Below are 275218 nucleotides of genomic sequence, written 5' to 3'. Positions count from 1 at the left end.
TTGCTTTTTTTTTATTTAACTAAAGCTAGCTATATTTTTAATGAGGCCAGAACATTGTATTTTGAATGCTTCATTACGAGGCTTGAAACGTATTTCAACCCTCTCACCAAGATAAGAGCTTGTTTATACTATGAAAAGTCTTATGACACTGACAAAGAAACACTGTTATGGATAAAAACAATGGTCCTTATTTTGGATAATCCCAGATTAGTTAATTAGCTACAAGCTTCCAAGTCGAAAGTCAGTCAACAGTTGCCATTGCAAACTTGGCTCAAAAGTCACTGGACTGAACCAGTGAGACCAAAGATCCCACAGGTCAGAATAAAGGAAACAAAACAAAACCAACCAAGAACTAGCAGCATCTGTCACAGGAGTTCAAAACTGCATCAAAGCACCTGAACTACTCAGGAGACGAACAGATTCCTCGATTTCAGAGCTGCTTAAGGAACTGCCTGAATAGCTTAAACATCCTGTTGCAAAATCGATATAAACTACAAAACAGTCCATTTCCAGTGACCCAAAAGGCAAAGGCTCTGGTATTGGAGAAGGACAGATCCCTAAAGCTACACTGTGATTCATCGAGGTGTGGCAGTCAAAGCAACCCTCACTGAAAGAGCATGTGACTCATTCATTGAAGATTGATATAATTTTTAGACTTTAAGAGGCAAAGATAGCCAAACAATGGAGCAATAAATCCAACGGAACTATGTTTCTGTGGAAGGCTTCCAGATCCCCCTATGGTTTTTATTCTGACAAAACGGAAAAGTGATACAGAGATGGCAAAAGAATAGTACCCTAACAGGGGCGTGGGTCCACTGCTGGATTTCCATTGACTGCCTTTGGCAGTGCAGGACAAGAGGCAGCAGCAGTTCTGACCAGGAAGCGAGACAAGCAGCCTTGCTGTTTACCCACACCTAAGGGTTGTTCCTGTCCCTGGCTCATGACACACTTTGTTCCCTGTTGTCAGTGTCATGGGAGGTTTGAAAACATTTGCGTGGGAGGCTTTTTTGTCTTGTTACATTACTGAACTTACTGAACATAAGGGAATCATCTGATGCTTGAAACTGGTGTTTTGAAATAGACGTCCCTCTGTTCCTGACTTCATGCTGAGCTGCTCACTATTAACATTATTGATGTCCAAGGCTGCCTCTGTCTACAGCGTTGGCGCCAAATAGAAGCGGTGTTGGCACCCCTTTTTGATGAAATTTCTCTTGCTAGAATTAGAAAGACAACACTTAGTTTTTGGAACATCTGTGATACACCAACTTGAATACAAAGGCTATTTACAAGAATGCCTTCTCTCCTCCAAAACCAAATATAACCTGCATAAACCATTTAATAAAATAACACAGTTTAAACTTTGCCTCCCCCATTATCTTAAAAGATCAAAAATGGGAGACAGTACTTGACAACAGTATATTCTGAGCTTCCTGTTGATAAAATCATAAATTAGAAGGAAAATTATGAAAACAGTGCAGGTACACCAAAGATTTTGTCTGTGTCTGCATTGTCCAAATAAAAGCTAAATAAATAGAAATTCAGGAAAAATTACTCAAACATTTAATTTTTAAATGGATACTGAAACTCAAGAAAGATCATAATCTACTGAATCTGCAATCCAGAGGATCAGCTATACTAGGATCCATAGAGATGTCTTTAAGGAAACATTTGCTCTTTCTGATTAGGGTATGGGCTAGTATGTTAAAAGCAAAAGAATTCATACTGCTTTAATGCTAAGTTAAACTTGGAAAAGCTTCAAAAGAAGCAGCATTTTATTTAAAGTTTTAAAATATGTATCAAAGACTTCATAAGAAGGGTTACAAAATTTTTAAGTGGTATCACAATCGTGACAAATGACTCCTGCTCAATCACATGATTTAGAACTAGCTGAAGATTCCAAGAACATTTCACTTTCCAGCCTGTTTTTGTCCCAGTGGTGGCCTAACATCACTGGTGGTGCATCTGTGAGCAAGTTATTCACTCAAAAAACATTTTAACTTATGAGCTTACCTGAAAAATTCACTATTACAAGCTGTACAGCCTTTAAAGATTCATTCCTATTCTTGAGGTTAAAGAGTAGTGAGCATCAGAAATCCAAATACTTTCAAACTGTACCAATCACCTGAAGAATAAATTATTGCTTTTTATGAAGATTTCACTAGGACCAAAACTGACTCAACTAACAAGAAACACAAGGGCTAACGCTTAGTTCCTCTGACAAAGACAATGTAAAATAATATTTGGATCAAACATGTTTCCCACTGGGGGTCATAACCACCCGTGTTTGCAGCTTACAAAGGCATATAAGAGCACCACTTAAAAACAAAATCAGCCTTATTATCAGCTATAAATCAAGTCAGCACTGACAGAACATTTTTAATAGAGGACAGACGCAACAGTAAGATACAAGGGGGCAAATTACAAACACAAGATGAATTAGTCAAGATTTCTCCAGAACCTGAGGCTATCTGAACAGCTACAGGACTCAAAAACAATACATTAAAAACGCCCCAAATATCACATTACAACACTTTTGAACATCACAGTTCCTCTCTGAACTTCTTTTTAGGCATACTTCCTTTGTTTTATGACTCAAGGCAAATGTAAAGTTTTTGGTTGGGACAGAATGACAGAAAAAGCAAAAGCAAAAGCAAAAAAAACTCGATCAGAAAAATTCTGCAATTCAATTGTCAAATATTTTTTTGCATCCCCATCCCCAAGAACTATTACTTTAACTAACAGACCCCTGTAACGTTTAGGTTTTTTTCCTTTGAAGGAATAATTTTGTGAATGTAACAGGAACAGTCTTGTTAAACGTGTTAACTTGAGCAGAAAAGCCAGCTTCTCTGCAATACCATTTAACTTCATGTTTTAAAAATAATTAACAGATGACGATAGTTTGTTTTAATGACTGCAAAAACATAGTTTAATGATAGAAGTTAATCAATTCTAATTTTTCATATTTTTCTAAACCCATATTTAAACTACTCATCAATACTACAATTAAATAAAAAAGTTACAATCCAAACAGTAGAGAAGGACCAATTTGAATTAAACTTTTAGTTACCAACCCAGAATTCTACTACAAGTTACAAACTACAGAAACTTGTTTATTATTGCTGCATGACAAGTAGTTTCAACAGAACAGCTTTTGATTTATAAAATTGCTAACAGTTCTCTAAAGTGAGATCTACAAATTCATTCAACTTTTATCTATGCACATCCACAGTATCTCACTTATCAAGGCTGCAGTAACTATATCACGTGTATCTGCAACACAGTATCAAACAACACAGCCATGTGACCAACTAAAATCACACATTCTGGAACAAAATTGGATGTTCTAGTTTATCAGATTCAAAACAACTGGAAATATTATGAACAGTATTCTGTTTACCTTTAATGTACACACTTATCTAGACTGCAGCACCACTGACAGAGGTACAAAGTGACCTTGCAAGGCCCTCAAAATTACAGTTTGCATATTTCTTTAACTTATTTGTGACTCAAAGTCTACGAAGGCCTTACAAGACCTACACTTTAGCATTACATCTCAGCTACATTATTAAACATTGTTAAAACAAGAGCTACATATTACTGTTCTGCTTTCTATATTTCTATTTGGATTTTCTGCATAACAGCTTTATAAGGATTTGTGTACAGGATTGCACACACGTATTCAAGACAGACATATCTTGGATCCTTAAAATACTGATTTAAACTGTATTTTTTACTTAAATAGGAAACAAACTTTTATACCAGGTGAATTGAACCTACCATACTCCTTCAACACTGCAAAGCCAAACCTATGTTACTGTAAAAAACTATTTTACAAGCATACAACTTCTCACATTTTAGAACTACATTAAACAGAGAAAAACATTTCAAGAGAGCCATGTATTCTGCCAGTTTTTGCTCAGTTACTGATGGAATGCAGTTTACTCACTGACTTAGCATTAGTTATTCTGAAAAATGAATTTCAGAATACAAAGAATTACCAATATGAAAAATATGAACAGTTTTTCAGGGGTGATGAATAGGCTTCTGATACTTAAGATCAGAATTAGCAGTAAACAAAAATGTTAGTGACCTAGAGAATTCTACTTAATGCAAGAAAATAGTCCTCGATCAAACACATAAAAATACAGGGGAGAGAACTTTGGCAACTCTTCTGCCTGTCTACAGATTTTTATGCAGTGCTAGCAGGAAATGTCAGAACTAACATTTTGCCATACAAATATAATGTCAAATAGACAACAGTTGCTAGAAATACTGTAACAGCTAGCTCAGTAGAAAACAAAGGTACTATCAGGGTCTCTAAATTCTAGGGGATGGAAGCCAGAAAATTAATTTAGCTTGCTAATACCCAAATGCAGCAATCAGTGCACAAAGATGATTATTTTCCATTAGCTACTGAAAGTCCACGGGGCACAGTCCTAATCTGATGTGTTCCCTCCTAGCACATGTGTAAAGCCTTACAACTATCAATGGGAATCTGCAGAAGACCAAAGAGAATGTTATACCTTTCTCCAACCTCCAAATCCAGTGAGGGACCAGGATCTTAGTATCTGCAGTTAACTAAAGGACTTCTGCATAACAACACAGAAGTCTTCATATAATGTAGAGTTTAAGTGGCAGGAGAATAATACTGTGTAGTGTAAGAGATTAAAAAGTCATGAATGCTAGAATGGCAAGACAATGCAGTTTTGGCACTACCTGAGGAAATGATGTATTTCTTTCTCAGTGCATATCATTTGTGTATACCTGTAACAGAATTACAGAAGTCAGTTATTCTGCCTCAATTGTGCCTACGGAAGGATTCAACTACCGGAAGTTTGAAGGTTTCCGTTACTACTGATTGATCTTATGCCTTCATTCTTGGCAAGCATTTTGAAGAAAGATGAAGTATAATATCAATGGAGAACACTTGGTGTTTCAACAGTGAGCTGCTGTTGTTGGAGGAAAGCCAACATTTAGAGATTTGTCTTGGTCTCTTCCAGGTCTCTCAAATTAAACTGAAGCACTGTTAAGGCCTGGTGATACAATCCTAACCAACAGTAACTCCAGATTGATATAACAGGCCCCACAGTAGAACACTGCAGGTCTGTGCCTAACACTGAATATCCTTCCAAATGATAAGTTCATACGCAAGTACATTTTGTGAGTATCTGGACTACAGCCACAATCTGACAACATGTAAAGGACTGCACAGCATTTGTACACTGTCAAGCAATTAGTTCAAAAGACTTCCTTGTAAGCACGTGGCTTTTTTTAGTATAATACTCACTGTAAACTTCACTTCTTGGATATCTAAAGCCTTTTAAAAATAGGGAAGTCATGTTTGGTAAAGAAATTTTTAATTCCAAAAATAAGGACTTGGCACTAAATTTGCTGAATCCTGGGTCAAATGCATATTTGTTTCATGACACAAGAAATAACACTCTAAGAACACATAACCCTTTCTTTGGCACCTTCAGAAACAGCACTTCATTAAAAAAGAAAAGATATTTACTATGTAAAAATTCTTCCATGGAAATGAATTATTGTTAGGATGTGCCAAGACTTGTATAATGTATTTATATTGATGAATTTTAAAATCTAAAATCAAACAGAACTGGACAGATGTTTTTAGTGGTACAGACTGGCTCAGAAACATAAGTCTAGAGCAGTAAGTATTTCTCCCCTCAAAAAAATGGCTGAGATCTCCATGCATCCAACAAATAGTGTATCTTTTTGATACTTACTGGTAAAACAGTCCCCTACAGCTGCTATAACAGTAAGTTTTTAAAATCAGAAACTATTAAATTATACTTGTGTGGATTTTTCTACCTAGCAAAAGGTGGAAAGTCACTTGAGGGAACTTGCAACCAAGACATAGTACATGGCTCTCCTTTCACAACAATTTCAAGACATCCATAGAACAGAATCAGACTCCACCTCTTTTCTTGCACAGTATCAAAGAATGCTACTGACTGCTAGAATCATCTTTAAATATATTTACATAGTACACATGGATTATTTACCAACTATAATGCCCACTCTGAGATCCCTGAATGACTAAAAGAAAAACCCACAAAAGGAAAACCCCCAAATTACTACAGAGCTGAAAAAACTGAAAAGCTGAAGGATATTTTACATACATAAAAAAAAAAAAAAGACCTCAGTGCTACATAAGCAATAATCCATAGCTTACACTCCTACAAACTACAAAGGCTGCATTTTAACCTTTAATGAATCTGGCTTTTACAAAGCATAGAAGAAATCCTAGGGGGGTGAGAGAAACAAGGAAAAAAATAAAAAGAACTTTATCTTCCTGCAGTTGATGGGAAAGTAGTATCCCATCTGAACTTGTGATACTGCCAAGGAGTTCCTGTGTTTTGCACAAAAAGAAAAAAAAACAAAGTAGCAGGGAGAAGTCTTCAACAGTCTTGTAACGATAAGAAATCAATTCTTGCCTTTTTCTATAGCTAAAAACATACCATAAAAATCAAACGTATTGCTTACCACATGCAAGAAAAATGTCAGCCTTATACGAGGATAAGTAAATTAGTGGTCCAAATTTTATATTAAAAAAATATTATTCCCAAGCACTAAAATGATACAGAAGTGAAACATTTTATAAAAGCAGAGAATACTGATTGCAAACAAAAAAACTGGAAGTAGACAAACTCTATTGGAATTGAAACAAAATGCACATAGATTTAAATAACCAGATTTTAACACACAGCACATAAATGTTGTCAGTATGTGGGAAGATGGCTTTTACTTTGTAACTAATGGATCTTTTAAGTTTATGTAATCCAGAAATTAAATGTTAAATTTTCCCTTTAATAAAAGTATGCTGGTTTTCAATCCATGTTAGTAACCAAAGTTTATACAGTAGGCTGCGTATCGGAAATCACCATTTTGTCCTGTAACAGTATTAAGAAAGGAAATGTACAATAAAAATCATGGTTTCACATGTTTTTACCTGTCCAAACTACAAAATTTCATTTTATTTGTTTACAAAAAGGAGTGGTATTTCAACTTAGGCATTTTCAGGCCAATGTTAGAGTTAGGAAGAATATATCCTCCACTTGATAGGTATGTTAGCAAAGTAGATAGCTAAAATCTGTTTGACAGAATCTGTAGAAGGTGGTATAAAAATTTTATCTTCCATTCTGTAATCTTTTCTAGGATGAAAATGGGGACTTCATGCATATCGAGGTGTAAGACTCACAGACGAATGATGTGAAAAATTTCTTCTCACAGAACACGACCTCAATTCCTAAAGAGAGGAAAAAATGCTGTATTGTTTCCTCTATATCAAAGTGTGTCGCACTTACTACATTATTAATGTTTCAATTGAAAGTTACAGTCCATTGTAATATTACATTAGCTAGACAGACTTAGTTCAAAATAGGAAAATTAGATTTCCATTACATACATAGATGAAGTTGATAGTGACAAGAAATATCTTCTTTTATTTACAATTATGAAATCCTAGAATGAGTTCAGAATTAAATCAAGTTTTGTTCACTGACATATAGCCTTAGTAAAATATGTCAAGTTACTAAAGCAATTGTATCCTCTTTCTAACTGGACAGGGAAAATTTCTCTATAATATGCTACAGTGCAAAACAATTTAACTGATTCTAACTTTTTTTTACTTTTGCATTCTCTGTAATGTAGATTAGAACAATGCATTACTACAGGAATTTATAATGATGCTTACATTATTTTTTCAGTAGCTAAAACTCAGATTTATAAAACTTGAGCTGAGTAACATATTATAGCTGTCCTATTTGTAAACTAACAAACAGGCAATAGACTGTGACTAAGTAACTTGCCAGTGGATGCCACTAGCTGCTGCCAAAAGGATGGCAAGATCCAGAAAACAAGGCTATTGTTTTAGGTGCTAGGAAGAACAGTTTTTGGAATACTTTTACTAATCTATTTATTCTTCCTAAGATCAAATGCTCTTACACCCTCCCTTTATATCTCAGCTGCTCTGTATCCAATTTGTGGAACTCCCATCTGCTTTATTCTCTTTACCTAATCATCCGAGTCCCATCTTCCCATTCCCACTATGCCACAAGACAGACTCAAACTCACTTCGTTTTCTAACCCTGTCTACTTAGCTCAGGTCTTTTCAGCACACTAACTTTTTTTTTTTTAAAACGTAACCATCTTTTTACCCTCCCTTCTGGCTCTACCAGTTTCTAATACAACCAGCTGTAGTTCTTACATCCCTATCAGGATATCCAACACACTTTAATCTCAAGATTTGTTTCTTTCCAACATCTATTAGCTCCACATCATTTTGTGGATTGCTTTTCTAAATCTCTAGGTTCCATGGCCAGTCTTCCTGCTCACTTTAGCTTTTATTACATAAGTCTTATGGGATTTCAGTCCCAGTCTGTTTCTCTTACTCTTTTAGTCTTAACTTCTACTAGAATATGGAAGACAAACATGTTTCTCTGGTCCCAACAGAAAAGAACTATGCTCAGTTTTCACTGGCAAACTTCTAATGTTTTTAATGGTTTTGTGTGTGTGTGTTGTTTTTTTTTAAAGCCACATCAGTATTTTAACCTAGCTTCATTTTATTAAGATACTTATTTTTTTAAAGTGTAAGCAACTAAAAGCAGCACTTTTTTCACAATCAAAAGCATAGTTAAGCACCTGCCAGAATATAAGTCCATGAATACAGACCACTGTAAATCACACAGAGTAGGAGAGAAAGTTGAGCTGTCAAAGAATTAAAACAGTTTCAGAAACTAAAGTCATACATTAAAATGCTGAAAATTTCCCTCCCTCTTGAAGGAAAATAATCTAAACACACACACTTGGGAAATTGATCTAGAAAGAAAATAACGATTAATATATACCCAATTATCCTAGGAATAAATGACACGGATTATATAATTTATTTTACATAAGAGAATTTAGGAAACTTATAAGCAAGCAGGAAGCAGCTAAGTAATATTGCAGACTATGCTAAAATCTATCAGAGCATGTTTTATAATTTATCAATTTGTAAGTAGCAAGCATTGCAGTGAAACAACTGACCCCAAGTTTTCACAACAGGCAGCTGCTAGCTGGTATGTTGATGGATCTCAGCCACATAGGAAGGACTGGACAAGAAAAATCAGTACAGGTAGACAAGAGCTGCCCAAATGGCTTAATAGTGAATGCTCCATAGTGTCTGCAAGAAAGAGAACATACAGATCAGCAAAAGCAAAAGAAAAAAAAAGCACCATTAAACTGGAATAAGGACAAATTATTAGAATAGAAAAAGAGGAAATTGTAAAGAGAACATAGAAGGAAACCATTCAAGAAAAAGCATGCCCATCTGCACCTTTCCATATTAATATAAAATTAACAAATATATTTTTGCTGGAGTTAAAAAAAACTTTTTATAGGCAATAGACCTTGCTACAGCTGATGACAAGCCTCATGTTAATCATACATTATGATAACTAGAAGCTTAGATTCTTGTTTCTGAGACTACGGTAACTTTAAACAAAACACTTATTCTCTCTCAATTTCACTGCATGTATAAATGAAAAAATACTTACCTATACAGAAAATATGCTGTAAGGTTTAATTTTCTTGTTCCAGATGGAATATCATTCAACAGCACACAGTACTAGTATAAAATTACTATACTTCTCCCAAAATGATTACAAGACTTGCCCTCAAAAACCCCACAATTTATGTATGTACACATGCATATATACAAACATGTATAAAGATACGTATGTGTATTACACACACACAAAGAACAAGTTTTCGCTTATTACTCTTAACTGCAGAGAAAAATTGAGTGTTTTAAGTTCAGTTAAATTTACAGAACATTCACAACAAAGGCCAAGGTGTTAGCCTCATGCACCATTACAACCTGTACACACATGTATATATATGAACTAAATTCTGTTTTGACATAGGAAGATCCTCCTCTGCCTTTTCAATAAGAGGCAATATAATTACTGCCAATATACTGCATACTGGAAACACTCAAGCAAAGAATCTTTGACCTCTCTAAAAAGCATCTTCTTATAGTAAGTAGAAAATTCAATTTTAAAGCTATGAAAAAAGATTGTGAAGAACAAAGTAGTGACAAAAACCAAACATGGGAACAAATCTGAAAACCAGGATACATTTCTATCATGGATAGGTTCTTGTTATTAGAGTTATTGGGTTTTCAGGGGAAAAAACCCATGAAAATACATACTAACTTTGTACTCTTCTGTGCATTTCCTGAACACCTTCTGAAGAAAAGGGTAAGCTTAAAAAAAGTACTATAGTTCTGCACTCCAATTCGGTATATCACACTTTCAGGTTTGAAGAATTAGATTAAGGAAGACTGTTAGACTTTGTCAGCCAAACTAGTCTATTGTGGGGACTGCAGTGAAGAGTTTAGATAACGTAAGCCTGATATTTTTTTTTTCCCCCTGAAGCTAAGTGTCCAAGCTCAAATAAAAGAGAACACCTCCTCCCCTCTCCCGAGGACCTAAAAAGTCCCCTGTAGGAAAAGACACTCTACGATCCTGTACTGTTAATGGCGGCCAAAACATTCTGTTTGATACAGACCATGGGAATAGCAAAAACTCTGAGACCAGAACCATGTCTACCCCCTGACAGGTATACTCAGCTGGAAAACATGACTGAGAAGAATAAAAAATCCCAAAAGCATGAAACAAAACAAACCCCACCCACCCACCTCCATGTACCAGAACCTTTTACACCTTTGCTCAGTTTATGTAAACTTTAACTGCGTTGCTCAGCTCCCCAGGCCTCACAGGTCTCCCTCATACACACACAATACCCAGTAAACATTTTTACCAGGCCAGCGTCTCAGAACTCAACATAACCATCCAGCAAAACAAAAATTCAACTCCCAGGTATTTCTACCAGGTCTGAAACCAGACAACACAAATTTCAATCTATAATCCCCAAAAGAAAACACCTTCAAATAAACGCAAAGGATAATTAGCAAACACATGATCAAGGGGAAGGGATTAGTATTTTTGATTCAAACCTGATCTTAAATACCAAGCCTAAAAAATAAATCATAGTTGGAAATTGGGGAATGTTTTCTTCTAATTCTCATTTAAGGCTATTACAAATTTTGGATTAAAAGTTACATCAACAAAATGCTACTTCAGTGGTAGGCTAAAGAAAATGTCCTGATTTGAGATAAAATAGAACCAACTTTCTGTTCAGTAATTTTACTTCTTAGCTAGGCCTCTTCTAACTCTCTGAAATTAACAGTACATTGTGCAGAAAACTGTTTGCTTTTAGAGTGATAAGACTAATATTTACACTTCATGCCAAGTAACGGTATGCAGAGAGGCTCTTGCTTATACTTACTGCTATAACAACCAGGGTAAGCTAATTTCATTATTTGCCCCATTGGAGGGTCTGAAACAGAAAAGCATAGAGGGGTCACACCTGCAGGGAGGATCAGACAGGGCAGGTGACCCAAAACTGACCAACAGGGATATTCCATCCCATCTGTATCATGCTCAGTATAAAAACTGGGGGATCAAAGAGTCAGTTCTCTCCCTTCAATGGCTGACATCCTAGCAGGACCCTGTCTGTTCATTTGCCTTTGATCCCGATCCATGTGTTCCTGACACCAGAGCTAGCTAGAATCCAGTTCCCATCCATTGCCAAGTCCAGTCTAAGACTTCCCCAGTGTCTGCCAGTGACATCATCCTGGGAGCTTGATAGGGTTTTGTATATATTGTATCTATGTCATTATTTTCTTCTTATTTTATTATTAATATTTCATTAAAGTAGTTTAGTTCCTTCTAAACTTGCAAATCTCTTTCTCTCTCCTCCTTCTCTTCTGGGAGCAAGAGGTAGGGGGAGAGCATCTGTCACCATCATTGGCCAATTTGGCCTAAACCACAATAGAGAATGAAAAATAAGTTAAAGAATTGCCAAAACTGAAGCTTTCTTTGTGAACTGCTCAATGATTTACATGATTAATGAACTGAGTTCTCTTTACAAAAAGAGAACTCAGTTCATTAATCATGTAACATCCACAACAGCATGTTTAAAACGTTCACAACAGCAACGGAAACACTGGTGTAGAAATCAGCAATTTTCTTTTTCAATAAAGATTTAATCCATTTTGTTTCCTCAGCCTTGTGACTTCATTAAAATATGACTGCAGAGCATGCTCTCTTTTGAGCTCCATTTGAAAGCTCTAAGAAGCCTGCAACTGCCAAAAATATCTTTAATACTGACTGTACCCATCCTACTCAACAATTAGGCCCAACGAGTCCAGCAGAGAGCCAAAGAGGGGCTGGAGCACCTCTCCTACGAAGACGGGCTCAGAGAGTTGGGGTTGTTCAGCCTGGAGAAGAGAAGGCTCCGGAGACACCTTACAGCAGCCTTCCAGTACCTAAAGGGGACCTACAGGAGAGATGGGGAGGGACTCTTTATCAGGGAGTGTAGCGATAGGACAAGCGGTAACAGTTTTAAACTGAGAAAGGGGAGATTTAGATTAGATATCAGGAAGAAATTCTTTACTGTGAGGGTGGTGAGACACTGGAACAGGTTGCCCAGGGAAGCTGTGGATGTCCCATCCCTGGAAGTGTTCAAGGCCACGCTGGATGGAGCTTTGAGCAACCTGGTCTAGAGGGAGGTGCCCCTGCTCATGGCAAGGGGGGATGGAACTTGATCTTTAAGGTCTCTTCCAACCCGAACCATTCTATGATACTCTCACCATATGACTTACAGCTCCTAGTGTAAAACATATGTTTATTCATAACGCAGTGGAGGCAATTAGCAAGTCACCTTCAAGGTAAGGTCCTTATTTTAGGCATCTGCTCTCTCTTACATGGCCATTACTTAGTAATTTTCAAGCAGCAGATACATTTGTTGGGATATTTTAACAAGACTACAGCCAGCAGGCAGTATTTTCATGCAGCTGGGGAGCAGGTGGTAATGACACTGCCACTTGCTTAATACACAGCAGTCTGCTGTCAACATTTGCTCTTTCATCTCCGCCCCCCCCCCCCCCCCCCCCCCCCGGCCAGTCGTCGCTGAGCGCGCAGCCACAGTGACAGACGCAATACAAGCTGATCATATTCATTACACGTGGAATATACTCAAAACTTTAAGTGGGTACATGAAAAGGTAAGGTGAAACTTTAAAGGAAGAATATTTCAGAACTACTATTTGCTACTAAACAAAGTTAACTAAATAAAAATTAAGACCTGTCAAAAACTATTTAGCCTCATCTTGTAATGAGTAAGATTATCAGAATTCAGTAAGGCTTTGTAAGGGTTTAACTGTATCTGTGTATCTACTTAAGACCCGAACAAAGCAGAGTTTCAGTTTTGGTTAACAGAAGACTCCTGAGAACAATAGATAAGAATGAGCAAGAAATACAGTAAAGCAATGGACAGGACTACTGCTACCTTTTCTTTTTTCTAAATGTTTTCATACATGGTTACAAAGTGGAATATAAACTGGATATTATGATTGCTGTGTTACACCAACTCCCTTTTAAGTATTTCTTAAAAATATGAATTGCTCAGGATTAGTATTCTCAAATTCATAGTCAGCTTCTGTATTTTTTTATCCGAGTACTTGCATTTTATTCCAAGATGACACTTAATGTTACAGCCCCCTCTACTGGAAACATTTAGTAAATGTTGTTACACAATAATCTGGAGAAAAGATTCTTCTCTTAAAAGAAATAGAAAAATAAATGAAAAAATAAATATAAAAGCCTATAACATGGCTTTGATTCATTCGTATTTAGTCTGTCATTTGTAGTTGAGTAAGCATCTTTCACAGAAGATTAAGCACTGCAATATCAGGTAAAACTAATACCTTTAGTCCTTTGTTACCAGGTAAATCTAGGCTAATTCTAGTTTAGACATAATCTCATATGTTGTGCCAACAGCCTCAACTTAAGCAAAAGGACCTCAAACTGGGACCCAAAAAACCCAAACAACTTGCATCACGCAACATGGAATAATCACATTTTCAAATAGACATGCAAAATCAGAACTGCGCATAAGAACACCCACAGGTGAACAACTGGAACAGTTTTTCGTGCTCCATGTTCCAAAACCCCATCTCAGCACAACATGAGATGCTTACCTAAGGCTGCAAGTAACCAATTCAACTTCTCAAGGTCCAAAGTTTTGTAACCATAATTTCAAAGAACTGAACAAGGTTCACCTTTTTCTCTCAAAATACATTCTTCATTTGCAGTTTTCTTTGTATGTCAAGTTTTAAATTGACTAGTCATGGTTGTTTTTTTTTTTTAGTTTCCCCAAATGGTTCCAAAATAAGTAATACTCGTGTCCTCTGTAACAAAGCCTCAAGTAAGGAAAAATTTCAGTTTCTCTCCAAAGTTTCTATTTTCCTTATTTATTAATTTGTTAATAAAAGACTTTTTCATCCCTGCCCCTCTTCTCTTACTGTCCCCTTCAAGAAGGGGACAGTAACACTACAGTGCTTTAACTACCTCAGTTTAATACTCACAGGGGCAGGCATGGCTATGGCACTCTGGGTGTAAGGCTGGTGATGTGATGCTTGAACTCCATGATCAGAATACAGCTGGTATAAAAAAAATAAATACAGAAAATAAGCCGAAAAGTTTGTTCTACAATTTTATGTTTTTATAAGCCTTTCATGTGAATTTACGTTCCTTAAAATTTCAAGTTGTGGGCTGTGTTTAGATAAACAACTGTCTTTTTAAAAACCAAAATTTCAATATTTTAATTTATGCTTTCACAAATGTATTAAAAGTTTGGTAAATTTAGTTTATCTAGATCAGTGTCAAAAAGAACTTTCCTTGACAGAAGTAGCATGCTTCTCTACGACATATCCATTTCACTCAGCTCTGATTGGAACAGTGTTTAAATGATTGTGTAGTAAACTGAAATGTTAACTCCCAGAATTATCACACTTACGGGATATTTACATACAAATAATACACAGCCTTTGATTTGAATTTTACACCATCTTCTAAATTTCCACATACTGTTTCCTTTACCATCAATAAATTCTGTGATGTGAACTGAGAGCATGTTACATGCAAATATTCCGTAACTAATTTTGTGTTTTTTCTTAGTGCTCACATATTTTAAATTTCTGTGTAACTTGATATCCGAGTTATGAAATACAAAAGGTAAAAATAACACCGATACTAAGATTTAAGAGTATACAATAAATACTGAGATTTATACACTTTAAAAAAAAAAAAGAAAAACCCCACCACTAAAGTCTTGTATTATTTAAGACCTTTAGAAGGAAATTAGATTACTTAAGTGGGAAATTCTGACAAACCTAACATGTTTGATATACCAGTTTTGGAACTTCTCATGTAGCCATAAAATATTCTTCAACTTTTGTAAAAATACTGATTACTGTCCTAATTTACCATTTATTTTGGCATCCCTGATAATTAGGAATGAATTATTAAAGAGGAAAAGTACCAATTAACCATAATACATTTCTCAATTTTTATAGTTATTCTATAGCTAATTATTTAATGTCATTTTTAATACCAAATTATAAAGAAATGGCCTTATACATTAAGAATCTCTTAAGAATATTAGAAACCCTATTGATATAGAAGAAAAAAAACCACATAAACAAATTAAAAAAATTATTTAGTCATTCAACTACTCGCAATTCATTCTCATCTTCAGAACATTTAGAAACGAGCTTTTACTCACACAGAAAGATCTACTTCAGGAAACTTATGGCCTGGGTAGTCTAATCCAGCATCCTGGATTTAAGAGGAGCAGCATGGGTGTGGTGAGTAAGTACAGGGAACAGTTGACAAAGTGCTCTGAACTGCCTGTGCTTCAACTAAAAGACTATGTTGTTTAATTGCAGATAAACACTTCAATTTTAAGTAAAATTTTTATTAAAAAAAGATACCTCAGGAACTGCAGCTTCCACTAGAAGAGGAGGAGGTACACATCCACTTTCCTGGGTAATCCCTATTGGCTGATAAATTACTTCAGATGGTTGCAGATACAAGAATGAAGGTGAAGAGGGAGGAGACTGAAATAAAACACATTCTCTTCATAGATTATGATTCATGCATGATAAATACCAAAGCTTATTTTACAGTCTTCTTTGCTATGAATCAACAAAGATAAAGCTTTAAAACGAAGTGTCAAATTCATCTTTGATAAGCTAAAAAAAAAATTTAAGTGAGGGGGAAGAAGGTAGAAGAGTCAGGTAGTAGAATAAAAAAGATGGCCTTTGATCACTTTTATGTATTTTTCAGATTTACGATTTTGAGAGCACTTAGAGAAATCCTGAACTTCTATGAAATTGACACTCTTAATCACAGAAACATAATACAGTTTAATTTTCTCTTGCAAAAATGTTACCACAAGTATTTTAATTTTAAAATAAAACCCACAGTATTTCTCCAATTCAGCACCCAGATTTCAAAGCAGCAGACTGGCATCTATTAATAGAGTAGAATTGATCATAACTGGACAAGGCTGGCTGCTGCTCAAGTAATGAGGACACGTTGTAACAGTTCAAGCTTAAGGGACTTGGTCCTTCTTTTAGCTTCAAACTCTTCAAGTTCCTTGAATGGCAAGATTTCCATATTAAGCTCCTCTGCTACAGGGATCACAAAAGCAGTAAGTCTCCCCCCAAAATTACTAAGCTAACAATTGCAAGTTCTTCCTCCTATTTCAGGGGTCTGGGTCTAATTTCAACATACTTCTGCATCTACATGCCTTTGCTAGCAATACTGTGATGAAACATCACAGTCAGTATTAGTTAGTGAGCTAGTTAAAACTAATTTCTCCTATCAGGCAATATACGGCAGTTTTTACCTGCTTCTGAGAATTTACTAGATAATTCAATATAAACTTTTTACCAGACAGAGAAGGGATGGGAAGAAGCTTTCTTTATGTCAGATTTGTATTTGGTGTTTCAATAAATGCTTCTTTATGCCTTCTATTGTGGCAGAAAGTGTTGCAAATGCCTTGCTAAAATATAGCAATTAATATTTACTTCAATAGTGGTGTGAATAGTGGGAAGATTCACTGTTAGATAAGTGCACAGTACCTTTAAACTAGATGCAAACTAATGGTAAGATGCTGCAACTATGAACTATATTTACCTGTGGAAGAGACCACTGCCACTGACTTGGAAGACACTGTGTCGGTGCCTAAATTCAAACAAGAAGAGATATTACTTATGTGATTAAGAACATATGCATACACATACTAGAACTCCCAACATACTAGAATCAAAACTCTCTCAAATCTATAATAAATTCTTAATTAAGAAGTAGTATGATTTTCTTAGGACCCCAAATAATTCAGGAACATAGTTTTGTCTACTTCCACTCAACCTTTGACTTGGGCATTTCATGAGCTTCTAGGCTTCTAAAACACTGAAGCATCTAAGAAGCATGCCTAATTAGGAAAACAGAAGATGCAAAATGCAGTTAACTTTACAATACACAATAAAAACGCATACATACTGCATAACTCCAGTAGTGGGCCACCATGATGGTTAGGGGATAATTATTGCTGGCTACAGCTACCTAAGGGGGCATGGGCTATAAACCTGACTGAGCCAGATTCTCATCAGAGTTGTTCAGAGCACAACAGTTCAGACAGAGACTGAAACACTGAAAGTTTTAACTAGTTATAAGGAAAAAAAATAAATCTTTTATTACAAGATGGGACAAACATTGAAAGAGGCTGTCATTCAACATTCAACAACAGAAAGGTTGTACAATCTCCATCACTGGAGGTATTTAAAATTCAACTGGACAAGCGCCTAAGAAACCTGATCGAACAGCCCTGCTTTGAGCAGGAGTTCAGCTTAGATAAAAGTTAAGAACAGTACTAGAACAGTTGTCTAGCAACACCAAATAAAACTTTAATTATTACATTTCCATGTAGTTACATAGGCAGAATAAATTGTATTACAGGGAAAAGCAAGCCTCTGATGAAGTTAAAAGTCTGTTTTGTATTATCACTTAGAACAGCCTTTTTATTTCCTAAGACTAAACAGACCCGAGACAGTGCTGCAAATAAAAACTGCATGACTGGAAGGAATACTGATGGTCTGAAGCCCGTTTTCAAACAGATACCTGATAATGGTATGTAGGAGACTGATAAACCGGTTGAGCTACCATCATAGGTGAACTGGAAACTGAGCGCGACTTAAAAATAAAAGAGTTACAAGTTTAATGCAGCAATTTCATAAGTTGTCACTCCTATTAAGGGCAGTTTTGAAGTATTACAATGCTGAACCACCTCCCCTCCCTTTTGAAAATGGATTTAACCACGTTTTAACTTATACCCAGATTCTTCAAAACCACTGTTTCTAAGGGCCAACATTAGAGATGAAACAAAAAAGTTCGGTATATTTACATAGTTCTTGCCAGAAAGCACTAGGCCATCACTGTCTAGGCACATTGGTACATTTTTGTAAACACTTAGGGCAGTCTAAGTTGTCACTGATATATTCCTACCCTCTCCACAGCTCCAAGACAATCTTCCCTTTTCCATTCCCTTCCTTACATCAGCCCTAGCATTCATCTGATTTGGCAGTGAGCCAGTTTAAGGAGCTAAACCAGCTAAAAAAATGCTTGGTTTTTTTTTTAGGGGGCCCAGTTTATGGTCAGCGAAACACCAGCAAAATAAAGGGGTATAGAAATATATGGCCATGATTGGGAACAACACAGGACTGAGAATATCTAATTCTGATTAGTTAAAGCTAGTGTGTATACCTCCTATGTCATGAAATTCCCTCATTCCTGCAAATATTTAGGAAGGAACTGTTCCACAGCTACTTTGATTCATTCTACACTACATGAAAATGCAGAACGCAAAATGGAAAAAAGACCCCGTCTGCACTGTTTACATGCACAATACACATCAAAAAGTATTAATCTCTTTAATTTATGTTTTCTGTAACATCAAATTTTCAGTTTTTTTCTGTAACTTTTTTATATAGTTACTTTCCTAATGATGAAAATTAAAAATATGTAAATAACTGAAACCAAAAGAGGCAGCAGTATTCCTAATTGGAAAGATTGAGTGCTATTTGAAACACAGTGGATCTGAGGCAGGGCACCAGAACCAAAGTTCAGTACCAGAATACAAAAAGTATTGTTGTTTCCAAAAGATAGGATTTGGGCAAACTCTTTAGAATTATAGAGCATGAACTTCAAAAAGGCTTTCTAAAAATATGTGAACAGGTGTTTAAACTTATGCTCTAAAGTTGAGGAGGCACTATATCATGCCTCTGTTAGAAGAGCAAACATCTTGGAAGTTAAGAAAAGTGATTAAAACAGAGGTTAAAAACCGAGAAAGAGACAACTACAGTGCCAAAATAAAAAACATTAAAAATTCTATTACTGCTCTCATCTCTGTTTTGGGAAAGCTTGGTTTTATTTATTAGTAATTCTATTGAGTTCCCCCCCCAGTATGTGAAGGGATTTTCCATTCATTTATAGAGACAGTATGTGCAGCTTCTGTGAAGGCTGCTTTTACAAAAACTAGTAAGGATGCATCCTCTACATACATCCTGTGCCTTATGCAGACCCCATCAATGTTGTAATCCTTCCTTCTTGTAAAAAAACCCAAACCAACTGAGATGCCTGACAACTCCTTGCTGCACATCCCCAAAAATTCTGTCCAAGTTCCCCAAGCCTACTACAATCTATCAAATTCTCTTTCTCTTAAAACAAGCAGTATTTGTGAAAAAGAGTATGTGAATGACTATAAAATTAGACAATATCACTTTTGCTTTGTTTATCTCTTCATCAGCAGCATAATATTTTGTAGCCAAAAACACCTCACTCTTAGAGGAATAATAAATGGAGACAATCAAGGGTCATAAGCACCAACAACTCCTTAGTAAAACAAAACTTCTCCTGGGGTAGGGCCAACATTCATTCTGAACTATCCTGTCCAGCAGGTCACATCAAAGCAAAGTCCCCTGCAGAAGAACAATAAACTTAAGCACTATTTAAAAACACAAAATAAGCAGACTAATATAAGGAAGCCATTTAAACATCAAACACGAGGCACAGCCAAAAAAACTGAAAGCAGGGACTTGAAACCACTGCACTCATCCTGGTCCACAGAAAAGTGTATGTACAAAACCAAATTACTTACTGGCCATGGCTGCGCAACAGAAGTGACTTCAGACGTATGAAAATAGGCCACTCCATTGTGGTAAATATATGGATATCCACTTGAAGTTGTTAAGTACATTGTACCACCCTCTGGTATTGCAGTAGAACCTGGAATTAATATCTTAAAGTTTACTTACCAGCAATTTTTTTTTTTTTTTAGATGCGTAGGTCAGAAAAAGAAGAAGAGATCATTTCTGATCTTTAGAGAAGCAAAACACTCAAAGAAAAGAACAGAAGGCAGTGTGCTTACTGCTATCTCAACTCTCTTTTAAACACAAAATCATGAAAGTAGATGGTCACAGGATGTCTCCAGAGGCAGATGGGAAGGGTGCAGAAGATGACATGCACATAAATTACTAAACACAGGTAACTCCAGTTACCAGCGAATATATACCTATTTTATCTTTGAATATCCAAAAGGTAGCTTCACATCATAGATTTTAATTGGTAACCTCCACATACTCATATTTATCATATTGTCACTAAAAACAACAGAATAACTTCACTACAAGATGCAGCCTGGTTTCTCAACACACAAAGTCTGTCTTTCTGTGATGGCACAGTGCCTGGCAAAAAAAGTAAAAACTGATCTAGACATCAGCAGCAGGGACACTTCTCAACAACGCCGCTGCTACGGCAGAAGCTGCAAGTTAGCATGGTCTGATCCCAGAACAGAGTTCCAACTACACAGCCCTCTACTGAGTACTGACAGCAAACATTATTCAAATAAAGGGATATCTACCCCTATGCAGGGGTTGGTTGTGGGTTTGGGTTTTTTCTCCTGTTTGGTTTTCTTTGTTGTGTTTTTTTTTTTTCCTTCAAACACTGCCTTTGAGATCACCTAGGCTCTATTTCTTTCTGTCTGCATTTTGAGGGGCATGGGACAGGACTTCATGTTTCTTTAGAACTTTATGTCAAACATGAAGACAAGTTTCAGTTCCAAACAAAAAAAAAAAAAAAAAAAGACTTCTGTAAAAAAAGGAAAATTAATTCTGTAACTGAAATTGAAATCTTGGAATCACATTATGTAGTAACATAGCATGGAAAAACTCAGGAAAAACACAATATAAGGAAGACCACTGAGCAAGTTTCAGTTTTTCATCTCCCTTGCAAAGCTGAGTGCTGCAGGGAAGGCCATTTTATGGGCAGACACAACATTGAAGAGATTACTAGAATGTGAAGCAGAGGACCAAGAAGGTTCCCACAGTGATTCAAGGGCCTTTATTGATGTTAAGAGTTAACTCCTAGAAAAGTATTCCATTTCTCCTGGGCAAACACTATCCCTACACACTTAGAAGGAAGAAGGGCGTATCTATGCATGAGGGAAGAAGAGAGGGAAGTTTCCTGTCTGCAGAAAGTAGGTCTGCACCAACAATGTTAGCTTGTAGAGGGCAAATACGGAAGGAAAGTTACAAAAGTGTACAAAGTACACTTCATTCCCTGCTGCACTTAAAAAATGAAAGCATTTTATACCTCTGACATATAGCCCTTACTGAGGAATAACAAAACAGCATGCATTGCTATGCCAAACACTGACATATCCTGTCTTAAAAGGTGGCAATTAATATCCTACATTTTCATTAGTCTATTATAGAAATAAAACAGCTCCTGGCAGAAGGAGAGGGCATCTTCTCTAGAAGAAAATTTGTCTTCTGTCTCCCCCAAAAGAACATCATAACAGCATACTTGCTCAAGACACAGAAGTTAACAAAAAACTCCTCTTACTAAGTGTTCAGTCTAAGTAGTTCTTTGTCAAAGGAGGAACATGCAGCATCCGTTCCATTATCTTACAGCAAAGAACTCTTAAGAAACAAATACTGACTGCAACCATCCATTCCTTATGGTTTCTACCAAAGAAGGCAAGATACAACAGTCCTGATGGATTTTGCCAATATAAATAAATTGGCAACAACCCAACCCACCAGCACAGCCTGCTTTATCCTGTAGAATCTGTGAGGACAGTTTAAGTGTTTAGATTTGAAATTCTGCCTGGCAACCAAGAGAAATTTCCATTCAGTTTTTTCCTAGATAATCTTTTCCAAAGAAGAAAGTAAATAATAGCCTAAAAGAGATAAAAGAACCAAAGATCAATCTGTTTATTTGGACATTTCCACTGGCATGCATTTACTTCCACTGCAAACTCTTCTGAGGTCGTTGCACACACAGAGCATTAATAGAGTGCACGATCAGGCACATCTTTGCTAGGAACTTACATTTGTGGTGACACATAACAAACAAAAAAAATACATACGAGAACTCCGTATTTGTTGTTTTCTTATTGCTGGACCAATATTCAATTTCTTATCCTTATAATTAAGTTTTTTTGCCTAGAATTAAAGAAAAAAAGACATTAATTATGTGTATTTCTACACATATCTAGGCATCCAAGAAACTATAATCAGAATTAAACAGGCACTTAGTAGGTCCCTACCCTGCTTTTTATTTTCAGTGCATCTCAAAACAACCAAAAGCTATACTAATTCCTTTTCACTTTAAACTTAGACTTCACAAACAAAATCAATCATTAGTGATTTCAAGTATTACTTGCTCCTCATGGAGCCTCTTGACTAACAACTAATACCAATAATTGTCAGATTTTTTTAGTTTTACCTTCCTCATGTATTCAGTGCTTTAAGAAAAGCACATCTGTACACAGACTGACAATTTCAAGTATAAAGATTAAACTTAATTTCATGGTTTACCATTGGATGGTAATGGTACTTGATACTAGTTCACAGAAAAAAACCACCCAAACAACAGGGAAAGAAAAGTACCTCACTTAAGCTCTTGTCTGTATATTCTTCTGGTTCCACATAACCATATTTTTTGAAAACACTCTGAAAATTTCTTTGAAAGTGTCCCAGCTTTTACTTTGAATTTTAGTGGGTGAATTCTCAGCATTTTAAGAAGCCTTCTATTTGGAGAAGGCCATCTGCAAGCCTTGGATACGGTTTTCTGGGTTACCCCCCTGCCCCGATACCTCACGTATGAATACATCCTGACCAACAGATCTCTCCAATACATTCCAAACAGAAGACTGAGCACACATTGAAAAGAAACAAACCAAGCTGAAGTGCAAATATACATGTCTCAAGGGATGTTCTACAAGGAGCATCAAGACAGCAACATAGTGAAGACAGAAAGCAACAATTCCACAACACAAAATGAGCTTGATCAAGACTTCAAGAGAACCTAATTATTCCTGAGAAGAATTACATCAGCTCTGACAGTCAAACATGTCGGAGTAAGAGACAGCAGTCATCTTTCCCAACTACCCACAAAATCTTGACAGCAATGGATTTTCTAGTAAAGGAAGTGAAAGCAATAGTGAAGGGCAGAGTCTTTATAGCTCAATATATACTATAGAACACAAAGACTAAGAAAGAGTAGACTGTATGTCAAAAATCAAGAGCTCTACTATGAACTGGCAACTCCCTTCCTTAGTTCCAGAAGGCCTCAGTATAAATCTTACCTTATATCTAATCATCTTCTTAACTATGTGGACCAAACTTAAAAGATCTTCAAATCCAAGTTGGAAAACAGAAGCGAACCAGACAACCAGGACTACTTAGCTTCTAACAGGAAATGAAGTATTTAATTTAAGAGAGAATCATAATGGGGACTATCGTTTACCTCTTGTAAAATCTTCTGTGCATCTTCTTGGGTTTCAAAAGTAACAAAGCCATACCTAAATAAAAATTACACAAGCTAAGTCTCCGAAGTTCATATTTACATATATCGCACATTATTACTTCATATATAGTACAAGTAACATTGAACGGTAAACTAATGGAGGAAAAAAAAAAAATCAGTTATAGAAATCAAGACTGCAGTAACAACTGTAATTTTAATTTAACATCCTCGCTATAGTCTACTTACAAATGTATTTAAGTACATCATCATATATTACTGTTTCTATGCAGTGAATGAGTAGCCCATGTAGAAAGTTCTGCAAAATTCTGTATTGTCCTTGTTACTCAGTGTATGTCCTTAGGTCCTTCATTTCCATTAAACAAAGATTTTGATCTGAAGCTCTCGCTCGTCATGGGTCCCCAAGATGAGACACCTGGGATGTTTTGGGTTTGTGTTGGTTTTTTTGGTTGATTTTTTTTTTTAAAATAATACTATACTTCATAAGACAGCTCCTACTTACTTCAGCAACAACTGTGAATGCTCCATACTTCAACAAGCACTACGCAGTATATTGAGTTCTCAAAAAAAGCAGAAATGTAGACAGTGTTTATCTGAATTATTCTTGTCATTCTTGACATGACTAGCATTAAACAAGAGTTCTGTGGTGATCAAGAATGAATTATTCTCCTATTACATGACACAGTATGTCACTTCTACCATACCTCTTCTGTGTAGAAAGCCTGTTTGATTTGTTGCAGCAGTTAGAACTCCTCCAAAACCTCTCAATTAATTCCCAGAGAAATCTAGACCACTGAATGTGGCACTGCCTGCACAAAAGTATCTGATCTTATAATTAAAGTCTGTATCACAACATATACATACAAAAAAGTATTTCTCCTAAAATTAACTTTGAGTAACATATTTTTTTAAAAAAATCTTTTAGTAGTTTTATATGCATATTTCTTAAGTTCATTGCTCATTTCTCAGGGTCAGATTTCAGAAGACACCAAGACGACCTCTTGTCATTCGAGCCGGTAGATCAAATTTTGCAATACAATATATCATTCTTTGCAAGCGTTTCTGTGCTAATTTGAGTACAGAGCTCCAGTAAGTCTCTGACCAGCTATACTTTTAAATCTTTGAAATGGGCTTTTCCTGTATTGACTTTTCCAAACAAATTTGGACACATTTCCAAGTTCAAAGAACACAAACTATTTTCCTAGCTTGGGACCTTATCTACACAGACTTTTAATTCTATGTGATATCTAGACAATAAACTAATAGACATAATCAATCACATAAAATTCTAAATTTCTTAAATCACTTTTCAACAAGAAGCAATGAAGCCTGTGCTGGGATTTCTACTGAAATCCCAACACCATTGAAAGTAATTATTTACCAACATATTTACTGTGAGACATATGTTGCCAGTCACAACTGCCTAATAATTGGATATTCTTGAGTTATTGTATTACATGTACACACATACTGCAGGACTGATATTCTTGGAATTTAGTAAAAGGTTAAGAGCCTTAGTGACAGATCTGGGACAAGGACCAAGTCCAACATGCCATGCAGGTGTATACTCTATGCTAAGACCTGCTGCTCAGTGTGTAATTTGTTCATGTATGTTAAGTGCTGACAGCATTAAAATTATGAGATGCAGACACCACAGGCTTACTGGTCAGAAGAGAACGTCTGACCCAAGCGAATTTTACACGTACAAGTTCTCAGGCACATTCCTTTTTGCTTCAGCCCTCTTCCCACCCTTCTGTGACAGTACAGTTCCCTCCATTATTTCTTTCACCATCCTTTGGGTTCTAGCAATAGATTAAGTCTGGATAGTAAAGTTTTCTCCAGATTTGCTCTTTGGCATTTCTGTTGTTGTTGACTTCCAGTCTTGGTCCCCTTTTCTGCAATCATGATTCATTGTCAGATTTCTGCGCTACCCCTCCTCCCCCTGCCCATGTTCTTGTTCAAAAGAAACCTTAACACAAAAATCTTAAGTTATCAACATGTACTCCAGCACAGCCAGGTCTATCTCACCTCCTCCTCCCTTCTTAGGCTCCTTTCCATACTGGTTTTCAGTAATAGAAATACATGTTTAATAGCTCAGGTACCCTTTTTAGGATTATCTAAATTATTATTGTCATAAAAAAACTGAAAGGACTATTGATTTTTTTCTTAGTTGCACATAGCTTCACCTTATATTACAATAACATGACTATAGAGTTTTACAGTTATACAAATTACAATGATATTTATATGAAGATATTAAAGGGCAAGAGCAGATTTTTGCATACATGGAATAAGTGGGAATTTCAATGACAAAATTAATATTCTAAGCTATGAAAATCATAACCAAGTTTTCTATAGTCATTATATCTTCATTTCCCACAACAAGTTTATACTACTATACTAACCCTTTTGATACTCCAGCTCTGTCATTTACTATCTTCACTTCTTTCACACTGCCGTACTGGGCAAAAAACTTCCTCAGATCATTTTCATTAGTCTAGTACAGTAAATCAAGGGGGGGAAGAGAAAAGTTGGTTTGCATAGTTATTCAATGAATATTTACCACGAGACTTTTAATGGATATACTTCGGATAAAGTTTGCTACAAAGTAATTATAACCCTGGATAGGAGGAGAGAAGAATGAGCATGTATGAGCCTCACAGCAAGAGAGCAGCATCCTTGTTTAATTACTGCTTTTTCATATTCAGCAATAATGCTAGAAAGCCACTAAAATATCAAAATTCATCTTTTCGTGAATTTATGTAACAACTGTCCCTTTACAGGCAAGGTCACTGAGGCAGGTTTCCTAGGTCTGAATTTTGGTATCTGCAAATTTTGTACTAGAGTGCTGTTTACAACATGAAATATCACTGCCATGTTTTCAAACTTCAAAACAGCAGAGGGTGTAGACTTCCATAAAGGACATGCATAGGTCACATATGAAAAAATCCCCACTAAACCACTTAATGGTCAAGTCAATCTAATGTACTGCAATTCCTCTTTTTCAAGTATGTTTAATCTAAGACACTGCAAATATGTATAGGCATATCACAGGAAATCCCCATTATAAATTAAGTAGGACAAGGTCCTTTTAATGGAGAATGTTGTAAATCCACTTGGAGGAAACTGCTCCCTTCTGAGTATGCATAGAGAAAGTCAAGTTCCTAACATACAGGCACACCTAAGCTATGTGAACACTCATCTACATTCTGTGAATCAGTTTTCTTTTACAACGTAAGCATGTATCAAATATGGTGCCCTAAACACCACATTTCAAATTTTTTTCTACATGGTCCATAGTTAATATTACACCTAATGCTGGAAGAAGTATGCTTATATGCATGGATCTCTATATGATTCAAGCAATTTCTATAGTCATCTATACTTTTTGCTATTTTTAAGGACATGTATCAGAAGTACTATTTTACCTTTAAGTGAATGACTTATTGTTTTTAAAACTGTATGTATGCAATTTAGTAAATCCTCTCCTGCGCATCAAAGGCTTATTTGCCTCATCCAAGTTTGAGAAGCAAAAAGAACTTAAAGAAACAGAAACTAAATATAAACAACTTTCAGAACTGGAACGAATACGAGTAGTTCTACCCCCGAGACACGTTTTACAAAAATACGGAATTCAGCTTGCTTGCTACAACCCCTAAATCCAACAGAGAGCAATAAGGGTAGCAGACTGCTTTATCTCCCTCACTAATCCAAGTATTCAGGCATTAAAATGTTAGAAAACACTCAGTCACTCTGAAAGTGTGAGGAGTAAGAACAGACACAAGTGCACTGAACAGGCATGAAATGCTTCAATGTTTTATTAAAGCTCAGTAATCGTGTCCTCTCCCTCGAAACTACCTGCACTGGTTCTTGAGAAACTACCCACCATGGAAAGGTTAAAAAAAATTTCTGACTGGAGTCCAGAACCACCCTCTTGAATAGACGATCACGCTTTGTGCCTAAACAGAAGCATGAAAGACTGTGTACACAGAAAAACAGATTCAGCCAAACAGCTGATAGCTTATATAAAACAATTCTGCAGCCCCTGCTGAAGTGGTCTCAGATTCTTGAGTAACGAAAAGCACATACAACGTACAGAAGACTCATACTGGAGATTTTTCCTTTCCCTTAATATTTTCCCCAATGAACACCAAAATGTACCTGCTTATCTATAGGCCTTTCATGTCTAAAGTTTCCCATTTCTGGAAGACTGTTTCTTTTAAGCTCCAGATGCAGCTCAGCTGCCTCACAAAGATGAGAAAAAGAACCTATAGTTCTTTTTCAGTAGAAAGCTAGAACACACCAAGAGACAGTAGAAAGCTAGAACACACCAAGAGACAACCAAAGAGTCCTAAAGACTGATCTGTCCTGGAAGTGTCATTCAACATCTCAAGGACATGAAGCATGGCTACACAAGACTATAAACGTGGAAAGCCAGAGGTTTATCTGCAGAGCAGTGTATTAAAGGGGAGTAAGAAGGAAACACCATTCTAAGATTCACAGAGCAATTTGCAAGTATCTGGACAAAGATGGTATCTAGAAGCTTGCCAGAAACACTTTCAGGACTTGCCTTTTCCTGCTCAGGACAGGACAAAGGCACTTATCAGATTCTTAAGAAAAGCCTTCACCCATGTCAAAGATACACAGCATATACCACTCAAGAAACAGCTCTTCAGACCAGTATGAAAGTGCACCCAACTCCTCTTACAAATTGCTTCTCTGAATTTAAGAGGTCAGATGTTTCCTCTTACAAATAAGAATCACTGCTATGGCGAGAGTATGTGGCAAAATGATAAAAGAGCTTGCTGGAAAGAAGGATTTTTTTGTTGATTCAGTGTCTCACTTTTTAGCTTTTTACCACCATTCCACAGTGCCCCAGGGGGACATTTGAGGGTAAAAACCCGAAACACCCAATGCTTTTTGCCATAAGACTTCCAATAAAAAAAAAATAATCCAAGACTGACATATATATCCCAGAATTTGAACAGAAATTGAAGGCTCTACTTGATATCAAGAGTCATAAGTAAATGGAAGAGTATCCAAAATGTCTGTACATATATTTCATCTCTTGTTTTCCCTTTCCCAATAAAATCCATCTTCTTCGTGTTTATAGATACAAATACACTTAATTCCTCTGTTGTGGAAATTAAGATTCATAATATATTTTTACCTATCAGCAACTGAAGCAAAAAGTCAAGAGACTCTTCAAAATGAACACTAAATATGACAATTAATGAGAACATTGATATTCTATGCAGAAAATTTTGAAATTGCAGTGAAGAAAGAATAGAATGAGACAGGTCTCTTTACAGCTCTAGTAATTTGCTTCCTATTAATGCAAAAAGCTACTGTGCCTCTTTGCTAAAGCCCAACACATACAACATCTCTTGAATTATGAACGCCTCCATTTGAATTATCTCAGCCAAATGAGCCAGAAGATCCTGGAATTTCTTGTTTTTATTATGCAAAATAGTCTGAGTGAATTGTCATTCTTCCTCCTCTTTATCTGAGTCAGTGCTCAAAAGGTCCTCAGCCTAGGAGGATTAAGGCAGAGAAGATACTGTTGGTAGAAACAAAGAAACAGCTAAGCAGACCAACAATGTTTTGCAAAAGTCAATGACTTAATTTATTATCTAGAGTGGTAAGAAAGCAAAATGAGAGTAGCTGGAATATAGGTCTGGTGCATATCTTGCTACAAATGTTCAAAGTGATTGAATAATGTAAGAATGGTTCAATATTCACTGCTACTTGAGGTTTTTAGGGTATATGCAAAGGTACAAGCATCCTAAGAATCAAGATCAGTACCGCAAATTGCCCAGAGAAGCTTTAATATTTGTTTTAAAACAAACACTTGCTTTTAAGAAAATTACTACGGTAAGTGAGGAATACATGCACTGTAGCTCCTTCTTTGAATGAGCTGGAAGAAAAGCACTAGAGGAACTGAAGCTATTGACATTTGCTCTGTTTGCAATCTGTAACGTGTTTATGGTTTAATAAGCATTATACATAATAAAAAGCCTTATACATACTTTTCTACCATAAGCTCTGCTGACTACAAAAGCCACCTTCTTTGAAAAGAGAAAATTCTGAAGAACCAGTACATCAAAAGCTTCTAGCAGCCAGGTGTACAGAGTCAACTTTTTAGTACAGTTATGTAAATCAAGGCTTCAACTTCTATTCTCTACTGTTGATTTGAATGTTATAGTGAAGGGTACTTACCACCTAAGCAAACACACATATGATTATGTCTCACTTTTCTCCTACTGATTTTTATAAGGTTATAAATTATCATTTAGTAGTAAAATTAGGAAAAAATTACCTTAAAATCAATTCCTCCTACAAAGATGCGATTTGGAGTAACTGTTCCAAACCTTGGAGTACTGGTCAAATTATTTAATGGCACCGGTGACACAGTGTTGGGAGATGAAGATAAAGATTCTGTTTGTGTCTGATTTGTGGTCTGCTGCTTGAAAGAGAACATTTTCAGATATTTTCAATATCTTACACATTATAAGCTATTAAAGAAAAAATTCTCAACAGAAAATACAGAGTTTTTTGGGAGGCACAGCAAATGCTAAACAACTGAACATTTAACTACATAATTTTTATTCAGAATGCAACTTAAAGTATTTAAACGTAAGCTTAGTTTTAAGCAATTCAGTAACTTAGTGAATACACTATGGTCCAAAGTTTGACTTTTTTATTTCAATACCTTTCTGAGTTAGATATTTCGGGCCTAATCCCCCAATCTTAGTTTTTCTGTTTGCACAGCACCCACCCTGCTGCATGAATCCCAAGTTATGAATTTTATTTCAAAGATTAATTTATACCTATTTAAAAGTCCCTTAGTTTAAGGCTATACAGAAAGGACCTTTTCAACTCAACCTGCAATCTCACACACATCTACAGAACTAAAACTCTGCTCTCTACATCAGCTTCTGCTTGATTTTCCAAGTGCAAAGCACCCATACTTCCATCACATAAAATCAACAAGCTCATTACAACTGACAAGAACAGCACTTGAAGACTAGTCTCTTGGCCTACAAACCGAGTGTAGTGCAGTGATCCTAACAGAAATTCTCTCTGCAAAAGAAGAACCAGGTTGCTCTTGCCCCAATAAAGGAAAAGAATGCAGTATGGCAGAAACTTCATGGAAACCATTATTTAGTGAAGTCCGCCTGATGTTTTAACTTCCACCATGCTTACACCTGTGAACTGTGAAACAATACGGACTTGCATTTCATTGGAATACCCTTTTCAGAACAAACTAATACTGCCTTACATAGTCAACCCTAACTGTGAGAGGACGGCTGCAAAGCAGCCATGTAGTATTGTCAGTAACTTCACTAACAGGAATTGCAGAAGAGACTTCAAGACCATTTTTGCTGCCGTTCATCCGTGTCTGTCCCCCCTCTCCTACCTACCCCCCTAAAGTTTACTGAAACCAATCCTGGTCTATAGTGCCCTGACAGTACCTCTAAGGAAAGAGTCCAAAGTAAAAGACAAGCAGCAGCTGAAGGCTGCTGATAACAAGACTAATAGCGAGCAGACTAATGAAACCTAGAAGTAGGAATCTGGGGGGTATCAGCCTCCAACCTTTCTTTTGAGAAGACTGAGAGAAGTATATCTTCTCTTACCGTTGTGCAACCCTTAAAATTTGTAGTGAGGACTGACAAAACACATACAGGCATATTTTAAAAACAGAAAGCTACTGCATCTAGTAGAAAGTTTTTTCACTTCTTGTGGTATCCGTACCTTCTAGTATCTCCAGAACTAGAGGAGAAAATGAAGTGCTCTTGATCAGTTCTCACAGAATCCCCCTTTCATTTACACTGTTGTTTTACTTCCTGATTTTGCCTCTAACTTATTCACAGGACAGTATTTTCTTATCTCTGCCTTTAAGCATTCCTGGACAAAATCAAATCCCTTATCTTTGGGAGAAGACACAAAAAACGAAGGCTGACAATTAAAGTTCAGTGAGAAATAGAAGATCAATAATGAAGAAGAATTATGAAAAAGGTTGTCTTTTTGTTTGCCCTGCAAGCCCTTCTAGGATTATTTGATATTTCCTTAGCTACCTGAGAACTAGTCCCAGTAATTCTGAGTAATGGCTTAATGCTGTTGTTTTGGATACCTTAAAGACAATAAATCCAGCTTAGTCCACATCTTTTTAGTTTTAGGGCAGACAAAAATTTACTAAAACATACATGTTTTGGGCTGAGGAAAAACCAAAGTCTTTACCTTGGAGAAAGTATGCGTTGAGGAGAAAGTATGGGTTCCTCCTGGGAATACTATCCTAGAGTAGCAACTAACCCGAAAAAAAAACCCTAACGCTTGCAGGTCAAGAACAATGATAATCCCTACAGGCTTTAGGAGGAACGTTTTCTGCTGAGAACAACTTTTGAAGGATGACGAAACAGGTTATTTTGTTTATCTCTCACACCAAATACAATATTCAACTTGTATAATCATCTGGTGACTGTGTACAGCACTAAAATACCTGAATTTAACTATAAAGTAACAATTAACAGCTGACACCACAGCCAAAATGTATTCCTTACTTCAAAGATCTCAAATTTCATTTTCTCCACACAAGTTTTAAAAGTTTTAAGTCTTATTAAAAAAAAAAAAACACCATAACACCAAAAATGCAAATGGAGGAAATGTGGAATTAAACACATCACTCATGAATTCCCAATACAGTAAACCCCAATGAAATTCAAAACCTTAAAATCTGTATTCTGATTGTTATCACATCATTTCCTCTCTAATATCAGTGTAGCAGTAAGAAAACAGGATTTTAAAAAAGTTCTATGCGTTAACAGCATGTCACTTGCCTGTTTCTGTCTCTACAGGTTTTCAAACTCAGTTTTTATCTCCCCCCCCCCCCCCCCCAACAGTATGGATATGTATATTCATCACTACTTTTATGGGTTATTTAGTGTGTCTGACAAATGCTCTTTACCAGAATTGATAATTTTTCATCTTTACGTTGAACACATCCACGGCCAACCAAACATTACAAAGGCTTGATCAATCCCGCCTTACCCCCTAAACATCCCTCTTTTTTTACAGTCTGTGTCCTATAATGTTAGCAATTAGACACCCATCTTCCCCAGGCATCATGTACCGCTGCGGACCTGAGGCACGGGCAGCGGTTTACCCCCAAGGTGAATTCACCACAGCGCGCCGCACCACAGAGGAAATGGCGGCGCCCGCGGGGCCGGGGACAGGGCCGCAACCGCCGCCGCCAGCGAGGGGCGCGTCGGCGGAAAGGCCGCACTCCCACTTCCCTGCCCTCTCCCCGGAGCGACTCCCCGGGCGGCGGCCCCGTCGCCCCGCCGCGCTCCTCACCGCGCCGTCGGGCTCCATCTGTCCGTCGTCGTGGCCGCCGCCGCCGCCTCAGCCCCCGGCACGTTGCCGGCACGCGTCGCGCTCGGCAGAGAAGCCTGCAACGGGCGGGGGAAGACACAGCCCGGCGGCCAGCGCCGCGGGCCGGGGCGGCACTCAGCGGGGGAAGCGGGCTGGGGCAGGCGTCGGGAACAGAGGTGAGATGGCTGGGGAGGGTCAGAGCAGCCCTTCCTCGCCCCAGCGCCGGCCCCCACCCTCAAGGTAGACGCCTCCCCGCTGAGGGCGCGGCCCCACGCTCCCCGCCACCCCTCAGCCCTCCTTCACGCGGACAACCCTCTCCTCGACGCGCCGAGTCTTCGTCTCCCCTGACAGACTGCCTGCGGCAAGCGGGCGGTTGAGGTGCCTCTTCCCCCTCCCCGCCTTCCCCGGCACCTGCCGGTGCCGTCACTCACCGCCCGCTCCGCCTCAAGGCCCGGAGGGGCCGCCGGCCTCCCCGCCGCGGGAGCCGGCCCCCGCCGCTGGCCACAGGGCCGGTATGGTCTTCCGAGTCCCGGCCGCTTCCAGCCCCGGGGCGTCGTGTCACCGGCGAGCCCTCACACGGGAAATAGCAGTGGGCAGGTTGGAAAAGAAGGAGGCTGCCGGCACTACCCCCAGGAAAAGCACAACGGAGCCCTGGGGCTGAAAGGAGAAGCTCCCTCCAGGTCCGTCCCCACCACCTGAGAAGGCAGCTGGTGACCTCCTGCCGTGTTTTTATTGCCTCAACCAGGGAGTGAAACAGGGAGGAAAACAGGGTCATGCATTTCACCTGTGCTCTGGCCTCAGCCAGAGAAATACAAAAATGCCCAGTGAGACTGTTCCCCGGGTCTGACTCACCAGGCCGTACTTGATGGAGGCGAAACCATAGCTTAGGCTTTATGACTGTCAGCATGAAGAAGTGAAAGTCCTTACTTGAACTCAAAGAGACTTCCCAAGGTTCCTAAAGAGACTCTCTCTCACAAGTAGGCAGGCTGCCCTGAGAATGGTGTGGGATAACCTTAGAGATGCAATTTGGGATCCACTGGCAGAAGTGAGTAGAAAATGCTGCTCACTTTCATGACTGCTTCTCAAAATATTCCATCTATTTTTTCAGCCTTTACCGAACTGGAGGAGAAGCACCACTTGTGTCGGGTGTACTTCTGTGGTCATTTAATGAACAGCACTACAACTTGCTCCCGTTTGGCAATTTCATCCTGTTTGCGAATGCACATTGCCCTGAAAATAGCTCTGCTGCTAAACAGGTCTGGAAAAAAAGAGTGATTCAAATGTCAAGCTCATAATCAATATAGTTACAATGTACAGCCTGACAAAAATGCTTGATTTGATGATGGCAAGAGCTGGAACGCAGACAAATGTGTGCTGAGAGAACCACTCCAGTGGGAAAGCTGCTTTTCAAAGTGATCAAACATCGACAGGCTAAGTCACAGCATCTCAACCCCAAGATAAAATGTCAGGATCACTGTAGGGTCAATATATCATTGGCTACTCTCCTGTTTTACTTTTTGGGGTATTTTAGAATAAAGGAATAGTATCTTCATAATGTCTACAATTAAATATATTTTAGTTGAATTCAAATCTTTGTGTCTTGCTTAAGTTTGCTTTATGCAAATTATACCAATCCAACCTAAACCCAACAGCACTTTCCTTTTAAATTAACTCTCTGTTACTTAACTCTCGCTTAACTGTCACTTAACTCTCACTGAGTATAGGCAGGGCACAGACCTGCAGTCGTTATAGGACCCTACACTGCTCCCTACTTTTCTGGTGTTGCTTCAACATCTACCAGCTTCTGCAACATTATTGTTACCACAGGAAGCAAAAAAAAACTAAAAGAGATTTTCTAATAATTCTGTGTCTGTGATATGTAACAATATAATGCTTAACTCTTAGTAGTGACTATTTTTTAGCTGAGAAAACTGTATAAAAGCAAAGGCAATTTTAGCAGAGCTGATGAGATTTTTAGAAATAGTTATTTTGCAAGATTACAGAACTCTAATTGCATTCCTTGACTTTTAGGGATATTTATCCGACAGTAACAAAGCTTATCCTAAGAAGAGCACTACATTTTGATGATGAGAAAAGTAGAATGGGCCAAGCCTTTCATGTGCTTCATATCTTGATTTGGGGAATCTAAAGTCAGAACAGCTGAAAGAATACAGAAACATTCAGAGACATGAAAGTGTATTTTGCATAGTTTTAATTGTCATATCTTCTACATTACACCTTCTCTTCAAGTTAAAAAAACTGAATCTGGGACATTTACATTTAAAATAAGGCAGTTGTGACAAAAGTAGGACTTTTGCAAATAAACGAGAAAGATTGAGCATTTTTTTATTCTGATAATTTAAAAAGTGAAAACCTGAAAACGCAACCCATTTATAAATTTAACAGGATTACTAGCAGAGCTGCCAAAAAATGTTGCCATGCATATAGGATTTAAATATTACAACAAAGGTTGCTGGGCTGCCCCAGCACTGTGTGGCTGCTTCATTAAGGGAATAGTATCCCAGTGAGGAAGTCACTCTCAAAGGAAGTCAGGAGCGTGTCTGTTTTTCCTGACTCTGCATGTCAGCAATACACGCAGCATGAAATGATCTCTCCTACTGTTCTCTCCCACAAATTAAAAGGCAGTGCTGGACAAGGACAAGAGTCTGACTGTGCTGGTTCCTGTAGGCTCTTGCCTTTTGTCCTTTTTTATAGCAGCAGAGAAAGTCAGAGGTTAAATGAGGAATGATAAACTGAAAAAAGCGAACTAAAAGAGAAAAAAATAGAGAGAAAAAATTATTTCAGAGGAGAAAGGAGGAAAAGAATTCTCCAGGCACAAAAAGACAAGGATGATTTTATGAGTAACACAGGGCCTGGCAACAGATTGCTATTTCACTGATTGATTCCCTGACCTTGGAAAAGACATGCTACCTTTTCTGCTTCTATTACTTATCTGTAGATAATAATGCTAGCTTTCCTACCAGCATCTTAAGATCCTTTTGTGGAAATATGAGCCTTCATATATTGTTGTCAGGCAGGGAGAGCCAGACTGTACCTGATGAAAGATTACTTACTTTCTGCTCTCAATTTCATAAAAATGTCTCTTAGGATGTTACTAAAAGATTGACTTCTGTCTTTGTTGCATAGACTACAACTGTATTAAAAAAAATCTGTAGTTTATGAAGATGTACACAGTGATTTGTCTTATAAGCTTGTGAATGGATTCTCTAGACCTTGAGCTTTAACTAGAACAATTTAAAATCCAAGAGCTCTTATGTATTCAAGGGTTTTGAGGAGGCCGCCTGAGAGAGTTAACAGTGCTTAGAAGCAAATGATGGTGGTCACCTAAGGCGTGCCACCAAATAAAAAAATTATGGCCAGTGCCATGTGAAAAATGCAGAAGGAAATGACTCGTTTCTGGGAAGTTTTCCATTTATTCAAATGGGTGTGTGTATTTTTCTGGTATGACATTTCCATCTTACAGTCCCTTTTCCCGCACCGTTCCCTTTCTTGGGCTACTTGGACACATCTCCCTTGGCTTACTTGGACACATCTCCCTTCTAGATGAGCCATGACTCTTCACCCCACCCCAATTTCCACTGTTCTTTCTGCTCTTTGTCTCTCTTCCTCCTATTTGGTTTTTGGTTGCCCTAACTATACTCTTGCTTGCTTCTTCTTGTCTCTGTCATGCCCCTTTCTTCATCGTAATGGCTGCACTGGTATCCTCTACCCCTTTAGCCCCTGCAGTCATCACAGGGTGGGTACTGGGGGGCTCTGGCAGGGTACTGGGTACTTGGGTTACTAAAGGACTCTAGAGTAGTATTGGGAAGGCTCTGAAAGGTGCTGGGGGCACTGGGAGAGTATATAGGAGCTTTAAGGGGTACTGGCTTCACTGGAGAGGTACGGGGTAGCTGTTGGAACGGGTCCAGCGGAGGGCCACGAGGATGATCAGAGGGATGGAGCACCTCTCCTATGAAGACAGACTGAGAGAGCTGGGGTTGTTCAGCCTGGAGAAGAGAAGGCTCCGGGGAGACCTTATAACAGCCTATCAATACCTGAAGGGAGCCTACAGAAGAGCTGAAGAGGGACTCTTTGTCAGGAAGAGTGGTGACAGGACAAGGGGCAATGGTTTTAAATTGGAAGAGAAGAGATTTAGATTAGATATAAGGAAGAAATTCTTTACAGTGAGGGTGGTGAGGCACTGGAACAGGTTGCCCAGGGAAGTTGTGGATGCCCCATCCCTGGAAGTGTTCAAGGCCAGGCTGGATGGGGCTTTAAGCAACCTGCTCTAGTGAGAGGTGTCCCTGCCCATGGCAGGGGGGTTGGAACTAGATGATCTTTAAGGTCCTTTCCAACTCTAGCCATTCTATGATTCTATGATTCTATGATTCTATTAGGAAGACTGCAGGTACTTGGGGGCTCTGTTGGCCTCTGGAGGGTTCTGAGGGCTGGGTACTGGGGTGGGTGAGTGGGATTCCCACACACTTTCCTATGGCTCCATCAAGCTGAGCTGCTCTACCCCAATCTGAGTTCCTCATTTGTTTCCTGTTCCACATTTTCCCCACCGTCAGCAATGGATGACCCAGAAGAACAGGAGAGTTGGATGGTCAGTATACTGGACTATTCTTCCGATACTATTTTCCCAGAGTGGTAGATTTACTACATAATAAAAGCATCCTCATTCAGTCCATCCTCACAGAATACTAACATTATTATGGATTATTTCTAGCTCAAAATGTATCAGGGCAATGAGTGATTTCTTTCAAATTTGAAGACATACTTAGATTTTATAGCTTAGTTTAAAAATGCCTTATTTTTCAAAAGTAATGGTCAGTATTAGATTATTGGAATGAAGTCACTATGTAAGGCTGGCTTGTTTTCTGTCTCATTTCAGAGTTCAGAGTATATGAGCTTTATTTACAAAGGCGTTTGTGTGCGTTTTATTTTACATGTTCTCAAGGGGGAAAAACTTACTGGAAACTGCTGCATAAAAGTTCCATTGCTAGTGGAACTTGTCATAATTAAAATATGGAAGATGCTGTTAAAAGTCCCAGATCTGGGAAAGCACTTAAAAATGTAGTAGCATCTGTATTTGCACCTGAGTAAAACTGTCAACTTATCAGTTCTTTATTAAATGTCCCTAGCAAATGGAAGTATTATATTTGTTATATCCTTTCCTTATATCCTTTGTTAAATCTGATAATGTGGTTATTAATAGGAAATACTAACTAGGTCTACTCAGAAATCTGATTCCTTTATGTATTATAAAAGCATAATCCTCCAACAAAACACCATAGATACGTGTCACAGGGAAATATTAATAGATCATCAGTTAGGTGGGTGAAGAGAAAATTATCAGACTCCTCATTTATTTTACCTTAGTGTGACAGCCTTGAGTGGCTTTTCCTCTCATTTTTTCCCTACTGTGGTTCTTTTAGTCAAACAAAAATTTAATGCTTATCTTGGCTTTGATAAATTTTAGTTTTTTAACATTCTTTTGCAGTTGTCATAATATTATATTGTACATGTTTCACTGAACGTAATATAAAATTCTGCAGACAGAAATAAATTAGTAGAAAAGACTATAGGCAATTGACATGTATTATGAAACAACTGGGGAAAAAAATACTTGCAAGAAAGATAAAGTATCAGGCTTTGCTTGCTCTGGAAGTGTAAAGCTACATGGATATAAGTGCAATTTAATAACACCTATATGCTGCCATGATGTTAAAGAGGTCTTCTTAAAAGATAAAGAGGTTCTTCCTTTTGCAATTAATTTGACTGACATCAGACAAAATGGCTCTGGGTTCTAATCCCACCTTTTACAACTTGATTCTTCAAATGTCATTATATGTAGGTATAGATTCCAAAATAATAAAAAAAAAAAGAAGTAAAGAAGAATCTCACTGTAGATAGGATGTTGTTAATCTATTCCACATACTTGGGGAAATTTTTAAGAGTCATGTTGTAATTTCCTATTCTAATATTCTATTTATTCTATTCTATTCTATTTTTTCTTTATGGTGTTTTAGATCCAGTGGTTCAAAAGGCCAGGAGCTTTTCTCTCTGTTGACTTTAGTGATTTGAAGTAGAATGTCACACAAATACAGTGAAAGGGCCAAGGCATTTTATTTTTGCCCATCACAATTTTTTTTTTTTTCTTTTTTTGTGGTGTGGTAATTTACTCCTTACATGCAATTTCTTCAGATTCAGATAAAACGGCTACTTCTGTTTTAGCAGGTACCTCGTTTATGGGGGAATACTTACACATATCCCTACACACTTCTGTTGCTTTTGTTCTACTATATGCTACTCAAAACTTCTACATGTAAAAGCGAAGAAAAATTATAATATAGTGTAATTGCTACTGCTTAGAAACACTATTCTGGATAGTTGAACATAGCAGTAAAATAATTAACCTTTACTTCATTTTGTCTTGTCTTTCCTGCACTATACTATATAGAACTGTACAGAATGGAATATATGCCAACCTACCATCTACCTTTCTCCTGCAAATGAAGAACTTCTGTAGTTGCCGCCCAAACCGGCATCAATTCAGGATGGTTATGAAGATATCAAACATTTCAAGAAGTGTTGTCTTTTCCAGTGTTTTCCTTCCTCCTTTACATGAGTTAAGTACCTAATAGGAGTCAAAAGAGAACTGAAATGGGATGAATGCAGCTGAGTACAGGAAGAAAAGTTTATGCTTGGTCTCATTCTATGCATTATATTTTGATTTACTTTCCGTGTCAGTTGATTGAAATGAATCTGGAATTTAATGGTGAAAAGGAGAATTGCAACTGTAAAATACCAACTGCAGAGATGAAAGTACAAGCTACGTTGGTTGAACACACAGTGGTAAGAACTGAGTCTGCAGGAGAGGGAGAAAATTGGAAAAGCAAGTCCATGACAGGAGCAATGAAAGAAGTGCCCTCAATGGTGCCAAAACGTACCACAACCATTCTGGCAACAGTGCTGAGTAGTACTCTCAGGTCTCCTGTGCTGAGTAGTCCATGGCAGTTAATGAGCAAAAGATGGTAGCAGCAATTAGGAGGATCCAGGTAGGGGAAGGAGAGAGAAGAAGAGGCACTGAGTGCCAGAACACCTTGCTACAACTTGGAGGACAAGGAGGTGGGTGACAGTAAAATGTTGTGTCTGAAGGAAGGTGAGAAGAACTGGGATAGGGCTCAAGGTAAGGAAAGCAGTGTCATTCACAGGGATTATCCCATGCAGTGCGAGGAGCTGCAGTCCTATAGCATTTTACATGATTGCAACCTTCCCACCAAAAGATATTAAACTGCGCCAGGACCACTAACCTTAATTTGCTGTTTGCTAACTTTTGGGTGGCTCTTTGCAGTGCTAATGATCTTTTCATGTGCGCTGATCTCCATATAGAAATCAATACATTCCACCCCAAGGGCTTGGGCCTGTGTCTATATAGACAGCAGTGGCTCCAAAATAGGATGACCTAACTGAGGTCCTGATTTTACCCTTTCTCATACTTAATTGGGCTGTTTGGGCAAACAATATTGCTAAAATAAAGGATTATTCCTTGGAGCTAAGAATTGGCAGGAATCTTCCATAACTGCAGTATTCCAATTATTAAAAACACTGGATTAGCCTGAAAGTACGATGAGACAGTGAAAAGAATTCATCAGTGACTTCAGCTGGAACAAAAACATCATTAAGATAGAGGCGTATCACAAAAGTACTTCTTGCTAAGTTAGAGAAGACACAACATTTATACTACCTAGAAAATAAAATAAGATGCACAAGTATACTGAGGCTTTTTCAACGAAGTAGGAGTCAAGACAAAACAAGAATTAACAAATAAATTAGGGGGCATTGAATCAAATAGTGTAAATATTTTTTTAAATTTAAAAAAATTTAAAAATATACACATAATGTTTTAAATTAAAGATTATGACCTTTTGACTATGTTTGCTTTCTACTCGAGTTTGCTTTTTTTTCCCAGCCTAAAACTTAATAATAGTTTTTTGGCAAAATATGACTTGGGGTTGTCTTGACAAAACCTGAGTGAAGCTTAATAACAAGTACAACATTGTATAAATAAATTATATCATTAATATGCTTTTTGGTTTATATCGTATTAGTGATATAACAGCACAGACACAATAACCACTGAATCTTAAAAAAATCACTACTTTAAGAATTATCTAGCAATAAATTTTCTCATCAATAGCTTTATATGTCTCATCAATTCTAAAATGAATTATGATTTGCTATCCTTGTGAATGCATACTTAAAGAAATTACAACTTACTCTTGCCCGGTCTTGCAAATTAGATGTTCCTGATGCAGGAAAAGTGTCGGTTTTCACACTTCATCAGCCGTGGTCAGTTGGTACAGGAGCACCACTTTCAGCTCCCAGCAGAACACTTAATTTTAAGAGCTTCCCAAAATGCACTATCTATGTGGAAACTACTTGCTTATGTAAGCTGAACTCCTGCACTGCTCCAAGATGACTGTATTTTTCTGTTTTATAATACAAAATATGCCCACTAAGGAACAGTTGTGTGCCTCGAGGATGGGGTAAGTTGAGTGTACAAAAAACCACATTAAAATAGATACCGTAGGCACTTGCTGATTCATGTGTTCAGGAAAATAAAATAGATTTTTTTATCTATCATCTCGCCTTTCTTAGCTTGAGTGAATTCTTTGACTGTTCTTGAAATCTGTCCTTACCTCGGGTAATTGTAGACAACACTGCAGTGTCTTTGCACAGTGGGCTGCATCAGATCATCTTAAAACTGAATATGGTAACCTGTAAAATAGTTATCACCAAGCAATCTTGATTTGTTTTTACTTTATATGCAGGTACTTTTAGGGTAAAGCTTCCTTTTGTTAACTCTTTTTTTAAATTAGATATTGAAAAGTATCAAAACCATTTGCTCTTTTCTGTCATTGTTCATGGTTCTTCACGTTTACAAACAGAAGCAGATAGATGACAGATTCCTCAGAATCATCCAGAGTTGCGCAGTCAGAAATAAAGCACTGAAAAATAGTCAACCTTTTCTTCTCTTTTGGGGAGAAGTTTAACTAAACCCTCTCTTAGCTGTACCATACATAATTCTAAAACCTCTGCATGTTGTGGACAAAAAGAATATGCTGGAGGCTTGATGTTTATGAAACTTAAAATCTATATGTTCCCTGTAGACCCTTTTCAGTTACAGACTTCAGATGTCAAAGGTTGTAATTGAAAGTGAGAATTAAATGATTTTAAACTTTTAATCTCAGAAGATAAATGTATTTGACAACAAATATCTCTCTAATTTGGAATGTGTGAGGCATATCCTACAAAGGATAAAGTTCTTTAATATGTTATATGCATCTGTCTGTGCAACATGCTGCAAACAGTTTCTGGTAGATGCAGTAGATTCCAGCTAAGAGAGTACTTTGCTGTTCCCAAATAATTAAACTGGTGATTTAAACTTCGTATGATTTTCCAAAATGCATTAAAAATCTGCAACATATTTCTACATGAAGTAATAATTCTCTCTGGTAACATCCTGCATAGTAATTGTCTTTTTAATTGTCGTCTTAGGTCAGTCAGTGTGATGGTATGTGGATATGTAACAATAAGCTTTTATTAGTTCTTTCTTTTTTCCCCCTATTTGTTGCAACAACTTGGTATCATGTTCTCTCTCTTGTACAATGCAGGCTAGGGTTGAGTCCTCCACTCCCTTACCAGTCTTTTATCTCCAGTATTTTTTAAGATAAATGTTTATTCAATATGAATATTTTGTATCATCTTTTAGGGTTACTTATATTGTGGCTTTTCTCACTGAAAAAAAAAAAAAACCCAAACAAATAATTGTTATATATATGTATTATGACATATTTTTTACATAAAATTTAGATTGAAGCTCGTGAAAAAAAGTTCAGTGGTATTTAGATTTGTCCCTCAATTAGCATTTCTTTGTGTTGAACATGATAAATGCCTTGGTAACCTTGACAGAAGTTATGGGGTTTTGCGTGGAATTATAAATATTATATATTGTATATCTACAGAGAGAGCAATTTCACATCCCTTAAATATCAATTATGTCCTGTAGCTAGGCATTTGTTAGCAGCTAATGACTGGCTGGGGCAAGGAGGTTACCTCTTACTCTTTCCTGCTTAATCATTGATTGCCGACAGATGCCCAACACATTCATTAGGAAATTACTTTAGAAACCAGAGAGAAATTAATTTTTCCACTAAGTTTTATTGCCTTTAAAGCCAGTAGCTGTAATTTTGAATAGTCTTACATTTCCAGTGACTATCAGCTTGCCCAGCCCTACTCCTCCTATTTTTCATCCTTCTGTATCATAGAATGGTTTAGGTTTGAAGGGACCTTAAAGATCATTGAGTTCCAACCCCCCTGCCATGGGCAGGGACACCTCCCACTAGACCAGGTTGCTCAAAGCCCCATCCAGCCTGGCCTTGAACACTTCCAGGGATGGGGCATCCACAGCTTCTCTGGGCAACCTGTTCCAGTGTCTCACCGCTCTCATAGCGAAAAATTTCTTCCTGATATCCAATCTAAATCTCCCTTCTTCCAGTTTGAAGCCGTAACCCCTCGTCCTATCACCACATGCCCTTGTAAAAAGTCTCTCTCTAGCTTTCTTGTAGGCCTCCCTTTCTCACCTTTCTTGCCTACCTTCCTCTTTCCTATGCTTTCACCCTGGCTGCACTCCCCTTTACCCTGTCTTTCCCGGGGTCTCATGTCGATCATCTCATGATAACTAAACACCACCTGAAGAACCGCGAAGGCCAGCACCACCCTCGCACTAACCCTTCACGGCAGACCACGACTCTTGGCCTGGCTGCCAGGGGATAACCTTTCCGGCGTGGCTCCTCTCCTCCAACTCCGCGTCGAGGCGCTGCACCTCGGCTCCGCCCGGGTTGGGTACTTGGTGCCGGGGAGGCTGCGGGAGCCGGGCGCGGGAACCGGCCGCCGCTCCGCGCCGCCAGGGGGCGGTGTTGGCCCTGCAACGGCGGGCGCCGCGCGCCCTCGGCCCCGCGAGCCCCGGGGCTGTGAGGGGCGCGGCGGGTGCGGGACCCTGCCCCGCGCCGGCGGCCTCACGGGAGCGAGCTGAGGGGAGAAGGCAGCCGAGTGGCAGCCCCGCATGACCTGGCGTGTTTTGTGCTCATTTTCAGGCGATGGAGGGTACCAACGTGAGTCTTTCGAGAAACACACCCCCCCTCCACACCCCCCCTCACGCTTCGCAGCCGCTCCTGCGAGGGCTGGCCCGCCCTCGGCAACCAGTGCCTGAGAGCGGCGCTCCCCCTTCACGCCCCCAGCCCTGCGGCTGGCGGCGGCAGCGCTCCCTGGCTAACGGCGCGCGTCCCTGCCTCTCCCCGGCCGCGCTCCGAACGGACACCCGGGACAGCCGCCTAGAACGCTTCCTTTTCGCCCTTTCAGCTCGGAGCTGCGGTGGGTGCGACCAGGTTTTCTATCGCCCCACGGGCTCTCTCGCTCACACACAGCCCTACCTGCCCCTCGGACGCTCGCCGCCGCGCACTCGCCCAGAACGCCCATCCAGGCGTCCCGCGGACACGCCCCCTCGCCAAGCCTATTGGGCGCCGCGGCGCACCCAGCGGGCCGCCACCGCCCTGAGTGGCCCGGCGCCCCGTCCGTCAACGCCGCCTGTCAAAACACGCCCGGGCTCCTGTCACAACAGAGCGGTGCCGCGGCGGCGCTTCCTGCCTGCGCCGCCCCGCACACGGCGCTTCCCCGCGGCCGCGCCCGCCCCGTTTCCCCCCACCCTCCCCGGCACTTTGCGCCGTCCCTCCGGCACCGCGGGGGGCTGCCGAGTCCCGCGCCGGCACCCTCAGCTGCGGGGACGGGGATGGTTCCTCCGGGGAAAGTTGGCTCTGCCGCCGCCGTGCCGTGAGGGGAGCGCCGCGGGACGCTGTCCGTGTGTCCCCCCTCCTGCCCTCTCGGCGCCCCGGAGAAGTTGACACCGCTCGGCGGGGCGATGGCAGAGGCTGCCGGCAGCAGGGAGCAGCCGACGACGGGCCGTGCCCCTCACGACGCTGTTCACCGTACCGAGGAGGAGCCCGAACCGGCTTCGCTGGACGCCCCGGCGGCGGGCAGGAGGCGGGAGCGCCGCAGCGGCGTCTCGGCCGTCGGTGCCGCCGAGCGTTTCCCCGGCGGCAGCCTGGTACCGGCGGCAGCCCCCGACCCCGACGTCTGCCTGCTGGAGGCGGCCAAGGCCACCCCGCGGAGGAGCAGCATCATCAAGGTACGGGCGGGAAGTTTCCGCGGGGTCCCGCCGCCGCTGGGTTGCCCGGGCTGAAGCCTCCCTCCGGTGCTGCCGGCCCCCCGGAACCCTTCGTGGGAAGGCGCGACCCCTCACCGAGCGGCTGCGGGAGGGGATGGCCTCGGGTGTCCCGGGGGAGTGGGGTCCGGAGCTGGTCGGTGGTGGGGGGAACGGTGTCGGGGCGCCGGCCGCACTCCTGCCTGCCCCGTGAATTTCGCAGCGGGGCAGCTTCCCAAGGAGTTGAAAAGTTTTTGTGGACCAGCTCGTATCTCTTCGTGTTTAATATTTATGAGGCACCTGGAGGCAGAATAAATAGCTTCTACAGCGATGATTTTCTTTGGTCTTGAGGAACAAAATATGCAGTGTCACAAATTAACAGAAGGCGTGATTGGAGACTTACTGTAGTACAGATTGCTACGGAGCAGCACCGTGTGTTTAACACCCTTTATGTGAAATTAACAGGTCGAGTGTCGTCTTAAAAAAAATGTCTTTGTTATAATCTGGTAAGGAAAATGGCTTTATGATTGTGCCTATCTGGGTTTTTTTCCAGTTTAATTTTTTAAGACTAAACGATGTGGTTTCGAATTAAATGGTGTCTCCTTGCAAGTACGTAGGCTAAATTGCTAGTTTCTGGGGAGACGATGAATGAAGTCTCCTGGGCAAACTTAATTTAGCATATGGTCACACGTGATTCTCTTGTAGTGATTTGCACTTGGAAGGCATTAGGAGAGCAGTGGAAAAAGAGACTTCACTTCTGTAAATGTGTGAAGGCACTGGGCAGAGCTCTAGCTCAAGGCAAGAAGCAAAGAACTCATGCTTAGCTCTTATAGCTTAGTATATCCATCCAAAGGAGGAATGGATAAACAAAATACTTGCTTTTTGCATTTTAAAGCTTTAATATTCAGAGGAGACCGAGGTAGTTAAGTGCAAAAGAGCCTCGAGGACCCTTTGAAAGTTCCACCTTGAAATATTAACTCATTAAGTCCAACAAAGCATTGAAGTATGAGTTTCATCTTCTAAAGGCGTTCACTGAGTGTGATGGGAATGCTTCCAATCTGAAGTTACATAAATGCTTGCCTGAATCGGGACTAAAATTCTGTAAATGTTCTGGTATGGAAATAGTATTTTCTCCTGGGAATTGTGTAAAGGTTTCAAAAATTGAAAATACACAGGCTTGGATTTAAATTAAAGAACATATCATTGTTTTTACAGACTATACCAGTTCTGTGTGGTAGATATACTTTAATGTCACAAGTGGTAGATAAGTTTTAATGGCTGGGTAGCATTTTCACTACAGATTGATATTTAGCAATACCACTGAGGGTGATAATGATCTGTCTTTCAACTGGAGGAAATTTCTTGAGATAAACACCATCTCAGGATGTATCAGCAGAGAGATTTCTGATAGTGATAAGAAAGTATGAATGTTGTTATATAAAGAACTGTTAAAACCTCGTCTGAAACAGTGGGGAAATTCAGTGTCCTGTGCTTAGAAATGGTGCATTCAAACTGGAGCAGGTGCAAAGAAGGAGGCTGGGCTGGTAAGGTCAATGGATTGAATACTGTGTGAGGGAAAATTTGATTTCTAGGACAGCATTACCTTTAGAACAAAGGATACCTATGCAAAGATCCAGTCTGGAAACTAGAAAATTATTCCAATCACTGTAAGGGTCTGGAATAGTCTTATGATAGAAATGGAATGAAAAAATACCATAATTAATCTTAAATTTAGTTGTTAAGCTGATGAATTCAATTAGGTAACATGTTTGTGTCTGATAGTGGGTATCTGAACTTGAGAATTTGCAGGCTTTGCATCTCTAAAGCATACTGTTGGGACCCCATACAGAGCATTGCATTTATTTCCCCACAAGGTTGCCTCAATGGTGTATAAAGTGTTTTGAATCTCAGCTTTCCTTTGGCATTATACCAGTGAATGGGAAAGACTTTTAACTTGGGGTAGGAATTACATGATTTATCTGTCTGCATCTTTCAGGAATTTCTGATGTCCTAGGAAATTGTCAGGTGTTAAGTGCAAATTTTAGATGGAATTAAGATAAAAAACCCCAACTTCTTGTACCTTTTCTATTTTTTCAGGAGTTTAACATGCAGGAGTTCTGTTTAAACTTTGTACGTTTTGTGGGGGAATGAATTTTACAATGTTCTATTATATTTATTTCACTCTGAAACATCTATATGTTCATATAAATCTATAGTCAGAATAGTATTCCATCTCTTTCTTTAAGCTGATGTTACGAGCTGAAACGGGGGGTTTAAGAAAGCAAAGGAAGTTGTACAGTAAGGGAAAGCTCTTATTCTGCAGGAGTCAAACGCTCTTTCCCTGTTTTTCCATTTCTCTCCCCATTACTTGAAGGTGTACTTTAAGTATGAGTGGTCTCGCTGAATTAAGCAAAAAGTTAAAATTCTGTGGATTTAGATGATCAAAGTATTTTTTTAACAGCATTTTTTCCTAAGCTACCTTTTAGAACTCTGCAAGTTTCAAGGTTAGCATCTGAGAGCGCAATTCCAGTGGAAGCCAGACTTGCTTACATTGGACTGTTTTGGCATCCACAGTATAACTGTGAAGTATAAAGGACTGAACAGGGACTTGCTTAAAAAAACCTTTCCCGCAGCAAATTACATTTGGCATATACTGCAAGTAAAATATGAACCCTTCTAGATAATCCTCAGTGCATTCATGTGCTCTATATTTGGCTTCAGAAACAAGAGAACTCATTTATATAAAAAGAACAAAATGTAGCTGGAATATTTTTATTCCCATTTTGCTTTGCTAATGTTCACAGCTTTGTAGATTGAGGTAAATCTGAAATAGCATTAATGAGAAATAGTTGTAGCTGGTCTTGCGCTTTAGGAAATTTCCCTAATACATGTGCATTAGTTGTCAGGGTTGTTTGGGGTTTGTTTTTTTTGTTAATGCAAGGAGGAGGTAAATGGTCTTACTATCAAACTGGAGCAAGAGAGGATTTTTGCCATGAGGAGCAGATGTCAGCAGAGTGTAATGGTTGGGAGACAAAATTAGAGAAACGGCAAGAAAGCAGAGAACTTGACCCATTTTCAAAGAAGCTTAAAGAGGGACCATACATTGGCTAAATTATTTGCCAAGTGTTTCCTTTTTTTTTTTTTCCCCTGTGCATAGTCCAGGGCCAATTGTTTGCAAATAAAATGTTAATTGCAACCTCTTTCAGGACAGGAGACCGGAAGACAGTGCTCGAAGCATTCTTTCTTTAAATGTAATGCTTTGCAAGCCTTCCTGTCTGGGGTTCTAAACAGGGTTGACTGATGTTGTTTTCCTTCTGGCATGTTCCTTCTGACATTGCCATGTACAAGCATTTTCATAAACGGGTAGGAAGACTGTGTAATTTGTTACGTAATGCCTACTTTTTACTGAAATATTTCACTGGCAGTTCTTGTCAGGCTTCTCTCTCTGCTTTGTTTGCATGCAATAGAAACTTTTTGGACCATGTATTTGGGCTTTTCTGTTTCGTGGGGTTTTTTTTGGGTTTTGTTTTGTTTGTTGTTTGGTTTTATTTTTTGGTTTTTTTTTGTTTTTTTGTTTGTTTGTTTTTTCTGCCTGGATCTTTGTGTTAGGATACTGTAGCAGATAACACAGCTCTGGATTATGTTAGTAACAGCAGTCTATGCCCATAAAGTGAACTTGAAGTAGGAACTGTAGTCAGACTTTAACTTCAGTCACAGTAGAGCTATGAGACATTTCACTAAGGTTCTTCCCAAGACTATTTGGTTCTGTTTCATGCACAGATTTTTTTTTTTTTTCTTTAAAAGCTAGTTGAGTTGTCCTTGCCTGTCATATACTACTAGCCTAGGAACTGCTAGGAGATTAGGGTTTTGCAGTTGAATTCATCAATGGAAGTGTATCAAGATAGCCAGCTGTCTTGTTTCAAGAAGTTGTATTTATCGTAGTGACATTTTTCGCTTTTAAAAAAACAAAGCTACAATAAAAAAGAATGAGGCTTAGTTTCTTTCAGCTTGTGTTCTGAAGTGTGGTGACAGAATTTAAGTGTTTTAAATACATGATACATCTGTCTATGCAATATGACTTTGAGACTTTTTTTCAGAAGACAGTATCAGAACTGTAACTCTTATTTAGCTTTTTGCTGTGTAAGTCTACATTTAGATACTTGGTACTTAATAATCTAAAATATGACTACATGAGATTCATTAAAGCTGATTAATTAGTTGATAGCCCAATGGTGATTTTACCACAACCATATTCTTTGGCATATTCATAAGCACCATAGAAAAAGAGGAAAGTATTTAGGTAGAGAATACATTAAAGAATACAATGGAGCCTAAAAAGGTATAGAGAAGGGCAAGAATGACATGCCTAGCCACAGAAAGACTGACACAAAATGAGATACTCATCAGATTGGTCTGGAAAAAGGTAACTGATGAGTGACATTTTAATGTGTGTGAATTCCCAAACACTGTGGAGAGAGAAACAGGGAGCTAATACTCACTCACTTTCTTTCACAGAACATGAAGTAGGGGAAACCCAGTGATAGTTATATAGCAGCAGGTTTAAAATAAATGAAAGTATTTTCTGACACGGCATGTGATTAAATCATGCACTTAACAGCCACAGAAAGCTGTGGCAATCAGAAATGTAAATGGCTTCAAGCTGATTCAAAATGACTGGAGGAGACCTTCACAATCCACCAAAAGCATCTGGCTTAGAAAGTCCCTAAACTACAAGTGATTGAACACTGGGAAGCTACAGCAGTGGATTGATCACTTTGTATTTTCCTGCTTCTTATATGTCTCTCCCATGCTGTAGCTGGGATACCAGCTTAGATTGACCTTTAGCTAACCCAGTATCTATTTGTTAAGTTTTTCTTAAATACACTGTTAAGAGACACAGAAGACTGTTTTCCATTATTACTAGTGTAAAAATTTCTTAGAAATGAAAAGAATCTACTCAGTTATTTAGAATTTTTTTTTTTGGCAGCTCTACACAAGAGAAGCATTTTGGATATATTTGTTGGATTGCTGTGGCATGGCTGTTTGTAGTCTTTATAATATTTTCATAACACTGCACCTGTATTCAAACACTACTGTTTTTTCATAATCATCTACTTAAGACAGGTTTGAACAGAACCTGTACTGGTTGTGCACTTACTTTTGTCAAATGAATTGTATCCAGTAGTTATTATCACTGCAGATGGACAGTTTTTCTATGGAACTGTTGCATTTATCACTAAGCTACTTTCTCATGGAGGGCAACCTTCTGAAATGTTCACTTCTTCCCTGACAACAAAGCAACATTGGTAGATCCACTATAGCTGTGTCTTGGATGACAACATTGTAGTGAGAAGGATTTAGGTCCTGTGGATTTTTTTTGTGTCAAGCTATCAATAATAATAATCTGTAGCAATGCAGACCACAGTGCACTGAAGACTTAATTGTATAAAATGGGATTCAGGTGGAGGATTTAGGCATATAGGTTCTGTGAAGCTGCTTGTGCCTTTCAGGGATCGAAGTTTTGCTAGAAAAGCTTTTTACAAAGATATTTCTCTTGTGCAGGCTCAGTCACTTAACACTTGTTGCTGAGCATTTTAATATATACCTTGTGGCCAATTCAACCTTTGAATAATAGGTGAAGGTTTCTTTCCATTCAATTTCTTGGAATTTTTGGTGTTTAATTTAGACCTTGTTTCTGATGGTTGGATTTGCCACAAAATACAATAATTCCGATTTCCAGCCATCTTTGCACTCAAGTAAAAAGTTATTTAAGTTAACTTGGGCTCAAGGAGAGCTTGGGGCCTGGCTAAAAGTCTCTTAATCAATGGGAGCCCTAACACTGACTTGTGTAAACTTTAGTTAGTACTTTCAAAAAAAGCCCAAACCCCAACAACCTACATCCAGGGAAAACTGTTTCTATTAAAGTTTATAGCAAATTTGTGTGTTATGCTGACTGCTAACTCTGGAGTAGTTTCCTTGTCAATCGGTTCCATACAGTACATAATGTAACACGTGACTAGTGATCTCATTAAATGTGTCTGTAGGGATGGATAATAGCATTGTGTTTAGGGTATCTTTCCATGCAGGATCATAATAGGCAAGATTATTTGAATGTCTTCTACTGAAGTTGCCTAAAGGTGACCTTTTTCAAATTGGTGGGACAATATTCTTTCTACAGGATACCAGCGAGTCTGGTGATCTGCAAACATAATTGTGGCAGGTCTTTTCAGGAAGTAATTTTATAGGTTTTCAAGGGACAAGATAGGACCTGTTATGGTCAGGAATAAGAGATGAAGTTGGTGATACTGGTTGATTTTGTTTTTAAAGTATGTTATGTGTGCAAAGACTATTGTGCAGAAGTACATAAATAATGATTAAAAATTATGTCCTGTTGGAATAATGGCTTTGGCTGGTAGAGCAGCAGCGGATGAATGCTTTCTACTGTTTTCCAAATACGTTAAGCTGCTGTTAATAAAAGTAAGGTTTCATATCTGTGCAGAGGTGCAAATCCTGTTTCTTATGATAATATTTTATTCATTTTGTAGATGTACTGAGAGCAATTCCATCTGTAACAAAAATGTTTTATTCGAGTTAATGGTATATATTGTTTTCTGTCCTTCCCTGCAGTAGATGTGAAAACGCAGGCAGTTACTGCAGAAGCAATAATCCTCTGTGGTGAAACATTTAGCTGATCATGCTCATAAACCTAATCAGTGTATTTTTCCTTTCCAGGATGCACCTGGTAGTTGTAATTTTTGGTAATACCTTGGTGATTTTTCTAAGAAATGGGGAATGATGATTAATATAACTTTTTATTACATACGTATTCTAGCTTTTTTTTTTTTCCTCTTAGCGAGTATGACTTGGAGGTTTTGACATGCATGACAGTTTAGGAACTACTCAGACTTGATTAAAAAGTTCTGCAAAAGGCTAAATGTCTTTACCAAATGCAAGTCCTGAAGACTGATATCTTTGTATGTATTGGTGTACAAGTGTATTTACAGTCAAAGCTTTGTTCTTAAGTCTTTCTGTATCTTAAACATTTTTGGTTTTGAAGCCTACTTATGTATCCTATCTTCTGGGGCAATCTTCTTATGTCAGAAATTTGCAATTTTCGTGATTATTGAGCCCCTACCTGAAACATGTTTAAATTACTGAGGTTATTATAATGACTTCATTTAGTCTTGATTCATTGTTAACACATACCTATTAAGTTGAAAGTCTCGGACTGTTAAGACTGTGTACAGGCCCTAATTTAAATAATTAACTGGAATCAAACTGAGATAAAATATTCCTGTTCCAGAGCCACTTAAATCAACAAAATTAGTCTTGGGATTATTTTGGGTGGCGTGCGCCAGGTAATGTTATTGTGACATATCTATTTAAAGGTGCATCAAAGTTGAAATGGTAACTGACACCAAAGTATTACTGTTTTGCTACTGTACTGAGAGGATTTAAAAAAAATATTCCAGCTGTAAATGTATACTGTGAAGGTTTGATTCTCCTCCTGACTTGCATGCTCAGGGGAGTACTGACACTCACGCTACTTCTTGGATAATCTAGCAAAAACAGCTACAGAAAACATTCCTTATATTCATACTGATTATGCTCCAGAGGTTCTCCATCCTACTAGATCTCATCCCTCCTTGTTGCCCTATGTCATGCTGCTTTGGTACTACTTTGAGGGGCAAATTTGCTGCCCAGTACCTTGTTCAGGGATTCATGCAAAGTGGAAATTTAGTTTGAGTACCACAAAGTTTGTCTTGTATTGATTTACATGGGTGTAAATGACTACAGAAGCAGCAGGGTGGTGGATAATTAGGACTCCAAAATCATCATTCTTCACTGCAAGTTTGTTTTGGTAACTTCGATACAACTTCTGAATGGGCAATAAGAATCTCTGTTTGATGTCTATTCAGTATGAAGCTGGCTACTTAATTGTAGACCTTTCAAATAAGTCTAGAATCAGATAAGGTATAGTGCTCATGGATTTTTTTTATGGACCCAAAGTCTGTCAAGTTATGTTGAGCAGGTATCTTCCCAGCGTAATTTGGATCTAATGACTTGTATTATACTATGGGTAGGAATAGCATGGTTTTAGTTCATCAGAAAGTTTTGAGGGATTGCTAATCTGTTTTGATTGTAAGATACAAAAAGTATTGATCTTATTTAGTGCTTTCATATAGCTTTTTGGGAAAAAAAAAAAAGAGAAATGAGTTGGTTAAATAAAATGTGAGGTGCATTTGTGATTTGAGAGGCCTGCTGCTTATGCTAATGTGGCTATATCCACCTTGCTTTTGTGTATGCGGGTGTACCTTTCTCTGTGTTTTGTGTTGATTCGTCTCCTAGAAGGTGTATCTGCTTAAAAAATCAAACCAAACCCAACCAAAAGAACAACCAACCAGCCAGAAACTTCTGCCAGGAGTATTGATGAAAAAGACACCATGAATTTAAGAAATTCTGTAATATTGAATTATACTACAAAGTCGGTACATTTTGGGGAGTATGTGTGCTGTAGCAACTGCATGAGAATGTTAGCTACACCATGTTTGCCAGAAAAAGGTAGGAAGTAAATTCCTCAATCAGGAATTGGATGCCAGTGCTCAAGTAACTGGGAAAGCCATGGGGCTGAGCAGGGTGAGAGCATGTCTAGAAGCTCAAGTGAAATTCAGAAAATTGGATTATATGTAATCCAAATGCTGCTGGGAGGAGAGGCTGTTGTGGGGAGCAGGCAAGGCTGAAATTAAACTGGGGAGCCTGGCTGGGAGCTTGGGCAATGGAACTGGGAGTCAGCCGAGAGTGCACAAGCAGGACAGGGACAAGGCAAAGGGCAGTGACCAGGACTCAAGAGCAAGAGCTTGGAGCACAGGCACGGGGGTCCCATGTGCAGACTCAGCGCTGAGCTCCCCTGCAGGACAGAAAAATAAGTTTGTTGCCTGAGCTGAATTGCTCTGGTATAGTAGTCTCTGGGCACGTACAGAGCTAGAGGTGTGTAGGTATTTAAGGGGAGTGGCGGCTGAATGATGTAAAGTTTTGGGCTAGAGTGAGGGAGGTCTGCAAGAGGGCACAAAGCAGCTGCCAGGAGGCCAGAGGGTCTTTTCTTGCCACAAACACTTATGGCACCTCTGGTGGAGGGAACAAGAAGAGGATGAGTGAGGGCTGTCTTCGTCCTGCTCTTGCCGGCTTGCTGGTTGAATCTAATTCCCTGCAACTCCCTATTCCTGAGTGAAGCTTGCCACCCATTTTTGGGGCAACTCCAAAGCCATTTGGGCATCTCCTACTTAGCTTTCTGCACCCCATAGTGTTTAGGCAAGTTTTACCATTGTAAGTTAATATCACAGTGGTGTTTCAATTTTGTTTGTGTTGTCAGGATATTTTTTTTGAGAGAAGAGAAATGCTTGGTGGATTATGTCAGTTTTAGCCTACTGTTGCTATTTGTGTAGAGGAATAAACAGCATCATGTTTTAGTTAACATTAGATTTTGTCTTAAGACACTTGCAAAATACAATATAGGTGACTCATAAATGTAGATGAGTTCTGGGTTCTTGCATTATATTTCTTTATCAGCTGTATTTTTCTTTGGAAGAGCCATGCGATTTGATTTTCTTTGTTCTTTTAATTTAATTTTATAACAATTTTCATAAATATCTGATTAGAAGTTGCATTTTGCTCAGGTAAAGTGACTGCTGATCTCTTCAAGCCAGAGCTATCAGGAGAGAGCACTATGAATTAATTACTGCAAGATCGCTTTTTTTTTCCAAATGAGATTATGTAGCAGTTTATTAAATTAATTTAACAAATGTAATAGTTTAATAAAAGAATTATATTCCATTGGAGTATGACACACCTCCAGGCTACCTGAAATAAATACTATAATAAAAAATTCTGTGAGTACTGGCTAAAAAATAGATGTTGGAATTCATTAAACATATGAAAAAAAGACTTCCTGCAAATATTTTGTGTTCTGCGGTAGATGGAACTCAGTCCTGGAGACTGCCTGGAAGCTGTGCAGCCTTCAGTGGGAACACAGAGGTCTGCTGGGTCTGGCCTCGCTCTGCGGGTAACACCTGAGTCTTGGCGCCAGGGTAAATACAGATTTCTTCTGCGGATATATGCCTGGATGCATCCTGAAGGAAGTCCCATCTTCTAGTGTTATGTAAAATTGGTTGTACTTGTGTATAATTTGAAAATGCAAGTCATAGTATATATAGCTTGTGAATTTCTTTCTCAGAGTGTTATGATTTGCAGTGGCACTTGCTCCCTAAAGCAATGCAGATTCCGAGCATAAACATAGTTTCTACAGTCTCTGAAATCAGTGGAATTTTTCCATTGCCATCAGTGGAGGAAGAATTGGGCTGAACACAAATGCCCGATCACTAAACCCAGTTATTTTACTTTGAAATTTTCTTTTTCAAGCTCTTAAAATGTTGTTAATTTTGTTATGCTAATCCTACTTTGAGCTAGATGAAGCAAAACTGTATTGCTTTAAACCTGAACAACATTACTGCTGAAGAATGGATTTTAGGGGATAGTTTCCAGATAACAGTTGCCCTTACTAGAAACACAAAAAAGACTGAGTTGCTATTAGAGCTGAGAAAAAAAGATAGAGATGACTTAGTAAACAAATGCTCTTGCTGTCAGTTATTTGCTTGGCAGTGTTGCTGCAGGGTCTGTGTGCTGAATGCATATTAACAATTCCATTCATATTGAATACTGTTTTTTTTATGCTACATCTTTATGGGTAAGAGGGAGGCAACTTCATACATAGTGGTGAGATAGATGAGTCTAATGGACTGGAATAGTGCTTAGGAGTAATTCATTTCAAGGGACTGATCCAAGTCTCATTGGGATCAAATCAGAGCCCATTCACTGACTTCAGAACATTCTCCCGGTAGCCTTGTTTGCCAAGGAGGAGCATTCCCTGCAGGAATATCTCCTGACTTTGAAGACTTGCCTTCTTTTTTTTTTTCCTTAACCATTATATGTTACCTAAATTACGTTATATTCTTATCCTGAGCATAGATTGCATAGACCAGTCCAAGGACTGTGTTGTCTTTCTGCAGGAGGAGGAGGAGGATGGTAAATAAATTTTTTGGCTTGGGAGAGTGAAATGTGACTGTGTTAAGCAGCAGTCTTTGCCTAGGCTCAGTAGCTGGGAGGGCATGGGTGAGGGGAGCAGGTAAAGCTTAAGTGATAGGAAAAAAAGTTAATTTAATGAAATGGGGTTAATATCCTCATTTGCTTTGCTCAATGTAAAGACTGTAAGTATCTTTCACTGTAACAATGTCCCATGTGCTGTGAAATGCTGACATACAAGCACTTGTGATGAAATCTTGTGGCTGTTGGAGAGTAATTAAGAGGACTGGCCCTTTGCCTGAAGAGCTCACCTTTCTGAGGGCTAATGCCCAGACTCACATTTAGAAGTGAGCTGATGCTGGATGGATGATCCCCTTTGCCAAGAAGAGATGAGACTGAAAGAGGAACAGAGCACACGTTAAGCGAGGCAACTGCAGAGCAACACAAAGGAAGCGGAGGTGCTGTGAAGTTACACCTTGTTGGTGCCCACTTGTGGCAGTGCCTATGATGTCTGGAGAAGAGAACAATTTTGTTGCTTTTCAAAGAATTACGACTTACATTCTGTGAAGTAAAAACCCCAAAGCTTAAAAGTACACCCTGTCCTATAGCAGTACTTTGCCCTCTAAATAGGAGAGGACCGTGCGTTTTCTTAGCTTTCTTAAGAAAATTGGCATGTAGCTGGTATCTGGCTTCCACATATTCCTTCTCTGCAAGAGGGAACTGCGTATTTCCTTCAGACCAGCTTTTAACTTCTCCAAAGATACTCAGCTCTCAGCTTGAATAAACTGAGCTGTATCCTACTGCAAGTGCATTTGGCATCATTTTTAGAAATTTGAGGATTTGAAAGGAACAGTGTGGGCACAGTGTTCCATACACTGGGAGAGGAGACGAAAGATCAGCTTTCTAACGTGAAAAGGTTGCAGCATTCTCTGTCTTGTTTGAACAGTTGTGAGGCAAAAGATGTGACCCTGCTGAGATGCAGTATTTATGTGGTTTAGATGTGGTATAATCCAGAACTTTTAATTTCATTTGAAATGCCATTTGCCCTGTTTACCTATCTGTACACCTACTCAGGGATTGCAGAATGTCTCGTAACTTGTGTTGTGGCATATTGCAGCCAGGAGCACATATTGCACAGTTCTTCAAATATCATTCGAGGAAAACACTGAAGTGTTTACATGTCTGGATATCTGTATGTTCAAAAGAACATAGTTCCACTTGCTCAGTTTATTATTTTCCCATCCACATACCTATGTATGTATTGCATATATTTTGCATGCTAATAGAAATTTACAGAACACCTTAAATTGACTTTTTAGGCTACGTTTTGCGTTATTACACAATTTTAGCAGTGGGAAATGGTAATATTGTTTCCTTCAGTGAGCCCAAGAGCTAAACTTGGTAATTATTGCAAAATACAATTTTTTTTTTCTAAAGGAAAAAAGAGACTATTTTAATTCAGCGTTGCAGTGGAGGTATATGCATAAGAAAGTAAAGTATGGTTTTCACTGCCAATAACTTGCCTATATTGCAAGTAGTGTTTTTAGTTAACTCCTACTCTTTTTGCCCTACTGTAAATACTAATTACAATGGTTTATTTAAAAGGATTTTTTAAAAAGAAATTGTGTATAGGCAAGTCGCGATTTTAAACTGTCGTAGTCATCAGGAATTACCTAAAACTAAAACTGGTACTAGGTTGTCTATATAGTGATGTGCATTAGTTCTTAATTAAAATAAGATTCTGTGTGGACAAAGGCCAAGAAGGGCTCTTTTCTTGGAAGGTGGGGATGAAAAAATGTGCCAGAATGACCAGAGAATGCAAAAGAGTAAACGTCACATCCATAGGGTGATGAGTTTGGTGGAAAACTGGTGTGTATACTTTCAGCTTGAGCTGGCTGTTTCTGCAGAAAAGCTGCTCCATGTGTGTTGCTCTCTGAGGAAGAAGAGGGTTGCAGACTATTTTGTGCTGCTGTGGCAAACTGCAATACAGAGCTCCATTGTGTCAACAGAATTGCTCACACAGAGGTGTTGCAGGCCCGAGACTTTGTTTATTCTTATTTAGGCCTGTTGCATCGAAGTAGGATTTGATCCATGCTGTATTTAGATAGAAAAGACTATTCAGGAGCCTTTGGCAAAACTCTCTATATCAGAAGTGAATGTTATCTTTTTGAGTGCTGAATATTGGCAGATGTAAAAGAATGGCATCTTTCAGGACAGGACCAACAAATGCCCTCTATGGGCATTTCCACTAAGTGGGGAAAAAAAAAATACCACTTGCAGCTTGGATGGTGGAAATTGTTCTTTAATCTTCCTGACTGTGTATATAAAATGTCAACTATACTGTTGAACTAATAAAACAGTACATGAATCTGTTTGTGTTTGGGTTTTTGTGGTGGGTTTTTTTTTTTTTTTAGTGTTTGTTTTTATGCCTGTCTGTATTTTTAGTGGCTGTTCATAGTGCATTTTCTCTTCAGGAACTTTGGATGTTTCCAGTTATGGGTTGACTTCTGAATTGGTGGACAGCATTTGGGTATAACATTGCATTGCCCCTTTGAGTTTATTATGCTCCAATAAAGTAATTAATGGATTAATGCAAATATGGAGGTAAATCATATGAAAGAGAATAATATTGTTGAAGAGATGCAAGGACTCTGCATGTTTGTATAACTTGATATTGCCAGTTACTTCTCAGTTAGGGGTCTTGGCTACTCATTAATCTGTACACCAGATTTTGCTCTGTTGCAAAACTTGAAGATTTCATCCTTCTTCTGTATTTTTGGAAATACTGTGGGTTTTGTTTGTTTGGGTTTTTTTAATTGTTTTGCCACTTCATGTATGATGCATGTTTTAGTTGCTGTATAAAAGATTTTAGTATGTCAAGAAAGTATTTGGGGTACCTGCCATTCCGCTATGTTGTTTGTGGCAGTTCCACTGCAAATATAATTTTAAATCCCTTCTAGAAAAAGATGGAGAAGCTAACTTCACAAGCATTTAAGACTCCAGATGTTGGGGAGGTATTAAGCAATCTTCCGGAAGGCCCCGACATGGCTGGAGACATTACAGAGCTGTTACATGAGCTTCTAATGATGTCAGATGAGCCACTAACAACCAAAGAATGCCAAGATTTTCTCTTTCTGTGATGATTTAGCGATCAATAACAGTAAAATAATCCAGGCAATGCACCAGGGAGAATTGCTGCTCTTCTCAAGTGGTTGTTTAACTTTTAAGATAAGCTTCATGTTGTTTCCAGTGATGATAATGATTAATGCTTCCTTTGCTCTTGACTGCTCTAGGTTGTTTTTTTTTTTTCTTCGTAGAGTTTGAATACTGCATGAGAAGTTTACCACTCTCTCCCAGCAGGTCACTTCCAGCCATGCCTAGCTGCTTAATTAACTGACTTGTTATGATGATGGATTTGTATTTGGTTTTACAGATCTTTCTGAGTGCCTTCTCCCTGAGGACACCACTGTACTTCATTCTGGGAGGTGGGAAAAGCAGGAAGAAAAGTTGAACTGCCAAATAACTGCACCTAGAAGCATTCAAAGAGTTAGAGGAGAACAGCCTAGGAAATAATTCCCTTCTGCTCCCTTTAAAGGATATTGTGATTTGTGCAGCACTGTGCTCATAGGGAAAGGACTATTTGGCCAGGAGAGAAAGCAGAGCTTGTAGGGGACCTCTCCCATGTAATCCTATATAAATATTCTGCTGGAGAATATGCTGCTTGTGTTAATTACTGTAGTGTATGCCTGGAGCCAGAACCACAGGGAGATACAAGATGGTATTGCAGTATGTATTAACATAGACTACAAGGTTGTGATGGACCTACAAAATCCTTTCCTTGGACTGGGGCACAGGGAAGAAGGAAACATGTTGGGAATCCAGTTCAAAATTTTGAATAACATTTCTCCTGTAAATTTTTTTTACGTAAGCAAAGGTAATTTGTGAGTTAAAGCTTCATCCCGTGTAGCCATACTTTGTCCATTCTGTGAAACCAATGCGTGGAGGTAAAAGCTGGTAACAGAGGAGGCTGCCATCATTAAATGTGTCTGCCTGCTTAGAGGAATAGGCTAGATGTGTAGAGCAGGGGAGCACTAGAGAAAACTTACAGTGGGACTTAATGAGGCCTTGACTAAGTATTTCTAACCTTTGCCAGAGTCTGCCAGCCGTTTTCAAATAGCTGCTTTACCTCATTTTTACAGCCAAATACTTCTGCTCTTTCCCATTTTTTCAATCTTATCTTGCCACTTAAAAATAGAACACTTTATTGCAAAGCAAATGGTCATCAGTTAGTGATGAGGATCATTAATTACATTGTCAAGTTAAAAAACAGATCTGCAACCTTTTGTCCACATAGTAATGTTTTTTTGCGCTGTTATGTTGGAATTAAACCTATGCTGCTTTGAAACTATTGGGAACGTGATCGCTGTTTTTTAAATGTCTGGTCACACCACAGCAGTGTTGATCAACCTGTGAATTTTGACTCAGATATTTTTGATATTTCTTCCCTCCCCAATCCTGTAACCTTGTTACTGTCAACTCAGAATCTGCCCGTTGATCTTGATCTTTGGCCTTACCTATACTGAAGGATTCTTGGGAAATAGAAGACAAATTGACTAATGTAAAAACAGCACATAAAAGTCCAGATTAAATCCCATTTGATGACTGTAAGAAAAAAAAAATAGTGCTTTTAGTTTACTGTCATTGCAATTCCCTGCTAGTGCAGGTTCAGCTCTCAGTAACGTAACTTTTGTCTTCGTGCATTTAGCCAGCAAGTCTTATTTCTGTGCTGTCCCTGAGTAGTTCAAAGCTAAGTATTGAACCAGTTCTTTCAGTGCTTTCGGGGTTTTGCCTGAGGTCACCTTGCACCACTGTTACAATATCATGGTTTGGCAAAACTTGTGGGAGGGATTCATTGTGGTGCTAACACTGGAGTAGTAAGAGCAACAATACCGTATTTTCAACAGACTTGTTGAGTATTAGTGTGATTTTAGTTATTGATTTATTTTAAAATCATGTTTTTTAAAACTTGTGTTATATTTGGTGGAACTATGAAGCTGTGGTTACTTGTTCTGTAGTAGGCTCTACTAATGTCCCAAGACTTCAGAGTATGGAATGATAGTTTCTTTATGAAAACTAACTTTGGCTCATGTAGGAGTTACTGTAATTATTTTTTACCCCCATAGTAGTGTTTAAAGCAATATTATTTTTGCTGCCATAATATAGTGATGAGTCTTTAGTTCAAGTGTGTAACAATAATTTCAGAGATGAAAACCCCATACTTTGTCTTTTTGGGAAGGAATACAAGGTGTTGGACAAAAGATGAAATGCTTTTTGTGCATTTAACTTTAAGATTGATGGTAAGAGAAAGACAGGCAGAGACTCTCTAATTTTAACATTTACAAGGGCACCATGCAGCACATAACAGTTCAGGGTCTTTTTTTTTTATAAGCTTCTTCCCAAAAAGAAGTATGGTTGATTAAAAATAGAAGGTTGGAGAAACAAATGAGAAGGCACAGAAAAGACATGAGAGATTCTTATATTGAATGGGAAGTGTGTCTTTGTGATGAAGGAGCATCACTCTCCAGAAGGATGAGACTTTCAGACCACTGTGTTAGAACAGAAATGAAATTACTTTTTTTCTTCATCCAGCTTTGAGGATGTCAGGTTTTTCTCTCTTGTGTTTGCTAACAGTGAGGTTAAAGAGGACGCAATGTCTCCTGTGCCAGGCTGGTTGGCTGCAGCCCCAGCCTGGATAGCCAGTCTCCCTGCTGCCACGGCTGTTCAGTCTGCATGACTGAGGGCGGGGGGGAAAGCATTGCTCCCGTCAGAATAGCTTTTGCTGAAATTGATATTAACACCTTTGTCGTAAATATGACACATACTGCTTGTGTGAAAAGTTAGTTACTCTTTTAGCAACAGTTGATCTTAAATCTTACTATGTTCGTCTTGTTATCTTTCTGCAAATGATTCTTCCTTTTTGCATGTAAGGATGGAGATTATATATACATTACTCTCTCAACTAACATAAAAAGCTGAAGAGTCTTGGATGCTGATCCTAGTTAGTATTCAGTATTCACATTTTGCTGGACTGTGTTCTGAAGCTATTTAGGTTTCTTATTTTTCCAGACTGATGGAATCCCTTTAGCCCCAGAATTTTCCTTTTTCAGTGGAATAATGACACTTTCTCAGCTTCATTGTTCTCTACTGTTTTACTGAAGTCAGTTACTGGAAATATCTAACTTTTTTTTTTTTTTGGCAAGGCTGAAGCAATTTCACCTTGGGATTTGGTTGGTTCTTTTGGAATCTTTATATTCTTGCCGGGCTGGATACCTTCCCTTTGGACATCCCCTTGCCTCCTGGAGCTGCTATATACAGTGTGGCAGTGTGACAATCTAGGCAGGTCATAAATAACTCTTGACAGAGGCCTTGCTATTAACCTAATTTCTTGGCTTTTCAGGAATCCTTCATTCAGAGAACCAATCCTCTTCCTGTCCCATGGTTTTAGTTCTATTTCTCAAGTCTTAACTACTCATTTTCTTGCTTTTAAAGGAAGCTCTCCCCTTTCTTAACTTTTTTTTTTTTGAAGGATTATAATGCCAATGTAAAATCCCTTTCTCTGTGAGGAAGAAGGCTTCTGCAGATGTGCTGAAAACCACCCAAGGAAAGGATGGAACTGAGGGAAAATGACATTTTACAGACACACTCTTGATTGCCAGTTCCTGAAATTGAGACCTTCTGCTGCAGTGTAAGGAATCAGGACTGCCTGTCATTTCATTCTTTCCTGCTCTGTCCTGTAGAGTTGTATCAAAGACGAATTTGTCTTCCTACATTCCCTTTGGAATTTGCCAGCACTGTTAATACTCAATTACTTTTGGAAAGAAGCCTCCAAATTGTGTTATATTTTATAGCTCTTGTAAATGAAAATTTCTGAGTATAAAGAACAATACTAGGCCGAAAATATTTTCTGATTTAAATTATCCATACTTAAATGGATGAGGGGAAAAAATGAAAGGATACAGGTAGTAGTATGCTAATCAGTTTTATAGAAAAGAGTGGCAAGAGCTGCAGTGATTGAACAATGTAATGAGTTATTTGAATAATGTGTTTGACAAGTGATTAAAAAAACCTCAACCTGCAGTTTTTAGGAGGGGAAATAAACTTTCCTAAGGGGTTTACTTTGGATGCAAATTGAAAGGGATTTCAGAATGCTTGGCCCCAGAAGTTATTAAAAATATTGTTCCTTGGAGGCTACTGTTACCAAAAGTCAGCAAGTTATTATTCTACTTAAAATCTGTGTAGTTCTGTTTTATTTTTCAAATACATCTTGTTTTATAAGGTTATAACCATCGGAATGGAAATCTGTTGTCCATGAAATAGCTATTCCTGCTGCTTTTGCAAAATACTTTGACATGGTATTTCTATAGAAAAGGTGGATTACTTTCTCAAAACTCTTGAGACTTTCAGGGTGGTGAAAGAGACCCCCATTAGAGAGACCACCAGGAGAAATATGCTTGATTTTTGGGCAGCCATTATTCTGGATATTGCATATTATGTATTGGATATAAATTTATATATTGCCAGAATATACAGATTCTGAATTGCTAACCTGTGTTATTCTTCAGAGATTCTTTTATCTATGAGAGGATCTGGTCTACTGAAAAACCTCTTTGTGGGCTGTCATATCTAAATACGATCTCGTTGAAAAATAATTTTATTAAAAGGTGTAGTTACGAGATATATGAAAAGCACTGGGAAGACTCTGAATTAGTGTAGTCCAGGTTTCAACGGGATTTGAGTGTTGATAGCAATACCATAGCATGAACTGCTTGATGAAAGAAATAACTATAAATTGTATTCTTTCTCAGTTGTAAGTTTTCTTCAGACCCATTAATGCTGTGATCCTATGAGCCCATTGTTTTCCTGCCATGTATCAGCAAGACCCTTAATGGCAAGTTAAGCGTACATGCATCTAATTGCAGGATTGTGGTTGAACATTGCTGTGAGCCAGATTCTGCCTGGACCTCCTGGAGAGAGGATGGATTCAGTACTGTATTTTCCTTTGTCTCACCGCTTCCCACAGCAGATACGGGAGAAGTACACAGTCTGGCTACTCTGCCTGAAGCCACTGAGATGTACAAAAAGGGGAGTGAAGTGTCACACACAACATATTGCTCTTATTTTTTCTCATCTCTGGTCTGGTTTGGAGCAGAGCTTGACAGAAATGTCAACCAGGGCCTGCAGAACCAAGCACCGAAACAATTTTACCGTGACAACCTAATTTTCTATTTTCATCACCTTGCTTTGCACATTTATTTCAAGTATATATGGCCCTCAGTAGCAAGTCATCCTCTGTGCAAATGCAGTAGTCCAGCATGCAGAGATGTTTTAGCCTACATGCATTTGCAACACATGTTCTTTTTTACCACAAAACTCAAACCCCAGGTCTGGAGGTTGTAGTGTAGCATGAGTAGTAGTGAGAATTGAAAATTCTGCAATTGAGCCTGGTTTAATTTATTCCTGACGCATATTCTCTTGAGTGTATTTGAATGTAAAAGCTCTCATTTCTTTTTTTAAAAGGTGAAGAAATAGCAGCTAAAGCAACCCCCTTCCGCCTCCCAAGTCTATTCCAGTAATGGCATATACTAGTAAAAATAAAAGTAGATTTCTCAATTCCTTTTTTTTTTCTTTTGAAGAAGGAAATGGTGTAGATATAAGTGTAGAGCATATTAAAAAAGTTTTAACCACTACTTTAATTTGAGCGACAGTGCCATAGCTGTGGCACTTCTTATGAAGATTAGTTATTCATAACTGACTTCCTATTACTAATTTTTACCACCAGCACATTACTTAAGGCCAATAAATTCTCAAGTCTTATCTGCAATTTCTGTTAACAACTGATGATTTTTTTTTTTTTTTTTTTTTTTCTCCAGTGGCCATTAGAACAATTCTGGTAGTCAAGGGCACATATTTTCTGGAGGCTTTAATTTTGGGAGCTGCGTTCTCTCCTTTCTAATTACCATACTTGGATAGTGTAAGGAAAAACAATGCAAGATGCATATTGCATAAAATTCTCTAAGCAGGATTTTCTTGCCAAGGTCCAATTGCAAACACTGTGACTGTCCTTTTGAACTCACTGCAAAGCTTACAGAGAGGCGGATGCTGCAGAGTTCGTAACTTCTGGCAGAGTCCCTGTGGCTCTGCACTTGGGTGGGGAGGCTGTCTAGGAGCTGTGTGTTGGTGCTCTCCCTCCTGCGGTGGGATGGTCAGGCCTGCTGAGTGTCAGGGGATGTGGTGGGGAGTTGAGGGTATTTGAGGAGCGACTTCAGGCTCTCAGGGGTAGGGACTTGCAGTTGGAAGCAAAGAAAGATGTGGAGGCTGAGGGTGTTGCTGTGGGGGCATATGGCAAGGCATATAGGACACTCAGTTGTGTTCATTCCTCAAAGCTTTTTGTTCCATGCAATGACTTAAGTGACTTCCACCTCTAATTTTCAGAGGATGTTTATCAAAAGCGTCATTTCTTATCTTTCTCACACTAATTTATTTTGCAGTGGCTTCTAATGACCATCCCAATTGCCTTGATTTTCTTCTCACAACAGAATTGCTATGTTTGGCCTCACCACAGAGTTTATGTACTGAAGTGTCCTTTTGCTCACTGTCCCTCCAGATGCTTTGTTTTATGATAGCTATTTTTTGATGATCCAGGCCTTGTAATAGTTGAATCTGTAAATATTTTTATTCCATCTTTGTGAAGCAACATATTACTGCAGAACATTCTATGAGTGTCTTCCATTTCCAAATAAAGGAAGTTAACATGCTTTCCCCTTTTCCCTGGGAGCTGCAAAAGTTTGGATGTCAAAAGTAAAGCAGTGTTATAAACCAATGCACTGCTATCCTGACTAGCGTGACCGTTAATTTAACGGAGTGTGATGGTTTATAATGAACACCCTCACTTGGGTTAGTTTACTGGTAATTCATTTCCTGTCCAGTAGAAACCATTAGGTCAAATTAAGTTTAGATGCAGTTAATAGTTCTCTTCCACAGTTACAATTTGGATAGGATGTGTTTTGGCATATTATTTAATATTAAGACATTTAAAAAATCCAATTAGTTGAAAACACAAAGAAAACATTTTATTTCTCAGTTTGTCTTGTAGATATCAATGGAAACTGATTGCTTCCTTTTCTTTAGCTCTGTTTTTAGATGGGTTGAAGAGGCCAGCTTTTCTTGTGCTGGGTGGGACTTTCCTCTAAATACCGTCTCAGTGATTATCCCAAGGTCTAGAGAGGTCTCAAAGCTGATAGATGAATTATTTCCTATTCCTGTCTTAATTTTGTCATTTTTGTTCTGAAAGTAGGAAGTAGAGATAACTGCAGGCTTGGTTACAAATTAAATCCTTCAGGCTTTTCAAGAATGTTGTTTGTATTAAAATACTCTTATTTAGCAAAACCTTGGGGTTGAGCTGTTAATCCAAGAAAGATGTTAAAATCATTAGTTAAGCCTTATGAGAGTGCTTTAACAAAATGTTTATGTATTTTGATCAAGATGAATTAGAGATTAGGTTTAAAGGATGAGGTTTTTCTGGCATCAGTGAAGGATAACGGCTACTGTGCTGAAGCAACCTCAGGATAACTAGCTGCAGAAGAAACTGCTGGATCTTCTTATTATAATATGTGCTTCTGATTGACTTCTAGTCTCCACATCACTCTTTCAATAATAGTAATGGTAACAGTTTTAAAAATGTGTGAAACTTAGTAGTATAAGGTAGCAAAGACCTCACTGCATAGGCAGATGACTGTAGGCCCTACTGCAGTAGCAGTGTCTAGCCTTGGAAAGAAGGCAAAGCCTGGGGTATTAAATTGTGTTGCTATTATATAAGTTTCTATGAAAGTCAATTTAAAGGATAAATTGGAACTAGATAAACATTTATGGGAAGGCAACTGTTATACATAGAAGGTGATACAATTCTCCCAAATGATACTTCTCTGCTGAAAAATGTTGGTACCACATAGATCAGAATTTGTCACAGCTGTGCATCAGGGACGTGCGAAGAAGAAAACATTGTCATTGAGACACAGAGGTGTTAGTCTGTAAATACAAAAACAGCTCATAAATATTTTTATTCTACCCAAGCAGTTCATGTAATGTAAACAAAAGCTTAGCACGTTCTGCTACGGAGTGATACAATATGGACTAGAGTACTTTGAGAAATGAGAGGCTTATCTCTTGGATTATTCATTCTAATCATGGCAATGGACTTTTAAAGCACCATTTTTGTACATGTGGGTCTGATCTTTGCTCTCAGTATCAACCAGACACCCTCCCACTGAATTTGTGATGTAAATCACTACGGAAGTAGACTGACCCAGATGCTGCCTTCCTTTATCCACTGCAAAATTGTGAAGGAGACTTTGTAGACATTAATGGAGGCAGTTTTTGAAATAAGAGTAAGACAAGGCATTGAAACAGTTTGCCCACATGGACACTTAATGCCATCTTTAGATTGCTTACATCTCAACTGTCTTTGGGCAGCCTTACTGATCAATTCTAATGTTGGATTAGAAACATTTGGTAAGCCTGTGGCTCTAGTGCCATGATGGTTCATGTTAAAAGGACATTCTTTTCTGTGCCCTGGTGAACGTTTGAAAAAGAAGGTATGCCTTTGATGCAGAGTCTGCACACTCAATGTTGTTTGAATACAAGGTATTATCTTTGTGTGTTGCATCTTCCGTTAATGTGTGCAAAGATCCTATTTTAGATATGTCACCTTTGTAAACTCTTGTGTCACTTACTATTGCTAGAAGCTAGTAAAGTCAGCTCTGATGTATGCAATCAGTAACAAGCACTGTATGGATGCAGTAAAGCTGGTTTGTTGCTGACCCGTAGGAGTCTTCCCTGTGATCTAAAGCCTTTGTATATACAAACAAGCAGAAAAAGGCCCCCAGCCCCCTGGCGTGTGCAGTTCCTTCTAGAAAGGGGAAGTAACAGAGATGGGATAACTTCTGTTCTATTTGTCATAGTGGAAAGGATAACTTTATAAAACAAGTATAAACATTTATACTGTATTCCCAATATATTATTATGGTTGGCCTCAATGATCTTAAAGCTGTTTTCCAACCTGAATGATTCTGTGATTCTATTTAGACTTATCTTTGTGAAACTCATTTTCTGAGTTGACAGTTTTCTTGATTGGTCAAGAAAGTGACCGTATGTAGACAAACACATGGCGAAAATGCCATGTAAAGAATAAAAATATACATGACCATGCAACTTTATAATTTTGAACTTGCGTATATTTGGCAAGAAGTCTGTTTTTCTAGAGGTAAAAAGTACATTATATGCTCCAGTCAAAACTGATTTGATTTGAGTGAGTTAATACTCTCAGGATAAAAACCATACCACCTTGTGTGAATTCAGCTACGTATAGCACACATGCAGCAGTAAAGCTGTTCTGTATGTGTGATGACTATCTGAGATGCGCAATAAGTAAAGAAAGGGTGTGAGATTGATCTGCCTTACACAAACATGCTTTTAAAAACTATTGTATTTAGATCTAAAAACAAGTAGCTTCATTTATTTAGCCCTTTTCTGATATCAACATAAACAAGTGATTTAACAGAAAATAGAAATGTGAAATGTTTTATGATCTAAAAGTGTCTTTGACGTCACTTGGGTCAGGACTCTGCTTGGACACTGCATTGGGAGCCCACGTGTATCAGATCATCTGTTTATGATTCTTCACACATCTGAAGTCAAATGGCTCAGTATGACACTAAATGTGTGTGAAGCGTACAGACTTGATCGGCACTACTGAAATTACTGGTATTCTGGATACACAGACTGCATAATTACCTTTGGCCCAGCTTCCAAGGTGTACCTGGGTCTCTGGCTCTTCCACTGAATGAAAAGACAAGGAAAAGAGGTCCAGTGTCATTTGGGGTGGGACATCTGTAGGCGGGTGTGTTATCCTTAAACTTTTTACGAGGCTTTGCAACAGGCATGAGACACAGGAGAATTAACTTTTTCTTTACAAATAAAAATAAATTGAATGATTGCTTTATTCTTAGCTGTTTTCCTCTGAGTGTTAGTGGTATTGAGTGTGGAATAGGCTTGCTAAGGGAATTCGGGGTTATGAAAACTTACTTTGCTCTTTTTTTTAAACAAACAAACAAAAAGGTTCTTAATATGTTTCACTGCACACTCTGGAGTTTGCAGACAGCTTTTAAGCACACAACTTAGTATTGCATTTGAAAAATTCAAAGTCAGTCGTGGTAAAGGAGTGTAATTTTTATGGCTCTGTGGGCAATTTTGTGAAGAAGTGGCATAGCTTTTACGTTTTTAGCAGCAGGTTAGAAATTGAATTCAAGCAAAATCTATTTGAGGACTGGACTATTTGGCTCACCTCCATACCAATTGCTATTATGCATCTTTGTCCAGTTTTCATACAAATGGGACAAAAAGAGTGAAATACCACAAGGGGAGCGGTTTTGCAGCACATCAGAAAACAGACTACTAGGCAGATGGCGATGTCTTCACAAAGGATTTTTTTCAGTCTGAAATAATGGGGTTCATCACACTGAACACTGAGGTGTATGGCGTGTATGCTTCAGTTGATACCTAGCCTGCAACATTGCTGAGGTCACCAACTACTATATCTTGAAACTGGAACGGTAAACCTCCATAGCAGATGCACTGCTGATAAGGATGTTGCAAATACTTAGAGAAAATAATTTTCATCAACATTAGTGATTAAAGTATAGTAGTAGGGTAATTCTTGACTAGAGTTTAACAGCAGCTGCTGGCAAACAGGATTTTTAGATTTCTCTCCATTTGTGGGATTTGTAAAAATAAACTGGTTTGTATGCAAGACTCCTAGTTCAATAGAAAACTTTCTATAGTGCTAGGAGGGAAGACTTGCTAGAAACTGCCAGTAGCTCTCAGGAGAGTTCGAGGTTTTATGTATGCTGCAAAGCTAAGAAGGGATGCCCATAAAACTCTTAATTATGGAACACCCAGTTAATCCTAATAGTTCTGTTCCTCAGGCTGTGTTCCAGCCTTATCAATGCAGAAGCAACTCATCCAAGTCTCTTGATGGGCAGGAAGGAGAACACGCTGTGTTGTACCCCAGCGAGAAAAATGGTGGCTTTACTTTGTCTTACCCTCCAGCTCAGTCTCTAATGCACCAAAAGAGAAAAGTCTGTAGACCTGAAGACTGCTCAAAATGAGCAAAGTCTGAATTTGAGAAAAATCTCATGCTTTGCTCATGCAGCTTCTGCATCAACCCCCCCCCCCCCCCTTCTCTTTTTGAGGAACTTTCCAGCTCAGGAGGTGGGACTGCAGCTCTCCTAATGCAGGGTGGTGTTATGTGTGCACAGTTTCTGTCATAGTACATACCTGATCTGGAATAAGACCTTAAGGAGTGACTATAGTATCGATAATAAGTAATAATTCCAGGTTTTGCCTGCCTGCTCCATGCACGCTTTTAAATAATTTGCTTCTGCAGCAGTATTTGGATGGGCACAAAGACAGACTATATATTTTTAACAGAATAAATACAAGGAGTTTAACAGGTTTTGCAATTGTAACAGCTTTAAGTCTGCAATGCATTATTTAATATTTATTTCCTGTTTTTATCACCTTTCCAGAGCAAAGTGACAGTTAAAATTAGAGCTGACACAGTAAATCCTGCTCTATGACAAGCTTGCAAAATTCCACTCTCCCACTCAGCTAAAGCGAGTAATGGGTTTTGATGGGTATGTAATATATCATTAGAGTTTTTTTTTTTTCCCCCTTTACTATCACTTTAGGGGTGTGTTCTGAGCTTGGATCAGTAAGTTTTCCTACCTTTCACTAGATGATACTTTACCGTTAGTTACAATTCTTACTTATGAGAACCTGCTTTTTTAGGGCATTAATTACAGGAGTCATGGCCCCTTTGTTTAGTGTTCTTAATTTCCTATTGGAAAGGCTTTATTTCCCTTCTCTGCTTTTAGAGATGCATTTTGCTAGCACGGACATAGCAATCACTTCAAAGTCACAGCTTCTGAGGGTGCTTTGCTCCCCCTCCGGGTCAGTCAGTACGGGTGGTGCATAGCCATGGACTATCTGCTCAGCACTTCATCCTGAAGTATTAGCAATAGTATCTTTTTTTTACTGTTAGACAAAAGGAAAAGATCAGTGACTGCCACGCCAGCCTGAATGTCTTGAAGCTTTGGTTGAAGAAAATGCCTAAAGTACTGGGTTTTTACAGAGGTGCTACTGCAGTGAGTGCGCATCTATTCCTGTAGGCAGACACTTGTGGTCTGCAGCTGTAGGACCAGATTGCAGCAGGCACCCTTGCCTGCAGACGGGACTGATGGCAGTGCTGTCTGGCCTTGTGGGAAATATGCTGAGGTAGGCACAATGTGTGCAGGGGCATTGTTTGGCAAAGTCTCCTGCTGTGTTTTTTTACTGGGTACAGTCTGCCATGTTCTGCCCTCCTCTTTGCTTTTCTTCTGCTCACCTTGAGTGCAGACGCTTTCCCACACTTGACCTCTTTTTCTTTGATTTAACTAATTGCTGGCTACATTGGGAATATACATCAATGGGGCTGGTGAGATCCTGCCATGGCAGGGGACAGAGAGAGCTTTTGCAGATAACAAGGGTGGTGGAATGTGGTTATTCCAACATTACATAACACTGGATTTCAATGAGGAGCCAGACAGATATTATTATAATAGAGGCTACAACCATGATTGGTTGGTTAGCCCACAGAAACCACTTTGATAACACTGTCAGCAGTCTGCTGCTGTTGCTGGATGAAAGCTTGGTGCAGACTACGTAGTGAAGGAAAAAAGGTAGGGGATTGCTGCTCGTTTGTCATTACATCCATCCATCCAGAATAACTTTACCATTTTATTTCAGATCTGGAGGCAAATGTAACTGCAACAGATTTCATACAAGCGCCCTTGCTGTCATTAGGGTTTTGTGCAATATTTCCTTTTACATGTGTATGTGCAGACTGTTTTGTTGAACAGCATGTCAAGAGTTTTGGAATCAAAATTTATAGTACAAATTAAATACATTTTGGGAAGCTGACACTTGAAATGGAAATAGTGGAGGAAAATGAACATATTGAACCACCCACTTATTGCTTACTCATTCTGTTTCTTGACACACTCAGCTTCTGCTGGGTTTGCTATAGCACAAAGATTAGGAGAGCTGATTCCTTACTCTCTTGTCCCTTGCATTGCTGCTCATGCTGGGTGAGAATATTGTTTCATGTTGATGATCTTGGAATACAGGAGGGAAGGGCAGGAAGGACTCTGCATTTTCTGGTTATGGGTAGGTATCAGCTGTGTAACATGAATAACTAGGGACTTCTTTAGCTCTTGGCTATATACGTAATAATTTTTTTTTTTTTTCAATAGAAACAGATTCCAGAAAAAAAGACAAATGCTCCAGGACCTAATTCTTAAAAGTTTTCTACAAGTGCTTGCTCCCCTCCCCCCTGCCCCAACTTCTATAGGAAAAGACAACTTTCAAGAACAGCAGCATGTACTTTTCACATGTAAACTGCAAGTTGAGGCGAGCTTAACTGATACATTGACTCCCCATCTAATAGTATGTTACACACAAAAAGCGCTTTCAAATGCGCTTTGGGTAAAGTTGCAAAGTCAGGCACTTGAAGTGTAGGTCCTTGTGTGCAATTATGTCTTTTAAATATTCTCCTGACCTCTCTTCAAATGTTGGCAAAGCAACTTTTTTTTTTTTTCCTAGCTTTGCTCTTGGAACTGCTGAATTACTTTGATGCTTCTATTTTTTTTTTTTTCTTCTTTAAAGGCAGGCACCTGATATGGAAAATTTCAGCTCAAAGAGTTGAAAGCTGGCAAGTGTATAAGCAACTGAAAAAAGGCAAGCTCCTGCTAATGAATAAAACTAGCAATAGATGGTTTCATCATCTTGGCCTTCAACGTGCATGACTCCTGAACATACAGTTCAAAGAGAGCTAAAAACATTTCCTCAACACTCTATATTTAGTCAGCATTTACCTAACAGCAGTCTAATCTGCTGAAAAAATCTTGATGACAGTCTCAAGAAAGTCTGCATCCGTTTGTTTTCTCTTTCAGTTTGCTCACAGCCTGTGTAGGTCAGGCTGATACCCTTGGATTCTCACTTCCATGAGTAGTGTATTTGCATTAACATTATAAAGCTTTTGCATGATGAAAAGAATACGAAATAAAAAGCATCTAAACCCAACTGCAAAAAGCTCCTCCATCGTCTCAGCATTAGGAGAGTATTTGTGGCTCCATTCGATCCTATTGTCTCTGAAAAATTCTGTTTTCTGCTGAAGTTTTAGGGGTGAGCAGGGTAGTAAGTTTGCTCACATGCACGCATGACTTTGCTATTTGAGCCCTATTCTAGGGGCAGCAAACTGGAGAAAACTTCTCAGTGTGAAAAATGCAAAGAAAACATGCAGATGAGCTTGTAAAATCATCTTGGCCTTCCAGGCCTTTTCTGGGAACCATGGCTCTGTCACCAACAAGCTTTGGTTTACTCGGTCAAACAAATGTAGCCCTCAAAGGCAGCATCACCGAGATAGGCTAGGTGGCTTTGGTGGCAGTGTGTTGAGAATCAGGATGATACATAGGCACAGCTCAGTTCTTTGCTCAAAATGGAGAATGTCAGCCTGTAAATGGAGCGGTCTTCCCTGTAAGGATAGAGCTGTTTTTTTTTTTTTTCAATGGTTTTGGAGAAAAAGTAAGACTTTTGTGCAGGACCTCATCACTACCCACTCAGCATACCCAATGATATTTTCACAAGCATATATTATTTAGGTGAAACAGAGGTAAAGTTCTTGCAGAATACTCAGAATCTATAGCAAAGATAACTTACACGGAGACAATACATCTTCTTAGCACTAACACCTCTTTACAAATTTAAGCAATTGGATTAAAAAATAAGGGAGAAAGCATTCACTTCTTCGCCTTCTCAAAGCCCTAACAGTTCAGTTAAAAAAAAAAACAAAACCAAACCCACAACTGGTCAATATTTCCTCACATAGATAAATGTTGTGCTTAGTTTGTTGCACTTTCAGGAAACGATTAAGATCTTCCTCTTGGTGCATCTGTCTTAGCTCTGAGCAACAGCGAGCGTGCTCTTGAATCGAGCTCCCAGATCGTTCTCTGTTACTGAGCCCTGGGTCTTGCTGCAGAGGGGTTTAGGGGAGCACAGCTGGGCTTTGGGGAGGGCAGTGAAGTGCAAGGATGCTCTGCTGCTCCCTATTGAGTGTCCAGCCTGAGGCCAGGTTAGAGCTAGTCCCTGCAAAGCCCCTGATGTGTGTATGTAGGGGCTGAGGCCTGGACACCAACTGTTTTGCTCTGCAAACCTATTCCAGCTGGGCTGTGCTGCTTTGCTGATGTACAGCCAGCTTGTGTTTGCCTGTCAAAAGGGTTTTAAAGGTTGGGCTAAGAGAGACTAAGTAGTAGTGCATAGTATAATACGTAAAGCAAAACCTTCAAATTATGTTTGTGGTAGCGTTTTCATCTTGTGTGCGTAATTATTTGCAAGAAGCTATTTTTATTTTTCAGCATAGATACTTTGTAATAATCACTGGTATTTTAAAAAATTAAATTGCACTTTTCAGTAGTAATAAAAATCTGAGGTAATTTTGCTAGAGTGCTGCTGAACAGCTCATTTTTCAAGCTTAGTAATTTGAGCATAATGTAGCTATTTCTTCTTCAATTATGTAGAAGTTTTATTAAGAAGCCTGAGCTATGCAAAGTTCTGTTATAAAATGGTGTTTATTAATAGATTTGCTTGCTCTCTTTGGCTTAATGCTACTAATTAGGCTGTTACTAGGCTGCTAACGTAGAAGACAAAACTATCCTGGAATGAGGTATTGCTTGAGGAGATCTTGGACAAGCCATGCATACGAAGTTGAGGGTACCTTGGGGGCTTCACTACTTTGCAGGATATGGCTGTTGTGCAGCAGTGTCTTGAAAAGAAGCAACACCAGCAAAGCCAAAATACTAAGAGCTTTATTCCATTCAGTAGGAAAGGATAATCAGGTGTTGAAACTTCCTGGTTTGGGACTTACTCCCAGGGTCCTGGGCAGTCACCAAAGCCTGAATTTGAGCAATTGGGTGAGCTTAGTTTGGCTATGAGCACCTAAACATCAAAGTGTAATCTTGTTTACTGTCCTCACTGCACTGCCCGCCTAAAAGAGCCTTGAAGACAGAAAGAGTAGTAGGGTATCACAGTGTTGCCTTGCCTGGATATGTCCCTTCTCCCCTGGTCTTTTCTTTCCTCATAAGAGGAGAGGGGGGGAAATAATTCTATGTGTCTCCTTTTTTTTTTTTTCCTGCTTGGTTTTTTTTTTTTTTTTCTTTAAAACTTAGTTGTACTCCCTCCTCCATCCCCTCCATGTCTTCAGACTGTTTCTTGGGTAGTGATTTGATAACTGATGAGGAAATTAATGTGGTGGCTACAATAGTCTATTTTGTGATGTATAAGGGATGAATTTTCAAAGCTAGGGAAGTGTCGACTCCTGCATGTACCTTAAGTCCATCTGCCAAAGGAGGAGAAAAGAGGTCGATGGAGAAGTGAGCAAAACTATCCCAAAAATCTAAATTAAGATAACTTGATTTTCTTGTGTGTAAGTGGGGAGGTGGCGAACTGCTTTGGTGCAGGTATCAGATGGTCTATTACATACTTTTATTTTTTCTGCAATGCTTCACAGTCACAGTAGAATTTAAATAAAAACTTGTTATAGTGGGTTAAGTACTAACATGGCATAAAGCCTTTTTTTGGGTATCATTCATTCTGCTGAGTTACTTGTATTGTACACAAGGGTAAGAAAGCTATTTATTTAGTCAAGTCCTTTCTGAGTGTCCTTGATGGGGGGGGGGGGGAGGGAAAGCCTCTGAGAGATATATTTACTTTTATTATTCTTGGCCTGTCTTACTACTTTCTTACCCTTTACAAGTGCTAGGATAGAAGCAAATTGATATATAGCAATGAATTGTAAGGGGTTTCTTTCCTCATAGTAGGCAAAAAAAAAAAAAAAAAAAAGAGGTAAAACATCTAAGTTATTCTCTCTAATTTTTGTGGGATTTCTTGCAATCACTTTATCTCATTTGAAAATATTTTTTCAGCCTGCAAGCTGTGTGAAAAATCCATATACAGCTATGGAAATCAATTAATGCTTCTCAGGGGAGTTGTTCTGGCTATGAACAAACTGTTGTCAAACATAGAATGTAAACAAACTGAAAATTTAAGATTTCCACCTGCCTAATCGTTCTTTGATGGTAATATTGGAAGAAAACCTGTGATAATAGCAATGAGAGCTTTCCCGAAAGAGGCAGGAGTTTAAAGCTGATGTAGCATTCTCCCCTACCAGTGCTGCACTAGCATCCTGTCTCTTATTTTCTTACTCTTCCAGCCTCTACCTTGGATATTATAAGGTAGGTAGGATGCAGCCATGGGGTGGGAGAATTTACTCGGGAAGTAGGGCTGCTTTCCCCTGTGAACAGCGGAGTTCAACTCTTCCTATCTGACTTACCATTTGCTTTCTCCTAAGAAGACTGTCCCTGTGTCTCCATAAGGATTTGGCTGTGGTTAGTAGGCTGGGTGTAGACCAGGGGTCTAAAATGTTATGTAGTCAGACTTCAGAGAATACTTTTTTTCTCTTGGTATTTTCCGTTTCCAGGTGGAAAGAGACCCTTCATCCTGCTGAAGCGAGGGAGGGATCTTTGCTCCATCCTCACAACAACGCGGAGTTGTGGACGGGCTACCAGAGCTCTATGCCAATGTGTTCCTCTGCCAGGTGCCAGCCCTGCCAGCTTTCTGGACCTGGTGAGAGCCTCCTGGCAGAGCAGCACACTCTATGCTATGGTTTGATTTTTGGATTCTTCTCAGCTCCAGAGGCTGAAGTATTAATACTTTGTTTGTTTGCAGCCTGGCAGAGGGAGTGTGTATATTAAAGTGTGGTGGCTTAGGACTGGCTCCAAACTGGAGTTCAGTAACTGTCCTTAATGTGTTTTTGTGGCTCTGTTCAGGATATCTGAGGTAAGACCATGGTTAAACCCAGTCAAAGATCCATAAAAAGCATTTCCAGCTTTGTTTGTTAAATCATTACAGTTCCCTTTTGGTTCTAGTTTTTCTTTCCTCCTTGAGGGCAGCAAATATAGCAAAGGTGGCTGACGAACAGTCCTTCCCTGAGACTGCTGTCATCTTCCTTGGGTCATTTGGCAGCAAAGATGCATTAACCAAATGGTTGATATTTGTGGAAGTACCTTGGAGCCACCAGGGCTTGGGAAGCTAGGCAGTTGTGAGATTCCAGCTCTTTCTGTGCTCCTGCCTACCGGACTGCATACCCCAGGCCCTGTAATTGACCCCAGCACAAAGATTAACTTAGAATGGAAATTTTGTATCTGGGCTGATGGCAAAAGCAGCACAGCTTTGGGACAGCTTTTGGGTGTGCAGAAGTACTGCCGAATGAAGATCCACAGCATGATACTGATGTGCCCACTATGCAGACCTGTATGGTCATAGTCAAGTAATTTACTGAAAATACCTCTTAAACAAAATCTTGACATAAAAATCTCTTCTAAAGAGGAAGCATCTGCATCTGTTACAGATATTTTCCTAAGGAACAAAGTAATCACTGTATACCTTATCAAGGGCTGTTTCTTTCTTCAATTTAACTTGAACTGTGAAGGATAAAGAAAGCTTTTCGCTTGGTTTTTTTTTTTATTATTTATTTTTTTCCCTTTTTTTCATCTTCGGTAAAGGAAAATAGGGTTTGTAAACATTTTTTTTTTTTTTTTTTTTTTTCCCATTAAAAGCTATGGATAAGAAAGGAATGTCACCTCTGCACTCCTTGTGACTTCACCCCCATACATACAAAGGACAATACTGAAACCTGTGTTGCTCTATAAATTACTGTGGAAGCAGTCAACAGGAACTGACCTGGATCCTTCTTGGTGGTGAGGGAGATGAATGGGAAACTGAGAATCCTTTTGTGGTTGCTTTGTTTGCTTCTCAAAGTTGAGGGACTGTTTGAATACTGCATGCTTCCTAATGACTTCTGCTCCCTGCTTCCCCACCTTCCCCCCTGGATTTAAAATATTTAACTTGCCGAAAGACTTTGGACTTTGGTTTAAAATCCTCTAAGTGGGAAAGCATTGACTGTTGGCGAGTTCAAGTGTAAAATTGGTTGTAAGTACTTGTGGGGGAACAGTGCAATGGAGCTGAACAGTACACTGAAAATGAGAGTACTCTAAATCAAAACACATTTGTTATTTGATCTTCACTGCTGGTTTCTAAGAGCACAGCTAGTAAATACTGGTTCCAAAGTCCATTTAAGTCAATCAGAAGAATCTTATTGTAATTAATTTGGGCTGGATTTTGAATGAATTCCTTCTGTCAAGGTATTTTACCTTAAATTTCTATTATAAGGTGTGGATCACTTTTCCTTGGATGTTTCATGAACATGACTGTATAGTGGATTTATAAGACCTGAGGCAAATCAGACTCAGATACATATCTTAACCACTAATTAATATAAACTATGGGAATCTATAATTAAGTAATTTTGATTCTCAGGAAAGAACAGGTAAACATGGATTCTTTTCTTTGCATTTACACATATTTAAAATAATTTTCTTTGAAGCTTTTAAAAAGAGGAATTAAAAGCAATGTTTTGGGAAAGCTAAAAGTAAAGTTAATATTGCTGCTTAGGACTTGCTTTTGCCTGGTGAGGATTACCAGATGCTCAGATTAATTTCATTTATTGCCTAAGCTTTGTCTGACCCCTCTTTAGAGGTGAGGGTTAATCCACTGAAAAAATTACTCTGTTCTGTATTGTATGCCATTACATCTTGCAGAACGGGTTTGGCTTGTTGATTATATTCCATCATTCCTGTTACACTAATTATAGGAAAGCAGTATTTGAGGTATGTAGTGGAGCTGTCTGGTGCTATGCCCCAACATCATACCATACGGTATCGAGGTATTTTTTTATTTACCTAGAGCTGTGCTTGGGAGCGCTGTCTTGCTGTGCTGGAAGCTTGTGCCAGAACTGTTTTGCATCTTTCTTTACAGCTCTTCACACAGTGCATGCTCTCTGGCTCTTCTCACTCCATTATGAGTTGGAAGAACGTGCTGGATATTTCTACCCTTACTGTTTCCGTTTAATTTCTGTCTGCTTCGTGACAGCCAGGAAAGAAATGCTGCTGCTTCATCTGCCTTATGAGCAGGTCCACTCCTTGGCCTGGCTGGGGGGATGCTGTGCTGGGCAGGGTGCTCCAGGGCTGGCCCGCGGCTGTGGAGCAAGAATGATCATCATTCCTGTTTGCTCAGCGAGGCACTTTTTGCCATGTATGGGGTTTTTTTTCTTTAAAACTCTCCTAAAGAATTGAGGATTGATATATATTTCTTTATCTCCCATAAACATACAGCTTTCCCTACATTAAAGGAACATCAGTGGGGTGATGAAGTCAGCTCTCAGAAGGGAGAAAATGGCAGATTTAAGATTGCCCAGGTAGTCATACTATGGTTTACCATATGTGTACATTTTAATACTCTCCTTTATGGTCACATTGGCCACATACAATGTTTTCTCTGAGACTCCTATTTATCCAGCACACAGGAAGGCCTCTTTACCTAATGATCAGCTCTACAGTATTTTGTTTTTGTCATTCTTGTGTGCGTACCCCAGGCTACATTTACTACATGCTGTTGAAGTGATGCTTTCAGGATAGGATTATTAACTAACTCATGAGCTTTCCTTTGGTTCTCATTAGTATAATAGCTTAGCGTTGCTTAGGCAGTAATTACTTTGCCTTTCTCACCTGCAAACTGAGGGCATATCTTTAATTTTATAGACGGAGTAACTGTGACATAGAGAAAAAGGTGTTACCTGGAATGCCTGATTTAAAAGGCTTCTACTTTGAAAAGCTCTTAGTATTACATATATGAAGTAATGGATTAAAGAAAGGGTCATCACATTTTTCTGACACATGAAGCTGAGGACGAAGGGCTGGGTTTTTTTCCCCCTCTAATGTCATTACTGTAAATTGTAGATCTGTCTGATTTGACTTTCAGAAAGACAACATTTGGTTTAAACAAGGTCACATAGTGGAGAGTGTTAAGGAACCTTAAAAGTAGTCAGTCCCATTAATATTTAGGTCTTTGTTTTATCAGGAAGATGTTTGCTCTTTCTCTGCTGTTTGCGTCCACTCTGAACTAGTGATGTTCTGCACGCTCACTTATAGGTGTGGAGGGAGATGGCTGCTGCCCCCTCCATACTAACTCAGGCCAGAATTACAATCCTTGCAGCAATGAAGTCTAAGAGGTAGCATCAGGATGCTTCCCATGTTTCCCTCCTCTGAACATCATTTGATGGAGCTCCTGGGGCTTTTTGGATGCATGGCACCAAGGAAGGCTGGCTAGTCCATGGTGTGGAGTGGGTACCAAGGGCACCTCTCTGGCAGCCTGGGAATCCCAGAGTGTGACATAGGATGGCAGCCTGGCCTAGTGTTCCTCTGAACCGCACTGGGGAAGAAATGGTATTACCATCTTGTTCCGTGGTCATACTAACTTTTCAGTTCAGTCAACCAACCTCAGCATTTTTGCATTGTTTTCCTGGGACCAAAAGTAAAATGGTAATAATTACATTTGACTGTGGGTTTTTTCCTTACAAAGTGTTTTTTTTTTTTTTTTTTTAAGGGTGGGGGGTAGAGTGTCTCAGTCCAACCTTGTGACTGACAGTGCGACCATGGATGTTTGGATATGGATATAAAGCAGTTAAATGGGGACCAGTTAGATTTACAGTTGCTTTAATTTTTCTTTTTGCAGCTAGAAGAATGTTAAGGGCTTTAGTGTAAGGAAAGCCATGGCCGGAGTGATCTAGCTCACCTGGTTATGAACACTTTCTGACTACAATATAATACCCATCCAATGCAGAAACATAAATCATAGTTCTCCTCAGTGAACCGTGTTGTGAAGGCCAGTGGATATGGTATTACTGTATTAGCATGTGTCCTTGTGAGTAAATTGAGATGTGCATTGCAGTGAGAGAATGATTTTTGTATGCATTAATAGATTAATCTTTCATGTATATTGGGCAGGTAAGGAAGGCTGTTTGCAAGGCAAAACAAATTAAGCATATGTGTTTTGTTTCATCAATTTCTTTGCTCATATCCTTGATTTGTAGCCTGTCAAGATTTCACAGCACCTGTACCTATGCAACTGCGTGTTGGCTGTGTACTTAGCATTTGTTTATTTGGTGCCAGTTTTTGTAACTCACTGACATTTGTTCTTTCTATTCCTTTTCAAGCAATGAATACAGAAAAAGAAACAAATTGAAAAGAACACAAATGTCAAGAAAAAGTACAAATTCAAAGAAAAGAGAATCTAAAGTAAAAATGTCCATCTGAGATAAAGCGATGGGAAAGGAAGTGGTGTTTTTTCACCGCACTATATCTGCTGTGGTCCATCCACTGTTTGAGAAGAAATAGATTAAACCAAGTGCGAACTCAATATATTTTGGTTCGTTGTCACTGGCAAGGCTGGACCAGACGGACATGTGAAGTAGTATCTTGTTCTGGACTCCAAAGCTGTTTTGCTATGGATCCTGGAATAAAAAAGCAACGCTGTATGGGTTATGGTAGAGATGCATTTCCTGGTGGAGAGATCCAGCTCCTGGAGCACCTGAGAGGGGTGTGTTTCTGTGGTGGTCAGTTTTGTCTGGGACAACAGCACAGGAAGTGTGTACAATGGCAAGCACTGCTGCTGGTGGGAACTGGCTTTGCCTTTCTGGGAATTGGGTAAACTTCTAGAGAGTATCATCTAAAATTGGAATATGGGTCTTCTGTTGGGAACATTTAAAATCTTTTTTGTCCCCAAATAATTTAAGCAGTCCTTCAGGAGATGAATTAAAATAGTGTTTCTGATAGGTTAAAGAGTTAATTAAACACTGTATTTATTAGGTATCCTTTTAACACCATGAATTTAGATTTGCTGTTCCGTTATTCTGCCCCTTCCTGCATCGGTACCTCTGTGACAGCTTTGAGTAGATGATACTGCAGTTGATGTATAGAGGAAAACTGTTACTGGGATGCAGTCACGAGCTATTTCACATGGCAGAAAGTGAGAAAGACATCAATTGCCTATTCAGACAGATTTCCAAGTCAGCAAAACACAGTATTTGCTGCAATCTTTAACACAAAAAATTATTTCTGAAGTGCTGTGCTGTGAGATGGAGAGATATCGATGTGTTAAATTATGACTTTGTCTTTTATTTCCACTAAGCATTTTGTGTTTTTTAAGTGGTGTTTCTATTCAGTGTTGCAGAAGCCATGCTGACCTTGACAAGGAAATCCAAGGAAAGAAAAACAAATGCATGAATGTAAAACGTAGGTTCCCTGACCTGGCAGGTGTATTGAATAACAGAAACCAGGGATTTTAAGAGATCATGAATGAGTCAACTGTGCAGTGCTAGTGTGGCTTAAAAGAAGGAAAATTTTGTTCTGAGTATTAGTAGGAGTTGTGTACATAAGATTCTGGTGTAGCTCTGTGTGCAGTATTGATGAAAACCCCACTAGAGACCCATATTCAAATTTTGTGCTGCACATTTTAAGAAAAAGCAGATTGATTGAAAGTGGTTGAAAAAGAGGTTCTTGAGAGGACTGGAAGACTTAATTGTGAAAAAAATGGGGAAATCACTGAGTTCGAGTTGACTCTGTCCAAAGTCTGTTTGCTTTTGGCATGTAGTGACCTGGGAGCTGGAGGGCTGCTGCTGTGTTGCCAAGGGTTGCATTTCCCTGGCTTTTCTAAGGATGCTCGTGGGAGGTCGAACCACTTTGTCTGAGGAGCTGTCTGAGAGGGTGAGGCACTCCTCTGCCTTTACACTTGGGAGACCTCTCACTGAATCACTGAATTTTTAAAGTACTGAACCTTTGGTAGGAGTATTGCTTCTGAAGTCACAGGCACCTTGCTGTGAGGCATTTGGGAGGCCCAGTTTGGTGCCTTTCTTCAAGGTGCTGCTCACTGTTGCTCACTGCACGATGTATCTCCTCATAGGCAGGATTAAAATTCTTCACTGAGTCTAGTCACTCATTTGCATGAATACGTCTCCTCTTGGTGATCACAAAAGACACATAAATTGCAAATATAAGTACCAAAATGAAAGAACATACTAACACGCTCCTGCAGGCACTGATCTTAGCAGTAATTTACAACTGTTTTTTCTTAAGTTCCCAGTCCACCTGCCTGATCTTCAGGGTTACAGTTCCCTTATGGCCCCAGTTCAAGAAAGCAGTTAAATATTGGCCCTAAGGATATTGTTATTCAAGGCAAGCCTTTTAATATTTTCCTAGTGTTAAACACCATGAGAACGAGACTTAATCCCCTGTTTGAACTTTAGCGTGTCCTTTTCTATTGTGAATATGGATGCTTTTTAAATTGAAGCATGATTGGGTAACTGTGGGGGGAAAAAATACTTCTGTAGACCTCATCTGATATTTTGTTGCATAAAGAGGAAAAACTAATCTTTAACAAGAAGGCTGTTTTTCCCATTTCCCAACTTTACCTTTTTATTTCTTATGATGTTGTTGGTAATAGTACCCAGAAATCTTTGCAGCACACATGGAGGTTACAATGCTAAAACAAAACACAGATTTAAAAGACTGGTGGTGCTTAGGGACATGGTTTAGTGGTGGTTTTGGCAGTGTTAGGTTGATGGCTGAACTTGATGATCTTAAAGGTCCCTTCCAACCCAGATGATTCTATGAGTGTGCTTTGTCCTTCTCCTGAGAAATCCCTTCTGAAATGCCACAGCGTGGGAATGGGAGGTGGGCAGCAGGGCTGGCTGGCTTGGGCGCACAAGGGAGCCTGGCGGCAGGAGCTGCTGCCCCATGCTGCCCATGGACCCCAGCCAGTCCTCGCTCCCCCCGCCAAGCTCCCCAGGGCTGCCATCCCTTTGGGGGGGCACTGCCGTAGGCAAAGATGACCACAGCTCCCACTTTGTTTACATCCCTTCTGCCCTATTAGTATTCAAGTCACTAGCTGTTCTGACTGGTTTTCTGATGTAAATAGCAGCCCTCTGTGAATTAAGTGAAGACCCTTGGTTTCCATTGCATCTTAAACTAGATATTTTTTTTTTATGTTCTCTATTGATAAATGGGAAGGATATTGTTCTGTTGTACCAACTGGCTCCCAAATAACTGTGTGTTAATTAGGTGGGTTAACAGTTAGTCCTTTTGCAAATGCCCTGTGGTCCTTCTAGCTGTTATGTTTGGATGGGTTTTTTTTATTTAAAAAAGATAGAAGTATTAGCTGTATTTTTTCTCTTCTAAAGTTACTGTTTGTGCAGTAGAGCTGCAGACTGTTCTGTTCAGATTTTTTTTCTGGTAAGAAATAACATACCTTGAAGTTTCTTAATGTGTTGTGCATCCAATCAAGTGACCCAAAAGCATGTAGCTACACCATTTGTTACCATTCATTGCTGTTAGGGTTTGAAGGTGTTGCATAGAGGTAAGCAACTGCTGTGCAGTTGCTTATATACAGATATATAATGTATATATCTGGCTGGAATGATTTTGCTGCCTTGTTTTTGCACTGCTTCCCTTTTATTTTAGACTCAAATACCCAAATAATAAAAGATACACACTGTGGTGTATGTAGTTCCTGAGACTCCTGTGCCCTGTGTCGTATTTCCAGTGTGGGAGAGCGATGAGGGTAGACAGTGTGCTTTGCTCTGCTGCTGTCACCCACCTGGGCATGCTGTGTGGGCAGAAGGAACCTGTCCTTGCAAATTCTAAGCACCCTTATATTTCATTTTTATTTCTGATTGGTTTTATTTCTCAGAAGAAAGGGCAAGAAAAAGAAAGAAGTGAGAGGGTGTTGGAAAAGCAAGGGAATGGGGGCAAACTGACGAAGTGTTTGTTTCATTAAGGTACTGCGAAGCCCCATGGAGTGGCACAGGCAGCTTTTGGTGAGGGTGGGGAGTTCAGCATCTTAGTGTAGATGTCCTGTCATCTGAAACAAGGAGATGCTCAGCTGTGTGCTGAAAGGGGAAAACTGCTTGTGATACAGAGTCAGTGTGATAGAGGAATTTTGGAGAGAGATCTCAGTACTAAGGTAAAAAGGCAAATATCGTGGAAAATAGCTGCTGCTGTCCAAACTGAAGAAGAGACTCTAGCCAGGAAGGGGCATGCAGAAAAGTACGTGGCAAGAAGGATAGCCTGGAGAAATGGGACTAACATGGGAGACAGAGCTACAGGGGTGAAGACTTGGAGATTTGATATGTAGGGGGATAAGGAAGGCACTAGAAAATTAATAACTTAAATTTACCAATTCACAGTATTTTTTCCTCATGTCCCTTTTTAGTTCTACAAGTCTTACAAAATGGAAATCCAGAGGCAAATTAACTTGTGATTAAGAACAGGAATGAACTCATGCCACGATCTCTAAACAATTTTCTTTTCAGGGGGAAAAATGCAAGATGTATTTGGTTTGTAATCATCAAAGAAGACAGTTGTCAGTGAAGACCTTGATAATGCTCTCACTAGCATAATAGGGAAACTATGTATTCATCATCCAGGGAATCCATGCCTGGAGTCTATGAAAAATGAAGCTTTTGCTCACTGAAGAGACTACTAAGTCTGTGACAAACTGGCAATTAATGTCATTAATGATTAATGTTTGATTGTGTCAGAAGCTGTATTTAATGATTAATAGCAACATCAATGTATATTTATAAAGGACTTTAATGGCTGTAGAGCAATTTACTGGCTGAGGAGAAAATTCGTTGCTTCCTGTTAAACACCAAGTTAATGCTGCTAGAGACAGAGATGTATTTGTAAGTTGGCAGCACTGTTTACTTGTAAAACCAACATAACTTTGAGAAATTGCCATAAACACGGTTCAAAAAATTAAAGCCAGATAAAAAGAGCTGAAGGAGAACCTGAAAATTTTGTATTGTCTCTCTCAATATCTGTAAGTGAACTTAGTTTTTTATTAATGTTTTTCTCATTCTTATCATGGCTCAATTAAAATGAGCATTAAAAAGTTCAGTGAGAGGGAAAACTGTTTTTAAGTCAAACACTCCCAAGTGTTTTGCTGATCTGTAGTAAAGGAAGACAAAACACTCTGAGCTGTGCTTTCTCGGCCCATGCAGTTGCATCTTCGTTTCTTTCATGTAACTTAAACTGTAGATTTACTACTCCTAGGTTCTTTATTTTATCCACATAAAGATTATTAATGTAAAGATTATTCTTTGATTGTGCAACACAAAATGAATGAGATCATACATGTTTTGAGCTGATTTTTCAAAGCTGTCATTTCAATAAGCAAAATTGGATTGCTGTCCAAGGGACTCTGAGTTTTGTTTAATAGAAAATACCTAAGAAGCACAACTCTATTCCAGAGAAGGAGGTGCCACGGTGAAGACAACATTGTGTTTGCATGCTTGTTTAGCTTTTCAATACACATTCTTATATGAGACAAAAGTAGGGACCCCAGACACATCTGCCTGGTTTAGCCTGGAAGGACAGGGTTTATATTACAGGCACTCTGAAAACTAGACAGGCAGATCATGTTTTTGTTATTTAGGCTTAACAGTTTAAGCAAGATTTAACAATCTCTAAGACTTGAGTGTTATGGTGGGTTTGAGACTGAGTAGGAGGCTGCTGTAGGTACAGAGACTGCCCTTGGTTGTAATTCTTCTTCTGAGCTTTGTAAGGCAGCCAGGCTGTTCTTCTCTGCATCATTTCCCCTCGTTGGAAGCTGGATGTTGCATTGTAGCAGTGCCAGTGGAAGGGAGAGTTGACTTCTTTTTCTTTAAATTTCTCAGATGTTGTCTTTGCATCTGGCATATTTCTTCAGGAACTGCTTCCCAGGGAAGGCATTTAAGCTTAGCATGTGCTAGCGCATGGGAAGCACAACACATAGGCTCTATCTTGGGCTCTTCCAATAAGTTCAGGTGACCTTGGGTAAGTTGCTTAGTATCTTTATGCTTTTATTTCCTCTCCCACTGTTTGGCTTTGTTGTTTAGTTGGGATGGTATCTTTTACTGAGCACAACGGAAACCTTATCTTAGATTGGTCATCAAAGTATTATCTTAATGCAAATGAAAAAGAGGATTTTTTTTTTTCTTTTTACTCTTCTACAGAACATTGACCATAAAATGTGCTGGCATTCTCTTGTTTTTCTTGTTACTTTTTTAGCTATTAGTCGTCCTCTTGTTAGGCTTTTCTCTTTACTATGGATCAGAAAGCATCTACTTTGAGCAAATGCCTCATGCTTCCAGTTGTTGATCAAGCTGGGGAGACAGGGGAAGAAAAAAGAAAAGTTTGGGCTAGTCTGATTGATGTTCAAAGATGTCTTCTTACTGAAATGAAGGGAAACAGAATTTTTCATTTTGGGTCAAATGCAGTGATTCTGATGTGTCAAAATAGTTTGTTCTGATGTATCTGGAGCTGATTGTGTTGATATTTGCAAAAATTTTTTGGTTTCCATTTCCAAGGGAAAGTGAAGCTCTCAAAAGAGGGCCAGGAGCTATGTTCCCCTTTGCACAAGGGCTGACTTAGCTTGAACTGAGGGCACTGCACAGGGTTTCCATTCCTGTTAGAGCGGCTGTGAAGCCAGCTCCCAGCGCTCAAACAACACATCACTGAACAGCCAGTATCCTTTATGTGGTTCAGAGCAGGAACTTAAATTGGGATCTCCAAGATTTCTCATGTGGAGGACACATCAGTGTGAGCAGGACAACATGGGTCCTCTGGGGCCAGGGAGGGACAGGGCTGTTGGATAAAAGGGCACAGCAGTTTGCAAATCTAGTGTTAATTTGGGGGTGGGCAGGTGTTTATTACAAAAGCTTGAAAATTTAATGTTGTGGAAATGTCAGTATAATTAATTCTGGAACTGCTGGAATAAACTGTTCAGAGATTTTTTTTTTTTTTGGTAATGTTTTGCTGAACCTGAACCAAGTAAGCCCAACAGTTTGAAAATACTTTTTCTTTTGTTGCAGCTGAAGTATTTAGCAACATTCACCTGTATATACCTGTTGTTTTGGTTACCCTGAAGTACCAGTCCTGACAAAATGAATTGTCTAAAACAGAAGCTGAAAAATATTAAGTCTGGTTCTCATCTCACAGACAAATGCCAAGTGTCTTTTCTACCAGCTATACATTTTATAAATTAATTCAGTAGTTAATGATTTAAAAATAAGACTGTCTGTTAGTATAAAGATTTATGATAATATAAAAAAACCCTTTTTATCTCCATTGCATTTCTTTGATTGCAGTACACACAGCACAGTGGTCATTGAACACTAACAGTCGTGAACTAATTATCATTCACAAAGTAGCTGAGACTGAAGAGTTAGAAATATGGAGTGGGGGTGACATTTATAGTGTTGGCTGTGAAATACTGATGGAAATCCATTTCTTTTATAAATATTAATTTGACATTGGCTTAGCATTTAATAAGTGGAATTGCTCAAGGTGATAAAGATGCTTTATTACATCTAGACAGCCTTAGGAAATATTTCTGTGCCATTTAAAAAGTGTGAAAAAGATATGAAAAGGTTTTAAGTTATGAAAAGTAAAAGAGGGTTGAATGTGAAGTTAATTGGGCTTTAGAGTATATAAAGTTAGGGACAAAATCTTCTCTACATTTATATAAATGGAATTAAAGCCCATTCTGAATGAAAAAGGAAGGCAACTTGGTTTCTTCCTAAGCTTGTCAAATGTCTTTAAACGCATCATTGCTCTTGAGTTTGAAAATGCCAATGTGCAAAGTACAGGCTTTGTTTTACTGTAGCACACACAAAAATGTCTTAACTGAGAGACCAAAATGACCCAGAGATGACCTTTTGATTCCTTGACTGCTTTAAAGGCAAGTTATTTTCTAGCCTGTTGCTTTTGGACTATGTTGGATGCTGCAATACTCAGTCAAAACTGTTGGTTATTTGTGTTGCTGTTAGCACTTCTCATTATAAGGTAGGCTACATAGAATGTGATACTATTTTGTTGTATGTATAAATCAGATGGTTGCTACCACTAATGGGCTGCTGAAAGAGGACCTAAGAGTATTTAAGAAATGTTAAGCTGAGTTACTTGAGTGCCTTTAATCATTCTTGTGTGCAAAATAATCCCAGTACGAGTTGTGCAAGCATAAATTTTGTAGGCTATAAAAACAATAAATACTATTATTCTGCCCTTAACGTTCTTTCATGTTCTTACCGTATTTTCAATACCCATAGCATTCCAGAAATGTTGATCTTTGTAAGCTCCAGGGAGATAGTTTGAAGTAATGCCTTCCCCATTTTAGAAGAAGTAGACATTTTGACTACCATTTTGTCCTACCTGATGGGTCCCTTGTTCTGTGCAGCAAAACAAAGTAGTTTCAATGTGAGCTTCCCTTGGTGGCTTATCTGCGTGTGTGGCTTCCCATCCTGTTCCAGCAGAATCAGAGGTGCCATTTCAGAGGTTTTGTTTGCACTGTTGGGAAGTACAAGCCTGGTCTGAGGTGAAATCTTGGTCTGCACTTCCAGTCTCTCTGTAAAGGTTAAAGATGTCACCTCATCTTTGTTTCCTGTTAAGTGGACCTACAGGTTTCCTGAAAAAGGAATATTTGCAGAGAAGAGGAATGCTTCCAGAATTGTTCTTCATTCTTTGTTTCCTTTTGTTCCTTTTTCTTGCCACATTATTTTATGGTATTCTCCAGGTCATAGGTTTGTTGTCATAGTGATGACACTAATCTTTGTGAAATAGTAAAATGATTTAATTTTTTGACAGCAGGAAGAGAAAGTAGATCAAGTTGTTGATATGCAATATCATAGGCATTCTTGGCAGGAAACTTGTACAGATGAGAGGTCTGCTAACAAAAACCAGACTTTTATCTTCATGGGGAGATTTTAATCAAGTTTTAGATTAATAAAGGTTAACTGTTTAAAGCTGTTGTTTACTTGCCTATTCTAAAGCCATGCCTCCTTTTTAAAGGCACACAGTACTATTTTTCTTTTAAAAAAAACCCAATCAAACAAAAAAAACCCCCAAAAATTGGAAGATAAAAAAAAAATATGTTCCTGCAGTGTTCCTTAGTAACTATTTTGGTATGACATTTTAATTATAGCCCAAAGGCCTCAACAGCATTTTAAACCCAGTACCTATACACAGTAGAGAACTGTCTTTACTCTCAAGAGCTTGCAGAGACAGACAAAGCAGGTGTTTGAAATGAGCATGAGGATCAGGGTCACTTCAGCTGAACCTGGACACTCAAAGCTGCCGGTACTGGCTTGTATTGTCACTTCCCACTGGTGCAAGATGCAGTTGGTCCTGTTGTTATAGATACAGTGGTTTAAACTTGTTTTCATATGAGTAATCTGTTCACTGTACAAGGCAGGCAAAGCTGGCTCAACCAGGAGATAAGTTTGTCTGAAAATTCATGGCTTTCTTGTTGTGCTTTAGTTGTATAGATTCCCCCCCCCCCCCCCCCCCCCCCCGGACTTTAACCTCTGGTTCAGTTTCTTCTTGCTGGGCTCATACTTCAGGTCAAAGACATTTAAGAAGAGATTTTATTGAAAGTCCCCACTTTAGCTCAATCTTGTGAGAATGCACAAGAGAGGTAACAGCTGCAGATCACTCCATGAGAAAGATTCTTCCAGCTATCCTAGGACACTTCTAGTACAGTGGGAATGCCTGGAGGAGTGTTCTACAAAGAAAGTCCTTTTTAGCTTGTGAATTTATAACCCCTTTTTACTTCTGACATATAACAGCTGGAAAAAGTTGGTTTTCTGTAAAATCTTGGGGGAGGTTCCTCTAAAAAGGTGAGAAATGTGATGATATAAACCTCACTGTGAAATTGCAATTAAAGGTAAACCATTTATACCACCATTGAAGGCAGCTACTAAATTAGGCCTGAACACTCTCCTTACTTGGTTTACCTTGAAATAAAACTAAAGTGACTCATCTCCACAAACGTCACCTTGCAGGAAAACATACCTATCAGTGAAGAGCAGTGGTTGGTTCCTCTTCCACCACACAGCCCAGGGTGCGCTGTACTCCAGCACCCAGGTCATTGCAGCGACTTCTCCCTGAAAGCATTTAACCAGTGAGTCCCAGTTGCTGTGTTGCCCCTCTCCCCCCAAGGATAGTGTTTATTGTTACTAATGTGGGAGAAGGGATTAGATGATAGATTTCATTTTTAAATGAAGTCTAATAATACCTTATTATTTTTTTTTCCACTTAGGAGAGGAAAAGAAGTTTTAGAATTATCTGAGTTGTATTTTCAGAAAAAAATGAGCACATCACATGTTCCTCTCAGCTATGAAACATAGTTGGCTGGTACCCTGTGCTTATCGTGGCTGTTAGTGCTAATGATCTCTGAGAACACTGAAGAGCAGTAGTTACTGCAGGATCAGAAGTCGCAGCAATGCATAGTTTGGTCCTTGACTGATTGTTATAACAAGCATCTTTGTAGGAATATGAGCAGGATATACTCCACAATGCTTGTTTGTTGTCTTTCTTTATCACATGCTTTGAATGCTGAACTTAATAAATTTTTGGACAGCATATTGTTGTGGGGTTTTTTTTTTGGTTTTACTTCCAGTTCTACAGTCACTGAAATCAGGATTCAGATATATTTCAATTTAGCTATTTAGATAACTTATTTCCTCTCAGAACATCATCGTAGCATGAAAATGAAAGTAGAAACTACTTAGAGGTAAATGTGGATAAACTGTAGCACTGTTTGATCATATGCTTTTGAAAATGTAAGAATTGTCAACTATTCCTTCTTTTCATAACATTACTATTCAGATGTTAATGTGCTACCATGAATTTGAAAGTGAGAGAAAATATTCGTATCCTTCTCAGATTTTCTGAAAGTGCTAAATGGAACTGATAGTTTCCTTTTGTTTTGATGGATCATGGACAGGAGGTGGCAACAGGTGAGTAATTCCTTGTTTTGACAAGATTTAAAAATAACCACAACTACTGCTTCTTCTGGTTTAAATACACTGTTAAATGACGTTTATATGTATTGTCCTTTTCATGATCTACTTAAGATACGCATGACTGAATTACTTACAAGAGGAAAACCCTAGGGACAATGTGACTCAGAAGTGGGCCTTTTATCTCTAGGTTGAAAGTTCAAATTCAACCCAATTTGGAAGGCTGTTTTAGCATATGGTAAACTGGATAGTTAATGCTGTCCTGCAGCTAAAGCTTAGACTTCCAGCAGGGTTCCCAGGCATCCAAGAGAGAGTTGAGGATGGCTGGGGCGCTGAACACTTTGCTGCGTCTTTTACTTGGAGTATATTGCCTTGGAAATGAGACTCGGGCAGTATTTTGAACAATTCCCACTGCTGTAGCAGTGTGTCTTGATTATCAGTCCAGTCAGATCTCAGCAGCTGGAGAAGGGAAAGAGAGGCTCCAAGTGTCATCGCATTCATCCAATCCTTGTTTTGACAGAATAGCAAAATGCTATTTTATCTATAACTGAAGGTGGGGTTTGCCTTCCCAGTTGTACTGCTCTACTTTCCAACCTGCAGGTATAATTTTAAGTTTTAAAAGTACTTCTCAAGTGCAGTCTGAATACGAAACCTCCTTTTAAGGGCCTCCCTCTTCAGGTAAATTGGCAGAATACTGTGTCCTTGCACGATGCTTTTAGGTTTTTTCCCATATAAGGCTTTTGTGTGTGTGTGTGTGTTAGTCACACTTATACTCTTTTTTTTGGCCAGTTTTATATAATTTTTTGTTGAGGCATGGAGTATATTGAGAGGTGTCAAAGTGACTGTTTAGTATTAATCGTCTGGTTAATAATTAAAATAACAGGGAGAGACAGTTGAAATAAACACTTATTTTTCTTCCAATTATGACTAGATAAAACTTTCAGCAGTATCAAGCAGTAGACAAGACTACGCATTCAGACCTTAACCACTCATCAAGAAAAGGCCTTGTTGTTACTCAGACTGATTTGCCAACTGCTAGATTTTAATCTCTAGGTGTTCATGTAAGAGAGCCATAAAAAAATTCGCAATACACTTGTAATTCCAGAGTTAGGTCTCTTTTTCCCTTTTTGTTGCACATTAGCTCCTTGAAAATAAAAGCTAATTTTGCTGCAGTGCTAGTCCAGTAATATCTTGTGCCACTTCACTATCAGTTTGAAATGTAGTAATGGATTAATTAAATTCTTTGGATTTTATAGTAAATAAAATGCATATTGGTTTCCATTCATGAATGCTTTATGAATGTGACGCTATGTGTGTTAATGGGTTCACACCACTGTATATCTTGTTAAAATCAGGTATGCTAGGATTTTCTATGTTAAGACAACTACCTTAAAATTAAGACCCTCAAAAAATCAATTATTTCATTAAAAAAAAAAAGGCAAATGCATTATAATTGCATTTAAATTGAACTTAATGTGAAGTGCCAGATTATGATAGAAGGTGATTTCTTCATTCTTCTTGTTCTGCTTTTATAGAAAGTAGGCAAGAAAGTGTGCTAAAACATTCACTCAGCATTTAAACAAAACCCAACCAAACACCCCCCACACTGTCCAAACGAGCGAAAAACCCCAAACCTTTTCAAGACTGTCTGGAGACAACTGCTGTTTGTGGGTGGGGGCCAGAGAAGAGGGAAGCAGTTGGTAGCACATCTAGAATGACCCCTATCTTGAACATGGAATGAAAATGTTAGTCTTGACATCTTGTGCATATTCAAAATAAGATTAGTGGAAAAAAAGAAGTGACTTGAGCCATGCATGCAGTTTGTAGGCTTGTCTAATATAAAATTGCATGTACTTGTTAAAATAACTGAGAACCAAGAAGGAAGAGATTTACACAGATCAAAAGGCCTGCTAAGTAGAAAAGCTCTGTGGCTTTCCTTATTGTAGAGCTGAAAATGGTACTGTTGAGATAAAAGTTTACCTACTGCTGATTTTGCCATGGAAAGTTTATTGACTTTTCCCAGACATCAAATACGTGTTCACTTGTTTTTTAATTTATTGCCACGCTGATGAGCTGAAGGGGCCGCTATCTTTCAGTGCAGAGCCCACTCAAGCTGTGCGAGTGCCCAGCAGTGCTGGGCTCAGTCAGCAGCCTCACCCAGTCTGAGTCGAAGCCTGATTATTCAAAAGACAGCAATGGGCCTGGGCTGCCGCAATGTATGGACTGCTCCAGGAAGGGCAGTTGGCTCTGGGAGAGGGCTCAGGTTGTCAGTGAAACTCCAGACTCAAAGGGGTTGGCATTTGTCCTTGTCACGTGTAAGAACTTTGAGAGCAAGCTTGGGATGGCAGATTTGGTGAGCTGCAAGCATATTCTAGAGAAAACCAAGGCATTGCATTGGCCTTGGCGGAGGTTTGAGCACTGACGCTAGAAGAAAACTCTGCTATGGAGAAAGAAAACTTTTCGAAGATCAGTAAACCCTTGGATGCTTTTGCTGTTTAAATATTTTTGTGGTTCTCAGTACCAGTAGACAAGTAATACTTTTGTTTTGTTTAGGAAGATAACTCATCAGCACCCCTTAGATAAGTCTATCTTTGCAAAAAATCATATTAGGAAGGTATTGTTTCTAAGAATTCCTTTACCCATTTGAAAGGAAGTAAGTGGGAGACCAAGGCAGTCAAGCCTACTTTGCAGGATGAGAGCCATTTTTTTGGTGCTACAGCTGTCTGGTCCCATGAGCTACCTGTTTTGGTGAAGGTACATGCCATACTGAAACTGTTCCAGTGCATTGAAACTAGTATAAACCATGTCTAGAAGAAGGCTTTAGAGCAGAAATGTTGCAAGTAATCCTACTGCTGCACTTTATCTGCAAATTTGTCTTGTGTGGGACTGGCCCTGCTGGTTCTGGGAGAAGATAAAACTGAGAAATTTCTCAGAAACGTGTGTGCTCACTTGTGTATACAGAGACCTGCATCAAATGGTTTTTCCATGTTTGGTGATGGAGTTTCTGCCAGACCATTTGGCATACATTTAATCGGGGATTAGAAGAGAAAGGAAGTGTCCTTGAAAAAACTTAAGCAGTTAGAAACACTTTGAAGTTACATTGCTGTTGCTTTCTTCTTTGATCTCCAGATGTACCAGTCATTTTTATTCCCATGCATGCAATTATTAATTGCTTTTATATTTAATGTTTTAAGGGGGAACACTATTTTACTTTTAATCAGCAATAAAAGTGCTGTGATCCCATTGGTTCACTCTAGAGCAATAGAACTTATCAGGTAATAAGATAATGAATGAGCTTTAGGTTTTTCCTAGAGAATTGTGGCCCTGTAGCTGTCACTTGTAACACTGAATCCTCAGCTTACATCCTGTTCCTTCTCCAAGGTTTTAACCTTAAGATTGTACGTTACAGTACCTCAGTGTAAAATACTACAGTTTGTATTTATTTTGTCTATGGCAGGGACTTTCCCACAGTTAGAGAGGAGAGCTATGGAAATATCCAGATTCCCCACATATGGTTAAAAAGAAGGGGGTGGGAGAAGTTGTTATTCATGCACGCTGTTACGGTGATTTGGTTCTTGGATCCACCATAAGCCACGCTTGCAGCATAATTCTTAAATATTTGCAATGTAAAATGATTTACACAAACAGTTTAGCAGAAAGATACAATTTTATAAACGGTTCTAGCAAACAGACCACCAAAGTGAAATCTAATTATTGTTTCAATCTGAACACTAAGTGTGTTCTGTAGAAATCAGCCTATCTCAGAGAAGGAAATGGAGCTGCCATCCAACCTGGTAAAATTCTCAAGAGGCTAATTTTTTGTGAGACTCCCCCGCTGTCACCCAGACTGCTGACTCTAAGAAATACTGACAGATGCAAATACACAGTGCCCTTCATGCTACTTGGGACTGGCTATGGACTTGGGCAAATATTGCTGTAGGGATTACATTTAGGTTACACTTTCAAATTTACCAGTTTGAGGGCTACAACATCTTTTTTGTACCTAAAAAGGGAGATTTTTTTTTTTTTTTTAAATCATCACATCACTTTATGAGCTGTGCTTGAATTTGGTCCTCCTACTCTCAATTTATAGTTCTTTGATGTGATTTCTCTCCTATTTGGAATAAAATTGAAATGGTCTAAGAATATTTTCTGTAAAATATTTCGTACAAGCAATGCAGTTGACTTTGTATGTGGTGTTTAAAAGCCAGTAAATAGTACTGGCTTTTCTTTGCCACAGCAGAATGCAGCAGTCGAGGCTGTTTGCCCTGAATTATAACACAGACTGCGGGACTTGATAAGAAAGCACTGTGTGGGAGCAAGATAAAATTACATCCTTGGGATTATACTAAAAATACATTTGTGAAAACAGTGTTTTCATGGCACGGTTTGATTTAACCTGTCCTTGAAGACATCACACCTCTTTTTGCCTGGTACTGTTTTATCTTGCTTCACAGATGGCACATGGGGAAAATAAAGCACAGTAATAACGGTCAGTGTTCGGTGTATCAGAAGCTTTGCAAGCAGTAGTTGCACGCTGGGTTTATAACCTCAGGCACCGCATGATTTTTATACTTATCCCTGCTTGTCAGACCAGGGTTCCCACTGGGTATAAGGGCTTGTTTGGGCTTCTTTCTTAGGAGCAATAGAGGAAATGATGTCTGTGTTTCGGAGAACCTTGCTGGAACATTGCCTCTATACCTGTATTCTAGAAATCACAGTTGGCTCAAAGTTAAGATAATGTTATGAAAACAAATAGGCACAGGAGCACTCCAAAATAAACATAGCTTTTGTTTTCAATTAAAAAAAAAAAAAGTTAATTAGAATATTTGCTGCTTGGAGCTTGATGTATTAAAATCAGTATGAAGTAAGAAAATTTGACTCCTTTTTGTCATAAATCAAGGTGCAAAGATTGTTTGTTCTCTGGTAATAGCCATTATGCTTGGGCTGTGGAGTCCTATGTATCTTAAATCTCTCCCAGGATCTTGGGGTGTGTGTGAATTTGCCTACAAACGTTGAACCTTAACCTGTTATCCATCTAGTCTGGGAGAGGGAGGAGAAATCTACATGTCTCACTCTGGCTTTACATCTTTGGAACATCTTGTATATCCAGATTACATTGTTTTTTTTGGTTAGAAATGAATCATCTCATTTTTTTTAAAAAAGCGCGTGCCCCAATTCAGCTCAGTGCCTGGAACTGAATTACTCTTAGTATAGAGAAGAATTCAGTCCCCTAAATGTGGTTTGTTGTTGCAGTCAGAATCTGAAAGCAGGAAAAAAGCACCAAAAGTTTGTGTTTCCAAGTGTGTTCTGGAGTGAGTTTGTGATGAAGAAGATGCTGCTTCTGGCTGTGCTGTCGTTGGATCTTTGTCTCTTCCGAGTTTCATGTAACCGATGCCACGAGCTGAAGAATTAGAGACACTTAATGTTTTACTGCAAAACTCTCTTTTCTTAGGATAAAATTGGGTAGATAGCATTCTGTGATGCTGCACAGACTTCAGATGGTCACGTCATGTCAGACCTTGTGCATTTTAACTAGTAACACTGAACACATCACAACCTGTGCTTGGATTATGTGATCTTCTAAATGTTCAGAGCTAATGAAAGTATTTTATGGACAGCAAAACTATCTTAGGATAATTAAAAAAATTATACTTGATCTGTGACATGAAATAGGTGTTAATATTAAACCACATCTTGTACGTGGACATTTGTAATATAAATGGACCCAGGGTCTAACAAGCGCTCAGAGGAGGTGTTGTATGGTAGTTGTGATAGTGACCAGCCAGTTTGACTTTTAAGAAATACTGCTGATGGTAAGACAGATTGACAAGGAGTCCTGTGTATACATCATGCTTCTGTAGGGCTTCTGAGTCACCCCACCCACCCTGTGCATGATAAAGACTAGGTCTGGCACTAAATGAGCATATAGTCTGAGTATCTCTCAATCTGTAGAAGGGAACAAAGGTCTGATCTGCATTCAAGGAAGGCTTCCCATGGCTTCATCTGGCTTTAGCTCAAAGCAATGAGGTCAGAGGGAGACACAACTGTGCTGATAAGAAAGTAAGATTTGGTGGTACATCTCTTTTCCAGTTTGATTTTTGAGTTATTCCCTGTCCAAATTCATCCTCCTCCTATCTCTGCCAGTAACTATGAAACAGAGTTGGTCTTCAATGAAATGAAAATTAAAGATTAGAGAGATTAGTAGGCAACAATTATCCAAAGCCTTTCCATGAGAGCCATAATAAAATTGAAAATGTCTTTTATGTAATGTTCTGCATCCACTGAAGTTATTCCTTTAAATAAGAAAATAGTATATTACTGTCAGCATTTGTTGTGCATGGTGAGATGCTGTGAATTTGGAGGAGTTCAAATGGGTTGTCTGTGATGAGGAGCTCCCAGGGCTATATAACTCATGAGCACTACATAGAATAGGTTTCTAAATGTCGTCCCAGAGAGAGTGGAGTACATATTAATTAGGTGGAGATGGAAGCAGACCTTTCAAACTTCTCTTTTTATCACTGAGCTATGTTATTTTATTTTCCCCTAAACAATGGTTGTCTTGCCTGCTGTGGCAAGAAGGGCTAGAGCAGAGGCTGGTGGAAAGAAGGAGCAAATGGCCTGAAGCTGCTCAGGTGAATGAGTGCTTGTTGGGCCTGACTGTTTAAAAACGTTGTAAGCGTATTTCAGTAAAGAAACAATCAAAGCAGCATCCATTTAGGATAAGCTATTTAAGAAGTGGGTCTTTCTGGCTTCACCGTCTCCAGAGTAGCCTGGGCTGCGAGTTGTGATGGCAGTAGCCCTGTGGGACGAAGGGGGCTGAAGGGTTGGCAGCGGGCAGAGCTGAGCAGGGCAGGGAGTTGGAGAGAAAGTGGCAGGTCAGGAGCTACCTCCAGCTTTCCCAGAAGGACAGAACAAATTTGGGGTGAAGGGTGGACCACCTTCTTGTTGCTGCCTCCTCCTCCCTGCTTTTTCTCTTTGCTGCTCTAGGTGAACGAGTAACTCTTTGCTTAGACTGAAGACCAGATTCCAGCCAGGGTGGCATGTGGACCACAGACACCTGGTCCACGGACTACTTCTAAAGGATTTGTGAAGTGTCAAGTGAGTTCCCTAGTCAGACTTAAATATGCTTCAGAGCATTTCACACTGCCACTAGAAAATATATAGGAGTCTAGAAGTTGAAAAAAGTTTGAAAACTGTTATTTATATAAAGCTGTTCTGTGTGGTGCTTTTCTATTGGCATCCAGAAAGTTCCCTTTTCTGCTTGAGAGACATGCCTGTGGGAGAGGAGTGCATATGCCATTTCTACTTGCTCCCCGCTACTTACTTGTCTGAACAAATCTGTTCCTCTTGCTGAGGGGCTGAGTGGGACACGTGCCAAGATGCAATCAGATTTCGCTTCACTGGAATAAAAGATCACTCTGACTCAGCATTTTTGTTTCTAATGTTGTGCTTGCTTTCTCCCCCCACTCATACCACCCCCAGGCATCAGGTTTACGCTCTGAGCAATGTGATAGCTCGTATTTAGACTTAATTTCTGTGCTCCTTAATTAAGCATTTAAGGTGTTTTTGAACACCTATGTCAAACATTAAATTTTTCCACGGGCTAAGAATGACTGGATTGTGGATGTGGTTGTCGCTGCTAGCACTGCCTTTGCTTCCCTGCAGAATGTGTCAGGTCATTCAAATGCTACAGTAAATGTCAAAAAGAAGCCTGAACTTTAATTCCTGTTAGATTTCCCCTCCCACATTCCATACCTTTTGAGATTCCAGTTTTGCTAGAAGTCATAATTATTTAGAAACTATCTTTACTCACACCAGGTAGCAGCAGGTGAGGTCAGAATGAGGCTGCGGTCAGAACTCTGCCCTGATTCTCCCGAGCCAGATCCTGCTGCTCACGTTGGAGGTAGCTCCTGGCTCCTCATACTGGCAGGTGGAAATCACCTAGGACCTCTTAGGTGTGCAGTGTTTCTGAGAAACAGCTTGTTTGTCTGGGATCCTACCTTAAGTTTTTGAAATATCCTTTCATCACCCTAAATAATCTTACCCAATCCCAGGGTGAAGTTGAATTTCCCTCAGAACCTTCTCTGCGCTGTGACAAGCAAAACCAGGAGTTTTGTCTTTTGTGTGTTGTTGGTTTGGTTGTGGTTTTTTTTTTTTTTTTGCAGGTTTTTGTTTTGTTTTTGTTTGGTTGGGGTTTGTTTTTTGGTTTTGGGGGTGGAGTCTTTTCAGAGAAGGATCAAAGTTAATTTAAATGGTTAGTTTATAGTACAGCTTGCAGCTTTTACTTTCCACTTATTTGTCTTTCTTCCTCATCCTCTTGCCAGTTTGGTTGTCTGATTTTGCAGTTTCAAAGTAAAGTAAACTAGAATGATCCCATTCAATGTTTACTTGGTTATAACAACAGTTCATCTTTCATTCTCAAATCCCCATTGTACCATAATATGCAACAGAGTGTCTGCAGAAGAATTAATCATGACAAAAAGAAGACAAAACCAAAAGCCCTGGAGTACACAATAAGCTTAATCAAACCATGGTGTGGTTTCTCTTTGCTGATTTTTTTTTTTTCTAGGTTTATTTCCTCATTGCTTTTGTCCTTATGACTCGACAGAAGATGCTACGATGGGAAGGATCCAGTTGTGACAGGTCTATTTAATAGCCTCCTCTGAGTTGTTGCCAAGGAAGTTGTAAATAGAGTGTGGCCAGCACTTGTGGTATACTTTATGCAAATTCAGTACCAACCATTTCTTTGTTAGCATAATAGCCCTTGGTTTTCAGAGGTCTGCCTCCTTTCCTGGTGTTGCTGATTGCATTACCCAGGCTATATTAAAACCCTTTTTTGTTCAGAAATATCTTGAGGGTTTAAAATATTCCTGTATTGTAATTCTACTATACATCTTCATTATAATGCGTCTCTGACACAAGTTTGTCTAGATTTGTCTATGAAAGCAATCAAAACCTCACATTTCTTCTTAAGACCTGTTGTAGTCTAGTTTAAACACAGTATGTAATAATTTGCCATTTCACTGAATTAGATGCAATCATGTAGGTGAAGCTGTTTCTCTTGTGTGTATTTTCCACAGCCCTCTGGATTTTTTTTCTTAGAAAATCTGCCTCATTGTTCATTTGCAATTGCAAATAGCTCCACTGCAATAGCACCCAGAGGTGCTTTAATATTACCAATAGAAAGAACTTATTAAAAGATGACCATAAATCAGTAGGTCTCCAGAGTAGTTTTAGTGGTTTGGTTGTATTCCAGCTGAAATTAAAATCACAGTATTGCCATTAAGTTTATTAAGAAAGTATGTGGAGATGAGAAGAAAAAAAATGAATACATAAAATGTAGCCAAGAGATGAGAAATTGCTATTATTAAAACATAAATGCTTTGCTTCTTACATTGGTAAGTAATTATTCCCAAAAAAAGAAGTGCCAGAGGCTTCCACTAATGCACGAGGGACTTCCCTAACATTGATTTTTACAAGAAGATACTCAGCTACTGCAGTAAGGAGTGACTGTAGAAAAGAGGAGAAAAATGGTAATGCAGGTTGTATTGTGTGACACATGGATTGTAAGCATTTATGGATATAATGTAAGAGACATGGCTGCTGACAGCACTCTGCTTCAACCAAAGTCTCAGGTGCATGTGCTGCTGGGCTAGCCCGGATGAATCAATTTCCTTATGAAACTATTACCATTTTGAGGTGGAGATCCTCAGCTGCTTGGTTCACTGGAGTTGTAATTATTTAGAGCACGCAAGAGTCTGGTTGGGATTTCTTTCCATGTTAAAAGAAGTGAGTAATAGTGATGGTGGCAGACACAAGATAATGTTCAGCAGCAGGTGCTGAACACAGGCCGTGGAGATCTCCGAGTCCTTTAAAGGGAGCAGATCTGGGCGCTTTCCTTGAAGGTCTAAGCAAAGACAGCTGTGTGCTGAGCAGCATGGAAACTCAGGCATCATATTCCCCCTGGTGCTCCCTTGTGCTGGCAGAGCTACTCAGAGTGATGGGTGCTGCTGATGTGGGCTGAGATTCACAACAGCGGTAAATGAGGAAGTCTGGAAAAGCACAGCAAAATGACTGTGGGGGATGTAATGTTTTCTGGGTAATGGTGTTATGAAGAATTCATCTGCTTGCACTTGGGCAGAGCTCACTTTAGTAATGCAAGTGCTTCATGGCGAGGGCAAGGAAATCCAAATTTTTTGAATACTACTGTCCTTTGTGTTAGATCATTGAGGAGGTGTTATTGCTGTACAGGACTTCTGGAAAAGTCACTCAGTCTGGAGTGGAGGTGACCTGCCGGTGGGGACAGCAAGAGAAATGTTTGAAGTCCAGCATGATTGCCAGCCTCCACATGTGATGCTTAATCTTTGTTGGAAGGAAATTAAGACATCTGGAGTGGGAGGAAGCTGTTGTATACCTTCTCCAGGTCCTCAGTCTGGCTGAGATTTCCTACAAAGTCTCAAGCAAGCATGGAGACCTATCTTCCAGGCTGGTGCATCAGAAATGAGATGGCTTGCAGACTACAGTACACTGAGAGGAATTACAAATGCGTTTAAAGATGGAGAAAATATCAAAATATGGCAGCATGAAACATGAGGAACATGAATGAATAAGAAACAGTGAAATTCAGCCTATGTAAGCAAGTGTACTGAATAGAAGTAAACCAAAGCAGGCTTTTAACTGGGGCAAGACACTTGGCAAGCAATAATGGCAAAGGAGACTAAGGTGAAAGTTAAATGAGAATCTGCCTGTAGGTTATAGATCTGCTTTGTAAAGCTGTGGTGCCTGGATTTAAAATGCTGTTTTATTTTTGTGCTTTTTCAGTGTCAGAATGACATAGACTAACTGGAAGGAGTTTAGATAAGAGAGCAATAAATAATTAAAACGCTGGAGGGGAGTCTGAAGGAAGAAGCAAGTACAGATTAAGTCTGGCAAGTGTAGACTATGGAAAGCTATAAATCTACACCCCTTTGAGAGTACTAGCAAGGAAGGGAGTACAGCATTGCTGTTGGGTATGCGTAAGCAGATTCTTCTGGCTGTTGGGTACGATGAAGCTCTTTAGGCTCGGGTCTGCAGCGGTCTGCAGGGCTCTGCCTAAACAGGTCAGACTGCAGGAGCAGGGCCTCTGTGAAGCAAGAGCATGGACAATCATAAAGGCTAAGAAAATGCAAAGCTCAGGGGATACCAGCTGCTGGAGAGTGAAATGAGAGTAATTCCACTGTTTAAAAGTGGTTTAGCTTAGAATTAGGCTAAAGGAAGCATGATAAAATACCAAATATTGAGAAGAATCATGTGGAGCGGATGGGGATTTAAAAAAAAAAAAAAAGAAAAAGTCGAAACTGGGAAATGCAGCAGATGGACTTTAGCCTCTCTTTTCACTCTTCTGCATGGAGACATTTGCAGATATGACCCGTGGTCCTATAGGAAACATTACTTAGTGGTGTTTCTGGTTTTGGGGTGGTTTTTTGTTTGGCTTTTTTGGTTTCTTTTGGTTTTGGTTTTTTACAAGCTGGAAAATGGACAGAGCTAGATTGAATGTACCAAGCTGCAATTTCACAACTGAAATGAACTGTGCTCCCACAGATTGAATAGGCTTTTCCTTAGGAAAGTAATTAAAGAAAGCAGCCTTGATAAAATAGCACAGTGATTTAAATCTGCTTTTTAAAACTATTACATTGCAGTAAATCTTGATTGAAATTAGCCATGTAAGTAATCTTGATGTTAAAACTTTCTGCTATGGAGACTGCAAGTCTTGAGGTGGTCCAAGATGTTTTCTCTATTTTACGTAAAATTTGCCACTAGTAAGGTTTTAATTGTTTCCTGACAAAACAAAGAAAGAAAAAATCCAACTCCAGAGCAAACAAACTTTTCTGCCAGCTCAAAAAAAGCGTGTTGGCTGCACTGACGCCTTTCTAGGGTAGAGCCAAGGGATCCCTGTGCTCTGCCTGGGGAATCCCACAGGGTTCTGCCTGTGCCCACCCAGCCAGCAGACAGTGGTCTCCAGAGACTGCCTGTGGATGCCTGCCTTTCATCGAGCTAGGACAGCCACATCATACCTCCTTCCTGCAAGGCACGGGGCTGGCATAGTCCATAACATTGTACCCACATTGCAAAGGCACCCACAGCTTCAGAAGGAGAAAGAGGACGCAAGATCTCCTCCATGATCATCAGATGACCTGTGGTGTTTTGTTGTATGCACGGTTGATACCACCCTGATTTTACTCACTATCTGACTGTAAAGAGAAATAAAACCAGTGCACTAATCTTTAGTCTGGTAATACCGTGCCTTGAGGGCTTGAGTAATGCTGCCTCACCTGTAGACTCCTGCGATCCCTGCTCTGCTCCCCAGAAGGATGTGCGAACCTCAGAAAACTTGCCTCTTGCCTGCAGTTTAGGTTAAGACAATGAGCTGCTTTAGTGATTGAAAAACATATTTTAGGACAGCTGCAGTCCTAAGCTGGAGCTGAGCGGGTGAAAGCAGGGCTTGAAGTGTGTTTTCCTACCAAAGGCACTGACCTTGGGCTGAGCAACCATACAAGGTAAGATTGCCACAGCCCCTGCATTGTATGTAGAATTAAAATTAAGATTTAATACTGTATATTTACCAATTCAACTAAAAGTAATGCAATCCACCACTACCTGGCCTTCCCTGGGTACTTCATTGGATGGGTGGAAGAAGGAGCAGAATTTCTGACTTCAATCGATCATCTGTCCCTTTGCTGAGGCTGTGAAAGAGATGCTGGTTATTCCAGTCTTGTGGGAATCAGACCTATACAAACTGAAGTAGTATGTCCTAGGGTAACAGCATTGTCAGGATTAATCGGAACAGTGTGAATGGGATCTTTAAAACACCCACCCTCCTGGAAAGGTTTCCAGTGAATGTCATGACCTGAAATGCCTCCTCTTCAGATAATAAAAATGGGCTGCCCTGAGAATGCTGTATTGTTTAAAATGCCATCATCCACTCGGAACAGTTGTGTGTGTTGAGCATCTGGAGGGTGGTTGGTGGGAAACCACCTCTAGGTAACTCATGGATGTCTTTTATGTCTGTGATGAGTACAGTGAGTGACAGGTTAAGAATGAGGTGAAGGGCACCTTAAGGACATTGGGACACAGCTGCTGTAAATCTCAAGCACCTCAACATATTTGTGGAAAGACAAGCAAAATCTTAAGAACATGGTATTTACTGCCACCACCTAGTGACTCACAAGAAAGCCAGCACTTCTGGGTTAGGTTGGATTGGGTTCTCATGGGTTATAAACCAACACAGCTCTTGGCTGTAACACAACATGCAGATCCAGTAGTCCCCAAAATTCACTAGAGTATTACTTGTCCTTTATGCATAGAGGAGAACTTAGTTGGCCTTTTCTGAAAGCTCTGACCTCCAGAGCTAACACTTCTTCAGTTTGCTTATTTTGAAATAACAGTTGCAGTAATGATTATGTACATAGAGATTCAGCAACCAGGAGCCTGCAGAACTGTGTATTGTTTATGCTGATAAATGATGCATCATTAATGGCTTGGTTAAAAGAGTTTGTTGCTAGTTACTATTGTTTTGGGTTGGGATTTTTACCCTCCACATTTCTTTCTAAGAGAAGTAGCACATGCATGCTGTACAGGAGGTACTCCTGCTGTTTTTTTTCATGCATTTTCTTCACATTCCTCAAAAATGGAGCAGTTACATGACCTCAGGATGTTGTTTCACCCTGAAAGATTCTGCCGAGACTTCCAAATGTGTGTTGCTATTTGGCAAGCTCTAACTTGTTTAGTGGGTGTAAAAAGTTCAAACTGATGAAACTGCCGAGAATAAACTCAAGATCTTGAACATTTTTGTTTACTATAACTTTCCATGTTAGGATCAGCTTTGTTCAATTTGGTTTCCTGCATATTGCCAAGGAGAAATCTAGGGATTGTATGAAATGTGTATTTGGAGGGTGCGTGTTACAGAAAGGGTAGGTATTTATAACAGATGTGTGTATTTCAGGGCATAAAAAGATTAGTGTGCTTTTCATTTAAATATTTTCTTCAGTGGGAGCAACATAGCAAAGGAGGATAATGTTGGCATGGACCAGAAGTGAACAGGATTGTATCACATCGAAATTACACCAAATCTGGATTGGCTGCCTAAACAAATATTTGCAATGAAAAAAAATCTGTGCTGTTGGAATAGACTTGTATTCAGGCCTTCTTTTTTTTTTTTTTTTTTGATTTGCAAGGTGATTGAGGGGAAGGAGGAAGAAATGGTTTATGTACTCTATTTTACAGTCACTTTTACTGTTATTGGACAGTACAGGAAAAAAACTTCAATGCAAAAGCTTAGGAATTTTGCCCAAAGCAAGTCCCACAGAAAACATTCCATCTGCGTAGAGACACAGACATAGATACTCATACCTTGATCCAATAAACTAAGCATGTGCACAGTTTAAAAACAGTTGTGGAGCGTTTTAAAATTATGTGTATGCTGAAGGAATCTGCTGGACTGGAGATTTCTGCAAATATGGAGTATTGAAGGAGGCCACATGAAGTGCAGCCCAGCCACTGCTCTGCATTTGTACAGGGGAATCACAATCAAAATCCTTTCATATGAGGGTACAGATCCCCCAAAAGTCTGAAGAAAAGTCTCTCTAGTAAGAACAAGTTTGCCATGGTATTTGCAGGATCCAAGTACATTGCATACTGTCAAGGCTGTTCACTGTGGCTAAGTGCTCTGGAGCTGTTGGAGGCAGCCAGAACAACTCCAAGGTTTGCTCAAGGATTAGCCCTTCCCATCCTTCAGCTAAAGCTGTTAGCATTAAAAATCACAGCAAAATCTCTTGCTTGCAGTGCCATGTTGGAAAGGATAATTTATTAGCACTTATTATTCTTTAATAAAGGGAATTTGTTAGTTCACATTTTGAATTTGAATAATTCAAATGATGCTTGTTGCTGAGATGTTTCTTATGATGTAAGTTTGTTTTAATTAGTGGTATCAAGTCAGAGCTCAGTGGCCTGAAGGCAGGAGCACTTACCTCATTTATTTGTTGTTTTGAAAATGTCAAGCAGAAATCATGGCTGTTTAACTTCATGAGTGATGCTTTTTCTTCCTTCTTGAAGCAATACCACTATATCACCATTATCATTACCACTGAAGAGACTTTAAAAAGATCCAGGTGACTGAAATTTATGTCTCTGGGGTGGTTTACATAGATGTTTTTCTTTTGTTGAGCCTTGAGAAAGGCCATGCAGGAGGTAGTAAAGCTGTTTTCCAAGTATTAGAGCTTAGAATGTGGTCAGATACCTCTTTCCACAAGATGGCTATGAAATATAAAATTATTGTTTCAAAAGGAAATGTGAGTGACTTCAGTCACATAAAGGATTAGTACTAAATAAATAGTACTAATAATAGTACTCTTGGCTGAAAACTGCACAGGAGTTTTTACTCCCTCAGCTAACTATAAATCAGCAAACAAAGGTCCCTTTTCGTCCAAAGCTATGAGCACCTCTTACTTTGTTAATGCTATTGTTAAAACTGAATCCTCTGTCTTGGAGAAATCTCAGCTTTGTAGCAAGAGGCTTAATAATTTTTCTGGTCTGACTTCCAACTCCAAGCTAGCCAGGGCATGGCTACTGCACAGTGATGGAGCAGACACTTCGAAGTGGAAAAAGGTGCAGCTGAATCCACGTGAGAGCTGTGGTTTTGTTGCTGAAGCTGTGCAGGAGCTGACATGGCTGTTTGGCCTCTGGGTGCTACCTGCTCACTTAGGCCAAGAAAATGCAGCTGAAGCAAAGCTGGCAGAGGGTCCAAATTGCTTTCAGCCTAGAAGGTGATATGTTAGCCAGTTTTTCACCCCCAAAATAAGCATGAAAGAGAGTAATGTTTGGCAATTACACAATTTTTTCCTAACTGCATAGGTTTGAGAAAACATTTGACAGTTTCTGTAGTAATTTGCTCTGGCATATTTTAAAGTGTTAGGGTATGCCAATAAAAAAAAAATAATTAACAACACTGAGGCTTTAAATCAGGTTGCAACTTCCACATTTAAATAAGTCACTCAAATCTGTGTTTACTTTAATATAAACACTGGTGTCAAAAAAAAAAAAAGGCTCCTTTCACCCTTCCTATTTAATACTGCTCTTGACTCTATTGTAGAAAATCCTAGACAGACACAGCACATATGTCACATAACTTAAAAATGGTGCTAGAAGATTTCTGTTTTGCTGATGGCACAATCCTCTTATCTGGCAGCTCAACCAGTGTGAAAACAAAATGCGCACTACCCACAAAATAGTGGGAATGGGGAAGAGCAACAACTCTTACAGGTTAAAAAAGCATGAGATACGACATGTTTCTGTCTTCTTGCAGCATCGTGATTCTGTAAGCTAAACATTGTGTCTTCCCCATCATGTTTGATATCTTTTGATAGGCGTTTCTTCCATGAACTTGTCTGATCACTTTTGAACCCTTTTACGTTTAGGGATCTAAAGCACGCAGGCAGCATGACTGAAAAGCAATGACAAAGAGGAGCTGACTCTCATGCTTTCCAAGTGACTTGTGAACAACAGGAGGTAGGCATAAGAAATAATGCCACTGACTGGCAACAATCAATCTGTGGTGCTGTTTTAATTCTAGGATATGAATGAGCGAAAAATGGAAGCCTACCAAAAGGAAGGAGGTAATGCTTAGATCCATCAGAGATGAGACCTCAAAATACAGGGGAATAGGTGAATTGGCTTATGTTTTTCCTTTGGAAAGGTTGCTTGGGCAAAAGGTGGAATGTTACCTTTAATAATAGCCCTTCACATTTCTAAGGGTATGTCTGCTCTTCAAAATAGAGGGTACTGGATGAGATTTTAGGAAAATTACTTTCTTTTTCTACCCCCCTCCTCCCCCCAACAAGGCAGCCTAGCAGAGGTGGGGTATAGTAGGTACAAAAAGGTTTCTGCTAGAAAGTGATGGTGCTTATTTTTAGCTTTTTTGAACTTCTTTTAGAAGATGCAAGTTGTAAATTTGGTTTTCAGAAAGTTAGAGAATATTTAAAACCATTGTATACTGAATTAATTTCATGCTGAAGCGCAGAGGTACTGTGATGCTGCCTGTAGTGCAAACAGCTCATTCAATTTAAGAAGCTTTAGGTATGTTTACAACTGTCTTGTTCGTAGGATTTTCCCCCGTAAACTCCCAGCTGTGCAGACCTTATTATTGAAAAGTCTTTTCTGCACGTTTTCAGATAATTTTAAACAGCTAAGCAACTATGTCCAAGCACTTCTGTTTGTGGAAGTTTATACAAGCAAAGTTCTTGCTGTTACCGCATGGTGAATCCTGTACAGGGCTTAAATTGCAAATGGCTTCAAGTCTTCCTGTGGTCACTGTCCCTGCAGCCCCCAGCGTTGCTTTGCAGTGACTGCAGAGGAGTTCCAGAGTGTTGAGTGGAGGCGTCTCCTCCTTGCTGTGCCAAGTCTGAGATGTACACATGTGCTGAAAACCCAAGCGCGCTGCTAGTCTGGCCAAGAGATCAAGCCCAGATCTCCCACTGGCTGGGCTGGCTGCCTTCCCTGGATTTGGTAAGGCTAGTAAGCCTTCCTCTCTCTAATGCTCCATTCATTTCAGTGGGCTCTCTGGGGGATGAGGAGTAAAAAGAACAATTAGACTTCATTAATGACTAAGAGACCTGCTGTCAGTGCTATTGCTTGCTGGATTAAAAAGCAAATTAATAAATACAATAGCAAGGCTGATGTGATCACCAAATGTATTCTACCCAGTTTATTTGACAAATACAGTTTGAAGTGTTTGTCTAGTTATTCTTCCTAAGCAGTTATTTATGCCATACTGTATAGTGCCAAAATAAAGGCAAGCTCACTCTTTGTTTCTCTGCTTTGTTGAAGCTACCAGACTGTGAGAGCTTATCAAAGCTGCGGGTGAAAAGAAGTGTTTGCTGGCTCTATTTAGATGAATCCTAAAACAGAAAGCCCTGAAGAACAAGGTCTCTGAGAAGTATTTTGGTGTCTTCTCCTTCCACTCTTTCTGCCTTACCCCATATCATCCCCTTGCTCCCATTTCTGACAGTTGTCCCCTCTTCCTGCAAGGAGAGGGCTCTGCTAGCATCCCAGCTGGCTGTGGCCATTCTGGGAGTCCCATCACAGAGACCTGGATACCACAATAACCACCTCAAAGTGGTAGCATGACTTTAGCACTGTACCATGTGGGCTATCTGGCTTAAGTTTCTCATAGTTTGGGTATCCCCTGTAGACTTTGTGAGTGCCTCTGAACTAGCAAAGCATAGGTTAATGCAGTTAATAGGTTAATCACTAAAATTCTTCTTGTCGGCACAAATTCATGGCTCTTGCTGAGGTTCTCCAAGCAAGTAAAAGTACTTAGCTATTCCTGCTCAGGAGCCTGCTTTGCTCTCCTTTGAGCATTTATTATATCAAACACCGGGAAAAGATGCCTACGTGAATAGTGGTTTTCTGAACAGTGTTTGAATTTAAGTGCTCTGAAAGCAAAATGATAAAGTTTGAAGAAAAAAATCCAACTCAGCATATGTGTGCAGAATGCATTGCTATAGTAGATTTGGCAGTGACTTGTATGGTACAATAGACACTGTAAGCATAGACTATTCATCCAGTGCTGTTCTGGATTTAAAAAGAAAAAAAGAAAAGGAAAAAAGAGAAAAGAATGCTGTTGTAGTGCCATAAATAACTTCTACATCTTTTCTTGGCTTTTCATACGGTTTGCTTTTTAAATTTTTTTTTTTTATTCAGATTGACAGTATTTAAAGGTGCATTTGAAGCTGAGCCAAACTATTTATGGTTTTGTTACTTTCTGATTTGTGGTCTTTGTAGATACTTGTTGATTTCTTCTCTGTGCTCCCAGTAATTTTGATTTATGCATAAAACTGCAATTAAATAATTATGCTAGTGTTCGCAGAGCTTGGCTTAGAGGAAAAGTACAAATATTAGCTGAATTTTATTTTTAAAGGCTTTCAGGATCATTTCTTCAAGTCTAACGTGTTAAAAATGGAATGTATCCATTGAAAAAAGAACAATAGTTTCTTCTAGCTACAAAAACAACGCATTGATTTTGGTTGCCTTGCCTTTACCCTACAAATTTTACTTGTGGACTGCCTGAATGATTACTTATCCACTTGATGTATGATATTTCATTTTGGTGACATTGTTTTAAAATGTGATTTCTTGTTTATGGCATATTTCATACTGACAGTAGTTTACAGAGACATCTGTAGATATTTGTCAGAAAAATATTGACATGTATAGGTGAAGTAGCTTCTGTCGGCATTCTTTGCTCCACTGAGTATTATGCATTGTTCTGTTTCTAATTGCTCCTTGCTTATAAAATTGCATATGCTGCTGTATCAGAAAGCGTGATGCATTTCTGGGGTCTGTCGGTTTGTGGTTGTTCCCTGACAATAGGATTTTTCCTCTTCATCTTTTTGCCACATTCTGGCAGGCTGTGTTGAAAAGGCTGAACTGGGGGTGAGAGGTTCTCCCCCGCTCACATGTCCCTTTCTTTTTTCCTTGCCTCCTGTGAAGATTACCCTACCCCCTCTGGTGCGCTAAAAGCTAATGACAAGCCCTGATGCTGACAGAAGCAACATGATCCCCAGACTGCAATGCCAGCTGCTTTGGAGTTGGGAAAAGATCCAAATGCTCAGAGCAGCCTGTTTTGCAATAACAGCAGTAGTATCAGATTGTTTCGGGGTCTGTATGCAGTGGAGGCTCTACTCTTACTGATTCCATCTTAGATCTCTAGAGATGAGAGGACTAACATGTCACTTCTCATTATCTCTCTTGCTTGTCAGCAGTTGCTTGAATGTGGCAGGTGGTCGTAAGATAACTGGACATGGATAAAATTAAGTTTTCCACATTTCAGTTTATAATTTGGAGTACCCAGAACTGCAGGTTGCTTATTCAAAATGCAGCCTTCTGCAGAGTCAGACTGGCTCTCCAATTCTTCCCAGATATGCATGGCGCTGGCATCCGGAGGCATGAAAGAGCATCCAAAGCAGGAGGACATCAGGCTGACATGCTGTGCTCATATGTCACAGACAACTGTGGTGAGGGGTTAGTAAGTTAATGGAAAGCTCCCCAAGAATCAGCTGAGAATGAAGGGACTGTGTTCATTGAGATTGCTTGCATGATCTGAAATTTTCGCATGGTGGTTTCACATTTTCACAGGTTGAACTCCTAGATTGTCTAGTACCTATCATAGGCTAACAGGCAAGTGACCCTCTTAGTTGAGGATCAGCGAAAGGAAGGTTACACACAACCATCTTCCACTATCACTGCTTATTTGTAGAAATTGGTTTGATTTTCACATTGTATATATTGACTGGCTAGTTACCATTTGGCTGTGCAGTTCAATCTATATCATGCTACTGTTATTATAAAATACTATTTTTGTGACTTTCTTTAAAATGTTTTACAGTTGCAGACATTGTTCTGTTTTTCAGAGAGGGGAAGTTGAGCAGAATGAAGGTAACTGACTTTTTTGAGGCCATACTGAAAGTGGAGGCAGAGTTAAGTTTCCTCACAAGCTGCAGTTCAGTGTACTGGCTGTTTTGGCTACATGACTTCTGAGAAAGGAGACTTGCCAAGATGATAGAGGTGGTCTGGGAAATTAGAACTGCAAACGTCAAGATTAAAACGGTTTGCCACTTTTCCCCAGCCGCTAAAGAGAGGACCCCACCTGGCATACAGTGTGGTGGAAGATGGGGAGAAGGAGACCCCCTCCTCAAGAAACAGCTCTCTCTTCCTGTCAGTAAAATTTCCATGCTAGTTTTTGTTTTCTCTGGAAAATTTTGGCTTTCAAGGATCCACTGGGTGACTTAAGACAAGAATCATAGAATGGTTTGGGTTGGAAGGGAGTTAAACATCGTTGAGTTCCTACTCCCTGCCATGGGCAGGGACACCTAACACTAGACCAGGTTGCTCAAAGCCCCATCCAGCCTGGCCTTGAATGCTTCCAGGGATGGGGCATCCACAACTTCCCTGGGCAACCTGTTCCAGTGTCTCACCGCCCTCACAGTAAAGAATTTCTTCCTAATATCTAATCTAAATCTCCCCTCTTTCAGTTTAAAACCATTTCCCCTCATCCTTTCGCTACGCTCCCTGATAAAGAGTCCCGCCCCAGCTCTCCTGTAGGCACCCCCTTTAGGTACTGGAAGGCTGCTATATGGTCTCCCCAGACCCTCCTCTTCTTCCAGCCGAACAATCCCAACTCTCTCAGCCTGTCTTCATAGGAGAGGTGCTTCAGCCCTCTGATCGTCTTCGTGGCCCTCATCTGGACCTGTTCAACAGGTGCATGTCCTTCCTGTGCTGAGACCTCCAGAGCTGGATGCAGTGCTCCAGGTGGGGTCTCACCAGAGTGGAGTAGAGGGTCAGAATCACCACCTTCGACCTGCTGGCCACGCTTCTATTGATGCAGCCCAGGATGCGGTTGGCCTTCTGAACTGCCAGCACACGTTGCCGGCTCATGTTGAGCTTCTCATTCACCAAGATCTCCAAGTCCTTCTCCTCAGGGCTGCTCTCAATCCATTCTCTGCCCAGCCTGTATTTGTGCCTGGGATTGCGGTGACACAGGTGCAGGACCTTATACTTGGCCTGGTTGAACTTCATGAGGTTTGCACGGGCCCACCTCTCAAGCCTGTCCAGGGCCCTCTGGATGGCATTGCTTCCCTCCAGCGTGTTGACTGCACCACAGAGCTTGATGTCATTGGCAAACTTGCTGAGGGTGTACTCTATCCCACTGTCCATGTCTCCAACAAAAATGTTAAACAGCACTGGACCCAGTATTGACACCTGAGGAGTGCCACTCATCACTGGTTTCCACTTGGACATTGAGCCATTAACCACAACCCTTTGAGTGTGGCCATCTAGCTAGTTCCTTATCCACTGAGTGGTCCATCTTTCAAATCCATGTATCTCCCATTTAGAGACCAGGATGTCATGTGAGACAATATCAAATGCTTTGCATAAGCCTAGAGCACGCTTTGCATAAGATCACGATGTGTGTCCTCTGAGAAAGACTACCTGTATTAAGGAATCTGGAAGATTTAATTAGGTCTTTATTTCTGGAATAAAAAACACTTGGTGGGGTTGTCAGGGTGGCAAGTTGATGACAAATTATGCTTTGTTACCTTGTAGTGATTCATGTCATGCCTATCATGTCATATTGCAATAGTGAAGAGCGCAGAGAGGCATGCTGTATGTCACTGACTTGCCTTGTGTGCTGAACTGGATGTGAGTTCATCTTTGGTAGTCCAAAAGGTTCTCTAAAAATGGGTCCAAAATGTTTCAATTTTTGCGGGGGCGTAGTGGTGGGGAGCAGCTCTGTATGTGTTTGATAACTGTGATATGATGTCATGGCTCATTGGTGAAAACCAGAGGCAACAGGTATACAAATGGGGGTTTCTGAATTCCAAGTGGCTGGGATTTTGGGGTTTGTGTGCCCATGAAACTGTCACCTCCTTTGACTTCCATATTTTTCCAAGAGATGACATCATTTTATAATGCATCTTACTGCCAAGTGAAACAGTTGAGACTAATGAAATGATTGCATAATGCCCCTGAAAACGTGCTGCAAATACTCGGAAGACATGCCAAAAAAATGAGCAGTCCATTGTGACTAACTCTTGGAACAAGAGCATTCGTTACTTAAAACAAAAAGAAAAAAGAAAACAACACCAAAACAAAAAAAACCAAGGGCATAGAACTTTCTCTTGACTTATAAAAACATAAACACAAAAGAAGATAGAATCTAAACATCTGACAGATTAAGGGGGCTTTTGATAGCTCTAAAACTCAAGCAGCCTGCAGGATTATAGACTAATTGGAAAAGTGTTTGTAGCTCAGTCGAGAAGAGTATATACAAGATTAGGTTTAAATCTATTATTTCTTAAAAACAAACATGACTGCCATGGGATTGGTTTTGAGGTGGAGAAGTGATTGTATCTCCCCATCTTCAACCAGCTCAACTGCAAACGCCACATTTAACTTGTTCAAGAGCTTCTGTTTCCTACCAGAACCTGGGTGCTTCTATGAAGATTAATTTAGAACATATGTCAGCTTGTATTTGGAAGAGCCGTGGCACTGAGTGCTTCTGGAGCAAGACAGAAGGGCAGAACCCGTAAGCAAACAATCGCTGAAGTGCGTTTTGCTGTGCCACCTTGCAGTGCTGTGTGTTTCGGCTTGTTTTGTGAACAGACAAACATTGCCTCAGGCTTGTATTTGTCAAAGTGGGTTGTATCCTCTAGCAGAGCTGTGGGAAAGTTTAAAGGAGTTCACAAAGTGTTTAAATGGATCAGGAAAGAGCAGATTGTTGTTAATTGGCTTCATCCACTCATCCGTCTGGTAGGAGCTGGGGAATAGCTGCACTTGCAGCTCATGGTTGCAGGTGGTTTCTGGTTCCCTGCTCCGGAGGAACTGAGCTGCTGCCGGCTCTTCTGAGCCAAGGAAAAGGAAAAAGATGTTGCACAGGGCAAGGAGTGGCCCAGGGGCAGAAGAGTGGGGAAGAAGTCAAGTTTGCAAGACAAATGGAAAAAACCCACTGACTTAGGCTATTTTGTATGTGGACGTTGCATGTGGCTGCACGTTTATTTGGAGCGGTGTTTGATGTTGGTACAGGCATTTAGAACGACCATTGGATTCAAAGATTTTGGAGGGGGCCTTGCCTCAATAGTTGCATTTATCCTTCTGGGCAAAGGCATATGTGCTTGGTTTGGTTCCTTCCTTTTAAAAGCTGTTCTTAGTCCCTATCAGTAAGCTTGCCTGACAAGATAAACAGATAGTAGGTGGAATGAATTTATGGGTGGTTTACGGAGCAACTGAAGAGAATAACTAGTCATAAGATGATTAGTAATTATACTGGCTTTGCTGAAATAATTCCTTTCCAAGTCACTGCTATCAGCAGGCATAAATTGTTAGATTGAATCTTATGATTCAGATAAACATGGATTAGAAGAAGTTAATATTCTAGGGAAAAGATGGAACAACTGTATTAATATGGAAATCACAACATTTCATGTGATCCACTTCACTGTACAGTGTAAGCCAGCAAATGTAGTTTTCATACGTTTTTAGAGGAAAATGACTGTAACAGATGCTGTGAGTTAACTCTGAGAAAGCTATGTGATCAATAGAGCTATGCAAGAGGATTGAGATGCTTAGGATGTGTGATTCTTTTCAAGTGACAACACATTTCTTCATCCTGTTTTGGTGTGATTGATCCAATGCAATACACACTAGCCAATAAATATATAGCACGGCTAATGTGGGAATTTTAGCTGGAGTGAAGCTACATAGCTCCATTAGTTTTTACTGGGGCTATGCCAACTTTCTGCACTCAAGTATTTGGCCAATAATCTTCTCAGAAAGAGAAGATGACTATCTTGTGAAGAAAATACATATTCTGTACTATTTTTTTTCCTTGAAAGGTGCTGCAAAATAACCATGGAAAATAATCCAGCTATTTGTTGAAATATTCCAGCTAGTAGTTTGAAAAACTGTTTTGTTTGAAATTACATTATCGTTTACTTAAACTGATAAATGAGTCTTGACAAGAGGAGACATTCAGGGCTGAGCTCAGACACATGCAAATAGTTCTTGTTTTCAGCAGAGCCACAACCGGCAAGGAAAGAACTGAATGGTGCGCCCTGTGGTTAACACAAACCATTACTGGTATTGAACAGTCTTTTATGACCCTGTTAATCAGGAAAAATAAAAACATGGCATAGGTACCATACTGACTTGACACTCAGAATGAGACGCACCTAATTAGTACTAAAGTTGTGTGAGTATTTTGTGACATTACTCCTGGAATTTTCATTTGCAGTGTTTGTAATTTCTCTATTAGCTTAGTGTACTTTTTGTTTTAAGAGCACTTTTAACTCTCTAAGCAAGGTCACTTTTCCTTTAAATATGTGAACAATAGCACTCATTGTCATCAGAAGGATTTATGTGCACAGTGAGAACAGACTTTGTAGGGTGTAAAAGTTTACATTTTAGAGTCTTTCCCACACACACAAAGTAAGGTTTAACCAGCTTAAAATAATTTAATAAATCCCTAGTGCAGTGGAAAGTAGTAAAAGTTATCACTGTCTCCAATTGTAGTTACACCGTGAACTTATCTCGGAGAAAAACTCTAGGAAAAACACTGTCTGTACCAGAAAATCCCCTTTTGCCGACAGCATATGAGCCAGTTCTTAAACAACGTGTACTATTTGGGAAGAAGGCTCTGGGCCATTTCACCAGCGACTCTATGTGAATTTGGCCTACCTACTGAAAAATACCTACAAAAATTGTTATCTCCCAGTGGTGCCCTGCCCAGGACAGGGATGCGGTGGGAGAAGCAGGGCTGGGGGTCGTGGCAGGGGTATCCCCCATCCTGCACCCTGCAGGGAGCCGGGGGAGTGCAGGCACCTTTTATGTGCTCCCCTTTCTTCTGCTGGACTGGGGCTGAAGGGCAGTCCTGAAAGCAGGGCATGGCCTGGCAATGGCTTAGCAGAATTCACTCAAACAAGCTAGAGGTAACCTGTATTTCCACATTTCTTCACACAGACCAAGGGGCAGTTTTGTCTCTTAAATGCAGGAGTTTTGAAGCAGCTGTTAACACGCCCTGGAATGATCTATAACCCAATAATATTAACAGGCTGGAGAACCCCTCCTTTCAAAAACATGGAAAAAAATTTGCCTTATGCAGCCACCTCTCAGAAATGAGTGTTAAACCACACTTACTATACAGAGCCAGATGAGAATTCAGTGAAAAGAATAGGTGCTCAGAAAGGAGGATCTCAGGGGGTAAAAAATAAAATCAACAGGCCTCAGAGTCATTAAATATGTATAGCTCTGTAGCAGTGAGGCAGTTTCTTGGCTCAGAGCTGGGAGTGGAAGTCTGGAGAAGATCAAGGAGCAATAAACAGCATCAGTTTATAAAGGACAAATTCTGCCAGGCAGATTTGATCAAAACTTTAGATCAAATTACACAAGTAGGCGATGAAGTGCTTGCTCTATCTAGGAAAGGATGAAACGGCATTGTAATGAAGGGATAGTCTTGCAGAAGCTTCTTGCTGTAGCCTTTGGGTTGGTTTGTGTGTGGGTATATATGACCCTGAGCTATGGGATGAACGGGGTTTAGGGGAAGGAGTGGAGAAGAGCAATATGCAGGACTTGGAGGAGTATACAGGGATCAGGTTTTGTATAAGGGCTCAGCTGAGGAAAATAAAAGGTGATTCTTTACTGAGGCTATCAGACATGTAGACTTGGGATCCTCCTTCCCAGACTGACTACCTGTGTTGCATGCAAAGTCCTGACCTGGAGTAAAGATGATTTCATAAAATGCCATGTGCTGCTTAACACTTTTACTCTATGAAGGCAGAGGTGAGCTGCAGAGGTGGTTAAACTCAGCAGTGGAATTAATTTGCTCACTCTGCTTGGCAAATCAGAGAAATAATGTAAATGGGAGAAAGTTTCTAGAGACCTTAAAAACACACTCGAGAAATGAAATGAGATTCAAAGTGGAAAAATACAAGCTGGCACATTTTGAGGGGAAATAATTCAAAACACAGATATTCCATGAAAGAAGACCCTTGGAAAGCAGCAGCGCTGGACGGACCTGGAGTTGATCATTGGAGAGGGATCAATAAGAGTTTGGTGTGCAACAGGAAAGACAAGCCAGCGTCTCTGTCAGATTGCCTTCAGGACTCTGGATGACCCTACTATAAGGCAGATACTTTCCCCAAGATTAGCAAGGAGGTGTAATTTTAAAATAAGGATTTTACACATTTCAAAATACTTTTGAGTGGGCTGTTGGTAGAAAAATTTCTACTGGCTCTGTTAAAAACACTTTTTAAAATAAAAAGTTGCTTGTTTTTTTTTAGTGTCAGCTTCTAGGTTGTAGAATCAGAACATCAGGAATAGAAGAGTCAGCTTTTGCCCTAAAACTAGGCTAATTGAGGCAACTGAAAATACAGAGGTCTAAGGCAACTCTTTGGTACTGTGCTTGGTGCCTGCCAATCAAATCTTACCATGCTTAATTAATTGGTATGTCTGAGGAACTTTGTGGGTAAGGTCTTTAAAGTTCCAGTAACAATCCAGTTGCAAACTAAGTAAAGAACACTTTCTAAATTTTTATTTTTATAAAAGATCTTATTTCTTTTGGAAAAATGTCTGGTCTACAGTGTGTGACTGAGGAAAGGGCCTCAGCTAAGTTAAGTATAGCAAAAAAAAAAAGCAAATGGTAGTATTTTTGCATCCAAATTGCATGCTATGTGTGTGTGAAACATGTATGTTAGTGTGAAACAGGCATTAAAATAAAAGCATGAAGTAGTTAAAAACATCCGAAGCTTCTGCCTGAAAGACTTTTGTAATTTTAGAGCTGTAGCACTTCTAATTAGCAGACTTGTCCTTCACAGAGAATATATCCAAGGGGCATGGCTGGAATCCAGCTGTAATTGCGAATGTTTCTTATATTCAGCAATCACAACTGTTGCCAATGGGAAGCAGAGAATGCACTCACTGTTCAGGGAAGGATTATTTTCATGACCCAGCCCTCTAATGAACAGTCACTATATAAGTAATTTTACTACGCGGTATTAAGCAAACCATGCACATGCATTTCCAAGGATCTTAACAGCAGGAGGCAGGCGTAGTGCTGACCTTCTCCTAGCTTCTCTGTGCAGAAAACAGTGCTCTGCCTCAGTGGTCCTCCAGATTCTAGTTAAGATTATGAAGCAGGTCATGTCATCATAGAGCAGCAAATATCTGTACTTCATTCATAATTTTGATTGTGTTTGGGGGCATTCCTAGTGTAGTTGATTTCCTTCTCAACGTGCTGGTGTGATTGTTTCAAGTTTGAAGTTGGTGGTGATGAGGGCTTCTGTTAGCAGCCCAAAGTCAAATATTTGCACCAGTAGCTGCCTGCTGTTCTTTCTGCTGGTAGGTATCTGCACTCCCCGCCCCCCCGTTGCTTTCTCACAGGAAAGAATCTGTCTCCTGCCCATGATCTGCTTCTGAAAATGAAGTGGTTCTGCCCAAGGAGGATAATGTCTCTGCATTTTTTCAGATTGTCACTTAGAACAGTTTCATCATGTTCCGACAGTTTTTATGAGTGTGCATGCAGTTTGAGAGCATTTTTAGAGGAACGTTGTGCAAACCTTAAAGTCAAGATATAAAACATCTTCAAGCTAGATTTTTAGACATGGCAATAAACAAAAGTCCTTTTCCTTTTTATTGCGGGGTAAACGTGACTTGAGTAGACAGGATAGGAAAGTCTGTTATCAGTATGACCAGTCATGTAAGTTGAAGTAACCAAACTGACAGCTCTGCAATACAGCAGAATGGAGGTTGCTGTGTTCTGAGGGAGGCGTTTCAACTGCTTTTACTTTGTACTTGTTGCTGAGTTGAAGGAAGTTGCCTTAAACTATTGATGAAGCATAGTTTTGCCAGCCAATGTGCTGATGCTGGAAATAGGTTGCAACTTTATTTGTGGTAGTGAAGTTGTGGACACATATAACTGTTTGTGGAACTGGGCCATAACCACAGTGCAGGTACTGCTGCAATGTGTTTGCTAACTATCTCAAACTGTATTGTAGAAAGGGGTTTGTGAAAATCACGATACGGGGCATCCAGAGCTCTCCTTTGGCATTTGTGCATTTGGCACGTGCGGGTGTTGTAGCCACACTTCTGTTGTTAGAGCCCTGCAGCTCCTTCTGATTTATACCCGCAGAGTTTAGATCTCTGGTGTCTGCCTGGATGGTAAAAGGGCTTTGCCTTGGTACAGTCAGTGGACCCTAGTGCTACTAGATTTATGTGATTAGAAGAAGGGGGTAAAGGCAAAACATTGCAGATTGGTACTCGTGGTCAAGCTTAGATCTGCAAGGCTCTTGAACAAAGAAGCTAATGATGATGGACTTGGTAAGTACTACATGGAAAATGTTAAGAGGGAGATTGACAATTCCATAAGCATGGGAGTAATCCTTACCCAAGGTAACTGAATTACTCAAATTAAAATCCTGCTAAGGCAAGTCCTGTAGGAGCATCTCAAAATATGGAGGAAATACCTCATATTCAGGTTTATACTTCTAATAAACTAAAAGAGAACATCCCATAGTTCTCTCTTATCCTAAAACCTCAGTCTATGTTTTCCTACTAGCATGTATTACAAGTGATTGGGTTTTGAGGCAAATATTTTACATCTGTCTTCTAGGGCTGATGGTCTAAATGACGTGAAATGGAAAAAGAATAATTCCATCTATTGACTCTGTGCAGCATTTTATCAGACTCATTGGAACTGAATTCACCATCTGTGCCTTTTTGTCAGGGTCAGTAATAGCTTTTCCTAAGCATTTATTTGCTAGAGGGCTGTTTTCCCTGCAAGGTAAGTAACCTTAATACATGTGCCAATCTGCATTTTGAACAAAATTATGGGATAGTCACGACATTTTTTAAAAGGCAGGTTTAATTTTTTTTCTAGTACTGTCTTTGCAAAGAAGCTAAAAACCTCATTTTTTGAATGAGTGGCTCTGACCATCTTTTCTTTGCTTCTGTTCTATCTGAGAGAGATTATTCCCTTGTGCATTGTGAGGCTTTCTTAAATAGACTATGGTGAAGCCAGTAAACCAGAAATGTCACTTAAGAGTTATATTACGGGCTAGAGACACCTCTAATTGGAGCACCATATCCCATGTTTACATCAGAAATAGAATACAGCTCCGTTGTGGTGTACTAGAAAAGATAACTTCAGATTGTGTTGTGCATGAATTGAATTTATCCCTGCTTGAATTTTGCAGTCTTAAAAAGGCAGCAGTTGCTTTTGGTCCCTACCAAAATATCTCCCTCTGGCTAAGCAGTGGGGATTAGCATTTAGCCCTGGATGTACGTATAGATGTTGCACTTTCTCCTTCACTGCCTCATTTTAAAATTCTTCTTACTTTAATCTCTTTGATGTACTTCTCCTCTCCTCCTTTTCCCAATTTTGGGACAGTTCTGGATCTCCTTGAGAAGCAGGTGCTTCTGATGAACTTCAGGAAAAATAATCTCTGCGGTCATGTTCTTCCTCAGCTCCAGCCAGATCTGGCTGCTGCTTTTGCTCATTAGAGCGAGGATGCAAACAGCAGCAGATGCCTGTTGGTGGTAATTAGATAAAAGAAATGAGTACTGTGAATGCTGCAGTGAGAGGGGAGGTGCTTCCCAGACAGGTTGGAGAGGGATCATTCCAATTTTGAAGGGCTGTTATTACTTTCCATAGCCCTGCTTTTCTGACTGTTTTGCTAGTTAAGCAAATGCACCTCCTATACTCTCTCCTAGTTTCTTTCTGTCTCTTTTTGACTTTTACATGTCCCTCATTCTCCTTTCTTTCTATTTTCATTCCACATGGCTCTATTAGGTGTTAGTTGGTTATTGTTAATGTGCACCCCTGTAGGGATACTTGGAAACACCGATGTCTTCTGGCTTTCATTTCCCAGAGTGTGGCCTCAGCTGCTAGGGGATACAGAGGAGTAAGTGACCTTTAATGCATCTTGGGCTGCGATAAGCTGTGTTTCAGGGTGGTTCAGCTGCAAGCTCGTGGGCTGGCCCTGGCTTTTGAGACAGGTTGTCTTTTCCTGTGACCGGAGGAGGTGGGAGATTGCTGTACAGAGCAGAATGGGACAGAGGGACAAGGAGGAAAAGCTGTTGGTTAAAAAGCAGCAAAGGATGAGCAGCCTTACACTAGTTGTTGTGCTGGGCTCAGAGAGGGCAGCGGGCCTGGATATCTCCTCTTAACATCCTCAGCTGTAGAAAAGTTGTCCTTGGAACAGTGAAGAGGCTGAGGACAAGCGAGCCTGGGAAGGGGAAAGATGTGGTGACATCTTGCTTTTTAGGCCAGTGTTTTGACTGACGTGGTAGCCTGAAAATAGGCAGAGGTAGTTATAAACGGCAGGAAGACTGTTACAGCAGGGCTGCAGGAAAGGGATGCCATGAGCACTGGGGAGCCTCAAAAGCATCCTCTTGTGCTTTATCCAAATTGACACCTAACCTGTTGGCAGGTTTCAACCATACTGTATTCCTGTCTCAGGATGAGATGTGAATAGGATGCTTTTGGATGCCTTTTAAGATGCCATCCTTTAATGTGTTTAAGATGCCTTTTTTTTTTTTTTTTAACAACAAGCTACAAGGTAGTGCTCCGTTGTGTATAACACTCACAATTCTTTGAAAACTGTGAATACGGTGCAAACTCCTTTTATGTTTAGCAGGAGTGTGCTAAGTTCACTCCAGCCAGCTGGCTTTGTGTTTTGCTATTACTTTGTGAGGTTCTTAGTTGTCAAGTGGACTTTATCAGCAGCTATGTGTGATTGCAGTGTTTCATTCCAGGTGTGGCAAGCTCTCCTAATAAGCATTTTTGCGTGGTGTTCAATCTAGGCTTTTCCTCTTGTGCTCTTGCTGTACGGGTTGGAAACTCCTCATCTACATGACCAGTTTCGTATTCCAGTTTGCCTGTTACAAACTGCCTGGCTGCTCTGGTGGAGCACTCCCCTTGCGTCTGTGCTGGTACCCAGGACCGTGCCCAGCCAACACAGCTCACCTCAGACCTTTTCAGTATAGACCAGGAGCCGGTGTGTCCCGTGCTGGCAAGTGTGGCTTAGTTGAGGGTATGCGCAGCGCTTCAGAGAAGAGCATGGGAGCTCTGGGCACTGAGAGGGTATTTCAGCCTCAGTTTTAATGGCTGCCTTGCTCAGAAGGCTTTGGTGGTAAGCGGAAATCAACTGTACCATAGAGTAGCTAGAAGGAAATATAGATACTTATTTATGAAGTTTAAAGGGGACAACACTTTTACAAAGGCAGGGATAAATTAAAAAGTTGGCACAACAATCCTGTTGTCTACCTTTCTGTCTATTTAGGTTAGCTCCACAGGTTCCTCTCTCCTCGCAGCATGTTCAGGACTTCCTGATGGAGGCTTTTATGTTCTTTATTTTCATCCAGGTATTGTGCTTGGAGAAGATGATCTGGGGGGTCTTTGCTCCTTTCTAGGCTTCCAACCCAGCTGTGGGTGGGTTTTTTTTTTCATATGCAAAACCTTCCCTCGGGAATTTCTTAATCCTTACTTTGATTGGGAAGATATTTTGGTGTCCCTCACAGTAGATAATTGACTGTCCTTTTTTGCTTTGGGATATTGTGAAGTCCCTTGGACATGTCTGGATGAGATATGAAACTTCCCAGACAGTTAAATTGAGTCTGTTCGGGGTTTAGCCAAGCAGAAGGGCCCTTCTTAGCAAGTGAAGCAGAATGACAATAACTCTTTCTTTCCAGGCTATATGGTGACCAACTCTGAGAGTAGATCATTTTTGCATTATGGATCCTGTGGCCCCTATAAACACTTAACTTGCTAGTGACATTTTAGGCAGTTATGTAACTGGGCTGAACGTGGGCAGCTTGCTTTGGGCTCTTATTTGAGGAAAAAAAAGTACAAATCAGTATGTTGTGAGCCACAGCTCTCAGAAGATCAGTTACATCTTTCAAGGAGACTTAATTTAGAAATTTGATCCGTCTGATGTATCTGATGTAAAGTTCAGTAAATAAAGATGCTAAGTAGGATAGCATATCATTTTACAGTGATGGTGATAAAATGGTCCAGTGAATTCTTTCTGCATTTCTAATGCCATACTTCATTTGCAGTACCCTGCCCTCACGTTTTTTTATTACTTTTCACAATAAGCCATGAAGTGCCAGTTATCACAGAGGAGTTGGAGTTGGCTTAGGGGAATGTTTTAATGCATCTGTGGCCGTATCCTTGACTGTCTCTCCTGATGCTGTAATGTGAAAGCAGATGACAGTTGCAGATAAAACATATGACATAGCTTATGATTCATGTGGGAATGGAACAGGAACCTCTGAGAAATATACTCTCTCTTCAGAGAGAAACATCAACATGTACAGTTGAGTATGTCACTTAATGAGCTTCCTAAGTCTGCAGGTCAGACCTGACATTAGCCAAAGCGACTTGGAATAATTTTGGTCAGATGGCTTAAAAGGTCATACGTAAATTGAGTTTTGTGGTTGGAGATGACTTTCTAATGGATTACAAGCTTTATCATTAAAGCATCGGGTGCAATCAGTTTATACTTACAAGGGTCTCTAACTAAGACTGATTAGGTGAAATTAAAAAAAGCAGAAAGCCAGGTTGAATTTCTCTTAGGGTTCACAGGGCTTAATTTCTTCTTAGATACTGAGACCCCTTCAGTTTGGGGATTATCTCCCAAGCAAAATAATCACATTCCATCTAGGGGCCTCCGAAACTAAACTGGATAAAGTACTGGAAAAAAACCTGTCAAGAGCAATTCAGCACTAATAGTAAAAGGGACTGAATAACCTCAGACTGTTTGAAAAGGCCATGTTTACCATGTCAGCAGACAGCAGCACTGCAAAGTCTAGCATATCATAATTATTTTGCTGCTAGTGTACAAAAATACTGCAGTGCCTCAGATATCTCCTGATAAAAGCTGATATGGCTGTGCTATATTTCTGTCCCTTGAACCTTGTATTAATGTAGCGGGAGACCATTTTCACCCTGTATTTTTACCTTCCATCTACCTCAGGACTGAGATATTATAGACAGTTGTACAGCTGACAAGGACCTGGGGGCTTGTTTTCATTGATCAGAAAGCAGGACTTTCTTTTTCATGTTTGAAACCCATTTTAATCAGGATATGCATGAACCTCTTTCTTCTCGCCACTTACAGAATTAAGGGAAAAGAAGCTTTCAGACACGTGAACGCAGTATTAGTGTAGGAAAGGATGTGGAAAAAAAATTCTATGGAAGGGCTGCAGAACCTGGTTAATGGTCATAAACGTGTTATATGCATGTTAATCCCACAGGTGCTGCTGGCTGGTTAGCTGCTCATGTCCTTGGAACTGGGTGTTTGTGGAGGGAGTGACTGTGGTGGATTTGCAGGCAGTTGCTTTATGAAAGCTCATTCATGGGAATGTGGCTGCTCTTGAGGATCCAGTTGATGTGTTCTCACAGACTAAGGAATGAATGTAGCCCCTACTTAAGTGGAGAACTGCGTGCTTGAAAAGTCAAACCTGAGTCTGGTTCCCTTTGAAGCTGTTTCAAATTCATATTTTCAGATTCTAGGGTTGACAGTCTTTGTTCTGTAACCATATTTGAGCCTTTAGGTCCTCTTGGGTTGGCAGACTATATAAAAGCACAGATGTTCGCTCAGTGTTTATTCTGCAATTGCTGAAATAATTGCACAATCTATGTATTTCATGTATTTATTCAAATATGACATTTTTATTTACTATTTACTGTTCTTGCAGCATTTAGATTTGAATTAAAATTTCTTCATAATTGGTTTGCCTTACTAGGTAATGATGAAGTGTGGGAATAGCTATATTTCAATCTAGAGAATATTTGAGTAATCTTGTTTTAAAAGTAAACAATTTCTTGTCTCTCACTTTTTGGAACAAAAGAGCTAATTCATGTTCATTTGAAAGTGATTTTCATTTGTTACGGTAGGACATGCTGAGTAGTGTGTGACAGTATGACTCAAGTTTTTATAAATTATGTCCATATGGTTGGCTTGTTTTGAGAAGCAGTTTGAAAAATAGTATGGACCAAAGCTTAAGTCTCTACTGCTCCTTTTTCCTTCTTACTATATAGAGGAGAGGGCTTGTTTTTAGAATCCATTAAATTAATTGTTATTTAGAATCAAAAGTGCAAAGGGTTGCATGTTGTTTATACATTGTAATTTTTTTGTTGTTTATTTCTTGTGAGTGGTACTGAGAAGTGTGAACCACCCATTGAAAGCAGGCGGTTTCTGTAGAGGCTGATCATGGCCGGTGAGCCTGCATTAAGAAACCCATTCAACTTTAGAGAATAATTATAGGGTACCCAGTAAATGTTCCAGTCTTCCCACGTGGAGTACTCGTAGGTCTGGCTGGTGGATATTTACTGGAAGAGTTTGGGATAGTAAATGAGAAGATTAATTAGGCAGAAGATACAATGAAACTGTAAGAAAATTATGATGAAAAAAGCAAACAAATCTTTCTAATAAACTTTTCAAACTCAATAGACATCTGGTTTTGACTCAAAAAACCACTGTCATCATAAAACTGAGAAGTTGCAAAGCTGCCTGGGGCACAGGGTGGGGAAGATGGCTGGCAGTCTTTGGGTCAACATCTTTAGAAGAAAAATAACTTCTTGCCTCAGTAGGTGTTCTTGGGAGAAGGTTCCCATCTGTGACAAAATCTGGGGAATGTTTTATATTTTGGTGTCGTCGTCCACCTCCCAAGTTTATTTAAAAGAGATGAAAATTTGAACACACTATTTTCAGGAGCCCAAGAACCAGGCTGTTCAGTGTTTGGTCATCAAGGTCTGAAAAACTTTACCTGTGAAAATCTGAGTGATTCTGACAAACAAGCGTTCAGCAAAAATGTTTCATTTTCAGGTTCTTTGAAATTAGCTACTCAGTAGTGGATGTGTCGTAGATATAGTACATTTCCAGCCATACGTAGGCATGAGCATGGAATAGCGTGTATGAACCTGAGGAGTGCTGTAACTGCCAGAGAGAGTTGCTGGGAGAGGATCCTTCAGTGGCAGCTGTAAGCAGCAGGCTTTGAAGAAATGCTGTCAGCCTCCTGGGCCTGGGGAGTGCCAGCCCTGCCTTCCCAGGGCAGGGAGAAGGTCTGGACCCGTGGCATGCTGGTACATAGAGTAAGGGTCTTAACAAACCTAACTACTTTGTGCTTTACTTTAGGGATGAAATGTGGAGCTGCCTAGTGTGTTTCTGTTGCACTGGCATATAACCCTGAAAAGCAGGTTTTAAAATTTATTTTCAGTTTTCTTTTAAAAAATTTAGTAGAGTGCAGCAGATAAACAGAAGAATACAGATATGCAGAAAGAATACAGTGGCACCAGAGCTTCTGATAGGCAAATATGTTTGCCACTCTGACCTTCATTTACAGGATTCATTTATCACATTAGTGGGAGGGCTGGATTCAGGTCACCTTCTGGGATCCTTCAGACATTCATGTTACTGTAGGTAGTGCAAGCCATATCAAATGATTCTAGATTACAGGTCCCATAATAATTGCTCATAATCTGCATATGGTGTGAAACTCAAGATGCCTTTCTGAGCTGACAAGCAGTGGAGGAGAAAACAAATCACAGTAGGAAACAAAGGTTGAAGAGAGTCAGCAAGCACAGCCTGCAGATCTGTGCAGGTTACTCCTCTGTTGGTTCACATGTCAATTTGACCTGTTTTCAGGCTGGATCACAGCAGATCATGTGGAGAATCTGTGGCTATTTTTCAGCTGTGGTGCTGCCCATCTCCTACTGTGGAACAAAGAGACAACACAGAAATTAGCAGTGATCTTATAATGATGAAACAGATGATCTTATAGTGATGAAAGATTGACAAACAGACTTTCCGTCACCTTATGTCCCCTGTCTCACATGTTCCAGCTTTTCCATCCATTACCTTGTATTAATAGGGCAAGATCCAGGGTCTGTTAGGCTGGGCTGTGGGGAAAGGAAATCTGTATTTATTATGACCCAAACAGCTGAAATAGGCCAGTAAGATAGAGGCTAACTCCAATAAAACCTGCAACTTAATAAGATGACAGCAGGGGAAAAAAATTCCACTTTAATTACAAACTAAAGAAACATCCTTATTCCTGGTTTTTGAATAATGTAAAACAATTTCCAAATTTTCTGTGGCTTTAAATACTGAAATGAAGATCTATTTGGTGGAAGCTTTCACAAATGTGGCACAATGTGGAAACTCGAATATTTTATGCTTATAATAAGATTGGTTCATTTTATATGGAAAAAATATTCACTGCTTCGTCAGTGACAATTTATATTCCTGCAAGACTGCTGTCTGGATGAAGAGTCACAGTTTTGCTTGCAAGTAGAAGTGGGGGCTTAAACTGCTGGGCCATCTTCTTCGTATTACCCTTATGTTTCTTTTTAATACCCCATGTAGTGATTTAGATACAATGTAGATCTAACAAGCACTTCACTAAGAATTTGGAGTCTAATCCATTAAGAGTTTCGTATAAGGCTTCCACTATATTTATGGTATTTTCTGCATGTAACAAGCAGAGGGGAACAAGCAAGTACTGATCTGGTCTTTTGGCTGTTCAGTTGTATCCCCTCCCTGCGATGAGACATTTTATCTCTGGGGAACACTTTTGTAAGTCAAGGCTGGAGGCATTGGGGTAAATGGGTCTTGTTCTTCCTCCGTCTCATATCTCCCTGGAAAACAGACAGGGCTTGGGAGTTTGTGCTCCTTGTATGCCTCTTCCTCTCCTGTGGCTGGACTGAGGAGCTGAAGGTAGAGGTTACTGGAGGGCTGGCTAACTTTATGATAAGGGTGATGGATAGATTAATGCCAATTTTAATCCTTGAAAGGAGGGGTGTGCGTCTCTGAGCAAGTTGTCATTGTGCTAGTTTGAGGTAGTGCAACCAGGCTGTTTCCTGTAGTGCATTTTGCTAAGATTTTAAAGGATGTTATTTTCCTTCTAAGACAAATTTATCCAGAAAAACTTATTTGAAGAAGAGGGACCCAAACTGCCTTTGCAGAAATGACTCGCTAACCATTTGAAAGCCTAATGCTCTGTGCTGTCTCTTGACAACTGGATTTAGTATTAACAGAGAGAGAAAAGATGGTCTCTAATTTACTGCATTTTCAGCTGAGACTGAGGAGTAATGTGGAGCTGATTTACAGTGGTGAGTTGTGCTGAGAAATCTTGTGCTCTGTGAAAGACAACCCTCTGTGTGCAGGGAAGTCGCTGTGTGACTAGTGCTCCTTTGAGGGAGCAGCTGTAAATGGGGATGGCTTGCTGGGCTTATCCCTACTGTGATGCAGTCCTTGAGACAATTTATAAAAATATATGAAAAATGAACGGTTGTGTCAAATGAAACTGGGAGGCGGGGGGAGGTGGGAGTAAATGGCTAATTAAAATGATAGTTTTTAAAAGCTGGTTTCAGGGAAAACAAACACCCTTAAACTGGACTAAACATTGTTTCAGTAAAAAATTGTATTATAGTGGGGAAAAAATATAAATTGAACATTTGTAGATGTCCAGTTGAGCTTCCTTAATTACTAATTCTCTAAGATTGGTGGGCCTACTAGGAAAACTTCTTGAACGTGCTGGCTTTTGGGTAGGTTGGATATGGACCTTTTGGAGTGAGCCCAGAAGAGGGCCACGAAGATGATCAGAGGGCTGGAGCACCTCTCCTATGAAGACAGGCTGAGAGAGTTGGGGGTGTTCAGCCTGGAGAAGGCTCTGGGGAGACCTTATAGTGGCCTTCCAGTACCTAAAGGGGGCCTACAGGAAAGATGGGGAGGGACTCTTTATGAGGGAGTGTAGTGATAGGATGATGGGTGATGGTTTTAAACTGAAAGAGGGGAGATTTAGATAAGACATCAGTAGGAAATTCTTTACTGTGAGGGTGGTGAGACACTGGAACAGGTTGCCCAGGGAAGTTGTGGATGCCCCATCCCTGGAAGTGTTCAAAGCCAGGCTGGATGGGGCTTTGAGCATCTGGTCTAGTGTTAGGTGTCCCTGCCCAGAGCAGGGGGGTTGGAACACGATGGTCTGTAAGGTCCCTTCCAACTCTAACCTTCTATGATTCTTTGATCTTTCAAATAAGAGAAATGGGAAGATAGAAGAAAGAGTAAGAAATTAGTGGTGCAAATATATTAACCAGTCTCAGTACAGATGGCATGAAAGGTATCATTAAACTGACTCTGGTGAGTATAACCCTACTGTTTAAGGCTTTGATTAGTCCCAGTGCATCTTTCAAAATCTGGCAGTCTTACGAGCACTGAGGCTGGGTTCTTCTTTAGTTTATGGTGTTTACGAGCAGGTATTGCTGCCGTTGGGTACACAAAGACTGTTGGGATACCTGCTGTCACTGCAGGACCTGGCTGTTGTTCAACAAGGCTCTCAGTGTATGGCTAAATTTCAGATGGCAAAACTGCCGTTTGGAAAAGGGATTTTTTTTTTTTTTTTTTTTTTTTTGCGCCTGTTTTAAGGTGAGCAGCAAGTGCTCAGGTTTTGCTATTAAGACCATGAAACAAAAATAAGGGGCTTAAGAACAGACTCTTCTCTTTCCCTGATAATACAGTTATAAGCAGGAAAAACAAAGATGAGACTGGTTCAGAGAATTTACTGACTTCTGTCCTTATAAACATGCAAGGCCATGGTGTAACCTCTCTATACAAGGTAATGGTCGAAACATCTGTTAGTATGGTTAAGAGTTGAATGTGATGGTATGATTGTGTGCTGGAAGTTTCCATCAGGATGTGGATAAAGGCAAACCTTCCTTGAAATAACTGTTACTTCAATTCAAAAGTGTTGTCTGCTGAAGATGCTACCACCAGCAAAATGCTCTTCTCTCAAAGAACTGTTTTCCTTTAATGTTAGAGCATCTCCTTTCTGTTGTGGGTTTGCTTTTTTTTTTTTTCTTTCTCTAGCTGTACAGTGGGTTGCACAGATGGCCTAGCATAAGGCAGAAGGAAAATAAGGATGATGCTTTCTGGTGGATTTATTTGTATACAAGTCCCAATGGACCTAAGTATTAAATAGCTTCAATTTTTTTAAGTAGTCATGAGTATACAGAAGACTGGGCACACGTCACTAAAGCCGGATTATTTTTTTTTTTTTAGTAGATAAAGTGGATTTTAGTCTTAAAGTGGATTTTTAGTAGAAGCCTGTAAATGACTGAACTTAAGTTTCTGAAAAGTGTAACATATTGGGGGAGAAAAGGAAATGTTGGTTGAGTAAGGAATAATATTTAAAAACAAGTCTTGAAGCTGCTGTTGAGCCTAGCACATACAAATTGCCTTGACCTATTACTTTTTGCAGAAGTGTTTGAACAGATGATATGGAGTACTATTGGCTATAAAACCTGCCTCTCTGTCTTGTGATCAAGTGATGAAAGTCGATGTACCAGAACCCTGGTGGTTCTCCAGTAATCCTCCATTATAAGCTTTGACTGTCTGCTAAATGTCAGGAGGAATGGACTGGTCAGAAAGAGGTTAAAGAGCTCACCTCACATTAACATAGGTTATTACTGTTTGACTTTTCACTTCTTTTTTGTTTCCATTGGTGTCGACTGCTCAGCTATTGCAGGCAGCGAAGGAGGTATCTTCCTCTCCAGTTGCTTGCAGCTCCATTTAAAATGCAATGACTGTATGCTTTCTAATGCAAAAATATCTTGGCTGAAAACTTAGCTGAAAGTGGTATGTTTGCATGCAAAATACTGGAGATGGGCTCTGAACCTTTAAATAGAAAGGGCTAGTCAATATTTTTGGCATTCTTAAGGTCAATGAATTACCTCTGTCAGTGAGTGACAGTGGTTGAGACGCTGTGGAGTTGCAGCTATAGGGAGGAACGGCATGTGTTAGGAAAGCGTGGCTTCCTTGGGGTTGCAGTTTGGACATTTTAACTTCCTCCTTCAGCTACTGGAGGGGAGGGATGAAATGACCTGTCTTTTCCTTGTTCTTACTCATCGACCTTGGAGACTCCATCCATAGTCATTTATTGTGTACTTGGGTTATTTCTAGCTCGTACAGTTACGTAAATGCTTGTGCTGGAAGAGTGCCAGGGGGTGGGAATATGTTGCTAGAAGGCTGGCGGCAAAGCAGAGGTCCTCTCCTTCTCCCCCTCCTGACAGCAGTGCCAGCTTCACTGGGAGTTGGTTTAGAGTCCTAGAATTTGGGAAAAGGTGCTGCTCTTCCTGCTCTTCCTACTTTTTCTTTTGCAATGTTTCCTGTGTCTGTGCTCACCTACCACCCAGTGTTCTCGCAAGCCATGGGTTGAAGTTGATGTTGATTTTTTTTTTTTTTTTATTTTTTTTTTTTTTTTTTTATTTCTGTGTGTCTTGTCTGCCCCCAGTGTTGCTGGATCCCGCTGCATCTGAATTGTAGACATTCCAATTTCACTCTATTGACAAGGTGACTGGAAGTACCAGAGATACCAGCAGCCTCTGAAAGAATCCCAGCATTCATTAAAATTTAGAACTTGCCTGCCTTTTACCCACCAAGATTATTAACTCATGTTTTGTAGAGATTCTGCAAAAATAAACAAAAAAATGTGGGCTTGCTAAAAGAAGCTAAAAGGCATATGTAACGGAGAAAGTGGGGGTTTTTTGTATACTTAAGGAATGCTTCTGTTCAAGGGCAGCTTTTGTGAACACGTCCTTTCTTTGTAGTTCACTTTGTGTATTTTTCAGTGTGAGATATATTTACAGTTTAATCACCAACTGATGCTTGACAGTAAAAGTTACTGTAACTGAAATTACCTATCAGTAACTTAAAGAAGACATTGCAGACTTTTCTTTCTGGGCACCTTTGTGAACTGAAGCATGAAAGCATAATCTAGTGGTGTCTAAATATAGAACATAATTTCTTTAGAACTGCAGATATTGATATCCTCTAGAGACATGTTTGGTTATTGTCAAGTTGTTCTATGTGTGTATGAGCATGTAGGCAACTATAGCGTCTACAGTATTCTCTCATATTCTTCTAGTTGAAGACAGAGGTATACACAGGGGAAACTGAAGAAATGGTACAGAGATTTTGGTCTTCTGGTTGCAGAAAAGCAGTCTGGTTTGGGACAGGGAGAATGATAAAACTTCGTGAAAAATCAACAGAGTAGGTAGTGTAGTATGCTAGGTGTGGGAAGTTAATTGCATTGAACACAGAAAGGGAAGTTTTAAATGCCTGGTGACTCCCAGGCAGAATGGAATTGGTCCCACAGGTTTGCAAGTGGATCAACATCTTTGGGTATTGAGTCAAATGACCTGCAGGCCATTAAGGAGGAAAAACAGTTGTAAAGGATGTGCTAGTCTATACGTACAAATATATGCAAGAAAGTGCATTCTATTCAAGCTTTAATTTTAAGAGATACCAATAAAAATGAATTATACATGGAAATATTTCTATTCCTAACTAAACCTTCTTTATATTTTGTGTATATCTCCACGAGTGCACCTTGCATACTGATAAGTGTGATTTGTTTGCATGTACATCTTATGCTGTTCAAAATCACAGCAACATAGGATTAAAAAAACCCAAACACCTGAAGATGTGATTTCCTACATAAATAGTCCTTTTGTCCCAGTAAGTACTTTTTTCCAGTTTAAAGGGGTTGTTTGTTTTAATAGAGCATCTCGATTCAGAATGATCGTTTTGCACCACTGAGGTGTAAGTATGCTGAAACCTTGGCTAGTAATTAGCTTTTCTTATTAACAGATAGGAAACTTGCCTGGGGACCTGAGATATTAAATCGACATAATTGCCTTGTGATATGGAGATGGATATTTGTTTTTCCACATGCTTACCTTTCATGTTGTTGAAAATACATTATTGATCCATTTCCAAAGACAGAACAGTAGAAAGAGCAAAGAAATCGGACATTATGGGGCTCTACAACCAGATAATAAAAGGCTCAGGTCAAAGAGTTTGAACTCTAAATACTGTTAATTTTCATTGAGTGACTACCAGGGTCATGACGTGGAATGGCGGCAGGGAAAGAGGAAGAAAGAATAAGATATAATGTAGAGGTGCAGGGATGTATGTTTGTATTTGGTGTAAGCAGTTGAAGTGAACAGGGCTATAAAGCTACAGTATATGTGGCCATTGTGTTTTACTGAGAGATGCCAAGCAGAGCTCCAGTGCAGAAGACTGTGAAATGATTAAAATTCTCACATGGTGGTTAATACGCTTATCATCAATATCCTTATTTGAGCTTCATGACTGTTAATCACAGGAGGCTGCATCGTGATTAAGCCCATTGCATTGGTTGTGAATAGCTCTCCTGCTTGAGTGGGAGGAGACAAAAAGACATAAAGGGATAACTGGCTGGAAAACATAGCTGGCAGAGGGCTGAGATGACAATTGAAGAGTCAAACTCTCGGTTAATCTAAGCAGGCACAGAATTAGATTGTAGTCCTGAAAAAAGTCAAGTAGATTCTTAGCATGGCTGAGTGCCAGGCTGTTTCTTCTCTCCTTGCTTCAAAAACCATGGTGAAGTTGGAAACATGAGTGAAATGTTAAGACCTGTGAATAAAATCTCATTCCGCCAGCCCCTATATAGCTGGTATTTCCCATCTGGAATCAGAATGAATGGGTGAATGGTTATTAATATGTAATGAGATCTTATGGAAACAATGGCATTGCACGCAAAGGAAAACAGGGATTTAGAGAAAGGAGTCATTCATGCGAAAGTTAGGCTTGCCATGCTGGCACGTTGGTGATAATAGGGCAGGCATGGTCCTGAAGGCTTCTGCCAGTGTTTTAAAAGATGGAAGTAGCAGGATGCTTAGACTATGAAAGCAGGTGCCCTCCTGACATTATGCTGTATCAATTCTCTTGTTCCACTTCCCTGCCTTTTACCATGTTTTCTCATTCCACTGTAAACTGCGGGGGGCAGGGGTCATGTCTTTTATTTGTCTGTAAAGTGCTGCTGCTTGTGAGGATTTTATTTCGTTGATTGCTGGAGGAATAAGATCATTAATAACAGGGCCCTGCATGCAAAATTCTTTAAGTCTCAGCAAAGATGAATTTTTCCTGATCTGTGTGGGAGCGTGTAACCCCTGGATTTCTAAAAACCAAATGCTAAAGAAAGGGTGAGTCTGTAGTCAGACGAAGCCTTGTGCTGCTGACCATCCAGTGTCTCGGCTGGATGGGTGTTGAGTCTGACCTTGTGCTCTGTCGCATCGTCAGAGCAACGCCATTAGAGCTCATGTCCCTCCTGGGTCCAGGGAAATGCTGGAAAACCTCCTCCCTCTATGGAACATCACTCTTTCAGTGATGATACTCTATGTTGTACTATACTATTTATTGAACAGCTCCATAATGTTGGCTTGATCACCAAGGAATTTAGAGGCTGGTCATTTCTGGTGGAGCTCACCCTCACTGTAGTAACATGTACCCATGTACCTTGCGCTCTAGTGTACAAATAACAATACATTGTAGCTTTGCTTGTTGGAAGATGGAGGATGATTATTCTTTTTAATACAGTTTAACACATTTTTTCCAAGCTTTTATCACCTAGGGACTGTACTGTGATGGAACCTCAACCTGCTGTGCCCAGTCTTAAAATAATACTGTTAAGCATCCATCAAAACAATAAATCAAACAAGAAAATTTAAAATGTATATCATTTAAGAACAAATAGTAGGCTATCAGTGCAGGTATTTCCAGGTCAGTATTTACACATAGCAGCAAAAAATGTATCTGAGAACTCTGGGTTTTCAAGTCAGGGTGACAATAGGAAATGCAGCAGCTGTAGGAGAGAGGCCATGACGAGACATGAAGTTCTGTTCTGGGCCTGCCCTTACTGTTGGTTTTGAGACGTCCAAAGATGGTGTTTTGTCACAACTGAAATGTTTGAGGCCCCCTGACCACCACCGGTGGAGGCATTCATAATGAGTCACAAAGGCGAATTAAATTGTTAGATGTTAAGCTTGGGGTATAAAAGGCATAGGCTTACTTCCTAGTTTGCAAGTCTCGCTCAGATGATTTTGCCATACAAGCTTTTCTGGTGCTGTTTCATCAGCAGCATTGCACAGCATCTGGGCTATTTGCAGATTGTGTTAAATTTGTTTCCCAAACACCTTTTGCTGATCCATTGTGGACACAAATAGCCAACCAAAAAATACCTAGGCTAATATGTTAATGGTACTCTTAATTGCCTCTTGCAATATATTGCTGCATTACTTGTGTGATATCTTTATTTCTTCCAGCACATTTTTAGGTGTCCACCGCATTCCCCATCTGCAAGGTGACATTTCCCTTGCACATCTGAACCATATGTGTGTGAGAGAGGGCACTGGAGGCTGAGGTATGAGATGCAGGTAGACAGGAGCTCTAAATCCATGCCCAAATAGAAATGGCAGAAAACAGGTACATGTGCTCATTAATAAATAAATAAATAAAAATTCTTTTGATACAGCTCTCAGATTTCGGCTGCCCTGCCCTCTGTCCCTCGATGTGTTACCTTTCAAGTTTGCGTTAGCTTCCAAGGTCATTTCTACTTCTAAGATCAAAAGACTTTTCACAGTTGCACAGGTGAAGCTATGGTGGATTTCAGGTATTTCAGAAAAGCTTTATGGAAAGGGATTTCAAGAGCTGGATCTGAAATAACACTGAACACAACAGATATGAAGGTGGTAGGCTGGCTCTTCGATGTGTTAATGTGTGTGTCTCGCACCCAAACAAGCAAGTGAAACAGATTCAAGAATTAAAATGCACAATGTATACTCAGAAGCAGAGGAAATACAGATGCATAACTGTGTTATGAGGACTGCTTCTTGTAAACGGTGTGGCATGAGGGCAAAGATGCTAATTAGGCATGCAAATTGAATTTCCAAGGATTTCAGAGCAGGGAAAATATCTGAAAGCAAGACTTGATTTTCTAGAGGATAGCATGAATGACTTGCCTTTATTAGTCATCAGGATGCCTCTAGGAATTTAGATTTAGTAGACTTCAGACCTTCTGAGGATCATGAGGGGATGTGACAGGGAGAAAGTGACAGGCTCTCAGGCCTTACTGAAAATGCAGATATGTCCTACACACTCAGAGTTGAAAAAAAAAATGAAAAAAAAAACTTGTTTAATTTTTTTTTTAATGAAACATTTACGGCTTAGTTGGTGATTGACACTCTTCTAGTGCTCTCACCCTGATCAGTGCTTTGCCAGACTGTTAAAGGATCTTTGCTCAGCTGAGAGCTACTTGCATGAAGCTGTAATTGTGGGTTCTAACTAGAGGCAGGGATGCTGACACACCTTACCTGCGGTTTAAAGAAATTGCAGTATTTATAACTTTCTGAAGGTTGGTGGCAAGTAGGAGAGTCTCAGCTACAGTGATCTGTCACTGTCGTTACCTTCCCATTCATACACAGCTGTGAGAGAGGGCTATTAATCATCCTGCCTAAGGCCCGGGAGCATGTGGAAATGCATGGAGAATTACCATAGCTTCTAAACAGTCAACACGGCAGGCTCTGACAGTTGCTCCCTGCTTTAGGTCTGAAGTAATGACAAATTCATCAAAGTCACTGTGTTTTCTTTTTCTGCACCTCTTTTTCCTTCTAGGCTGGTGTCAGAGCTGCCACCTTTTCTCCCCTTGAGAAGACAAGCAGTTTCTTGCTGAATTCCCTCCAGGAGCACTTAGTGTGGCACAAGAGCTGCTTTTGGCAGGAGGGACTACGGGGTATTTAGGTTTTCTGTAGGCATGGGCATGAAGACAGTGACAGTGAGAAAAGGGTGAGGAAAGATCAGAGGACCCTTTCTTCCTATTATCTTTAAGGAACCACTGGAGTGGGATGAGAGCTGGTGTTGGGGGTGAATGTGCCAGATTATTTTCAAGGTAGCTGCTGCTGATCTGAGTAACCTTAAGGCCGGAGTGAGGGTTTGGTAAGGTTAAGTTTTGAAAACACAAGAGGGAGACTTTGTGTTTCTTGCTAAGTCTTCTGTGGTCCTCAGCTTCAGGATATGGGTTGAATTGGGAAGAAGAGTTGTGTTAAACTTTGTTAGTGAAGTCAGTTATTTGGGCTGATAATGCCAAACATTGGCATTATTGTTACTGTTAGGGCTTGTTAAAAGAGGATGAGCAATTGTAAAAGTAACAAGTCCCAGAGCTGTGGTGTAGGCTGGATTTGGCATGTTTGAATAAGCTTTTTCTCATTTTTTTGCAGGTAATAATTATTTGATTGTGTTTAACGTTAGGAATCTTTCTGCACAATTTGGGTGAGAGAATTGTTTTGTCTCTGTCCAAGTCTTACATTGTATGTTAGGGTGGGTGAGGAGATGGCTGGCAGCCATGAATGTCACATTTCTACACGAATGGCATTTAGTTTTTTGTTCCAGACAAAATTCAGAGTTGTGGTTGAGAAGATAAGGGCTTGTGGGGTATAAAAGGGGTAAGCAGCTCAATATAATTTTGAATCCTGCACAGATCACATCTGTAATGTGAATGCTGGTGACATCAAACACAAATGCCTTATGTATCATTTTGCAAAGGTATTGGTAATTTAGGTTAGGAGCAGGATTCACATTCAAGTAAGAGAAAAGGTGTGATAAAAGAAGCGAGGTGAAGTTTGTTGACTGCCTCCCTCTTCTCCTCCCCGACTAGGGTAGGGAGAAGAGGGAGAAAAAGGAAAATAAACCTTGTGGGTTGAGATAAAGACAGTTTAATAGGTAAAGCAGAAGCTGTGTGCACAAGCAAAGCAAAACAAGGAATTCATTCACCACTTCACATCAGCAGGCAGGTGTTCAGCCACCTCCAGGAAAGCAGGGCTCCATCACACATAATGGTTACTTGGGAAGATGGAATACCGTAACTCCGAACATCCTCCCCTTCCTTTTTCTTTCCCCAGCTTTATATGCTGAGCATATAAAGCCTATATGGTCATACATCATATGGTATGGAATATCCCTTTGGTCAGTTGGGGTCAGCTGTCCTGGCTGTATCTCCTCCCTACTTCTTGTGCACCCCCAGCCTACTCGCTGGTGGGGCAGTATGAGGAGCAGAAGAGGCCCTGATGCTGTGTAAGCACTGCTCAGTTATAACTAAAATGTCCCTGCATTATCAACACTGTATTCAGCACAAATCCAAAACACAGCCCCATTCTAGCTACTATGAAGAAGATTAACTCTACCCCAGCCAAAACAGGCACGGAGAAACACTTTTGTTGTCAAAGGCATGTAGATTATGATTAATTTTGTTGCAGGTTTTGTTTTGCCTATTTAACAGAAAGGCAACCGATTCCATAATGAAGTCTGAATTTTCAAAACATACCAACTGCATAGTGTTCATTCCACATTATGAACAGGATTTCACCGATCTTGGAAGAATTGGAAAGATATAAACTACTATGAAACAGTAGAAACTGTTTTATAAAATTAAGCTTTAGAAACTCTAGATTAAAGGTCCCAGGAATACGAGGAATTAATATTAAACTTTAGCATATTTGTGTTTCTGTCTTATCTGAATTGTTGTTCATATGGCTTGATATCCATGAAGCTGTATACTTCATATAAACTTTTGCTGTAAATTACATTTTTATAAACCATTTTCATTCCTGGCAACCAAGGGTACATCAGAAGCTTTCTCATAAAAACAAATTTATTACTTATCATACTGCTGTATTGGTTTAAAGAGATTAAAAAGTGAGTACATGACTTGTTTAACAATTTAATTGAGTATAATAGGAAACCTGGTGCTTTCTAGTTCCCTGCCTCATTGCTGCTTGCTCTTGTGTTTTACAGGCTTTTTAGTTATTATTGTAAAGATCAAATCATACTTACTGTTTCAACAGTATCCATTAATTTTTCTTTTATATAAGCTTAAACAAATCTTGGAGCCTTAATGAATGTGTTGAAGTGAAAGACTGTGGACTGCTTTTAGGCCAGTACTGAAAGTATTACTCATCCTGTTTTTTTCAATATAGTGGAGTTTTGGAGCATTATTGCACAATTATTTGTGCTCTGTTTATGTAGTTATGATATTTGTGTATGTGTGGTGTGTTATTTCCAGCAGGTAGTATATGACCAATGTCTACTTTGAAGGCCCTGTCTTTCTTTAATATCCTTCTTGTGTTGAAGGGTTTCAGAAGAGGAAAAAGCAGACTTTCGCCTATGCTTTTATGTCATTCAGAAAGCTTCCTTCAGTGCCAACTAGTCTCCTTTTCCAGTTTTTCTGAAAAAATCATGTTCATTTGCTACTAATGAATTAGCCTTAAAGTACTAGAAACATGTAAAGTTTTGGAAAGCATTTCAAAAATTCCTTACCAACCTGATGAGCTGGGAGCTCCAGTCTTCTTCCCCCATTTGGGGGAAATCTCTGCTCCGGTATTAAACTCGGCTGCAATACCCATGCTTGCTCAGGGTGCTCAGTGAGCTGCTCCTAAACCCCACAGATAATGAGAAACTGTATTTGAGCTCAGCCATAGTGAAACCTGCCCATGCACATGTCTATGCATTCTCATGTCGGTTTTTTGCAGGGAGGGACAACATATATCTCACCTTGAAATTGCTAGAATTACAGTTTTCTTTCTCTCACATAATGTAACTTTGTAAGATTCAAGACATTAATTTGCTTTATAATGTAAATATGTAAAGACTTTTCAGCATTCTTGCCTTACAGTGTGATATACAGCACAGAAAAAGAAGGCCTTTGTCTCTGTAGAGCCCCTGGGCCTTTTTTTTTTTTTTTTTTTTTTTTTTTTTTAATACCATAACAACATCTATGGGCTGAATCTGAACACTGCTAAGGATGATGAAAAGAGTTTTTGCTCTGGCTCTGAGTCATGCCTTTTGGCACCTTTGTTGTTAAGGGATATGCAAGTGCTGGCTGAAAACACAGAAAAATCATCATTACTTATAATCTTCACAAAATGTGTGAAGCCTTAGATTTTCTGGTTGATTCCAGCTGCAGAGTTGAAAGTTCATGTGTTCGTGCAGAGAGCACATGTAGTGCTGAAGGTGTATGTTCAGGTGTATGGGTGCTTTTATATATTCAGGTTGGACTGCACAGCAACAGCAGAGGAGGGAAGGTGGGTGTGTAGGTGTGTTAGTACAGCAAATTGGATCATGACTGCAGAGAGGTAAGTTGGATTATTTTGCATCTTCCATTGAAGAAGCAATTGAATTTATTTTCTTGAATGCAAATCTTCTTTCATTATACTTTTAGTCGACATGTCTCAATTTTTGTCTTATGGTAGATGAAGGTACCCAAAGAGTGTCTGCTCTGGTGAGAGGCAGGGCAGAAAAACTTTCTAATAGGACGCTGGATTTTACCATCTGTGCTGGGCAGAGTGAGTTCTGGCAGAACACTTCACAGTCCTGCCACCTGCTGAAGCACTGATGAAAAATGAACACCTGCTGCTCGTTCAGCAGCTCTTGCAGGTTAGTGTGAGATAATGGGAGAAAGTTAGTTACGGCTAGGTGCTTTCTTAAAGAGGTTTCAGTTTTCTCTGGTGGATGGTGTTAGTTATCCATCTCTGTGCATTCAGTACCCAGGGCTTCTGCAACACCTTCTGCAAAGCCTACCTGTTAATTCCAGAGAAGCACTAACTGATTTTTGCTCATCGTTAGTCTCCAAAAGAGCAATTGGCAGACAGGGCTTTTGAAAAGGAAGCTTTGGAAGATCCTTTTGTTCTATAAAGTGTGCAGTAGCATTTTTTCTCCTATGAAACCAGTGTAGGATTTTGGGATCGTGTTGAAACGCAATGTGGTGTAAGTTGATGTTTCTTTCCATGCAGTAGCTCTCTATTGGAATTCTCCTCTGCAGAGTGGTTTAAATGTTATGTTTGTGAGTTTGTCTTGTAAAGCTGGTAGAGTATGATATATTTCTGGAGAGGTTCTGCTCTCCTACTGCATGTGCGTATTTTGGTTTTGTTTTTAATGAGAGCTGTGGGTTTTGAAATTTATGGTGCAAGAGTAATTTCTGCTTAACAGCGGTAAGGCAGGTTATTGGCATATCTGACTGTCACATCTAGCTGCTTAAAAGACAAGCATGTTGGAGGCCATAGAAAGAGTTGCATCCATTTAAAAATGGGAATGGCTATAAAATGCCAGAGGTATCAGAATGACTTATGTCATGCTCAGCTTGGAAAGGTCTTTGTTGTAATAATTAAAGTTTCCATCCTTCTGTACAAATGATGAGTTCGAGCTGGTGTAGAAGATCTGACTTTAATTGTCTGTTTGAATTTGACAACCAGCAGTGATTAATATTTTCCTAATAAATTTAGCAAAATGTGAGCAAGTAAGCCATTTGCAGGACTGAAGTTCCCTTACAGCGTTGCAAATACGAGGCTGCAATTGCTTTGTAAAATTTCTTCAGCTGGTGTCAGTACTGATGGCAATGCTTATTGTAGGTGTCCCTGAATTATGTTTTACCTAAACTATGGTCTGTTTTTAAACTAAATCAAAAGATGGCCTAAATGAGGAAAGCAGCTGTGTGTGCGACTACACATTGGGAAGGGGCCTGAGCAATTTGGGAAGTGAAAAGACTCGAGTTCTGGACTCTGCTTTGTTGCAGGCAAGTCACATAATTTCACTGGTACTTCCTAGCTTATAAAAGACAAAATGAAGTAGAGGAGATAACCAATATTTCACTGACTACCCAGCTATAAGAATGTTTATTGGGTGAGTATGTGTGAAGTCACTGAGATGGAAACCGTACGGAAGTGATTGTGTTATTAAGGTTGTTATTATTAATAACTGTTGACTAGAACTGCCCTTTTTGATGATCTATTCCTTTATCTGAAGAGAAGGTTTTTACTGGGAAGAGTGAAGAGAACCTGAATTTATACCCACAGAAGCATAATACTAGCTACTTTAAAGAAATATTGCCAAATTCTGGGTAGGAAGCACTGCCTGTATACACAGCCTGTTTGGAGAACGTAAGGGCATTAAATGCTGTAATTAATCCAGAGATAATTTTGTAGATCTAACATTCAGCTTCTACAGAGCATCTATTATGGCTAGAATTAATAGGGGGAGGGGAAGTCTTGCTGTGTCTGAATTATTATGGAAATTAGCCAAGGGGAGGAGTAGTGCTGGACCTGTGGTGCTCACTCAGGCAAAGATTCTTCCCAAAACAGGATGAAATGATGATCCCATCGGAGTCAATGGCAGATTTCCCACTGACGTTGGAAGAGGCAAGATTTCACCCTGCAGCTGTTGGAGAAGTACTTGAAAATTTCTATAGGGAAATGTAGGAAGGGAGAAAAGGAGGAGCAGTGCTTGTACATAGGAAGTTGTACTGCATGGAAAATAGTAATACCTACCTTTTCTCTGTGTAGAAACTCATATATTACCAATAGATGTAACTGTAAAGGAGGGTTTTTTTCCTTGCTGTTTTTTTTTTTTTCCTATGCTGCAGGACCTACCTTTTGCCAGATAGTGCGAGTGACTCTATGCTTGGCATGATTATGCTTCTTCAGCTCTGGGGTGACCTCATGCAGACACGTCAAAACAAGAAACAGGTTTTCAATCCCTTCCAGTTTGCAGAGCTGTAAGAGCTCTCCAGCAAGAGAGGAAGGTGTGGATAGTGATGGTGAGCTTCCTGTGGCAGGTTTTCTTTTCTTAGTAACTTCTTGCAGACTCACAAGAAGTAGTCCATGAGGTCTGTGGAGCGTGCATGGAAAGGGACGTGCTACTCCCCCACGTGACAAGCGTGCTCCTGAAATGAATTGTCAGACACGTGTGGCTCAAAGCCTACAAACAAAGCTAAATAAAGGAGGGGCAAATTATGTTAGCTTTGCCCCTTTTGAGACAGAATTATAAATTCTGTGCAACTCCTAAATTTGGGGTTTCCTTCATTTGCACAAGCAGGAAACTGTTTAAATAATCCCTTAAGCTGGACATGTATGTTACTCAGTGTATATGTGATTTATCAGTGTTAGCATGCCATCACGTAAGTGAAGTGTAAAAAAATGATCTTTATGCTACTCTGAATGTTTGCAATTTGAACATGAAAACATTATTGTGAAAGATGAGTTACGTAGCCTGACTATAAAAGAGGAAATAGGCTGGTGACAAAGTTATGTTCATAATGCACGAACATACTAAGCAGTAGCCTATATTCCTAGTCTGCTTTTTATTTAAAAGCAACAACTAATACAAAAACCCTAGAGAAATTTACATTTTAAATGACTACTGTTTGCTATGGGGGGCAGGATTTAATTTTCGTTTTTAAGTGGCAGTTTTTATTTGTCAGCGTCAGTGCCTGGTAGAAGATAACTAGGCTGAGATTTTGATTGCGGATGCTGTTGTAGAAGTATTGGTGGTAGCCCCATGCCTTGCACATTGCTATGTGAACATTTTCTGCTAGGAAAAGCAGGAGTAATGCAAATGTAGCTCAGGTGGATTAGGGGAATCAGAGGAACTTATTCAAGGACCCTTGGTGTCTCATGCTTCAATGTGTTCTGAACACAGGGTCAGCTGCCATCCACAGGCTCTGTAATAGAGAACTGCATGCTGAGTAGTTTCCAAATAGTTTCCTTGGCCAGCTTACCTTATCATGGCCTTAAATTTATCCTGTTATAATTGTTAGATCTGTTTTATCCAGTAGAAATTCCAAAGGAAAACTATGAACTACAGTTGTTCCATCCCACAAACACCTGTTGTGAAGCCTGAGATGATGGATTTGGTTGAGTTTTCTTTATGCTTGCTGGGCCAAATCTTCAGCTGTTGTTTACATTTCAAAGAAGGTTGGCTAAAACCAGAACCTTTCCTTGTATATGGGTGCCGCTAGCTTTAATTCACTCCAAATGTGCTTTAATATACTTCAGTGTTCGTTGGAATTAATTGCAGCACATATATTACCTTGCAAGAGCTATTATAAGGCTACTGCATTGTGCAGGCCAACAGGCTAGATAGCTTTCCAGCACTCTCACTTTTCCTTTGGTTTAGTTATTTCAAGTGCAGCTCCTCTCTGGAAACCATCTCCATAGAAATGACATGGTAGCATACCAGGGCTGTGTCCTCACTGCCAGCTGGATTCAAATACACTGTACCAACAGGTCACCTGCAACCTCTGCAGAAGTCTAAGTCAGACCAGCTTCTTCTTCTTGTTTTCAGCTGACTTGGCCATTTTCAAGAGTAACAGATTGGGCTGGCTCTTGCTGACCTGTGTCCTTAGTACGGCAAGGAGGCAGAGGTTGGCTCTGGTGAGCAGTTGCCTGTGTTCCAGCTGGCCTTGTTGGCCATGGACGAGGTACTCCGAGGGGTGGCACTCGGCTTGGGCTGCCAGGGCCAAAGCAGGCAGGAGCAGCCACGGAGCCAGTCTCATGGAGAAAGCCAAAACGTGCATTACATTCTTCTTGCTATATTCAGCATAATTTTTTGCATTTGGCTTGCTTTCTTTGCTGTAAGTCATTGTTTATATGAATGGTTTCCTTCTGTCACGTGGAGGGGTAAAAATGCTTGAAGACCTACGTGAGTATCCTTTCAGCAATAGCACCCTGTATTGCTGTGTCCCCTTTTAGGACTGGCAACAGAGGGAGTTAATTTACAGGACATAACTGGCACCTTGCACTGTTAGCTTCTTTGGCGTGTGTCCCATAACTGACAGGAGGTGGGGAAACATCAGGGGCTGGATAAGTCCTATATTTCCTTACCTTCTACATAGCACAAACTGTATATTTTAGCTGTTTACCTGTAGAGATAAAGTTACCACTTGTGTGGACCTCTGTAGGTGATCAGGCAGCTTGTCTGTATGGCTGGGACAACAGAGGCCAATGGATTGCATTAAAAAGGATGGCGGAGTGAAAACAGACACATATTGCTAGGGGCTAAGGTCTGGTTTTCTTTGCTGAAAGGAAGGGGCAGTTTTTTGTGTTTTGTGACACTAGGTTATTACTTGGAGTTGTGTTCCTAATTCTTATTCTCACTTGCCCCGTAGAGTTTGGCAATGACCACATGCATTTCTTTGTAGTGAGATCTCACCTAGAAGTTGACAAAGACCCAGGTCAGTGCCTTTTTCCATAGGTCTCTTGTCACCCCAGCAGTGTCATGCACATCATGTGGCTCCTGGTAAAGCTGACAAAACTCCTGGGGATTTTCAGGGGAATATGATTAGACCCAGATGATTGAAGTCCTTGTTCAAGACTCATATAGCAGAACTCCATGTATCTGGACCATGTATTGGCCTCTCGGTATCTTTTTTTTTTTTTTTTTTTTTAAATCCAGCAAAAAATCCCAGTGAACTAAGGTGAATGGGAATTAATGGGTGGTGCAGAAGGAGACTGGGGCATCACCCTGAGAAGGTGATAGGGAGGGAGGTGGTCAGCTCCACAGGGTCAGGCTGCAGCAGGGCTGTGAGGAGAACCCACTGCTTGTGTCAGTAGGAGTTTCTATTTTAAATCTAGTGGGAAGGGTTTCACTTATGGGAATTAAATACTAAAAACTGCTTTAAAAACTTCCAGTATTTGATGGAGAGTGTTGCTCTTTCAGCCATTGAGTACAGTGTTGTAGAGCTCTGCTGGCTGGTTTAGATTTTCTTTAAACTTTTTTTAAAAGGGGTATTTTGCACTGTTAAATTCTGCAGAACTTTTCTGTTGTGGGAGGAGTGCAGATTTTTGTACAGTCTTCATTAAAAGGAAGTGTGTTAGTTCTTGACTTGGAACTGGTCTTGCATTTCCATAGAAATAAAAGGATCCGAATAGCATGCAATTGCAATTAAAAGCCATGGAAAGACAAATTCAAGCAACTTATTTTCCTGAACATATTTGGAAAACAGAAAGAAGGGATCTGTGAATTTTTAAATTTGAAGCAATATAAAAAGGACCTTGAACTTTCAATCAAACAAGCATGTAATTAAATTTCTCCCAGCTCCATAATTTTCTATTGTACCCTTGTTACCTTTTTTTGTCATATCTATTTGCATCTTCACAAATCCAAAACATCTTAATTTGAATAAAACAAAAGCCTATTCATGCTTGTACTATTCATGTGGTTTAATTGGTTTACAAAATACAAATGTTCTTTGAAAGAAACTGATTTGATTTCAGGAGGCTGGTAGCTGTCCGTCATATGTGGTCCTTCTGCTTACAAAAGACGAAGGAGCAGAACTAGACATAAATGGGCTTGCTTCAGTTTGCTTTGTGTCTGCTCCTGTTTTAGCTGAGCTCTTGCTGTTGCTCAGTGAATACAGTAGGAAAATATTCTTAGGGTTGTAGCTAATTGCACAAATGAAAATAATTTTCCATGTGTTAATTTTAAATGGAGAATTGAAAATCCCTTTGAGATGCTCCACTTTCCTGTTCTAGGTAATATGAGCATGATCTTAAAGACTGCAAAATATGTTATGCTCTTGGAACAGCTGGATGGACTGTAATACAGTGATAGAGGTAATAGTGATGTATACCAATGTCAGTCAGGGTTAGAATGAGGTTCCATATTATTTTGATATTGTATATCATATGTAAAAGAGAGTGAGTACCTGGGAAAAGGTAGTATGTTCTTGCATTCCAAATTAATTACATCTAATTGAATTTGAGTTGAAATACAAGTAAGAATTAGTTGAAGTTCATTTCTGGTATTTCATATGGAATAATCTGCTAAGTAATGATTTGTTAACGTAGACCAAGATTTTTTCACCTCACGGGTCTCAATAAAGACCAGGTGGAGCAGGTGACACAGGCGAGCGTTGAGCAGGCACCTCTGTTGTGATCGGGGAGGTACTGCAGTGTTTGAGCACACAGATAAGATCTGTGCTGGGTGACCACTGGAGCAGCAAAGTCTTTGCAGGTTTAAGCTTCAGGTCAATAGGACTAATGGAAGCTGAGTTTGAAAATAACTCCTTGTCTAGGTGTGGGTTTCTGTTTTGGAAAAATCACAGTCTTTCAGTGCATCTGAATATCATCACAGTAGACAACCTCAATGATCCTACTGCAGATGTGTTCCTGATGGAGGGGAACTCTTACCCCTCAGAATACACAGAACACACTTCTTGGCAAGCCCCAGGGTGTCCTTGCCATGTGGCCCTGCGAGCAGGGGCTGAGCCTCTGCATGGGTCCAAGCATTGTGTCTAGACACCTGGCCTCCTCTGGAGGCTTGGAAAATACTCCCCTCGCTGCATCTATCCTTGTTATCTGGCACAGATTTCTGCAATACCTTTTCTGCAGGTGTGGGAGGAACAACCCTCAGTGTCTTTCCATAACAGCTCTTCCTCAGCCAGATGAGGAAAAGGTTCTTTCTCCCATTCTCTGTTCCCAGCTGAGCAGTCACTTCTTGGGGTACTTTGGAAAAGGAGGAAAGGAATTCAGCCCTGCATGCTTTTCCATTGAGGGAGGGACCTTGATGGAAATATTGCTATTATACAGTAGTAGCTGTATAATAGCAATAGGTCAGTACAGCACAGGCTGAACGCCTGTGTGCAAGATGTCTGGTACTATATGAACACAAAACAGAGTTAATGTAGAAAAATATCAGTCAACTCATTAAACTGATCCAGGGATTTGACTGAAGAATTATATATTCTTCTGTGGGAAGAACAGCATTTTATGGTATGGCTAGTTACTAGTCTATTTAAATTTGTTACATGTTCTCCAATGCAACTGTGCAGGGACTGTTGGCTGAATAATATCCATGTTGTCTTTGGGGTGCATCTGAGAGCATGGGAATATATGCAGAGTATTTCAGGGAGGCCGCCTGCCACTGAGGCATCTTTAGTGATGTCAGCTCTTCATCTATGTGCCTTCATGAGACTATACCCAACATTTACAGGCTAAACTCAGAAAGGGAAACATGGGGAGCTGTCAGTCAAGTCTCTCCAGCTGTCAGTATAGTTTATGTTTAAGCACAGACTGAAGGGCACAAGAAGGGGCATTACTGGCAAAATAAATCAAATCATGGTTGGCAACAGGTTACAAATGCTGGAGAGAACTGAGAATGGATGGGCAATGGAATTACAAAGCAGAGAGAAGCCTCTGAAGGATACAGAGATCATAAAAATGGAAAATACTGGTTATTGGCAGCAATAATCTGAACTCATTCTGTGTTACCTCAATGGGGAAGTACTTAGATGTCAAAAGAAAGTTTTATGCACAGCCTAATGTGGTGGTAATTGGGGGAAAAAAAGAAAAATACATATTTGCACTCAGTTGTTGCTCTGTATCTCCATGAGTTCTGAGGCTACTTTAAAGAAAATACTACCTCTACTGAACTGCAGATTAATTAGTCAAGCTAATGAATAATTCAAGTCTTGAATTTACCGAAAACATCCCTTATCAGTTTATATACTTTACTAATAGGAAAAGAGAAGACTAGCTTTTTGTTGCAATTTGAAGATTTTTCAAAGCAAAAGCCTCAGTTTATGCTTTGCTAAGATGAACTAAATCAGGAATTCGTGGTAATGGGTTTAGCAACCTGCTGAATAGGCACCCATTTACCATCTAGTGCTTTTGTTGTACAGGAGATTCATTAGCAGAACCTCATTGAAGGTGTTTATCTCCCTTGATTTTCACAGAAGAAAAAAGATGTAACAAGGATTATTTTTCACTTTTGTTTTTATTTACTGTGTAAAGTGGCTTACTTCACCTTTTCTCTTTTTATACAAAGCAGAAATCAGCCTGGAATGCTTGATCAGTATAGATTATAGAAGTATTTTACAATGATGGAAGTAGAATTCCTTACTTGATATTTACTGCTGCTAGGAAGAGCTGATTGCATCTGGTCGTCTGCATGGGTGTAATAAATACTGTGTATGTCTATGGGAGAACTGGAAGGAAGCAGGTCTGTACCCAACTCAGCAATGCAAGGGCTGCTCTGCATTATGCAGCTGCTGTCAGCTGCTGATAATCTCTGAGCACCTTTGTGTCTGTTTTCCTTTTACACGCTGCTAACTCACAAGACAGTGAGTCAGGGGGTGAGTGCTTTCAAGGGTGAGTCAGCCTGTCCATCCACCCCTGAGGGCTGACCTTCGGACATGTCCCTCTCCTTGACACCAGTGCCCTTCCTTAGGTGGTGAAGAAAGGGCTCTTAGCAGGGTCGTTTTCTCGTGGTTGTGAGTGAAGCTGCTGTGCCTTCTGGGGAGAAAAAGAATGGGCCAGCTAGGTGGAAAAAAAGATCAGCTTTGGCTCAAATACTGTGACTGCTGAAGAGGAGCCAATACCATGTCTAGGACTTTGTTGAGCGGTGGAGGCTTTGATGACCTGAACCTCTGGTACTTTGGGTAAAAATTACCTTCTGAGAGAGGTAATGAGTGTAGTTGGTTTTTCATGCAATCAAATAAGTCTCTCCCTGAACCACTTCTGTGCCATCTCTTTTGCCGAATGAGGAATTTCAGAGCCCACTGTGCGGCTGGAGCCAACTGATATACAAGTTGGTCCTGCAAAGGACAGGGATGGCTGACACTGGTGGCATGGCATAGGTTTTAAGTATTGATCTGGAAGGGTAAATATTGCTTCTGAAAAGTTGGTAACCAGCCTGGGTCCATTGGTAACTTGGTGAGCGCTGCTTTTTGAGGTGGGGAGGAGGGACTTTGGTGGTTGGAGTGGGCTGGTGAAAAGCTATGTCTTTCTGCCACTTCTCTGAATGTGGCATGTACGGAGTAGTGCTCTGCAGAGCGGAGAGGACTAGGCTTTGCACATCTGAATTTGATTTGACCACTGCTAATGAAAAATGTTTAATAATGCTGTCGCTGCTTAGTCTTTTGTAAGATCATTCAGAGCCAGCTTTCAGACATTTTTTAAAAGCCTTTTTCTGGTGCAGGCAGATTTGCAGGGCCATAAGACATTCTTGTTCCCTAAAGGTTTTCCGCCACCTGCTTAAGTATAGTCCTCTGATGTTATACAGTTGCTATGGAAATAAATGACATCACAGTCTGGGGAAGGTGGCTTCATATGAGAAATCGATAAACTAGAGCAAATGAATTGTCAGACGGCTATGCTTCCTCCCTGTCTTACTAACATGGAAAAAAGGTGGTGGATAGCTGATGAGAAAGTGATAAATAATTTTTGAATATTTTTTTGAGAGGAAATATGTGTTTTCTAAGCCAAATGTCTGTCAATTCTTCTAGACTTTAGAAGAGCTATCAATAATCCCCTTAAAGATGTACAGCGGATTCACATCAGGGAGTTGGTAATTTCCCACTAGTTGCATCATATCTTGTGTTCTAGTTATTTCCATTTCATTTTCTGTTTTTGGTACCAGTTGGACAGTAGAATACCTTAAAAGGAGCTGGCAGAGATGTAGTCAAGTCACTCTGCGAGATAATTGGGACTCCCGCAAATACACTATTGCCTTCCTTTCTTAGCCTGCCTCCTGTTCCCTTCCTCGTTATCCTCCCCTCATTAGGGGCCTCCATGGCTGTCTCTGCCATCAGGCCGCAAGCAGCGTGGGCAGGGCATGCACAGAGGCCATCCACAGAAAGCCAGGTGCCACCGCTTCCCCCCCCGCCTTATTCAAGGAATTCAGTACAGCCCCTGCTGAGCCTGGGCTGCGGGAGGTGTGTGACACTTGGCAGCCCTGCTAGAGCCCAACTCAGTTATTGTGGTATCACATCACATCACATAAGGTATCTCTTCCTAAGAACGAAAGGACCTTTCCTGTGCCTGGGGTAAGTATGGGTGGAATGCTGGAAACGTGTGAGAGCGGGTAAAATCTGTGCTGCGGTGTCATCCAGGTAGTGTCAGTGCAATAGTCCTCAGGAAAAGCACAACGGTATGAAGGTTGGAAGGTAAAGCATGTATCTTAAATAGCTGTTTCTGACGCACTTCATAAATTAAGGACAGTAAATTGCAAGTGCTTTAACTACCAGAAAAAAGCCTCTGGAGTAAATGTTAAATTCTGTATTTAAATAAAACTCAGAACTGTTCAAAAGCCTAGGTGAATTAAAATCTGTTTTGTGTCATGTGTATGAAAACAGCTATTATAATCAGAAGTAAAGCAACTAATCTTTTGTAGATGATAAAATTTTTTGTTGTAACAGCATTGATCCTTACTAGCCAACATGTGGTGGACAGTCTTAAAAGGATTAGCAGCAAATTCACTCCTTCACAGGAAGGTTGAGCAGGGAGACCGTGCTGCTTAGTGCTGTCACTTTCCGAGGAATTAGCCAGCTCTTGTTGTGACTGGAGCGCATTTGAATCCTTGGAAAATTTCTGAATCAGCCACGCAAGGACAGTGCTTTAAGAGGTGGAGTTTATGCATCTTGTGTGTACCCATCTGTGCAGCAATGGGCTCTTTTCCAGTATTTTGCTTAAACAAAAAAGCAGACCTAGACTAAAATATACATGGAGAGGGAGTCCAGCTCCGACAAGGTGTGGCATTACAGCTGGGTTGTAGATGTAGGACTGCTGTGGTTTACGGTTGAATGAAGGAGTTCAGCCCTGCCTACTGTGTGGTTAATCTCTTTGTAAACATTAGTTTTATCACTTACCAGTTGTACAAGTGCAAAGGAAGCAGTAAGAATATTATCCAGGTGTGTCCATTGTGGCAATGTCAGCTGGCAGTAGAAAGGAGATGTTGCGTATATGTAGTTTTGTACTAAAACATTTGAAAAACTGCCAGGTGTGAGACACAATGGCATGAGCGTTTGGTGTAAAACCTGGGTTTTGTAACACCCTTTAAGAGACTGCAGATTTGCCAGCTGGTGTGACTGAGCTCACCTTCCAGTTTCCCTTTTGCGGTAACTTCCCCCTCCATGTCCCAGCACAGCACAACGATGACTGCTGTTCACCAGCCCCAAACTGTGACTGGGAACCCCACGCAAGAGGGTTGAGTTTGTAGCATTCTCCTATTTTAAGCTTTGGGAAGAAAAACAATATTGGGAGAAGTTTGTCTATGCAAAACAGGCACTGAAATGTGATAGAAACATTTTGGTAAGAGAAAGGTCTTAATGCTTTCTGCTGTTCTCTCCTGACTCTTTAGAGTTGCATACAATAGCAGGAACTTGTTTGCTGTAGTGTCTTTCTGTTTAAACTACTAGTACTTTAAAATTTCAGTGTGTGAGATCACCAAAGCATCGAGAGCAGCCTGCAGGGAGATGGCACGTAGTTATTGGCAGAGGTCAAGTCCTGTCTGCTTCGCACAAATAGTTCAATTGAAGTCAATAAAACTATTTGTGTGACCAAGGCAGGCAAGATGTGGCTCACTTGGGAGATAGCTTTTAATAGCAGATGTTCACTTAAGAAGTAATGATCCTGTTGTCTACAAATGTCCTTAGTAATAAAAAAGAAGAGAACAGAAACAGAGGAGAGGTCTTGAGGAGCAGAATAGCTCCCAAAGTGTATGTTTTTCATGAAATATCAATTATTTATGAGGTTTTTTTCTGTAGCATCCAGCTAGTCCAGATGAGGAGCACTAATGCAAATATGATTAGTGAGTTCGGAGAAACTGCCTAAATAAATCAAATGGGCAGAGTTTTGCTTATTAACAGACTGTTTTCCAGCTTTTCTTTAGCACGTCAGCAAGTTTGAGTGTGCTCCTCCAAGTGAGAGGAAGGAAATTAATACATAAGGATGGAAAATGAGAAGTATCAGAAGGCACAGATTTAGCTAATGATAGGTGTAGGTGCAGGCTGCTTGCTATCTTGGAAATGACAGATACAAATATCCCTAAGTTTGTAGGCAAATGAGCAAAGATTTAGAAAGTTTGTGCTGCAACTCTTCAAATTTAATTGTATACCCTTTACTGCTTTGGAGTGTGGAAGAAAGACTGAAAGTTTTCTGGAACAAGAAAGGAGCCTTGTTGCTGACATAATGCAAAAGATGGGTCTGTAATAGGATACATTATTTACTATATTTATTCTCGCGTCTCTGTAAAACTAACAGAAAGGCGTCTGTCGCCTCTTCTAGCTGCCTTTTAAATTTTTGTTAGACCACAAATGACCATTAAAGGCATCAGGCAACAACATCTGTGAGCATATATAGCAGTAGCTAGTGCAACTGTACGCAGGGGAGGAGGCACAATCAACTCAACATAGTTGAGCAGGCAGCTCCCACTTAACTGGGCAAGGTCCCCTGTCCCCTGGGGGAGATCAGTCCCCCCCATGCTGGGTCAGCTCTGCTTGGTGGTACCCCAGCCAAGCACCTGGCAAGCCGGCACAAATAGACCTGGCAAAGGTGCAGCGATTACAGTGATCGCAGTGAAGTGGCTTAATGTCCTTTATCGAGTTACCTGTTAAAGCATGCGAATTCCTCTGTAGAAACATGTGTGTACACACAATCTTAGAGATTAAAGCTATCTTGTGCAGGGAAGAGCTTTCTGATGTGACGGTAAGAGGAAACCATGTTAATTAAATGTCACATTTTGGCAAAATTTGGTGCCAGGTCATTGAGTTAAAATACTGGTGCTGTGTAAAACAGAAAACATGAGTCTCACAATTATTTCTAGAAACTTCTTTATAATTTGTTTATATTCTGGTAGTTTCTGGAAGCCCCAGTCAGGATGCAAACTGCATTATGCTAAGTATGTTTATGAAGTGCTTCAAAGCAGTCCCTGATTTAGGGACCATTGGGTTAATCTCGCTTCCATATCCATATGTGAGAAGCCACAATTGCCTGTTCATATATGCACAGGACTATATATATACTCACAGATTTATGTGCCTACATAAGAAGATAATGTGCCAGTACACAAGTAGCTGTATCTTTGAGGTAGTATTTATAAAAATTATATATTGAAACTATTTTGTCTGCTGTATATTTAAGTAAGCACAAGATGGAGATGGGGATTTGTTATAGGTTACTCTATCTCAGGAGAGAACAGGCTAAATGGCACTTACCAGAGAGCTAATTAATGTGTGAGGGGAGATGCTTGGTATAATTATAAACAATGCTACAGAAGCAGCAGAGATGCTCAGGGGTTGTTTCTCTCAGGCACCGGAGCTGAAGGGCAGAATGGCTCCCTTTGTGCGGTGGGGTATGTGGAAAGGGAAGGTGGTCCTGCATGGCAGCAGAGGTGGCGAGACAGCGTCTCCTCGGGTGTTCTGAAATCCTCCAGTGCTGAGAAGTAACTCCCAGGAGAGCTCAGGAAGCTGGCTGCAGTGCTCTCTGAAACAATGATGTTGATTTTAACAAATCTTGGGAAACTGAGGGAATTCCAAAGGCCTGTGGGACTCAGGCCCTTCTGGTGTTTAAAAAGCCCAAATACATAACCCTAACTCGTAGGTCAGGTTGATTTGATGCTGTCTACAGGCTGATGGGACAGTTTGTTTGGGACTCTGTATTAATTTAATACTCCAAAGTATTAAAGACTAAAAATATAATTCCTACTTAGTATGGTTTAACCACTGGTAGATTTTTCAACTTGTTTTTTGTTTTGATGGGGTTATATGCTTTCATTATAAAAACCCCAGTGATTATATAATATGCTTGGATTTCTCTAAATCATTTGAACTAGTAATATGTGTCTTTTTGATTAAAAGCAAAATCCAGAAAACTCATGTTATATTGAATTAACCTTCTAAGTGGATTTAAAGCCTGAGATTTTTTTTGTTAATATGTACATATGAACAACAAGACCCATTCCTGTCTTCCCATACCTATTGGTAGTGCAGGGTTTCGTTGGTAGAGTTTGCATAAGGAAGTGCAAGCAATGAGGATGTCAGCTTACAGAACAATGTAAATCACTTTTGTTTTCATTCAGCCAAAAGTAAGGTAATATAATAAGGAACTAAGAGCCCCATTTACATAAATAAGGTAAGACATTCTTTAATTGTTATACATTAATATTCACCAGGGAGGTTTTAGGTCTAGCTTGAGCTATTATAAAAAAAAATCTGCTCCAACCAATCCAGCAAGTGAAGCCAGAAGTGCAAACCGAAATGCAGGGAGAGAGGTGCTGCAGTAGAAAAGGAATCACATCTGTACCATATGGAAATGCAATAGTATAGAGAACTGTGCAAGTCAATCCTAATGTGCAAGAGGTTCAATTTTACTCCCTCCTCAGAGCAGCAACTGAATTGCAAAGACCACAGCAGCGCAGGCAGCATGGTCTTGCAGCGTGCAGAAGCTAATGGTTGCCAGTAGTGGTTGACGAGGTTGAAGATTGCTTCACCTCCCCACCATGGCCCCAAAGGTGTGTGTTTTCTGAATAGAATAGCTGTGAGGGAGTGCAAAATACATTGTTCTTTAGCTCAATAGACTCAGCTTTCATGAAGAGAGACCCTAATTCTAGGAGGTGAGCATTTAGATCATTAAAGGAAGAAAGCAGAAAGTGTGACACCAGAGAAACTTGGTATGACGGTTCTCATTTTAATCCCGGCTCTCTTTTCTGGCTGTATACTTTATTAGAGAGGAATATTTTCTCCCCTGTTGCGTAGCTGTATTAGTTTTTCAACAAAAGCACAAGGGGCCCAACAACGCACAGATAAAATCATACTGAGCTGTGCTTCCTGGAATGTGGCACATCAAACAGGGCTTTGTTGGGTGGTTGAAGAGCCCATTTCGTTCGGATGCTATTTTGACAGAACACATTGTTTTCAAAGACCCTGGGAATTATGCCCATAAAATGCATTCAGCGGTTACATTTACGAGGCTCAATTCAGCACTGGTACGGGTGTTGTCTGGGGACCTTTAAAGGCCAGACATGAAAGCAGCGCCGTAATCCTCACGTTGAATCCCATCTGTTACACCAGGGTGTCTATCTCGGCGCAGCATGTCCACTGCTGTGCAAGGAGGGCTGGGGGTGGTCAGGGGTCCAAGAAGCCCCCTTTGCTTCATGGTGCTGGAGGGAGGGAGCTTGTGCTCTGTTTGCTGGATTGACTGGGGGCTTAGGGGTGGTGGGCCGTGCTGGACAGCCATCCAGAAGAGAGGCTGCATGATGGTGAAGGGTAGAGGCTGTGTCCCCCTGAACAGGGCAGGCTGATGTGCAAGGCACTAGCTAAGGTTTCAGGCCCCTATTTTGGCTGGTGCTGCAGGCACGGTGCCCAGGATCTGTGGCTAAAGACAGCAGGTCTTTCCAAATGCCACCAGGCTGGCAGGGCTCAGCACCACAGCCTCCAGGGTTTCTGTTGAGCGGATGGTGGTAGACCTGACCAGCAGGGCCAGCTCCTGGGCAGGAGAGAGAAAGACAGAGATCAGTCTTACATGTGATTCAGAGTAGGGTCTCCCTTCAAGGTTGGTATTTTCCATAGAAATCTGCTCTGTTGTCCTCATTGCCTTCTTCCCTAGGCTGTGGTGGGGTGTGGTTGAGGATACCAATTTAATATTTCTATATAAGACTTTACAACAATATTTAGAATTATCTAAGCCATGTATAGTTGTACAGCATGACATAAATATCGTATAGTGTTACACGTGTCTTTGTAACACTACAGGTCCTTCCTCCTCCTGCACTTCACCTGCCTCTGCTGAAATGAGGGCCCCAGCTCAGAGTGCTATGCAGAATTTCTTTTACTTAATACTAATTCCTAAAAAATGGCAATAACAATGTCTGACAGCTTTAGGAAGGGACTGCCATATAATCTGCTGATAAATATTGGCGATGGGTTTTGTGAGTATTAATAAATAGGAATATAAGTTACATATGGGTGAACAATTTCTGAAACTCCTGAAGAAGTTCTGTTGCTTTTGTGAGCTGAAGTGTCCACTGGTACTCCTTCATGGACTTCAGAGATGTTGCTGACTCTTACATACAAGTTTGCACCATCAGTAATTATATACACTTTAGCACACACTAAATTGCCAAAGAGGAGCTTTCACCTGGGTCGGTTTCCTGATTTCCTGTGTCGCTCTAGGATTGTGCTGCTGACACGAGAGAGTGTGGCAATGTTTGCTTTGGGGCTAGGGAGACGTGAGCATGAGAATGCCCTGTGCGGGAGGAGTTTGGGCTTGCATCCAGTTTAAGCCACCCATGGAATTGTACCCTCTGCCTCTACGGTGTGACGACTACTGTAGGGCACCACCAGCTGTTCAGAGCTTGGGGAGAAGAAAGCCTTTCTCTTCTTCCCTCCAATGTTGCAGAGCCTCTGAAGTCTAGGGAAGATCTGAACTAAAGAGCATCGCAGGCCTCTGAAATTAATTGTCACTCTCCTGGGTTAGGAGTGAACCAGAAAACTGGCACTATGTGCTGATGGATTTCTTACAAGATTATGACTTTGTGAGTCTGGTTACACCAGATGAAGATGTACAAACCCTTGCTGTATTGAATTTGCTATATTGCAGCTGTCGGTTGTTGCATATGCATATGATTATTTTCTTTTTAATTTTGATATTTTTTGACTAGCAACACTATCCAAAAAAAAAAAAAAAAAAAAGAAAAAGTTAGCTAGAATGGAGCTACACTTTCAAAGAAAAAAAAAAAAAAGTTGTCTGGTTCCTGGCATACCTTTCTTGTACCTGAACTGATACAAGCTACACTACTTGTTTGCAGCTGTACACTGTATCTCCAGCCAGCACTGCTTTAATGGAGCCCCTACCCAGAGGTATTTCCCTAGTGTACACAAAATAGAGGTTTTCCTTATCTCTGTTTGTGCAGTCTGCCCACCAGATTTGACTAAAATTTGTGTCTTCCCTGCTTACATCTTTACATTTACATTTCCTTTTCTTCCTGGAAAAGCTTTTTTTTTTTTTTTTTGTAGGCAGGTGATGTAGTATAAAATCTCAGGGTTTCCAATCTATACAGCCAATTCCCTTAGCAGTGGTGAGAATTACAGCTTTCGTTCTTGGCAGGATGAGTCATCTTTGGGCTCATACCTGGAGATGCTGTGTGTCAGGGTATAGTTTTCTTAACAGGTGTATGCCATGAAAGGCAGCAGCCTGGAGACTGATTGTCCTCTTACCAACAGTGAGGATTTAGTATCTGTGCTGCAGCAAAAGAAGGATGAGAGCACTCTGGAGCACAAGGTAGGCTTGTTGTATGGTACAGCAAGCCAGATTCTGTGCTCAGAAACATGCAGTTGAGAAGGAAACGAGTTGGTCGGGATTTGAAGATGAGCACTGGATACACGTGGTGTTTGGCATAGTGCACCCTGTGCTCTCCAGTGTGACCCGCAGTTCTGGCTGGCTGTTTTGAGACATAGCAGGAAGGGATCTGCTGGAGAGAGGGTGAGTGGTACTTCGTGAAAATCGGGCCCCTCCAGGGTGTGGCAGAGAAGGTATCTTAAAATAAAAAGCCCAAACTTGTCCATCACTTTTGAAGTTAAGGAACTTAATTATTATATTAATTAGGCCCCACTTCTTAAAATGTGTAAGCATGTGCATAAATACATTGTTATGAGAAGCCTTAAAGCTAAAACTAGGCACGATGTTTTGTAGTGCTAATTGGTGAATGGTAGCATGGAAGGTCTGTGTCTTGTCACCAGGGCACATCTTAATTCCGGTTTTACAGTACAGTCTCCTTCCTTTTCTGCTGCTTGCCTTACTTTCTTCAGATGGTGGGGGAAAAATACTTCCTTCTCCCATCTGATGCTGTACTCTGACGGATTTGAGATAAAGCTCAAGGAATGCATCCTTTGGGCATGAATTAGGTCTTGGAGCTGCCTGGAGCTTGCAGAGTAGCTTGGAGGTGCTGAGCACTGTTACAGCACTTGGCCTGTTGTGATGTGAACGTGGGCAGAAATACTGAAGTTCTTCTAACTGGTTTCCCATGGCACTGCTGTTAGCACCACCACACTAAGTGACCTCTCTTACACATAAAAGCTGTAAAACAACCAGCTCCAAAATACCTTGAAACTTTGTGGTCTCTTCATTACCGGTGGCCCAACACAGTGCTCCTGTTATCTGTCTGTTTGTTTTAAGCTGGGAAGTAAAAGGCCATATAATAAGAATAGAATAGAATAAAATCTTTTAAACTATAGCAAGTAGGTATTAGGGAAAATAAATGATGAAGTCTGTAGAATCCTGAGTGAAAACAGTGTAAGAGTATGTTTACCACTGAAGCTGTACTGGGCCAAACAGATTAAAAGTCGGGTTAATAACTTTCTGGAGGACCTTACTTGCAGAATTCTTGCTTGTCCAGGGTTTTTGTTTTACTGCCCGACTCGGATTTAGTGTTGCTTCACTTCAAGTGTGCAATTTTAGATCTTCTCAGCTGTTTGTTATGTCCTTTTGACTAATAGAAACAAAAATAATCATCTGTATCTATTTTAGCAATGCTTTCTCTATCTTAGCTAATGAGATTGCCAGGTAGATAGTTCTTTATTTAGTTAGTAGTGTTCACATACCACAGATTTGGGCTGGATACTCGAGAAGATAATGTGAGGAAAGGGAAAAAACCAATGTACTGAAAGATAGATTAAACAGTTCAGCATATTTTGCAACACATGCATAAAATCATCTGGAAAAATGTTGGCACTGCACAGTAAAGCATCCTATGGAAAAGGAGGGCCTGTGTAACTAGAATTCACCACCTCTGCAGTTACACATTGTGGTATCTTATGTCACTTATAACATAATTACCCTTTTTTCAGCAGGAATCTTACTTTTTCCTACCTTATAGTTTTATATTGATTCCTGTTGCTTTAATTCTTTACTGTCTGCTGTGGTGCTAATGATGTACAAGCAGTAATCTGATGACTTTGGATAAACAAATTCATTTCTCTCTGGCTGAGTTGATTTATCTATAAGAGAAGTTAATCATATTTCTCCGTGATGTCATGTAGTTTACTTGAAAGAGCTCTCTTAGAGGGATCGCCATGAGCTTACTGTCACTTGTGAATGGAATATGGACATCTGGAGCAGCATGAGACACCAACCTGTGCACAAAACCTCCCAGGTTTGTTGCGGGAAAGTGAGAGGTGGACTACGGTCTGATTTACTTTGCTGTAGGAACTTAAATTGCATAAAGAGATGGTGATGCCTTGTGCCTTCATACAAGTACTCTTAATCTTAAAAGTTTGACTCTATTAGCATAGGGATGCCAGGAGAAAACAAAGTTATTTTTAAAGCTTCCTTTCATTCAGAAACTATTTTTGAAATGCTAATGTTGGTATATTTACCTTGTGCTGCTGTATCATAAGCAATATTTGCAAATGTTTAAATGCTATCCTATTTTGACACTTGGCAACTTCAGCTCAGATTGTGCTGACATGTTTTTACAGCTTGTTACTACATGCATTGAAGCTCCAGCCTGGATAAATACTTAGTGTTGAGAATGCATGCTATATGAAGTGTATCTTTAGAGCCCAATAGAATGGTTCAATTGTCACAGATGAAAGATGCCCGAGGTCTGCAGTTGGAATTTTAGCAGAGGACCATTGGACTGTGCCCCTGTGGTGTTTGTTCTGACAGCAATTAAAAGGCCTTATGTTGAATTTTAGCCTGGAAGGAGACTTAGAAAGACATAGTCATTATTTTAAGAGGTTTTTGTACTTTGCTGATTCTGGACTGAGTACAGAAACTGCTCTGAACTAGAACAACCTAAGTCCCTGTGGAATTATTTGCAGTGGGCTGTTCTGCCGGGGTGGTGAATTCTGCACCAGGGGGTGAGAAGAAGTCCTCAAGAGGGAAGTTTGTTGCCTGTTTAAGTGTCTTAATTAGAGAATCTCCAATCTCCAGCTTTGGAGTCCTCAGCACAAGAAGGACATGGACCTGTTGGAGCAGGTCCAGAGGAGGGCCGCAAAGATGATCAGAGGGCTGGAGCACCTTTCCTATGAGGACAGGCTGAGAGAGTTGAGGTTGTTCAGCCTGGAGAAGAGAAGGCTCCAGGGAGACCTCATAGTGGCCTCCCAGTATCTGAAGGGGGCAAGTATCTACAAGAAAGCTGGAGAGGGACTCTTTACAAGGGCACGTAGTGATAGGACAGGGGGTAATAGCTTCAAACTGGAAGAAGGTAGGGTTAGATTAGATATCAGGAAGAAATTTTTCATTATGAGGGTGGTGAGACACTGGAACAGGTTGCCCAGGGAAGTTGTGGATGCCTCATCCCTGGAAGTGTTCAAGGCCAGACTGGATGGGGTTTTGAGCAACCTGGCCTGCAACCTGGTTCCAAGCCCCCTGCAGATATCTTTAAGGTCTCTTCCAACCTAAACCATTCTATGATTCTATGAATCTTTCCCCAGCAAAAGCAGGAAGTTTTCAGTCTATATGGACCTGAGCAGATTTGCTCACCCTTCTCTCTGGAAGATAGAGGCTATTTCTGGGAAAGCATTAACTTTTAGGAGAGCAAGCAGCCTACTGAATAGCGAGATGCTGAGTGCACAAGTACTTACTCAGTTAGGGCTTAAATAGCCCTGATTTGGAAACCAAGGTACATTGACTCTTACTTACAGTTTCTGTAGTCTGCTGATTTTGAATTTTGACAATTGAGGCTTCCATTTGAATGGCAAGAAAACTGTGAGAGCTTTCAATGTCCTGTTAGCCTCTGAGCACTGGCACAGAAATACGTCTGTTCTTTTGAACTGCCCCATACTATGTCTCTGGTAATTTTTATGACATTACTACCAGCATTTAAGCCTTTCTCACCAGGAAAATGTACAAACAGGTGTGTCATAAGGCACTTCATGTTCTACCAGCTCTCTACCAAGGACCTGAAGTTCTGGGAAGAGGATAAGCAGAAGTGTAGCTAAAAATGATGATAATTTGATGATAATAGTAAGTCAATCTCTAGCTCAATTACATTTTGCAGATCAGAGTTACCCTAAGGAAGAACCTGGCCTAATCTATCTAATATCAACAGGAAGCTTTTCCTGTCAGGGACCATTTTTGCCATGTGTGTCTGTCATGAATGGTGCAGTGCAGGCACTTTCAGTGAACAGAGATATATCTGGGCTCAGGTTTCACCTTTACCTGGCAACTCAGATATCTACCATCTTTGGCTATTGTTTGGCTCTGCCACTTAATTCAATAACAGTAATACAGAAAAATTTGTGTGTGGGGCATGGCTGTGGCATGGTGATGGGGAACACAAGTGGCTTTTGAAGAACCATCTCTACATGGCTCAGCTGATAAAGAAGTGCTGCAGTTAAAGGGGGTTTTATTGCATAAACCAGTTGCGTTGTCTTCATACCCTTTAAGGAGCAGCTGCTGAATGCATCCTGTATCTGCCTCAGGAATCTGGGCTGTGATGGGTCTTTCCAGCTCCCCTTTCACTGTGGTGGCAGATTAAATTAAATGTTTTCCTGTGCAGTGCTTTTGCACATAAGTAATTGCTGAGCATTTTGTGGACATGAAAAAGCCGAGCACGTGAGGGGAATGGGCCAAACATTCACGAGCTGAGGTTGACAAATTCAGGAGACTTTGTATGTTAAGCTGCAGTCACTTCTGTGGAAACCTGGGAGAGCCAGGCTGTGTAACTGTGGGCCAATGGATGTGGGAAAGGCAGAGGAGTATCGAGTTGGGTGGATAGATGAACAAAGGCAATTAAGTGCTTGCTGGTAAGTATTTCCTAATGTTTGTAAGATCTAAGGAAAAGGGTGGTACAAAAGATGTGATGAGGAGGCAAGGGAAAATATGAAAACCTCTTAAGCCCTTGTTAAGATGATAGGGCTCTGTGGAAAACCAAAGGTTTCTTATCTTCTTACCTAGTTAAAATATGTAATTGCTCAAAATTCACAGCGCCACTGGAAGGTGAGTCATAAGATAATTGCAGTTGATCCACAGGATAGCTAACATTTTAATATAAGCAAAGGATCCTGCCATCCTTTAAAAATACTGCTTTCCAATACACTGAAATGTACAACTTGTATGGTCTGGCTGACTTCCCAGCTGTAAGAAGGAATACATACTTCTTGTATAAGCACATGAGAACCGTTGAAAAGCAGTGGTCCTTTGGCATTGCATGTCCCCAGGTGGGTTCCCTGCTGTGAATGGAGACTGGGCTGTTCTCCCAAGGAGCAAGAGGCAGGGAGCAGCCAAAAAATGGAGCAAAAATTTCTCTCGTGTCTGCTTGTTCTGAAAAGCTTTGCCCCTCTGCATGCTAAAATAAAAATAGCTCCCTCTTCTACTGAGCACAGTAGCCTGCTGCAGATAAAAAGTGCCAGTGCCCGAGTTATTGTGAGTGGTCATTTGGTAGGCTGGAAGAAAAATTAAAAATGTTCTTAATGTACATAATGTAAATATGGAGGAACATTTGTGGATGATCAGGAGAGTGCAGGACTGTTAGGGATGACAGTTTGAAATATGTGGCTTTGTATGGGGGGTTTACTGAGGTTCTGGAGCCAAGCTCTGCTTATAATAAACTGCAAAGTGAAAAGCTCAAGAAAGGATGAATGTGAAGCATTTAGCATCAGGATGCTTTGTCAGTGATTAATGGAACTTGGCTACTTTTGCTGCTTGGCAGTTTTACCTCTGCGCAGTGCCTGTTACTCTGTGGACCATCTATAATTTCACTGTCTGTAGCCATTTGGGCCCCCAGCACAAACCAGGACAGAACAAACAATTCTGGTGTCCAGCTGATCAGTGAACATTTTAATCAAGTACACATTCACCGTGACAAAGAAGCAGACATTTTCACGTTTTTTTATGACTTAAGCATATTTTTGGAGGTACATCATCTTTTTGGACTGTTATTAATCACTGTCATTATCTTGGATGAAATGAGTTTTGGAGTTCAACTTCATCCACCTGAAGGACACCATTTATTTCTTGTTATCCTGAACCTTCCTCCATTTTTAGCCTGGTGTCAGTCCTGGTGTAAATGAGGAGAACTGCAATGGCTTCATTCAAGTTGGGTGAACATCCAGGGAAGTGTTTTGAAGAAGCCTGCAGCGGGACACGTGAGCCACTGGGGTGCTTGTCCTATCTGTGGCTGGGCAGGATGCACCTGGGTGCAGGCAGAAATTGCCAAGAAAACTTGTGAGAGCCTGAAAGCTTGGCTGGGCTGTCAGGAGGGTGCAGGCTCACCGTGCCCTTGCTTCTGTAAAGGGAGGAGTGGTGCTGGTTATGAAGGCTTGGGATGGAGTAGCAGGGAGACTGCCAGGAGCAGCCATCAGCAAGAGCTGTGGTGACGTCATCTGCCAGACATTTATTTTCCTGGAGAACAGGGATTCCCCAGTAATGATGACAGGGTGATCCCACGCTTCCAGATCTCCACCCAGTCACAGGGGCTTTCCTGAGTTTCACTGTTCTCATTTAGACTTTGTCAGTCATGACTGTTAAGTACAGATGAAGCCTGGTTTTGCCATCATTTCTTGACAAACTTTTCCAGGACATAAAAGAATTGCTCTTTTCTTGGGATTTCGGGCCTTGGTTACTAGAAGCAGTGGCAGAACGTGAAGGACCAGTTGGATTTTTGCACTCCTGCCTCAAACAAAAGCAGCATTTTTGCAGGCGTGCATCTGCGGAAACAGCTGTATTTGTGCGAGGAGAGAACATATTTCCCTCTTGCCTGCTCCCCCCAGCAAAGGTTTTTGCAGCTTTGCCAGCCTTTTGCGGAAGAGGAGAGGCAGCCGCTGGCAGGCTGCCAGCCGGGCTCCCCATGCCGCCTCTGGAGGTTGCGGGGATGCTCCAGCCACCCCAGGGGAGCAGGAGGGCGGCTGGCAACCAAATCAGTCACTGCTGGTTGTTCCTGGTATGTGTTGGAGTAAGTCCCTCTGCAAGTTTGGGGCTGCATGGTTTCTGTAGCTTTCAAAACATTGCTGTTCCTTCAGACCACAGAAAATGCACATAGCGAGGAAAACCAGAAGAGAAAAAATAATTAGCATCCTGCCTTGCAGGATGGTTCATCAGTCATGCTTGTGTTAAAAGAGCACCTGGAACTGGAGATGACAGGCACCCACATCTGCCAACACACCTCACCCACAGCTGGGAGACCAAGAGGATCAGTGTTGCATCGTCCTTGCCATACACCAGAATTTTGTCAGCATGCTGGAGGTGGACAGCTGGTGTCTTGGGCGTTGCAGTCCTTTAGGGGAAGTCTGTGTCTTTCACACTCACCCTGTGTCTGTCTTATTTGCCTGGGAGCTACATTTTGCATTCTCCTTATTCGACATGTATAATGACAGGGTTTAAACAGCATATCAGATAATTAGCTCTGAACGCATAATTTAACTCCACTGCTATGAGTATGGGAAAGTGCCTTGCCCTTGCTTAATTTAATAGGTGAAAAGCAATGTATTAAACTCATCATGGTGAACTAAATGTCTTTGTCTTATTTCAGGTTCATACGAATGTTCCTCAAAGCTTGCTCTGCTGTCACCTGCCAGTTTGTACCATACTGGTCATAATAGATTTTGCTATAAAAGTTCCTGTACAAAAGGAATAGAAGATCAAAGTCCTGGTTAGGGCTTGGTGGTTCCAGTTACTGCCTGTATTGGTCTGAATAGCAGTAATGGCAACAGATCATATCAGCATGCATAAATTACAAAGAACTATCATGCAACATTGAATGGTTTGTCTAAGAGTGGGTGCTGGAATAGTGGCAAGTGTATGCGGTGTGTCTGTGCCTGGGGCACTGGTGTGGTGGAGCCCAAATGTGAAGCTACAGGGTCTACTGAAATACTGAGGAGCAGCTTGGTGATAATTTCCTCCCATTGCCCCAGTGACTGAATAGTTTCCTGTAGCATCGTTTGTTTTGGGATGAAACTGTTCCTGTTTGTGAGGTGGTGAGAAAATGCTCCTGTGTTTTGTTTCTAATCTGATTAAAAACATGGGGGAGAGGCTATTCTCTTCCGGTTTTGGCAGTTCCAGAAATAACCGTGGCTGAAATCTGCATGACTTTCATGTTGCCTCTTTGAGGTTTCATTGGCTCACACCGTCGAGAGCAATAAAAATGGTGCCAGGGTGTCAGCCTAACTGAATATGAGTAGCTGTGCTTTCCAGCCATGGCGGCACACGTCTCCTTTCTGAAGAGACACGCAGCTATTATACAATGTAGTGCTTCATTCGTGTGTTTTCAGTCCAGGTTGCTTTATTTTGCTCCTAAAGCTCTGGACAAAATAGGTCCTCTTGACTGGTCTACCAGCTTAGAGGCAATGGAGTTTAATTTGCTTCCATTTGAGTCAAAAGCTGTCCTGACCTCAATGAGAAGAGGATCCTGTTCTGTACAGCTTTGCACTTCAGTGCAAACGTTTAGGCTCTTGCAGACCGTACAAATCCTATCAGTTTTCTTTGTGAATGAACAACATGCTGGCTCTTTGATTCAGGGCCAGAGTAGCTGAAATAGCATTTATTGTATTTACAAATGAGCTCTGCTGCCTTCATCAGCAATAAGAAGTTATCATTTACTGCTCTAGGCAGCAATTTTCTCATTAGGTGTTTTAATGAAGACAGAAAGGTTTAAATTTATTCTTATTTCCAGCATTCTTGTGGTAAACACAGCTCCTAGATATACATGAACCATGGCTTCTAGAGCAGGTTTTGGATGTAGGCTGCATTAATGAGTGTAGGAATTACAATACCAGACTCATCAGTTGAACTAAAATACGATGTAGACCAAATGGAAAAGGTCTTTATTTCTAAGCTCCTTTAAAAAAAAAAAAAAAAAAAAAAGTTATGTAGCTAAGAGATGTAGTGGGGGGTTGTGGTTAACAGAGTAATTATAGTATCGGAACAGACTTTTGGCTGCTGCTCTGCTGCCATGCTGAAAAAACACTGTTGCTCCACTGTGCCTGTGGGAGAGATCTTTTCAGGATGTGCTTTGGGTCATAAGGAAGACCTCCTCCTACTGTTATTTTCACAAATTAAGATCCTTTCCATATTAAGTTGAATTTAATGAAGGTTTTCCTTGTATCCCATCTTTCTTTTTAAAAAAAATCTCCCTTCCTTTCCATATTCAGTCTTTCCCTATCTCCCATATAGGAGTTGGAAACAAAGGAGAAATTTTTGTGGGGCAGAGTAATGGAAATCCCATAAATTTTGAGATTTTCTGAGGAATAAATTGCTGTCTTCCAACCCCCTGGTGTTTTCCATGCCTCTGAGGCAGAGGGAGGTGTCAGGCTTCCCCTGGTGACAGCCCCAGAAGGAGCTACGGAAGGAACCTCCACAGTGTTGTTCCTTCACCTGTGGTTTATTTTTCTGTAACAGAGAGATTCTTGTGTATTTTAACCCAATTACTGGTTGGTTGTCCTTTCCCCTCCCTCGCTCTCCTTTCACTGCAGCCCTTCAGTAGCTAGCTTTGTCCTCTAGCATCGTTGTGATTCTCCTTCCACTCGTCCAGTTCTCCTTCTCTCACTGCTGCTCCTTTGTCCCTTGCCGCCTTCCTCCCACCACTCCAGGACCTGGGTGCTGCTGTGGCGGGTGTGGGGAGGGTAGAGGTATCGGTTCAGATACCTAACGGTGCTTATGTGCTGTAGCAGGGAATGGGATTTCATGACCCAAGGTAACCCATTGAGGCCCTCTGTTCTTAACTTCCCCCAAAGCGTGGGGAGAAATGCTCAAGAAAGTGCCCTGAAGATTAATTTCTTAGACCCGTATCTGTTAATCTATTTTTTCAGAAAAAACTATGCTACATTGTGTTGACCGGAAAGTAACTCTGTGATGTTTTGTACAGGTTAGTCCTAGTACAGCCTCCACTTGTAGTCTGATGTTCCAGTACTGTTGTCTGTGCTACACCATGCGATAGGACTAGTGATGTTTAATAATTTTTATTCTCTCAACTGAAATGCATGTGCTCTTTCTTAATCTTTGTTTAAATACCTCAATGCCTAATGCAACTCACTCTTAATCAGCCAGCTTCCTTCCGTTGAGTTAATCCAACTCAAATGCTTTTGAACACTGCAATTTCACTTAATTTCTGCTGGAGATGAACAGATTGCCCTTATTGCTTGCCAGCTGGGTAAACTGAAAAGATAGATCACATTGACTCTCTGCACTCCACTGGGAGCTTCCCTTGCCTTTTGGTACAGCATCAAACTTGTCCTGTTTGTGAAAGTACGTGCAAGTTCATTCTGTCCTACCTCTGCAATACCTCTTCTGCTCACCTACCTCCTCTATGCTGCAGTCTCTGCAGTGTTGTCACCCACTGGAGCAAGAGCCATCCCTGTGCCTCTTCTGCCAGCAGGAAGGGGATTTCTGTATCATAGAGAATTTGATTGAAAATTGTGTTGTCAATGCCGCAGTGCTTAACCATAATGTGGCAAATTTGCTGCTGCACCAGGAACAGCAGGGAGAGTGGAGGGGTGCAGTCTCCCACTCTTTACATTCCTCTGGGTGATGCCTGCCTGGCCACATGGGCTGTGAGCAGCCTTTGTCCTTGTGTGCTTTTCACTGCTGAGCCTGAGGTCAGCAGCAGTTTGGCCAAAATGAGGTTTGAAACTTGATTGCTGAGCCAGTGCATTTCCTCTGCCTGGGCAAGGCTTGCTTTTAGTGCAGAGCCACCGATGTCAGGGCATCGCAGGTTGATTGGGAAAGAGATTTGGTCCTTTCTGTGTTTAGTGTCTTTGATTTTTTTGTGTGTATCAGATGAGAATTAAGGTTGGGGACAGTGAAGGGAGGTGGAACAGTGAAGGGAGGTGGATCAGCAAAGAGGAGAATGGTGACTTTATTGCCATTTTACACCTTTCTTTTTCTGCATTCAGGATGGTGGAGGGAAGGGGAGGTTGCATGGCTTTTATTCTGCTGAAGAGTAATAGGAAACATTGCAGGTGATGGCTGCTAAATGCAGAGGTTACACCTCTGCGATAACCTTGGTACTTTCATAGTGCTAAGCATTTTTCTGTAGCAATTTCAATGTACAGTGTGTACAGAATTAGTAATGTATATTAATTTCATGTTGGTTTTAACAAAATACATTTTAAAAGGTCTGCTGCTGTCCTTTTGAAACATCAAATATAGCACCATAAGAAAGTGTGGCCGTTCCTTCCATTGTCACTTGCTCAAGGAGGCTAGGGGATCATTTAATTAGGATTGCTCAGGTGCCTGATGGTGTAATGAGCCTTCAAGGGTAATACTGTCATTATTTATTATCCATTTTTGTGGTCTTTTTAGTGGGGGGAGTCGATTGTCAGTGAACAGGAGCCTCATTATGCCCCTGGTAATAAAGATTCAGTGATACTTAATAAGTGAAAACAGAGGGTTTTAGAAGAGATGCAGATAATGAGATTTCACCTTTACAAGAGACCGCATCAGAAATACAGTTAGTGGCACCACTGCTGCCTCACAGGCCCCGTTGCAGAGATACCTCTTGGAGTCCTGAATCTTCTACTGGTTTTAGAGCTGCACCTCAGTACTAATGGAAATTTCTGCCATAATAAGGCACGTGATTTGTTAGTTGTCTTTAAGCACTTTAGGACTAATCTTAGCTTTTTGTCACCCTTTCTGCACTTGCTGTGGTTGCAGAGGGTGGTGAATGAGAGCACCCTTGGCTGGAGCAGAACTGAGTTCTATGGATTCAGGTAACTGCTATGTTTCCAGCTTATTTGCCTTGTTGACATAGTAAAAAAGTCTTTTTTCTTTGGGCCAGAGAAATGATTGGGTACCTGTCAACTGCAGAATTGCTTACTAGTAGCTATTTAATGGCACGTTTTTGTTTACCAAGTGATGCTATAGAGTGCATCGCTATAAAAAGCGAACACATTTTAAATCATTCCTCTTTGTTGACACAGGCTTTTGTTTTCTTCCAGCAGCAGCCTGAGCAGAGGCTGGATGCTTGGCCTCAGCGGCTGGTTAGGACTGCAAATTTCAATTATCTTCGTGCCACTTGAGTAAGAACTGGCTTTGCAGGTTGCTGTTGGGAGACTGACACCCAAAGAAGCCTCCTTAACATGAGCAGACAAGGTGCTATATTGGTTAGTAGGCAGATGCATGGCTTTAATGGGTTATTAAAAGTGGTTTAAAAGGCTTCCACTGGGGGAGGGAGAGGGGAAACATGACAGTAATATCCTGAGGGTGGAGAAGCTGTTAAGGCATGATACCTTTCTGGTGGTGTGCAGAAAGGAAAGGATATCGTCAAGATTAGCCCCCCTTTTTTTGCCTTATGGAGCACTCCTTTAACCAAAGGTATTTAAACTCCTACAGATAAAGCCTCTGTGAAACCCTAATAGGTGAGGGCTTGTGTGGGTAGCTGTGTGGAGGAATAGAGATTTTTTTATCTGGTGAGCTTAAACCATGCAATAAGCTGGGAGAAAAGTGAATATGGAGCAGATGTATTAGCCTGGTGTGTCCCCATGCACCGAAGCGTCTGTGGCCGGGTTTATTTCAGGGGGTCTTGCTGCTGCTGGCTGTGAATACAAAGTACAGTAGCCATTCATTTTCAGAAGATTTCTAGGTTAAGTTCAATTTTCAGGGTCCCTTGTACACTTAACTTATCTGAACTAGGGTGTTTCTTGGCTGTTCTCAAAGGTTTGGTTCAGGTGTTTTTCTAGAGCCTCAAAACGCTTTAAAGTCTCTCTAGATTTTTGCCCTATCTATGCTCTACTTTCAACCTGAGAGAGGGAAAACAGTTTTCATGGTTTCTGCTATGCAGCAATCAGTTTTTGTATCAGAGAGGCTTGGGGGTTGCTGTGCTGTGAGGTATGACTCCCAGTATTTCAAAATGATGACAGGGAAAATTTAGGAATGCTGAAAGAAGCAAAGAAATATTGGCAGTCTCTTTCCTCCGGCAAAAGTTAGAAATCAGTCCGCTGGCATTTCAGAAATGTCAGCTTCATGTTACAACTAGAATGCTTTTTTTTTTTCTCTTTTGCATATGTTGAAAAAGCAGATCCTTAACCTAAAATGAAATTTGGAAGAAGTTCTTCACTCAAGCATCAATCACCACGCTACCTCAGTTAAGGCTTATAAATTAGAAGAAATGTTTTATGCCAGAGTGTAATAATTTCATGCTCCTGGACAGATTGGCCATGGGGTGGACAAACTTTGAATTGTTCTGTAGTCTTAGGTATGTGAACAGAGTCTGAAATCAGATCTAATCCTAGTTGAAACAGTTTTTTAAAACAAATTCTGAAGTGTTGTGCAACTTCAGTAAACCACTTAAAAAGAGATTTTAGAACATGAAAATGTGAAAATTTGGCTCTGTGAATAAGTGAACTGATTTCTTAGGCTCTGAGTTTTTGCAGGTCCAGCTGTAGACTCTGGTTTTAATATGGACATATAACATGGGCTAAGATGCATGGCTTTGGCTTTCCAAATGTGAAAATGTCTTTTTCCACATTTGTGTAAAAACAAACCAAACCAAACCTCGACTAATACTAATTTTTGTGTGGTTTTTTGTTCTCTTCAAAGCTGCAATATTCTATGTAATGAACTACCCAGTTTACCTACATTTAAGTTCTCCGGAAACAGAGTTAGGCAAGTATTTGTGGTCGACACTGTAATGTTCCTTGTTAACTCAAACATGGGATTTGTTCCTATTTCTAAATGGATGAGGTCAAGAGATTAATTTCCTGTCAGAAGGTCACATGAATGAGCATGGGAGAACAGGCTTTTTCTAGTCTTCCTTCTTTCCTGTGTGTGGGTTAATCTGTCTTAGAAAAAGCCTAATAACAGACCATTTTCCTCCTTATTTGCTCAAGATACAAGTTGCAGCTGTCCAGGAGATCCCATCCATCCCAGTCCTGGTGGGGAGCCTGGTGCTGCTGGCAGTGTATCTGAGAGCCTGGCTGGCCGGGTACTGGTGACCCTGAAGACACCAGTTACACATGCTGAGAGCTGCACTCATCTTGTGTTTATTCTGTGCACTGCCCCATCTGCATTTGCCTGTGTCTAAGCCCTCTGTGGTGTCTGATGCTTACGACCATTTGCCTGTCTTTTGTAGCAAACACTTGGCTCATTTTACATAAACTATTCGTATGCATCCGCTAACCTCCCAGAAAGTTCCTACAGATCCAAACTAGAAAAAAAAGACCATGCAAAATGAGCGACATTTAGCTAATCAACACCTCCGTGCAAGATTTTACACCAAGCACATTTCCCTGAAAATAATCTATTTGCAAGCAATGAAATTCTTGGAAAGCAATACTAATGATATACTAACCAGGGGAAGCTCTGTGTGTGCATGTGCTTTGGGAATGTGAGAACAGTCTTTCTAAATCTTCCTTTCCTTGAAAATTGAAAACATTTTGATGCCTCACAACTTTTGCTCGAGCAGAATTTAAGTAGGTGAATGTGTCTCAGAGTCAGCAGTGATGAGAAGGAATGAAAGAGCAAGAGAGATGAATCTGTGAAGTGCAGTTCTGAGCAAGTGGTGACACAAGGAATGGATGCCAACCCTTAGCATAGAGAAAAAGCTTTTCTCTCTCCCTTCTACAGACACATCCTGGAGGGCATTTGCAGTGAACAAGAGGAACCTGCAGCATTAATAGCACACAGGGAGACTGGTCAGGCACAGAGAAAACACTAGGTTGTTGTTGTTTTTTTCTGTGAAAATAATAACAGGGGGAGAATGTGCCAAAGGAGAAGGGAGGGAAAAGCCCAAACTACACTTAACTGAAGAGTTTCCAGAAAAAAATAATAAATTACTTTCCAAATTCTGTAGTTTTGGGTTCAATAATTCTCTTGACTTTGAGAAGGAAGCTAGTGGAGCAAGTTCATTTTAATCACTGAACATCTGGAAAATGATCCTATGAATAGATAGCTTAAGAGACATCTTGCATTGTCTGTCTTGGAACTGGCAAGAATGAGGTAAAAGAATTTTAAAAGCTTACACTACTTGGAAGGAGAAAGCCCTGAATCATTTGGTATCTTTGCTGTCCACCATATGGGTGTGGAGTAGCAGGGCACGAACACGGTAGAAGATTCAGACATCAGAGTGACCTTTACCTTCATCCTGCCATGGCAGCATCATGAGAGAAAAGGGAGCAGCAGCCATCTGCCTGGGTGGAAGCCTCCGAGGCCAGGATGCCACGCTTCCCAGGTGAGAGGGTGGGAGAAGGGGCTTCCTTCCAGGCAGCTGGAGGAGCAATGTGAGTGAGCTGAGCTCTGGAGGGAAGTGCAGTTTCTTCTCTTTCTGGCTCCAAAGATGGTTTCTTTGATATGAGGGTTGAAGATATACATAGGAGAGGAGAATGTGATCCTAAGCAGAAATCCCTCGCATCTTTATTTTCCGTGAGATATTGAGTAAAGGTCAGAGGTTCTGGGAAGAAATGTCCAGTGTTCTGACCAGTGACTGAAATACAATTTATTTGTGGGCTTTTGTTTCATTTCCTGTTTTTGAGATTACTAAGGGATTTGCAGTTAGGGGATGCATATTCCAGCTCACTTCGTGACTTTAGACCCTTGGTGCTGGAGGTAGGCTCTGTTTACAGAACTGCAGTTGGCCTTTTTCGAATAAACTAAAAGCACTGTATTTTTGGCTTGCAGAGTTCAGGATGACCCATCTATAACACGCAGTCACTCAAGCAGCCTAACAATCAGAGTAATAGCTGTAGGTTTACAGCTTGCAGTAGACATGTTCTTTTGAGATGGGTTTTTGAGGGAAGTTGGACCTATAGAACCTGCCATTGCAAAAAAGAAAAAAAAAAAAAAAAAAAAGGCAAACCAAAAAACCCCAGCAAACCATTACTTGTAAAGTTTATGCCTCAAACTGGAATGCCCCAATGTTGAAGTGGTTAGGGGCAGATGTCAGTTTTGTGTCTTCCTGTTAGCACTTGTGCAAGTGGCCAGGACCTACAGCTCTCAGCCGTGTGATGGGACCACTTCTCACAAAGCTGTAGTGGTCCCTTCCAAGGAAGGGTGGTTGGTTGGAGGCAGTCAGCCTGCTCCCTGGTCCCTTTGCCAAATGAGGAACTAGAGTAAGGTCCATGACAAACCCTTGGTGGTGCTGGCTCTGCCTTGAGTACTAAAACCTGTGTTTATAGAATGTGGCAACTGCATCTCAGCGGTGTTTGCAGATGTGCCCTGTGAGTCCTTAAGGTGCCTGCTGTGGTTTGAGCTAAAGGGACCACAAATGGAGAGGGAGATGTGTCCCAGAGCATCTGTGTGAAAGAAGCAGTTTACAGCTGTGCTAACCAAAGTTGACCCTTTGTCAGGGTGTGGAACAGCCCATGGGAAGCTGTAGGGTAACCGGTGGGGTATGGTGGCTCATGCCCACCAGCGAGGGCTGCACCGGCTGTAGGAGAAATGTGCTGGGCAGTGCTCCTGCCATGAGCCCCGGTTCACAGAGTTACCCTCAGGCCTCCCTTTCCTCAGCCCCAGGTGGAGCTTGAGGGTAGCAGGCTCTCCTTTGGTCTTGGCTCCTTGGTTTTCCTCCTTTTTCAGTGAAACCCTTCTAATGAAATTTGTCAGTGAAGTCCTCCTACTTTGTAGCTTTTTTGAACAGCCTATGTCAGAAAGTAGTTTGTGGTAAAGAAAACTTACTGTTTTGCTTGATGACATGTTCCTGGGGCTCCTGTTCCCTCCATGCTGGTCAGAGGGGCAAAAACTGGCTGATTTGGAGAACATTCAGAGAGTGAACTTTAGGTTTCTGTAACAGGTAGGAATTATCTCTTTAGCAGATTATCAAGAAATGAATGTGTACTTCATGGTGATATCGATTGAGTGCCAATTCCCTAAAATAGATTTGTACAAAGTTGTAGAAATATTAGTAAGTCACCTGGCAGGAATTACTTGTTTGAAGAATATGAATGGTGAATTTTATTTTGCTAGAAGCAAAGCAAATAATTCTGCTGAATTTTGACTGTCATGGGCTTTCTGAGCCTGCTGCTGCCCTCACATCTTGGGAGTTTTTTTTAGCAAACCTCCTGAGAGTTAGGTGTGAGAATTGTAATTTTCCCCAAACCTTGAAATAAAGGACTTGAAGAAATTTTTTTAACTAGCTTTTTTTCCACTGAAAAGTATTTTTGTTGTATGCTGGTCTGTTGAAATCAGCATAACTATGAAGATTTGCACCAGCTTAGAGAGAGAGCATTTTCTCAACACATTCAATGTCAAATTCTGAAAATTATATGTACTTTTTTAATGGAAAGAAACCTTTCATTTCAAGGCATATGCAAAGAGTTTGTGTAGACACTTAAGTAATATAAAGTCACCTCAATTCCTTTCCCAGTGACATTTTACTTAACAACTTTCCACATTTTAGAGAAAAATGATGTGTTGCCTGCAGATGAACAATCTGTTTCCACTCCCATTAAATTCTATGTGGAGGTGTGAATATATATAATTAGAGACTTGGGGACAGGCTGTGAAACAGAAAATGAGAGAGGAAGACTTCTCCATTTCTGAAACTATCTCAGTGTCATCCACTAATTAAAGCGACCTTCTTGTACACGGAATGTTTTGCAGCTGTGGGAGCAGCGCAGCAGCTCCAGATGAGCATGGGGCAGAGACAGTTTAGGGGAAAGTCTCTGCTTTTGGCTCTCACAGGAATGGAGTGCTGAAAGATACGTGATTCAAGAGTTGCTATGGCTGGTTTCAGTGAGCCTGTAGTAAGTATAGGAAATGTATTAATAACACTACAGCTCTTCCCAGAACGTACAGCTGAAGGTGAAGTGCATGGCAGAAGGTTAGGGTAAATCAGCCCATTGTTACTGTGTGGTGAGGCCAAATCTGTTGTGTCACACCTGTGCAGTTCAACAGGAGTTACTTGTCATAAAAGTATGTTTGTCGGCAAACTATGTAGATCTTAATTTCAAACCAGCAGCAATATGCCTAACAGACTAAATAAAACATGAATGGCCACTTGACAGCTGAGAAAGTCTCCTCTGTTGTGTTTTTATTTGTTCACATAGGCTCCTGCTGTGAACTGATGCTTTCTGTTATGCATGATCTTGAAATAAATTTTAATAATCTGACCTCAGGGCTCAGATGTTGTACTTAACTGTCATGTGGTAGGAGCCTGAATCAGATTGAGAGATGAAAGTTTCTCTACAGGGAACAAAGTTCAGAATTACAATCTGTAAAGAACTTAGAGTAAATGCAAAACCAGGTGTAAATATGTTGAGGCACCGCACAGGGGTATAGTAAGCAGCAGTCACAATAGAGATGCGGTAGATAGGAGAATGTAGATTCTTTATCTTGTTGTTCTCTTGAGACTCTTAGTGCAGTAACACAAGCCTCAGACTGTGCTGAAGGGAGTAGGGTTTCTTGGGACTATACAGCAAATATTTTCCATGCATTAGAGGTATTAACCTATCAGTTATTCAGCTTGGAAAAACAAACTGAATGTTTTAGAAGAGAATCCTGTAATGCTATTTTTCATGATTACAGTGCATTTCGCTACAAATGTCCACTAACACCCACAAAATCTTGATTCATTAAGTAGTTGGTTAACTGGGGTGTTGGTGTTTCTGTTCTGCTGTAATTAGTTACCTAGTATGAAGCGCAACACAGGTGTTAGGCACATGGATGTGAGAGTAGGTGTGTATATTCCTTTGCAGACCTCCAGCTTTTAAAAATGTTTGTGCAGATCCATACCTGAGGCTCGGTCAGTGGATTCTCTTTTCCAGGTGGCCAAGTGCTTTTTGTTGATGTACACTTTTTTTTTTTATGTAGGCTGTAGTTGTAGGTGCTCCATCCCTGGAAGTGTTCAAGGCCAGCCTGGATGGGGCTTTGAGCAATCTGGTCTAGAGGGAGGTGTCCCTGCCCATGGCAGGGGGGTTGGAGCTAGATGATCTCTAAGGTCCCTTCCAACCCAAGCCATTCTATGATTTCACTTGGGTGGCGCCCTGCAAATTTTAGAGAAAAGCATAGCCAATATGGACTGCACATGCCATCAGTAATTGCACTGCTGATATACAGTGTTGCACTATTGTTTCTTTTTTTCTCTTTTATTAGCCCTTCTGATGGAGAGGTTTAAGGGATATTGAGCCTTGGGGAGCTAGCTTTGCCCTTCTTGGAGAAGATGGAAATGCTGACATGATAAATGACCATCCCCAGATACTGGGTGGGTCATGGCTGCCCTTGGAGGAAAGCAGATTATCTTGGCAGAATCTCCATCTGTTCTTACATCTCAGCTGCATCTTCTGGCTTCCTTGTTGCATTATTGACAAAGTTTAACAAGGCACGTGGCTAATGCTTGTCTTATGCTGCCTTGTCAGTCAAAGCCATGTTTGCAAGGAGCAGGGAAAATCTCCCGGTCTGATGGACCCCCCCAGTAGGTCTGCATGGACTCTCTAAAAGCTTTACTAAATTACAACTGAATGCTTTCAAAATTATTTTTATAATCACTCATTTACATTTGTGTTGCAGCACACTCACCCCATAGGAATGGTCCAGTGCCGGGAGGACGAGCGTGGAGGAGGGTCACAGGGCCTCCCTGACTGTTCCCTTCTCTGTTCTGGCTGTGGCTTTCCCATGCCTCCCATCTGGGCACCCTATGCCTTCTGATCAGGACCAATTTACAGCCTCCTCCACTGAGTGGAGGAAGGCAGAAGTTAATCTGGAGGGGAAATCGTACTGCCTGAGTGGGCAAATAGAAGGTAACTGTCTCATTGACTGTGTTGCTTTAATCTCTTTTTATGAGCTACCTGGGGTGCAGAGCTCTTTATCTGACCCACCATCAGAGCTGGCAGGGGGCCCAGCAGGATCTCTGCTAGCTTGAGCTAAAGGAGGTACTGGCTTTTGCCAGCTGCCTTCCCCTTGGCAAATCTCCCCGTGAGCAGAACCAAGAGCAGGGTGTCTTGGTGCGTGCAGCTGGATGCAGCCCCTGGGAAGCCTGGCAGCAGCTGTTACCTGAGTGGTGCACAGCGGCGGGGCCAGGCTCCTGCTTCTCCTTCTGGTCTTTGAAGGCTCTGTGCTTGCCAGAGCAGATGGGTGGGAGCGATGCCCACACTTCCCGAAGGTGCGATCCTGCAGGCCCTTTGGCAGGCCAAGCGTTGCCTTCCCCTTGCCGCACCCTGGTGAAACGGCTTGATGTGTGTGGTGTGTTTAATCCCATAGGTAAGGAAATGGTATGTCCTTGTCTACCTTTCACATCCCTTGCTCCTCCTGCAATTGCTCCCTCAAACTGCAGCCCCTGGGCTGGGCCTTGCCGTGGGGCTGGCAGGGATGTTCCTGCTGCAGCATGACCAGCTCACGAGGTCCTTCCCTTCCTTAGCCTCACTGGACTGACAGGCTTCCTGCTCCTTCCCTTGTCTCTTCAAGGCATGGGAAGAGGCTTGGATGTCCTTTCTTAAAATATTCACCTTGTCGTCCTTGACTATAACCCTTGATTGAAAGTGTGTGCCTAAGCTGTGCCACTTGACCTCCACATGTTGGTGGGTGAAGACCTTCTGTCCGCCCGAGAGACTGACTGTGGGCACACTTGGCTTGCTGAAGAGACTGAGTTTTAGTCTATAATGTAATGGGTGCATGAAAAGCTTGAAATGATGTAATGGAAAATCAATTACAGGTTAATGATCATAGCCAAATTCGTGGTTTAAACCCTTATTTTTTGTATTTTGCAAATGAATACAAAAATTTGCATGCAGCAATCAGTCTAAAAGGAGATCTTGAACAATCTAGTGCAAATGTTAAATTTAGGGTGAACAGTGTGCAGGGAGGCTGCTGCGAATGGTCACGTTAAACACACTGCTCCTCAGATGCGCTGCCTGATGTGAGAGGGTCTTGGCTGCACAGCCCCTGGCCAGCCGCAGCCGTGGGTGAGGAAGGCCACCTCGCTCCCACAGCGCAGAGAGCTGAGAAGGTTCATGGGAAAACTGAGGACATGGACCCTTTATGAAGTCCTGGTGGGTTTGTTACTCTTGAAACCTTGAGCCTTTTGTTTAGAGTACATCAGTGGGAAGCTTAAAGGCACTTGAAATGGCTTCCCACCCGCTTTCCATTTTTGTTGCTGGTGAGAATTACAGATGAATGGAGCCTGATAACATTAGTTGATTTAATGCACATCTTGAGGCCATTTTGCAATTAAATATACTTTCATTTTTCACAAACTCTTTTCCAGTTCAATTTAAAAATGACTCCTAACTATCATGGGAAATGTCCTAAACCCTCCAGCCCATTCAACAAACAGTGCATGTAGATCATATCAATGGACAAGAAAACCATGGCTATTATTAGGCTTTATCTCAAACTGTACAATTTACTGTTACTGCCCTGAGTAATTTGTATTTATTTTTAACATGGTATTTATTTTTATTTATTATTAACACAGTTATTCTGTGTTAATAGCGTAACTGATGGGCCAACATATATTTTGAGTGCCATTAAAAATTTCCTTCTGAGTAAGATCCCTGCCCAGATGGGAATAATGCAAGCAATATTAACAGTCAACCAACTGTTGCCTCTCTTTATTCATATGGTAACTACCCAGTGCTGTCCAAGTCCCTGTTGTGACATCTGGACGCTGCCTTCACATAACAATTTACTAACCACTAATTACAGCAGTAAGTGTCAAAAAAGAAAGTTTTAAGCATTAAAAAAATAACGTTTTAAGCATACTATGTTGGTATTTTTAAGAGTAACTTGCTGGTTTTGCTTCCTACTACTCCTGTGGTTGCATATTAGCTAACTTGCATCCCAGTGAGTTCTGCCAAAGGTTGTTTATTTCTCCCATGCTGATGTCTTGTTATGCTGTGGTTAATGTTATGTTTCTCAGGACAGGACTATAAATTCATTTTCAATTGGACAGCTCAAGGAAACAAAAACCTCACGTGTACATAGTGGTCCAAGAATGGATGAAGGTTTGGGTTTGAACACCAACCATTATTTGTTTGTGGTTTTGTTTTTAATTTAATAAACCCAAAACAGAACATGATTGAGCCTTATGCTTCTCCCAGGGAGCCACGTTTCAGCACAGGTGAGTTACTTGGGGCACTGGAGGTTCATGACTTGAGTATGCAAAATCTCTCATAATTAGCCCTACAATCTGCAGGCTGCCACTGGGGAGAGCTGGCCATGTGCAGCTGGGAAGGATGCAGGCTTGCAAGTCAGCAGCACGTTTTGTCATATCAAACATTTGCCAGTGGATCCTCATGACAGTGTGCTGAGTTGTGCGCTCTCACAAGGGACCTCTGTAATTTTGTCAACTTTTGCACCAAGAGACTGGCTGGCAGGTTAGCACGCAGCGGCCATAGCTCACCCTGGGCTGGAATGTGGAGTATGCAATTTCTGTCGTGTTTCCCCTCCCTTTTCTGCATAGAGCAATGAATTTGCACATTGAAATCAAGGAAGGTTTAGCAGTTAACCTTTGTTACTGTCAATTTTTGTAGGAGCCAAGGGCTTAATAAAACCAGAATACTCCCTCCCCATAGGTCACCCCCCTAAAACTCCTGGAGAGCTCAGTAAAGTAAAGATGGGATTTGGCTGTGACTATTCCACATCAGCTTTGACTTTTACAATACAAAGAGGATCTTCATGTGCTGGGACAGCTGATTTGGAAATTGTTTTTGGTAGGTGGGTTTTACTTACTGCCATATGTAAACAACCAAGCTGATGTGTATCATGAAAGTGGCAGAGGCGTTCTGCAGCTGCCTGTGCAAGCTCAGGTCTAGCGCAGACCTTTCCGGTGACGGTATCTTTATTGTCATCACACCATTTACCATGTGAGCACTCGCTGCTGTTAAAAGTGCCTGTGAGACAGCAGCAGTCCAGCTGTGAAGCCCGAAGGGATAACAGATCGGTCATGGTTTCTAGCAGCGACAGCTACAACTGTGTTATGTTAACGGTGGTTCACCCAAGCCTGTACCTGCAGACCTGGAGTCAATCTTCCTGTGGAAGTTGAATGGCACAAGTCTGGGCTGCCATGTCTCTCTCTTCCATCTTTCTTCTTAATATTTTTAGAGAGAAGAAGGACTTGCTGGAAACATCTTCCCCACAAAGAGGACTTGTGAGAAACAGTATGTGCTTTCAAATAAGGCATAAAATATACTCACTGATCAATTTTCTGTCCTCATTAAGTCTCTCAGAGGTGAGTTCAAGGGAAAAAATAAAGGCAGGAAGAGCTTGAAAATGAAGTCTCTTTATTTACACTGAAAGAAAAAGAAAGGTAACTCAAGAATACTGAAAAAGGCTGAAATTCACTGGCTTGAGAGGTGGAGGACAGACTAAATTGTCATAATGTTGTGCAGATGCGCTACCACATGCATTATTTTCACTTTACCATCAGATATTTAATGTATGCAGGTAGCCAGTGTTCTCTGTTTGTTCTGAATCTTTCATATGTGTAATGCAGTATAAGATGTAGTTCCCACTTGTTACAGCAGAACAGAGATTGATAGAGCAAAAAAACCACCCCTCAGTGTTTGCATACCCTAAAAATTTAATGACAGATACAGACTAATAAAGGAAAGCTTATTCCTGTAGTAAAGGGAAGAAAAATCAACCAAACTCATACCTTGAATCCGGAATTACAGTTTAAGAAAAAAACCCCCAAGAATAACAATCCACAAGTAATTAGTTGTCTGGATTTTTAGGCCAAATTCAGATAAAATGTGCGAAGTGAATCATTCTGTCTTGTTCCTGGATACACGAAGGAGATTATTTCTGTATTGTGTTCCTGGAAATTATAGGGGTGCACAGAAGAGCACCCTTCTAGCGTGCAGGAAGGTATATGTAACCACCAAGCTCCTGGCTTCTCATGTGTCCAAGAGTTTAAGCTGAAGCTCTGAAACTCTGTTTTTCAGCATTACAGACTACTCTGATATGGGGGCCCAGGGTGTTGCGTGAGTTTTGGATCTAGAAGGGAGATTAAGCTACATTGCTCCCTGTTTGAGGTGAGGCTGATTTTTTGGGTTTGAGCTCTGTTATGGTGAGGCAGACAGAAATAGGGTTAATGCACAGGCATATATTGTCAGCATGTGTTTCCCCTTTACCTGACAGATGAAGCTATGCCGGTGAAGTTTAATGAACAGATGAATGAATCATGCATTATCTTGTGATGTAGTCCTTGTGAGAAAGAGAAGTACATAAATCTACAAACTGCATAAAAGAGGAAGGTGGGGGAAAGCACTTGGGTAATTCTACTGCTTTTCTACAATGATGCACTATTTGCTATTTTATTCTTCCATAGTAATATTAAATTTAAAGATACAACCTTTGTTAAAACAATTCTTCTTACACCAGCAGTTTCTTATGTTTCCTAGTTTTTCAGAAAACGTATAAGATAATGATAATTGCTGAGTTTAGGGTATAATAGTTTACTTTTTCCCAGTTTATTGTCTGTATTTTGACAGACATAGCATACTTTCATTTCACTCTTCCTTCTTGCTTAGGATTTTCAAAGAGGAAGAGGAGAAGGCTAAACATGGGTGAGGAAAAAAGAAAACGGGATAAAACATTCTTTATAATGTTTGCTGTTGGGGGACGATAAAACAAAGAATCAGTATAAAACGCCCCTATTAGATATGCACTATTGCATTGAGCGATTTAGTTGTAGTTGATTGTTTCCACCAGGAGGTACCTTCAGCATGGAGAGACCTCTTGGGTTTTACAGGTGGCCACCATGTGCCAGTCCTCAGGGTCTGGGAAGCAGGATGCAAGGAGCTTGCTCTTCTTCCCACCCGGTCGGCTGAGTGTATGCAGACATTTGGAGACAGGTTTAGGTTGCGTGTCTCCCTGAGATTGTCTCAATCGTGTTAGGGATGAGAACAATCCTTGGTCACCTCCAGGACCCAAGAGAACATTTAAGATGATGCACAGTCATCCTTGCTCTTTACCAAGTTCAAGTCTCCCTAATCTTGACAATGGCACCTCAAAATGCAGGTTACAGTTTAGGCCCAGTCAGTGGTTGATCTTTTTCCTTTGTCAGTCAACGTCAGGGAGTTAAGGGGCAATCGGATCAATCCTTAGACTCTATGTGCAATAGAAATTCTAATTTTCCCTTGTCTTCCTCCTCTCAGTAGGCCTGTGGAGGGGGATTGGTGTCTATATCAGGGAGGAGTGGGACTTTTCGTGAGAGAAGAGTGGTGGTGTTCCCCCATGACAGTGGGAAAGTGAAGCCACCATATAACTAGCCCCTGCTGCATGTTCTTTGTTTGGAGTTAGCAGTTTGGTCTGTTGCGGTGCTTGCATGCAATTTATACATTGGACGGTGCACACCAGAAGCCATTTGCATTGATAGGACAATTACAGATTGAACACGTTAAATTCTCCATGCGCTTCATTGTGAATATGCGCAGAATAACACTTGTTTTATACAGGCTGCTTTTTGATTACAGTAAGTGTCTCAATGTTTGTTGGAGCTCAAGACCTCAATCATTTTAAATAGTGGTTAAAATCACAGATAGCTGAAGCAATTTAACATGTGGGTTGTGATTTGGCACTCTGTGGTCTTTGTCTCCTCGCCCAGTTTTACCCATTTCAGTGAGGCCAATAAAGGGCTGGTGTCGTGCGCTGTGCGTTCTTTGTCTCGGCCCTGAAGATGCTGACTTCCTCCCTTCTATTTCAGGAGGTCATTAGTGTTGATGAGATTAGAGGTTTATATCTTTAGGTCCAAGTCATTATTCCTAATTTAATCAATGCATTTGAAAATGTTTCCTCTAATAAAATTGTAATGACTTTATGTGATTTGTCATGCTTATCAAAAACATGGTTTTAACATTTTCATATTTAGAAGCACTGAGCTTCTGGAGAGGAGTACACATTAGTACATCATTGCTGGGCCAATTTCCTGCCTCTCTGTCTCTCTCTCTTCAGTAAATCAGAGTAACCTAGTCAGTGTAATCACAGTGATGTACAGCCAGTGTGGCACTGGAGTCAGGCCTTCGCAAAGAGCTTAGAATCCTGGGAGAGGTCCCTTGCGTGAGCAGGATTGCTTCTCTGCCACCACTTTCATCATTCAGTGGTGTGCTTTGCCTCCATATGAAATAGACTATTAGCAGGCTTATGATAAAGGAGAAAATAACCATCTATAATGTAGAGGTTTGACTGGAGAAATGGCTTTTATGTTGCAAGGGGAGTGAGATAAATAGCACCCCACAGTGGGAACTGAATTACTAAGGCGAGGCGAGAGCGGCACTCTTACAGCAGAGCTGGATGTTTGTTCACAGGCTTTTGAATAAAATTAATCAAAGTGCTTGGTTTTCAGGAATGTTCCTGGAATATGTTTAGGACTACTATTTAATTCAAATTACCCCCGTTTTTAAACAGTCTGCTGTATGCATTTGGGTTCAGGCAGGTGAGGAAGGAGTAGGAGACATGAACTTACTACATGCCTGGTGCATTAGCCCCCTGTTTGAACCCACAGCCGCTGCTGTTTCATGTGTTGCTCCCCCAGCTCAGCTGCTGCGGGGGGAGGCAGGGGTGGAAAGCACGTGAGTGATTTTGATCTTACAGTGACTAACTGATGCAAGGAGGGAGAATTTGACTGTGTCTGTGGTCAGATGAGGGGTCTATAGGAGGGCTGACATTTTTATCAGCTCTCAGGGGCCTTGGTTAGTGCCCCAAAAGCAGGGCAGAGGAGATGCAGGGGTGGCTGCAACCATAATGGGGGGGCCAGTGCTGGGCAGTCTCTCTGCAGTGCCTGCAGAGGGGTGCCAGCTCACTGGGATTCCCTGCACGGACTTTGGGGTGTTGATGTTCCTCGCTGCTCCCAGATAGGAAGAGCCTACCTGTATGGTAATGCTTGGGATATAAATGACGGAATCCCCCTGCCCTCTGCCTCTAACCTTGCACCACTTTCTCCTCCTCAGGCAACAGTCCAAAAGCAGCACGTGGGTGAAAACACCAAGAGGGGTTTTTGTCTTCGTTATAGTAGCGTGAAAGCAGAAGCTCGGTGGCTGGTGATACGGCAGCGTAACTGGCAAATCGCAGTAGGCAGATGGCAGGTCTCACACTAAAAGAGAGGATGTGTAAACGACCAAAGATAGGTTTTAACAGTCTTTTTCAAAGCCAGGAGTTTGTCACTGTATGAGCTTTCAGTCTAAACATCCCTGTGAAATTTCAAGCCTAAAGTCTACTAGTGGTTTATTAAATAGTTTTGGCAACTGAAAGGGATGCTGTGAATCACTGTGTGCATGCCTGAGTGCGGGGTGTCTTGGATGTCTCAGGCATTTGCCATTCAGTGCAGGCCAGCCAGGCTGTGCCCGCTGCCTCTGCGCTGGGTAACGCCCCCCCCCTCCAGCTGGCCAACACTTTGCACTGGGTCTGCAAAGGATGAGCTGTAGGAGAACCAACCCTTGGAAGCAGTCGTGCACAAAATGCTTAGGTTTGTTGGTAGGCTAGGGCAGAATCATCGCTGGTGAAGCAGTGGCATGTTGGGTGTCATTGTGCTGCCCGGCTGCCCTTGGCAGGTCTCTGCCTCAGGTACCTCTGCTGCCACCAGAGGGGTTGGTTCAGTTTAGCCTTTGGTCTCAAGGACGAGAACGGCTGATCGCCTTCTGCATCCCCTGTCCTTGCCATGCATGGCTACGTGGTGCATACCGCAGCACACTGGCTGGAGAGGTTAGCGGGGACGTGCCTGTTCTCTGCAGACAGCTGAAAAGATCAGGCTGGCTTTTCTTCCATTCTGACCCTATTTTTTTTTTTTCTTTTTTTCTGACTGATCTGTTTTAACAGTAAGACTCAGTTAAGGAGAAGAGTATTTTCTGTACAGCGCAAATTGCTATGTGCAAATATGCAATGTAATTCACCTCTGTGGAACTGCCATATCCTGTACGAACAGCAGTGCTAGAGCTGCCTACTAGTAATATCCATTTTCTTTTTTCAGCCTTTTTAATGCTGCAGAGAAATAATTTTCTGTTCCCAGCACCTGACAGGTACAGTGATGTTAGATACCTCAGGAATGAGGAAAGGGTGATAAATGCAGTCACTGAGAACATGGAAACAAATTAGGCTCAAACCATTAGCAGCTTGAGCAGCAGATCCTCATCAAATCAGTAACAACCCAAAACTGTTTCTAGTCATTAAACTACTCTCCTTTTATTGACGTCAAAAGTGCACCTCTAGGTAACATTTGTTGAGAAGTAAATGTGCTCCCTGGAGAATGGAGGTTTCCTTTTTCAGGTGCTCTTTTAATGAGGAGAGAAAGTCGAACTGAGGTGTCAAAAGCTTTTCAGTTTATCCACTTCTGCAGTGAGCCATCCATGCCTGAGATCCACTTCCACACGGGCCCCTGTTTATGACTTTTCTCTTGTGTTTATCATTTCTTCACCCACCTTGTGCATCAGTATTCCTTGTCCTTTTTTTTTTTTCTTTGACTTGCTCTCTATGACTCATGCCTTATTTTTTGTTTATGTTCCCACTCTGCTTAAGGGCTCCCTATTCACTGTAAGAGTACATTACAATATGCAACACTTTATTGTCTCTCTTATTTAATTTGTAGCCAGAAAATGAAGTTAAATCATGTAATGGGCTTTATTTGTGAGATCAGAGAAGGTGTTTCCGCAAATGGCCAGCAGCATCAGTGCGGCCTGGTTGTGTATGATGATGGGCCCAGCCAAACCATGCATGAACTTAGAAATTTGGGTTGAAGCTGATGGCTAGTTTAAGGCAGACGAACAAAGTTTATAACTCTGACTCTTTTGAACCAAACAGAAGAACCTCTGGAAACATCAGAAACAGCAGCTTTGGAGAAAAACTGCAGGTCTGATTTCCAGATCCAGTGATCCTGGATGTAGATCTACATCCTTGGATGTAGACTGAACAGTCTGTTGATTAAAATAGTCGTGAGTTTGATGGTAGTAGGAGGGCCAAAAGGGACCTTGGGGAACGCCCGTTGGAAGCTGTTGGTAAGTGAGTGCTGGTGTGTCAGACCACGCCGGCTTGTTTGAAGCAATTAGCAGTCGGAAGAAGTGGAGTTAGCCTTCATTAGAGCAGCAGCTCTGGAAAATGGGTGTTATACTCCATGGCTCTTCCTTATCGCTTCTCCTAGGGAAACTCACTGCTGAATGTTTTTTGAGAGGTGGAAGGTAGTGTTTAGCTATTGCATTTAAGTCCCACCCAAATGCGGGACTGCAGTGCCTTGGCTGGGGGGAAGCTGAGGTAGATGAACGGGCACCTGTGCGTGATGTACCACTGGTGGAGTTCAAGGCTCCAGTTTTGCTAAGAGGCCATCTTTTGTCTGATGAATGAAAAAGCTGTTTGGAGTTTCCCGAGTCATGCATCAGGCACACACTGTACTAGTATATTGCATTTAGGAGCTATTTGCTTTTACATTCCCCTGCTATTTGAATAATATAGTTTAGCTAGGTAGTCCCTGACACTGCAAGCACATAACTGGCAGCAAGAGGTGTATTTAGAAAGAAAATACAACCCTGGGACTTAACTCAGTGGTGCTCGGTCCCTGATGCTGGCTGAGCAGAGTGTCCCTTGAAACTCTTGCTCTTGGGTATTTCCTCTTTTTTTTTGTTTACGTTAGGGAGAAGATAAATCTGTTCAGCAGCATCTGTGCATCACCACTGACATTTTAATTTTCAGTTAAAAGATTTTAATTAAAATTTTGTATCATTTGGTGTGAAAAATGAGAGTGAATTGAAATTATACATGCAGACTGAACTAATGTCAATTTATGTATCGGTTTCAAGAACAGCTCTGTTTGATTAATCCAAGCACTGGCAATGTAGGCTGGAAGGGGCTCTGGTTACTTCTTTTGTATAATTCTGCCATTATTCTACCAAGGTAATTATAAGGAATTATAAGCAATTTTGTGCTGGTTTACCCAGTTTCTCTCTGTGCAGTTCTTCCTCTCTTGTTCTGCCTCTCTTCTGGATGTTGCGTGATCATCCTGGCAAGACATGGTTGCCCTCCAGGCTTCAAAGAGATATTTGTGTGGGAGAAACTGCTCTTGAAATGGCTCAGAATGTACCAAGTTTTTTAATTTTACAGGTTGCACTTGGAAAAGGAGGTGGTGAAATCCCCTCACGGCTCGGTCTCAGGTGTGTGTCGGTGCATGTGGTGTGCTCACACAGCTGCACGCCTGTCCTCGTGCCTGTGTGCTCATAGCCACACATCCTGTCTCAAGCCACAGGACTTAGCGCAACTTTATTCTCAATTCCCTGTGTTATTTGCAAAGGGAGTATAAACGTGTCCAGGATGTGTATTTAAAATACGTTTATCTGCCAAACATTGTCTGTATCTCTGCACAGGCTTAAATAGGAAAACAAGAGAAAAGATTTTCCAGGCCTTTTAGTCCCATTCTTCCCTGTACTATAGACACCTGCATCTTGTAGACTAAGAGACATTTTCTGTCTCTGAAAATTCTGGTTGAACTGCGGGCAGCATATAATTTTCTGAGTGAGGCTGTGCATATGGACTGCTTGTGAACCTGCTTTTGTGTTGGACCAGCTCTGCACAAAACTCTGAAATAAACAATTTTCATGTCATTACTGTTGAAGCATATAAAAAGGAAGTGGCAGAGGTAGTGGGGCATGTCTTTGTATCTCTTCTGGTTTTGCATGAACAAGAACACTCAGATAAAAAAAATAAAAAAAACAATTACACTGAAACATTTAAGTGCAAAACCCAACATTTGGCATTACTCAGTGGAATCATTTTTACATCTTGCTTAATTATTGTGGACCTTATGCTCAAAGAATATGATTTAGGTTAAGAGGTTTCAAGTCCATTTCTCCTATCTGCCCTCAGACCATGTTTATGGTCAGAACTGAAAAGGATTATCTTCAGATATGTAGCCTATTTTTCTGAAGATATCTCAAGCAGTCTAGTTGAAAAAGTTGTTGCTTCAGTGTAGATATATAAGTACCTCTATCTCTATATACAGTGATTTGTGACATCTGTACTTGAGCTTTTCAGAAATGGGATGAAAGGAAAACCTGCTTCGTACCGTGTCTTGTATGTCCTCCTACTTGGATTTTAGAATTCGATTTCAAGCCCTGTGTTTTCAGGCAGCAGAGAAAGACAGAACTCCCCAAGTTTACCATTAAGATATCCAGAATGAGAGTGCCACCAAAAGTACGCTATAAACCCTGGGAGGTAACAGTCCAGCTCAGTTAATACTCAAAAAATGTCCTACCTTTCAGTTCTTCAAAGGCTTAGTTACTTTCCTTCTTCCACTTCTGCTAGCCTTGTTGACCCTGAATTGAAAGGTTGTATTTAGACCCCTTCCAAGTTTATCTTTTGTAATTTAATATTTTGGCTAATTTCTGGATGGTGTGGTTTTTTTAGTGTCATACACTTTCCTAATTATAGAATCACAGAATGGCTTGGGTTGGAATGGACCTTAAAGATCATTGAGTTCCAAGCCCCCTGCCATGGGCAGGGACACCTCCCACTAGACCAGGTTGCTCAAAGCCCCATCCAGCCTGGCCTTGAACACCTCCAGGGAAGAGGCATCCACAACTTCTCTGGGCAACCTGTTCCAGTGTCTCACTGCCCCCCTAGTGAAAAATTTCTTCCTAATATCTAATCTAAATCTCCCCTCTTTCAGTTTAATACCATTTCCCCTTGTCCTATCGCTACACTCCCTGATAAAGAGTGTAGGCACCCTTCAGGTGCTGGAAGGCTGCTATAAGGTCTTTCTGAAGCCTTCTCTTCCCCAGGTTGAACAACCCTGACTGTTGTATGTGTTTATTCTGGGGCATGTTGTTATTCATAGGAAAAAAGTATGTTTTCAGTCAAGGTTTAGGAAGGAATCGATGACTGAGGTTGGGTTGTGCCAGCCTTTTAACAGAGGAACACCACAACCAAAATCTCTCCATGGTGGTGCACAGCACTTGCCAAAGGACCACACTGCACTTGGAGCACTTAGACCAGTGTTTGCATTTTCAGATACTGGCAAATTGTTGCACGATGAAGCATTTGTTTTTCATGAGGAAAATAATGCCATTTCAATTTGTTGACCTGTAACAGTGTGCTTTGATTAATAGAGAACAGTCAGCAATTACAGAGTATCTGACATGCCTCGATTTACCTAATAGCTGAAGAACTCATTGACAGATAATTTAATTTGCTTTGCAAAATGAGTTAGAAATGTATTATTTTCCAAAGCACATAGTTAAAAAAATGTTTGCCACTTTACTGCATACAAAGAGTTGATTATTTTTCTTCTCTCAGTTAATAATGAAAACATTGTCTGGAAAAAAACCCACTTTAATCCATTTTGTTCATGTATAGGCAGAAAGAGAAAAATATTTTCCATAAGCTTCAGTATCGATTCGAAATTGGAAAACAGCAGAGACAAAACCCAGTGAAATTAATGAGTTTACTGGCTATGGTAGTTCTAATAGATTTTATTTTTTTCTAATCTGCCTGTAAATTGTTTGATTCTGCTACAGTGTTTCGTACTGTTCTCCTGACTCCAAATACACCTTAAAATAACGTAGCCAGAAAATATGGTATAATTAAGAATGGGATTTCCAGGAACCTCATACATTGCTCCTGTGGGCTAGATTCTGCTTTCATTACATCCAGGTAAATAAAGAAAAATTGCTTTGTGTGAACTAAGAGAATTTAATCTGATTCAGGTTAATAATAGCATTAGGACATTCATATTTTTCTGCTGCTCCCCTTACTGAAGCATGTGCATACCATTCAGTATGTACAAAGACATTGTCCAGGCTGTTTTCTGTGTTTCTAGAGTTTTGCTTTAAGAAGCGTGATGATAGAGCTAGAAACTGCATTGACAAACGATGTATGCCGTATGCAATAAGTAGAGCTGTTGTGCAATTACATAAGGTAGTCCAGATGACAAAAACACTATGTTCTGCGTCTGAGAGAGGAGACTTAATTAAGACAGACAAATCCTCCTGGGTACAACAAAGCAGTTCTCTGGATTATACAGCCCTGATTATACAGTAGTTCTTTTAAATGCATTACCAAAGTCTTCATTATTATAATTAAACAGATATAAAATATGTCTGCCCTTCATTGCATAAAGCTTTGCGTTAGAGTTAAGACTAGAAATTTCATTAAGAGCTTTGAAATTGAAAACTGACAGGCAGAGCAAATGGATTCTATAATTTTAAGAAAACTATATAATTTTTTAATTATTGTCCTTTTTAGTCTTTCATTAAAAGACAGACACATTAAAAAAAATAGCAAAATGGCACATTTACAACAAAATTATTTTCCTGCGGCCATCAGCTAGAAAAAAAAATACAGTGTCATCTGTAAAAATGGAGCTGAAAAGATGCCTTCTCTTGAGTATGCTGGATTTGGAGCCGTCCAGCCTGAGAATGTGTGTCCTCTCCTCCCCGGGGTGTGGGGTGCTTGCTGCTGCCAGGGCACATCCTTGCCTGCCTTTGGTCGCCTTTTCCAAAGAGTTAGCAAGCCCTGCAGCTAAATGAAGGTGTATTCTTGTACCCTTTAGGTACCTTGGAGCAACCTGTTGGGGGAGTGTTTGTTGCTCATATGCCCATCTACAGGAACTGATGAAAAAGAACAGGAAAGAAGAAAAGAGGGAGCTAATGCTTTTAGAACAAGAAAACAGCTTTTCCATATACATTTTTTTTCACCATATCTGCTTATGTAAAAACTGCACCGACAAACTCAGGACCTGTGTTTCCCTGGTGGGAGAGATTAGCTATAAAAGTCTTGAAAAGCCAGAGCACTGATGTCTAAAATGGACTTGAGGAGATGTTGGATGAACAAATGCACAGGCACACCTCTTTTATGCTGAATAGGATATTAACAAAGGAACAGTGTGACCACGGGAACTAAATGTGTGTGTAAGTGTTCGTAAGATTAAAGCTTAAAATGAGCAACTGATAAATTGCACAGTTGTTGCAAATCATAATCTATTTTAAATGGCCCATTGAAGGGACTTTGAGTTCTGAGCTGATTTTTGTTCATGGAAAAGTGGTTCCTAGTGGTTAGCAGCAATTTCCTGTGAATACCTTTCCTTCAGGTTTTTTATGCTTCTTGTAAATAGCTTCCATCTTTGTTGTGACTCTGTAGTAATGTAGAAAGTGCCATGTTTGCTTGGCAGGCATGGCTTTTGCTTAATTCTTTGCAGCATAATTATAAGTCGTATATTTTGTCCCGGCTTTAGAGCCATAGCTCACTTATGCCACACTCCTGCTATCATTTGTGCACGCTTGCAAAATGAAACAGTGCCAGTGTTTAACAGATGTCTGTTAGGTCCTTCTCGAATGGCTTTTGAGAGCGTGCCTGTTGGTGTTAATGGCAACTGTGCAAGAGGATTAAGGGAAGCTTGTGGTTCAGCAATGGGGCCTGTGACTTTCCATCCTCAAGAAGGCAGATACAAAACTTGGACCTCCCAAAATAAAAATCCTGCCCAAACTGCTGGCCCTGCTGCTAAATGCCCCCTTTCCTGCCATGTGTATCCTGTGGCTGTCCCTGGGCTGCTGTGGTGCACACCATGGCTGGAGATGTGTGTGCCATGCAGCTGTGAGGGGGGTCCGTGTGAATTGGTGTTGTTTGTCCTCAGTGTGGCCAAAGTGTAGTGGTGACAGCACCCACTCAGAGAAGGTGAGCCTCGGCAATGGGGGCTGTGACAAGGAGGGGCTCGGTGCCCCCATGTCCCCAGGGGAGCACGGTGGCTGCTGCAGTGAGGACCCATCCTTATGCTGTATGTGCAACAGTGCCTATTTGACACTTCCAAACAAGTGGCATGGCATCAACAGGAGGGAATTAGAGAGCTATCCTTACAGACTATGTCAAAGATTGTCAATCAGGCCTTGCTTTCAGGGACTTATGTGCTCTTGGTCAGAAATAAACCCAACTCCGCTGCAGCCTGGGTGCCAGCCATGGAGTCCTTGCAAGAAAAGTTTTGCTGTCACTTCAGTCTTTAGACAGGGGATGACCCTTTGCTCATCTTTGAAAGAAATATTTAGGCATCAGATGTGTAGGAAGTTAGGTTCTGATTCTGAGTAGAATACTTGTCCTTGTATCCATAGCAATAGAGCAAACACCCTAAGAAAGGTTGGGATTTAATTCATATCCTGGCATTTCTCTTCAGATATGTTAAGAAGCTCCTGCCCAGCACCCTTGCTTTTATGATTTCCCCTCTAATGCACCTGGCTCCCCCCAGGCACTGCAGGGAGGGATCAGCCATCTGGTGCAGATGTGGGTCCTTCCAGCAGCTGGAGAGATGCTGCAGTGCTCAGGGATTACCTTCATGTGCCTCGCCACAACAGGTGATCTCCTGTGTAATAAAACCTCCTGTTTAATACAATAACATCTGCAATATTGAGCAGTAGTGCAGTTGTTCTATGATCATGCTGTTTGGCTGAAAGCCTTGAAGAGTTTATACATGAAACCAGAAACAACGAACTGGTGCTCAGCTGGTAGTTCAGGACGGAGCGGGATGGTGGTGCATCCCTCGCAGGGCATCGTGGCACAATGCAGGATGGAGACCTTGCCAGACTGTCTTGTCTCTGAAGGTACTGAGATTTGTGCTTCAGAAACATTCTTGAGTCTTAATCGTGATTCCTAATCCAGAGCAGACAGTGTTTGCTAAGGGATCTTCCCGGGGTCGTGAGCAGAACTAGAAGCCAGGGGGATTCCCGCTTTTGTGGTAGCAGACCCAATGTTCTTTTCTTGCTCAACATTTTCTAAACGTTGCAAGTGTATAAAACTATTGGAGATTTCAGGTGTTATTTTCTTCTCATAAAGAACTAAGTTATGTTGCAGTTACAGTATAATTGTACTGCAGTTAGATTATTTTTTTTTTTTTTAAATACCCTTACTGCCACTAATTCATAATGTTTAAATATTAGCTGGATGGAAGCAATTACGACAGGTTGGTGATATACTTAAACAGTAAAAATATATGTGCTGTGTGAGACCCAAGGGACAATAATATTCAGGCATGCAGTTAATTTACTTGTGAGAGAAAAGAGTTATAATTATTTAGCAAAATCTATGGCCAGAATAAAATTACATTGCAGTTGCAGTCCTGTATTCATTAAAAATAAAAAAAAAAAGACTGATTTTTCTCCTCCTAAGGCTTGAGCTCCTGGAAGCAGGTAAGTTTTGCCCTTGAAAGTGGATAGTTTTGAAGAAATGTGATAAAAATTGTAACACATCACCACAGCAAATCAGTTATGCTTTAAATAAATTGAATGTTTACGATAATGGGGTTTGCTGTGAAGGCTTATCAAAGCACTTGTAACCTGCATCATTTACTCCTGATTTTGATGAGTAATGCAAACATTCAGTGTCTGCATTGGTAGAAATTTGGAATACGCCTACTTATTGGATTCCCATAATACGATTTAATGAGGCTACCACAGCTGTCTCTTGAATACTTAGTTCCTTTGTATTATTGGGGAAATCTGTGTTTTGCTTTTAAGGGAGATGTTTAATTTGTTATGCTGTCACTAAGTAAACCATCAAAATCATTGCTTCGCTTGTATGTCGGTTTAGCCCTGTCAAGTCCTCTATCAGTGTAGTGGCATGTTTTCACAGTCTGCTTTTATATCAGCAGGTGTAATTTATACCTACAATGTAGCTTTTCAGCCTAAGGATGTTGCAGGTGAATATATCGTATGCACTGCGCACATAGTTGCAAAGCTAAAAAACTGCAGATGGGAGTAAAATACTTGAGGAATTTTTGCATTTGTGTATATGTACACCTTAATACCCATATGTATGCTTTGTAGAGGAGCAATCAGAAATTTTTCCCTAGACCTGCTTTTGTGATGAAGCTTGTTGACAAGGGATAGTAAAGCACAAATGGGACAACTCAAGTCCGTGGGTGTCCCACGTGTGCGGGGAGGTGGACTGCACACCTACCCATGCTGGGAAAGCTGGGGAGCGCTGGGGCTGCCGCAGGGATCTGTCCTACGGGTTCCTGCGGAGGTGGTGCCTGTACCCTTGTGGAGAGCCTGCACACCAGCTGTACAAACACCTACACCTCAAGGACGTGTTTCTAAATTAATAAACAATGTCCTCGGAGGAGCTAATGCATTTGTCGGGTATGCGGAAAGTTGTTTTTCACTCTCACAGAAAGGTGGGGCCTTTAGACGGCACACTGGAGGCAAAATTTCATCCCTAAATGCATTATAGACAAGCTAAAATAAGGATACTAGCTTGCCCACATAGTTCATATTTGGCTTAATGCATTCTATCTCTACCTATTTAATAATTCAATTATGAACAACAATCAGAATTAAAAAAAAATATTACCATTAAAACACTTTGATTACTCTATTCTATTGATTTTTTGAAACTTCATTGCTAAATTTAAGGGTTGGGGTTGATCTGAACCAGCATAAATGTGATTATGAAGAAATAATTTAAGTTGATTAAAAGGGGCTTAAAATAATGTGATTAGACTATGGAGATTTGGGTGGCTTATTGGATTACACATTTTATTCCTGGAGGATTGTTGTAAGATTCAGAATGAAATTAAATTGGTCATCCTATTTTGGGCTCCCAGTGCCTCATAATCTCCAGTGCCATGATACCAGGCAGCATAGTCACGTTCGACAGTTTTCTTGGAAAAATATGGGATTGAATTTTTGAGCTAATACCTAGATAACCAGTCCAGAAGATACTACTGAAATCTGGTCTGCTCTCCATTATATAGGAGTTAAATGAAATCACGTTTGATATCATGTGGCATCCTTTTGGAAGGAGTCTAGTGCTAATAAATGCCTTTTTAGCGATGGGGACTCTCCTGCTATCCTTGGGAGTTGTGACCTCCATCAGCTATCCTCACTGTGGGTTTTGGGGTGGTTTTTTTCTTGTGTTTTGGTTTTGTGGGCTTTTTAAAGTCTTAATTTTCCTTTGAACATGTCAACTTTAGGTATTGAAAGGATGTATCCCATGACAGTACTGATCTTTATGTAATCATCTATAATCTGTGACAATGTCAGTCTACATCTTGAGTTTCTACAGGGTCAATAAAGAAACTTAATTTGAAGGACTTCTAAGAATACATTGACTGACTATTTAATTAAACTCCTGAGTTGGGACCACTACATTCGGAATAAAAGTGCTCAGATGTGCCTTTATTTTAGGGCATAAGAAGCATCCTTTAAAGCTATTCCATATATTAATTTGGGCTTCTGCAATTACTTGTTACCAGGCAAATATCTGTATTGAACTAAAACAATCTGGAATCTCTTACTCCAATGGGTTTTCCAAAATCTTCCTGATTCTTGTGGCTTTTCTGAATTCTCTTCTGTTTTCCAGGTAATTTCTAAATGGAGAATATCGCATGGACAAGTACAAAGCTATTAGAACTTCTCTATCCCTAACAGATATTATTTTTATACAACTAAGTATACCATTCCAATCATTTTGTTACATTCTGTGCTGATTGTCTGTGATGATGAAGTTGAGGGATTTTTTTCTGAAATCATTGTTTCCTGGATCTCAGTCCTGTAAGGTCTGCCCCTTGTGTTTCTAGATTTATGACCTCACATTTCGGTCCTTATTTTATGCATTGCTTGTCAAGCAGTCTTTTGACTTTTGATCACTAAGCCATATTCTTTGCTATTCATAGCTGTTCAAACCTTGGCTTTGTATCATCTCCAGACTCCATGTATATTGATTTTGTGCTTTCTTCCAGGTCACTCTAAAAATGCTTAATAACATTGGTCTAAGAACGGGTCCCTGCAGGATCCTATTTGAAGCATATCTACATGATGAGTGTTTCACATTTACTGTTGCATCTGAGACACATCATTTATCTCATGTTTGATCCATTTAGTGTCTTCTGAGTTTATTTTTATTGCTATATCTTCTTAATCAAAATGTCATTCAGTACCAAGTCAAACGCATTGCAGAAACCATAATATATTACAGAGTCTATTACAGTGACTTTATTATGTGTATCAGCCAAACTTTTAATCTCGTAAAAGAGATACCAGATTAGTCTGACAAGCGCTGTTTTCTATAATGTTGGAAACAGTTAATGCTAATCATCTTTTTATTTTTTCTTAATCAAATCTTTTTTCAGCTCTTCCATTACTTTGACAATGAAAAATATCCACTCACAGATACACTGCAAATCCAACATTCAGAGGTGTAATGAAAGGGAGTACCAGTGAGGCAAGTTCTTCCTTAGCTAGGTCTTTTTAAACTCATTTGGGTTTTCCTCCAGAGTTACTACAGGAATTCTCTTACTGTCATTTAGTGAATAAATGTTCCTTTGTACTATTAACAATACTAGCGTTCCTGCTCAGGGATAGACTGCTGGTTGGATTCAGCCTCTTCCTAATATTTTCAAATGAACTGTCTGGATCTTCCCTGCTATAATTGCCACCTGCCACCAAACCCTTCTCCTGCTTCTATCAGCTCCTCTGGTTGCTGCTTCCTCCTTTGTCTGTTTTCTTCCTTTGCTAATACTTTATAACCCACACCAATAACTTTGCTTATTTTCAGTTTGTAATGTATTGCTTCCTTGTAGCTCTTTTTCTTCCCTGTTTAAGAGACATTTTTAACCAGTATAACCTTCTTTCTGGCTTGTCTGGCTTAGGTATTGTTTTCCATTGATTAATTTAAGAAAGTTTAGATTATTTACTTACAGGTCATTCTCTTCTGTCAGGTTTTAAGGAGGACTTCTCACAGATGCAATGGAGGTCTCTTTAAAATAAAATAAAGAAATCTTTCAAGTTCGGCTAGGTCAGAATCTTGCAATTCCCTCTCAGTGGAAGTCCTTAATTTTACTTTTTTGGTGGGTTTTTTTTTTGGTGGTTTTTTTTTTCCCCCTTTGAACAAGAGGTGGTCTTGCTGTGGTTTAATGTCCATGTCTGAATAACTAATTGCTTCAAAATACTTAAAGCGTATGTTGTTTTGAAAAGACGCAGAGATAAACAAAATCATTGCAAGTAAAAGCCTGCGGGAAGGTGTGTGCATAGTGTGTTGTGTTCACATCTGGATTTTTGCATTGTGGGATGTAGTGCATGATGCTGTTCTCCCAGGCCACATGGAAATAAAAAGCCCGTTTTCTCTACTTTCAAAGGCTTCAAGCCCTGCAGGTTTTTTCTGGTTTGACTGCTTGCACTCTGAGTCCTGTGGATCACTGGCTTTACTGCCAGTTTATTCTGCCTGTGTCTCTAACCAGGGGCTCCTGGGAGCGCAGCCTGTGCAATCACAATGGGAGTTGGGCACTCGGAGAAAGGTGGCTCCGGCAGCATGCACAGCAAGCTGTGGCTTCCTTGCTAGCGGGACCATGGGTGAGGACCCTGAAGCTGGGTCAGGTATCTCTGTGTAAGCGCACAGGTGTAGGTGTGGTTGCACCCACCCCTGTTGTAATATACGGAGCAGCTTCTAAATCTTGTTTCAAGTATGGACAGTGGGAAGTTACTCCGGTCTCTGTGTTTTGGAAGGACATTGTGGCAGTGTCCTCTGCTCTTGCTGCGGAGCTGTCATATCTCTGACTAGCAAAAGAGATGAACATTAACAGTGTGCTGAGATGCGCAGATACCGCAGAGCTCATTTTCCTGTTCCCCGGGGCCATGGCAGCCCTTATGTCAGGGTAATGTTGTAACTCTCAGTGAGCCTGCACAGTGTTTGCTTGCAATATTTTAGAGTCCTCAGAGTCATGGTGGCCAGAGCTGTTGGGAAGATGCTGAAATGCTGGATCTTTGGTGCTTCCCCGCTCTTGATCTTGGATCTTCTTCAGTGTTTCTGCTGCAAGTTCAGGCTGGTTACATGCCCTGTACATTTGCAATGCCTTGGCTCCATGGCTGCATAAAGAGTGGATGTGTATTTTTTAAATGTGAGGGCTGTGTATTTCAAAATACAGTGTTTATTATGCCTGCAGAAAGAATAACTCAGGTTACATGGGCGCACTAATGAATGGGATTCATGATCCTTGCAGTGCAGCCCCACGAATCTGTCACCAAAATAAATCTTGCTAAACTTCAGGGAATGTCCCCACACTCAGTTTTACAAATACACCTCAGAGCAGGGCTCCCTCTACGGTGGGCCTTTTTAAATGACACGGCCTCGGCAGTGGCCAGCAGCGTGGCTTCCCACCTGTCCCTTCCGTGAGGTATCTGGCCATTTTCTTCAGGTGCAGCTCTTTCTACTGTGATCCAGGTTTTTGTCAGTACAAGGCCCCATCACTGCAGTCACCTCTGTAAACCTGAAATCAATCCGGAAGTTTTAAGTAGGTATAAATGGGGGAAGCTTGTGTTGCCTGAACTCCACTGGTTACTCTCGGTGGTGGCTTGTCTCCAGATTAGATTTAAGGCATGGAGAAACTCTCTTTTGCTGCCTAGTAGAGTGGTGATCAACTCAAATACTCAAAACAGGTACTTAAAAAGGATCCCTGGTTCGGTTACTCATCTCTCTTCCCTGGTCAGAGACCGCACTGATCTATTGGACTCTAGTACAGACTGCTCGGTATGGCTTTACTTATCAGCACGTGGGGGCTGACAGGAGCCGTGGTCTCTTTGCATGGAGGGAGGAGCTCTGGAAGGCAGGCCTGTGATTGCTATAGGGTTAGCTGTTTTAAGTAGACACCCTTTTTAGTTTTTGCCTCGGATGCATTCAAAGGAGAATCTGTAAAAGAATGAGGGTTTGTATGATGGAGGTCTCCTGGGAACGCTGCAGCTGACATCTCATTTTCCCAGGGCTTGCTGCTACTGCTTCTGCTTGAAGACAAAAGCTGTCCTTCTGTCTTTCTCAGGTTTATATTCCCTTTGAGCATGGGGATAAATTCAATCCATGTCCAAGGTGCCCTTGGAGACTCGTAAGTATTACAGCCCGTGAGCAACCCAAGTACTTGGAAATAAGGGAGCGGCTGGGAGTGGCAGTGTTTGGAGACATTGTGTTCAGTGGGTTGTGTCAGCCCCTTCCAAACTAAAAGCCTCCTCCCAGCTGAAGTACATCTGGCACTTGGGGTGTCGTAAGTGAAGGTTTTGTTGCATAGGGAGAATGAAGAGGATCCATGGAAAATCTTTTTCATCAGATGGGATCTTCCACAGGGTTATACAGAGGCATCGTGTGTATGTATTGAAGTGTCATACAGGAATTTATTTCTTAGTGTAGATTGTTGCTTAATACATAAAAGGATAGGTACTTGCACCTTAAGGGATGTCCTTGTGGAAACCAGTTGGATGATGACGTGTAAAGAAAAAACTTCAGGAGCAATTATGGCAGAAGGAGTGGTGAAGTGGTAGTCTCATTACAGGCGTTGAATGGTTGTTCATATTCTTGTGCTCTTGGAAGCTTCTTGACTTTGGCTTCATGGCCCTAATTATAAAACCAAGTTGAAGTAGTAACTTCAATGTCGTACCATGCCAGAAAATAAACCCTTCTTGCATTGTGTGGATTTAATTTCCAAAAATTGTTTCCAGATGCAGTCTTTATGTGGTGCTGCTCTTTTCTTTTGCTCTCATTTGTCATTTAAATAGCAAAGGTAAATTTTCTTCAAGGTAAAATTGAATAAATTTGGCAATGCTAGTGTTATAAAAAAGAAAAGAAGATAAAAAAGCAAACACACAACAAAGCATTCCTTGAACAGCAAATAATTTTTGTTCAGACGTTTTTCTCAAAGATCTCCTCCAGACGTTCTTCTCTATCTGTCTCTCTAGCCTACAGTCCAGTATTTGAAAGTGATTTTTAGTAATGGAGAGAAAGAGGAAAGCAGACAAGCCATTATAATCTTGCCTCCTGTTGAACTTCTCCAGTGAGGACTACTCGGCATCCAAGAATAGTTAAGCTATTGTCTTCTCTCTGTTTTCCTGCCCTCAGGGTGCCCATTTCGCAGGGTGATATTTCCTCCCCTTTTGATGAGAAGCTCCTTGTAAAGTCATTTTTATATGTCTTGGTGACAGTCCTCTATCCGTACCCAATGTCTCAGTAATCCTGGGGAGTTCAGAAAAGCCCACTGTAAATGCTGATATTGCTGTTCCCTGTGACACTTTTCTTTCCCCTGCACCTGAGATCCCTTAGTCATTGTTTTCTCATGAAGGACGATTGTGCTTAGGTTTCTGCTTGGAGCATAAGCTCAAGTTAAACTGCTAGTTAGTGATAACTAGCTGGATTTTCGGACATGCTGGCGTGACTATTTTGGTACTTGGAAAATTGTTGTACACTGTGTTCTGAAGCTATTTCTCATGTATCTGTCCATGTTGTATTTTTGGTCTGCCTTACATTTTCTGTTTATTCCATTACGTGTGTATCTCAGCCTTTAGGAGTACACGTGTTAAACTTTGGATCTAGTCTTTACTCCACATGTGCTCAAATCCCTGAATTATCAGGAATTTTGCCTTGAAGAGGCTACCGAGGTTGATCCCGCAGCATTAACATCTGCTGTCGCAGTCTGTTGAGCTGTGCAGTTAGCCTAAGTGCGACTGGCAGCTGCCTGCGCCAGTGGTGAGGTTGTTTGGTTGTTCAGCCCCTGTCCAAAGGTGCTTTGCCCCATGAGTTGTCAGCATGGATGAATTTTGAGTAGGTAACCCTATCGTTGTTGTCCTGTGAGTTGCCACAGTGGATATCTGATACTTAAACACTACAGGCCTTGCCAAGAAAGATTGGAGGGTGTTCAGCTCATTAATTGGTTGTGGTAGTAGGGGCTGTGAGGAGAACCGATAAAATCTGCAAAATGGGCAATCCCGGGATGCTCTCTGAGGATGGCCAGAACATGACTGAGATCCATAGAAGAAATCTTTATGTCCCAGTGATGAATACCAGTTTCCAATGATCATTGCTACCTGTAGTAATCATGTGCTGGTACTGTGGGTTCAAGCTTTGAGTAGCATCTCTGATCAGATGGACCAAGCCTCACACTTGCATGAGATCTGGTTGCAGCCCTGGCCTCAACATTGTCTTTCTGTGTTCTCTTGGATAGTTTATATAAACCTTCCCTTCTCTGACTTCACTATAGAAAAATTACACCATCATTTGTCAATCCACTACATGGTGCTTTGAGTGCCACTAGTGACTCACTGACTTCTTTCTTTAATGTTTAAAGGTACATTTTCCCACCACAAGTACTGTAAAGCTTTAAGATTTTGGGGGACTGGGATTCTGTCTGTGCATAACTGAAATATCTAGAAGCATCCCAAAAAATCTCACGCTGTAGAGCTAATTAGTTTCTCCTGGAAAAAATAATCAGTTAATCAGTTGGCCAATTAAGTGGAGCATGTGGAGTTTCCAAAGTAGATAGCTTTTAGGATGCACCGTTTATCACAGTCTGTTTGTGAGGACAGACTAAGCTGTCTGTTATTGATTTCTAACTGTTAACTTTGTGGGAAATACAGAATAAAGCTTCTCTTTCAGCAACGGTGATACTCACTGGTGAAAACGTGAATTGGGTTTTGGGGAAATGGCTCTTAACCACACTTAACAAGTTTAGCTCTCAGCATCGTTACTGAATTTCACATCCTTTCACAGAAGCCCTGCAGCGCTTTATGGGCTATTGTTGTCTTCCTTTAAGTGATGCTTTTTGCCCTTATCCTCCTTAGCAGAACGCTGGAATTCTGGAAGGGCCTTTAGTGGCCCTTCAGGTAACTTAATTTCAGACAAATAATAATTCATGACTTTGACTTCTGTGTGCACATTTGCTATACAGCTCTTATTACTGCCCTGTTTCTTAACTTCAGCTCAAAGATTTATGTCCTATAGTTTTGACAAAGGGGGTGAGATGAGGTAGAGAGCATGTTTATTCATATTTCTTTAATCCCACATATTTATTTCTGTTAGCTCTTTGATTTAAACAGCAGAAGATTGAGTGGTCAAAGGTCAGGCTGAATGGGGTGGAGTTTTCCCACAACTGCTGATGGCTTACTGATCCCACTGTTTACATATCCAGTCCCTCTGACGAGGACGATGTGTTCAACAGGAGAGCTTCTACTATTTCGGGAGTGTGCTTAGACTGAAGCTCTGAATTCCTCCTTCAGAAACCTTTAGAAAATAGTTGTTTGCAATGTTAGGATGCAGTGAAGCCAGCACTCGGAGATGTCTCGTTGTTAATTGATCTCAGAGCAGCTGTGTGTACGCTGAAAGCTAAGCACATGTTGAAGTGGTCTTGTGGTTAAGGTCTTGAGGCATTTTTGCATAATGGACATTATGCAGGGTCAGGAGCAGGAGATGGAGTCGGCCAGTTAGGTCACCTTATAGGGGGTGTCCAAAGCACTGAAGGAACCCACAGTTGGAGTCACTTTGAAAGAATTGTCTTGCCTTGGAAAGCACAAGTTTTCCCATATAAATAGGGATTTACTTTTTCTATGAGTACATTGCATGCAAACTGGTTGTGTTTGTTTCCAGTAACAGTGTTTTGTATAGAGCTAGGTTATCTCTGGTAGAGAATGTCTTAGAGTGGAAAAATCTACAAGTTAGTTGCTTGTTTTCACACTGATGTAGATTTCTTTTCTTGGCAAACGTCATGCTTTCCTTCTTTTGTTGCCACAATAAACTCAGTGTCATCAGTACACATGACTGAGGATAAATGGCAGTCCTAGGCCAGTTACTGTGTGGTAAGATCAATTTTGATGGACTTAGCATCTTGGACAAAGATAGACTTTTCACCTCCAAGATTCAGGGGTACAACTCACTGTTCTTTGGTTAATGAAGTGGAAAAAGTGCTTGTGTGGGTGAGTACTGTAGAATGTTTTTTTGATAATTTGCAGTATGAATGTTTTTGGCAGGTAGCGCAAGGGAGCAGGCTTGCTATGTATGTGCCTAAGATGTCGGCAGCTTGTAGTTTGCCAGGTGGCTGTACTTGTTCCTGTTTGTAGTCTCCAGTGAAAAGTAACACGGAGCAGGAATTTAGCCACTGGAGGCACTGCAACACAGAACTGTTCTTAGCTGGATGTCTTGTTTTAGAGGAGCAATGTGTCGAAATTGTATTATTGTAGACACTTAAAGACAGACAATAGCTAAACTAAAATTAGGAACCTAAGTCTGAGCTCAGTTGTACTAAGCTGAGCACAAGATCAGTGGGGGGGCCAAGTGTATTCAAATCATCTTTTCCAGACTCTGATGTGAGTGGAGCCCAGTGGAGGGAGGACACTTCTTGAAGAAAACACCTCTGCTCCCCAGAGTGATCCCTTGAACCTGGAGGTGTGTGGCCTGGCCAAACCATGGTGTCGGGATCTGGATATACTTGTTCAAGCAGTGTGAATGTGGCAGACAAAGGCGAGTGCTTGGCTTGTCAGGCTGAGAAGACAGCATGCTAGTTTACGGAAACACATTTTAAGTTTTTGAAGCACTAGAATAAATAACTTCTTGATAATTATGAATGAAAACTGTCTCATTAAATCTACATTAGCAGCTCTTGTTTTCAAAGACTGATTATGTTCCTGTTCTGTAGGGACCAAGAGGGGAATAGCTGACGCAGTAATAAGCTCAGTTAGCAATTGTAGTTTTGCAGGGCTTGTGTGTATCATAGAATCATAGAATGGTTAGAGTTGGAAGGGACCTTAAAGATCATCTAGTTCCAACCCACCTGCCATGGGCAGGGACATCTCCACTAGAGCAGGTTGTTCAAAGCCCCATCCAGCCTGGCCTTAAACACTTCCAGGGATGGGGCATCCACAGCTTCCCTGGGCAACCTGTTCCAGTGTCTCAGCACCCTCACAGTAAAGAATTTCTTCCTAATATCTAATCTAAATCTCCCCTCTTCCAATTTAAAACAATTACCCCTTGTCCTGTCACTACATCTCCTGACAAAGAGTCCCTCTCCGGCTCTCCTGTAGGCTCCCTTCAGATATTGGAAGGCTGCTATGAGGTCTCCCCGGAGCCTTCTCTTCTCCAGGCTGAACAACCCCAGCTCTCTCAGCCTATCTTCATAGGGGAGGTGCTCCATCCCTCTGATCATCTTCGTGGCTGTCCGGTGGACCCATTCCAACAGGTCCATGTCCTTCCTGTGTTGAGGACTCCAAAGCTGGACACAGCATTCCAGGTGGGGTCTCACGAGCACAGAGTGGAGGGGTAGAATCACCTCCCGCGACCTGCTGGCCACACTTCTCTTGATGCAGCCCAGGATGCGGTTGGCTTTCTGGGCTGCCAGTGCACGTTGCTGGCTCATGTTGAGCTTCTCATCCATGAGCACTCCCAAGTCCTTCTCGTCAGGGCTGCTCTCTAGCCATTCTCTGCCCAACCTGTATTTGTGCCTGGGATTGCTACATCCCAGGTGCAGGACTCTGCACTTGGCCTGGTTGAACTTCATGCGATTTGCGTGGGCCCACCTCTCAAGCCTGTCCAGGTCCCTCTGGATGGCATCCCTTCCCTCCAGTGTGTCGACCATGCCACCGAGCTTGGTGTCATCGGCAAACTTGCTGAGGGTGCACTCTATCCCACTGTCCATGTCTCCGACAAAGATGCTGAACAGCACTGGTCCCAGTACTGACCCCTGAGGAACACCACTCGTCACTGGCCACCAATTGGACATTGAACCATTGACCACAACCCTTTGAGTGTGGCCATTCAGAGTGCCATTCATTATGCAGTGGACTGGGGAGATTGTTAGTACCAGTTAAAATAATCCTATCAATGCTAATAATACTCAAATCTTGTTAATTTTAGGCAATTAGTCCATGGATTAGACTTGAATTTGATTCAGTTGATTAGAAGATGTGGGGAAGTCCTACCCAGAGATGAAGGACTGCTGTTGTACACTTCTGATGTTCCTTACATACCACCAAGTACAAAACTGGAAGTATCCATCAAAAATAAAATCAGGGAAAGAGGACACAGAGAATAATCTAATTTCCTCCAAATCTCTGAGAGACTAAGACTGAATGTTAAAAGGCAGCCCTTGTTGATTTTCCACAAGGCCAATTAGGTTTTTTTTCCACCTTAATACCCAAAAATAGCTGATTATTTCCGTGGCTTATTTTCATCAAAAAGCACAGGTATTTTGGAACTAAAAATAAATAGTGCAATGGTTTCTGGTTTTCTGCAGAAAAAATACAGTTACATAACAATTCCCACCTCTCTAGCAAAGACAGAATGGCAGACCTCTAGCTAAATCAGTTATGCTGCTCTGATGAGTTTTCCAGGTCTGGCCCTGAGGAAACAATTCCTTCATCAAGGAATGAATCACTGCAGATTCAAAGGCCATTAATACATCTTCCTATATAGAATCATAGAATTGTCTAGGTTGGAAGGGACCTTTAAGATCATCTAGTCCAACCGTCAACTTAACTCTGATAAAAAAACAAAACAAAACCCATCAGTAAACCATGTCACTAAGCACTATGTCCACCTGTCTTGAATACAGGGGATGGTGCCCTTCAGGGATGGTGCCTCAACCACTTCCTTGGGCAGCCCATTCCAATGCTTAATAACCCTTTCAGTGTAGAAAATATTTCCTGATATCCAGTCTGAATGTCCCCTGGCGCAATTTGAGGCCATTTCCTCTTGTCCTATCACCTGTGACTTGGGAGAAGAGACCAACCCCCGCCTCTCTACAACTTCCTTTCAGGTAGTTGTAGAGAGTGATAAGGTTTCCCCTCAGCCTCCTTTTCTCTAGGCTGAATAACCCCAGCTCCCTCAGCCTTTCCTCATAAGACTTATTCTCCTGACCCTTCACCAGCTTCGCTGCCCTTCTCTGGACCTGCTCCAGCACCTCAATGTCTTTTTTGTGGTAAGTGACCCAAAACTGGACACTGTACTCGACGTGGGGCCTCACCTCAAGTGCCGAGTACAGGGGGACAATCACCACACTGTTCCTGATACAGGCCAGGATGCTGTTGGCCTTCTTGGCCACCTGGGCACACTGCTGGTTCATATTCAGCCAACAGTCGACCAACACCCCCAGGTCCTTTTCTGCCAGGCAACTCTCCAGCCACTCTGCCCCAAGCCTGTAGTGCTGCATGGGGTTGTTGTGACCCAAGTGCAGGACCTGGCATTTGGCCTTGTTGAACCTCGTACCATGGGCCTCGGTCCGTCCATCCAGCCTGTCCAGATCCCTCTGCAACGCCTTTCTACCCTCAAGCAGATCAACACTCCCACCTAACTTGGTGTTGTCTGCAAACTTAGTGAGGGGTGCATTCGATCCCCTTGTCCAGATCATTGATAAAGAATATGAGATAAATGATGTGAGAAAAATAATCTTAATTAATCATCAATTTTAGATCTAAATATTGCTCCTGTAAACCTAAAGAAATAAGAAGGGAAAGGCTCTTCTAGAACCTATGGGGTAATCAGCCACATTCATTTGTATTCATTATCTTGAGTTCTATTACTTGAAGATTTTCATGGCCGAAGCTGTGTATTAAAATGCAGTATGTTAATGCAGGAACAGAATATTTTAGCAGAAAACTGTAATTAAAAAAGTAGCTGACCCAAGGCACTCGCTTCATTGACTTTCTTTCTGCTTTTTAAGACCAATTCTCATAATAAGTACTACAATATATGGCTAGAGTAATTCTTCTTGTCAGTAGAAGTCACTGTATCAGTTTAATGAGAAATCATTAGCATAAGAAGTTTAGAGATTTTGATTTTGTTCACAGCAGATCCAGTGATCAGCATTTAAATCCAGTTTTCGGGGGGCTGGGGTTTTGGAAATATTTTGGATGTTACTGAACGAAGTATGTGAATGACAATAGCAATTTTGTAGAAACTTTTATGCTGACTAATTTGCTGAAAGTATCTATACAAACATGCAAACAATGCATGGAGGTGTTCTTACAGGCACCAAGACTGATGCTCTGTGGCTGGGAGAGCAACATGGGGTCCTGCTTGGGTGTGGGTAGTGCGAAGCAGCAGCAGGACAGTGATGGGTGAATGGAGGGCACTGCTAGAGCAGGGGTTGCATTTAGGATTTGAAGGGGGGAGTATGACTTGACTTGAGGGAGGGTGAATGATACAGCAGATAAATGGGATCTGCTGGGAACCAGCTCCTGGGGTAGGGGAGGGTAGTCCAGGCTGGAAAGGGTTTGGGAGTCAAGGTTTTTGGTGTCTCAAAGCACATCCCCTGGGGCTGTTGGGAAGCTTGTCTCTGGTGCACCTCTCACGGCTGTGCCTGAGATGCTATACCCAGCAGCATCATTTCCTCACCTTGGGACTCCTCTTCTACTCGAAATCCAGGCAGCAAAACTCCCTTCAACAGCAGAAGGCAGAGAACTGGGAAAGTATTGCTGGTGGCTAGGGAAATAGGAGGGAAAGCAAATTTAACAAGTGTTTCACTATTAATTACAGCCTTGAATGATGTTTTACAAATATTTTTGGTAGCTGTTGGATAGTTTATATACTAATGGAGTAGATGGAAATCATGTAGAGAAAAAAAGAATGATTTGCAATTTATAATTACTGTGAAATGTTTTGAATTGATAATATGTGGGAAAAGATTTAAATTTAGTTGCTGCACTGAAATTATGGAAAGCTTTGCAGGCAGCTGGGTTTACATTCAGCAACAAGTAGGTCGTTGATACTGAAAAGACAGTCACACGTGTCTGGCTAAGTATTTTCTCAAGAGGAGGTAGAAAATATACCCCAAAGAAAAAGGCTTTGGGTTTCTTGCCTGGCTGCCCATTTTCCCACAATATTTTATGCTCCTTGTACACAGAAATGACCAGAATAGCTACTTTTCAAAGCAAAGGGGGAGACAAGAGAGTGTGAGGTTAAGGCTGAGCAGAGGGCTACATGGTTCTCTCATGAGAGCAGCCATGAGACCTACGTGGTTGTGCATGCAGCATAAGCTTCTCAGCCTAGTGAGAACGTCCTTTGGCAAAGGACACTAAAAGATAGAAATAAGAGAGCCCAGACTCTCCTGGGTGTGTTATCTCAGGGGTCTGACTCATGACTGTTGCTTGGTTTTGTTTTAGTTTTGCTTGAGGTGTCCAAGGTTGCAGAAACGAGACAGAATAGAGGCAGGACATTCATCTGCCGTCACGTGTGCCCCACAGGCATGCTGACCAATCCCAGGCTCTCCTCCCACCACTGCTTTGGAGACTTCTTCCCCTTCTCCTCCCACATAGGCTGAGACTCTTTTTTTGCCTTTTTATCCCAAAATTCCTCCTTTATTCAGGATATCTCTTAAATCCTGGTGAGATCCATCCCACTTCTGGTTATACAGAACTTAACCAGGTGCTGGAGCTTCCTATGAAACCCCTCTTTCCATATATATCTGTTTTGAATATGTATATGACACAACCAGATACTACCTCCTTATAACTGTTGCAAGTTGCTAAGACCTGGAAGGCGGTTTAGTAGCTGCAAATGTCACTCATGAAAACTTGATGTATCTAATGCTGCAATCAATCAAGTCGCTGTATGGCTCAGTATATTTTATAGCTCAGTAGGGAACTGAATTGTGGGAAGGGATAATATGTTGTGTTTTGAGGTTCAGAAGAACATGAATTGCGTTTACATAAACATATCTTCTCTATTATTTATGTACTTGTGGAATAGCCAAAGAAAACGTACTCATTCTTTCTTTTTTTTTTTTTTTTTTTTTTTAAATGTAATTATTCCACAGGATCCTTCAAACCAAAAATGTGGAAGAAAGAAAACAGTGTCCTTCAGCAGCATGCCATCAGAGAAGAAAATAAGCAGCGCCAGTGACTGTATCAGCTTTATGCAGGCTGGGTGTGAATTGAAGAAAGTTCGTCCAAATTCCCGGATTTATAACCGGTTTTTTACTCTGGATTCTGACCTGCAGGCTCTTCGTTGGGAGCCTTCCAAAAAGGACCTTGAGAAAGCCAAGCTTGATATTTCTGCTATAAAAGAAATTAGACTAGGGAAGAACACAGAAACGTTCAGGAATAATGGACTTGCAGACCAGATTTCTGAGGACTGTGCACTGTCGGTAATTCATGGTGAGAACTATGAGTCCCTTGACTTGGTTGCCAATTCAGCTGATGTGGCCAATATTTGGGTATCAGGATTAAGATACTTGGTTTCTCGTAGCAAACAACCCCTGGATTTGATGGAAAGCAGCCATAATACCCCACGGTTTGCCTGGCTAAAAACTGTCTTCGAAGCAGCAGATGTTGATGGTAATGGCATAATGTTAGAAGATACCTCTGTGGAGCTAATCAAGAAACTAAACCCCACCTTAAAGGAATCAAAGATTAGATTAAAATTTAAAGAAATTCAGAAGAGCAAAGAGAAACTGACAACACGAGTAACAAAAGAGGAATTTTGTGAAGCATTCAGTGAACTTTGCACAAGACCCGAAGTTTATTTCTTGCTTGTGCAGATATCTAAAAACAAAGAGTATCTAGATGCCAATGACCTCATGCTGTTTTTAGAGGCCGAGCAAGGAGTGACCCACATAACAGAAGAAATGTGTCTAGATATTATACGCAGGTATGAGCTTTCTCAAGAGGGGAGGTTGAAAGGTTTTCTTGCAATTGATGGATTTACTCAATACTTGTTGTCCCCAGAATGTGATATTTTTGACCCGGAGCACAAAAAAATTGTCCAAGACATGACACAGCCTTTGTCACATTACTACATCAACGCATCCCACAACACATATCTAATAGAAGACCAGCTCAGAGGACCAGCTGATATCAATGGTTATGTCAGAGCTTTAAAAATGAGTTGTCGGAGTATTGAACTAGACGTCTGTGATGGCCCAGATAATGAACCCATTATTTGTAACCGTAACAACATGACATCGCCACTTGCCTTTCGAAATGTTATTGAGGTAATAAACAAATTGGCCTTCTTTGCTTCAGAATACCCCCTTATTCTCTGCTTGGGGAACCACTGCTCGGTACAACAGCAGAAGGTAGTGGTACAACACATGAAAAGGATCTTTGGAAACAAGCTCTACACTGAGGCACCTTTATCCTCAGAAGTCTACCTCCCATCACCTGAGAAACTGAAAATGAAGATCATTGTGAAGGGAAAGAAGCTGCCCTGCGACCAGGATATATTAGAAGGAGAAGTCACAGATGAAGACGAAGAGGCTGAAATATCACGGAGACTGTCAGAGGACTTCTCAAGGGAACCGAAGCTGATCTGGCTCTGCAGGGAATTGTCTGACTTGGTGTCCCTATGCAAATCTGTCCAATACAAAGACTTTGAGACATCCATGAAAGCTCAAAATTATTGGGAAATGTGCTCCTTCAGTGAGGCAGAAGCCAGTCGGATTGCAAATGAATACCCTGAAGATTTTGTCAACTACAACAAGAAATTTCTGTCCAGGGTGTACCCAAGTGCTATGAGGATAGACTCGAGTAACTTAAATCCTCAAGATTTTTGGAATTGTGGTTGCCAGATAGTGGCAATGAACTATCAGACTCCAGGGCCCATGATGGACCTACACACTGGCTGGTTTCTACAGAATGGGGGATGTGGGTACGTTCTCAGGCCTTCAGTGATGCGTGATGAAGTGTCTTACTTCAGCGCAAATACCAAAGGCATTGTTCCAGGGGTCTCTCCGCAAGTCCTTCATGTCAAAATAATCAGTGGTCAGAACTTTCCAAAGCCCAAGGGTGCATGTGCAAAAGGGGATGTCATAGACCCCTATGTCTGCATAGAAATACATGGGATTCCTGCAGACTGCACTGAACAAAGAACTAAAACTGTTCAACAAAACAGTGATAACCCCATTTTTGATGAAAGCTTTGAATTCCAGATCAATCTACCAGAGCTGGCCATGATCCGTTTTGTTGTTTTGGATGATGATTACATTGGGGATGAGTTCATAGGGCAATACACCATCCCACTGGAGTGCTTACAGCCCGGATACAGGCACATACCGCTGCGGTCTTTTGTTGGTGATATCATGGAGCACGTTACGCTCTTTGTTCACATTGCAATAACCAACCGAAGTGGAGGTGGGAAGGCCCAAAAGCGCAGCCTCTCGGTGAGGATTGGAAAGAAAGCAAGGGAGTACACCATGCTGAGGAACACCGGTCTCAAGACTATCGATGACATCTTTAAACTGGCAGTGCATCCGCTACGAGAGGCTACTGACATGAGAGAGAATATGCAGGTACAACACTTTCATCATGTGCATTGGTGTGTCCTGAATGTGGAAGTGAAGGTCCTACTGTGAGCTGCCGGTAGGGCAAACTTGCTGAAGCTGGTGGAAGCTGGTGAAACTTCAGACCCACAGCTGTTGTCAACCTTTAACTGGACATCAGAGAGCTGATAGTTAGAGGTGTTAACAAGCAAATATGGGATTAGCCAGAAATGTTTTAAAAGTCAATATGCCCTCTCCAAACACATACTTTAGTGGTTGTTTTTGTATGAGAAAGCAGAACATTTGTCCCCCCAGGCCTTAAAAACTTCATTTCTTCACTCATCCTGGAAAATATCAGCAAGTCTTTGTTTTGCTAACTGAGTGAGGGTTATGCTCTTAATTTTCTTGTCTGGGTGAGTGTAAGAAAGTCGGTGGATGTGTCATTAAGGTCTTGCCTACACCAGAGACACCCACTGTGCAAAGAGCAGCAGGTTTCCCCTAAGCGTGTGTTGCCACTGTTGGCCCAAGGGCTACAGATGTTCCATGTAGGCACTGAATGCCACTTGGATTGCAATTTCCTCCCTGCTAAATAGCTGTGTTGTCTTGGCTGGCTGCGGGCCGGCACAGACACTGGTGCCTTGCCTCGCCTCAGGGGTCTCCTGGCACTGTGTCTGCCCACCCATGCTGCCCTGAGAGCAGCCGGAGCTGGCTGCGACCAGGGACGTTGAGGACCGGTTGCACAGCACCATCATGACTGCCTGGGTTAGACCTTTGTGGTCAGCAGGAGGTGAAGTGGCAGCGAGGCCAAACAAGAACCAGGCTGCCCAGTGCTCTCCTCCTCGTCGGGGAGACTCTGCTGGTTCAGTAAGGGACAGCTCAATTTGGAGGTCCAGGCGCTGCCTAGAAACAAAACTGAATAGCATTAAACAACCAATTTTCTTTAATAAATAGCTGAAATCAGCCATAACTATCTCCTTGGTAAAGATACAGAAACAATTCATTTTTCTTTCTTGAAAACAAGAGAAAAACACATAGCACTTCATTGACCCCACTCTTCTGGACAGAGTCTAAAGCAAATTAGATGTTGGCAGCTGGAAAAGTTTACAAAATGACATAAGTTTTAAATCACTCCCAAAGGAATAGTCCAAGCATATTTTTAAGAATGGGAAACTCTTCCCAGCCTTTCCTTTCCTGCAGGCTTTGAAAATAACTACTTTGAACCACTGACTCCACCTTCTGTTTAGGTCAGGCTTATGTATGTGAACTATATAAAAGAAAATACACTGAATCTGACTTAGAAAAAGCATTAATGTGCCTTCCAAAAGAAATTTCAGTACAAGATCTTCTTCTGGGGAATGCTTTGCAAAGGCACAGTGGTTAGATTTAACTCTGTGCTAATGTATTTGATTAATGAGAAAACCCTCTATTAATCAGCTGGGCATTTTCTGGTGACTGTGTTTTCAGCAAGATGTCTGTGGGAGCATTTACAAGGTAGGGGTTGTTTTGATACTCTCTTGCTTAGATTTTCTGCGTCTTGGTCACTCATTGTACGACTCAAGAAGCTAAATGATGAGGGCATGTCAGTTGTACATCCATTGACTTGATAAATAAATAAATCCTGGCATGTTAGTTTGGTTTGACCTGTATATCCAGTATTGATTTTCTTACGTGTGACCTATGAAGGGGAAAGAGTGTTTGTGTTTCTTTATGATGTGGTAATGCAAGGCTGAAAACAAAGTGTTTTTTTCCTGCTTGCCTTTCCCATGGGAAATCTGAGGTCTGTTGAACTTGTTCTTGCTGGAGGATGATAATGATGGAGAACGAGGTGATTACAGCATCAAAAGTAATTGGAGTCTGAACAGTTGGGAAGAGAAATTGCATTTTAGGCTGATGGTTTAATATGCTGGGGACCAGACCTTGTCCCCGTTGGGGCTGGATTTGCAATGCAAAGTAGCTGCAGAGCTGGCAGCTGGGATACCTGGGCCTGGGGAAAAGCTGGAGCTGGCTTGAGGAGCTGAGAATGGGGCTGGCTGGGAATTCCTGTGTGCACTGGCACTCCAGGGACCATGGGGAAGCCCAGGGGCAGTGGAATAGCACTGCCTCACATCAGGGGAGAGAGGCCGGCAAGGGGGACCGAGTGGCAAGTAGCAACGTGTGCTCAAGTATTTCTTTTCCTTCCTCCAGAATGCCATGGTGTCCGTCAAGGAGCTGTGTGGGCTGCCACCCATTGCGAGCCTGAAGCAGTGCATCCTGACCCTGTCCTCACGGCTCGTGAGCAGTGACAACGCACCCTCCGTTACCCTCTCCATGAAGGACGCATTTCCATACCTAGAGCCTCTGGGGACCATGCCCGATGTGCAGAAAAAGGTCCTGGCAGCGTATGAGCTGGTAAGTGCCTACCGCTGCTACCGCTGCCTTTCCTCACCTTCCTCAACCTGGCAGGCGATGCCTGCTGGCTTTCGTGCACCCAAACGTTTCAGTTAAACGAATGAGGCTCTTCAAATGACTTAAGTTATCCAAAATTATCCTTTAATGACCAGAATCATCTCACACTGGGCTTTTTGTTGTTTGGTGGCTTTTTTGGGTTTTTTTCCTTTTTTTTTTTTTTTTTTTTTTTTTTTAACATGGTTGTGGCTAGTACAGGTTGGCACTTGAGGAGGGACTTTGTTTACAAAAATAGCAGCAGCAGTTCAGCATGTACTGAAGTCATTGGCTGTTAGTCGTTGTCCTTGAGAAGTGGCAAGATTTGAGCACTGCCCTTCGCTTTCCTCCCCATGGCAGAGGGCAAGGCCATTAGACAGGGAGCTGCAGCGTGGGAGTTCCCTGGCAAGGCTGAGCTGTCCCCTTCCCGATGCCTTTCAGCAGCACTGTTAAGTCCCTGCCAAACCAAGTCAGTGTTGCTCTTGGGGAGGGCATTTGCAAAGTTGGAAGGGAAGTTTTAAAATGCCCGTTTTTTAAAACGAGGAAGGAGAGGGCAGTATGTTAGAGGAATACTTACAAAAGCGTAGAGAGGTGAGTGCCAGGTGAATGCCGCTGCTCAGCCTTGTATGACATATGTCACTGCTGTGGGTGACTGAGCTACAGCTGTGTGTGACTTCCAGCAGGAGAAGTTGCTGCCACTTTGTGCTTCTTGGGCTATTGGACCGCCCCGTCGCTTCCCGTCCTTGGTAGACAGTCTGCGGCAACTGGTTGTGAGCCGCATCGTTTTGAGAACTCTGGCTTAAATATTACACTGCAGCAACCAGACTAAATTGCGATGCATTTTCAGTGGACAGCAGTTATTTCTGCAGCTTATGTTCATAAGGAATAAAAAGGTGAATAACTTTAGGGGGATCAGATTGCTTCCGGAGACCCTGAAGTGTTGCAAAGAGTGATTGCAGCTTTGACCAGCTATGCAATGTGCCAAACGCTCGCCTCCTTTCTGTCTCATTTTTTTTGCTCTTGTGACACACTTTTCAGGAGAAAATCAGCTTGGGGGAAAGAGGGAGACACTGATGTTGATTAGAAGAGAAATACTAAAAATACTCCGAACTAAACCTTGGGTTCCTTCCAGAGTAGTTTACATTACTTGAAGGTGATTAAGTTGTGGTAATAAAATACCAGCTGTAACAATACCAGCGCAAGGATTTGTAAATCCAGTTGATTGCCTTATTTTAGATTGGACTTTTTTTGGATAGATTTGTTACATGGTGTGATATCTGTCTGAAAGAGCAAATACCACATAAATAAGAGATTTTTCTGTCTTTGGAGGCCTGCTTAATGGATTTTTACCAAAATGAATGTGTCACCTCTTATCTTTGTAATTATACACTGAAGAGTACACATGGGACGTTTCAAGGCTCTTTGTGCTTTGGAAACAGTTTTTCAGTTTAAATAGGTGAAAGGCCTCTTTCAGATGAGACAAAAACACTTGTATAACTGTTTGCTCTCACGTTTGTCTCTGATGGAGGAAGATGTACCTCGAATATCAAGAGACAGTACAAGGAGTTTAAAATAAGAGAGTCTGAAAGAGAAGGAATTGTTCTGTGCCTATGTAAGGGTTGATTTGAGATGTAATTCTGGTTAATGAGAACGTGATACTTTCAATTATTTTTACCCGCTTTGTCTGGCTAGGACTGCCTCTTTACTGAAACTGTTTGCTTCTGAAAAAGCAAAAGCTGGATTTAATAAATGTTTTTGCTACATTTTGGATATTTGCCTTTTGGGGCAATGCCAGCAGCAGAATATTGAAATCAATTTAGCCTTTTCTGTGTTAAAAAAAAAAAAAAAGTGAACTGTCTCTATCAATCTTGATACCTGAAAATATGGTGTGGGGAGGCGTTTGCAGTTTTAATGTTGAGAAAGGGCTCTTCCTTGCTATGGTGTTTGAGGTGACTTGATATAATCCAGGGTGTATTTCTTTTTAATTTTTTTTTTTAATGTGCAAATAAGAGATGTTGGTGGAAAGCAATATGAAGAATTTTAGCTTTATTTATTTATTTATATTCAAGATATGCTACAGTTCAGCCTTTTAAGTTGTTGATAAATATGGCTTCACGGATCTCAATCTACAAGTGCTTGCTGCATGTCTTTAATTCCCCAGAAATGTTTCTTCACCTCAAAGCACTTTTTTGGGTGACTAGGCCTGAGAGCAATTTTAAATGCATAAAATAAAAGATGTTGATGTTGGCCTCTCTCTTGTATGAATGGGCTGTACTTCTTAATTCCTTTCATGGTAGAATGGAAAAAAGTTTGGCCCTAAATCTCAGAGTGGGAAGCTGTGATTCTAGGTCTGCCTCATTCGCTGGGCTCCACAGCACAGGTAGTGTGGATGCCGGGCAAACCCTCCCTCGCCATCTCTGAAAACACCACATATTTCACATTCTTTAAAAAGTCTGCTTTGAAAATAATCTATGATAAAAACAGCCCTAATGTGTTGAATTTTTTCCCCCTACTGGAAATTGCCAGCTGAACATACCTTTTTTTTCCACAAGGAAAGTATAAACACTGTGTTTAATGGGGCATAGACAGCACTGACAGTCCAGGCAAATGGAGGTGCAAGTGCTCAGAGACCCACCACAATGATCTGGAAAACAATTAACTGTCTGTTCCCTCCTGCTTGGCCTTTGTCAGCAGACACGGTAGACAAAGACCAGTTTGTGCAGTTTGTTTGTTTTTTCCTGGGCAATTAATTTTACCATTGTGTTCTGCATTAAATATTTTCTTTTGAGAGAGGCCTTATTAGAATAAAATGTGATGTGTTTTGTTTAAGGAACCAGAATGATTTTTCAAGGCTCTATTTATTTTTTTTTTTTATGGTGGCATTGCAGTGGTTTAGTGGAACTCAGCTGTTGCCATGTCTCATGGAGGAAGAGGCTTCATTGATGATACTGGTCTTTATGGGAGTTTATGCAGAGGAGAGCAGGAAAAGGGATTTGCTGAAAACAAGAAAATAAGGTGTACCATTGACAATACACAGAAAACATTTTTTAAAAGTATGCCAACCACCAGAAATACAGTTTAGAACAGTTTATTTCGACTTACAGCTTTGTTGTTATACCATATAGATTATGATGGATGGATTCTGGTGACATTGTCATTGATTCCCACACATACATCCTAGGATAGTGTAGTGTGTCACTTACCGAGCTGTTCTTCAGACCTTTCCTTTCCCATGGAAGAGGACTCTCCCTCTCCCCCTTTGCCCGTATGCTCCCCATTGCCAGTGGCCAGGCATGGGAAGAGGCTCACTCAGGTGGGCAGCATGTGTCAGTGTGTCTTATAACCCGTCAAACTGATGCTGGTGTTCATTGATCACACCTAAAAAAAGGCGATACTCAATGTGAAGAGAAGGGACAGGGCCCAGCTGCACTTGACAGATGGTTGAATTATTCACTGCAAACAGTTATCCTGTGAAGTTAGGATTTTTTTTTTTTTTTGATTGACAATTGTTCGGAAACAGATTGTGGTTTCTGTCTCTGCACAATATATTACAGTGCTGATGCATGAACTCAGGGACACTCATGCACTTTGTTTTTCAGTTATTGGTTCAGCGTTATTTTTCCTACAAGATAAATGATTGAATCATTTGCAAATCCAAAGAATAAACAAGTAATAATAAATGTTCTTGGTTTTACCCAATCTCTTGTCTTGTGTGCATACAGAAATTTTTCTAGGAAAATAAAAGAAGCTCCCCAAGTATCTTTACATGGTTTTGAATCATAGAGAACAAAAAGTTTGAACAGAGAAGCTATTTATTATATAAACTCACGTTGGCATTAACGTTTTTCTCTGTATTCAAGCCTCTTGAATACACTGGAAGCCTCTTGAAGCCACAGGAACCGATCTTGTTATTTTGGAGGACAGCGTGTCTGTAGGTACTGTTGAGAGACGGCAAGTTAGTTAAGAATGTCTCAGGCAACACAGAGATGGATTGAGGGTTTTTGAGAAAAGAAGTAATATCCGTGATGCTGCTGGGGAATAAGCCTGTGTATTTAATGGCAGTGTTTTTATTGACACAGGTATTGGACCATGCACACTAGCAAAAGTTTGCTGAGGTGTGTGTGAAGGGGAACTGCTCTTTGTCTGCTGTTCTTTCAGATTCAGTCTTTTTGGGTTTCTTTGTCTTGATGTAGTCATGACAGCTCTTTATTCCCAAGGAGAGAATCCGTTTTCCCAGTTTATGTCAATGCAAAATGACTAAATAGATTTTTGTGAGCTTTTCCACTGAAATTCCTATTTCAGCTGGGACAGAGTCATCCCCAAAGGAAAGTTTTTCACAATTCTCTGAGCAGCTGAGGACAAGGGATATTGCAGAGCAGAGCATCCACTGCCAAGGAAGTGTCATAATGCACTGACGTCAAACAGTCCAGTATATGGACATTGTCTTGAATTTGTATCTGTTTTAAAGAGTTTACCATCCAAAAGATAGACTGGGAAAGCAATTATCCTTTTTTTTTCTTCACTTCTTATAATTCTCTCTGCTATTTACCCACCACTCTCACAGTTTCTCTCTCTGATAGCCATGTCCTTTAGTCCCTTCTAAAGTAGGACCTGAAAATAGTCAGATCAGAGCTTTTCTTACAGAATGAAGTTTCAGTTGGGTACTTTAGTTGCTCTGTTTTAGCACAAGCATATTGAAAGTTGACCCTTTCCGCTTTTCCTCCACTGCTTCTTTTTTATAGAGGGCTGGTCTTCATGCACCACATGACATCCTGCAACACGCTGGCACCATATTTCCCCAGAAATATTTGTAAGTAAGAATATGAAATAGGAACTTAAGGTGAATTTTATTCAGTTGCTTCTGCAGTTTGTGTCAATAACTTATTTCAGATGTTTCCAGCTGATGTCACCATCCCTGATAACTGTTCCTCTTACTGGGCTCTTTCAGGAAAAGGTTCAGATACAGAAACCTGGCTTGGAGCATATTGGGACAGAAACAAGGCAGTCTGGTGGCCAGTGTTTCTTCCTATGTCCTCACACCATGTGCACATCCTTTTTTTGCAAGACTTGCTGGCACATGATTGATTGCCTGGCTGTTTCTTGTCCCAAATGTCTGCAAGAGATGCTCAATGCCAAAGAGGGAATCCTGTTCAAATTTTCATGAGCTCAATTTGCGCTTCAGATGTTTTTCTAAATTGGTTGTATTTTGGTAGCCTTTTTTATTTTTGTTTGGTGGTAGGTCTGGGGTTTTTTTGTGTGGTTCTTTTTTGTTTGTTTCGGGTTTTGTTTTTTAGCAATAGAGGCACAATACAATATTCCTTACCCAGGCAAAACTCTTCATTGTGCATCAAAGGCACAGGAGATTGGGACAATGGCCATGAGGAGACACCTGAGAGAAAGCTTCTTTTTGGTTTGATGTTCAGTCAATTTCTGTTCTAAACTTTGGAATATTTATGAGAGGATTCTTTGAACTGTCCCTTTTGTATCATTTATCCTCCCAGCAGGAGCAGTGCTTTAATTTGCCACCAGGAGTTTTTCCTGTCTTTTTTTTCTTTTTTGGTGACACTCTGCTGTGTTAATTTCCTCTCCCCTTTTCAGTTTTTATAATAGTTTGTAATAAAAGGAAGAAATTGGTCTCTAACACAGGAGTTCATTAAAATAAAAAGAAATAACATTTTTTGTTCAGTTTGTACTGATGCTATGATTAAACTGCCTTTAGTACAGGCAAGAAATAAATTCATTTCTTTTGAGTAAAAATGTGACATCCTCAGTGTTAAGATATTTTAAATTTCAGTTCAAATTTACTTATCTTTGTAATTAACACTTAATGGAAGTGACGAAATAAAGTATTGTTCTTTTTGCGAAGCAATGGGATTTAAAATTTCATATTGCATGCTATATTTAGAGACTTAAGTGAGGCAGGTCAGTTATATTTTCAGCCCTTGGTCTGTTCGACTTCTTGAGTCTCATATATCAGACAAGGGAGAGCTCCTGGGTTTGTGCCGGCTCTTGCTTCCCATGCTTTTGTGAGAAATCGGCATGACTGTAACAGGGTGCTTCAGGTAGATTGAGATAAATCAAGCTTAGGCTTCTTGCTTTCAGCATTGCATGAGAATATTTAAATTAAATGAACTAGTTTACAGAAAAAAGACCTAACCTATGCAGATGAGGCTTTGTATTCCTCATTCCCATTAGTTTATTAAACCTGACATGTACTTCTGGGACTCGTGCCACGTGCATCTTTTGTCAATCTGAACAACCCCTTATTCATTTCTTGTCGTGAGAGCATTTCTGGCACTGCAGCCTCTCCAGGAGGGTTAGCACCTCCAGGACTCACAAAAATCCTTGTGCCCCTGCTCCCATGGAAACATGGCAGGGGTCCCTGATGGGAGGAGCAGGGTGTTCTTTGTTCCCATAGCGCACCGAGCGAGCGAAGAAGGGACCTTGTGCCCTCCCTGTGGGTCTCAGCCCTCAGGACACAGAGCCCAGTACCGAAATTAGCAGGATCCCAAATGATGTCAGGGTGTGTGGTAGTTTGTTTCTCCCGTTCAGCCTTCTTCGCTTCTGCTTACTCTATTAGGTGTATACTGTTGGTCAGCAAGGTATCTTTTTAAGTCCCTATACTGGAATCAGGTTTTGTATGCTCTCACTCTTACTTTTGTCCATTTCCCCCTCCTCTAGTTATGTTAAACTCAGTAAAGTTTATCATCATCTTTCTGACATGGGAAATGCAAGTTGTCCTGAGCAATTCTGCCAGCTTCAGCAGCTACCAAAAGTGTCCTCACTGACTCCAAGTGGGCCCAGATACCACCATCCATCCTCTCAAGGTCGCTTTTTAGTATATGTTGCTTGGAGGTTAATCCCCTGAAGCTCAGTGTTCAGGAGTTAACACTTTGATGGAGCATGAGTTTCCTGAGGGAGTAGGATGTCTCTCGCTTTTTGAGAGGTGCTCACCGAAGCGAGTTGCCGTTTGGGAGCTGACATTAAACAGCGGCCTGATGGGCTCCAGGCAGATGGCTGGGACTTACACAACTGCCTGAGAGCGCTGCTCAGTGTGGGTCTGAGCAGAGTAAAGGTGCATGGAAATTCATGCTGCAAACATCAGAAAGCTAACTCTTCACATTTGAGACAGTTTGGTGGATTTTGAAACATTACTGGCCAAACCGGGCTTGAAAATCTCGGGGTATAATATGATTTATGGGGTTACCTACCCAGCAGAAAATCTCACAGCCCTTCATGTTGTGTTTAGGTCTTCTGGTTCTTGTCTTGGCATCGCAAGAAGTAGGTGACTTCCCCAAGCAGGGTTTTGGATGTGATGCCAGCTGGAAAAGCAGGGGACCATTCAGGCTGGGAGACCATGGACTCATTTCACAACCAGTGCTAAAAGAGAAAAAGGGTGTCTGGATGCCATGACACAAGGCTGTGAGTGGGAGCTGTTGATGAACAGAGCCACAGTAGCAAAGTCTCCCAGGGGCTGACGGATGGGATGAAGCAGAGGTGTCTATGGCCAACATGCTGCATCCCTTGCCAGCATCCTCCACTGCAGCCCAGGAATTCTGCCAAAACTGTTGCCTGCTCTCCTGTGTCCAGCTTGAAATGATGTGTGGGGTGCCAGTTTCTAGCTGAGGTTCTCACTTGCTTTTACCTTACATTAATTCCAGTAAACAGTTACTCGTAACTTAGCTTTTTAGGTGATCTTTACAATGTTTACTTAGTAAATATACCCCAAAGTGCTACCTTGTGTGTAAGTGAAAGTGTACGAGAGGGGAAAATATAAAAAAAAAAAGAAAAGAAAAAGTGGGTCTTCAGATTAGTTTGGGTTTTTTTTGAGGATTGCATCAGTTCTGTTGCCAGGATTTGCACAGAATCTTTTCAAGAGCATCTAGAGAGGCGGGGGTTGGTCTCTTCTCCCAAGTCACATTCGACAGGACAAGAGGAAATGGCCTCAAGTTGCACCAGGGAAGGTTCAGACTGGATATTAGGAAAAATTTTTACACTGAAAGGGTTATTAAGCATTGGAATGGGCTGCCCAGGAAGCACCATCCTTGGAGGTATTTAAAAGACCGTTTGACATAGTGCTTAGTGACGTGGTTAAGAGATGTGGTTTTTTTGTTTTTATAAGAGTTAGGTTGATGGTTGGACTAGATGATCTTACAGGTCCCTTCCAACCTAGACAATTCTATGATTCTGTTGTGATGTGCTTTAAGAAAAGAAAAAACACCACAAACAAAAAAAAAAGCCAAACCAAAGCAAACAAAAAAACCCCCACACGCTATGCTATAATTTTATTCCTGGCTAGCAGTTACTTGCTGTTGTACTCTTATCTGTATGAATCAGTCTCTGGTTCTTCAAAGAGAACACCCAGGCTTCGTCCCTGCACTAGTCCATCGTTATGATCTTTCACCACAGCATTAGCAAGCAGGATCTCGTGCCCACTGAAACTGCACACATGGTTCTTGTTGGGAGCAGAGTCTGGCCTGTCATGTAGAGATGCTGCACTTAGGTCCTGCACACTGTGTTATCACAGGTGGCGAAGACACCACAGGTCAGCCAAAATCATAGATCGTAGTTGACCCAGGGTGCATTATTTCTACCTAGTGCATAGGTTCCTAGAGGAACCTGTGAGGGGGGGGATTCCAGGTGATGCACTAAGGGCATCCTCTAACCCCAGTCACCGAGCTGAGGAACTCTGAATCCACTCTCAGGATTTGCCATGGGACAAAAGCTGCTTCTTTTTGTCAAGATTACTGCCGAACAGGAAGACAGGAACAGGTTAAATTCTGCTATATGATCTGGTTTTAATTGTTTGTTCTTGCTGAGCTGTGAGTAGTGTGACTTTGATGTCAGCATCAAAGGAGTGAAGGGCTGCTCTACCTACTCTGCAGTAAGGGAAAATTGACATCCTGTTGCCACTTTTCTTTTAAAAAATGAATGTAATACCTTCAAGTCTGAGAATCCTAAAACAGGCATGCTAGAAACTCCTGCGAGTGAGTCCAGTAGTTAGAGGAAGATATGGTCAAACTTAGATTACCAAATTGCATGATTCTCAAGCTTGATTTTTTGTATGTGGTAAGATAATTTTCTGTGTCCATATATATATGTATGTATGTGTATAAAACTCTCACAAGTTAAGTTGTACTTTAGAGATCTGAGTACAGGAAAATTGGGCGCTTCAGATACCCTGTCCCAGTTTAGATGCATTGACCGCGCTGGGCAAAACCTTGCTGCTGGGTAGGAAGTAGAGGCACAGGCCCATGGGGGTCCAAGCCTGAGGTGATAGGGTCCACAGGGTGCAGTGGCCATGGAGATGCCGGCAGTGCCTGACTGGACCGGGCAATGTGGGCACTGACTCACGGGCCCCGTGCCTGCATGTATGGTCTCTGGCTGCCTCTGTAGCGACTTGCAGGTTTTATTGGGGTTCTCGCTCTCTTTAGAGCCACCAAGCTGGTGAGGGCTCTAGAGAACAAGTCATATGAGGAGAGGCTGAGGGAACTGGGCATGTTTAGTTTGGAGAAGAGAAGGCTGAGGGGGGACCTCGTTGCCCTCTACGACTACCTGAAAGGAGGTTGTAGAGAGGTGGGTGTTGGCCTCTTCTCCTAAGTGAATAATGGCAGGACCAGAGGAAATGGTGTAAAGTTGTGGCAGGGGAGGATTAGATTAGACATTAGGAAGAATTATTTTATTGAGAGAGCGGTCAGGCACTGGAACAGCCTGCCCAGGAAGGTGGTGGAGTTGCCATCCCTGGAGGTATTTAAGAAACGTGCACACATGGTACTTCAGGGCATGCTCTAGTGCCCGAGATTGTTGATTTGTCTGTGGGTGGGTGTGGGGTTGTGGGTGGTGTGATTTTTTTTTTTTTTTTTTTTTTTTGTGGTTGGACTCAATGATCTCAAAGGTCCCTTCCAACCATGAAGATTCTGTGATTCTTTACTACTCTGACCAACTTCAGCATTTGTAGCTAATGGCTGAATGCTCCTTCAGCAGAAAATGACTATGTGCTGTGGTAAAGAAAAGCCAGAGGGGGTAGAAATTGTCATTTCATTCTAGATGGCAAGCGAAAATATCAAAGAGGAAAAAATCAACATGATGCATGAACAAGCAAGTAATAAGAATGAAAGGCAAAGGATACTATTGAAACTAATTTCAATCTCAGGTATATCCACTGGGCATGTTCTGTTAAAAAACAATTTTGCACTTCGTAGATGTATCAGGCCTTTTTCTTTCTGCCTGTTAATGGATTTTGTTTTTCTCAATGCTCTTGTTTATATCAAAGCAAAGGCATAGGTATTTTTATTAAATAAAGCCTGTCTTAATAGGTTTAGTTAGAAATGAAGATGGCATGAGGAGCAAAATTTGCATCTGAATTTCTCCAGGATTTGGAAGTTCAGGTCTGACAAGTGGAAGCATCTCTCCTCCTTTGTATCTAATTAAACAATAAGACATGCTGATTTACAAGTGTTAATTTAATACTGTTATACTGTCTTCCACTAAAATCATTGAAATCTACTGGTTGTGTTTTCATATTTAGTGTGTTTGAAAGTAGGAAGGTTTTTCATGGCAAAGCTTTCAGATGGCGGTTTCTCTCATTTCAGGATGTAACATTAGGCAGTATTCAGTTTGCTTTATCTTTAGTTGGCACCGCTCTCATGCTGCTTGGATTTGATTGGGGTTTGTGGTGTATGTCCCGGGAGAGGGAGACTATTCTCAGGCATAGTTTGTTATACAGCATGTTCTTGCCGTCTGTAACAGATGTACGTGCCACCTTTTGCAATTTCACAGAATATAGCATTGGAACAATTTGCTTGCTTGCCTGGGCTTCTACAGGGTTTTGGAAGGTTTGGTGCCATCAAAGGAGAATACCATTTGCAAGAAGGGAGACTCAAGAAACTTGTCACGTAATGGACACTTCATCTGCTTGCTCTTAATGGGCTACTCTGGGAAAAATGCATAAATATGGATATCTCTTGAAACTTGTGAGTAGGCTTGTTGAAAGCCTGCCTCTTCTGTTGTGGTTTTTTTTTTTTTTTTTTTTTTTTTTTTTTTTTTCTTTTAAACTTCAAGGGAAATGTTGAGGATAGGATAGGATTTGGATCTGAGTTTCTCTAAAGAGAAACTCAAGAATTACTGTAGCTGTCTAAACTGCTGTAGTGCGTGAAGTTCAGCACAGGCTTAAGTACCTCTTGAAATCAGCGCTATTCATGACTTGGTAACATTTTTGGTAACCACTTAAGTCAAGGACTATGCTTATTTCTCCTTTTGTTTTAAGAAAAGTACTAATTAGAAAAGGCTCAGTTTCATGTAGAATGAATTTTGTTTGTCTGCTAACTTTGCTTTCTCCTGAAATGACTTCTGTTTCCTTCACATTATTTGCAGTGGTGTCTCACTGATGTAAAACAGCTGTCTTTAACTTCTGGAGCAAAATATCTTCTGAGCAACTGTCACTTAGCTTGATACAAATCTGGGAGCTCTGATATTAAGGAATGATCCAATCGTTATAGTGTTGCTTGCAGAAAAGAGCTCTTTTTAAGTTTGAACCTGTGTACTTTTCTGTGGAGTAGATGTTGCAGGAAACCTCTTGTAATGCTCCTTTTTTTCCGTTTGTTTTCTGACAGATGATTCAAGAGAGCAGGGTTCTTATCGAGACAGCAGACATCACTCACGAGAAGATTGTTCAGTGCCAGAAAGCAGGTAATCCTTCTTTATTGTGCAGTTCTGGGTGGGAGATGAGAACACAATGTGCCATAATTTACTTATAGTTCGTGACTTAACACAGCATCTTTCACCGGGTATTTAAGTAAGCATCCTAGTCTTTCCCTGGCAGACTCCACCCTCCTGAAGGCTCATCCTCCAGTAGCAATGCAGGCATCGGATCAGGGAAAAATCCTCAGCTTTCACCTTAAAAGCCATTTCTCCCTCTGCTTTACAGCTCTGAAATGTCTGATGGCGTTTAAATTAGTCAAATGAACTAGAAAGGCATTCAATTAAAAACAGGGAGTGAGAAGGCATGCTGCTTTTACTGCGCTCCATTCTCTACCACAATCATTCCCCTTAAACACAGAGGAGGAGGCAAGAGGTTTTGAAACCCGCAGGACCAAGCTCTGTTGCCTGTCTTTACTTACTTTTGCTGTTTAGGCTTGGTTTAGACCTTGAAACTTACGCCAATATAATTCTGCTGTATCATAGTGAATCTGTGTGGCTATGCATCATGTACATCAGGTATATAGGTGCAAACCACTGTAAGAAGGCCTAAAGTAGATCATATGTTGCTGGCATATTGTACTAGAAGTCATTATCTGAACTAGGGCTCTGTTTTGTGTGCACCAGTAGAAAGGGAAAGAGTGGTTTCAGAAGTGGCCACCTGTGTGCAGTCCACTCTGCCACAGGTTCACACTCTTTTTTCAGGATGGTAGAAATCACCAAAGTGTCTGTGATTCACAGGTTGGCTTATTCACACAAACCTCTCTTCATCACTTGTTCAGGATAGCAGGCTAGACTTTGAACTGGGACGTGTCTCCTGTAGTTTCCACTGATACACGAGAATAACACCTACTAGAGAGATAAGATTCCACATTTGGCGGTGGCAATCCTCTACAAGTAAATCCATCAGCGTTCATGTATCAGAAACCATGCTGAATGAATACACACAGTGGATTTCTAGTAGGGGTTTACACTGCAGAAATGAAATCTGTTTTCAGTTCATTTAGTTGTACAGCTGCACCTTTCCTAACCTGTAGTAAGTCTTGAAGGTCAGTAATGCAAACACTTGCTACTGCATTAAATTTGTGTTCTTGGGCATAGTCTTCTGGGACCGCAACTAGCATAAATACTATTGTTTCTGATAGACATTTTTGAATTTGGCAAGTGACACAGGCTACAGCCATTTGCTTCTGTTCAATGTAAATAATGAATGAAAGTGATGTTTTGTAGTAAATCCTTTAATTCATCTTTTTAATTAGAGGAAATTTGGAAACTGTTTCAACAATAGCGTTTGACTGATTTTTATGTGGTGTAAGAACAGGGTGGAACCTAGTCCTTGCTCTTTGAAATTCAGAGCTCTGGAGCTGTGCTGGTGCTGTGGTAGCAAAGGGAGGAGAGGTAAGCAGCTATGTCTTGCTGGATTTAATGGGCCTCATCGTGCCTTGGCTTCTGTCTATCTGCATAAGCAGCATAAGCACCCATAGACCAAAGCCTTCATTAGATGCAGAGGGTTTAGGAATGGGACAGTGACAGAAAAGTGCAGCACCAGGGGTCTTTCTTGATGGTATAACTTAAGAGCAATACTTTGCATTAAATTGTGCAGACCCTCAGGAGCATCAGCCAGATTTCTGCCCAGCCTGTGCTGTGCACAGAGAGAAGAACCCACAGCACTTGCCTAGGCTCTGGCATCTTTGTGAGCAGGTGGCTGGAGACAGGTGCAGATATTATGATCCAGGACCATGCCACCACGCTGATGTTCAGTTTCGTGCAGTTCCCCTCTCCTTCCTTCTCCCGGCAAAAAGATGAATTTCTCAAGTTTGTTCTCTTTACTGCTGTATCTACTTGTATTTTCGTTTGTTTTGTTTTATTAGCCTTAAAATATAATTTCTGATTGAGAAGAAGGCTGGAGAGATATGAAGTGCTCTTCTGAAGCCTCAGGGTTTAGACAGAGGAAAGGAGTAGGAAAGACAGGATCCCTCACCAGGCTCAATTGCCAATTAGTTTGTTGCAAAAGTTACCCAGGCAAATTGTTAAATAACATTTTCAATGTGGCAAGATGAAACAATTTTAAGAGGCGTCAGAGATACAATTGCCTGTGATGTTGTTTTTCACCCCACCCCAGTCCTGCTCCCTTGGAACATTTGTTCCCACCAGACCTCTGCTTCACATCATAGCCTGTTTTCATCCCTGCTCCCTGTGCCATGGGGTCTTGCCCGCTCCCCCAGATAAATCCTTGGGTGGCTGGTTCTATTGGTTTTTTTCATGTGCAGTCTCAGCCCTGCTCAGCAGCAGCTTGGAGGACTGCACTGCTAAATGTTTTTGTTGGTGGTTCTACCCGCAGCCTAACAAATGCTCATGGCTCCCTCTCTCCGGGGCAGCACTGTCTCCAAGTTACAGGTGGGGAAGTGAGGTCCAGAGGGAAAAATAACTAAAAGGGTGCTGTGTAAAAGCAGGCGTCTCCATGTGGACCTGAGCAGTGTTACCCTTCATATTTTTTTGGAGGACAAAGCAAGTCGTTTGAAGGTTTTTTTGTCAGTTACTGAAGTGAAATGATTTGTAAGTCAGTTGGCAAGAGGAACACCTGCAGAGGAATCTTGCTTGGGGTGCAATTATTTAGACTGTTTTCCAAAGGAAGTGCCGCAGGAGCTCTGTTACCCTAGACAGGCAAAACTTGTGAGTGGGCGAAGTTTTGAAAAATAAACAGTAGAGAAATCTTGCATTGTGTGGGGTTGAACTGTCTCAGTGTTATCGAGCTCCTGGAGTCGGTGCAAGGCAAGAAGAAACCTATTGTTAGTCTTCCAGGAGTGCTTCAGGCAAGCTACGCCGAGTGCAAGCCTGCCTTCGGCTGTCGAAGGACTGACTCCTTCAGCAACACCCTGAACAGCCCTCTGCCTCTGTTCCATGCAGGTGTTCTCTCGATGGGCATTTCTTTGATGTAATTTCAATGAAGCTTGAATTTGCGAGTGACATTTGCCTTAAAACATTAGAGGAGGGAGAGCTATGAAACAACTGGAGATGGAACTTGGTTTGCTCAGCCAGGATGGAATTTGAACACTTTGGAGTGATTTAGTGCCAATTTAGCCTTTGTAAGGTACATGTTAAGGAGACACAAGCAGCTCACTCTCTATTTTGTCTCTTAACAAACAAGCATTTGTCTCTCCACACCAGACTCGGAGAAATGTTTGCATACACTATGTAAATCTTGCAGAATTGGTGGCTAATTGGACTTGTTAAGTTTTTTAACCTGCTCCCAGATTTCCTGAATTCTTGTATCCAGCGACAGATTTGTAGACATTTGCCACTAGCAATGAAATGTAACAATTCCGAAGGCTGTGGTTGGAAGTCTCAGTTCTCCAGGCTGCAGGAATAGCAATCCTGTGATTAGCAGTATGCGTTTCTGACATAATTTATCATTGTGAAGTACAAGAGCTTTTTCATTTGACTGTGATTAAGATTAATGAGGAGCTGTGCAGTGAGTCTGCATTTGCTGTGCTGAACAGGTACCTTCCACGTCTGTCAGACTGCCTTCCAAGGCACAAAATAATCTATTCAAGGAGAGTGACAAGCGATTGCCTTTTGTAACAATATTGCCAGCAATGCAGACAGCAAGCAAAAGCTCTGGAGGAGTGTTTGCGTGGGGACCAGGCATGTGCCTGTGTGGGACCCCAGAACTGGAAGGGAGAGTTACATACAAAGTGGAAGCACAGCCACAAGATTGCACATGACTCTCTTATTCTGGAAGAGGCTCTACAGGATGGGGTCATAACAGGGAAGGGGAAGAAATAGAGAAAGAGCTTGTAGGAAGTATCAACTGCAAGACTGAAAATGCTCACTGAACATTTTTTAAGGAAAACCAGTCATGCACTGAGTGATGTAGCAATCTGTATTTTTAGGAATGGAATTCCATGAAGAGCTTCATAACCTCGGGACAAAGGAAGGTTTGAAAGGAAGAAAATTAAGCAAAGCCATTGAGAGTTTTGCATGGAATATCACAGTGCTGAAGGTAAGCTCTTTGGGAAGGGATGGGGCTGGGGGAAATGTCATGAAAGAACACGAGGAATATTGTAGATCCTTCAGAAATATCAGGTTGTGTTTCAAAAATGGAGCATTATCCAAACAGCTAAAAAAAGGGAGGGATGAAAATCCCTCCATCCTGGCTGCACGCTGACAGGCTGCTCAGTGAGCCCATTACTCACCAGGCTTTAGCTGCTGGTTTGGCACCAACCAGCCACAAATTGCCACAGTAGCTGGATGCCTGAGCCTGGGTGAAGTTACCCAGGGACAGCCAAAGATGGAAAGAGGAGATGATCTGGTACAGCCATAGCAGATGGCAGAGAGAGGACCTGAGCCAAGCATTCAGGTTGTTAGCATTCAGCTCACACCTTCTTTCACAGGCTCATTTCCCACCTTGCTCTGATAGATCACACTTTGATTTCCCCTCGCTCTCCCCCTGCTGCTCCCTCCCTCCAGCTCCCATTAGGCAGATTGTCCTGTCTGACAGCATCTCCCTGTAACCCCTCAGTGCCTTTCCCTTTGCTGGCATCCCAGGAGAGACCAGCTGATGACAGGGAATTTTTACAAAGTACCTCATCAAACATACACCTAAATGTAACATTCAACAGCAGTAGCAAGAGTAGCAGAAGATGCGTGCTTCAGCATTGTGGAGATGGAAAGAACACTAACACCTGAGCAGGAGGGGGAAAAAGGAGTTGGGAAGGAAGAGGCTGAGGGGCAAAAATGGATGGGAGAGGCTGTTGGTGGTAGAGAAGGGTTAGAGAATCCTGGGGGACACCTTAGGTTCCTTGCGTACCTTGATTCACCATGAAAGAGAGGGAGAGCAAGTAATGGAGTCAGTTAATGGGACGTCTGATAAAAAGAAAAGGCTACCAATTCAAATGTGATGGAAGGGACTGACCTTTCCACACAGCATAATTGAGGCAAGTGGCTAAAGAGGACAACAAAACCCAACCCACAAGACAGTTCTGAACATTAATCTGAATTACTTTAGCTGTGTTAGGTAAAATAAATGCCTCATGCTCAGAGTCACTCTAAACACAGTCAGGGTTACTCTGATAGGTTGTGGTTTTTTTTTTTTTTTTTTTTTCATGTTTGTTAAATGAGAAGTTTGGACCTCTGAGGGTGACCTATGATTAATGAAAGTACAAGTAGGGTATCAGAGAAACATATCCCATGAAAAATAATTGCTGCCTAGCACATGTTGTCAACATACTGAAAAGCATTTCAAGCATCTAGTCAAGGTCAAGGAATAATTGACACGTTTCATTTCTAAGCCACGTCTTCTCTTTTGCCTTACTCACATAGTAAAATATTAACAGAGTTTGTGGCAACTACCCATGGGTATAAATACACATGAAACACCTTTTCATTCTGACTGACGTCCAACTCAGCAATGACATGAGACAACTGGGAGTCTGGTTGTCAAACCTCAGGTGTCTGATACGAGACTGTCAGTCATTGTTCTTATTTTTAAACTTTTTTTTTTTTTCCCCTTAAAGAATACTGTATTTCAGTGACCCTGCCCATAACAAACCTATTTGCTGGTTACAGCTGTGTCTTATGTTTAGCACTGACTCTCTCCTCTGTGCTGGTGAGCGCTCTCCGGGGAGCATTTGGTGAGGAGAGACCAATAGCCCTGCCCCATTCAAGCTGTCAGTGTCCTCCGTATGTCTAGTGTCAGGGTGGTCACTACGAATATATTTCATTAGATGTTGGTATAGTGATGTAAGGAGAAAAAAAAAAAGCCCGTGACATCTTGCAAATGCATCAGCTGCTTTACACTAGACGACATGAGTGAATGGCAGGACACCAATGGGAGAAAGCCTCTTTGTGCGCTCAGGGTTGTTGGAGGCAATTATATCATGCAGCAGTAGTTGGTTTGGTGAGGTGCCCATGAGCAATAACAGGTATTATGTTGTGCTTGTGCCTGCCAGGTGATTAATAGTCTTTTCCTAGGCTAGCGAAACAAAAGCATATTTAATTAGTGTATTTCTTTATAAAGACTCATTGCAATAGGTAAGCTTTGAGTACAAAGAGGGGATGCAATAAGAAGTTGCTACTGGCAAAATCATTAAATAGTTACAGAGTGCAAGATTAAAGTATATTTTATAAAAATCATAACTGTGGGCATTCTTCATGTTTAAAAATGCCCTGAGGTACTTTTAAGAGGCACCTAATGGAAATGAATCAAAATAATATGTCATCTTCTTCCTTAGTTTCTATAAACTTAATTACATATTAGTAATACCCACTAGAAGGACAAATTGTTTGCCAGAACATAAAAACGTTAGTAAGAACAGGGATGTTATAACTTGGTGACAGTCAATTTTGACATATATACATATTTTTAAAATGTGTTATCTTATTTGGTCCCATGTCGTGTAAAATACTGTCAGGCTTGCAGTCAGTAATATTGAGAGGCACAACGTCAGTACAATAGACAGAAGAGTCACATTCCCACAGTGGCATTACAGGAATCGTTATGGCCCCAAATTTAGTCTCACTTTCATTTTTATTTCCATGCACCACCATCTCTGTGCCTCTGTTTTCCTTTCTGTATATAATTAAATGCCAGTAAAATGCAAAGGTAGCAAAAGAAGTTCTGTGTTTCCCACCTCGCGGGGACCATGGTGCTAGGAACTGATTGTTTCATCCTAACGAGCACACAAAACTTGGCCGAACCTCTCTTCTGCATCAAAAGTTCAAAATTCATTTTTCATGAGATATTTGCTCATTTTTAAAATAGGTGACTATCCATTTCATGGGGAGAAGGGGGTCATGAGGGTGCATGGGCTCGTGCTTGTTTCTCCCCAGACGCTGGTGTTCCTCTAGCCTTCCCCTGGCGAGATAACCTCCTTCCTGGCAATTGCGGCCGCTTCTGCAGGCAGGCGTGAGCTCCTCCTGCCTGCGCTTGGAGAGAGGGGGTGCCGAGTGTGTGAGGTAGAAGCTGAGAAGCCTCATTAGGGCAGTTCTGGCTTTCGGCTAACGAGTCCTCCAGAGAGCTGGGACGTAACCACTTGCATTCAGTGCTGCTGTAGAGCGCTAGACGGCTCTCAGGTCAGGTACGCTCGCACAGGTACGGGCGGCGTGCGTGCACTGGTCTGCTCCCAGCCCTCTCTGCTGCCACCTCTCCTGAGGCCCTTCTGCCCGCTCCATCTGCCTCTCCCGCGGGATCTTGTCCCAGGCGTTTTTCAGTAACTTGAGGCGCTCCCAGCATCTGTCACACGTGCAAAACGCTGATTTGATGACTGCTTTATGAATTTTTGAGAATATTTGGAGGAAAAAAAAATAATGGTAGCCTGCAAAACTGCTCTTGTTGCTGAGGCAAAACTGTCACAGACTACCAGGAGGTGTTTACTCAGGCAAAGAAATTGGGATCCACCTGAGTCCCAGCATCCTGGCAAGCAAGCCAAGGAAAGTTCGAGTGTGTTGACTGTGGTTCACATTTATTGCTCTCACATGCACATGCTTTGTCTGTCTGCAAACATTTTTCTGGGCTATCTGTGCTTTGGTGGGTCAGCACATACAAAGTCTAGGAACAATACCACCAAATACTTGCCTGCATGTTGATGGTAAACATCTAGATAGTTAATATACCAACATACTGACTTATTTATAGACAAAACATAGGAAGAAAAAGATAAAGTGGCAGTTACTGTTTTGGTCTTTTACTGAAGGGCAAAACACCCAAATGTTTGAATTGAGTCTTTGCTCTGAAATGGATTCATGTTTGCTTAATTCCTTTTCGCTGCCCATGATAAGATTTCGCCCCTGGTGCCATAAGTGTATACTGTCCTACTAGGACTTCAACTGTTAGTCCATACTACAAGACATCAAGTGGTTAAATTTTCAGGGATCATTTCAGCACCTGTCCATGAGTGTATCTGCTAATTATCCTGCATTTAAATTAATGCTCATTAGGTGTATAAAGAGAGAGGTTGCTGAATGCAGAAGGCATACAATTATTAAATTGCTAATGTAGTTCACTCTTTAGGGGAGAAATCCACAATTTTATGATGTAGTCATGATCAATGTTAGCTCTGGTGTAAGTGTGTTTTTGCAGCAAAACTGTGCACAAATAGCACTTTTGGAGGGTCACGTCCACAAATGACTGATTTCTTCATCACAGTCATTTGTGACAATCAGCCTTCAGTTGCTTGGGAGACATGCAGCATCCAGACCTCTCACTTGGGTAGCAGAGGTCCAGATGTGCTCTTTGAGGCTACTTGGAGAGATAGATGGCAGATTTCTGAAAGGTGTACACACAGCCAGCCATATACTTATCTGGTATAACCTAAACTGAGCTGAATTTAGCATCACTACAAGGTATCAGTTTTCTTAAGGAAGAAAAGCAACATATTAGACTGTGACCATTATTCTAAAGTACCTTATGCACAATAGTACCACACAGAGTTGCTGCTGATCTTTGGAAGAACTAGATCCATTCACAGCCTTAATTTAACGATTATTGTAGTGCACTATGGGAGTGTTTTTAATGGGTACTCTACAGTACTCTATACCATCTTGCATGTAAGATTTATTTGGGTCTTTTCACATCAGTCCTTTTTCCTGTAGTTAGGCAAGAACCATGGCTTTGCTCCTTGGCATGCTAAAGAGCGGACAAGAGAGCAGCATGGCAGTGTCTTGGGGACATTTCATGTAATTAAGCACAATGGTAACAATAGATTCTACCAGATGTCATATAGTTGCTGCCGAAGGATTTGCACAACAATTTACACTATCTAGATCTTAAGTGAGAGCACAGTGAATTCGTGAGCCCCTGTAAAGCTGCTGGATTCCATATACTATGTATTTCTTTCCCTATAAGTGTCAGTTAGGCTTCCCCCTGCCCCCTGAAAAATTCCTCATATCTTATTTTCCTCCTTTTCCCAGCATATTTCTGTGGACTTCAACACATTGGTGCTCAAGTTGTGAAACTACAAAAATCGATGAAACATAAGACATAGTGGCTTAGCAACAAATTCTTGAGATTTGCTGTCACCTTGTGACAGTGAAAGTCCAGCAAGGGCAGTAGGCAGTAGTGGTCGGTGTGGTATGGAGACTTCACGCTTGTCTTTAAATGCAGGCCGTGTATTTTCTGGGTCTACTCATCTCCCTAGATAGATATGTTTTGAATGTGGTTACGCCAAAGGCTCTTTTTCTGGAGAAGTTAAATGCCTCTCCTGCAGCCTAGTGCCCATGTTTGCATTTCTTTTGTAGATGCAGTTCAGAGTGGTGTTTCTGACTTTTAAACCTCTCCAGACTGTGTGCCCTGGCTACTTTTGAAGAATCTGCTGCCTTACTTTGAGACCGGCCCGGCTGCAGCTGACTTTCACTGACCCAATCAGTCTTTGATGAGACAACAGTTTTAACAAACATATGAGGAAATGCAGGGCTGCTCTAATTATTCACGTAGTTACTAGATCAGGTTGGTCTCTTACACTGAAGGACAAAACTGAAACAAAACTGAAGGACAAAAAAGAAAAAAACAACACGAAACAGCTGGCTTTCTGAGAGAGTGCTAAAGAGAAAGTGAAAAGGTCCAGCAAGGTCAACATCCATTTATTGTTGTAAATGCCAGCCTGCTTAGCTTGAAGGAGTTTATTTAAACATAGAGGGAAGGGTGAGGAAGGAGATAGGTTTAGGTTGTTCTTTATTGAGCGTGGGAGAAGTCTGGTGGAGTGGGATGGGAGTGCAGCTTGTTCCTGGGCCCTTTGCATGCTCTGGATGTGGTGGTGAGTGTGGTGGGGGCTCCCAGGTCTGGAGCTTGTTCAGAGGGCAATGCCTGTGCTCCAGGCCCTCAGGCCATGCCTCAGGGCTCATCTGTTTATGGGGAGGTGTTTCAAAATTTTTCTGGGATAGGGGGATTTAGGGCTCTTTAAATGATACTGAGTTAAAAGATACGGAGGTAAAAGTGTGTGATTCACATGCAAAACTGTTTTGATCAATGTATTTTGTAAACCAACAGAACCTACCATGTAACTATTAAGTAGGCGGATCCTTCGTGTACATTGCAGAGTGCTGTTCTCTGCTGATTTGGTTGGTAAATGCCTCACCAGCTCTCCCTTTTTGCCTTTCTTGCCCAAGCCCAAAGGCAGGAACCAGAGCTCTTTAACAGACACTTAGTCTCAGTGGATTTTGTCACTTGTATCTGGTGATGGAAACTTCTCAAGTTACTTCAACAGTGTGTATCAGGGTAAAATGAGTATAATCCCAGTCTCTCAGTGGTACTAGTTAATCAACTGGAATATCCTGTTCTTCTTGGCCGTCAGCCATGCTGCTGAGCATTGCTCTGGGGAGGATGTAGTGCACAATCTCAAACAAGTAAAGTGTGGCCTCTCTGGATACCTGGCTACTCCCTGCGAGCTTTTGAACCCCTAATGGTGTTTCTGACAAGGTCTGTTTTCTTGGCCAAGGAAATGTAAAGACATGAATTGGATTTAGAGAAAATTAAATACTTACATGTGTTTTAAAATGTACATGAAGGCCACTGAGGCAATCCTGAATCTGTAAATATCAAATGCTGGCAACAGTAGGGACTAATCAGGGACGGGAGAGCAATGTTTGCTAGGTTCTTGCTCCTTCATGATACTGTGAGTTTCTGAGGAGGTGTGTTAGGGCAAGGATCCCTGGATGACTTGACAAAGAGGAGAGACTTTGTCCTGAATTAGTTATTTCTAGGGTTTTGTCCAATACTGGCACAGCAGGAGCTTTTCATTGCCTGTTCAGATGTTCAGATCAGGCACAGTCGGTGCTTAACCGTCCAGACACAGGGATCCACCTGTACTTCCACTTGCCTGCCTGCAGCGCTGGTGCTTGAGATGAGCAGCACTCACCTCCCCACCTTGCGTGGCCCCCACAGGGTCAAGTTCAATTAATAGTTTCTGTTCAGTCAGGGAGTACACACCATTTTCTGACTTTTCTCCAGCCTTTAACAGCTATTTGAGTGCATAGAAAACAGGACTGGAAGGGTGTGTGAGAAGCTATGTAGTTCCTCCTTCTGCTGCAATGCAGGATCAAACTGAATATTTAACTGCTGTGGATCTAAGACCTGCTCAAATACTTGACACGGAAGGTGCTTGGTATGAGGCTGTGGTGTTATTCCTGGTGACAGCCAGTGTCCGGGGGACCCCAGGACCTGGAGTCACTTAGCACTTGTGGAAAGAGCTGATGGCCAGAGTCATCTGAGCAGAAATGTGTGTCTCTGACATTTTTCTCACTTCCCTCTTCCTCCTTCAGTGCCAGTGCTCTGCTCCCACAGGTGTTTCACAACAGTGGGCTTAGGGACAAGACCCTCTTCCAATCAGTGTGAGACCCAAGTGTAGGACAGACCAAAAACAGTGTCACCAAAGTTCATCCAGAAAACAAGTGCTGTGAGCTGCCTTCCTTTGGCATAAACTTCTTTTTTTTTTTTTTGGACTGGAAACCAAAGTTCTGCATTTCAGGTGTAAATATTATTCCTTCAATTCCTCTGGGATTGGTCTGTATGTGTACAAACAGACTTGCATGTATGTGTATCAGAGGTGAGACAGGCCATGAAATACACAGAACAGTAACTTTGGGACAAAAAGAACAGATTAGGGAAATGAAAGATGGTATGAAAAGCCTCGAGTGATATTTTGCTTAGCCCATTGTCCTTGTATTTGACTAGAATATGCCAAATATAGATGGCAAGCAATCTTGTGATGTGCCTTTTATTGTGAGTGATATGACAAATTGCCAGAAGCCATGGATTCGATGCCAAGCTGCTGGCCGTGCGCACAGGGCGAGGTGCATTGTGTTGTAGCGATGGTGGTGGGAGACAGGGCCAGAAGCATGTGGGGTCACTGGCCTGGTGCCCCTTGTGCCAAGACCACCTTGGTAGCATGGGCTCTGAGCCCGGCTAGAGGACTAGCACGCTGAGGTGTTGTGTGTAGAAAACCAATTTTAGCGTCACTTCACAAATGCAGGCTTGTCAAGGTGTTTAAATAGCGCTAGTCTGCCAAAATAGATGCTTATCTCTCTCCTTGTGTAGGCTGGCTGCTCAGTGAAGCCCCCTGCTTGGTCAGCTGTCCTGTCTCAGGTACCCTTCTGTGCATCACTGTTGTCTCTGTCTTTCCTGTCTCTTCTCCCCTGCCTCAGCTCCTCCTTCCCTCTGTGTCGCCCCAGTTGTGTGTATCATCTAAATCATGCTAAAGCAGTGGGAAGAGGCACCATACTCTTTGTCTGCTTCTCCCCCACCCATGATCTGGACTAAACCCCTCATGACTCTACCCGTGATGTGGTTCGCATGAGTTTATCTCTCCGTATTCATTCCAACTTCACCCTGGGGTAGCTGTGTGGGATCTGGCTCTCTCCTGTCCTCCTGCTGGTGGGGCAGACCCCGACACACCCTCAGCCCCAGCCACACTGCTGTCATCTCTCTTCTCTACCAACCTGGCAGGGATTTTAACACCAAGGTGTGAAGGCCAGCTTCTCTTGGGGATGTGGGTCATCCGACCCAAAGACTGTGCAACTGGAAAAGTAATTAATAACATTCAGTTAATGATGTGTGAATACAAAGAGAGTTTGTTCTGTGAATGCTGCTCTGAGCAGTAACAAGATTATCACCTATGAGGAGGTTATTTGAAAAATCAACAGGTAGGATTACAGGTTCCTTGAGGGAACTCATCTTTTTAGGAAAAGGAGCTACTCCTGCATGTACATGTGCCTGAGCAGAAATGAGCTGGAAAGTGGGTAGTACTAAGGGAGAGGCGAGGAAGATGACTGAATGGAATAATGTTTGTAGATAGTTCCCCACTAAAGGAGAATTGCCTGCGTGTAAAAACTGGGTCAGTGTCATCTCCCATCCCTTGGAAGAGGAGACAGTGAAGGCAGGAACTGCAAGTGGCATAGGAACTTCAGCAACTTCTGCCACCATCCCCTCCCCTGCAACAGTGACATTTTCAGCTGAGACATATCAAAGACTGCCGTACCCAGTGGTGGAGTTAATTAACACAACCTGGAAGACATGGAAGTTAGGAATCTTGTTTGTACCAATCTGACAACATGACCTCATTCAGAGGAATTAAAAGAGCTGTAATGAAAGTATAAGTTTCAGCAGAAATTCACACATTTCTTGCTTTTAACTGTCAATGGCTGTATGAACAAATAAAGAAAGAAAATGAGCAGCTACCTACCTCTGTGAGGTGTTAAAGATTGCATTGTAACCCAAGCCGAGTCACCCGCCCTGCCACAGGCAGCCCAAGCAGCGAGGCAGTGTGCTGGAGGGACAGGAGCCGTGGTTCCCGGTCCTTTTCTGGCCCATGGGGTGGCTCTGGGCTTGTGCCCCAGGTGGTGCTCCTGCCCCGACACCTGATACCAGTGAGGAGCTTGGAAAGAGCTTTTCCTTCCTGGGTTGGCAGTATCCCGTGGTGCTTCACCTGGATGGTTATTCACGACACAGAAGATGTCAGTGGTCTTTTCCTTTGCTCCCTTACATTTGCTGTTGATATTATTTCAGGGTGGTCAGTTAAGCAGCGCGGTATTTCTCATGGGCCAAGACACACAAAATGGATGTGTTTTCTTGGACTCAGGGACTGACTATTGCTTAGAAAACTCCAGTTATCTCTTTATGCAACTTGGAGGATTCCTGATGTCCCTTAAATAATATATGAGAAGAGAGATTCAGTTGCATGGTTATTTATTATTGAAAAGACACGTTACATTTTTAAATAATTTCAGCTGTATTTTAATCTCCATTATTTAGCAAATTCACTTTACCACCTAGAATCTGCTTTTACTGTGCTCTTCTCATCCCTCCCCAGCTAGCACGTGTTGCTGCTTCTGGCCCATCTAGAGATGACACTGATGGTGCCTGCCAGGGTTGTTTGTCTTCCTTATGTTTTAAACTGTTGAATGCCATTGTGAATCAGGATCCTGTGTCCTGGTAAAGATCTGGCGGAGCTGTGATTGCTTCAGGGCTAATGAAATGCAGGTAGAGAAAACTCCCTTTGTTTTCCTCCAAGCGTGTGGCGCTCGTGTGTGTCAGCTCAGTGCTCTGCCTGAGTAAGGGTAACCCACAGGCTCTGGGAGGATTTTTACCCAAAGCATTGTTAAATTCCCCAGTTTATTTAGACACAGGTCTTTGTGCCACCAGGGAGCTTCTCCTTTCAGCAGCCTGTGCATGCATTGCGAGGGAGTGTGTGTCTGAGCAAAGGGCTCCATTTCTAGGTGGCCCATAGTGGACCAGAGCAAGAGGTGCCTGAAGCCTCCACCCACAGTCATTTTTTCTAAATTTGTGTAGGGCTGTATCAGGGAGGGACTGGGGTACTGGTTTGCATATGGCGGGAACACAAGGGGGGACCGCTTTTACATTCTTTTTTCTCCAGCACTTGCTTGTTGTTAAATCTGAATTGTGCCGTTCTGTGGGAGCTGTAAACTTGTGCTGGCCTGAAACAGTTACGTTTGAGTGTAAGCTTTGGTGTATGCCAAGAGGTTTAACGTCTTCTAAAAATTACCTTTGTGGTATATTTTGAGCTCCTTGCAGTTGCTGTCAGCAGATCACATACAGTTTCCCAGCACTTATAAATGATGTGAAATTGACTGCCCCTTTTGTTATGTGAATTACGTGCCAGCATCTACAAAACCCCAGTCCCTGCAGGGGAACTGGTGTCTAATTGAAGCTAATTCCCTGGGGGGGCTTCAGGAGGCAATGAAAACTGCCGGTTGCTCCACTGAAACTTCCTCCTCTGCCGTTGCTTTGCTGAGACGGTGGTTGGGTTTTCCCTGGCACTGTTAGTGGCCTCAGTCAAATCTGCTAATGTACTTTATAACTGAGTGATAGCTGACCCTTGTACTTTGCTGAAGTTAGGGGCTGGCATGTCTCTGTATGAATGCCGGGTCCTCCCCCTCCCTTGCATAGATAGGAATCCTCTCTATATATGTTGGGTTCCCAATAATACCATTGCTAGCCAGGATATTTGACTTCTTATGCACTTACATGAGTACAGGAGTCGGGGGAGCCGAAGTCCGAATGCAGAGGCATGACCTTCCCTGTTTCATTGTGCCAGCCCAGCTTCCATTACTTCCTCCCGACATTGAAAAGGGAAAATGTTCATCCGCACCACTAACATATTCCGAGAGCTGCAGTTAAAGTAAAATGCTATTTAACTCAATGGCAGTATTGATACATTTTTTTGGTCTGGAGGCACCGGTAGTAGAGGGTTGTGGAGTAAAGACTTCTATGTTAACATATATGGTTAATGGCAATATGGATCTGCAGGGAGGGCTTGGACAGTTAGTTGAAAGCCACAAACTGCATTAAGTGAAAGTTGTAGGTGTTCAGTGAAACCAGGCATTTGCTTTGTAGTTATTCTTCCCCAGCAACCCTGGTAGATCCCATAAGCCCTAAACATGGCGAGTGTTCATAAAAACTTGTGTGGGAGCTAGGGAAATCAGAGGCCCAAGTGCTTGCAGGTGGAAATAAGCTTTACTGTATGAACAATGGATTGGGAAACCATGATCTTGTATGTTGTATCCTTGACAGCTACAGTCTTCTTTCACCTGGGTCGGCTGAAATCAAGTGCAAGGTGACGAGCCCTGCAGGAGCTAAAGGACCCTTTCTTATGGGTCATTTCCCCAGGTAGAGGTGGGAACCATTTGGGGAGAAAAGCTGAGACAAACCCAGTGATTCTGTTGCTGTAGCAGCTGCTGTTTATTTTTAGATCACAAAAAGAAAAAGATGGCATTGCTTATGTCAGATAGGCTGTGTACGTGAGAGAGCATACTAAGCAGACACAACAGTCAGATGAGTAAGTTAAAAAGGCCTATATAGTAGTTCTTTTTCTCCAGCATCCTCACTGTTACAGATCAGACATAGGTCCCGTATTGACAGGAGGAGCCTTACTGATACGCTGTGGTCGCCCCGAACTGACAGAGCAGGGAGTGACAATAATTGCAGTTAAGTACTCTGCCTGTTTTCACTCAGTGTCTCCCAGGCTCCTGCTCTGTCACACCAGTGACCCAGTGATGCTGGTGTGCCTATCAGCAGGGAGGAGGTGAGCCACATGAAGGCACTGAAAAGCACCTGATGTTTTTTTAACGTGTTCATGCAGTGGCAAAGGTGATGGGAGTTGCACAGCTCAGCCAGAGGGGCCTAATTTAGCAGTCTGGGAGGAATGGGCTGAGACTGGAGGCTGTTGGCAGCGTCAGGAGGACAGTTTCCTTCAGAGGGCATCTCGGTGGTGTGAAGCTGTGTGGTCTAAAGTCATCCTCTCTAACCCTCACCAGTAGCTATGGAAGTATTACTACAGCTCTCTGTATCAGTCATAGAAATTGAGTTCAATTTTGCCAAAAAGCCTCTTATTTTCTGTGGCATGGCATTGTAATGGGTTGGAAATCGGCCTTGTTCAGTTTCCCTCATTGACATTTTGGGGCAATGAATATGTAAATGAATACTACAGTCCCCATCCTGTACCACTTACTTTTGTGCTTGGCTCACTGAGTTTGCTTTGTGTCTCCATTCCCACCAGAAGGTTCTCACATCCAGCCATACCTGTTTCTGACCCCTCCTGGTTTTGTCCTCCCCTCTCAGTCGCTTTGTTTTGGTAGATCTCTGCCTGCTGGGTCAGTGTGGTGCTTACAAAACTAACCGTACCTGCTACTGTTTGTGCTTGGTTTCACATCTGCACTGAAAGGGTGAGGCTGGGATTCTCCCAAGGGAAACAAGCCCTGTTAGCGCAGGGCGCATGGCCACTGACCCCACAGGAGCCTCTTTGACCTGTGGCCATGGGAACGCAAGCAGAAAAGGTGGCTTAGCTGTGCTTTTACAGAGCAAACTTGCCTTTGACTGCAGGGACCAGAATTAGAGGGCTGGTCCCTGGACAGTGAATGTCCCAGCTGACAGGGAGTAGGTGGATCAGAGCATTTGTTTAGGGGTCCGCTAAAATCCTGGTCCCTCCTAGCAGTTAGATAGCATTTTGTGTTATTTTTTTCTTTTTTGCTTAACCTTTCATGTGATTTGGCATTTTTGGTCTCACCTTAAGGCTTTCTGCTTCAGCAAAAAGTAGTTTGTGATCTGTGCTGTTTGTGAACAGGTTAGAAATTGCCCACAGCACCTCGCATGAAGGGAGAAGAGCAACCAAACCAGAGGGGTGTCATCTCCCCAAGTAGGAATGGGGAGCTCGGGTGGGTTCTGCAGATTCCTGCACCCCAGTCAGCTTGTGATGTTTGCCAGCTGCCACCACAGCAGGAGGATTTGCAAACCATAGAGTTGCTCAGAAATTAGTCTTTGTGCCAGGTGGTTACTCAGAGACCAGGAGAGCGTAAGGAGCTGTATGCAGGAACAAGCACTGCATGAGTATGCTGTTACCTGTCCAGAAACTCTGCGCTCTGACTTGCGTAATTTCATTTCATCTTAATTAGATTATTTCAGTGAGCATTAACACAGCTGCAGGGGTATTTTTTTTTTTAGCTATTGCCCTAAGCAGTGGTCTAAGGAGAGTACTATTTGTGCTACATCTCCTGTAACACTCTCCCTCTAAAAAAACCTCACAATCAAACAAAAAACCTCCAAACCTCGCAGATGCCTGTTGTATTTGGTCAAAACAGAATCATCTTGGGGATGGTCAGTAAAACCTTTCCAGCTTCTGATGAAGTTAATGGACATTTTGCTGTCAACACTTGCAATGAAGGACATGATTTTGATGTTAACTGTGTGGTTTGCAGCCTGGGTGGCTGTGAGTCAGTGTGAAGGGCATCAGGGAGCAGGGAAGGGGGGGAGTGCCAGCTATTCCCGGCCAAGTGTTTTGCTCAGGGGTTGCTTTGCACAGGTGTTTCATTAGCTGCAAAACATATCTTTTCCTGCAGCTGGTCCTTTTACACAGAAAAAGTGCCCTTTCTGCCTCGTGTTTCTTCCCCTTGCTTTGTTTTTCTGGGACACGCTGGACTTTACTGGAGTTACTGGCTGGTGCTGGTACTTGTGGGGAATTGGGTTTTGTGACCAAAGGAGGACTAAGAAATAAATCCCTGGCCATACAGCTTTGATTTCCATGTCTTGGCTCTGTATCAAAAATACGTAATGCCCCAATTTCTTCAATGATGTGGGGGTTTCTTAGTATTGATTGTGCACTCCTGGGCTGCCAGCCAACCCGTTGATTTCAAACCTTTCACCAGAAAAAAAGGTAGGTTCTTAGCATGGAGGGGTTGATAGCAAGAGTCCATGCATTTGTGGCTGTGCTTGCAAACTGTCTGCTAGATGCAGTGTCTGAGAGATACACAAGCAGCTGAACTGCTCAGCACATGGCTAACATCAAATTAATGCCATTATTTCTGAAAGTAAATTCCTGCTACAACAGAGTTACAGACAGTCGATGTTCACATTTATTGCTTTTGACAGCCTGATATAAGGTAATTTAATTTAAACACCCAGATGAGAGAGAAGCAAGAGGCATTTAAAAAAAAAAGAAGAAAAGAAAAGCCCACCCTTTTTAAACGTAAAATGCCTGCTTGAAGGAATAGATTAGTAGCCATACAGTGTGATTGATTTGTAAGAGCCCATGGATTTCAGTGGAGAGCTCTGTTTAAAGATCAATAGAGAATGCTGCAGCACGAGTGGTTTTGCCACTTAGGCATTCAAGCAAATGGTTGATGTTAATTCCTTCTCAGACTTTGGTCTAGGGCCAGTAAGGTTTGGGAGGGCACTTGACTGTGTTTCAGAGTGCAAGCTGGCCACATATGTCCTTCGCCTTTATTTCATTAGGCAAATTCTGTAAGAGAATTACAAATACAGACTCTCTTTCCTAAGTTGCCATGGCTGCACAAGGCAGTGGTATACTCACGCTGGCAAGGCCAGCAGCCAGAATCAGAAGTTTTTTCTAAGTATTTGCTTTTTTGCTAATTGCATGACTGTTTTTGTGGTTTTCCTTGTATGACAGAGGTGTTTTGTTCACTTCCACCTCCCAAGCTGCCCTCAAGGTTTGCATTTGGCTGTGTCCCACGGTTTGGGAATATACAAGTGATGGGCTGGCAGTTTAGTAATTAACTGGGGAGCCTTGCCCAGTGTGGTGCCGAGGGGGCTATCTCTCTGTATCCAGCACAGACATATCGTTTTTAACTGCACCTTTCTAATGGCTGGAAAAGAAGGTGAAAAATGCCACGGGTGTTTTTCAAGGAGGTGCCACATTGGCAGAGGCAGCTGGCATTCCCTCTTCGCAACCGCTCACGTCACTGCTTTGTGTTGTGGGATTGACTGCTTGGCTGTGCAGGGAATTGTCACTAGCCTCCTAGAAACCTAGCCAGGCTAATAATGCTGGATACCTCTGTAGATCCTCATTTAATCATTCTCTCCAATACAGACCTTCAGTGTGAGACCCAAATGGCAAATGAAATTGGTTCCAAAGTTTTTGGGTTTTGTGTGGTACAGCCTAATGAGCAACTGGCAGATTGGTCTAGTTTGGGAGTTTCAGTATAAGTAGTTAAAATCAGATGGAACTGGTTTTCAGGTAACCTGGATAGTGTACTTAACATACCACATTTACAATTTTAGCATCAGGCTCCATCCCTGGATCAGAGTACCTGTCTGCAATCACAAAACCATTGGGTGTATTAACAGAGTAATCCAGCCCGTGGCTGCAATGAGTAGTCACACTTGAGTCATGGGTGAGGTTAAGATTTGATCTGTATTACAAGCTTGAGTTCTCTGAATCCTACTTTACTTTGTCCGTTATTTATTTATTATATTTATTATCATTTATTTATTCATTTTAGTTAACCTCTGTCCCTTTCCTATGGTATCTGAACACCTACTATAGTTGCAGAGATCCGTGCCTCAAAGACAACTGGACTAATACACTGGAACCTACTGGGTGCTCAGGTCAATCTGGGACTGAATGGGCTCTGGGGAGGGTCCATAATCCAGGTTCCTGCCTGTTTTCCCTGAAACTGCTGAGTGCCCCTTCTGCTTTTGTACAGGGAGCTCCCAACTGGGTTGCTCTGGTGTTGCCATGTGAATTTTACCAACGTTCTGGAGTAATGCTGGGGTTGCCCTCTCGCTCTTGCAACTGACTGCACTGGAGAAGAGACTGTGCTTTGTAAATGGTATTTGCAGAGATGGTTACCCCTTAGCTCTTCACTCAGCAGTTGGCCTTCAGTTAGGTGCTTGCCAGCAGGAGGCTGCTGGCTGGGATGCATCACCTTCGGGCTGTGTGTCTTGGCAGGTTGATGAGTGGCCTCGAGGCTGCCAGTGTTGCTTCTGAACTCGTGCAAATATCAGGTGCAATCAGGAATTTTTCTCTGCATAAGTAGTAAAACAGTTGGGAAATACGGTGCAGCCAAGGACGGTTCTGCACTCCTGGTGTTTCTCCTGGGTATCTCCTGAGTTTCTTTCTGCTCTCTGAACGTGCTCAGCGCCCCCTGTGTAATGACAGACAGACAGGAAAGCCTGGAGCCAGCATCTGAATGGCTTCATGAAATAAATGGAGAAAGGCTGAAGTAAGGAGTAGTCTGGGTTAGATACAGCAATACTCCTCCTCTCTGTCTTGCTGTCCTAAGTGTCTCAGCTGTTGGCTGTGATGCGTTGATCAGATCAGCCCTAGAGCTTCTGACGTTGCTGCTTGGCACAACCTTCGATTCAATTTCAATGCTCATCTAAAAATTCATGCTCATCTTGTTTTTATCAGGTAACCTTGTGTCAAAGCTACACACAACAATCTATTCCACAGTAGTTTCTCTTTCCTGCTCTTGCTTACAGAGATTTAACACTTCATATAGTGGTGACTGCCTTTCCCTGGGTAGATATTTTCTTTTTTGTACATCTCGGATCTGTTCTCTATGTGATATAATTGATTCACAGCTCCATTTCCTTCTTGCAAATTTTTGCTAGATTCTGCTTTGGGAAATGGGAGAGAAGGTCTCTGGCTGTCAGTAACACGCTGATACACCAAAATGAGACGCTCGGTTTGACGTCTGAAATTGCTAGCAAATACTGAGAAATGTGGTGATTCAGGCCCCAGCAAGGACTCGGTCAGATTGCCCAATTTACCCAGGAGCAAAGCTGTTTCTGGTTTCAGCCAGTTAGAAACAAGCTCTTGCATTTGGTTCAGAACTGGGTATGTGGGAAGCTACACCCAAAACCCTGACCTTAAACGATACACCAGTGGCACAAGGAGTGCCATCTAAGTGCCACCTTTTTTATTTGTGACCTTTTTATTTTCCTGACAGGATGTGAATTTCTGCTATGCAAGTGTTTAATATAAATTATCAAGTAACATTTGGCTCCTGCTTTTCCTGTGGAGTAACTCATTTTTGCAATCCTTTATTTTTCAGTGTGCGAGAAGTGATTATACGCTTTCTGTATAATATTTGTGTACAGTAATTTTTCATGTCAATGTGTGCACTATGATCTCTATCACAGAGAATAAAGCAAAGTTCTTGACAAACTACAGGCAGCAGTAATAAAAAGGGTGGGTTTTTTAAATCTGCATTGATACAGAAATACTTTGTATGTTTTTTGAATACTCTGATCTGAAATGTGAATGTATCACAATGAAATTCATATCAATTGTTTCCACATTTAACTTTGAAGGAAGCATGGAAAAATATCTGCTTTTTGTAATAAGTTTAACATAGCAGTCAAATCATTTCATTAATGATTTCCTCCTCAGGATTACATTTTCAAAGCCATGTGCAATCATTTAATCATGTGCCTCCTTATTAATGTTAAACACAATTAAAGTCCCAGTATGACACTTGGAAAATGCACCCCTTGCGGTAAATGCCTCCTGCACACAGAATATCCCAATATCACAGCAACTCTCCAGTGTTTTGGCTTTCTGAATCCCTTAGCAGAAGCTATGGGTGTCGTTACCTTACCCATGTGACCTCTGAGATGTAGAGCGATGCAATGCTTGTGGTTGTTTTATTTGTCCATGTTTGGCTTTTTCAGCCAACCGCTGACGGCCTCTGGAGATTTTACTTTGGGATTAAATAATAATGTAAGAGCTTGTTTCTTTGAGAAAAAGCTAAAAAATAGCAGTAATATCATGAGCATGATGTGGCATGGGTGGTAAGACCTCTGTTATTTATTGTTTGTTTACTCAGCCCCTGAGAAGCAGAGAGGAAAGCTCCCATTATGTGCTGTCAGAGAACGTGTCTGCCAGGAGATAAGCAACCGTCTGCTTTAGCAAGCAGCAGATTACAAAATGGCCTTCGCAGCCACTCTTTCAGCCTCCCTGAAAACGCAGCCAGTTCTGAACCCCGGGAAGGCCCTATTGCTTAACATGGGATTTTCCACTTTGCTGGTACTAAAGGGAGGCATTTGTGTGGGGCAACCTGTTGGTGCAGTTCCCTTCTGCACAGGCCGAGCAGTGGCCTTCAGGGTCCTCCTGCAGCCCCCTGATGCTGGTGGGGGCAGCTGCCAACACAGGGCCTGCGGGTCCCTCCTGTGTGGTAGCCCAGATCCTCAGTACTGGTGGGTGCCCAGAGCTAGCAGTGTGTCATGACCTACATGTTGCAGGGTGTTTCCTAGAAAGCATAGAACTAGAAATAGTAATTATTTTTAATGTACATACCCATATATTTACACCTATGTAGAAATGTGCATGCAACATATTAAAATAAAATATTGTGGAGTCGAACACACAGTGGTGCCACTTACCGAACCCACCACCTCCTCTCATTTCCCCAACCTCAGAGTCTGGGTGGTTGTTGGATATAACGAGCTGTTGTCTTGACTCGTAAAAACTTAGGAGTTTGATTTGGCAAAAAAATTAAATAATAAACAATATCATACAGAATTCATCCAATCCGAGGCCATTGCCAGTGTCTACCTAGAACTACTTATGCTTCTTAAAGCCTTTCATGGGTTGTCACTGAAACTGAGCAGTATTTAAAGCCATGTCAGATTATCCCTGTTTTCTAAGTAGTATTAGCCTGTCAAGGTAAAGGCTTATAATCTTACACTTGCTTGACAAGCTGCATTATTTGTACTGTAATGTTAATTTGTGCTGAGGCTCCACAGTTAGTTGTAGTTAGATTTTATGAAACCTGACATTTAATGTTCCCTAACTCTAAATAAAAATGGGCCCCTTGATCAGTTTTTCCAGTGGAACACTCGATTAATCTCTTCTGGTTTGATTTAGTGTCCTGCCAAATGCTGAGTTTAAACTTTCTTACAAGTATTTATTTTCAGGAAGGCTGATGATATCAATAGCAGAAGGGAGATAGATGGATAGATGCCGAAGGGGACCATCGTGATCTTTCTTTGTTTGGAAGAGAGATGCTTTGTTTGTAAGGGCAAAGAGGATTGTTCCATGCACAGAGATGATCACAATGACTGATTTATGAAGGTTGTTTCAATGTAATCATACTTTTAAAGTTTACTCCGGCTTCTATCCAGTATTTAGTTTGTTAAGGTGTTGACACAATTTTGCTGACATTTTTCTTAAGTGGATTATGCTCACAGCCAGTTTTTCAAAGCAAACAGATGGCTTTTCAAACAGAGCATGCCCACAGATTATTTTTTTTATGGTGTCTCTAGAATTATGACAGCTCTGTCAAAAGGGGCTGGTTTGTCATTAATTTTCTGGTGACAGATGATTCAAAATCATTTTTGCTCCTTCAGCTTGCTCAAATGAACCAGCTGTTTAAAAATAAAAAATATAAGGAGACTAAGACATAAATCAATTGGTCTGCACATGAATGGAATTGCACTATTTTGATAAGTCCATTTCTGTTTTTAGATCACTGTAAAATAAGAATGTCTTCAAAACATTGGAAGTATGCTCAGGAGGAGTGTTTTTCTTCTTGGAACGAGAAGACATGTTGTACATTGCTTCAGACAAAACCTATAATCTGAATTGCCTGGTTACTTAAATGTGAAATTGGAATATGCATAAGGGAGAGCGGGTGGCTCAGCACCCTCACATGGGGTGTGAAGTCCCTTGGCTTCTGGGGACTTCAGAGAGGAGTCTTGGCAGGGCGGACTCAGGCTGTCGTCTTCTGAGCGGAGCTGTATCAAATCCCAAGTAGTTTCCTTTAAATGAGTCTCAGTGAGTCCCTAGGCAGTTTGTGGGCCACCCTGAGAAAGATTTCCACATATTTCCCGCACTCTGAGAAGCAAGATGACATGAATAAAGCGACATAGACTCTGCTGAAGCTCTTTGTGTCAGCTTACAGAGCTGCATACATCTTGTGCTGCTGCATGAAGGGAAATCCTCCTCCTCCTCCATGCACAGTGTGGGTGATTGTTCCTGCTGCCTGGCGAGGTGCTGGCCATGCCACAGCAGAGGACAAGCTTCTAGAAGTCTTTCCGCAGACACCTCAACTAAAGGGATGCCAGGTGCTTCAAGGTACTGGGCCTTCATCATCATCATTTTGCCTTTCTGTTGCACTGGCTCTCCCAAGTTTGGGGCTTAGTTGCTCTTGGTGCTGTAGGGATGTCTATTTTGAGTTGTTTCTTGTGCTAAGGGAATACATAGTGCCAGGTATTGACTGTTAAGTATTAAGTTAAGGCTGCAAAGTATCATCACACCGATATTGTCTTGCATGTTGGTGCAGCCTTTGGTGTCTTCAGTCCCCTGTGTGTGATAAAAAAAAGCAGCAGCCCCACTGCAGCTGGGTCTATTTCATCCTAAACCCAAATTATTTAAAACTGCCTTTGCGTAGTGAGGAATCTACCACCCTTTTTGATAACATTATCGTGTCATTAATGACAGTGCTGTCGGATCTCTTTGCCTATGGTGTGGTGCGTTGTCTCTCTTGCTACACTCCAGCATGATTCCTGTGCCATTTGCAGACAGGGAGACTGGGGCACGCCGGGTACTCGAGGCAGCTACGGGGCTCCTGCATTCCAGCCTACCACCTTTAACCATAAGCTCAACCTCTGTCCTAAAAGCAAGACCATGGCTATGTGGAATATGTGCTGCATAAATTACTCTTGTTTTGTTTTTTTCAAACCATGTCTGCTCACTGGATCCCAAGCTATTTGTCTGTGTATTCCCGTAAGCGTCATGCTGCTGAGATACAAATCTCTTCAAAAGAGCTTCATACCAAACAGCACAGAGCCACTCGCACAGTCCCAGTGCTTTTTGTTATTCTTGCATCGACTTGGATTCCCAGCATCTGGCTAGCGATTTGTATTGTTCAGCAGGGAAAAATTCATGTCACCAGGAGATGAGGCAATCACGTTCCTGGGTGCGGGCTGCCATCCTGGCTGACGTGGTTTCCCACATGGTGTTTACCAGTGTGGAGGGACTTGCAAGCCACCATTGTTTCTTCGTTGTGAACATTGTTTGCGGGGCTCAGGCGGTGCAAGTCCGGTGCCAGGCGCTGGTGAAAAGAGAACTGTGCTCTCATCAGTGTGGGATAAATCCTTCCTCTTAGGTCTGGGGAAAGGGAGAGCAGAGAGATGCTCCCACTGCTGGAAGGTGTCGTGCTGTGACTCCTCCAAACACATCTGGTTTGTTTTGAAAACCTAAGGAGGGTCGGTCATCACTATGCCCCGGGTACTGCTGTTAATATCTGTTGTCTCCTCTGGGACCCGACAAAGCATCTGTGGGTTTGCAGGAGGTCAGGTTAGGTTGCAGGGATGCGAATATGACATTTCAGTCAGCGGAGGTATCCCTTCTGAATATGCGTATAACATGCTGCAGCGGGTGGTGTACTTTAAGCTGTAGTTCAGGTGACATTAGGAGAAGAGCAGCTCAAGTTCTTAGTGATACTGAATTTTAATAACCAGATGCATCTCCTGGCTTTTATTTACTTGTATCCGCTAGCACCAGAATCTTGTTGCTTCACGGCACTTGAGATATCAATATTGCATAAATATTCATTTTGGCATTTCTGAACACCAACTCCTTAATACAAATTTCATGTAACATGTTTTTCCTGATAGTTACAAGTTGGATTGACATCCTGTTAGTCACCTCACCTTTAAATGCTCTGAGATGGTACAGACACGTGCTTTTGCTCGTGAAGTCCCTCATTCCCATTCTCCTGCTCAAAGGTCCCAAACAAAACAGTTCAAATGGAGTCAGTGTGTCACTACAGGGTGCTGTGTTTCTTACAAGTGTGCTCTGCTAAAGGAGGGTAGCAAATTGGGGTGCAAGAAGGGGTGGGTAACCAGGGTCTCAGAACTCACAGGGGGCCCCCCAGCTGGCAGCCATTGCTGTGGGGGGAGTGTGGCACCTCTCCCACTCACCCTGCCCATTGTACTGGCCGCTGCCTTCCCCACTGAGCTGGGTACCAGGCTGCAAAAGGGGCTTCAGTCCCTTCCTCCCGGGCTAGTGATCACAAGGAGGCAGAGGGGATTTGAGACAGAACCTGGGACCTGTTCTAGAGCATCAAACAGTGTGTCAGAGACAGGAGAGCAGTATTGCCGCTTTCGGTTCTGAGTGATGTGTGTGATCCCTGACTCTCTCCTGCGTGTCTGTCTGTGCATCCCCAGGGCCAAGGAGATCTCCTGAAGAATGCCAAGAACGAAGCCCTGGAGAACATGAAGCAGATCCAGCTAGCATGCCTGTCATGTGGACTGAGCAAAACTGGAAGTGGGCATGCAGATGCCAAGTCGAAACGGTGCCTGGAGGCAATACAGGAGAAGGATACCGGAGATGAGAACGGGAGGCTGTGAAGGGGAAGCAGAGCAGTTGCATTTGTCCAGATTTCAATAACTCTAAACTATTTTTTTAAAGCATTTAAAAATTCACACAGGAATGCCCTCTACAGGGTGTTGATAGTATTAAAATCCTCACAATGTCAGTATTTTAATGCAGTTAATTTATCTAAGTTAAACTCTGGTAGTGAGATTTCTAATGAAGCCAAGCTGTCTGTATGCAAGTGTGTGTGTGTGCGCACACATGCAAATCCTGTAGACACCCTTTCATGCATTACATTAGTCATTTGCTAATTTATTCCTTTGTCATCTTTGAATAGGCCTGTTCATTCTGAAGATCAAAACAAATAGAGAGTACTTGTATCAGTTTTGTGCTTTATTTTACTCTCCAGCTTTTATAATTTAACTTATAGGTTACATTACTGTTACGCTGTTTAAACAAAAAAAATGCAACAACAAATGTCACCGACAGCTGTTTTTGTGAGGACAAAACCAGTGGTTTGCTGCACATCCTGAACGTGATTTTTAATGAACAATTCAAACCAAGTAAACGGGATATTAAATGGTCAGAGTTGCTGGATAGATTATGATCAGATTTGAGGTGTACATTTCACTGGATTTTAACAAACTGCTCTTCGGGATACACCCAGACAGCACGTGCTAACCTAAGAACTAGTTGATTTATTTCATTCCAGTAAATCGTTGCTACCTTGTAGACCTGCAGGACAGCTACAGTCTTTGCTGATAGGCACTAGCTTGTGTAATAATGACCGTAGCTAGTCAGCCCCGTAGTTACAAGGAGAGCTGTGAATATCCTTCGGTGATCATGAACTCTGAAGGTGAGCTTCAGTCTGTTCTGAAACACCCAGTGATGCCGGTATTGGAAGGAAGGTTTTACAGGTTTCACAAACTGTGAAATTTGGTTTACAGTGGGAGGTGTGAGAGGTCAGATCTTGCTTGCTGCCTTCTGCTTAGATGTTGAAGTCAGTTGGATGAAGGGAGCAGGATCTGGCCTTACGTTTTTGTGGTTAAGAATTGTGCTGTGCTAGACATTTGAAGCAAGGCTGCAGAACTGCTACAGATGTAGTGTAGAGAATAGCTTGGGGAAAAAACAGGCTACCAGCATTTTTGTGCAGCAGTTACAAATACCCTGACACGTCATATGTTTAGGATGATTTTGAGAATTGGATACCTCCTTGTTGCGCTGTAGAAAGGAGAAGGAGAATGTCACAAAGCAATGCGCCCTTGTCCCTCCCACTGTCCAGTTCATGTATACTCACAACATTCATTTCAATCGTTTAAATACTGTGCTTGAGTGTAGTATTTGTGTTACCTTTAACAGGACTAAGTGTTTTATGGTTATAAAAAAGACTATATTTATTTAAAGCATTGCTTTTATTTTGAAAAGCTACTTTTTAAATTAATTTGATTAACAAATATGCTAATTTTCTGAACCTAACAAAAAGTAATTACTGAAAGTTTGACCATTTGAGAATCTTATATAGCTATTGTGTTAAGTTATTTTTGATTTCTTAATAACACTATTATGTTCATGCTGCACATTACTGAGAGAGTAAAGCTATGAAACAACTTTGACCCATGTTTTTAAAGTGATTTAACACAGAAGGTAATCAGCAAGACTTGGATAAAGGTGGGTTATGGTGGGTAAGTTGCTTGAGATGCAGTTCCAAATAGGAACTGTATTATTGCAAAAGTTATAACTCAGGTGCCTTAAATACCATTTCAGTAAAACCTGCCAGACTTGTTCAGATCCAACCCTAAATCCTTTGTTTATCTCTCGATTAAATTATGAGTGAGTATTCAGCCTTTGTTGAGGTCTGGCAAGAGCTGTGTTTTGTGTTTCAGGCAAGGCATAAAGCCCAGATCAATGGTGTAACTGTGCACGTTCACGTTTTGCCCTCCTGGGTTACCTTCCTGATTTCATCACGTTTATATGAAAAACAGCACTTGGCCTTCAGTGTTTACAGTTATGGAGGATGGAAATTGTTAATCTAGTACCACCTTCGGAAAGCATCTCTTGGAAGGCAGAGGTTGCTTCAGGAAGCTTGCCTCTTGGTGCTTCATTTAAACCTAGAAATAGCTTGATTTTTTCAGTTTGAAAGGCTATCCTAATGCCTGTACAGGAGCAGCTGGCAAAATACCTTCTAGTCCTCCTTCCTTCTCTGATGGTATAAACAAATGAACGTAAAAATACCTAGAGAGAAGGTCTTGCTTTCTGTGCTCACATGGAAAGGGGTATCATGTAGCTCTTGCTCTATATGTATTTGCACACCCAGAAGACAGTGGCTGGATGGAAATCCCATAGCATGCATGCCCACACCTTTCATGCCAGGTTTAGAATTCATGTTGTGTCCTGTGCCAAGGTGATGCTGTGTGGCTTTCTGTGCCAAAATACAGGGAGCAGAAAACCTTGGGCACCCTGGACTGACCCCAGTGGCTGGGACTGTGCCTGAGCTGGTGGCCACAGCCCTGCAGCTGGAGCAGCTCCACCTTCCCTCCTACACGAAGAGGGTTGGCAGCAAAAGCTCATCTCCTCTGTGCCCCTCTCAAAGTCACTAGGAGTGGGAGTGGATGGTAAAGTGTCAGTCAGCGTAATAAAAATGCAGTCTTGAAGCCATGAAAAATCATGTTCCGCATCAACAGCAACAACACAGAGGGGCCTAACAGCCTGGCCTTTCAGGGTGGGTTTCATGACGTGCCTGGCTTCTTGCAGTGGCGCAGCCACGATTTGCCTGATGTTCCACCTGAATAGGAGGATGTTGTGTATAGCACTTCTGGGGGAGTGATGTCAGGAAAGGGTTATGGGTATTTGCAGTTCTTTACAGTGTGTTTTAGCCACTAGAAAACAGAGAAGCTCTCAGGGACTGGCATAGGGAGGTGCCTTCCAGAGGCAATATGGGAGTGAATCTACCTGGGTTCTCAATCCACTTCTGCCACCGAGTCCTACATCCTTACAGTATCTATTTTCCCTGTGTCGTTCTCTCATCTGTAAGATAAGACTGATGATGTTTTGCTTCCCAGGCACGGATTAGGTGACAGATTTCTGAAACCCCTTTTAGTGTGCTGGTGCTCTCAGGAGAACATTCAGGCACTGTGTCTGGGCTGTCCTGTAACACCAGTGTCTGCCAGGTCCTCCCACCGCTGGTGAGTGCAGGTGGGCCAGCACGTGTGAAGGCTGAGCCATGACCTGCTCCCCTCTCCTGAGGGCACCGGTTCCTTCAGTGCTCAGAGGTACGTTGTCCACATGCTTATGTGTCTGGTACCTACCGAACTGCGCCTTTGGTCTAGTGTGGCAGAGGGGCAGTTGCCTCCAAGGTGTTAAGTTCCTGCAAATTTTCCAAGGAAAGATGAGATGGGTGGCTCAGAGGGGCCCTGGCAGCACCTTCCCTGGGCATGAGGCTGCAGCATGACCTCTGTGGGTAAGGCACCAGGGCCCACAAGAGAGAGTGGATGCAGAGGTTTCACTTGGATTTTGCTTCTTATGTACACGAAGGAATCCAGCCACGAAGCACGGGAAACGAGGCTAAATTATTCCAGCTGTTCACACACCTGATTAGTCTTAAATCAGCAGGAATAGTTCTTACCAAATTTCACGTGCTGGCATGACCAGCAGGAACGACCCCTTCCCCTTCCCTCTCTTGAGCTCAGAATGAGTTAAAGCACCATACTATTCTGCTGCTTTCTGTATCATTTTTCATGCATTTTATTCCCTGTTTTTTTAAAGGGATAACATAGCTTCCCAGTGCAAACAAGGTGAGAGTTTTGCGTGTTCCTCTCTCTGAGATTCATCTCCCAAAATAGATTGTTATCAGATAATTGCATGCATGGGGAGAGCTTTCCTGTATAATAATCCATCCCTTCCATCTATTTGTTCAGACTAAAACATTAGGTCGTAGCCTCCTTGGCCTCCGTCCCACTCCTGTAGCGACAGACAGCAGCCTCGTGCAGGGGACTAACTCAGGAAGCTTCAAAAAAGAAAAAGGTGAGAGGGTCACGGAAGCAATCTCTTCTTGCCCTCCCTGCTTGCTGTGGGACTGAGCGTGGCAACCCCAGCTCGTATTGCAGCGGCAGTAAATGATGATGTACTCATTCAATAAATCTGAGATTTACTTCCTGTAAAGTGCAGTTACTTCCTAACAGGCAAAAGGTCATTGTGAAGGAGGAAAACATCTGAGCACAGTGAATGTGCACTTGGGAAAAGACAAACACCAGGCACCCGAACGCCCTCCCCATCAGCCCCTCTCACCTCCTTGGGCAGATGTGAAAATCCATAGGGTTCCATAATATTTTACCTGTAAAATTGTCTCCAAATTGCCACACCAAGCAGAAGGCGGTACGTTTCCCTGGGCAGCTGATGAGTACTGCTGGGGTGCATTTTCCGCCTCCAAAACCTGAGTGTTGTTTGAGACTGTTCTGGCGTGGAACCTTCGGGTTGTCTTTGCACAGACTCAGGCTGAGCAGTCTTGCATTTGCTTTCCACAGCAGGTCCCTGGAAAACTGTTTCCTTTTTAAAATAATATGTGAGTTCAATTACTGAGACGTGAGCAGCCGGGCCAGAAATGTGATGCAAGCACTGTCCCACCAGCTGTTCCCCTGCAACAGAGAGCACCATGTGGACATGCCCCAGGTCAAACGGGTCGTGTTTTAAATGAGGATTTTCTGCTCTCTTTGATTATTTGAAAGAGTTGATGAATAAATTGCTTTTGCAGGAAATATTTATGGATTAATTTCAAGAAAATGTGCAGAAATCGAGATCTCGGTCAACAACTCATGAGCAGGAGGCTAAAAGTGTTACGTTTGACAGCTGTTTGCTGCACACAGTCCACACAACCTTACGCCGGGAACTGGAAGAAAAATGAATGATTGCGAAAGCAGATTTATTAGTGGTATTGGAAGTATTTTTTTCCCTGTTAAATTGTGCAGTTGGGACTCTTGTTTATTGAGATGTGAATATAGTAGGGTTGGGAAGCAAACGTGATACTTGAGGCCAAAGTAAGTGAGCATGGAGAGAAGGTGTTGTGTTGGCATGTCGTGTTGTCGTGTTGCAGGATGTTGAGTTTTGGGGTCTCTATGGGTAAGCGCTGGCCAAGAGCCCCCAGAAGGGAGCCATCACCCTCCCTGCAGTGGCAGTGAAGGACTGTTGGGGCAGGAAGGAGGTTGGTAACTGGTGGGGTTGGTTTCCACCAGCAGAAGTTTGCACAGATCTCAGTGAAGGTTGGGGGCATGGTGGCGGTGGTCATTGGTCCCATCCCTGACCCATGGATTAGTGTGGCTGTGGGAGAAACCCTCAGAGGACAGGAAAGTCTGTGGCCATGGCCCTGGGACCTAGAGGCATTCCCACCAGTGGAAATCCCCAGATCTGGGTGGGTTTGCAGCAGCTGGGGCTGTGGCACTGATGGCACTGGATGCAAGCAGCTTGTCGCCGTGGCCTGGCAGGTAGAAGTGCTGTTCAATGTGGTTTCTCACTGCGGGTGTCAATCAGTTTTAAGTGACACCTCATTAAATCACCTCATTTGACTCTGGCATGCAAAATCACAAAATTGCTGTGCTTCAGTGACATAATGTGCCACTGAGAGCATTGTAGATATTTCTGCTTGCAGTACTGTATCAGGTGTTATTTTTTGTAAGACAAAACTGATGATTTTTCTTGACCCAAAAGTATTAGTCCTCAAAGTCAGTCTGACTGAATGCCTGTAGTTCATCCTCAGTCTCCGAAGTGAATTTAATCGGGAGCTTAGAATATGGGAAGAGATTGAATATGCCTGGTGAAGCATTAATTTTGGATGGCATCTAAAATGCAGCTAAATAAGATACTAGGTATACAGGAGGGAGATGAGATTAGAAGTAGACAAAGGCCGGTATTAATCTGGCTTGTCTGGAAGCACATGTGGGGAGAATGGAGGAATACGGATGAATTATTTGTGTGCTTCCTGACATAGGGTCTGCTGGACCAGCTACACATAATGCAATTAGAAATGAGATACAAATTATGATCCAGGCAGCAGGAGCTGCTATGATTATTTATGATGCTGGCGGATGGAGAAGGGTGCTGGCAGCAAAGCGCAGCGGGAGTGTTGCAGCCCTGCAGCCGCAGCGTTAGCGTGCCACGCGCAGGGGAGAGGGCGGGCGGCGCTGCTGCTCCCTCCTGCACTAAGCGGATGGGCCAAAGTATTGGTCTCTGCTGCGCTTTGTATCCGGGTTCTCCCAAAATGAAAAATGAAGAGAGCGAGCGTGCTGGAGAGGCAGAAACAAAGTACGGAAGAACATAGCGATATCAGCAAGTACAGTGCTTGCTGGTGTTGACATACTGTCCTTCCTGCCCTTGCCTTTGTGATTTGTGGGCCCCGACTCAGCCGTGCTCTGCTGGTTTGCAGCAGCCTTCCTGCACAAGGTGTTCCCAAAGCCAGAGCAGCACAGCTACACCTAAGCCAAGCCGCCGGCTCCCCCTCAGCACCGGGGCAAATCTGGTTTGCTCCTTTCCTTTGCACTCCTTAGTGACCTCTAAGTTTTACGGAGTCCAAGCAGTGAGAAGGAAATTACTTGTGCAATGACTTTGTGTGGAGCTAGTGGGCACCCAGCCTGGGGCCACAGGGAGCCTTCTCTGGGACATGTGGGGTTGCCCAGGGCTGGCAGCAGCTTGCTGTGGGGCTGCTCGCTTGGAGACTACCTGGTGAAGCCAGTTTTAAGAGGCTCAGAGCAACCACAGTGTGAGTGGGCTCAGCTCCCATCAAAGCCAAACTGTAATTTCTCCTGTTATGCTGTGACTACCTTTCACCCATACTTTGTCTGTAAGTAGCCAGGCACCTGCACAAACCAGCCCGCTGGCTCCTGCTGAGGCCCGTCCCAGCCTCCTGGTGCTCGCTGCCTCGCCAAGGCAAGCGGCACATTGTCCCGACTCCTGAGTGGGAGGGGGGGGGGCAGCACCGTTTCAGGATTGGCATTAGACTGGTTTGGAAACAGATGCTAATACTGGATGCATTGACGAAGAAAACAACCTAGAGATGTACAGCAATGGGCAGACGACGACCTGGTAGAGCATCCCCTTGTCAGATCAGCCAGAACATTTTGGAAGTGATTGAGTGCACAGTTAAGGATTGTCATCAGAGTAAATCCAAAACACCAACTCCACAAGATTGGCTTGGGTTTGCAAACAGTGTTTGAGGTTGGCTAGGACTTGGTGTGAGGCATGTGTCCCTTCCAGCAAGCAGAGGCTGTGTTTCAGAAAAGCCTACCACGATATTTAAGGCCTGAGCAGAGGCCAGATGTATGCAAGTGACTGCCTGCAATCCAGCAGGCTGGGGGGATCAGCAAATCGAGGTGGATCTGTGGGTCGGGAGCTGTGAAAACTTCCAGCATTGTCATGCCCCTCACCGGTGTGTTTCAGACTCCTACCATGTCAACTGTTGTGCAAAGGAAGGCATTTCCCTGGCCCAAGGCCATCTGCAGAGCTCAGCGCCTGGGGCAGCGTGGTGGGGCTGAGCGGGGAGAGCTCTCCAGGAGGAGCCTTTGCCTCTCATCTACACTGCTCCATCTGCCAGCCAGGTGCTGGGATGGAGGTGTTACCCAGGGTAATTTGTCAGTGAGCTGGGCACTGTCTGTTGGCACAGCTGACCTCTTTGCTGAGATCCGGAAAACCACACATAGACTTCCGTCTAAATTGCTTGCCATTTGATCCTTGTATTTGTCGTCATGGCTTGCTTGCCCCCTGCCACTGGGAGCTTTGAAAAGCTTGTGACTTTTATTTCGGCGGTGTTCTCCCATCATGGGATGTATTAGAAGAGCTACAATGAGTGCTAGTGATGGGTTGTGTCAGTTCCATAGAAGAGGAGAATTTTTTTGTTGTTCTTGTTGATTCTAATTTGATATTTCCTAGCAAGGTGATTGCAATAAACCTGCAGCTGTGATTCAGTTGGAATTGACTCTCCTAGCTCTTGAGGAGATGTGTTATGTGAAAACTGACACCATGGTCTGTCACACTCTGTGCATAGAAGCTGTTACCAGGCGATTATTTTTTTCAATGCTTAAAGGTCATAATTAACATCAAATGAACACGAGTGTCCCCAGCAAAAATGTTTCTACCAGGCAGCAAATTAAGGACAGATGAAAGTCTCCAGTGTGGAGTCAGACGACAGCATTAATGAAGACAGAATGGCACCAGTTTTGATTCCTCCCATTATTTATATGAATTGGATGTGAAAATTGACTAAATAGTATTTAGTGACGATGTGCATGGGAAAGAGCCTTAGGTCCGGTGAGGAATTTTTATTGGGTAGCCTTACAGGCTGGGGCCTCTGGATGCCAGCTATCCAGTGAGAAAAAACAGCTCGTGTCTTCCTGGTACTCAAGGCAGCAGGGAGCAGCAAGATCTGCCTTTTCCTAGAAGGCAAGCAGGACACAGTGCTCTGAGCTGTATCCTGGAGAGGCTCGGTGCATCCCTGTGCGGTACCCTCCAACCACTGGGAGCCCCCCAGGAGGGGGCCTAGAGGATCCTGCTCTAAGAAGCTGCACAATTAGCAGTGTCTCAGCCTGATGATGAGACCAGGGTGGGTTTCTGGGTACAGCAGTACCTGTAGCAGCTCCTCTCTGCATGGGGCTGCCAGCCATCTTGTGCAAGGCAGATTTTTCTGGGCAGCAAAACTCTTTCTTGAGATAGATATTGAAATAGGTGTTTTTAAGCAGCAGTTTGTCTCACCTGAATTAGTTGTGCACTTTAGGAGAGGATTTAGTTCTATCCTAACAGTGTCAGCTTCATGCTGTTCCCTGTGAGTATTTGTCGTGGAAACCCTTGAAAAGAAACCAAGCCTTTATCTGCATAAAAGACAGCTCGCTGTGACAGCCTGTCACAAAGTGTACACTTGTACAGGGCCAAGTGATGTACCTCTTCTGTCATTTTTTGTGTTCTTTGACCAAGAAAATCCAAGAAAGATGATGGGGAGGTTGTGGGGGTTCAGGTTACCCTGTAAAAACATGGAGGCAGATGCTGCTGTTTGCTGAGAAATGTTTTGTGATACTAAATGGTTTGAACCCTTACATCTGCAAAACTGAAGGAGAAAGAGAAAGGGTGGCTTTCAGCTCCACAGACCCTGTGCTCATTGCATCAGACATTGGGGTCTGAGGTGGACCATGGCACCACCATAGGGTAACTGGCCAAGAGAGTCCCCTGTAGCAAATGCCAGACACCCCCATCCCAAGCAGAGCAGCATTCCTGGCAGGAGCAAAGCCACAGGGAAGAAGTGGAGACCTGTCAGGAAGGTAAAGTGCCACGTCTTGTTTCATTTGGTACTAACATTGCAACCTGGCCTGATAGGAACATGAAGATAATCTTCGAGAGACTGAAGCAGGCACAAGGACAGTGTCATGAAATTTGGGAGGTCAGCATCAGGGATGCTAGGGCGTCTCTGCTGCTCCCGCATAACAGATTTCAGCCCCTGCACTGAGGCAAATTAACTTTTTCCTTGGGACTGGCTGTGCCTTTATAGCACATCATGAGTTTCCTTCTGCACTGAAAACAGTTGCACCTGCTCCTGGGAAAGGCAAATTGATTGTAGGGAGTTCAAAGAATGAAAACTGAGCAGGTGGCTTTCTAGATTATACACTTTTCTTGGCAAGAGCTACTTTTCTGAGCAACGTGCCTGTCTGCAAGAGAGAAGCACAGAGAGCACTGTAATTCCCTGGGATGGGAGCAGCGGTGGCGGCTGGAGAATGAAGGCTCTGCAGAGTGAAGCTGAAAGGATGAATCTGTTTAACTGCACATCCCATTAAAACGGGCGGCTGGACAGAAAATTGCCTCTAACGGCATCCAGAACGGCTGAGACGTCAGACAGGGATTTAGTGCCATTGCCCGTGTGGCCGTGTCTGCCAGAGAGACTCAGTGCGAAGCGCAGCCGTGCCTCTGCCTCCCGCCGTGGCGGAGGGTCAGCCCTTGGGCATGGGCAGAGCGGGGCCACGGGGCCTGGCACTCGCCCTGCTCAGCGCTGCGGGACGGTGCGAGGGCACAGGAGGGCTGTGAGGATGCAGGGTGGCAGGGAGGAAGGTGCGCAGCCTCTGGTCTCATGCTATATTTTAGCAAGTGAATGTCCTCCTCTTGGAGAAGGCACCTCAGTCCTGCTAGGTCCCTGCTGAGTGGATGGTTTGTGCCAGATGGCAGGGAAATAGGCCATGAAATCACCATTTTTTGTAATGCCCATTCAATGAGTGGAGAAGTTTGTCCTGTTTTCCTGGAAGGGCTCCCATGGGACTTCTGCACTCCCAGTGCTGGGACTGTCATTATTTTAATGCTATTACACCCTCCATCCATCAGGTGAGGTGATGTGCCCTCACTGGACACAGGAGGGACATGGAGGCAGAAGGCGCAGGGGATCGGCTAATGGGGATCCAAGGTCTGTGGCCGAGCAGGGAACCAAACTTCTCCCTGGGAATGCAATGCAGCCCTCGTGTTCCCTGTGCCCGCCACAACTCCCCATCCTCCACAAACCACTAAGTCCCTGGAAAACTTTTAACTGAGGAGTTAAGCTTTTCTTTAAGACAGGTGAGAGAGAGATGATGAGGGATAAAGGTAATTAATTACATCAGTCTGTCTTTTGAATGTTGGTTGTTCTGTAACTGATTGAACAGAAATTTTTGAAAGCACAGTTTAGGCAGGCATAAGATTAGCCAAGATTAATAAGGATTTCTGCCTGGTAGCCTAAATCTAATGTCCTTCAGTTAGTAATCCTTTTTTCAGGTCAGTGAATCTTCTTGTAAGAAGGAAAAGAGTATAGGTTATACAAGAGAGTTCAGGGGGTTCACTTGTCATGCGAAAGGGATTTCAAGCTGTTTTCAGCACCTGAACTGCTTCCAACATTTAAGGGAGCCCATACTGTCCTCTCAGAGGAAGCCACAAAGACATCTTCTCCTTGCGCTAACGCTGACGTTCATATGGAGAGTTGCCCAAAATGCTTTGGTTACAGAACATTACTGGTCCCTTCATATAATGGTATCTGAGCCCATCATTTAGGACAAGAGATCACAGGTACTTTTTTTTTCCCCAGAGATTGTTCTACCCATAAACCCTGGTCTGCGTAGCGTGAGCACAGGCTGTACTTCAGCGAAATCTATGAGGGCTGAGCAACCCCTTTGCTTCAGTGAAACTACTCAGGTACCACTGCTGATGGTGAGAGTTTTTGTGCTGAAGGGCAGCACTGAAAATCCAAGGTTTCCTGCAACCAAAGCACTTTCCCTTTCCCACCACAGGTAGGACATCCTTACAAAGGGCTCTGCATTGGTGACGGTGTGTTTTGAGCTGGACTACACCAGCTGCAGTCACACCTAGGCGCAGCCTGAGAGGTCTCCGTGCTGTGCCCAGCTGCAAGATGTACAGCACAGTCCCTGCTATGGGGCTGCATCTCACCATCCCTGCTGGTTTTGTTTATTCACCTTCTTCCAGCTCATGCTTTGCAATGGTTTTTAAGCAAAGAAACCTTTTTTGGCCATGTTGGTGTATGCCTACCCTTCTCAGCTGTTTCTTTCGGCCATGATGAGCAGAGGCCTTCCCAAGGAGCCTCATGCTTGCTGCTGCTGTGCCACAGTCTTCTACCTTATCCCTGGCTCTGCTGGTGAAAGGTTCCCACTGAGCTGTGTGCTCCTGGCAGTGCCCAGGAAATCAGCAAACACTGAGCAAAGTGATCATGGGCGGGTTTCCACTGAGCATGTCAGGTCTCTTCAGAGGGCTTCTCCACCTCTGCTTGTGCTTGGCTTTAAGAGCCAAAGGCACTTTAAGTCTCTTCTGTGTTATTAACTTCAGGCACTGCAGTGCACCTGGTCACTGGGTTAAAACTCCTTTAAAGTGCTGTACAAAGGGGAAAGCAAAGCCTTTTCTATAATGGCTTCAGGTGCTGCAACAGAAGAACAACTGAATTGTTTAGAAAATAATCACCTTAAAGCCCCTGCTTTGATGGTGTGTCCTTCTTGTGCGAGTTTGTGCTCAAATTGCTCCCTTGGGCTGTGCAGCGTGAACAGAGGATGAGGAGGCTGTGCCCATCCTTGCAGGCACCACACAATGACACATGTCATTTCACCACATAGGCATTTCCTGGGACCACTTCTCTATTCATCCTACAGGCTTGATCAAATTCTCCTGTTTCCAAGAGCTGAGATAATGCTGCCGGTGCTCCCACCCCACAGCATCTGTGAGGCAAAGCCTTAATTTAAACCTCAAGGAGAGAGATTTGTGTTAATGTGTCAGATGTCACATTTATGAAGGGCTTCAGTGTGAGCATGACCAACTACTGTGACTCAGCTGGTATGTTGTAACTTGGTTGTCTGTTTGTACCCCAAGAAAAAACTTGAATTCAGTTTTCCAGTTAAGCATATTATTATATATATAAGCCATTAAGGCTAAAGTAGTTGTGAATGTGACTACCCCCAATAGCGTTTGATGCAGTTTAACAAAGTTGCCTTAAATTCAGACCTTTAGTTAATGGAGAGTAAATGTCTTGTTTGACAAGCGCTGAGCTGGAGAGCTGCCCATGGATGCAGGGCAGCTCCCAGTGGGTTAACGCGTCACTGCTGCTCAGCGATCGAAAACTGGCAGCAAGGTGAGAGAACAGGGCAGTTAACCAAAAAGCTCCAAGGTAAAGAAATCCCAGTCTGTTAGGCCACGTTTTGTCATTATAATCCCTCATGCTTTGACCGAGCCATATGGCAGTAGTTCCTTTCACAGCTCATCCCTGGGGCACAGGTGATGCCAATCTCCCACTTGTAAATTAGCTGGTGCATTGATAAATTGGATGGCAATGTGAGCTGCAGCAGATTACTGCACAGTTACTCCCCAGCAGTTAATGTGGTACCATGCTTTCATCTCTCTTGTCTTGCCAAAAGGGAGACAGGAGTGCAGAAGTGCTGGCTGGTGGTCAGGGCTCTCTCAGTACTCACCACCCACCATCCTCCCTGCTCCTGTCCTCTGGAGAAGCTGAGGAGACCCTGCCCTCATTCAAGGGCAGCATCTCTCCCTTGCAGAAAGGCAGCTGCTGAGGAGGTTGCAGCAGCAAGGACACAGCTTAGGGACCTGAGCCAGCCCATGGTCACATCAAGGGATGCGACTACCTCTGCCCCTCCATCTCCTCTGGTGCCAAGGTGAGGGCAGTATCTTCCATGCCTGTGTCAGGCGAACCTGGCTGATTCCCATCACCTCTGGGGAAAAGCTTTTCTTGCCTTTGTCTTGGAGGGATGTTGGGGGTAGTATAGATGCACCTCAGCCTGCGAAGCCTCACTCTAGGTTTTTTGGGGAAGCATGCCATTCAGCCTGGAGCTTCTAGGTTTCACGTGTTGTTCAGCCTGGAGTAAGTATCTGACCTACTGCTGAGCTGGCAGCCTGTCCTCTGTTTGCATGAGGAGCTGAGAGATTTTCTGTGCTAAGTGAACACCCTCCAGGCTTGGAAGGGGCTGTGCTGTTATTCCTCTGCTTGGCAGGGCTTCTGCACTCGTGTTTTCTTCTGAATCACAGAGTTCAGTGGTGCAAACAACTCTGTTGCTGTAAATGAAACTCAGGCAAACTAGAGAGCCCATACCACATCCACCGGTAAAGGTTTTAAAATGAGCTCTTCCTATTATCTATGTAAAGAGGAGTCCCTAGGAATCATCTTCCACTCTTTCTCTCAAATCATTAGGGTATATGAATGACTGCTGACTATCAGAGGGGAGATGAGTAGCGATGGGAGTCTCCTGGAGGCCTGGAGCAAGCACTGTATGTTTCCATTTTGGAGGGAATAACTTCTTGTGCTGTGACTTTGTGGGAAGCAAGGAGTGAATTTTTCACCCTGACTTCCAGGTTGCATGGAATGAATTCTTTTTGTGGATGAGAGAAAGCTGAACAAATGTGGCTGCTTTGAATCAAAGCTACCTTTTTCTTGTACTCTGATGCAAACATGAAGCAAGTAGTACAGCTTTGGCATGATCCTCAACCTGCTGTTTTTCAATATTTATTTTGCATTGTTTCAGATGGATTTAAATTAATATAATTTATTCACCACCCATTTGGCATCTTTATCTGAGTTTAATATTCACCTGTGGCTTAAGTAAAATTAATATTTCAGACCTTAAACTATGTATGCACTGCAGCACTGCTGGCATCTCAGCCTTAAAGACCTTTGTGCAGTTATTTGAGTTTCACCCATTTTTTGGTGTCTCCCAGAAAACAATGGGGAACTTTTGCTGGCCTGCTGGAGAGCAGTGCCTGGCTGCAGCAGAATGTGCGCTGTGGGATGTGGGTGGGGAGGCTGGCAGAGCTGCCCCCATGCTGGCACCTCAAAAGCCTCCTCCTTGAATGCCAGCCCTGAGCCCTTTGCTTTCCCCCTTCAGCAGCAGAGGGCTGCCCTGATCCTCTCCCACCTCTGTTTTTCCCTTTGTTGTGGGTTTCTCCCTGCTAAGCATTTCCTTGGCCATGTTTTCTGGGTTTTATTCTCCCCTCTCCCTTTCTTCCCTTCTTCCCCGGTGAGCATGGTGCAGCTCCCTGGCAGTTGCCATAGAGATAACAGAGCCTTATCTCTATCTCTGCTTTTCTCTCCCTCTTTGAAAGGGGCTCACTATCCTTCTTTAGCGTGGCTGGCTGAGCCAGCTGTATCAACCCCATGTGCCAGCCTTCCTTGCACCCTAAGCAGGCCGTCCTGCAGACTGACGAGCTGCCTACCCCTGTCCTGGGATGGATGGCTGAGCCATTACATTGTACTTTAGGCTCCCAGTAAGCCATACTGGTCTGTGCACACTAGTGGAGGACACTGAATCTCCAAGTAGCCCCGTGGCATGACTGGATCTATGATCCTGCTGGCCCTTCCCAGTTCCGTGCCTCTAAATCTCAATCCACCTTCTGCCTTCAAGCTGCTGGGGACCCTGGTTCTCCCTGCGTGCAACAGCCAGAGCAGCAAGAGTGCCAGTGCCTGTGAACACCGGAGTACTGTGAACCCCTGCTTGCCTGGGTGGGATGTGCAGGAGAGAGAGAGGCAGATGGATAAAGAAGGGGTAAGGGACTTCACCGTGGTCAATCCTTTTATTTCCCTCCCTCTGTGCCCTGGCCATGACTTCAGGTTGCTGCAAGCTGTAGCTGACTCAGTAGCGGTGCTGTGAGATTCATAGCTGGTGACTGCTTGGGAGATGAGAGGTAACTGGTTTTTCTCCTGATCTAATCTCACACTCCAGGGGGAAGAGATGATGTGGAAACTAAGCAAAGTGCTGAGAGTTAGTGTCCTCTGCTGACCTCATGAATATGATTATCTGAAAGGATGACTTTTACTTGGCAGTTTTGTACATGTTGTTCCAGAGCTATTATCTTGTGCGTTGATTCAAAGTGATCAATATGCCTTCAAGAAGTTTTTCCTAAATACTTCTGACAAATTATTAATAGAAGTCATTTGAGCAGTCAGACTATTCAGAAAACTTAGACTTCTTACTGTTCAAAAGGTTGGCTGCTGGGACTGCAAGATGCAAAATATTAATTTTGCTTTACACTTTTCTGAGAAGAATTTCTGACAAAGAGAAGCTTTGCTCTTTTGAAGTGCCATAGAAATAGCAACACGATCACTCCAAACTCAGAGACTACATTTGATCAGATGCAGACAGAGGTACCTGAAGAGCCTGTGTTTTCCTCCCATGTTCGCAGACATTTAGAGGAAATGTGTCTCTATATGGCAAAAATGAGCAGGACAGCAGAGAACTTTTCAAAGTTCAGAAAAGGGAGTGTATTTGAACAGAGCTTCTCAAGCACTGCAGGATAAAACCCGTCCTGTTTCCACCTAAATTGGAATAAAGGAGGGAAATATGAAGTAAGTGATACTCCTAATGTGCACTTCCCGTTAATTGTTGAATGTTACAGAAAATATTATCTCTATCACTTTCAGCAGGGCACAAGGGATCTGCCTAGAGATGGAGTCACAGGGAGACGACTGTCTTCCCTGCAGAGACTCAGATGGAAGAGGCGCTTTGATAGGGTAAATTAGATGCAGGACAAAGACTTTCTGATCACAGCTGGTTTCAGTGGGCTTATTTTAATGGGAAAACTCTGAGCTGAGGGCAAGCTCTGCTAATGACTCAGAGTTGTGCATTGCAATAAAGGAGTTGTAGGGTTTTTTATTTTTAATACTTCTGAGATTTCCTGTTCCCTACTGACACCACCACTAAAATGTTAAAAGATCTGAAGGGATGGAGAACAGCCCACTTGTAGTGTTTGCTTTCCTGCCAAGCAGCCACTAGCAGGGCAATTTTACCAATCAGACAGGACCCAAAGAAAATTTTGCTGCAACTTGGTAAAATCTGCCTGTGTTGTTCAAGAGAGGAAGAATTGCCTGTAGAGAAGGTGCTGGCTTGGCCCTCTGAAGCCTAAAGCTGAGTTTGAGACATTCTGAGTTGTTTTGGAAAAGTGCCTAATCCTTGTACGCCCCTTTAAAGCGTTGACTGATTCTTTCCGAGTGAGGCCGGACTCTTTCTGTCACAAGCCATTCCTGGCAGTGACAATACTGTATGTTCAAGGTCCTGCCACCACAGGATCCTGATCTTGTCTGGAGACTTCTTGGACCAGCTGAAGGATAGCTATAAAAATCAAAATGCAGGATGTGGAAAGTACAAAACTAGTTGTGTATATATAAAGCCGGCTTCTGTCATCAGACTACTCTCCAGTACAGTGGATTGTGGGCCAAGGTTATTTGGTGATGTGCTAACTGGCACTACCTCTGGGTTTCAGGCTGTTACTGCTTTTGGAGATTTCTGCTTGTCCTATGGCTGATGGATGAGTGTTTTAGGCCTCAAAACTGTCCAAGCAGCACTTCTGAGCCACTGGGATTATAAGTATGAAATAGTTAAAAAAAAGTCACTACTTTCTCCCCATGCTGACTCAAGAAAATAGTTCAAACAGATAACAGCTTTGAGATAACCCAGATGTGTATATGTTTCCCTTAGAACTGGAGCCTAGCATGTGTTTATGGTTGCAACAGCTGTACGTGTGCGTGTCCCCTCCAGCGTGGCCAACCTGTGATCCAGTGGAAGCAGCCGTCGACTCCAGCAGCCTGTCTGGCACCCAGTGCACTGGCTGCTGTAGCAGCACCAGGGTAGGGAGTGACAGGTTTAATACTGTCACTGCTCTGCTGAACGATGTTGTTGGAGCTGAAATAAAACTGCAGTGTCTGAAGCCAGCGGCTCTGCAGACCGGGTGAAGGATGTTCCAGCTGTACTGATCACTGCGAAGTTTCCAGAAATATATCTGTGCTGCTTCTCCCAGAGTATTCTGAAAAGTGCTGCAGGGAAACAGCAAGGGACACAGGTGGCCAGCGGCTCCAACACAGCCCCGGTCCTAAGGGGAAAACTAGTCTAAACACATAAAAGTCTGCCAGTGTGCATCTGTGTCTGAACCAGACACTGAATTTTTCACTTCTTTCTTATGCCACTGAGCCAGCAGGGCTGCCCGTTCGCCGGGCTCACCATGAGCACTTGCAAGCCTCTGGGGCAGCCCAAGTGCCAGCTTTTTGAGGGCTCATTTTGGGACATTCATGGTGACCTCACCTTCGCAGGTTGCCCAGTTATTCATGTCTGTGGTGTCTTCATTGCCCCTACCTTGTGGTGCTCATGGATATGGCCCAGCACAGCTGTCTGTGGTACTGTTACAGTGGCTGGATGAGTATGCACAGCGTCTGCTGCTTCCAGAGACAGTTCAGAAAGCAAACAAGATGAATATGTCCCACATTAACACATCATCAGTAACCAAGTATACAAAGGAAGAAGATGGTGGCCTTGATGGAAACTGTCTGAGTGAAGCCAAAGGTGCTTCTAAATTTCCACTTCCTCTTGCCAAGGTATTCTTTGCCAAAAAAAAAAAGTCGCATTTTGAGCATAAACTCTGCCTTGCTTTAGGGTTGGAGAATCTGGGGGGTTGTTTGTTTGTTTGTTTGTTTTTTTTCTTCTTGCACTGATTTCCTGGCTATTCCTGCTTGAAAGCTTTACTGGACAATGACTAAATCCTTTTGTCTTGCCTGCCAAATAAAGCAGTTCATCACAAGCAAAATATGTCATGTATCACGTTTTGCAGACAAACCGGAAAAGAACTTGGATGTTTCACTTCTTCTGAACTTGCAGCCAGATCTCAGGAGCTGTCATATTCAAGCTATATGGCAAAAGCCTGCTTTGCAGTAACTCCACAGGAGCCTCACTGAACTATCTTTAATAAAGATTGGGCCATACTCTGAGCAGTAACCTGAATTGTGCTACCCTTGCGCACAAAGGTGTGGTGGTTCTGTTTCATGAAGGGTCCCACAAAGTTCATAAGGATTATCTGGTGAGTAGAACTGTTTGTGTGACCGGGTGTGCAAGGCTCAGCAGTGAAGTTAAATGCGCTCTTTGTATGCAGTGTTTTATGTCCCAAGAAACAGCATATTCAAATGCTGGTTATAACAGCAATCTGTCTTCTGCAACAAAAATATTGGACAAGAAGTTGGATCAAAGACGTCTTTTGGGCCTAATTACTTACAACTTTCCTTCTTTTGAGACCACTGAGTCAGCAACAAGGTTTTCCTGGGAACTCTGTGCACCTGACAGCTGGATGTCCTTCACATGAGCAGATTTTAGTGCGGTTTCAGGAACTCTGCTTGTTGCTCTTTTCCCAGGAGAAGGCTGAAGAAAGGTGTTCATGACCTTGAGGTGTGATCTAACCCTGAAACCTGGGGTCTCTGGGTTACCACAATGTCCTGGTTTTGGCTGGGATAGAGTTAACTTTCTTACTAGCAGCTAGGATAGGGCTGTGTTTTGGATGTAGGATGAGAGTGATGTTGATAATACACTAGTGTTTTCAGTTGTTGCTAAGCAGTCAAGGCCTTTTCTCCTCCTCCTACCACCCCACCACAAAGTAGGCTGGGAGTGCACAAAACTTGGGAGATGACATGACCAGGACAGCTGATCCCAACTGACCAAAGGGATATTCCATACCATGTGACATCATGCTCAGCATATAAAGCTGAGGGAGGAGGAAAAAAAGGGAACATGTTTGAAGTTATGGCATTTGTCTTCCCAAGTAATTATTATGCGTGATGGAGTTCTGCTTTCCTGGAAATGGCTGAATACTTCTCTGCCGATGGGAAGTGGTGAATGAATTCCTTGTTTTGCTTTGCTTGTGTGTGGTTTTTCCTTTACTTATTAAGCTGTCTTTATCTCAACTCATGAGTTTTTTCACTTTTACTCTTCTGATTCTCTCCCTCATCCTGCTGTGGGGGAAGTGAGCGAGTGGCTGTGTGGTGCTTGGCTGCCGGCTGGGGTTAAACCGTAACACAAAGTTTCTACTGGAATATTGCAAAGAGGTACCTAGAAAAGAACCATATCTTTATGTTTGTCATTAGGCGTTACCATGCTGTCAGTTGGGTCATCACAATGTCTAAGCCTGCTCTCTCAGACAGGCTCGCTCACTGTCTTTGTAGAGCAGAGGGCGTCTTGTCCTGAGGTCTAGACCACTCCGGAGGCCTGAGTGTATTTGACCTCGGCCAGGTTTGCTTTTGTCTGTGGCTGAGCAGAGATGTGGCCTGGGCAGCCCCATCTGCTAGCAAGTATCCTGTATCCTCAGCTCAGCTCTTGCTAAACAGTGTGCCCTTGTGGCCATGTAGACCTGGGCTACTAGCCATTGGTGTGGGCAAAAAGCAGGCAGGTCTAAGCCTCGGTAAGTTTGAATATGCTCTTGAGACTGCTCCTCATCCCAGAGCATATGCAAGGCATCACTCCACATTTGCAAAGGGTGTGTTGCACCTGCCTCCCCACTCAGTGCAGAGCTGAGGAATTTGAGTTTTGAGGCCACTGGAATTTGAATATGAGGCTGGTTTCTCAGAGGCAACGTCTTTTCTTAGCTCTGTCTCGAAGCTTTGTGCAAATTCTCTAGGTAAAATTTCCTCAGGAAAGTAACCACGAATCAGCAGAGGTGGTGAAAGGGAGAGGGTAGGAAAGAAACTTGCTCCCCTCCAAACAGTCTGTTTTTATTATACATTGTGAAATAGGGGGGCTTTAAGTATGCCAGCCAAGTATTCTCAGAAGAATAGAATTATCTGCATGTGTTATCTTCAGTAAGACTGGGGTTTTTTTCACCTTTCTGTAGGGAATTAAGTTGCTGCTTCATGAGGTAGATCTGCAGTGGTGTGTGTGTGTCTATGCCCCAAATTCTCATTAGAGGGGGAGGAGTTACGTAACCGGCAGGAGGAGATCAAAATTCCCACTATGCTGGGCTCACTCAGTAGAAATGGTATCAGGGGAACAGACATGCCAGAGTAGGCTTAAATAAATAGAGCAGAGGGAATGGACCTGAATGACATATGGAAGGGTTATAGAGAAGAAGACAGTAGTTTTAGTTGTGATTTAAGAGCTTAAAGGGGCGATGGCAGGTTAGGGGTGAAACCAATTTTCATCTCTGTGTTAGAAACAGCTGATTATTTTCATTGAAAAGTTTTTTATTTTACTCTTGTTTTTCAATCCAATCTTAGCTGTCTTTTGTGAATTCTGGCAGTCTGTAGGATCAGAGCCCGATCCCACTGAAACCAGTGTAAAGGCTTCCATGGGGTTGGCAGCTTTCCAGGGTCTAGTTAACTTTGCAAATTTTGTATCAACCAGATACCCTTTTACAACAACTGTTTCTAAATCATTTATTTCTTTGAAAAGATAAAACTGATTAAGAAAAGAAACCCCTTTGAAGTTTCCTAACAGATAGCAGTTCAATGACTGCTAGCCTCCTAAATGACAAGCATAAAGGGACAAAGAGTGCAGCATTTGATTTCCTGAGTGCTAAGAAACTAGCAAAGAACAACAAATACTGTCCCTGTTTGGTTTGAAATGGAGCCACGCACATGTTGGCGCTCCTGCATATAGTCTTTGCAGTTCTGCAGTGCTTTCCCACCATGCTTGCAGCCTTTGTACAGGCAATGTGTGTGCATGTGTGCACGCGTGTATATACATAATACATATATGTATTTGCAGTAGAGCTTCCCATAGGGGTTCACAGTGCTCACCTTCCCACCACTCCTGGCAATAGAGATGGGCTGTAGCTCCTTTCTAAGAAAACATGCTTGGTTTTACCAGGCATTTAGAGAGTTCTTCTGTTACGTCTGGAAAACAAAAGAGGAAAGCTATAGCATTGTCTTATATTATGGTTCCCACATTATTGCCTATTCACATGCACTCTACTTTCTTGCTTTCTCATAACTTGGTCTAACCGAGCTACATTTTCATTGCTTAGCTCCCCCTCTTTACCTTTCTTCCTTAAGCCTAATAAAAGCTAGCTGTAAAGCAGACATATAGTGCT

General features: G+C 41.6%; 2 protein-coding genes across 2 annotated transcripts; one reads left to right on the top strand and one right to left on the bottom strand.

The window, feature by feature from the left end:
- Positions 1–9160: 9160 nt before the first annotated feature.
- Positions 9161–33172, bottom strand: BOLL (boule homolog, RNA binding protein). Its single transcript, XM_074145387.1, has 11 exons — positions 33155–33172; positions 30120–30260; positions 26206–26297; positions 23783–23837; positions 22401–22476; positions 20130–20257; positions 18095–18166; positions 17111–17158; positions 15901–16026; positions 14494–14568; positions 9161–9184 (listed from the first exon to the last, which is right to left on the bottom strand). The coding sequence occupies exons 1-11, from the start codon at positions 33170–33172 to the stop codon at positions 9161–9163; spliced, it is 855 nt and encodes a 284-aa protein (XP_074001488.1).
- An 11983-nt stretch (positions 33173–45155) lies between these two features.
- Positions 45156–253929, top strand: PLCL1 (phospholipase C like 1 (inactive)). Its single transcript, XM_074145356.1, has 6 exons — positions 45156–45422; positions 210768–213239; positions 215394–215597; positions 227243–227318; positions 231221–231330; positions 253747–253929. Exons 1-6 carry the CDS (start codon positions 45156–45158, stop codon positions 253927–253929), a joined length of 3312 nt encoding a protein of 1103 aa, XP_074001457.1.
- Positions 253930–275218: the final 21289 nt, after the last annotated feature.

Source organism: Numenius arquata, chromosome 3 (genome assembly GCF_964106895.1).
Source record: "Numenius arquata chromosome 3, bNumArq3.hap1.1, whole genome shotgun sequence".
Taxonomy (NCBI): domain Eukaryota; kingdom Metazoa; phylum Chordata; class Aves; order Charadriiformes; family Scolopacidae; genus Numenius; species Numenius arquata.
The sequence above is the reverse complement of the archived record's forward strand: the minus strand, read 5'-3'. Positions and strand labels throughout refer to the sequence as shown.

Coding starts and splice junctions, on each gene's coding strand:
- PLCL1 (XM_074145356.1), top strand. CDS start 45,156: ATGGCAGAGGCTGCCGGCAGCAGGGAGCAGCCGACGACGGGCCGTGCC. Junction 45,423..210,767: donor GGAGGAGCAGCATCATCAAG/GTACGGGCGGGA, acceptor ATTATTCCACAG/GATCCTTCAAACCAAAAATG. Junction 227,319..231,220: donor TGTTCAGTGCCAGAAAGCAG/GTAATCCTTCTT, acceptor CTGTATTTTTAG/GAATGGAATTCCATGAAGAG.
- BOLL (XM_074145387.1), bottom strand. Junction 23,838..26,205: donor AGAGCTGGAGTATCAAAAGG/GTTAGTATAGTA, acceptor ATTTTTATTTAG/GTATGGCTTTGTTACTTTTG. Junction 18,167..20,129: donor CTGTTGCGCAGCCATGGCCA/GTAAGTAATTTG, acceptor TTTATTTTTAAG/TCGCGCTCAGTTTCCAGTTC.